At 47.0% G+C, this 246,667-nt stretch overlaps 13 protein-coding genes across 41 annotated transcripts; 5 read left to right on the top strand and 8 right to left on the bottom strand.

Annotated features, from left to right (window-relative positions):
• Positions 1-3,785: 3,785 nt before the first annotated feature.
• AREL1 (apoptosis resistant E3 ubiquitin protein ligase 1) lies at positions 3,786-44,527 on the bottom strand. 6 transcript variants are annotated; one of them, XR_014184719.1, is made up of 22 exons: positions 44,455-44,527; positions 39,807-40,067; positions 38,598-38,657; positions 37,723-37,949; positions 35,755-35,992; positions 34,609-34,778; positions 34,350-34,530; positions 33,373-33,620; positions 30,366-30,443; positions 29,716-29,857; positions 29,194-29,315; positions 27,361-27,436; positions 26,885-26,994; positions 26,187-26,366; positions 25,915-26,040; positions 25,598-25,727; positions 25,452-25,510; positions 25,172-25,261; positions 24,008-24,183; positions 22,759-23,820; positions 9,131-9,250; positions 3,786-4,573 (listed from the first exon to the last, which is right to left on the bottom strand). XR_014184719.1 is itself a non-coding variant. In XM_082059477.1 (20 exons), exons 3-20 carry the CDS (start codon positions 38,611-38,613, stop codon positions 23,718-23,720), a joined length of 2,472 nt encoding a protein of 823 aa, XP_081915603.1. In that variant the 5' UTR covers positions 38,614-38,657; positions 39,807-40,067; positions 44,455-44,527; the 3' UTR covers positions 20,657-23,717. The 6 variants fall into 6 exon arrangements, 2 of the variants coding, with proteins under 2 accessions (XP_081915603.1, XP_081915604.1); XR_014184720.1 differs by having other exon boundaries at positions 3,786-4,438; XR_014184721.1 differs by lacking the exon at positions 9,131-9,250.
• Position 44,528: 1 nt separating this feature from the next.
• FCF1 (FCF1 rRNA-processing protein) lies at positions 44,529-50,519 on the top strand. Of its 2 annotated transcripts, none has more exons than XM_082059479.1 (8): positions 44,529-44,665; positions 44,751-44,818; positions 44,991-45,062; positions 45,337-45,485; positions 45,869-45,941; positions 46,853-46,940; positions 47,407-47,501; positions 48,747-50,519. In XM_082059479.1, exons 1-8 carry the CDS (start codon positions 44,663-44,665, stop codon positions 48,793-48,795), a joined length of 597 nt encoding a protein of 198 aa, XP_081915605.1. In that variant the 5' UTR covers positions 44,529-44,662; the 3' UTR covers positions 48,796-50,519. The 2 variants fall into 2 exon arrangements, with proteins under 2 accessions (XP_081915605.1, XP_081915606.1); XM_082059480.1 differs by having other exon boundaries at positions 44,615-44,661; positions 44,750-44,818.
• Positions 50,520-52,938: 2,419 nt separating this feature from the next.
• YLPM1 (YLP motif containing 1) lies at positions 52,939-92,533 on the top strand. 6 transcript variants are annotated; one of them, XM_082057510.1, is made up of 21 exons: positions 52,939-53,984; positions 58,818-59,060; positions 59,992-60,186; positions 61,074-61,816; positions 66,524-68,851; positions 71,624-71,729; positions 73,812-74,055; positions 75,214-75,306; positions 75,691-75,865; positions 76,005-76,150; positions 76,511-76,698; positions 77,335-77,397; positions 77,681-77,800; positions 78,083-78,259; positions 78,477-78,560; positions 78,810-78,893; positions 81,903-81,989; positions 85,039-85,090; positions 90,269-90,399; positions 91,606-91,785; positions 92,155-92,533. In XM_082057510.1, the coding sequence occupies exons 1-20, from the start codon at positions 52,971-52,973 to the stop codon at positions 91,750-91,752; spliced, it is 6,420 nt and encodes a 2,139-aa protein (XP_081913636.1). In that variant the 5' UTR covers positions 52,939-52,970; the 3' UTR covers positions 91,753-91,785; positions 92,155-92,533. The 6 variants fall into 6 exon arrangements, with proteins under 6 accessions (XP_081913636.1, XP_081913634.1, XP_081913633.1 ...); XM_082057508.1 differs by having other exon boundaries at positions 73,575-74,055; positions 76,544-76,698; XM_082057507.1 differs by having other exon boundaries at positions 73,575-74,055.
• A 17,243-nt stretch (positions 92,534-109,776) lies between these two features.
• On the bottom strand, positions 109,777-112,874 carry PROX2 (prospero homeobox 2; the record flags this gene model as incomplete). Its single annotated transcript, XM_082058360.1, has 4 exons — positions 109,777-109,962; positions 110,054-110,248; positions 110,727-110,834; positions 111,366-112,874. The coding sequence occupies 4 exons, from the start codon at positions 112,872-112,874 to the stop codon at positions 109,777-109,779; spliced, it is 1,998 nt and encodes a 665-aa protein (XP_081914486.1).
• A 4,015-nt stretch (positions 112,875-116,889) lies between these two features.
• Positions 116,890-133,543, top strand: DLST (dihydrolipoamide S-succinyltransferase). Its single transcript, XM_082058019.1, has 15 exons — positions 116,890-117,015; positions 121,625-121,658; positions 123,032-123,080; positions 124,134-124,189; positions 124,524-124,598; positions 124,994-125,049; positions 125,747-125,858; positions 126,353-126,508; positions 126,797-126,882; positions 127,486-127,583; positions 129,429-129,559; positions 130,121-130,194; positions 131,019-131,102; positions 131,645-131,812; positions 132,318-133,543. Exons 1-15 carry the CDS (start codon positions 116,947-116,949, stop codon positions 132,450-132,452), a joined length of 1,383 nt encoding a protein of 460 aa, XP_081914145.1. The 5' UTR covers positions 116,890-116,946; the 3' UTR covers positions 132,453-133,543.
• A 1,833-nt stretch (positions 133,544-135,376) lies between these two features.
• RPS6KL1 (ribosomal protein S6 kinase like 1) lies at positions 135,377-143,622 on the bottom strand. Of its 11 annotated transcripts, none has more exons than XM_082058316.1 (11): positions 143,297-143,622; positions 142,739-142,863; positions 141,815-141,907; positions 140,965-141,012; positions 140,134-140,266; positions 137,805-138,677; positions 137,325-137,604; positions 136,894-136,985; positions 136,656-136,738; positions 136,436-136,531; positions 136,095-136,349 (listed from the first exon to the last, which is right to left on the bottom strand). In XM_082058316.1, exons 1-11 carry the CDS (start codon positions 143,532-143,534, stop codon positions 136,239-136,241), a joined length of 2,172 nt encoding a protein of 723 aa, XP_081914442.1. In that variant the 5' UTR covers positions 143,535-143,622; the 3' UTR covers positions 136,095-136,238. The 11 variants fall into 11 exon arrangements, 9 of the variants coding, with proteins under 9 accessions (XP_081914440.1, XP_081914436.1, XP_081914441.1 ...); XR_014184617.1 differs by having other exon boundaries at positions 136,307-136,349; positions 136,894-136,983; positions 137,475-137,604; XM_082058314.1 differs by lacking the exon at positions 136,656-136,738 and having other exon boundaries at positions 135,377-136,349.
• A 344-nt stretch (positions 143,623-143,966) lies between these two features.
• Positions 143,967-155,071, bottom strand: PGF (placental growth factor). 5 transcript variants are annotated; one of them, XM_082057875.1, is made up of 7 exons: positions 154,897-155,071; positions 154,685-154,724; positions 153,787-153,983; positions 152,273-152,349; positions 150,571-150,600; positions 150,418-150,480; positions 143,967-144,556 (listed from the first exon to the last, which is right to left on the bottom strand). In XM_082057875.1, the coding sequence occupies exons 1-7, from the start codon at positions 154,960-154,962 to the stop codon at positions 144,475-144,477; spliced, it is 555 nt and encodes a 184-aa protein (XP_081914001.1). In that variant the 5' UTR covers positions 154,963-155,071; the 3' UTR covers positions 143,967-144,474. The 5 variants fall into 5 exon arrangements, with proteins under 5 accessions (XP_081914001.1, XP_081914002.1, XP_081914003.1 ...); XM_082057876.1 differs by lacking the exon at positions 143,967-144,556 and adding an exon at positions 147,366-149,692; XM_082057877.1 differs by lacking the exon at positions 143,967-144,556 and adding an exon at positions 147,366-149,692 and having other exon boundaries at positions 150,461-150,480.
• A 10,285-nt stretch (positions 155,072-165,356) lies between these two features.
• EIF2B2 (eukaryotic translation initiation factor 2B subunit beta) lies at positions 165,357-170,929 on the top strand. Its single transcript, XM_082057539.1, has 8 exons — positions 165,357-165,565; positions 166,144-166,264; positions 166,816-166,964; positions 167,714-167,877; positions 168,163-168,258; positions 168,931-169,068; positions 169,729-169,795; positions 170,704-170,929. The coding sequence occupies exons 1-8, from the start codon at positions 165,403-165,405 to the stop codon at positions 170,859-170,861; spliced, it is 1,056 nt and encodes a 351-aa protein (XP_081913665.1). The 5' UTR covers positions 165,357-165,402; the 3' UTR covers positions 170,862-170,929.
• A 1,221-nt stretch (positions 170,930-172,150) lies between these two features.
• MLH3 (mutL homolog 3) lies at positions 172,151-191,990 on the bottom strand. Of its 3 annotated transcripts, XM_082057537.1 has the most exons (14): positions 191,855-191,971; positions 191,367-191,461; positions 187,714-191,034; positions 184,070-184,168; positions 183,340-183,410; positions 182,258-182,362; positions 181,493-181,565; positions 180,769-180,840; positions 179,674-179,782; positions 176,196-176,355; positions 174,979-175,002; positions 174,693-174,774; positions 173,260-173,411; positions 172,151-172,627 (listed from the first exon to the last, which is right to left on the bottom strand). In XM_082057537.1, exons 3-14 carry the CDS (start codon positions 190,958-190,960, stop codon positions 172,556-172,558), a joined length of 4,266 nt encoding a protein of 1,421 aa, XP_081913663.1. In that variant the 5' UTR covers positions 190,961-191,034; positions 191,367-191,461; positions 191,855-191,971; the 3' UTR covers positions 172,151-172,555. The 3 variants fall into 3 exon arrangements, with proteins under 3 accessions (XP_081913663.1, XP_081913662.1, XP_081913664.1); XM_082057536.1 differs by lacking the exon at positions 191,367-191,461 and having other exon boundaries at positions 191,855-191,990; XM_082057538.1 differs by lacking the exons at positions 184,070-184,168; positions 191,367-191,461 and having other exon boundaries at positions 191,855-191,990.
• Positions 191,991-192,291: 301 nt separating this feature from the next.
• Positions 192,292-193,502, bottom strand: ACYP1 (acylphosphatase 1). The gene is made up of 2 exons (XM_082058578.1): positions 193,374-193,502; positions 192,292-192,957 (listed from the first exon to the last, which is right to left on the bottom strand). The coding sequence occupies exons 1-2, from the start codon at positions 193,455-193,457 to the stop codon at positions 192,742-192,744; spliced, it is 300 nt and encodes a 99-aa protein (XP_081914704.1). The 5' UTR covers positions 193,458-193,502; the 3' UTR covers positions 192,292-192,741.
• Positions 193,503-193,683: 181 nt separating this feature from the next.
• ZC2HC1C (zinc finger C2HC-type containing 1C) lies at positions 193,684-198,608 on the top strand. The gene is made up of 3 exons (XM_082057535.1): positions 193,684-193,933; positions 194,434-195,673; positions 196,353-198,608. Exons 2-3 carry the CDS (start codon positions 194,441-194,443, stop codon positions 196,617-196,619), a joined length of 1,500 nt encoding a protein of 499 aa, XP_081913661.1. The 5' UTR covers positions 193,684-193,933; positions 194,434-194,440; the 3' UTR covers positions 196,620-198,608.
• A 175-nt stretch (positions 198,609-198,783) lies between these two features.
• Positions 198,784-225,758, bottom strand: NEK9 (NIMA related kinase 9). 2 transcript variants are annotated; one of them, XR_014184542.1, is made up of 23 exons: positions 225,415-225,758; positions 224,131-224,308; positions 221,543-221,598; positions 220,610-220,680; positions 218,648-218,753; positions 215,881-216,012; positions 214,863-214,973; positions 214,227-214,291; positions 212,806-212,856; positions 211,538-211,730; positions 210,158-210,302; positions 209,020-209,220; positions 208,569-208,615; positions 207,560-207,715; positions 207,059-207,167; positions 206,353-206,514; positions 205,802-205,972; positions 205,513-205,572; positions 204,676-204,869; positions 204,282-204,446; positions 203,389-203,601; positions 202,742-202,989; positions 198,784-198,913 (listed from the first exon to the last, which is right to left on the bottom strand). XR_014184542.1 is itself a non-coding variant. In XM_082057534.1 (22 exons), exons 1-22 carry the CDS (start codon positions 225,601-225,603, stop codon positions 202,867-202,869), a joined length of 2,898 nt encoding a protein of 965 aa, XP_081913660.1. In that variant the 5' UTR covers positions 225,604-225,758; the 3' UTR covers positions 200,443-202,866. The 2 variants fall into 2 exon arrangements, 1 of the variants encoding a protein (XP_081913660.1); XM_082057534.1 differs by lacking the exon at positions 198,784-198,913 and having other exon boundaries at positions 200,443-202,989.
• Positions 225,759-230,351: 4,593 nt separating this feature from the next.
• TMED10 (transmembrane p24 trafficking protein 10) lies at positions 230,352-246,333 on the bottom strand. Its single transcript, XM_082059190.1, has 5 exons — positions 246,053-246,333; positions 241,843-241,963; positions 237,360-237,433; positions 233,103-233,229; positions 230,352-232,631 (listed from the first exon to the last, which is right to left on the bottom strand). The coding sequence occupies exons 1-5, from the start codon at positions 246,275-246,277 to the stop codon at positions 232,510-232,512; spliced, it is 669 nt and encodes a 222-aa protein (XP_081915316.1). The 5' UTR covers positions 246,278-246,333; the 3' UTR covers positions 230,352-232,509.
• Between the last annotated feature and the right edge of the window lie 334 nt (positions 246,334-246,667).

The raw sequence follows: 246,667 nt of genomic DNA, 5'->3' as shown, positions 1-246,667 counted from the left end.
GCTAGAAAAGGACTCACCTAAAAGCTACAGGTCCTTCAACTAAGAGGGATCTTCCAGCAGACATATCCCACCAGCAGTTGGTCCTATGGCCAGTAACACTTATCAGCCTGGTTTCATCATGCCATGCTCAGGCAGATGAAAGGTGCAGCCCACTTAGCATCCCAACTCTGAGTGCAGTGGCTGAACGCCAGCAAGAGGACATGAGATACTGTGCTTGCATACTGAGCGTGCTTTGGGTGTAGCCTCATGCCCTCCAGCAACCTGCAAGGTAGGGACTTCTTCAGCTAGAGGCTGCAGATCAACCACTGGGTTTAAAAGGCAAATTGTTATATCAGCCCACTAATTTATTTAATCTCTTTTGCCCTTTTTGACGTGTAGGGTGGCTGACACATAGACTACAGGCTCTTCTCCCATGCCCACCCCTCCCCCAGCTCTTTAAGGACTCCATCCCACTAACACTCTTCTTCCAGTCTCTCCTGCTACAGGTGCCACCTGCTCTCTCCCAGGCCAAGCTGCCTGCTTCCCAAAAGCTTTGTGGCAGAGGGGTCCAGCTTCTCCAGTGCCTCCTCTGTGGCCTCCATCAGTTGTGCTCCTAACATCTTCCCCATCTGAGACGACTGGCTCCAGCTCCCCTTCTTCCCACTGCCTCTTGCTTTTTAGGCCCTCTTGGACCACAGTTGTCGCCTCCCTGGAATAGAAGCACTGCTGCCTGCCTTCTGGGGTGCGGAGGAGCCAGGAAAGGAGTAGAAGTACAGGGAATTAATCCCCTCAAAAACACACAGGTTCTGGAGCAGAACAGGACTCCAGGACATCCCCTCTGGCTGAGGCCCTGCGAGCAGGGAGAGTGGAGGTAACATGGCAAGTGAGCAAGTGAAACAGGATCGACAGGGCGGAGTGGGTTCAAACTTTGAGTCTGGCAGCTGGTTTCACAGGGTAGTGGTGTCAGGGGAAATACCAGTGGGTGCTTTAGCACTTCCTGGGCACCACCAGCTCGCCCATCTACCTCGCTGGGGCAGAGCCACCACTTGGGCAGGAGCTTGCATGGCCCCAGATGCTGTGAGTGGTACCCAATAACAGCCGTGGCTTATTTCTTTGTTCTGAGGAAGAGGAATGTCCTTTCCATCCTCACCTAATTACTTTCTTATGCAGCAATGGAAAGAATGTTTGTGCCTAAACCTGACATGAGAAAATTATCAACACCATAAACAAAGCCATAAACAAAGCAGCTGAGAGCCCAGGCAGTGCTCAAAGCTACAGCAGGCAATCCTGGAGAAGGCTGACTGAGGGCACAAGTGAATGACTCCTCCCTGGGTCACTACAGGGAAGAAGGAGATTCGTGGAACCCCCAGGGGACTGTGTCTTGGGTGCCTGCACTCGGTGCCCTGACAGTGGTGGGGCTGCTGGAGCCCGTGCCTCCCCAATGGGGCTGGGCAACAAGATATGCAAACCCGAGAAAGCCATTGGTGGCCTTCCAGTACATCTCAGAGCCACCCCTGGCTGTGGTGGAGCCTGGCCCAGGGAGCCGGCATCCCTTTTCAAATCAGCTTCACCACATGTTTGCAGTAACCTCTCCAGAGCTGGACACCAATCTCCTTCCAGTCTAACATCTGCAAACCCTCCTTTGCTCTTGCAGGGATGTGCCAGCACCATTTGATCCCACGTAAGTGCTGCGGCAGAGCCGGGGCCAGCTGAGGGCAGCAAGCCCCAACACGCTGGGGCTGCCTGCCACAGGGGGCACAAGCACAGGGTCAGGCACCTGGGGAGGGAAGTGACTGCTTCCCTGCTGTAGGTGGGCAACATGCAGGCACTCAGCCTGGTCTTGCTGCCTCCCAGCCCCATGGCTTATTTCATATTTGGTTATCCCCAAAAATCAACCTATCAGAAAAGGGGGAGCACAGGGTGTGTGGGGAGTCATAGCCTGGGTTGGGCATGCTGCTCAGCGTAGCAAACATGAAATACCTCATTTCTCGGGAACTCATACAGGCAGGGTGCAGATGGTCAGGCTGCTCACCGCTGAGATCAAACCCACACCTGGGAAGAGAGATCAGCAGCAGAGACAGGATGGGCAGCGAGCCGTCAAGCAGGGTTCAACAGCCTGGTCCCCATCACCAGGGAGCACAGTACTAATCTGTGGAGACACACTGCAGGTGGGCAGCTCAAAGTGCTCTTTGCTGCCTTTCTTTCCCCATAATTCACCACACAAGCTTCTGGGCAGCAGAGATGGCACCAGAGGAGAGGCTGAGGGCAAACACAGCTGCAGCACCTCTCCAAGTTCATGCTTTCCGGGGCCAGGGTGACGAGGTGAATGAGGCAGACCTGCAAGCCAGCACAGAAAACAAGGGGCTCGTTAGACCCTACAGAGGAGAGGAGCAAGGGTGGGCTATGCTGACAGCATGGCCCTTCTCACCTGTCACCTCTATGGCAGAGAAGGAGAGGTGCTTGGGCAGCTGAGGATGAAAGCCACAGAACCAGAGGGGTCAAGGTGGGCTGTGCCCTGAAGAGATGAGCACAAGTCACAGCCCTTTGAGGTCTCTTCAAAGTACAGGGAAAAGTGGCTCTTCAGGACGGTGGCGATGGGGGTCCCTCTGTGCCAGGACACCTCATGCCCTCATTCCCCAGCCCCTTGGGTCCACACCACTCTGCAGGACCCCTTGTGGGGGTAGCACCTGGGAGCCACACTTCCAGGGGCAGTTGGCCCCCAGATGTGGCTCCTGGCACCATATCCTTTAGATTAATTAGCCCCTTTTCTTCCTCTTCAGAAGGATTCACAACCCACATGTGCTTCTTCCTCTACTGTGAGCAGATTCATAACACGCTGCAGATGAGACACATTCCACAGATTCAGGAGCTGCCTGCAGCTCCTGCAGAGGAAGAAGGAGTGCTCCCCCAGCTCGGGGCTGAAGGGCCGGGCAGGGAAAGGCTGGCCAGCCCCACTGGCTTAAAAATCTGGGTGCGAAGCCAACATCTTAGAGGCACAGTAACAGATTCTCTGAATAGAGACACCTTATACAAAAATGGAGAACATAGGAGCCCCGTGGAGCTGGGTGGAGAAACAACTTTTAGGCAGCAATGCAGCGAGAACTCTAGAGAGGACCTCTGTAACCATGAGCATCAGAAGGAGGAAAAGCAGCTTCTGAATATGTCAACACAGCCAGAAAATCCTCCACGGACACCATTCCCACCCCTCGGCTTTGCCATGAGATAGCTCATGGCACAGCTCAGCACACTCATGCTTACAGCATCCAGGGAAGGAGATATTCCCACCAGAGGAGCCACTCCAGCCAGACACACACCCTGTCCCTGCAGCCACCTCCACCCACTCTTGGTGTGTCCCTCAGAGCCTTGAGGTACGTTCTGGCCTCTTCCCCTGAGGAGACAGCCAGCTGAGAACCACGTAAGTGGTAGTTTGTTGTCAGAAATCAGAAGAGAAACTATTCAGCAGCTAATAGTTGAAACCCAAAGTTTGCTGGTTTTATTGTTCCTTCTGCTTTCATTTAACCAGGACCATCTCCAAGATGGAGGAGGGAGGCACAGACCAGCCAAGCGAGTGTCCCACAACTGGACTCCTTGGTCATGCTGTTGTCTAAACATACATCTGTGCATTACCAAGGGCTGAGACCACACACTGGAAAAGAGGTTACAACAGGAGATGAAAACATGCTGCTAGGAAGAAGAAACCTGGCAAGCAGGACCAGATGGCAGGACCCAAGGGACAGGAGTGCAGAGTGAGGCAGAATGGAGGTTGCTGTGGGCTATTGCTGCAGAAAGGCTCTGGTGGGGCTGGCTGCAGAGTACAGCTGGTTCTTTATTTATCCATCACACTATTTCAAGCCCCTTCAGCAACTCTTCAGGAGGAAAAAAAAAAAAAAAAAACAACAACAAACCACCACCACCTGAGCTAGAATGTGACTCATGCAGAGCTCCAGCAGCTCAGGGGAACCTGTCCATTTATAATTAATGAAGTTCTGTTTGCAATGATCTGACTGCAACCTCCTGTCTCCCCAGGAGACTGGTCTGGCCTCTCTGTTTCTTCCATACCTGCGGCTGGAGCTGCATGTGGCAGCGAGATGGGCCTGAGTGTCCCCGAGGAGCATGGAGGCTGCCCTGACCAGGAAACCCATTTCATCATGTGTTTCCTGCAGGAACAAGCCTGCTCAGAACATCAAGCTGGTGGGGGGCTTCAACAAGAGCGCTCATTAGTTAGCTGTCCTCACTAGGGGTGGAAAGGAAAGAAGGAAGCAGAACCTCTTGCCATTTTTAAGGGCTCTGACCCCCGAAGAGGGAATGGTCCCCACGTGGTCAGAGCCCTATGGAGAGGAGTGTGGAAAGGACCCTGGTAGTGTGAATTTCCATAACAGTCTCTTCTCATTTTCACCAGGGTCTTAACATGAGGAGGGTTTTCCTGTGGTACCCATCGATCATCAGCTTCTGTCACAGTCTGGAAGGGAACAGAGAAGAGGGAGCAACAGCTTGAGGATACACAGGGATCGCAGGGTGCTCTCCTCAGTGGAAAGTCTCCTTTCCTGGTGCCTGGTACCACTTCACAGTCAGCACTTCCCAAGGAGACCACAACCTGGAGAAAAGAGAGATCCAAGCAAGATAACCCAACAGTGGGGACAGAAAACAACAGGTGATCCCAGGACTGTGCTGAAGCTCTTCCCAATAAATTCCTCCCACAATGAACATCTCTCAATCCTCTGCCTTTCCTTTGCATTACCTTAAAAACCAAACAAAACAAAAAAAAATCCAAAACATACCTGAATTGAACTTGGAATTCTACTGAGTGTTTGAAATTAAAATAGTTTCATTCCTGCTCTGATTCCAGAGCAGTATTCCTAAAAATCGTTGACTCTTATTTTCTTCAGGTCACTGTTCCTTCCTTAAGACCCTCTCCTCAGTTGCCCAGCGCACAGAGAACTTGGACTGGAAGTTCTCCTGCCCATCAGCCTTGCATGTCAGAGGAAAACTGACCATGGCCACATAGAGCTTAAAACAGGAATGATCAGTAGGGCTGATATTAAATCTGTATTTCAGCCTGGTTACTTTGCCATCACTGGATTTTAGGAGCTTTCCTATCAATTTGGGCACTGGAATGGCTGTGTGAAGTGATCTCAGCTCATTACAATGCAGTGATTTCAAGTGGATGTTTAATAGCTTATTAATAAGTGAATCTTAGCGAACTGCAAAAAAGTGGCAATTATTAGGTGGTGTGTGTTAGAACTAAAATAGTGGGTCATCACGCAATAGACTAGTTCATTGAGACTTTACAGTCCCACTGGGAAATTATTTGGATTAGGCTGAGTACCTAATTTCCCAGCTATGACTTCAGAGGCTGGGAATCCAGCTCTCTTGTGACATCACAGCTCCAGAAGTCTCCCTCACCAGTTGCCACACTGCCTCTGCTGTCATCCACTCTACACACAGGTGTGGCACACAGCCGTAGGAAAAGGCCCAGTCTCTTATAAGAAAAAAAGAATAATGAGAGCTTAACAAGGAAATAATTGCAGCACAACTTGCAAAGAAGATGAACAAAGCCCCTTTCCATGCCACACTGCATCAGATCACCATCCTCAGAGAAGAGCAAGGAGCTTGCAATGGAGAAGCCTTTACTTCCCACCCAGACAGGGGCCATGCCAGGCACAGAACAAAAATGTGTAAAAGGATTGCAGAGATGGCACTTGATCTTCCTGCCTCTCCCAGAACTGGGTTTGGAGCTCAGGGCTGGAGCAGAGATGATACAAGCCTGCCCTCTCTGCTGATGATTACCTCTGCCTCCACACTGAGCCTGCCGTGGCACAGGCGTTCAGGCCATGTCTCTGCCTTCCCTCCCTCGGCTGGCAGAGCAGGCAAAGCTGCCACGCACAGCTCGAACTCACAGCAGTGCCAACAGCAGGGATGGCCACCCACACTTCCATAAGGCTGGCAAACCCAGGGACAGGGGTGGTGGCCGAGAAAGCAGCTGGCCCTGCAGAGGCAGGAGAGTCCTTCTTCCTCTATCCCAGAGCCTGACCCCTCTGCCAGGGCACAGGAGAAAATGTTCTATGTTGGGGGCCCCTCTCAAGGCCACTTTGGTCTCTTGTTCCATGAAGGGATGGGACCAATGGAGCCCTTGGCTTTCCTCAGCACTGCCTCTGGCCTGAGTAGCCCCTGCCTTGCTGCCTGCTTTCAGCAGAGGCAATGCCCTATGGCACGTGCTGCCCACCTTGCAGCCCTCAGTCAGACTCTGCTCCCTACAAGCCTGGATGTCCCTGCAGGGGCTCTGGAGGGTGTGAACATCATTGGCAAAGCCTTTATGTTACACAAATCCTCCAACAGTGCCAGTGGAGCTAAAATCCCTTGTGAGAGTACGTTGGGATTTATGGGGGGCAGGGGGATAGACCATCAGGTCTTCCCTCTTAGCCTGTAGGCACTGTGCATAGTATGATATCAGCATCTTGTACCCTGCCTCATCCCCACCATCCACATGCTTCCTGCCAGCCTGCACCCAGGGCTGGCTGCTCCCCTACACCAGAGGGCTGGTGCCTTCTCTGGCAGCCCACTGCTGCTGCCCATCCTCCCACTGGGACTGCACTTCTCCCCAGCACAACTTTTGGGAGCCAGATCCAGGCCTAGTAGCAGGACACCTTCCCCAGCCCAGGGGGTATGCTCGCCCTGCAGGCCAAAGACACAGGTGAAGTTCGGCCCAAGGAAGCAGCCACCCCATCTAGGTTCCCCTGGCAAGGCTGATGGGGAGCTGCAGTGACCTGCAGCGCCTCCCAGACCACAGAGCTGCTGGAGAGGTCGAGATAAACCACAGAAAATAACACAGAGGCTGATGGCCAGCTCTAGCCCCATGCTTCCACACCAAGACAGATCCAACCAAGGCTGATGCACCCCATGGATACATCCAGGTTGCCCATACAACCAGAGAAGCCCCTCCTGAGACAGCTCTGGTGCTGCGAAGCAGAGATTAGGGGCTGAAGGATATTCTGGCTTGCCCCACTCTTCCCTCCCATCCTGACTCTGCGTTGTTGTGAACTACAGCTGACCCACAGCTCTTTGCCTCACCTGTCCCTGCCCCAATATCCATATCCTATATGGCACCAGCCCCTTGGCCCCTGCTGAGCTCAAGCCTCCAGCTGGCTTTAGGGCGACTGCTAGAAACATTATAGCACACCTGTTCTTCAGATGAGGGTTTACAGCCAAGGCTAGCACATCTGGATTGTAAAATAGACATTTGGAAGTTTATCAACGTGTTTCCAACAGTCTGAGTATGGCAGAGACTCTGTCTCAATGCTTTAGTGGAGGAAGCAGCTGGGCTGGACAAATGGTTCAGTGTCCTTCTCATGCCCCGTGCAGGCTGGGCTGAGCCCCACACCCTCAAAACCAAACTGCCTGTTCCTGACACTGGTGGTCCAGGAAGCCATGTCAGCAAGGCCCTAGGAGGGAAATGGGGAAGTGAAATCCAGTGCCCTTCCCACCCCAGAGCCTGCTGACGCAGCTGCACCAAGCCCTGACTTCGGCCAAACTTCTCCCAGAAACACTGCCTGCTCAGAAAACGGGTTGTGAATCTGCACCATATGTGCTGGGGAGGGGCAAGAACTGACTGCATCGGCTTGGTCTCGTGCAAAGCTCAGCCGCCAACAGCCTCCAGGGCTTTTGCTCTCAGCAAAGTCCTGATCAGCAGCAGCATCAAGCTGCCACTAATGGATTTGTCAGCACCAAGGAGATCTAAAGGAGGAACATGGCCCACTGCCCTGAGTTGTTTCATCTGCACAGCCCCTCTCATCATATTAGTTTCTCAGATGTGCAACTCTCACACCCGTGCTAACAACAGACCTCCCACACAAGCGTTCTGTAACGTCCTCTGATTTTGGTCTCTTCCCAGCCATCGCCAACAGAAACACGGCTGATGCTTCAGGGTCTGAGTGACACAGAGGCAAAAGAGGCAGAAGACCTGTAAAGCTGATGGAGCAGGAGCTAGCTCTGCCCACAGCGCACAGGAAAGCTTTGGTAACATGGTGGTGGTTGCTTCCCAGAAAATCTTCAGGTGGCCTAGGTCTAAGTTCACAGCACCTGATCAACATTCCTCCTCCTGATAGTGAAGCAAGGCAATGCTAGCTACAGATGTGCTCTCCAAAACTGCTCCTCCCCTCATTCTCACCCTGCAATAGACTGGCTGGCATCTGGCAAGGTCTCCTCTCATGTCCTTCCATTTTGCCAGCCAACCTGCAGGTGAAGGCAACATTCATATCCTGCAGTCCCGACTGCCATGCCTGGCTCTCATCAGCCCTGAACAAGACACCACTCTGCTACACCAGTGGCTGAGCACTGTACAAATATCTACAGCAACTGGCAAAGGTGGCACAAAAGGACACACTTCTTTCAAGCTGGATCAGTCTCTTCACTTCTCTGCAATGCAGTAGGCTATAAATGTATTTATACCTATTTCACAGCCCTTGGAGGCTTGGAAAGACTTGAATTCTTTCATCAGCTCCACCCGAGTGAATCTCATAACCCACATGCTCTCAATGACCTCTTTAGAGGCACTAGTTCAAGTTCAGAGCACTTCAACAGAGGAGGCTGGAGTAGGAACAATGGTGTGAAGGTCAGGCATAACACCAAACCTTCAGACACCATACCTGCAGCTTTGGGGATGCAAATGGATTTCTAGAGCTCTTTGCACTCGGCCAATTTCTTGATCCTTACGTATCTGTTTCAAAAGCTTGGGGCTGCAGAGTTCCCGAAAAATCCTGGAAACAAGAGCAGCCTGACTTGACTTAGGTGAACATGTGGAAGAGCACCAGCATAGAGAGACCTCATAACTTCTAAACAAAGCCCATGACAACAGGGCCAGGGCACTGCCCCACAGTGCTCATGCTGGGACCCAAGTTCAGTCCTGGTTCTGACGCAAGCTGCTTCTGTAAGCTCAGGTGAAACATCTAACTTCAACCCTCAGGTACAAAGTAGAAGAGAGACCATCCCACACACCCACTCTCTGTTTTCCCATGTCCTTGCTGGGCCTCCAGCACTAGAGCGAGGCATGTTACATAGAACAAAAGGCATACTGTAGGAGAAAATGTCTGAATTAATGTGAGAACTGCACATATATCACTGTTTAGGGAAAACAAGCACATTTAGCGGCACCTACCACTAAGTGCATATAACCTTGTCTGAAGTCCATGCTAGGGCCAAGACTACTACTGGATGCTTCTTCCACAGGACCTAGAGAACCTACGAAGACACTAGCGGCAATTCAGGATGAGAGGCACTGAAAGACATGACAGAGAAGAACAGGTTGGAAAATAAGGAAAGGGGGTTCAAAACATCATTAGGACCTTAGCAAACAAATTCCCCTCTTGCATCTGGATGTACCAGCAGGCTCATCTGCCCAGACCATCCCAGACGGTATATTTTCACAGACAGAGGAAGCAACATAGCTTTGCATTTCTCAGTAAACTGAGCTGCTCGCCACTAAGCTTCCAGGTCACCAGGTCTGCTGACCCTTCCTCCCTCCCAGAGCATAAATCTGGCCCCCCCGCCAGGCCCTCCCACCCCAAGGAAGGCAGGTCTTGCTCATGACAGCCAGTGCTTTGTTCAGCGCCTGAGCCAACACTTCCTCCCAAGGGAGAGCATAACTCCACAGAGGCAAAGGTCAAGTGTGCTCTTCCCAAAGCTGATGGTTTGCCTTTGCCACTTAATCCAGGCTGAGATCTCACAGCCGACACAGAGCCTCTCCTGAGGCTGGGAATGGAGCCTTTGCAGGCAGAGGAAGGAGCGCACCTGGGGCACAGGTACAAGGAGAGAGACAGAACACCTGCCCTTCACCACAAGCCTTCAGGGCACCAGCAAAGAGGCAGCTAGGAAAACAAACCCTCCCATCAGATATTTCATTGCTATTTTGTGAAATAACCCTGCTCTTGCCCTCACCAGTTCAGGCCTAACAGCAAAGATGGCCAAGTGGCAGGTGGTGTTTAATTTCCATTTTGCTTTACAGCCCTGCCTCCTTTAGGGAAGAGTGGAATCAAGCCAGCTTCACCACTGCAGAACCTGGGGGCAGCAGCTCAGATGGCTTCCAGCAGCACTCTGCTGTACCCAGGAGTGGTCCTACTCTGCAGTGCTCAGCCACAACCCTGCAAGGAGCAGTGTGGGCAAGGGAGCAAGGAAGGACCCCATCACTCTGGTTTTGCAGTGGAAGTGAGGAAGAAACAGGCTTCTATGGTCCTCACTTCATCTGGCCGTGGCCAAGCAAGCAGGTCATCTTGGCAGAGGAATGCATCTCCTGGTACTCTCTCACACAATCACAGACTGGTTGAGGTGGGATGAAACCTCTGGAGATGGTTCTATCTGGCCCCCTGCTTAGACCAAAATGGTTAGGGCCATGTCTGGTTGAGTTTTTGACCCTGTCCAAGAACGGAGGCTCCACAGCCTCCCTGGGCAGCCTGCTCCAGTGTCATTCACACTGATCTGACCTCTGACAAAGATGGTCATCAGCCACCTTTGCTGCAAGGGGTTTGGTCACTGCCAGAGGAGCTGGAAGTGCCACTCTTGGAGATGTGACACCCGTGGACCTGCACAATGCTTTTGGTTGCACCTCTTGGCTCCAGTCTCCAAGAAACTCCCTCAACCCCCAAGCTACAGGGCCATGTTCAATAAGTTCAGCCCAGAGCAAAAGTGGGGTGTCCCCCACACACTGACCATGCAAACACAGCGATAGCGGACCCAGCCCTTGTTGTTTCCCTCCATTTCTTTCTTTCCGTTCAAGGCAAATGAAAAAGTGTGGTGGGGGAGGGCAGAAGACATCATTTGGCAGGAAGACTTTATTCTTTCAGAGTTGATTGCCTCTGAGATTGAGGAGGATTAACCCTACAGCCCCTCCATAAACACCAGACTCCCCCACAGCCACCACCCCCACAGACCCATGAGGATCCCGGGCCCGCAAGCCTGTATTCACAGATCTGTACGATTTTACCTCCTGGTGCTTTTCTGGTTCTCATTATCTCTGCAGAGCTGGTGACACTTAGACATTTCACCTCCCTGGAGGCTTTTTCTGGCACCTTAAGCCTGATTTATGCAACACAGCCACAGCCGTCCTGATCACCCACGCTCACCTCTGGCTTGTTAACACCCTGGCCAGCCAAGGACCCTTCACCTCCCACCAGCAGATCCAAACCAGGCTGAACCTCTGAGCACACCGGAGTTAAAGCCTTGGCAGCTTTCTCCTCCTATCCCTTTCCCTCTCATCCATCGCTCATCATTAATCACAGCAGCCTCTTTCCACCAGGGACCTGCCCCTGCAGCTGCCAGGGGAAATCCCAGAGGCAGGGCAAAACTAATTAGCAGTTGTCGGGTAACACTACCAATGACCTTAGCCTAGTCATGAACCTCAGCTGCATCTCCAGCTCGGGGTCCCTCCCCAGCCCAGGGGATGCTTCTGGCGGGAGAAGCGGCTTCTTCCCCAGCCTCATGTCTTCTGCTCTTGCTAGAAACCAGTTCAGGAACACAACAGCAGGGGATTTAAACAGCTCTTAACACTTATCACTGCCTGTCCCCAAAGGCAAATCTAAATCCAAAGAATGGCTACAACACATGTATATCTGTTTGCAACACCTCATTGGAGGAATTAAAGAGTGACAATGATAACTGTACTCAGGACACGATGACAACTATTTCCATCAAGCCAAACAAGACTGAGGCCAAGGTTGGTCCAGCCTACTAAATGGTGCTAGAGCTTCAGCCTGGGCATGGTACCAAACATTACAGTGGAGCCCCTCTACATGGCCCCTAGACATCTTTGCATTTGCAGGCCTGGCGATCTTTAGAAGCCTCTCTCCACCATCCTGCTATTCCTTTTCAGGCTCTTTCATGCTCTTTGTCCACACTGCCTGCACAAGCTATTTTGCAGGGGGAGGGGTCATCTCTGATGAGCCATCTGTATCATACCTAATGCAACAAGGGGTGAACTGCCTCTGCAAGGCAAACCTTGCACCTTTGTGTTGTACTTGGACACATCTGTCTTGCTTGTGTTATGGGAAGGGCCTGTTCTCTGTCCAAGTCAACAAATATGGTCACCAGGAGAGGAAGGGCAACAGCACTGAACACTATAACCTGGATACCCCACACGTTCCCTCTGAGGCCGTTGCAGCACTCGTATCCAGCCAGGCCCGCCAGAGAGGAGGATCAAGCAAGGGCAGCTGGACAGGAGCCCTTCACGCCAGCCAGGCCTCCACATACCGACCACAGAATTTGCATCCGAAGCCGCTAACAAATGAGGTGAAGGAAAAGTATGGAACAGGGACCAAGTCTGGTCATGGTTTGAGTCCTGACTCCAGAGCAGCTGGTGCAGCCTGGCGGGTGATACACCACTCAGCTGTCTCAAACACCCTTGCTGAGCTGAAATGTCCTCCAGCATGGACCAAGCATACCCTTCCACTTCCTTGATTTCCTGCAGTCTGGTAAAATTACAGGTAAGAAAGGACCCACCGCACCCCCTCCCAAAGCAGACTTTATGCATCCAGGGTGCAAGGGGGAGTGGAGTCAAGACAGCAGGTGCACAAAGTGGTTTGCAGCGATTCACCACAACTGAACATCCCTCCAACCAAACCCATAGGCTCCAAGACGCCATCAACACATCACGGTTCCTCAGCTTTTGCCATGCTGTGAGCTCCCCTTGTAACATGGGTGCCACTACCTATTCTGCTTGCAGAGCTAGAGCAGGCTTTCTTCCAGCTGGAAGCCATCCAGAGCTGCCACCAAGGTCCAGAGAAGGGAGCAGGAGGTGCTTCAAGGAGTGGTAGAAGGGAAATGGAGGCCAAGGCTCGGGGGCACTGAAAGAACCCAGTACCTGTGGGTGCTACAGTGAGAGGTACCATAGGGTCAGACCTTTCTATTGCTACAGCTGCAGAGATTTCCCTCCTTCTATCTGTCTCCCTACCATCTGCTGAGACGACTGCAGGGGAGAGGAAGTTTGCAAGGGTCACTCTTGGGCTGAAGCAGATGGAAAGGACCTGCTGTGAGCATTTTACTAGAGATGGGCCAGACAGCTGCAACATGCCCCCCGGCTCCCCAGCCCTGCAGAGGGCTTACTGGGATGCAGCACACAGAGAGTCCCAGGCCACGGGCACTGGCTCACAGCTGCACACGCTGCCCTGGAGGCTTGCTCGCAAGGACAGGGGCCTGCAGCTGGACAAAGGAGTGAATTAATAAGCTGTTTAAGTCCTTCAGCAGAGGCCTGAACAAACAGATGCTGCCAGGAGCTGGTCCCTCCCCCTCCTGGGGACTGTCCTTCTGGTCAGAGACAGATTTTCACAGTGCTTCCAGAGAGGGAGAACCAGCAGCACTTTTGTTTGATACACAGAGTTCCAGGGCCGCCTTCTCCCCCTGTGCCTTTGAACCCGCTCCAGACTTCTCAGCCCTCCAGGCCTCCAAACCTGTCCTGCTGTGGACCTAATTAACTCCCTTGATCATTTATGGTCTTTTGTCACTAAGGCAAGTAACAGGTGAACAGAGGCAGCAGATCCTCACGTGTGCTCACATGGACTCAACTGCTCCCTTTGGTCTGCTGATGAAGCTCTCTCCTGCCTGCCAAGGGTGCCCACGGTCCCTTCTCTGCAGCCAACCACTTCAGAGGGGCTGAGGAGAACACACAGCCTCCCTGCTTCCAGCAAGCTCCCTCAGTACCATTGCAGCCATCAGAAAACACCAGAGTCTTCTCGGAGCATGACACCTTTGAACTCAAGCAAGAAGACCACGGACGACACGATAACCCTGTCTCCTTTGCTAGCACCAAGACACCCCTGAGGGTTTCTCATCGCTCCCGGTTGTTTGCACATTTGCTCATGCACCCACACACGCTCAGAAGCCTCTGGCTCAGCAGGCCAGGCACAGGCACCAGGCCCGATGGTGATGCTGCCACAGTAGTTTCTCCCCTCATTGGTATCCATTCAGGTTTGCACAAAGCCAGATGGATTTAAGAACCTGACCCCATTGATCTTTTACCCATGTTCCCTCCTACCCCTGGCACCACAAGGATGGAGGGGGGCAGGGCCTTTCACAGGAGGATTCCTGGGCAGGATTATCTTGGGGTTCCTGGACCAAACAGGCAGCTCCTCAGTCTTTGGAAACCTTCCTTGCCTTTGTTCCTTGGCCTTCTAGGGCTGGGGGAAGGGATCCAAATGAACATGTTTGTGCTGTTCTTCTTAATAGGGTGTTGTGTAACACAGAGGAAAGTGACTACACCGGGGACCCCAGCTGAGAACAGAGACTTTAATCCTGCTGCCCAGGGAAAACTTGGAAAAAATACCTACATCTGTTCTGTTGCATTAGGCTCATGGCTCAGAGGCTGACAGCTGACCCTGGCTGCTCATGATGCCAAGGTACAGCCCCTGCCAAACAGTGCCAGGGTAAATTACCATGACTGATTAGAAAGGCAAAAGTCAGCCAGAGAAAACTAGGGAAGGAGATCTCCCTGTGCAGGTTTCTGGAGAAGGCCAAGACAGAATGCATCAGAGCCCTTCGTCTTCTCTGCTGCCACATTGGCAAACAGAGCAAAGAATGAGCAATAGTGGAAGAGAACAAGGCAGGGAAAGAGATGCAGGGAAAGGGCTGAAGGTAAGGAGGCAGAGAAGAAACCACAGCTGCATCCACCTCTTCACGGTGCTCACTAAGGATGGGCTTCAGAAGACAACCCTCCTAAATCAAACCTGTGCTAGGCTGGGGCCATGGAGGAAGAAAGGTGCTCTTGTGTCTATAACCGGGGTTTAAAGGCTCGAGAAGCATACGGGGCAGATGCTGGCCTCGCAGAGCAGTGCACACTCTCCCTGCTGTCAGTCTGCCAGCTCTGGGACATGTAAGAACACAAGTGTGGGGTTCCCTGACCCAGCACTCCAACACAGCTCCTTTCCAGGCTCAGGCTTTGTCATCACCTCACATCCACCCAACAGCTCAGAAAGGAGTATAAAGGAAATAAACTATCCAGGGAACAGAACACCACTACTGAAATTTGGCTAACAGCAGACACCTAGATGTTCTGGAAATATGTCAAAGGCTTCTCACTATATTTGGCAGGTTTTTCCATTGATAGGCCTACTGGGAACATGGTAGGTGCTGCCCTGGGACCACAGGGCATGAGGGAGAGGCCCTTCTCTGTGCAGCCCCTTTGACAGGCACAGCAGGACACTGAAGGTGGCCCTCCCCGAGGTGGGAGAGGGTTCTGGAAAGCTGTTAACACCCAGTTCTGTGAAGGATCTGCCTGTTCCTTTTTAAAGTATTAAATTGGCTCAACCCTAATTAGCATGACATCTATGACAGGATTAAAGCAGATTCTGCTTTCCTGCCTAGGGCCACCAGCTGCCAAACACTCCTCCAGGCCAGGATCCTCCACAGGACAGCGCGTGGCTTCAAGAGAAGCAGAAAGAAAACTCCTTTCTAATTCCTGTATGTCACAGGCAGGTTTTGTCCCCAAAGCAGGAAGGTTTGTTTGGTTTAAATATTATTTAACCATGGATGTTTTCATTATCCACATCCATGTCACACTTTTATCTACCCTTAGGAGGGTGCTTTCCTCGGTCCATCTGTGGAGCAGACAGCTTTGGTTAGCCATGTGCTTGTTGCCTTTCAATCCCTGCCGGCTGTCGCTTTGACCTTGCTCGACAGGACAAAGGGATCAGGAGGATCTGTGTTTCCTCAGCACCCTTCAGCCTTCTGTAAACTTCTAATTCAACACCACAACCTCATATCAGACTCTGGTCCTCTATCAGTCTCCACAGGCTACCTCTTCACACAATCCTAAACCTGCAGTGCTGAACCAAGTGCTTGAGGAGCAGGGATCCTACTGAGAAATGCAGCCAGAGATGCTTTCTGATCCATGAGCATGTCTGCACTAGAATCTAAAGATGTCTCTTGGGTCCAACACCACCAGTCCCATGACTCTTTACCACCTTGCTCCCCTGCTGTTGGACCTGGTGCCTTCCCCTCTGCTCCCTACGCTGCTGGGGAGCAGATCCCTCAAGGTCAGAGCCTCAGGCCTGAGCTGGCTCAGCAGTACCAAGTGCATTTCACCTCACTAATGTGTTTGGTATGTGGCTTCTCTGAAACCCTGACACTTCCCACTTAAATTGCAGCTCAGCCCTGCTCAGGAGTAGGAACCAGAGGGGCTGAGGCACAGCAGAGCCAACTCTCGGAAAGATATTCCCAGAGCGCCTTCGAAAGCCACTTCCCACAGGCTACTGACACAGCTAACTGCAAAGTGATAGGTCAGCTGTGCCAAGCCACCTCCACTCAAAACCAGCCTGAGGCAGAGTGTCCAAGGCAGGCACCGCCTGTGCAGGAGCCACTGCAGGACAGCTGCCCCCTGAGGATGGTAGCAGGCTCCTTTTTCTCTCCTGCCCCTGGAGCTGCTGCACTGCTCCAGTCACCTACTGCAGCTCATCCAAGCTCATGACAACTTCCATTGCCCCAGGTTCCCTGGAAAGTCTAGTGGTGCCTGCAGTTAATAATAAAAAAATCCATTTAGTTATAATGAGCCCTAAAAAGAGAACATCAGCTCTCCGTGCAACAGCTCAATTCTGCTTTCTGGTCCATGCATTAAAACTCCTTCCCCCCTTGCAAACTGATGACTAATCTGTGTCTCAAAGCCTGAGGGAACACATCTAATCTGGTTAGTGTTATTGCTGTTGTTTGTTCATGTTATGCACATTATTCTAACTAAGCGATTTGTCCTGAGTCTCCTGAGAGACAGTGCTGCAGGTTAATAATACATATGAAAATCCAGCTTCCTTTCATACATTTTAAATGTATTGCCTGTTGGAAAACAAAAGGACAAGGGGGAGTGGTGCAGCAGGGACTTGTGCAGGACCAGGGGATGCTCCCTGGACGCTCATTCACTTCTCATATGCTTCCGTTTGGTGATTAGAAGCACAGCAAGAGAATCTGCCAGACAACTCATTTGCTAGATTAAGAGATCTACTGAACAACAACAACAAAACCCCCAGACAACTGTAACTCAAACTGCAGGGTTTCAAGAGAGCTGAAGCTGGCCACTCTCAAACCTGACCAGCTCAAGTTGACTATCGGTCCCCCTCTGGTGGCCAACCAGCCACAGCCACCTTCTGTTGACAGCACAGGGCTGCCACATCGCTACCCGTCCCTGCACCGCGGCACCTTGAGCACCCCTGAGCCCCACATCCCCCAGAGCACCCCAAGCCCGGCCAGCATGGCTCTGCTCAGCAGGCAGCTGGGCAGCACGGCGTCTGAGCATGGAGCCGAGTCAGGGAGCATGGCAGCCCCAGGCACCAGGGCAGATGTCATGAAAGTCTTCTAAAGGGGAGAAGATTCATTACCAGAACAGCCAGCATCTGTTAAGCCCTCCAATGTGACAGCCTCCGGGCTACCCACAACTAGGCCCTTGATTTTTAATAGCGATACTGTGTGGCACTAGGAGCCCACATCTTGAAACAGGGACCCATTGTGCAAGAAGCTACACAACATCCAGACACTGAGAGACTGTATGCTCTGTGGGATGGGGAATGAGATGGTAAGAAAGGACAGAAGATGAACAGGAAGAGAGCAAGCAGAAGAAGACAAGACAACACTGGTCAGCATAAGTGACAGCAGTCAGTGAGATGCTCTCAATGGGTGAGGACACGCGGCACAAAAACAACAGTCCAGTGTCTTACAAAAGATAGCAAGGTGACATTTTTATACTATAATTTTTAGTTTCAACAATGACTACAATTGCTACCAGTGTGTTACCTGTTGTTTCCAATATAAAGGAGCCCAGGAGAGGGAAGGCTGTGTACTGCTGCTGACTGCTCTGGGCACAGATCAGGAGAAGGGGCTGCCAGTTTTCCTTAAGTAGGAGTCTGAGTCTGTCCCACACCAGCAATAAAGATCTCTGCAAATCTGAGCTAGCCTCTACACAGCAAACCACTTACCCAGACAAATCTGAACCCCTTGGAGCTGGTTTCATTTGTATTTCCTTGTGTTTCTTCACCCACTGCAATAAGCAGCACTATCTATCTCATCTCTGTTACCGAAGCACAAGAGAGCTGCAAGCAGCTGTTCTTTCTGTAAGAGATGAGATCTCCAAGATTATGCATAAAATTGCGTGGGTTTACAGGCCCTCAGAATTATGTTAGCAAAAATCCCCAAATTAAGGGGTGGGTACAGGCCAAGATACTTCTCGCAACTTATCAGAGAATTGCCTCGAGAGGGAGAGAAGAGTTTGGTTTTGGCCACTGCAAAGTCACTCCCCTGCAAAATCACCCCAAATCACTCTAGCCTTCACATGCCTCAGAGAAAGCTCTGGAGCAGCCTTAGGCCAATTCCAGTTTCTCCATCCCTCATATGGTGCAAGAGCTCTGCTTCCTTCATCTGTATTCATTGCAGCTTTATACCAAGGCCGAGATGTTTGGCTCTTGGCCTCACTCCCCGCTTCCAACACCACGTGCAATTGCCCATGCCTCAACATACTTTGCAGCATGCCATCCCTGCAGAAGGGTAGCTGGAAAAGACTGATCAGGAATTTTGGGTGAACTTCAGCTACAGCTGTTTTGTTTTACTACAAAAAAAAAAAAGTTATAGCAAATTAGGTCTAAAAATGAACACATTCATGCAGTAACACCTCCCTCCTACAATCAAGTTTCATGCTCCAAAGAGCAGAGATTAGAGTTTCTCAAGCATTCAATTAAAAACAAAACAACAACAACAAGAAAAATCCAACCAACCAACAAAACACAACACACACAGAAAAACAAACAAACAAAATCAAGGAAAGGGTTTAAGAGGAAGACACTAAAAATCTCCAATCCTGCACTGCACAGCTGGTGCCAAGGCAGGCTGAGGTTCTGGTGGACTTTGCTGTTTCCTGTAAGTTTTTTTCCTTTTATAGTTCCCATCATCACATGTTAAAACTCCCTCTGCTGTCATGTGCCAGGTCAGTTGGACAGAAGATGGTAGCAGAACAGTCAAAACCATATAAAACACAGTAATTCACTGTGGGAACCAGGAGTTACAACCTGGTTCAACTGACCAAAACTCCAATTTCCCAAGCAGCACAACTTGACATATCCCAGGTCAAGTGGCCCTGTACGGAATCAAGTATCCTAAGAAATCATGCCAATTCCTTGGTACTGCTGGAGACACAATCTGGGACATGTAGGATTCCAGCACCATGTGCATGGGCACAATTTCTTTCCCAAGTCCATGCCAGGTGCCAGGATAAATGGAGGCTGTGGAGTCCACAAGAAGTCACTGTCACTCCCTCTCCAAGACATCCAAAAAAACTGGTGATCAGGATGGACAACACAGGCAACCAGAGGACATCATGCACCCTGCAAAGAAAGGCAGAAACTTAAGAACCTACTTCATGCTAAAGTAACACAGCATGCTGAGTGCTCTCCTTCACACCCAGAGTTTCTAAAAACTTCAGCCTCAATTTGGCCCCCTTCCTAATAGGCCATATTACTAATACTGGTTGTGACGTGTAGACATGTCCACAAGATTTGTTGTGTACCATTTTGCTCGTGCCAGGTTTGCAGACAAAGTCAACCACCTCTTAGTGCCCTTGACCCTGACTCAAGCAGCTCTAGACTCACAGCTTCTGTGATTTCAGTTTTTGGATTCTTCATAACACCACTGCTTTATCTAGCCTCTGTTTTCCCTGAGTCCAGTGTAAGACAATTTTGCTCCCACCAGGAGCTTCTAAATAATACCATGACCCAGCACAATGCTACGGAACAATCGCCAAGACTCAATGCACTGCTCGCTCTTATTTAGCTAGTGCTCATGGCTTGAAAGCCAGAATCAAGGCTTAACAGTGGTTTCATACGGGAGAACATCTGTCTAGTTATATAGTGGAACACATGCAGCCAGCCCATGCTGTGCTGCCTGAAGATGGACTAAATCTTTGTACAGCCCAGGAAACAGTGTTTTCATTGTTTTATGGGCAGCAATGCTAATGGACACAGAATCGTGTTGCAGAATCTTCTCAAGTTTTAAAGTTATTATTTTAATCCTTAAGCTAAAAAAAAAAAATCCAAGGAAAACTAGTAATAAATTTAACGGTTTTTGTCAGAGCTGGGAACAGCTCAGAGCATCACAGAAATTGAATATTGTCCCTGAAGGTAACAAGCTGTCAACAAACTAATTACTCTGTTGTTTGTCAGCAGACACTTGCAGGTAGACTGTTTCCACTCTGCAATCTGAAAGTATTTTGTACAACTTAAAACAGTGCAAAGGACTGAAATGCTGCCTCCTCTCCTGGTTTGATCTAACCCTCTTGACAGTACAGTGAAGCACAAGCAGTGCAAATACCTGCAGCTCAGAGCATCAAGTAATAACACAGTGAGATGAAAAAGTAACGGCACCAACTGCATTGTTAGTTTAGATAAAAGAGTCCTTAAAATATTTTCTGGCATTACCAGCTGCTTCATCCCATTTTCCAACCTACTGCAGTAGCCTGTAAGCCGCAGCCCAGAGTCCTGCCTCTTCGCAGCAGCTCTCAGGCCCTGGGTTCAGTCAGGCATCCTGGAAGGCTGCAGGTGGAGAATTATCCTCTCCCTGCTGCAGCAGACCTCAGTGAGACACCTGAAAACCGGGAGAGGCCCCTTGCTCATAGAGAGCACTAACCAGTTTGATTCCCTCTGTACAGCCCCGAAAGAACACTAAGCTGTGAAGGTAGCATTTTTAAAATATTTTATTTATTATACAAACTATTTACAAAATCAGCTACTACAACCACAGGCTTCCAAATTTTGGCTGAACTCTGCCAGAAATCCACCAGAGGGAACTAGGATTTGACCACAGCTCCTAGTTTCTAAAAAACATGCAACGTTGCCCGCAGGTGCAGACTGAGGTCAGACCCTCCGCACCTCAAAGCAGCTTCAGGAAACACAGAACCCATCCAAGATGATACCAGGATCCCAAAGATTTCTACAGAAGGTTCTCTATAAAGTGAGAATAAATAGAGGGTAAAACGAAAAGTAATGAGCCTCTGCCAGAAGTAATATATAGTATGGGTGACCAAAGCACATCCCCATTGCCAGTGTTAAGGGCAGCACAAAAAGTGACTGCTCTGGGAAAGGGTGTAAAGCTAGAGACAAGTTTAGAAACATTGTGATGGATCTCAGGAACATGGGACCAGCCAGGGGCCTGTGGAAACAATGGGGACATGTTTAGTTGATTAAGAGCACCCATCACAGTTCTGACTTGTGTAAAAGAAGAAAGTCCTTGGCATCTGCACAGCTGCTGGGACACATGGGGTGCTGGCTACAATGCTGTGAGAGGCATTTTGGAGCTCTTTCCAGCAGAGGAAGACTGCCCAATGTCCAGCTACTTCCTCCTCATAATAAAAAAGTCCAGCTCAGGAGAAAAAGGGAATAGATTCCTGAGGAAGATGTCACTGGCAGAGTTGGCCCATAACTACAAGTCTGGAAACATCCTCACCAGGTAAGACTGCAAGACAAGGCTGCAACATGGGAACAGCACCAAGTTACACCGCCCAGCAAATAGGAGTTAAGCCGAGCACCACCACCTCCTCTTGGGCCCTGGAGAAAGCAGCGAAGTGGTGGCATGGAGAACACAGGAGCTGCAACTCTACTGACCACGGAAGCCATCTGCAATGTAAATAAAATGGTACCATACTCTCCACCCAAAGTAGGTCATGACCTTGCAGAATGGAGCCTGCACTAAAAAAGGGAGAATGGCCGCACTTAAAGTGATCTGTCAGAGTGCAACAGTGGCAACTCTCAAACTGGCAGCCTCCCAGCACCTCAGTTCCAGCAAGGGAATGAATTCACAAGGCAAAGAAATCCCCCTGAGTAGTCTCAGTGCTCAGCTGGCTGCTTTTTGGCACCAAAATGACTTGGTTTTTTCTGTACAGAAGTAACATACTCAGCCCAAGAATGACTAAGATGCTGCCTTAAAAACATTTTCTAGATGTAGAATGTTTCCCCCAAATTCCCATTCAATTCAACTAAGCTATACTGGAAAAAGCACACACAGTTATCTTAAAACATCCATACCGTGCAGAAGTCTGCCTGGATAATTCTGAGGACAGCAGAAAAGGGCAATATATTATTATGCGACTTTCTATCTAACACGATGCTCTAAAATTAGCTCAGGGATGCCAGTCTGAAACTCCATTCTGGAAGAAATCCAGCAACTCCATAACCCAATGAAAACTTACATTGCAGGTAGTACCAATGTAGGTTTCTCACATTTTGACTCCTGCATGCCTTTGACTCCTGACCTGAACTGTCTAATGGACTGTTGAGAACTTAAAAGATCTGGAATTTTGCTTCACTGAAGAAGTCATCAAGATTCCCAGATTCCCTTTATTGCCCTGGGAAGGGCTGAATGGACTGCCAGCAAGAACACGCCCCAGTCATAAGCCAGCACTTCTCATGCTGGTCTGCTTACTCATCTCCCCACAAGCCTGACAATGGTGCGTGCAGGCTGCTGAGAGATCACTTGAGTCAAGTTCTAGTTAGCATTTTGTGCTGGAAAGCCAGCAGCATGGAATGGAACAGGAGGAAAGGAGAGCTGAAGAAGGAAGGTAGGAAAATCAAGAGGACAGAAAGCCAGCTGCTCTCCAGGTTCCAGCACCCCTCTGGAAACTCTGCCTGAAATGCAGTAGAGAAAGCAAGTCTCTGGCTGCTGCATGATAGAGGTAGAAGCCAAGACCCTGTGGGATGACGGGGCTGAGAAAGCAAATCTTGCGCAGTACCATCAACTCAACAACAAACACAAGTCCATCGCACACTGTAGCTGCTTATTGACCTGTCACTGTTACTACATGACACACATTCCCTGAAGGTGAACACGGGACAGGCATTGGTGCTCAGCATTGAGGGATCACACTCAGCCCATACTCTCTCCTGAGGAAAGGAAAAGGCAGGGGCATGAGACAGCTTCCTGTGCAACATCCACTGTCAGAAACATTCAATGGAGGAGAAACTCCTCTTCCAGTTCATTTGCAGAGGCTCATAACCAGCCACCACTGCAGAAGGACGCTTCTGCTGCTGGACCCTGGTGGAGGTAGAACAGGATCACTGTCAGGGCCAGCACTTGGGCGCCCATGAGATGGTTCTTCCCTTTGGGTTACTCCTTCCAGTGGACACTGCCCATTTTTCTCTGTGGCACAGGTGACAGCAGCATCCAGAGCAAGGTGGAAAAGACCCTTCTGGGTCAGGTGCTTAAAGAATAAACAGCCTTATACTCTTGATGAGTGACAGAGTTAGATGAACTATCAGGGAGTATCACTGGGAAAGTCAAGCCAAGACATGGAAAGTTACTAAGGCTTCCTGTGAGCCAGGTTTCCAGAGGGCTCCATGCTGGTTTTCCCTCTTCCTCCCAGAGAGCTATAATAAAGGCAGCTCAGCAGATCTCCTGCACCTCGCTGGAACTTCTGCTTATGAACTTTATCTTCTCACAGAAGGAAGGGTGTACAGGGTGCAGGCAAATCAAGTGCAGTATTTCCTTGATAAATGCACCAGAGTCTTTTTGCTGTTTCACACTGAACCAAAAGGAGCATGAAGGAAAGGAAAAGCTGAGCTCTTGATGACATATTTGGGATACGGAAAGGCCACGTGACATCTTCTGGATGACGAATTCCTTCACATGGAGTCTTTGCTCTGCCTCCATTGCCCACGTGAAGGGAAGGAGAACAAGCAGAGGACTGAACCTGGGTCTTGCCACGAAGAGCCAGGAGGCTAAGTGATCTCCAGGAAAGGGGAAAATCACAGCATGCCAAAGCCCTCACAGCCCTCGCTGATAGCTAGCTGCAGCATTTTGTGCACTTCTTCATAGGAGTCATAAGTAGGGAGGCACAACTGGTTAAAACTGTAAAACAAAAGAAAAATTCCATTCAGACTAGATCCAAGAGGGGACCATCCCCATCAGCTGCTTTTAGATGGGTTGACACCAGCGTCACAGACATCACATGTTATACACCACTTGCCCACCACAACCAGCCAGTGTCATTCCCACAAGCACAATGCAGAAAGTCCTTCCACCCCAGAATACTTGCCAAGTGTGGGCTGTTGGCAAAGTACTGTGAGTTGGAGCCGCAATGATCTGGAAAGATGGACAGAGTGCAGCAAACCCTCCTGGGGGCAGCTGGGAGGAACCAGTTGTGAACTGCAAGAGTCTGGCCAGCTCTTCCTGCGTGAAACTGGAGACCACAGTCCAAAACCACCTCATGACCTGTTAGGAAACAGGAAAGGTAAAGCCAGGTCAGCCAAGGAAATCAAATAAACATATAAACGAGTTGCAAGAAGATCAGTCAATTGTCCTTCTAAGCAAGTACTCTAGTAAATAGTCAGAATTTTTTTGTTTTACCAGGGTGACACGTAGAGGCAAGTATTACATTGTTTTTTATCAGTTAAGAGATGTCCCATGCTATTGTCTCCCACCAGTTCCTTCCCTTGAAGCAGAAAGGCTTCTGCTTTCTCCACAGAGATTTTACTTTCAAAAATACCTGCACAGGCAATGAGGTAGGTTTACAATGCAGAAGCTTACGTGCTTCTTGTACTATACTCATCTTTTGCTTTTCCACATCTTCTGGTACTTTTCCAGGAAGGTGGAACCATCCTAGTGTTTACAGTCAGAAGCTTGTATTCTAATCTCTTTTCGTCTTGGGTGTTTTGGCAGCTTCTATTATTTTTCTAAATGAAGCTGCTACCATTCCCATACCCTTCCCACTGGGTAAGGCATGGAGGAATGGGAACTATTACAGGGTACAAATTTAGGCTACTACATCAGTAGTCTTTACCCCAGCACCGAATTCTAAACACTCCATGTGGGCTGCAACCAAGATCTTCAAGCATCCCTTACAGTTAAGTGTATCACCATGAACATCTTCAGTAGTAAAAATTTCCACAAATTCCTCCCGAGTCCCTGCTGAACTGTCCTTAATTAGTGTTTTGATGGATTTTCTTAAAAAGACCACTGCTGCTGATTTTTACCTGCTGCTGATTAAGCATCATCTCTAGTCAGCCTGGCTGAAGGATCTCTCTAATGTGAAATGCTATTCCATAATGCATATAAGTCCTACTTCTGAATCCCAAATCTTCCAGTTTGTCCTGGAAGCCTAATTTCCACCCAAGAAATCTGTTCTCAGTTTTAAGTTGTCTTCTGCTGTAGGTGGGATAACTCGTTTCAGCAAGAAGGAGGAAGAAACCCTTTCACTTACCTTCTCACGGAAGTGCCAAGATCCTCCTACCACTACAGCATGTGCCTTGAAGTCACAGACACTGATATCTCCAGTACCGCACATAAGCAACTGAAAGGCAAGAGACTGCAGTCAGAAAGTCAGGAGCCCAGGAAAAAAGGCAACAGCTACCATGCAGATTACAGATGTTTAAAATGCTTAGAAAAGAAATGTCTTGGCTCTATTCCAGACCCAGAAAACACTTCATTTGTCAGAGAGGAGGGGAAGTATGGGTAGAGATGTTTAGGGAGGCAGCAATTACCTCAAGCTCATTCTCATCAAAAATAGCCAGGAGGTTCTCAGGAACTAACTCATTAAGACCTGGAAGAGAAGAGGAAAGAAGAACAGCAAGTGCTGTCATCCCCTGGGACATAAAGGCAGAAAGGAGGGGAGCAGACAGCACGGTACCTTTCAGGAAGTGATCCACCTCCTCTCTAACCTGACTGGCCAGCCTGTACTGTGCAAGCAGATTTAGATACAAGATCTTGTTTTCATTGGTCACTGGTACTTGAGCCCCTCCTGTCACCAGTTCCACCACCTGAAAACAGGAGAACACTTGAGGTGTGACGAGCAGCACTCCCCAAACCTGAACTCCCAACCAAAATAAGCCCAAGCAAGGAGCTAGTGCCCAGAGTAAGCTCAGTTTTCTGGGGCACAAAGAGTTCTCAGCCTCCTCTGCTACAGGCAGAAGTGGTTAAGCTGTCCCACCTTCCCTCCTCCCTCACCTTCTCCAGCTGTCCTGTTTTGCTATACTTCTCTTCAGCAAAGACCAGATCCATCTCACTCACATCATTGTTCAGTATGAAACAGACTTTGGATTTATAGAATTCTGGGTCATCCGTTTCAAAATACTGCGTGAAACAAAAAGGTGGCAGGGACATGGAGAGAAGAAAAACACATACATTGTTAACCAGGACTCTGGATCTGCTTCTACTATACCAACGTTCAACCTCTCACCAGACCAATCCAGTCTCCAGACAAGGCTAGGAAGCTTTACCTTGTAATGCATACGAAGTCCTATGATCTGAGCCAGGAAGGATCGGGTGAAGCGAGCCCGAACCAGTTGTTTGTAAGCACCTCCCAGAGATGATTCATAAAGACACTTTCCTACTAGGCGGCCTGCAAATTCATACAGTTTGAGTCGCAAATATGTGGGACGCCCTGGATTTGGATGTACCTGCAAAGAGGAAGCAAAATGAAACATCCAAGTACCACACAAGACAAGCACAAATAGCAAGTACAGGACCAGTTCAAGTCACTGCATCTCTCAGGCTGTCTCAGGAACTTTCGTGTAACAACCTCAAAGCTAAACAATAGAAATAAAACTCCTGAGACTGCCTAGGAAGCATACAAAATGTTTCACACTCACAGGCCAGAAGCTGTATGAAAGTAGAAATGGATCTGAAACATACAGACCAAGCAAAGCCTCTATACACTCTGACACCACCTCCTCTTTCCCAGTCTTCCCTGCTGGCTGGCCACTCTCTGCTGCTCATCCAACCAGTTGTTTGACACATCAATGGGTTAAGATCATTAAGCAAAGCCTTGAGAAAGGCAGTGGAAGTGACTGTGCAGGCAAACTAAGGAATGGGAAAGGTTGCACATCACTTAGTGAATTTAGCAGCGTCATTATTTAACCAGCAGCATGTCAACGCACACATTTCTGTGCATTCAGCATGGCAACTGCAGACTCACCAAGGCCTGGTTGTTATCACTAAAGCGGGTAAAGAGTTGACTGGTGGTATCAAATAACGCCTTACAGATGAGCTCAAACCACTCCCTGCGTGGACCTCCCCAGTCCAGAGCTACAAGATAAAACAACCTTGGTCAGCTGTGGGTCATCAGTTCAGGAATTTCATGAATGGTGCTCAGTAGTACCCAAAATGAGAGCTCATTGCAGTGAGCAGCTCTATAGCAAAAAAGCAGTAGACGAGGACTCCAGAACTCTAGGTTCTGCTCTCAAACCTAGTCCTAATAATGTTTATTTGGGCCTACATAAAGTAAGGGTAGAATAGCATCAGCAGGATAATTCACTAACATCTGTGAGTAAGTGAAAGGGCTGGAAAGCCACAAAGGATAGACATACTACAAGAAACCAGAATTTCAGACTAAAACTACTCCACCATCATTCCTTTCACTTGTTCCACAAATACATTCATAGGATAACTCACCTTCTTCATCCTGAAAAATCACTTCAAAGTTTTTGCTCCAGTCAGAAACAGAAAAATTTCGTGTTGCTTTAAAAGACTGAAAAAAAAAAAAAAAAAAACAACAACAGAACAGCAGCAACCATTACTGCTTGGCACCTCATACCCAATATACAATCCTACACATGTGGATGGGCAATTTAAGCAACACAAATAACAAGAAACAGTCTAGTACTCTGAAGTATAAAAGTGAAAATTAAGAAGGCCTCCGGTCGAATTCTTATTTTTCCAAAACCACGGAAGCCAATTGCTCATTTTCTATTATGAGACACATTACCCACATAAATACAGCTCATCTTAAAAACAGTGTGAGGTCTTAGCACAGCACAGATGTATCCCTCTCTAGGCTGCAGTACAGTATTGTTTAAAGTATTAAAATGCCTGTGGGAAGGAGCAATTTCTGTACAGCACTCTCAGCCCACGAGTTAGATTTTTAAAAGGAATGTTTCAGAGATAATTAGAAAACAGCTTGAAGGGTTCACTGAGTTCATACTTAAAGCAAGTCACGATGCAAAAAAAGTAACAAAATATTTCAAGTGCATAGAACTTCCTGTGTCCTCACTCTAGATTTCAATTAAAGGACATTTAAAAAGCTACACAGCAGTCCTCAGTCATACAGATAGCTTTGGCTTAGCTTATTTTCAAATACGTTAGAGCATCACACTAGTCACACCTCTTGGCTAAACACATTGGTCACATTCATTGTGCCTGTTGACCTTGGACACTAAAGCTTATATTTATTATTATTATGGCACTTAATTCTCTCTGTCTTACTAGGCTATGTCATTCCTCGTGACACTGCAGGAATCTCCAAAACAGCAGGAAAAAATAGTTATGGAAATATTCTTTAGAAACCAAGTCATTTTGTAGCAAGCTATTAACCCAAACGTAGTCTTGTAAACACTGCAAGCTCCCACGTGCAGAAAATATTCCAAACCACAGATTTACTGAGTGTAAATCAAGGGAAACCCCAGCCACTCCCACTTTCCCCAGAAACATTATTTTCCATCTTTATAACATTACTGTTATGAGACCCATGTGGAAACAATAAGTCAGGATAACTGCCTGCCCTTCATACACAGTATTTAGAACATCAGCTAATAACTGTGTTATATGAATTACTCTTAAGTTCAATTTCAGAATCACATCGGCTCATGTCAGCTTTGGTGAAGACTTAAGGACTCTCCAGAATATTTTACCATCACACTGAACTACTACTAGAAGCCTGCCGATGCCAGAGCTTCATGCATGCAGCTCAGAAACACCTGACTTGACAGCTTATCTCACCAAACAGCTCTGTACCAGAAAAACAGTAAAGACTCAGGAGCTCCAGGTTCTGCTCCCAAATCCGACACAGGTAGACAGCCTCTCTCTGGGCCTCAGGTTCCAATGTAAAGTGGGGACAGAATAGCACCAGCAGATTTCCTGCTTTTACAGGCTATGCATGCATTTGCCCTAGACATGTCTCAGGGCTTGATTTACTCTGTGACAAGTTCCTTAAAAATTTATCAGGGCTGAAGTTTCCTAATTATTTAAGAAATCGATCTGATCTTACTCGGTGTAGAGAAGGAACACAGCATCCCACACAATACCAACATGAACACAGAGGAACTACCTTGAGATTTTTTTTTTTTCCCTGTCTCAAGCTGTCTACTGGCACCTGCCTTGAAACAGAAGGACTAATCATTTTTAGAGTAGCTGCCCTAGCACATAGCAGTTTGGATTTCCTTAGGCACTGAGCAGAAGAAAAAGGATGGTGGAAGCATTGGGGTTATGCAAAGTGACCTGTGCACTCACCGACTCCAGCAGACAGTGACGGCTGACCTTCAGCGTGACCTTTGAATGAGGCCTTTTCATATGCACCTGACGTAGCTCTCGCTGAAAGAAGTTCACTTTGTCCTGGAAAGTCTCTGAGCCTCCTGTGAACAGGAACAGTTTCAGTCAGGCCTGAGCAGTCAACACCTCAAACACCTAGAAGACTTCCCAGGGCTAACTGCGCAGGTTAGCTTTACAGCCCAAGTATGAGTTTATTACAGCAAAGTTTGGAACCAGCACTCTAAAGGCAGTCTGCAGTTAGTCTTGCTGAGATTCAGATACTCGCAGGTGCTCTTTCAAAAAGTGTGACAGAAAAGCCAAACTGAAAAGGAACAGCTGGCCTGATGAAATACATTCACTGGAAGCACCAACAGGAACAGAATGTGAGGCTCCAGGAGTTCTCATCAGATGTTATTCAGTGCTGACAACCTTCACTCCTAAGGGGAACTAGCAGACTCAAGTGCTAACTCCTGGACTACTGTACCCATCTCACCACCCCTTTACCTATGTTTTTATGCAGAGAGCGAATAAAAGTGGCTGCCAAGATGTTCCTCTCCTTGCAGCTGAGTTCCACAGGGGGCTGGATCCCATCATCCACCACCAGTGTCAGTAATTTGTGCACAGGGTCAGGACCAAGGTATGAAAACTAGCAGCAAAAAGATGCAAGAAAGGGTAAACCCATCATGCAGAAGGCACAGCATGTTCAGTAGACAGAGCAACACCACTTGCACCCTAAGATTTTTTCTGCTCACCCGTACAGAAGCAGTTAACAGCAACACTATTTCAAGCACCCAAACTCCAGTTAGGAGGCTGCTTCAAACCTCAAACCCTGGCCTAGGGGCTTCAGTGGACATAATTACAGTATTTTAGCAAGGTTATGAGGAAAATAAATAAGAGAAATGCAAAAGAAACAAGGATTTTTGCCTAGGATTTGGACAAAATGCAGGAAGGAGTGATACAACTGGCTCCTATTTATAAATATTAGCAGAATTTAGTCACTGAGAGGGAATACCAAAGTCTGACTTTTATGCAACAAAATGTTGCTCCGTGAGGGACAACCCTTCTCTCCAAAAGCAAAATTCAGACTGTCATTCACAAGGACCACAAGCTAATAACGTGAAGGTGCAGTGACAGCTACATGGAAAGAGGCTCACCTTTGTGCCAGGACATACTCTAAAGGTGAAAAGGCGCCATGGAATGATCTTCAGGTAGAATTCTTTCACTGAGAATTGCTGAGTAACCACAAGGAAAATAAAATGTGAAAGGTCACACATCTGTTAAAGGTTGTCTCTGAAACAGGAGGCACAAGACAGATCTATAAGGCCAGACCTCCCTCCAACCCCATGGACAGGTTTCTGCAACATTCGGTGACATCTTCCTCTGGCACAACACATAAAAACCCTGAAAGCTGTACAGAAGTGTAAGCGGTTTGTCAGTAAGATTTTACTGTGCGCATTTACAATGCATGTGGGATACCAGCACAACAAAGATTTTGCATCAGAGTAAGCCACTGAGTTCAGTAGAACATCACCCATCTAATTGGAAGGTAATGTTAAGCACATTTGAGAGGCTCAATTCAGGAAAAGATTGTAATGCATTGACAAAAAGGTTTTTGAAAAAGCCATGCTAGCAGAACTATTCCTACTAATTTTCACAACCAATTCAAACAACTTTTAAAAAACACTCACAACTGCTAAATCCAGGAGAATGGCAGAAACAACTTCTCAGTATATTTCTGCCAGAACAAATAACTACTAACTGTGGAACTGTCGCCTTCTGGAGAACAAGCTAAGATGAAATTTTTGAATCTTTAGACAAAACATACAAAACCATTTCCTGCACAAGTCTGTTCTAGCTTCAGTGACTGGAAAAAATGATGAGCAGCATTTCTCCAGAAACAAAGCAAATATGAACACCAACCTCTTCAAGAAATAAGAGCATAGCAATAGTTATCTCCTGTACAGAACAGATGTTCTATATATATATAGATATATCACACACACTATATATATATGTGTATATATATATATATTTACACACATATACAAGATAGATATACCACACAAGCATCAGAATCACATCAAAAACTTCGGCACCTAAAGAGAACCTGCAACAGTATCCAATTTTGGTGATCTTTAACAGGTAAGGCAACAGAAAAAAGCATGGAAGTCCAGAACGATACCCTAAGGATGACAGGATGCTGAGCTCATGAGGACCAGCACCCATTCCCAAAATCAGTTCTTAGAGTTGCATGCAACAGAGGTTTAGAAACCTCTAGCAACACCATCCATCCTACAACTTGTACCCATTACCCCTCATCTTTTCCAAGTGACTTCCTGTAAAAGGGAAGTCTCTATCTTCTTTGTAGCCACCCTTTAAATACCAGAACATGGTGATGAGGTCTCCCCTAAGCCTTATTCTCTCAAGCCTGAACAAGCCCAGTTCTCTCAGCCTTTCCGCATATGGCAGCTTCCCAGTCCTCTGATCATTTTTGTGGCCTTTCTCCGGACCCTCTGCAGCCTGTCCACATATTTTTTGTATAACAGAAACCAAAAGTGAACACAGTATTACAGGTGTGGCCTGAAAAGCAATGAGTAGAGTGGAATAACAAGTTCTTCACTGGTGATGCCATTGTTGATGCAGCCCAGCATTCTGTTGGTTTTCTTTGCCACAGCAGCACACTGTCCACTGGTATTGAGTTTGTTGTCCACCAGGACCCCCAGGTCCCCTTCCACAGAGCTGCTCCCCAGACAGGTAGATCCCAGCCAGTGCTGCACTCTTGGATTATGTTTTCTCTGAAGCAAGACCTTATAGTTATCTTTGTTGAACTCCATCATGTTCTTGTTAGCCCAATCTTCCAGCTTATCCAGGTCATGCTGCAGGGTGGCCCTCCCTTCTGAAGTGTCCACTTCCCCACGCAGTTTGGTGCCATTGGCAAACTTTATCAGGGTACACTTGATCCCATCATTCAGATCACTTATGACGATCTTAAACATCATTGGGCCCAATATCGATCCATGGTGGACCCCATTCATGATAGGTTGCTGGTTTGAAAAGGATCCATTTCCCACCACCTTCTGGGTGCGGCCTGTCAGCCAGTTCTCCACTCACCACACAGACCACTTGTTTAGATCATAACGCATCAGTTTCTCTAGGAGGAGGCTATAGGAAACTGTGCCAAAAGCATTGGAGAAATCCAGGTAGACAGCATCCACCACTTGCCGCACATCAACCAAGCAGGTTACTTTGTTGTATAAGGCAATGAAGTTTGTCAAGCATGACTTGCCCCTAGTGAATCTGCATTGGCTTTTCCCAATCACATGCTTCATTTGACTTGTCATAGGCCCCAGGAGGATTTGTTCCACAACTTTACCAGGGACTGAAGTAAGACTGATGGGCCTATAATTTCCTGGATCCTACTTTAAGCCCTTCCTGTAGAAGGGGGTGACATTAGCCTTGTTCCAGTCCTCTGGGATGTCCTGCAAACTCCACGACTTCTCAAAGATTATGGAAAGCAGCCTTGGAATGATGTCAGCCAGCTTTCTTAACACCCTTGGGTGGATATTGTCAAAGTGAATTTAAATTTATTAGTAGATTTAGTGGAATTTTCCTTCTAGTTTTCCTGAATGCAATAATGAGCAATAGATTCTGCTAACATATTCTTACTATAAGAGAATCCTCAGTTTCTCTTGACTTGTTTGAATCCTGTTTCTTCTACTTACACATTTACCCTTAGACCATTTTTGCCCTTTTCTTTTCCCTGAAACATTAAAGGTACAGGACAAAGATGGAAAATCTGAGCAGTGCCTTCCTCTAAGATCCAATCTACAGGTACTGGAAACTGAGAAAGGGAATGGCAGGTCTGACCTGCGCAGAGCAAAGAAAGGCAAACAGACTCTCTGTTGAACAATCAATGAGAAAAGCCCCAGTAGGCTTTGGATTAGACCTAGAAAGATACATGAAGTCCTAAAACTTCAAGGAGCATTTTAACCTTATTTTCCATTACAAGCTTCACGTTTGCTGTCTAGCCTTAGGCAAATCTTTTTTTAACCAAATCTGAGCCACCTAAATCTGGAGCTAAGATTTAGGACGCAAGGTAAGCTCTTCAGTTGCAGTGTACTTTAAACATGCACTCAAGAGTGGTAACTTTGTGATATCTACCTTCGGTGACACATAGCAGTAAACTTTTTTAGGTTTCTTCACTTTCTCAGGGGTTTGGCTGTCAGAGGGAGAATCTTCATCTTCATCCTCAGTTGCAGTAGAAGGACGGCGCTGGGAAGAGCTCAGGTGTGTTGGTGGAAGTTGCCACTGACTGTTGGTATAACTAGGAGCATCGTAAAGGTAGGCTTCAAAGTAAATACTGACACCTGAGGTGGACACATTGCGTTCTACAATGTTCTTTTCATTCTCTGAAGGAAACAGATATGAAAGAGTTCTGTAAATCTTAACAGAGACCAGAATCAAAAAGTAAAGAATCCACAGACTGCCACCAAATTACTTATTATGAGTTTAAAGAAAAGGCTACACATCCAAAGGAAAACCTGGTCAAGTGAAACTCTGATAAAGAGAATACAGGAGTGGGATGAAAAGATTTCAAGACAGCAGTTTGTCTGTCCTGGCTTCAGACAGTGACTCATTCAAGAAAAAAGGAAAAAGGCATACAGAACCCCTGCCTCAGAGCACCAGGCTGAAGGCATAGCCATGTGACAGCCACACTGCAGACTGGCTCAGAAACCAGGAATTATAAAAGCATAAAAAAGCACAAAGGTTACATGCAGTGTTCTTCATCAATATAGCTTAACATATAACACATGACTGGCTCACTTAACGATATGGCTCAGATGCCAAGGACTAGCAAGCAATAAAAATTGCCCAATTTCAGAGGTAAACTTCCTGAGATGGGTGAAAAAACACACGTGCTTTTATGTGCTCATGGAACTGAGAGTATCAGCCTTCAGAGATCTCCCTTGTCAGCAGCAAATTAATTTACCTTAGCATTTTTAAATGAATAAGGATTCCTTGAGCAAATAAGCATGGCTAGCCTGCAGGGAAGCTACATTTAGGTCTGCTACACCAGTGTGCAAATCATCTTGTAAGAGGACACCTGGAGAACAAATACCAAGTATCTCTTGACTCACCACTTAACACAATGATGTCAAAATCGCCATTGCTTATGGGCTGGTTCTGGTAGGAGATGCAGGCATGGAAACAGCCCCTACAGTGCAGGGTGAGTCGGAAGAACACTTCGCAAGTCTGCCGATTGGACACCACAGACTTCTCAAATACAATGTCAGAGCTCTCTTCTTCTTGTGGACCCAGCTAAACAGAAAACAAATTAATAAAGGGGGCTCTCTAGCTCACCTGAAGTCAAGCAGCAAGGGGTGGGGTTGCACACACCTCATGGATGGAGACACTGTAATTGTGCTCATCTATCAGGGACACAGAATTGCTGGTGGGATTGTCATACTCATCTCTGGGAACTATCTGCAGAGTGTGCTGCTGCCCACAGGTCAGCACCAGAGTGGAGAAATGGCAGACAATTTTGGTTTTGGAGGGAACCACCATCCCTGAAGCAGACAACAACAGTTTAAAGTCAAACAAATTCCAATGTGAAGCTGCAAAGCACAAAGAAAAAGCAACCAGGCGCATAACACCCTTGAAAATTGATCAAATTTAAACACATTCTGTTCTCCTACATTCAAAAACCAAAAAATATCTGAGCTCTGAAACACATGGTGTGGGGCACAGCGTTTGCCTTGGGTCTGAAACTTAATACTGATAAAGCAAACTACTAGTCCTCTAAAGAATGCTTTCCTCCATTCTAACCTTTCAGAACTTGCTCGCATTGCAGATACAAAGTACGAGTTGGCTGACATCCAAGGAAACCAGCAAATTAAGCTTGCCAAACAAACTTCAGTCTGGAGGGTACCTGAGTGAAATCTGAACTTCCACTTTCTGAAGGAGTACCTTGGCAAGCTTTGTACCTGTTCACAATGCAATGGAATGGAGGTACTGTCAATGACTATGTACACGAAATAGCAAAGATGCAGATTGGGTCAAAAAAAACAGAAGGAAACAAATTTAAAATTGATAAAAAGGAAATGTTTCTAAAGCAGTGTATAACCAAAGGTAGCAACTGTTTCAGGAGCTTAAAGAGTAGGGTATTGAAAAGAGGAAAAGAGTCAAATCATGGCAGCTTTTCCAATTTGGATGCAAATAACTCAATACTTTCACAAAAGACTTTCTCTGACTACTAGATGGGTCACGATGAAGTTGCTACGAAATAGAGGATATGACACAAGCGGTCAAGGAGTTTAAGCAGAACTGACTTATTCTGTAAGGCAGTTTCTATTTTGCCACACATTGGTAGTCACAAGTATGTTTTAGTCATTGGTTTATTGCTGGGATCTACACATGGCAAGAGGAAAACAAGAGTAACCCTTCCCCTGTCACCCACCTATTTTAGCTGGAAACACATCTACCTAACCACCTCCAATACCTCCAAATCTACTTTGAATCACTGCAGGGCCACTTGGACCTTACCTGGCTGGAACACCTTGTAGTAGGGGCTGTAGGCCACATTCAAGCCACCAAGTTTTACAGTGATCTCGTATCTTCCAGCCCTGCGCACAGTGAAGGCCACTTTCACCACATTGGAATTAGGCTCCTGAAGAACTTCCTGGGTTACAGGAATATCAATTGCTAGCTCCACATGGCAGATGTGAACTCGCAGCCCCACAGGCCGGTGAGCAGGGAAGGGTTGCCCATTTTTATAGAATAACTGCATGGGAAATGGAGAAGTCCAGGTCAGCAAAAATATGCAGTTCACATAGGAAGAGAAAGCAAGTTGCCTTGAGGAAACAAGGGTAAGAACTCCAGCTCACCAAAGGAAAAAAAAAACAAAAAACCACACCACGAAAACAGCCTGCTCTGTCACACAGGCTGTGCTCTCTCAAGTGAACATGGCACGAGTGGGCATTGAACACCCTCATTCTCTTTTGTGCTGGAGTTTAAATGAGTGCCCTGAAAAGAACATGCCTCTAGGCATTTCTTCTCTGCACTGCTAGTGCAATATGAGAACAGAAACCAAGAGAACCTACTATCGAAAAGAAAAAAAGCAAAGCCACATCCTTTCAGAGAAACAAGGAGATCTTGTTCACATGTACAGCTAAGTTCTGGAAAAGCTCTCACCAATTTGTTATAGAAAACAGTACAGAGAAGAGAACAGTGTGGAGAAGATGCTGACATAAGGAGCTGACCCAGTCTGTACTGATAAGAAGCATCAGTGTGGAAATGACACATTAGATAAAAATCACAGACAGCTCAATCACAGAAGTGATCTGCCAGACAATTTCAGAAGGTAACACATCTCAACCGGTACTTCCTTACAAGGAAAGAATTACACCTTGAAACCCCACATGCATGGCTTTTCAAGAGCCAGCAGCTTGTGGGACAGATTCTGCCTGCCACCTGCAATCAGCAAAAGGTTACTATTATTCTCCATTTCTACATAAGGGAGGGCAAGGGGCCTGAAACAGTATGTATCTTGACTGTCAGTGAGAGAAACCAGTGCATGCAACAGCTACTGTTGATGAATAAAGGGCCAAGCAAATGGGAGACAACCATGAAGTGGAAGGGCACATTGCTGGAGCTGCCATGTGTGAGAGTCAGTGAGGTAAAGGGAATAAATTTAAGCAGGAGGAACAGAACAAGTCCGTTTCCCCTCAGCTCTTTTTCACCCTGGAGTTAGAGCTCCTCACTCACCCTCAAGCAGAAAGGTTTTACTCGCCTTCCTGAGAGGGCTGTGTATGGCAACCTAGCTGAATATATCTTTCTATTTAGGTGCCCTTCTGGGTGGGCAAAGTGGGGCAGAAAGGTGGGTACATGAGCCCAGAAAAACCTGTTCAAACTTTCTCCACACAGCTCCAAATTCTCTGTGTTCAGGTCCCTCCACCCATCTTATTTGCGTACTTGTCTCATTCCCTCTACACTCGGCCTGTTGGGATTGGAGGGGGGAAAAAAAAAAAAAAAAAAAAGAGAGAAAAAGAGTCCTTGGTAGGCTTTTCCAGGTCAGACAGAATAACCCTTGAGTTTGGAGGAACAGGAAGCAGCCATGAAGCTTTATAGCTCTTGGGTTGGTAAAATGCCCACTCCCACACCTCCAACTTCAGCTGCACAACCAAAAGATAGCACCACGTCTGTTGAAGTCAAGGCTCTGCCCACTCACTTCCCAGTAAAGGAAGCAGTAGATAGGACATGCCTGGTCTCCTCCGGCTCTTCAGAGGATTCTAAAGAGATGGAGATAAGATTTTAAGGAGTGCAAACCTCAGATACGCACTTACAGAGTTCTGCAACACAGTTACAGGTGGCAGAAGACATAAGCAGATAGCTTTCCTACTCCTATAGTTACATCCAGTTTCGCCTCAAGAAAAACCATTTGAAGACCCCAGCCCTAACTAAGACCTCTGTTCCTGCCCCCAAAGCTGCATGGAAACAGAAATATTCCCTTACATGCACTCGGAAGGCCATGCTATGGCCCACCTCATAGGGGTCCTTCCAATCCCAGGAGATTTTGCAGGACCGGGGATCCAGGTAGTTGCCTCGCACGTAGTCATAAATAGTTCGCTCCCCTCGGCGTTCCCGGTCCTCATGCTGAAGGAAGCTGACTATACGTGCGGCAAGCTCAAAGAGGAACTTAATGGTGAAGAAGAAAGCTACCACAGATATCGTGATCCCACCTGCAGCAAGGAGAGAACAGAGGGTGGCTGCAGCAGCATGGCTGAGTCAGGCACTAAAATCCCTTCTGCATCAGCCCAAGATGCCTTTTGTTAAAGACATTCTACTCAACTGCAAATTAGGTGTTTAAAGCAGAAGCTATTGTGAGAACATTTATGGTTTGTGTTATGCTACAAGTAAGGTTAGAGAAAAATAGGTCCCTTAAAACTCTGCAAATGACTGCAGACAGAGGAAATAGGTAAAGGTGGTACAGAGTCTCGGGTATGGCTAGCAGACATCCCAACAGAAGCATGGAATTCCCTCTGAGTTGCAAATTAGAACTACAGAGATTCCTTTAAGGGAAACAGTCATATAGCCACACAACCCCTGCACATCACAGTAAGACTGAATTAAGAAGCATCACAGAGGCAACAACCCTGCACTAGTTCTTGAAATAAAGAGTAAGGGGATGTCTTAGGAATGAGGTCAATGGAAGGACTTTAGGAACAAGAAGAATGGTGGAGAGGTCAATCTGCCATGAGTGCAGGTGACAGTAACTTCATGTTTGTTAGATGGACTCTGAACTAACGTAAAAGCAGAGGCTTTCACAAAACCCTTCTAAACCCTATGGAGAGGTCAACAAATACAGTGGCAGCCTTTCCTTCACTTACCAATAATGTAAAACATCAGGTCCCTTCGGTGAGACACACAGCCGAGGATCACAGCTGCATCTAGAACACAAAATAGGCCATGTCCAGTCCAATGACTCTTCCTCACACACAATGGCCTAAAATTAATCTATGATTCCTCAGACAAATACCTATTGATCATTTATCTTCCTCTCCAAGGACATCCCTAAAGCATTATTCTGTAAGACTCTTAAATATGCAAACAGCACATCATGCTACAAGGAACAGTTCTCCCTCCATCACACATTCCTATTCAGATTCAGGGATCTAAAAGGACAACATACTATCCTCAGAAACCAGTGAGAGCAGGCTCTGGGTACTGCAAGAAGGAGCTACTTTTTGCAGGATCACCAGTTTCGACAGCAGCAGCCAAAAGCCACTCATCTATACTCTCAGACCTATTTGCTTCTGCAAGTCACAAAGTTAACTTCTAGTCTGCCATGAAAGCACATCACAGAGCCACCACCAAAATGGACATAAGCTGACCCTCAACCAGCAACCTTAGAAGAAAAAGCTATGGAACAAAAGAGTTGTGGACAAGACCATCCCCATTTGTTCAGAACAAACAAAATCCTTCTAGGGCAGAGCTGAATCTATTTTTAACCTGTAACTTTGCTACGGCAAGTATGAATGCAACTGGAAAACAGTCCATCTGTATTTTCCTACTGCAAAGTGGAGCCTCTCCTCTGAAACTCTTGCTGATCAACATACAAGTGAAAAGTTTGGGTTTGTATACTGTTATGATTACAGCAATTTTTAGAGATGCCAATCTACAATGAAGTTCTCACTGAGGGAACTGCTAAACAAACATGTAGTAAGAAGACCACACCCAGAACAAAAACATGCTGTTTGGTTGATAAGACATAGCTGACAGATGGAAAAAGAGCACCAGCAAGGAACGCGTGTGACAATTAGACAAGCAATTTGGCATACACTAATGCATACAATATAGCTCGCCATGTCACCATTCAGTTAGTGAGAAGCTACATTGTGCATTCAAGCTGCTGCTTCTTTCACAAAAGGGGAGTTATTCATCAGTCATCTCAACAGCAGCAGCAATGGACATCAGCATGCAGAAAGCTCAAATGAGATATTTTCCCCCCACAAAAAGCCATGACTTTCCAGCCCAGCAGATCCCCTTTGCTGGCCTCCACAGATATTCCATCTCTCCAACCAAAGGCAACCACATACCTTTACACAAGTGCCCATGTTCTAAAAGCCAAAAGGGGAGTACCCATTCTTCAGTGTCCTTCCTCTTTGTGCCCAACACTGGGGCAAACGTCAGCAAGAAAAGGCCATAGATTAGATTATCACAGAAAGAGAAACTCCTGGAACTTGCATCACAGAATCACTGCTGAAATGTGTGGACCTGAACACAACAATTTCTTCTTCTTTGTGCAAAAGGGTTGTCCTGCAATGCTTCTCCCTGCAGCCTCTTGTTTGCCTGCTTCCCTGGAAAAGGAAAAAAAGGTGAGAGAAAAGTTAGGTTTCTCGATAGTTGTGGACAAATCTAGTAAGTATGAACATGTGAGAGGTGTAAGATGCAAGAGTATCATTAGATGTCATATGTATAACAGAGGTGCTATAAAGGTATCACTGTTAATGAGGTGTTAGAATTCACCATATCCTCAACCTCCACCTGTCACAATCTCATTTCATTACATAACCCCTGGAAGTAGCAGGTTCAAGATGGAACAAAACACATCCTGCCTCCATAGGTTTCATTGTGTTCATGGTTTTCATGGAGCAGCTAAGAACCTGTGTGCTATTCATTAGGAGTACTAAGGATCAGGTACCACTTCAAGCCTCCACACCCCACAAAATGCCATGTGCTATTCTCAAACTGATTTTGCCCAGATCTAGAGGGATATTTATAGTAAAACTGAAAAAAAAAAAAAAAATCTTTGAAAGTTCTTGGACCATGAAGCCAACTAGGTAATGTTTTGGGGTTTTGTTTTGTTTGGGTTTTTTGCTGCTGTTGTTTTAGGTACTCAGGAAACCAGTATCCTCATAAGCCATTTCAGTGTCAGCAGCACTATCCACTAAATTACAGTTTACTGTCAGGATTGAGATTAAATAAAATAAAAATCTAACAGCAAGGATTGATGCAGCTCACAAAAACCAGGACATATGCCAGAAGAAAAGCCACAGAGCCCACACAGTCAGTATCTACTCATTCAGAACACTGATTATATAAAGGAGTGAGAATGAAATTAACAGACCCAGGCCCACCGCAGCAGCTGCCTGTAAAGACAGTCACCTCTCCTGGGGATGTACACGATGTGCTACTCCTGCCTGCCACACCACAGTCTCAGCTGCCACTTCCTCCTTATTCCCTCCTCAACTGCCTTCCTCTTCAGATGCCTCTATTTCTGTCCATTCCAATAATCATACAGATCTGTCCACCTTTGCATACTTCCACCAAGCTTTCTAACGCATATGAAAAACAACAGGTAAGTCTGTGCAGAGCTCTTTGATTGTGCTGCATAAGTAGCCAGATTCTCACTGCCTTTTCCTCCCCTACATCTCAAGGAAAATCCCACTCAACTATTTTCTTCTTTCCTCTGCTTGAGTGAACAGTGTTGCAGTTCCCAGGGCGTAAGTTCTCATTGTCCTCCTAGATGAAGCTTCAGGTTTCTAAACTCGTACCTCTGTTTATTAAGAATCACAGACCTAGCAATTTCCTTGACATCTTAGTTCTTTCACAGTACATATCCAAGATGTGCTACAAATGCCTGGTTGAAACTCTGCTCCAGTTTGGCCTGGCTGTGGAAGGTGTGTGGCTCCTGCCCACTCAGCAGAGCAATTTCACAGAAACTCATCCATGTTCGAGAATCTGTGAGATCCCCCTCCAGCACATCAGAGAACCAGCCTCTTCACGCTACCAAAAAACACCAACACAAAACTGGCCCTGTGGGTTCATCTACCCAAGCTATTTCTGCCTCAGTCCATAAGTCCTTCCCTTCTGTAAAGCATACCACAAGTCACACAGCCTCTCTCTCAAAAGCATAAAAAGAGAAGGATCAATCATTTCAACTACAAGAGGTTTTAAGTCAATTGAAGCCTGAGCCTCTTGATCTGCGTTGCAGAATTTCAGAGCTTACTGGACACAGGGTATTAGTTATCTCCCTCAATCAGCACAGCAACTTCTCATTTTATTATCTCTGCTTGAAGTGGCAAATGAGACACCAATCAGGTGGCCACCAGAGATGAAGTGGCTGCCAATCAACTTCCCTCTAGCACACAGGCTGCCAGCAGCTTTAACAATGCACTTGCAGCTGGGATACATCAGGGTAAAGAATCTAGTTGCAAATAGCTGGTATCCAAGATATGTTGCCACTCACTTATCAGAATACAGATCTAAATTAAAATAGTATCTGTGCTAAGAACTGCCAGCTAAAAATTTGGGAAATGAATTCTGAAAATCAGCAATACAAGGTACTATCACAGCTAGGCTGGAAAAAAAATGCTGAATTGTCTGATAGGTCTTAGTGCTCTTGATCCAAGGACAGAGCAAGCAATGGTCTCCTGCCATCTGCAGGGAAAAATGGGGATTTGGAAAGCTTCACCTTCGCTTGACTCAAGGAGAAGTACTGGCATAATCAGGATAGACAGCATGGAATAATAAAATAAACTGTATTAGTGCCATTGCCTCTCTGAAGTCAGCAAGGAAAGGAAGGGCAGTAATGGGAGTACATTTTGTTTGTGTTAGTGCTGCTCTGAAGCCAGAGGAACACAGTGCAAAGCTGCAGAAGGACACGCAAGTGTAGCTGCACAAACAAAAGGAATTATAACACAGCAATGGCACTATTCAGAATTGATTTACTGAGGTTCTAAGAAATCTGTTGTGCCTCTTGGTCTTCTTTTTTGTGCACTGATAAATTTAACTTCCTTTTTTTCTCTCTCCCTTGACAAGTTCCAAAATTAAGAAGAAACATCAGTTTAAAACCTTTCTGCGGGTTGATACTATTAATATTTCATCAAACCAAGACCAGAGGACCCTTCATTCCTGTACGGAATGTCCTCTCGATCCATGTGCACAAGTATCCACCACCAATGGAACGCGCATTCCAGATTGTGCACAAGATGAAAATTCACTTTTGAGTGAAAAGACACGGTATATTCTCACGCTAAGTAAAATATGTGCAAACCAACAAACAGGAATGCCCATTGGAACCTAACTTTAAAATACAACCAAAGAAGACTGAAGAGTCAGCGCAAAAGGCACAGAGCAGGCCCCAGTATCAGCTGTCAAGGACAAAAGCCACATCAATGGCCAGAGTCCACACAAAACAGTCATTCTCTCATCAGTACTGGAGTTTGTCATATGCATTTACACACAAGCCAAATAAAATAGTGTCAACAGGAAAACAACATATGGGAGATGTTTGCCAACTGCCTACATCTATGGACTTCTCATGGCAACTGAACCATCAGCAGCTCTTCCTGTCCCCCTCAAACACAGCATGCCAGCCAGAGGGTGACTTTCACGCCACACTCATCTTGACACCAGATCTGCATCCCAAGCCAGAACAACATTCAGTCACTTACCACCCTGCACGTCCCTGGGGAAAGCATTATCACCCCCTTCCTCCTCAATTATTTCCTTCACCCAAACCACTCGGGTGACTTGAGCAGCGCCAGGGAAGCTCCACCGTTTCCCCAAACAACAATTAACCCTGGTATGATCACTCAGGCAGAAAAATCAGCCATGGTTTCCCTAACCAACCCAGTTCTCCTTTCAGTCTAATTTTCTTCCATGTCACAGTTCTACTGATGCCAAAACTTCAGGAAAAAACTCCTGCATAGTACCTGACTGGCTGCATAGCTGTTTTTTTCTGAGCAGCACACCAAATAACACTGGTTTTATTTGGAAGACACCAACAGCTATCAGTTCTCTTTAATACCAGAGGCTTGCACGAGAAAGGTTACAAGGAGGGCTCTCTCTCTCAACCCCCCCTGCAACGGCGACTAGAAAACAGGTACATGGAGAACATGGGACTAGTCCGAGAACCTGGAGAATGTTTCCTTACATCTGCAAAAAGATATTTCGGGTCAGAGTACACCATTACAGCTGCAGAAAGCACAGCTGAAGTCATGCTCATTTGCTATGATTTCAGGTCACTGCTGTTGGTAAGATACACAGATAATGACAACCTACTGCTTTTCACGCAGAAGCCCATGAGCTAGAGCTCAGCAAAGCCAGCCTTACATTAATTCTTCAAAACATATCAGCCCAGCAAGCTCAAGAAAGTGGGCTGAAGGCCTCCACAACCTCCCAGCTCCACAGAACAGAGCAGAAGTGGGAACAGAGGGACACCGGGGTGCTGTGGTTCCCCCGCCAGCCTGCACCAGCCGGGACTCGGCGGCACCACCGAACCCTGCAGCCTTCCCACGGGCGCCAGCCCCCAACCCGCCCGATGTGCCACCCGTACTCCGACAGCGCCATGGAAACGGCACAATGAAACCAAAAGAGAAACCCGTCGGCCGCCGCGGGGCAGGCAGAGCCAGCCCTTCCCGCTCAGCGGGAGCCCCGGCCACGCCCGCCCCCGCACTCCAGGGCTGGCCACCTCCCGCCGCGGTAGCAGTGGGCCGGCCGGGGGCAGCGCCGGGGTGGCCTCCAGCACGGGCGCCCCGGGCCGGCAGCCGAGCCGCCCGCGAATCCCCGCTGCCACCACGGCCGGGCCGGGCCACCACCCCGGGGGGGCGCCCAAGCGCTGCGGGGCGGCCGGGCTGCAGCTCCCTCGCCCCGGGAGACCCGTTTCCCCCGCCGGAGCCCGCCCTGCCCCTGCCCCTGCCCCTCCCCCGAGGCGCGGGAGGGCGCGGGTACCGCCGTTACCAGAGGCGCCAGCGGCGGCCGCGGCGTCAGGCCCGCTGCTGCGCGCGACCGACACGGGCTCCCACTGCCCCGTGCTGGCAGCCGGAAGTGACACCACTCCCGCACCTTCCCAGCGGGGCGGGACGCGGTGACACGTTGTGGCGGCACCGGAAGTAGCAGCAGCAGCAGCGGCGGCAGCAGCAGCAGCGGTGGCGGCGTCATCATCATCATGGTGAGCGGGGTGCGAGGTGGCTGCGCGGGGCCTGGGTCTCGGTTTCTGCCCAGCTCATGGCGGCTGCGTGTCCGTCTCCTTGCAGGGGAAGCAGAAGAAGGCGCGGAAGTACGCGGTCATGAAGCGCATGATCAGCCTCCGGGACGAGCGCATGTGAGTGTGGCCGCGGCTGGGCCGGGTCCCAGGTGGCTCCCGCAGCCGGCCTCGCCGGCCTGGCCATCCCCGTGTCCGCTGGGGAGGAGCGGGAGGGGATCCGGCCCGGGCTTCTCCGCCCTGTCCTCCCTTCCCCACCGACCCCCCAAGGCGTGACTGTGTTCTCTTGCAGTAAGGAGAAGGACCGGGCCAAGGCCCCCGTGAAGAAGAAGGAAGACCCGAGTGCCATCAAGGAGCGGGAGGTGTAAGTGCTGCCGGCGCTTTGGGGAGGGAAGTAGGGCCGGCCATACTGCAGGCTGCCACCAAGGGCGGTTCTGAGCAAACCTGTGAGAGTAGGAAATGGTGCCCCGATCCCCGGGGGGTGGGCTTAGAGGGCAGTGGGAGGCCTGGCGGGTTATCATCCCACGCTGCTTTGTGTTGTTTCTGCTCGTTACCCTTTCTTCATTCCATGCAAGTTATAGGATTAGATATGTTGTTAACTGCAATTGACTGATTTGTATTCTTTGTCTTTCTGGCAGCCCCCAGCATCCCTCTTGCTTGTTCTTCCAGTATAATACACAGCTGGGCCCCCCATATCACATCCTGGTTGACACTAACTTCATCAACTTCTCCATCAAGGCCAAGCTGGACCTAGTGCAGTCAATGATGGACTGTCTCTATGCCAAGTGTGAGTGTCTGCATCACTCGCAGTTTCTTCTGGCGCACATAGTGTTGTGGTGTGCTTTATCAGCGTCATACCACACCATTGAGCTCATTGTTCATGGCTGTGGTAACCCTGGAACTGTCTCTGGTTTCAGTCAAACAACAGTCTTAAATGCTAATATCAACAAAGGTGAAGAATTATTAATGTAAAAATCTAAAATTATCATGGCATGGTCAAACTCAGTGGCTCTACATTTCATCACTTTGCAACCTTATCAGTTCTCGTAAGTTTTAAACATTAAGTAATATGTTATAGAGTTCCATGATCGTTCCTAGGCACGCAGGCAATATATAGGGGTCTGTGAAGAAATACTGCTTGGTTTTAATACAGGCCTTTTTTGCATGTAGGTATTCCATGTATCACAGATTGTGTAATGGGTGAAATTGAGAAGTTAGGACAGAAGTACCGCGTGGCTTTAAGGTAGGTGCAGAGTGTTCTCCATTTCTATAACCTAATGTTTTAATATAAATAAATTAAAAGCACTTTCCATGATGGTGCTCCTGCACTAGAGCGTGGTTAGGTTTTGCAGAGTCTTGAACTTGGTTTTGTTTCTCTGTCTATATGAGATCAGTACAATGGCTGGAGTTTTTAGATTATTTTTTAAAATCCTAAATGCTAAGTAGCACACTATTGATCTGTAAACCTTTTTCCCCTTAAGACTTTCAATTTAACACCTCCTCCTATTTCTCAATATATAGATTTTTTTTTTTATTATTATTATTATTATAGAAATTTCTAAAAGTAAATAAAGAAGTGACCTAAGGCTTATTGAACCATTCACTCATGCCTCATGTTATTCCTGTAGGAATAGGTAGCACATACTGATAATTTAGAGCCAGGTTATTGTGTGGTCTGTATAAAACCAGTCCAATGTAGTTCACGCTCTCCAGGTGTACTAGCCAGATGGATTGTTCTTATTTTGGCCTGTTGTGTTGTAAAGTATCTGGATGCATCCCCTGAACAGCTTTGATGTTCCCTTTCAGAGAGGAGGTGAACTGCTTAATATGAATTATGAGATACCAGAAGTTCTAGTTCTTCCCACAGTTCTTCCCACTTGTTTCAAATGACTTTGTTAGGCAAGAGCCCAACATTGTAGGGATCTTGAATCCAAATAACAAGTACTTAACCTGTAATAATTAGCCAGACAAGTTGCATTCTGTTTTTGCTCATTTCAATTCATTGTTGTGTACCAGACGCTGCATCCCTTCAGCCTTTGTTTGAGAATAACGTGCTGCAGATCACAGAAAGGGGCGTTCCTTTTCCTCCACACTGTGTTACTGTACATACACTCTGGTCTGATTGCTGTAATGCTGCCTTATGTGTCCCCACAGAATTGCCAAGGACCCTCGGTTTGAACGCTTGCCATGTATGCACAAAGGAACCTATGCAGATGATTGCTTGGTGCAGAGGGTCACTCAGGTATTTCTGTTTCTTAAATTTTCTATATTATGTTAACGTACTAAAAATTCCTGAATCCTCCTAGTTACTGATAACTTAAATTTCCCACAGAGTAACTGTAAAATCTCACTAAGGGGCAGTTTCAGTCCCTAGCACAACTTTATTTGAAGCAAGGTATAGTCTTCCCTGAGCGTTCTTGTTGTATAGGACAGCATCAAGGAGCACTTAGGTTGGGAAGGCTGTCAGCTGGGAAGGCTGGACAGACTTTGTATGTTTCTCCAAGTCTGTTTTGATGAGCAGAAGGATGCTTCTCATCTGCTTGAGTTCTGTACAAGTCCTAGTAATGCCTTGCTAGGGACTTGCAGCCTTCTTGTGTTAAATCAGCTCACTGAGTAGAAGCTTTTGCTCAGCTTTGTCTCTTTTGCTCCTGTTCACTGGCGTTGAATCTGACTCGCCTCTTTTTCTTTTTTTTTTTTTTTTTTGGCAGCACAAATGTTACATTGTGGCCACAGTAGATAAAGAGCTCAAACGGAGAATACGAAAAATCCCAGGGGTGCCTATAATGTATATTTCCCGGCACAGGTAAGGGACCTCTGACAGGGAGGACACTGACGGGGACGTCTCTCTTGCATTGTCTGTAGTGCAGGTTGCAGTAAAGGGCTTGGTGTCTACACTGAAGTACAGCTGCTGCTGGGAAGAGACAGGTCACAGAACCACTTTCATTGCAGTCTACATGTTCACTTGCTTTTACCTGGAAAACTAGTTTCCTTGAGGCCAGTGTTCCCATAGATCAGTTTCACTTACAGCAGCAGCATCAGGGCTACCAGGAATTCTCCAGGTTCTCGAGGAAAAGAACCATTCTTTTTCCATGTTCCATTTGGTAGCTTTGTGTATCCTCAGCTAAGAGATTGAATTTACTTCTTCAATAAAAACCAAACCAACTTAGAAGGATGCTAATGCAGCAATTTCAGTGCAATATATTTTTTCAGTATATGCAAGTCCTTGCTCACTTAATTTTTTTATATGCAATAGGACTAGTGATCTACTGTAAAAATATTTGCTTAAGTTAATTTCCTGTTCCTTCCAAAGCACTTGTAAAGCCTAAGCTAAGAAGACTTTACTCAACTTTGTTTGTCATATCCAGTGTTTTAATATTCTACATAACGTACAGCCCAGAAGATTTATCTTGCATAGAACCTATGCCAAATTGTTTCACAGTATGGTAGATATATTTGGTAGCATGGTAAGGAGAGAAGGCAGGACGTGGAGAGAAAAGGGCCAAAGTCTTCAGATGGGATGGGAGAGATACTGAGAAGGAGGCAATTGTGCTGGCAGTGGGGACAATGGGTCTAGTAATACACGGACAGAGCAGTATCTCAGAAATGAGGAGGTTGATTCCTACAAATATGTAAAGTCTTAACTGATCTATAATTAGAATGTGGCTCAGAAGATTTTTCTTTCAAAACATTTTTGCCCCTTATTCACTGTTGTCAAGAACTGTAAGTTGACTGGCCAAAGTTTTGTTCTTCATAGTGGTCTGCTCTTAAATCCTAAGTCAGATCTTACAAAACCACTGATTTTTTTCCTTTTCTGGAGATGGTGAGTTTTTTATATGCCTGATTTCTGGGTTTGAGGTAAAGGATAACAGCAACCTTATGAAGGCTTTTTGCTTTTGGAAGTAATATTTTTGTTCCTGGTGATCTGAGCTGTAGACAGAAATGCAACAAAGCTTCTCGCTGTTCAGTCTCCCTGTAAGTCTCTTGCTGCATGAGGACGGGGGCAATGTGGTGTAGGTTGTCTTCATAAGTTTCCCTCTTTCTTTCTCAGATACAATATTGAGAGGATGCCAGATGATTACGGAGCTCCTCGATTCTAACCATCGAAGCCGGGACTAAGAGCCAGGATAAGGGTCCTCCTGGATCCAAACCTCCTGCTTTCTTTTTTTCTGGGACTCTGCTCACCGGACTGTCAGTGACATTGGACTGACTTCACAGCCTCACTCTTCTAAGAAGATGCTACTTGGAAGAGTTTGGTTTTATTCATCCTTGTTTTGACATGGCCTGGTTACCTGTAGCTGGGAGAAGCATATGGGAAGGAGAGGACAGCAGTGTCCAGAACATGCCTAAGTCCTTCTTCATTGGGATCATTGGATTGGGATAATTGGAAAAAGTTATTTCAGCATTCTGAATTAAATATTAGTGATGCAACTCTGGCTGAGACTGAAACCACAGAAATTTTAGAAGTTTCTTATTGCTGCACCTGTAGCAGGACAAGTATTCCTCTGGGAAACTCCATCACACCTGTCCAACCAGAAAATAAGATCTGTGTTCTGGACAAAAGCTGTCAAATATCCACCAGTTAATGTGCCTTCTCTGGACCAGTGGAAATCTTCTCTGGAATATTTTAATTCAGAATTGATGGGGTTTTATTCAACTGTCCAGTGAATGAAGTTGGTCAAGTGTCCTGCTCAGATTCTTGTGTCTGTACTGAGTCCTTTTGCATATATGCCGAGTGACAGCGGGAGGGCATGGCTGGGTCAGGACAGAACTCTCCCTCTTGTTTGCCTGGCACCTCAAAACCTTATCCCTTTTGTTAGGTGTCAGAGAAGAAGGGGAAGGTATCAAACTTCACAGGAAGGTGTTGATCTGACAGGTATTAATGTGGGCTGGGAGCAGAGCAGTGGGGGGAAATGGAGCAATGGCTGTGGATCAAGAGGGACTCATGGAGACCTGCAGCATCTGCTGATGGAAGGAAGAGGTCAGAGGAGGGAGGGAAAAGAGGTGGTTAAGCCACATGGAGAATTGCAGTGGAAAAAATATTTTAAACTTCTAACTCTGCGTTCTCATATCTTCTCTGTTAACTCTTTAATTTTTAGCAATATAATTTGCTCTTCTGATCTCTGCTCTGCAGTGAGGAGAATTGTCTTAAGACTGAGAGGTGGGAGACAATATGGGGGTCACGAGGGGCCAATGTGCCATAGTGTGCTTCCTGGCCAAAATGCTGGAGTGGGGGTATAGTAAAGGGGCAGACTGCAAATTTATATTCTGGCTATAAATAAGAAAATTTCTAAACTTTAATAGAGCTTTTATCCTGTGGTGCCTTACACTTGTGCAGGCTGCAGAGAATAGCTGAACCCAGATGCCTGAATGCTGGGCAGCACACAGTAATGATAATACCTCTTTTCTGCTAATCATTTCCTGTCCTTGGGAAATGCCCTGACATGCTAATAACTCCCTTGCTAGCAGCCTACTTCTACAGATGTTATAGGAAACTTTGGGAACGCATCAGTCTTACCCCTCATACTATCTTTGCTTGCTGCATGTGCATCTACTAAACTAATCCCAGAAATAACAACGTACTGACACTTTCAAAACATAGCCCCTTCCAAGACAGCAAAATTGAAGTTTATCTTCTCCACCTCCAGCCAAGAAGAGGGTGGCCAACAACCCTGAGATTTTATACTCTGTGTATAACTGTACATTTAGAAAATACTATCCGTAGTTTTCTTCTCTCAGTCCAAGTCACATTTCTTTAAGTTAAATGTTTAAGTAGTCATGAACATGTGAAGACCATGTTTAGTCAAATAAAGACTGAGAAACAGTTGTAGGATTAGATCTGTGTAATATGACTTTCAGAATAACTCTAGTTTTGAAAGACTTCTTCAAGTAGAGTTAACTAGAATTCTTTGTGTACAAACATCTTGAATTAACCTAAACTGAAGGAGACTGGAGAAGAAAAAAATGGACACTCATGGCAACATTTGACAGAAGTCTTTCTGGCACTGGAGAAGAGGTAAAAGGCACAGCAATATGATGAATTTGGGAAATGTCTGCCTGCCAGCAGAATGCCTATTGGAGGGACCCAGCAAAATACATGTACATAGCATGAACTGTGGGTCGGAATCAAAGCAAATGTGCCTATTTACCAAAATCTTTTACTCCTTAAATTAACATTCCTTGTGATCTTCCTTGCTTGTTTTACTAACAGGAGAAGGAACCTGAACAGGCATAAGGCAATTCCTAAAGAAGTATTAAGATGATTGGAGGATGATCAGCAGGGAGAAAGTATTGGCAGTGAGTGAAGCCATCAGGAAATGTTCATAAATTGAGTATAATTGGCAAGACAGAAGCACCTGGGGATACACTCAAAGAGCCTGATCAGAAGAGGCACACAAGGCAGGAAAGGACATCCTGAGTTATCAAGTGCTTCCCTTGCAGTCCCAGGGAACTTAAGTTCGCAGGGAGGTATTTACTCCATGCACACCGTGGCATCCCAACCTCCGATCCAACTTGCAGTATGTTAAAGGAAGAAAGATCATTATTATTAAAGCGAGAATGGTTTGATGTTCCTACAAATGCAGAACTCTGCCAGCCCAAACCAGAAGAGAAATTCCTTCCTGACCCAACTCTGGCAGTTGGTTTAAACCTGCACATGAGTTAGATATTAAACAGATGCCTGCAATGTTTCTCTGAAGCTCTACGGTATCCAGCCTCCGTGCTAACATCCCGTCTCTTGCTGTAGCCAGTTTCCATCGCTTCAGAAAAGCTGTAAAAAGGAGGTCTGAAGTTATGAGAAGAATGAAAGAAAATAATTTCTACTCCTTTCAGGGGGCCACCAGACAGCCCAAGATTACTGCAGCGTTACCACCAGATGAAGAGAAGAAACTTAAGCTGCTGATCCAGAATGTGACACTAGTTAATGGAGGGATAACTGAAATGTGGTAGAATAGCATTTAGAAGCAGGGAGAATGTGACCTATTTAAAAAATTAACTAAAACCAGCATGATGACATAATTAATATTAAAGACTGTAAAAGAGCATAATGTGGTTAACAGCGTTGCTTTAGGACAAGGTAACATTGGGTAAAGCAAATGTGTCATGGCTGGCAGGCATCAACTACTGCTGCCCACAACAGATTTTGGTATTGACAAAAACATCTGTCAAGTTACACTTTGGCTTCCTTAATGTAGGCTGGAAAACAATTGCTACTGAAAATGGTGGAATACATGTAGTATTTCTTCAAAAGAGAAGTAACATGTTTCTTCACAATATTGAGTAATCACAACAAACAGCAAGAATACTGAGAGAGACCTGCCTGCAGGAAGTAAACTTGGGTAAACTGATTGCAAGAGAACTTGCGTTGAGTGAATCTATCAGGAGGATAAATCAAATAATTGCAACAGGAATTCCCTATTTTGAAAGGACAGACTTTCAAAAGCTTAGTGAGTAAACTGGCCCAAGGACCTCAGGGAAATAAGTGTTAAGTACATGTACAATGTGGAAGAGATGTGGGCTAAAAGTACAAAAGCTATGTCAAAGTCACGTTCGCTGCAAGAGAAATCTTACAGGAGCACCACCCTAGACAGAAAAGGATCACATGCACAAGCCCTCCTGTCTTTTCTCTTACAGTGGAAGTTCAGCACTTTGTGTAAAACAAAACCGTTCGCGTCACATCTCGGGCCGATCACCAGCATCCCCCACCCGCGCGGGGCTCCCCTTCCCGCGTCGCTGACAACAACTGCTCGGCTCTGCCACTGCACCTCGGGTCACCGACACCGGGTTCGCGGCAGCCCCGCGGGGCTGGGGCGGCAGCGGGAACATGGCCGCCGCCGCAGCGGTAACCGAGGTCACCGGTGCCCCCGCCCCGGGAGCACCACGGCCCGCGGGAGGCTGGGCCAGCCCTGCAGGGGCGCTTGCGGGCCCGCTTGTCGCCTTCCTACACGAAATGGAACCCCCGCCCCCGCCGGGGTCCGCGGCAGCTCTCTGCCGCTGCCCGCCTCTCCCTCCTCCGAGCCGACGGGAGGCGGCGAAAACGGGGAGCGGCGCTCTGTCCTCGCCTCCGCCCCCTCTATGCTCCCTCCCGCAGTGACGGCGGCTCCTCCCTAGGCGGCGCGCCGACGGCCCGACGAGGGTGTCGCTCGACGCTCTAGCGCCCCGGGCGCACTCTACTGTCCGGGAGGGCGTTGCACCGCCCCGCGCAGGCGCCGTGAGCCGCACGCGCCACAGCCGCTGCGGCCTGTGGAAGGGCCGCGCTCCGCTCCGCGGCCCCGCCATGTACCCGGCCTGGGGCTTGTACGGGGCGGCGGGGCATTACCCGCCGCCGCCCACCTCCATCCCGCCCCCGCCGCTGCCCATCCCGCCCCCCAGCGTGCCGCCTCCCGCCGTCCCGCCGATGCCGCTGCCCAGCTACCCGCCGCCGGGCCCCGCGCCCGCCGCCCCGCCGCCCACCGGCACCTCGGGGTTCCTGAGCCTGCAGGAGCAGCACCTGGCGCAGCTGCAGCAGCTCCAGCAGATGCACCAGAAGCAGCTGCAGTCCGTGCTGCTGGGGCCGCCGCCGCCGCCGGGGCCGCCCCCTCCGGGGCTGCCGCCGCCGCCGCTGCCCGGCTCCTTCACCGACTGGCAACAGCCGCCGCCGTCCGTGCCGCCGCCGGTGCGCAGCTACCAGAAGCAGTTCGCCCACCGCGAGCCGCCGCCAGCCCGCAAGCCGCCCGCCGCCGCCCGGGATCGCGATGGCCAGGAGCCGCCGGGCGGGCACGGCAGCTGGGGCGAGCCGGTGCCCTCCGAGCCGGTGCCCATGGACATGGAGCTGTCCTCGCCGCCGCAGTCCCCGCAGCCCGCCGCCCAGGCCTACCTGCCCCCCGCCCAGGCCTACTTGCCGCCCCCCCAGGCGGAGCCCTACCTGCCCCCGGCCCAGTCCCCGCCGCTCCAGCCCTACCTGCCGCGGGCGCAGGCCTCCCAGCCGCCCCCCTCCTTCTCCGAGCCCCCACCCTCCTACCTGGAGCCCCCGCCGGCCACCGCCTCCCAGCCCTACCTGCCGCCTCCTGCCCAGGGCTACATGGCGCACCCCGAGCCCTACCTGCTCTCCTCCCAGGCCTCCCCTTCCCAGCCGGCTCAGCCCAGCCTGGCCCCCTCCATCCCGCCCCCTGCCAAGCCATCGCAGGCCCATTTCCCCCCACCCCAGCCGTCCCTGGCGCTGCCTGCGGCTGCCCAGCCCGAGCCCGTGCAGGGGGCCGCCAAGGAGGCCGATGGCAGCGAGCAGCCGGACCCCTCCACCATGACTCCCCAGGTAAGGCCGTGCTGCCCCCGCGGTCGCCCCGGCCGGCAGCGATAGCGGTCGACCGCCGGCGGGTACCGAGTGTTGCCGAGGTCTCTGAGTAAGGGCAGTTAATAAACACGCCGCATTTGCATGGGACTTGAAGGGTTTGGACACAACCTTGGAAGTCCAGGAATGTCATGGGTCAGGTGAGGAAATGCTGCTTTATCCAGTGGTCGTCGATGTAGCAAATGTTGTTGTAGCGTTGAGACATAGCAAATTGTATTTTTTTTGAAAGTAAATTAGTTAGTTGGGGAAAAGTCTGACTGCCGGCTGAATTTAATTTTCTTGGGGGGTTTGTTGGTCTCTGGAGAATTGTTTTGGAAAGTTCAGCAAATGGGTGCCTCTGATTTCATCTGGCCTGTTGTCAGATGCAACAGTCTGTTGACTTATTGCACATTGCAGGATGAGCCTCTTCAGTGATTTCTTCATTTAGGTTTCTTAGGTGTATCAGTTGTCTGTCTGATCAGTGAAGAATTGTGACTGTTTCAATCTTACCACATATTTAAAGCTGCAAAAGCGTTTCTGTAGTGGGACGTAGTTGCCCTTTACTTAGACTTACTTAAATGTTTTGTGCTAGCTGTGCTTGATCTTCCAGTGTAAGGCTGTATGGGCCATTGGAGGGAAACGTTCTGAAACGCTTTTGAGGTGAAAAATATTTTTAATGCTGTGTGCTTTTTATGTGTACAGTGGAGGCAAAATGCCTGCAAAATGTTTGCATGCTTCACTTCCTAAATGTGAGCAGTTCCAAATAAACCGCTGTGACTGTTCATACGCGTAAAGTTAGGGACAATCCAGTTACTTAAGGTTAAATGTGCACAAGTGTTAAGGTCCTCAGCTACGCATGCGGGTTGGTCAGATTCACTGAGGCTTTTCCATGGTTTTAGGGTCAGCTTGCACAGATCCAGCTGCAAGAACAAAGATGAAGTGCGTGCTTTAGATTGATTTTAAGTTTTTTTTTAAAAATCTATTTTTGGCAAATTGATCTTAGAATTCTCCTTTGAAGCTAAGTTTGCAAAAATCTTGTGTCATATTGAGGTCACTGACACTTTAAATTTGGTAATCGTTGAAACACATTTTTAACTGTATCCATTAAAATTTCGTACCAATAACTGAATATATTTGGGAATGTATAATTTTCAACTTTGTACCATATAACTAATCACTTCCTAGCAAAGTGGTGCTTTCAGTTCATTAATTTAATTTTACAAAGGTTTTTGGACAGTACTAGTTGATCTTTTACAGTGAGATTAATGGGACTCATTAATTTTTTTAATGGCAAAACCAAAACTGAAAAATCAGGCGTGGAAAGTGATGTTAATTCACTATTGAGGCTGCTTAGTGTCTTCTTAAATTATTGAACTCAAGATTGAACACTAAACTGTAATTCCTCCCCCCTTATGTAACCTGACATTTCATTAATGTTATTTGATTGTTCCTCAACCCCACTCTCTCCAGAAGAGTTGCAAATAATGTATTATTGTGGTGCACACGTAGAAGAAGCAGAACACTGCTGAAGTTTACATTGTCTGGTTAATGAGTGTTCCTACAAACAACTTTATCTTGACTAGTTTGTTTAGTCTTGTTCACAATTCAGTGTTAATTCAAAAGGAATATGGTACTTTGGTCATAAATTTGTGATAAGAGATTTATATGATTTTGGCTATTTAGGCTGTAAAATGAGACATGATTTGAAGCAACAAGTCCTTCCACAATAGGAAAAGTAAAAAGAAAGCATAGTGATGCTTTCTTGCTAATGATCTTAACAGCTGAATAGACAAGTACTGTAATTTGTCATTTATAAGATCCTATTAAACCCTTGTTTAAATGGGTAATTGAAAACAATTCTTTCTGTTGTCATCCCACAGTTACAGTGGCTACAGCCAAACAGATCAATGTTTTCTCTAACATAGAAAATATTATGCAATTTCCCGTGAATTAGTGTTTTATTTCCCTTTCATGTATAAAGGTGCTGCTCTTTGCCTTGACAATGTTGTGAGTTTAGCATAGTTTCTTACATAGGTGTACAGTTGGATTAAATTGCTGGATTCTTGGTGTTTCTCTACAGTCAGGTGCATCTTTTGTTAAGTCCTGTTAAAATACCTGTGGTATTTCATTAATGCTCCATCTGATATTTGGGTACTGTATGCTGCTATTTATTTACAGGAGTAAACAAATACATGTGGGGTGCATCTGTATTTGTAAATATGCATTTATCCACGTGTTAAAGCTACCTTAGCTTTACCATGTCACTTTTCAGCAGACTGCTGCTTCTTTGTTTTGTAAAGGGTGCTAAACCATTCGTTTGCTATCTTTGCCAGCAAAGGACCAAGTGGTCCCCAAAATGGGCATTGTGTTATGGCCTAGGGTCACCTAAATTCATTTTGAAGTAGTCTTTTGACATGGGCTATGTATTCACATTTTTGGTGGTATGTCAGGAGCTGATAGTGCTGGTTTCAGTGTTCCCTGTACAACACAACAGGTGTAGCCTCTTGGTCAGTCAAAAATGGAAAAAGGCATAGATTAATATTGATGCTGGTGTGTTCCTTGGGCTTAAGGACTGTAACTGGACTTGAAGAATGACAGTAATCGTGAGGAGATAAGCATTCAAATAACTGAACTTTTCGCTATCAGGATTTTCTACACTAGCACTTCTGTTTTGCTCAGTTTAAGCTGTAGAAATCTACCTTTCCATTTTTCTCATGCTTTTCAAATGGAACCTGCAATACGTGTGTCACTGACTTCATCTGCAAAAAATAAGTGACAGGCTGTTATTATTATAGCTCTTCGTATGTACCCCTGGTCATATGATGAGTTTTAGCCCTTTGTCTGATTGGTAGAATGAGGAGGAAACACAATGGGTCTGTGGAGACAACAATTTTGTGGCAGTAGAACAGGTGGTCACCAAAGGGAGCATCCAGCACTATCACCTTAAATCACCTTATAATGGCTTTTCAGAGGGATAATTGAATCAGCTTTTGAATAGCTGGGGATGTATTCTCCTCCCTGGTGTTGAAACTTGCACTTATTACAGCAAGTTGTTGAAGGTTTCTGAGAGAGTCCGTGCTGGACTGTGAATGCTCATCTCCACCCAAAGCCATGACAACTCTTCTCCAAGAATCTTTTTAACAAAAACATGACTCAGGAGTTATTGCAGGATCAACAGAGAAGTATGGCCTCTCCTTTCGTTGACCTCATCTCCAAGTTACAGCTTTGCAGAAGTATTTTTTTTTAAATACAGCTCTGTGTTTAATTGCATCTGCTAAATTGCTTCCAGTTGAAACCATTGCTCCTGACTTGAGCGCGAGGTAAGCTTTTGGAGGAAGCTTGTGCTTCTTTTAAACCTGTTTTAAGATAGGCTGAATGGTTCTGTTTCGAGAAATCTCATCAGACAGCACCTACCCCTTTGTTGTTGTCACACTTATATTGTAAAATATCTGCATCTTTTAGATTCTTTTCTGTTTCTGAGTGGACTTTGTATAGGTGTCTTTTCTTAACTGTGCATGCTTGGATGGAAGGGAAGAACAGGCAAGATGAAATGTGTAGGGCAGTCACACATTCTCAGCGGTAGTGGAACGGACATAAGAGCACAAGAATGGTTGTACTAGGTCAGACCAGAAGTACAGTACTTTATCATTCTGTCTTTGATACTGACTAAAAGCAGATGTTAAGAGAATAACTTAAAAATCAAACGTATAGTGATATTTCCTTAAAATACAAGAGCTGCCTTAGCTGTGACTGGCATCTTTATTTTTAAAAACTGTAGATTTTTCTTCTATGGATTTGTAGAGCTGTGTCTTGAATTCACAAAATTTTAGCCCTTGCAGTGACCTCTGGCAGGGACTTTGGTAGCACAAGGCCATGTCAGGTGAAGACCTGCCTCCCACATGTTTTGAATCTGTGTCCTGCTAGTCTGCTTCAATGCCTGGTATTTATTGGATTGGGAGAGATACAGAACTCTTGGTTCCTATTCAGGTCTCTTTAAGATGCACCACTCCACGTGTTTTGAGATGCTTGTCTTTAGTCTTTTGTTCTTTATATTGGTGGCAGGTTACAGTGCTTTGAAGCTGCTGCCTTCTGCCTGGAGTAGTCTAATTCAAGCCTGAAATATTTAAAACTGAAAGCTTGATAACTTCTTAAATTGATAATTTTTTGAGTGCAACCATATCTATTTGCTTCTTCAGCTGTTGAATCCATCAGAATTGAGATGATAAATAATCCTCACTGTATGCTGGTTCTAATTGTTCTTTTTCCTTTCCACATCCTTTATTAAAATGTCTCCACCACAATTTCTCAGCTGTCATTTTCACTTTATTTGATGTCTGTGTTCTTTGTTCTTCCTCTTCATTTTTTTGTACCTTTCCTCCTTTTTTTTTTTTTTTTTTTACTGATCCCTTACTCATACTTGCCCGCCATTTTCCCTTCATTTTACTCAAGTTAGTCTCATAATAAGTACCTTTAGTGCTTCCAGTTAGGAATGAAAAATAATAAGTATGTTTGTTATCACGTCTGAAGTAATTTGACTTATTACTGGTCATCTTTCTGCTTCTCATTATTGTTCTCTTTAGTTGTAAGCTCTCTGTGGTAGGAAATAAATTCTGCTGCAGGTACTATGCCTCACATAGTGGTTTCTGAGTTTTGATTCGATCTTCCTGTCATCCATTGCAGTACTCTTGATGATGAAGTTAGTTTTCCCTCAAAACAGATTTAAAAACTTTTCATGAGTATGATCCTAGCGACTATCATGAATTAATTTTCCTGGTTTTTCCCGTTAAAGTTGTTTTAGAAAATTTATGTCTGTTGCAGGAGCAGCAGCAATACTGGTACCAGCAGCACCTGCTTAGCCTGCAGCAAAGGGCAAAAGCCCACGCTCAGGGACAGCAGCAAATGAAAGGTCCAGTAGTGAAGGATGCATCTGAGCAGAGAGAAAAGTCTGAAGAAGGGATAATGAGCAATTCAGCTCAGCAGTCCGAACCTCCAACGCTTAATGAATCCCTGCCTCCAGCTTCCAAAGAAGACGAGTCATCTCTTACATCCACTGAAACTCAGGTAGGCTTTGTTAAGTGGTGCCGCTCCCTTTGTTGTGCTAGATGGGACAAAGAAGCAGAAAAATAATACCATCAAATTCTCATGTATACTGTGTAACAGTAACTAAATATGGTAAAGCAATCTTTAAAGAACATATGCTAAAGCTGCACCAATTAAAAAAATAAAAATACACTTGTTCTATATAGACTTCTATAGTCACCCACACATGCACCAGCGAGTCCAAGCTTGATGCACTCCTTCTTTCCTCGGCATTGTCATCTTTGTCTATGAGAAACACTTTGTGATACCTAAGTGCAAAATCAGGTACTCAGTAGATGAGGAGTGCTATCTTTGAGACACTGTTTCTTAATTTCTCTCTGGCGGTTTGTCAGTTCTGGCTCCCCTTCTCTCTGTGTGTTATAGTTTGAAAGCCAAGAACTTTGCACAGAATATTTTTTGTCAGCATGCTTAATAACAGTTACTACATAATGATGGAGGTCATGCTTGATGTTTGAACAGATTACTGCAGGGTAATAGATTACACTGCAGCACATACTTCATGTTAACTTACAGTGTGTGGGTTCCTACCAAGTGGCAAAAATCATGCACTCAGAGTTACTTTACCTCAAAACACTGTTGTCTCATTATATTTGCTGTGAACACCAAATAACAGATCTGCATTAATCTCTTTCCTGTAGGTAGTTTCTGTATGTATGAAAACCCTAATTGCTATCAGCCTAACCTTTAGATCAGACTATTCACATCAAGAATAAATGGAATTCAAATCAGCCTTCCAGAACCTGTGGGTGGCCAGAACAGTGAAATACAGAGTGATAAAATAATGAACACTGAGAAGTGTAAAGTGTTCCTGTAAAGTGGGTAGTGATCAAGTGTGTTTTTCTTCTGACAGAAGGACCTTTCCTTTATTTATAATATTTGCCTTTTTCTCTAGCTCAATATTGAACCTCCCGATGACCCTGAGGAAGATTTGAGGTTGCAGCAATTGCAAGCGGCAGCAGCTCAATGGCAGCAGCATCCCCATCACAGGGTTGGATTTCAATATCAGAGAATAATGCAGAAGCATGCCCAGCTGCAGCAAATAGTTCAGCAGTATCAACAGATTATGCAACAGCCTCCACACTTAGAGGTGAAACACTAAGGAGACGATGTTTGATACACTTCCTGGGTGACCTAGTGCTCATGGTCTGCTGAAAAACAAGTAGTTGAATAATTTATTGTGATTGACTCATTTGTCTAGATACTCTTTTCTGCTTGGGTAGAAGTCTGTATCCTTTTTTCCTATTGTCCCTCAACTTCAGAATGAAAAAAGAATTGACAGATGGTGAGGAAGCTTCAGCAGGTTGAGAAATAAAAGATTTTATACTTGTCATGAGATTTTTTTTTTCAGACGTACCTGGGTGTCATACAGGAGCAAAGCTGAACACATTGAATTTGCTCAGCTTTGAATGGTTAGTGCTGGAGAGACAGTTCACAGGAAAGGTCAGGTAAACAGATGATTGCGTAGAGTAACTTGCCAGCTGCTCTTTTTTACAATATTGTGTGGTACAAAAATAAATATATACAATGATGAAGTAAACATAGATGCCAAAAATATCACTGTCTCATGTTGTTTTTGACTTAAAACCATCAGTGAAATAAAAAGTATTAATAACAAGTTTGGATAATTATATCAGTGTTGCAACCTTTAGCTTTTGAGTAGAAGTTGATTACTGTGTTAGAGAGTTGAGTCAGCTTTTTCTAGGTTGGTGGAGTTTGTACATTAAGCATTTCTTTGTGGTTTGGGCAAAGCAAAAAAAAAAGCCTTTTATATATAAACATCTTCTAGTCATAAAATGTCTAAATTGTCACAATGACTTTAGACATCACAGTTGGCGTTTGCTTTTGTTTCAGTGTAGTTCTTCCTCAAGCTTCTGCCCACGTCAAAAATTGTGATATTACAAGTGATACTGAAATATGTCGCTCTGAAAATAACTAAGATGGTATCTTGAATCTATACTTGTCTTTTCCTTGCAGACCATGTCAGTGGACATGCAGCTGCGACATTATGAAGCACAGCAAAAACAGTTCCAGCAGCTTCATAAAGATTGGGAGAGATCAATGAACCAACAGTGGCAGCATCAGCTTCAAACCTACCCTCACAAAGACCAGCTTCAAGAGTATGAGAAACAGTGGAAAGCATGGGATGAACAGATGAAGGTCACTCAGTCCCATCTGCAGGAGAAAGTGAGCTCACTCCAAAACCTGAAGAATCAGTATCCTGCAAATGTTTCGCTGCCACCTCCATTTGTTCCATATTCTCAGACCACTCAAGGTGGCATTCCTGTTATGCCTCCAACTTTACCTTCAACTACACCTCCGCTGGTCCCCCCGCCTCTCTCTTCTGTTTCGCAGTTATCCAATTCCTCTGTCCCTTCAGGATCCAGTTCTCAAAGCAGTCAATCTACTGAGACGTCAAGGCCAGCTCTGCTTCCCACCCCTGGTACCTATGCATCAAAAATATCCAGTTCAACTGTCTATTCACCTTACCATTCTCAAGTAAGTTCATCCTTTGGCTCTTCAGACCATGGAAAGTCTCAAGTTCATCTTAGTAAACAAACTGTCTCTATTTCGTCTGAGCAAGGATGTGGGGATCTGAAAACCACTTCTTCAGTGTCTTCAACACATGCACCTGCCATGCAGGATAAACCAGTGAGGTCGGGTGGATTGCTTCCAGATCCTCCCAGATCAGCACGTTTTGAAAGCCCCAGAGGCCCTAGGTAAGGATGTTTTTGTTGATTTATACATGTTCCGGGCTACAAGGCTTTCAGTGATATATTAAGAAATTAAACATGTATCTTATTCTCCGATCTGCCTGAGGCTGTTTGAAGTTTGCTTGTTTCGTGGACGTTTTGTTTTTAATGTATGTACGCCGTGCTCTGTATTTATGTTATTAAAGCAAGAATAGATAGATACTCTTCACTTGAGCATTATCTTGAGTACAATGCTTTTTCCCCGTGAAATGCTTAGGCATACTGCACCCTTTTCACTCCCAGAGACATAATATCCCATTTGTGAAAATAGGAAAGCTGTTGTAAATATTTCATGTCTTTACTGTCCTTAGTTTAAAGATAACTCACAATTGAAAGATTCCATTTGAAAAGTCATATAAATTCCCAGCATTTTGTCAGTGGTACTTGGAACACAGTATAGGAAAATCTAAAGCAAAAATAGTGAAGGATTGTTTTTAAGGTGTTGCTATATGGGGTAGCACTTTAATGTAGGCATTCTGAAAGGGATTCAGGAAAGTATTCAGATATATATTCAGTTGAATGTACTAATGTACATAATTACTGTCAATTTAGATGATAGCTATTTTTTAGAAACAATAAGAAGCATTCTTTGTAATTCAGCATTTATTGCAGAAAGAACTGAAAATTCGAAGCTGTTCACCAGTACTTGAACTTCTAGTGTTCTGCAGTTGGATGATCATCCTATTCGATGGACTTTTTAAAATGGCTGTTTGATAAGACAGGTGGTGCTTGTCTTAAGTAGAAGTCAATGGTTTTCTAAACATGTAGTATTACTTAGTATTCGAACAATTATAAGCAAGAGAGAGAAGGAAGGAAATGAAGATTTGAGCCTTGGGATCCTAGCAGTAGAATTCTTTTTCACTTTTTCTTTTGCATTACATCATTATGGTCTTGATTTTGAAGACCGGTGTCTTTTATCTATTGGTAAAATACAGTTTTGTTCAAATTTACGGCTTCCTTTTATCAGGTGGATGGCTTGCTGCTTTAATGTAAAGCTGCTCTAAAAGCCAATGTTCTGTGTCTTTTATGTGGTTTTAAACCTGCTATATGGTTTAATCCAAGATCTTATTTCTTGAATGTTTTTCCTTCATACTTGACCTGATATCAGGTTGCAAAAACAACATCTGTTCTGTCTGGTCATTAGTTCAAGATGCGATGCACGTGAATAAAGAACAGTGGTGTTCTGTTAAATAGTTTCTATTCTTGCATAGTCTGCTAGACTTCACAATCATATCTTCATGTTTATTTCTCTTCTCTTTGCTTCCAAAGTGATTATTCTAGTTAATTGCTAGCAATGTAGATTAATTTTTTTATAACTTTCAATAATTTTCTGCCACCTGATGGTTTTTAAAAAGTGTTGTTTATGGTCCTGGGGATTTGTTGGATGTGCAGTTCTGAACAGACTTTTCATCATTTCCTAGTGTATCTGTGTGCATTCATTTAGAGCTCAATAATATGCAGTGATAGGCTGTGGATAATAAAAAATTTCTAGAATGCGCATACAGGAGCTCTGGTTTTGAGTATACTCACAGTATTTAATTAACACTGTAACCTTTGTGCATTCCTGTATTGTGATTGTATGACCATTCTAGGGTTTTATCAAAGCTTTCCCAACAATTTGTTCACAGTTTCTTCTCAGTATAGTTAGCAAAGAGAGTCTTAATACATTTTTAACTGAAACTTGGATAAATTAAAAATGTTGTGTGTTACCTACTGCCATCTGAGGTAATGACTAGACATATAAAAAGATGCACACACCCTTCACCTCTTTCTAGCAATTAACTTTTCTGAAGAAACTCTGAAGAACTGGCTTAAACTAATTTTCAGAATTTTGGGGTTGAAGTGTGTTTTACAATATCTAACCTTCTACCTATACCTTCCATGTAAAAGTTAATCCCTCAAATCTAGGTTATCTTGCCACTGTGCTTTGTAATTTCTTCTTTTTTCTCTTCCTGTTCGTCTTGACCTGCCCTTACCCCCCAAAAAGGAAGTTACACTCCTAACTTATCAGGATTATTAAAATTCTTTGATGTTGTGTAAATGATCTTATTTGCTGTTCTTAACTAGGGGGTAATGATTTTATATCCATAGATTCATATAATAGTTTGGGTTGGAAGGGACCTCCAAAACTCATCTAGTCCAGCCCCCTGCAATGAGCAAGGGCATCTTCAACTAGAACAGGTTGCTCAGAGCCATGTCCAGCCTGGCCTTTAATGTCTCCAGGGAGGGGGCATCTGCCACCTCTCTGGGCAACCTGTACCAGTGTTTCACAACCCTCATAGTAAAAAATATCTTTCTTGTATCTAACCTGAACTTGCCTTCTTTTAGTTTAAAACCATTACCCCTTGTCCTATCGCTACAGGCCCTGCTAAAAAGTCTACCCCCATCTTTTTTGTAAGGCTCCTTCAAGTATTGAAAGGCTGCAATAAGGTCTCTCCAGAGCCTTCTCCAGGCTGAACAACTCCAGCTGTCTCAGCCTTTCCTCATAGGAGAGGTGTTCCATCCCTCTGATCATTTTTGTGGCCTCCTCTGGACCATCGCCAACAGGTCCACATCTTTCTTCTACTGAGGACTCCAGAGCTGGATGCAGGACTCCAGATGGAGTCTCACCATAGCAGAGTAGAGGGACAGAACCACCTCACTCAACCTGCTGGTCATGCTCTTTTTTTCCACGCAGCCCAGGACACGGTTGAGCTTTCTGGGCTGCAAGTGCACATTGCTGGCTTATGTCCAATTTTTTGTCCATTGGTACCCTCAAGTCCTTCTTTGCAGGGCTGCTTGCAATCCCTTCATCTCCCAGCCTGTATTGATACAGGGATTTCCCCAACCCAGGTGCAGGACCTTGCACTTGGCCTTGTTGAACCTCATGAGATTTGCATGGGCCCACTTCTAGAGCTTGTCCAAGTCCCTCTAGATGGCATCCCATCACTCAGGTGTGTCAACCGCACCACTCAGCTTGGTGTCATCTGCAAACTTGCTGAGGGTGCACTTGATCCCACTGTCTGTGTCACTGGTCCCAATATGGACCTGTGGGGGGACACTGCTTGTCACTGATCTCCATCTGGTCATTGAACTACTACGTTGAGCTACTACATTGACCACTACCCTCTGGATGTGACCATCCAACCAATTCCTCATCCACTGAACAGTCCACTCATCGAATCCATATCTCTCCAATTTAGAGAGAAGGATGTTGTGCAAGACCATGTCAAAAGCTTTACAGAAGTGCAGATAGGTGACATCTCTAGCTCTTCCTTTGTTCATTGATGTAGTCGCTCTGTCACAGAAGGCCACTAGGTTAGTCAGGCAGGACTTGCCCTTGGTGAAGCTGTGCTGGCTGTCTCAAATCCCCTCCCTGTCCTCCATGGGCTTTAGTATAGCTTCTGGGAGGATCTCTTCCATGATCTTCCGAGGCACAGAGGTGAGGCTGACAGTTCAGTAGTTCCTGGGGTCCTCCTTTCTACCCTTTTTGAAAACAGTTGCAATGTTTCCCTTCTCCCAGTCACCAGGGACTTCACCTGACTGCCATGACTTCTGAAATATAGAGAGCGGTTTGGCAACTGCATCATCCCCCCAGGATCCTGGAATGCATATCATTGGGTACCATGGACTTACGTATGTTCAGGTTCCTCAGGTGGTTACAAACCTGATCCTCACAGTGGGAGGGACTTTGCTTCCCTATTCCCTGTCCATCCACTCCAGAGGTGTAGGAAGAGAGCTTGCCAGTGAAGACTGAGGCAAAAAAGTTGAGTGCCTCAGTCTTCTCCTTCTGTGTTGTTAGCCATTTGTCACTCAGGTTAATTGGGGGATATACTGTCTTTTACATTCCTTTTCTGCCTGACATACCTATAGAAGTCCTTCTTATTATTCTTTGTGTACCTTGTTAAGTTCATCTCCAGCTGTGCCTTGGCCTTCCTGACTCCATCCAGTGAGATACAACTGTGGATCCCAAACATACAAACAACTTCAATTCAAACATGAATTCTGTATTTTGTATAAAATCGATTTGACTTGTTCTAGTCTACAGTGTAAATCAGTATTTGAGCATATGCTTAAAGATTGGGTTTTTTACTAGATCAGCCTTGTTAAATATGATTGCAGGAAATTCTTCATTAGTTTGCCTGACCTATTTCCTCATATTGAAACACCAGCAGTTGTAGGTGGTCTCAAAAGAAATCAAGAAAAAGTGATGCAAGATGATATGCCTAGAACACATAAATGTTTATCTTGCATGGTACTGGACGATATCACAATTTGTTGCACTTTCTGAAAGGTTCTATATCTAAGGATTTTTCTAGATGGCATTCATCACCAAAGTCAAGTAGGCTTGTTCATACCGTCAAAAGTTCAACAAGAGTTGTTGATTGCAGCAAAACTTCTGTTAAACATCTAATTAGTTTGCCAGCTTTTTTGTCAGGTTTCAGCTCTGAGATATTTAAGCTGAATTTCCTTTTAGGGTTGCATTATCTGCAAGTGGCTTAAACTGTTCTTCAGTGGACAATATTGATTTGAAGAACTTGTCTCTCTGCCTCTGCACCGGTTCAGTAGGGATTGATCCTAAGACACATTGTGATTCAGCAGTTAGAAGTGACTTTGGGGGTGGATGAAACTGTCTTTCAGGGGATTTTGATTTGACATGTTCGTTTGAATAAATTGCCATTATGTCATCTATAGATTTGATGGACCTCGAGGAAGAGGATATGACAGATTTGAAGGCTCAAGGCAGAGAGGCCCTCGTTTTGACTCCCAGCGCTCAGAAGGATACAGGTCACGTTTTGACCGACAGAATACAGATGGACAGTCTTCAAGTAGATGGGGGACTATCCCACGAGGACCAGCAGGACAATTTTATACTTCAGCAAATGCATCACATGGACATGGTTCCCGCCAGAGTGGTCCACGATGGAGGGGTCCCAGGCCCCATTTGGGACAGCAGCAGCAGCAGCAGCAGTCACAGACAGACTCAGAGTCAGAAAACAAAGAACCTTTTACTGACGTAGCTGCTGATCAGGAGACTGTAAGCAGAACACAGTCTACTCCCGACACGCAGAGTACAGGTCCCATTGAGCTGAATGAGGACCTGACAAACACTCAGCAGGAACCATCCAAACCTGAAGTCAAAGAAACTGTTTCAGACCCTCCTAAAAAGTGGACATGGAGTTCACATGATCCTAACCAGCAAGTAGAAGAGTCCAAAGCACCTACTCCGCCTATTCAAAACCAGAAATCAACATCCCTTTCTAGTAACCCTGTAGCTTTGCAGTCAGATACTGCAAGAACAGCCGATGCAATAACCCCTGTAACAGGAGATCAGGAGGTGGAGTCCCCAGATGGCCAGTTGATTGCTTCAGATAGCACCCAGGACCTACCTGAACCAGAAGGCAGAGGGAAAGGGCCATTTATGCATGAAGACAGAGGCAAGGGACCAGGAAGCAGAGGAAGAGGTCAAGGCAGACTGGATGATGGCCGTGGCAGAGGGCAGGGGGATGGCCGTGGTTGGGGAATGGGCCGTGGCAGGGGGATGAGAAGGATGGATGGTGGCCGAGGGATGGGAAGGATGGATGGTGGTTGGGGAATGGGCAGGATGGATGATGGCCACGGTCGGGGAATGGGCAGGATGGACGATGGCCGTGGCAGAGGATACGTATACAGAGGCAGAGGGCAGGCTAGACAGGCATCCATCCGTGGCAGAGGGATGTTCCGGAGAGCAGGCAGCAGGGAGAGGATGCCCGATAGGCGGTCAGGCAGCAGGGAGAGGATGCCAGATGGACGGTCTGGCAGCCGAGAGCGGGGACTAGGTGGACGATCAGATAGCCACGAGAGGATGTTCTCTAGCCGAGACAGAGACCTAGCTGGGCGGACAAGCAGCCGGGACAGGGGACGGGCAGGTAGCCAAGAGAGAGGCCCGGTCAGGCGGGCGGGTAGCCGGGAGAGGGAGCCCATGCGACGGGCGGGTAGCCGGGAGAGGGGCCCGGTCAGGCGGGCAGGTAGCCGGGAGAGGGGCCCAGTCAGGCAGGCAGGTAGCCGTGAGAGAGGTCCCATGAGGAGATCAGATAGTCGGGAGAGGGAAGCAGGAAGATCTGAAACATGCAATATAGATAAACCCATTCACCTAGGAGATCACCCTGATAAATTGCCTCCATACCACAGAGATGAGACATTCAGGGGTTCTTGGGGTCATGAAGATGATAGAATGCAGGAGGAATTTCCTTTAGATAGTCAAGATGACCATTCTTTGGAGCATGAACGACTGGATGACTGGGAAAGAGAACGGTACTGGAGAGATCACAACTCGGATTATCAGGATGATTCTGTAGATGTGTATGACAGGGATGAGAGGTTGCAATCCCACCAGTCATTACCTCCATTATCTCCTCTACCACCACTACCTCCTTTATCATCTGATCATGACAGACGAGATTCGTGGTGGGATGACTGGAAAAGACCAAGAGAAAGAGAAGTAGAGAGAGATCTAGACAGGACTGGAAGATCCTCAGATATTTATGATCAAGATAGAGAATGGGATAGAGACTGGGACATGAGACCTATGGATGACAGAGAAATGGGGAGTCGTGATCTGGATATTCCCTCTCTGCCACCATTACCACCTCTTCCACCTCTGGACAGATACCGTGAAGATAGGTGGAGGGAGGACAGGAACAGAGATCATTATGACAGAGACCTCCGAGACAGGGGGGAGCTGAGGATTCGAGAGTATCCAGAGAGATATGACACATGGCGGGAGAAGCAAGACTACCTTCCTGAAAGGACTGACTGGGAGAGGGAACGGTTGTCAGATAGGTGGTATCCAGATGACGGAGACAGACTGCGGTCTTTGGATGATCGTCCAGGTTCATCCCTTCCTCCACCTTCACATTCCTCTGATATGCTGGGAGCAGATTCAAACCTGGACTCTGACCAGTCCTTGCGAGGAGTAATGGTCCTTAGCCAAAGACAACATGAGATAATTCTGAAGGCTGCCCAGGAGCTCAAAATGCTTCGGTGAGTTGCCCGGTTGATTGCTAAATAGGCTTGTTAGATTTTCTTTATCCATTGTGGTAGATGTTGTGGGTTTTTTCCTAGAACATTGAACTCCTGAGTTGGTACACTTCACTGATGTGGAGGACATTAATTTCCTTTTGTATATCTTTGTGATAAATGTTTGTTACAATCTATTAGTATGTTGTAATGCATTGATTTTTGTTTTTCTGACCTATCTTCCCCTTTCCTTCCAATACAAATTAAATATTCTGGGTTTGACTAGGAGTAGCTAAATTTTGACATCCAAGCTTTCCTTGGGATTATGAATCACCCTCCAATTTCAGTTATTACATGTGCAAGTCAGGTGTAGCTATAAACAGCCATATGGGCAATTTGGCTATTAATGAAGTTTTAAAAATCTTAATGAGGAATGGGCTGAGATTCAGAGCATTTTTTATTGATCATTGACTCCTTCTTCTCTGCATGCCTTTCTCACAGAACAAAGTATACATTTATAAGTATTCTCACATTTTATTATATTGCACATATAAGTAGTAGCGATTTTAAAACTAATTTGCTATAAACTAATGTCAAAAGTTTTTGCCGACACTGACTTCGATTTGATACTGGGATCACACTTTATCTATTCGTAGAATGAATGAGTTATGTCAACAAGGCACCTGTGTTTATGGTGGAAGGCTTCTTAGTTTCCAGTTCCAGGAGTTCATTGTGTCTCACTCGGATGCTTTTCCAAACCTGAAAATAATGTTCACCATGGTTTTGGAAGGAGGAATTGTTTTGATGTCCTTTTGTAAAAGTCAGGACCTTAGCAGGCTTTTGGAACCACCTTTTTGGACACTTACTCAGTAATGGAGTTGCAAGATAGATGCTATGAGAACCTTTTCCACGGTGGTGCTTATGTTCATACTCCTTAAGTATGTTCTGCTTCCCCTTTGTGGCTATTACACAGAATATTTAAAGCATAGCTATGAGAATAGTGTGGTGCTTCTGTGGAGATGCTGCTCCTTTCCTTATTCTTTGATTTATGCAGTGTAATGGCTTCATTTCTTTTCGCCACAGCATGATACTAGGAGCTCATGTGGAACAAGTTGTTTGGAGTACCCCCATCACAGCGTTTGTGGATGGACTTTTTTTTTCTTAAAAAGGTGGTTGTCCCTTTTCCAGTGAATATGGCCTTGTCTGTTAGTTACTCTCCAGGAAGAGATCTGTCCACATCACCTGGCCAATCTTTTTGTTACCCTCAAGTGAGCTTGTTCATAATCACTTTTCAGTCTTTTTATTAGTGTCAGATGAGCTCATTGATAATTGCTTTTTAACACTTACCTGTCTAGATCAAGATTAATGTCGTTCTTAATTCACACAATGGAATTTATTTAATTTTTGGATGCTTCTTACTTTTTAATTAAAGCATATGTGAGTTTTTTCTTTCTACAGTGCTCCCTCATTTGAAATCCAGCATCGTCAGTGAATAATTTTGTCAAGTTTGGTTGATCTGAGTTCTGATGATCAGCATAACAGCACTGATAACAATCAAGAGGATATGAATGCAAGAGTTCACCAAGACCACATTTTAGAAAGCAGCTACTAGACTCCCTAAGCTTCAATAGGTGTTTCTTTCAAAACAAGGAATAGCATATCCTCTTAAATATCAGAAACATCCTAGGGCTCAGTAAATTTAGTAATGTAAGAATGAAGAGAGCACATACCATCTCTCCAAGTGCTTTCATTGTGATTTGGTGCACTAAATGTATTCATTTAAAAAAAAAAAAAAGTTTTTTACTATTTTCAGTGAATGAGATGTTTCAGAGGAGATTGTAGAGGAAAGAGAAAGCATCTTGGAGGCAGAGGTTCATGTGGTTCATCCTCTTCATGAGTTTACTGAGAGAGCTAAGAATTGGTGCCTAGTGAAGATGGGGTTTTAATTTCACAAACAAGATATTATGCTAAAATAATGGGCAATTAAAATGAATGTGTGGTTATTATTAGTGCATTTAGATTAAGCCATGTCGAAAGATTCAGAGACATTTTGCACTTCTCTTGAAGCTGTCTTGTTTACAGACATATAAAATTGCTAAGCATCTGTCACTTAGTTTTTCTTTGGGCACTACTTCAATACATGCAATCACATAAACAAAGAGTTATTAGCAATTTTAAAAACTGGATAAAAGACATGCAAATGGAAACTGAAAGGAAATAATATTGAATAGACGTATCTTTGTAATCCAGTGGTGGTGGTATTCACTACTGGTCCTGGTCTCTGCTCCATAGAATAGGTAACATTTTGATATGTAAACCGAGGAAACAAAAGCTAACAGCACTTCTTTGTTTTTAAATGTTGGAGTTTCTGTTGTGGTTTGTGTTGGCCTCAGTCTTGTTAGTGTACAGCCCAGAGCAAGTCGCTGAGGCACACATCTCCACTGGGCTTCTGGTTTGCAGAAGGTGGTGTCAGAAACTAAAATCTAGCTTTGCTCTTTACTGTCAAATTGGAGTGATTCTGACCAAGCACAAAAGCATAACTATATGTTGCAGAGGAAATATGTGATCAAAAAAAGGAAGCAGCTAGTATATGAAATACCTCCATGGTTAGGTGAATGTGAAACGGGGATTTCTGAATCATAGTGTTGACCGTGTAAACCCTGCTGTGTCCTTTTCTTCTTCGGACTTGGCCCATGATGCTACTGCAGTATGTGGTTTTCACTGTGAGCGTTGATTTCTTTGATTTTTTTCATTTAAGCTACAGACTGATAACACTTCCTTGTGATTCATGTGCAGAGAGCAAAAAGAGCAGCTACAGAAGTTGAAAGAGTTTAAACCTGACATTTCTACACAGGACACTCCTAGATCACAGAACACAAGCACAAGACCGGGTGCCTTTCAGGTAAATTAATTTTGTGTTAACTTAATAATGTGCTGGTAGCAGTTACTGTTAATGTGTATGTCAGATCAGCTCTTCACTCTGTTAGTCAAACTCTTCTGTGCGGTGCCTCCTGAGCAGCCCTTACAACCTCATTGATCTTCTGTTGAGGCAAAGCAACTTCATAGTTTCTTCAGATTTTCCAAAACCTTTCTTACTCATTCAGTCCACTGTGTCTTTTGAGCATGACCCATTGGGGCTCAACAGCCCAGACTGCTGTGGGATGATGTGCAAGAAATGGTGAGCTCTTCCACAACAGGGAACCCTCCTGTTCCCTGCCTAACTAGGTTCTGATGCTGTCTTTCAGTCTTGCTCTGCTTTTTCTACTTCAAGAGCTCTTGCTTCTTTCAAGAAGTTAGATAAATTTGAGGATTAATCCATCAAAAAAATGAGGTATTTTAATGTAGAGGGGGCATTAGCTTTCTGTTTGCTGTCTTATTAGGAATTCTCATTACCCTCTGGAATATCATAAAGTGCATGGAAGGTGACATTTGTGTACTTCCATGACTCCATCTCCTGTTGCGATGCAAGTTATTCCTCAGCTGCTTAATCTCCTGGTTGGTTCTGAGAACTCTTCTCAGCTGCTTATATTTGGGTTTTTTGATAATTCACACCAGGTCAGAAACCAACTGAACTTCTGCAGTCATATTAACTCAGGTTTATAAATCCTTCCTAGAACCAATAAACAATTTTGTTAAATGTATGTTGGAGGAGATACCTGAGTCGATGCACAGTCTTTATTCATCATCACATCTTAACCCCAAAGTTCTTGGTACCAGTAAATTTAGCTGACCTCTGGGTCTGACATTTAGCCCAACCAGGCTTTGTTTGTCCCTCCCTCCAGAGAAGTGTTACACAGTCAATGAGGCACTGCAAGTTTTCTTTTGCCTAGTTGTCCTCTTCCTAGTTTACAGTGTCTATAAAGTAAAATAATGGAAGCGATTTGTTCCCAAGAACTGCAGATATGTTGATGCCTTTAGGAAGTGAATTTACTCAACTTTGATATTTCGTATCTCAGACTACTTCATCCATGTGCCTAGAGGTATGCAGAGAACTGTTGTCTTTCTTGGGATTCCTGCCTTCAGACTTCTGCTATGGCTTTGAACTGTTACTACAAAGTTCAGCTTTGTGTCTACAACCATTCTGCAAGTTTTGTGGCATCTTGCTGATAAGGCTGCCTGTAGCTTGGCATCTGCCGTAGTGCTGAAAAGGCTGTTGTGACACAACATGTGGGGTTCTGTGGGAATGTTTGATTCATGAAGGGGTTTTGTTGTGTTGTGTTGTTTCGTTTGTTTTTTTCCACTGGGCAAGACCTCCCAATTTCTTATGTTGATCTGATGTTGATTGCATTAAGGGGTTTCCAGGTGATTCTGTTCTCTTGGAATTTTTCCAGTGACTTCCACAAAGAAGCTGGCCTTATCAATCCTTTTGTGTCTCACCAAGTTGCCGTACTTTCAGAGTTTTTCAGCCTCCTCACAGACAGCAGGAATCTTTGCAGACAGCAGGAGTCTTTGAGAGCAAAACTGTTGTAGACACTTTTGAACAGAGATAGGTCTGCTGGAGCTTAAATTGGTAAGGTTATTTTGAAGGAGAAAATAAATAGTATTTAAACCCTCACATAGTGAACAAACACCAGATTAATTCAGGCCACCAGTTCTTGAAATACTGTCCTCCTACCTGTAGCACCTTGATGGAGGTACTAGAAAATACTGATGATTTGATTACCGGTTGCCATAGTGCTTACTGACTTATAGAGGATGAGAGGAGCTTAGGTTACAGATCTACATTAAAAGTGCTTTCTGCATCTAGGTCTCTTCTCAGCTATCTTCAGAGGCACCAGTAGAAGCCCAAGCTATTAAACCTTCTCCTGCTGTTATTATAAAGCCTCCCGTGTTGTTCAGACAGCCCACCCCTGTGACAAGACCAAGTGCCCCACTGACAAGGCCTGCTACACCTATGACAAGGCCACATGCTCCAGTTTCTACTCCAACCACAACCCCAAGTCATGGTCAGTCTTTAAACCCATCACCTTCTGCTGTGGAACAGGAACGCTGGGATGAGGATTCTTTCCACGGACTCTGGGACACAAATGAGGATAAAGGAGCAAATATGGAGTACGAGTTGTGTAAACAGGAGTCAATGATGCCTCCACCCGTCTCCTCACCTGTGAAAGTACCTGATATTCACACCTCTGTTCCGTCAGTCGTACCAATGTCCCTTCCTCCAGTTATTCCACCGGTTCCTAAAGCACCTGTAATTCAGCAAACTGTAGATTATGGCCACGGGCGAGGTGGGTATTACAGTGTATTTGTTTGTTCTGTAATGGAGAACTAATTAGTCCTCCTAGCTTCTTTCTAAAGGAGTGTGCGATGCAAAGCATGCCACTCTGCGCTTGACCTGTGGGCTACCTACGCTGTGCTCTAACGCTAAGCAATGCATTAGTCTGTAACCTCCAGCCTTGAGTTTAATGTTTTCTTCAGTGTTGTGATTATGGGCTATTTCATGTGAACTGAATGGTTATAGCCTCGTCTGCTTCTAATGAACACCAACTGATGTGATCACATCAGTGGTTTATATTTAGATTGATATTGATACTTGAATACCCTTAATCCCTTTGTAGCTGAGTATGGAAATAACTGTGCTAGAAAGTACTTCAGATTGTTAGAGTTCTTAGGTGTGACTTAGTAATTTATAGCGGAATGTGACTGGTATTTGCATTATTAACATACTGCTTGATGAGTGTGAGGTACCCTCTAGACAGGGAGAGAGGAAAAGTCCTAGTTCTGATGGGCGTGCACACTAAACAGGCATTTAACATATAAACGGGGAAGGGCTCTGATTTTAATATTCGGCTTATCAAAGCTAAAATTCAACACTATTTTTTAAAATATAATTAATTTCCCTCATTCTTTAACAGGAGTAAAATCATGTTGTAAATAAGTTTTTAAATTGTGCGTTGTCATTTAAAGAACATTTTTTCTCTCCCTAAGGTGCCATAGCATGAATTGAAGTCATATCAATTCCATTAAGTAGATGGTTTAATAAAAGCTGTTGGAATTATTGTCACTGTTAGGTATCTAATGAATTAATATTCTTGGCATTACAGTAGTTCTATGAGTTATTGACTTTAACAGCATTTTAATGTTTATAATATTCTGACCATGCATGCTACCTGAAGTCACCAGAAAAGGCAGAAGTCCCATTCTTAAGATAAAGTGGTACACATGCTTACACACACACCCACACACACACCCCACTTCAGACTTTGAAAACCATGGTGTTGTGTATTTATGTATAGCTTTTTTTGCGTTATCCGTTAAAAGAAAAATTGGTAAGTTAGTCCAGTCACTTTTAATGCCGTTGGCAGATTACTTTTCACGGCAGAGGAAAGGAAATGAAAGAAGGGTATTTTAAGACCTTAATTATTTTTTAAATTATTTTTAACCAGATATAACCACCAGTAAAGTGGAACAGATTCCATATGGGGAGAGGGTAACCCTGCGTCCAGAACCTCTACCGGAGAGGCAAACATTTCAAAAAGGTAGGGAGTGCTTGGCTAGTTCTCAGACAGTTAGTTAGCTCTTAAGAAAAGTTGTAAGATACTAAAAGTATATTTTAAAGAGACACTTTATTTTCTTCAGAGGCACATAAGAATAACAGTTTATATTGTCAAGAGGAGTAATGCAGTCAGTGACCTAACGACTTTAAAAATTCAGTTTTGTTGCTTTAAGTAGGATTTCGTGGTATGGTTGTCTGTTACAGTTTGGGAAAGAGATTCACTGGCTGATTAAGTCCATTCTAGCCCTCACATCATATATTTGTGTATACTTTTCTTGCACTCTTTTTTGTTGCTTTTCCTTCAAAAATAATAAAGAATTCAGAGTATGTTTTAGTAGTTTGGATTTCCATGGGTTTCTCCTTTTAGAGCACCCCAGTCGTTACAACAGAGAAAGAGATCGTGAGCCTTATTTTGAACGTCCAGGTAATTCTAACACAGATCATCGGGATTTCAAGAGAGAGCGAGAATTGCACAGAGACCGTGGCTCTGTGGACTATGAAAGAGAGAGATATGAGAAAGAGCGGCATCCCCGAGATGACAGGTACATTCTTGCGAAACGATATTGAAATCAATACAATTCTGGCTGTGTTGTGTATCAGGCTGTCCATTTTGCCTTTGAGGTACATGTTTATTTCTCTCTGGAATCCATAGTAGAAACACACAAAATACTCTTTTAACAGGGTTTTACCTACTACACCTTCAAGGACTCCATCTTATCGTGACAAGAAAGACCATCTCTCCTCTAGGCGGGGTGGTTTTGAGAGACCACCATATGAACGAAAGACGGATCGTCCAGCATATGATCATGGGCCTTCCATGTTTGGAGGTAGAGTTTCTCAACCTTGAAGCCATGCTAGAATATTATGAAAAATATGGACTCACAGAGGGGAAGATTAATTGGGAGATGATTAATTGATTTGCGGTATTTCCTTGTTCTGAAAATGTAATTCAGGAAATTTTATTCAGGTGGTGTCGTGTAGTTTTGTTTCTCAGTGGTGATGATATCAGGAACACAACAGTTATATGCTCTGATAAAAAATGTCTTTGATTGCAATAGGTTCAAGATTATAAATTGTAATTATTTGGGGAGGACAAATCTGTGAATTTATCCTAAAGTAATGAAGGTATGTTTAAATCAGCTCAGCTGGGTATGAACATCTTAATTTTTTTATTTTACTGAACTAAGAAAATTCTTCTGTCCAAACACTGGAATTTGAAGGTGATCGTAGAAATTACCCCGAGGAAAGGATTCCTATTTCTGCTCCATCAATTCCCCGTCAGCCACCACCTGCTCCACGAGTGGAAAGGAAGCCAGAATCTAAAAATGTAGATGATATTTTGAAGCCACCAGGACGGGATAGCAGGCCAGAGAGGGTGAGTATGCAATCTGAAAGCAACAGTTGGGTTTCTGCAAGGTCTGTATGCAGATAAAATGCTCATGAGTGTAGTATGTTTGGAACAAGCCTACATTTGAGGAAGCTCTGGAAATTCTCTTCGTTCCTTTGCAAATGCCTACAGTGTTGTAGCATAGCTATTAGGAGTCCATGGGAGATGTAAACTTCCTGGGAATGCTAAGGTGAAACTCCTATTAGTGGGTAATGATAATATATTTTAGACTCTTCTGATATCTTCACTTGGGTTTTTGACGTATTAGGGGAAAGACTTGGCTTGACTCGGAGATTTGGCAATGCACTATATAAATGAAGAAAGAACAAGATTCAGGCTTTAAAGTGTTTCATTCAGTTAGTTTTATCTGAACCAGATCTATAACATCTTACACAGTATAAGCTGCTGAGATTATTAACATCATATACTCTTATTCTGTAGAACTACTTCCATTCCTTACAACCTGACTGGTAAAATAGAGAGCAAGGCATGGTACTGGCTTTGCTTGATGATATGCAAAAATGTGAGCCCAGAGCAGATAATTTTATGGAAGAAAATTTTTGCAAAACAGATTGTGTTAAATGTGGTACAGTATCCTACCATCTTACATGATCTTTGTTTCAGATCGTAATCATAATGAGAGGGTTGCCTGGCAGTGGAAAGACACATGTAGCAAAACTCATCAGGGTATGTAAACAGCCACTCACTGTGTAGTGCTGCTTGTCTTTTCCAATGCACTTTCTCTGCTGTTTGCTTCTGTTTGTCTGGATTTTCAGTTATTTCACATTCCATGTCTTCATACAGCATGTGAATCCCCTCCACTGTCAGCAAGCATGAGGGATACTGTTCTCTTCTTGTTTTGAATATGAAGTAGGGTTCTGCGCTTTGCCAAAAGTGTTTTGAAGACTCTCTGTAGCAGAATGGAATTTTTATAGCAGGAGTATATGTTTTATTTTTGCTTTCTTCCCAGGATAAAGAAGTGGAGTGTGGAGGACCTGCACCAAGGGTGCTCAGCCTGGATGACTATTTCATTACTGAAGTGGAAAAAGAAGAGAGAGACCCAGATACAGGGAAAAAAGTGAAAAAGAAGGTACTTTTAAGTCAGTTGCTTATCCTAACAAAGAAACAAGACATTCTAGAACAACACAGCGGCAATTGGAATTTCAGTCTGTGGCTTTAGAAGAGTGCAGAGGTCTGTGGGCTTTTTTTCAAAATAAGTCAATGTAACATAAGGGCAGGATGAGCAAATTCTTAAAAGATGGCCTGGAAGATGTTTTTCTCATGCCAGTGTACTTTGTGGTCATGACGTTCAGCAGTCGAACATTAGTAACTTAATAGGTGTCCTCCTTAAATGCTTTTGTCTTTGATAAAGGTGATGGAGTATGAATATGAAGCTGAAATGGAGGAGACCTATCGTACCAGCATGTTTAAAACTTTCAAAAAGACCTTGGATGATGGCTTCTTCCCCTTCATTATCCTTGATGCTATCAATGACAGAGTGCGACATTTTGAACAGTTTTGGAGTGCTGCAAAAACCAAGGGATTTGAGGTAATGGCACCTAGAAAGTATTTGAACTTCTCAGTATTTATATGCTGGTATTTCTAAACTTTTGAATACAAAGTCCTTCCCACATTTGGGAAAAATGCTGTTGTCTACAGTTACAAATTTACCTTTCTTAGAATGTACAGCTGCAGAGTGTATCACCAGGTAGAAAAAGAGTTCTAAAAATTGATTTACAATATTTACATTGTCTTTCTCTTTCTAGGTGTACTTAGCTGAAATGAGTGCAGATAACCAGACATGTTCCAAGAGGAATATTCATGGACGCAAGCTAAAGGACATCAGCAGGGTAACTGTATACATCTGGAGTCAGAGGATTAATGATTGTTGTGCTTTCAGGCTTGCTGTTGTTGAAAAACTATTGGCTTCTTTTATACATAATGCTTACCCTATTCCTCTAAGAAGGGTTGGTAGTTATTTCATGGGATTGATTTATATTACTTAAGTACACATATTTCTTGTTCATGATCAGAAAACAATTTTCCAGCGAATCTGTTATATTTTTAGAGGTGCTTCATTTTTGTTTGTTTTTTGTTAGATGTCTGATCACTGGGAGGCAGCACCACGTCACATGATGCGCCTTGACATTCGTTCTCTGTTGCAGGATGCTGCTATTGAAGAGGTGAGAATCTGTGCTTGTTAAAATTACAAATTATGTAGATGTGTCTATACCGAAAATACGAAGCAGAGATAGGTATGACCACAACAGGGCAGTTATACTTGGCACTGTAGAAAGCTATAAATACTGTCAGACAAGTGTATTCTGTTATTCTTATCAATTACCCAAACGCAAAGGTACATGTTACTTTTTTTCACCATTTTGGAGCTCGCACTTATGCATTTTTGAGGAAGAGTTGAAGCTACTTTGCTCTTTAGCCACTGTTGAGTATCAGTTAAAGACGATGTTTGCTCAGCACTTTTTCCAGGTTACTGGATTAATTGGATTGTAATTTGAAGAAGTAGTTTGATAAAATAAATAAGTAAATAGACAAATTTGAACTCCTTTTGGTCCCTGCTTTGAGAAATACAGGCCTATAGCAGAGAATGAAAAAATAAATAACATGTAGCAGGGCAGTTATACTTGGCACTGTAGAAAGCTATAAAATACACTTGATGTAGAAGTATGCTTCCTTTTTATTCTATTAGCAGTTTGCCATGACATGCATTGATACCAAAAAGTTGGCAAAAAGTCTCCTTAACACTGTTTTGAAAGTGTTAAAAAGCAGGCACTATTATGGCCAGGCCATCTAAAATTTCAGCTTATTGATCTGACAGTAAAATTTTTTGCACAATTTGTTGTATTACTGACTTCTACTGAGCAGTTTAGGCCTGTGGTATCTCTGCTCATACACCTCTGTACACAGGAATAGTTATAGGGCAGTTCCGCAGGTATTTGCACACTGATTGGCATGTCATCTTTCTCTGGATTATTTCCCAAGTAAGTTATGTTTTTTATCCAATCTCTTCCATCTGAGAAGGGGATTCCAATTATATCTATCCCTGTCTCTTTACTTACGCACTCCGGCATATGCATGCAGATACAGCAATCACTTACATCTGTTCCTTAAGAGATATTTTGAACCAGCTTTAAATGGGTGTTCTTATCCCAAGGCCCTATCCAAAAACCCCAACTCTCTAGAAAAATAATGCCAATAATAAGATAATATCTCTCTTCCATTTTGGTAGGAAGACCCTCTTGGTCAATTGAAGCCTTAAGGGTGATATGTTCTCTGAGACCCAAGGGGCTTCTGCCCTTTTTACTCTTGAATAAGGAACCCAAGATTTTACACCATTTAGCTTCAATGCTGTGAAAGTTGTCAGGAGCACTTGATGTGGTCCTTTTTGCTTAGGCTGCAAAGGTTCAGGGTCCCAGTCTGTGAGATACACCCCGTATCTTGGTTTGAGGTTGTGAGCTGGTACGTCGAGTCCAGTTGGCCTTGAGCCCACAACGAACTGCTGCAGATCCTGTAGAGTTTTACTCAAAGATATAAGATAGAGATTGAGGTCAAACCCCCCCCCCTTAACATGTACGTCTCTGGGGACGTGGTATTTGGTAAGGTCGCCCGTACAGTGGTTCCTAGAGGCTGACTTGCAGGCTGCCCCTAGGTTGGATTCTTATTCTAAGTAGGGCTATTGGGAGGGCTTGCACCCAGGTCAGGAAAGTTTCTTGACATATTTTACTTAACTGTATCTTGATAGTACAGTTGATTCATTCTACCTTGCCACTTGCCCGTGGCCAGTATGGAGTGTGCGATTCCCATTATATCCGTAGGGCTCTACTCACTTGTTTTACCACATCTGCAGCAAAATGTGAGCCACGATCTGAGGACATACCTAGAGGTACCCCAAACCTAGGAATAATTTGATTTAATGAAATTCCAGTTATTTCTTTTGCCTGATTGGTGCAACAGCGGAAGGCTTCTGGCCATCCAGAAAAAGTATCAACTACTAGTACCAGTAGGTATTTAATACCTGTCTTTTCTAGGCAATTCTGTGAAATCAGTCTGCCAGTGCTCTCCAGGTACATTTCCAGATTTTATAACTCCCGTTACTACTTTATTAGCAGTATTTGGGTTATTTCTTTTACAATTGCTGTACTTTTGTGCTGCTGTTTGTACAATCTGTGCCATTTTAGGTCCTATGATGGACTTTCATAAATGTTTTAACAGTTTTTCTGTACTCCAATGAGTGGTCTCATGTTCTCATTTTATTATTTGACATAGGATGGGCTCATGAACTGCAGCTTGCCCAGTGGGAGTAATTGCCCATCCTCTATGTTCAAAATTTGTGCCCAGGATTTCAATTAACTGACAGTCTTTAGCCGCATATTCTGTTTTTTCTCTTGACAGAGCTATTTCTTGAATTTCCTATTTCAAATTTGGTCTTCCCCACTTGGTGAGCTCTACAATGCATAATAGTGACTTCTGTGGGTTTTTAGACACCTTCAAGCAAGGTTGAAATTTGTTTGCTGTGCTTGATCGATGTCCTTTGAGCTGTCAATAGTTCTTTTTCTTTCCACTTAGCTCCATGTGCGTGGATTACTCCAAATGCATACTTCGAGTTAGTCCAAATGTTCACCCATTTTCCTTCACTCAGTTCCAGGGGTTGAGTGAGTGCTATCAATTCTGTCTTTTGGGCTGATACATCAGAGGGCAAGGCACCCGATTCAATTACCTTATCCTGGGTAGTCACCAAATATCCTGTTTTCTGTATTGTGTTAATCTCTGTGGTTATTATTCTTCTGCCATGATATTTAAATACACAAAATATAAAGGCTTGATAGAGATGTTCTATGCAGAAAGAGCCATTTCAATGGTGTTTAAATGACAAGTTTAAGAATTTTTTCTGATATTTCAAGTTTTGAAATGTGATTTTGCAGCAAGAAGTATCTTAGAGCTACTGGTAGCACAAAGAATGCATGTGAAAGAGCATAAATGATTGCTCCTTTCCCACACAGTTTGTCACTCTGTAGCTAGAAGGGAACCTGCTTCTGAGGGAAGCCAAAATGGAGCCAGTATTGAACGTTTTCTTTCCTCTTCTATTTGAACTTGGAATCTTCTACTCACTCTGCTAAAAAGATACTTAGAAGTCAAGCAGTGCCTTATAAGTCCGTGCTTGTGATTTGGAACAGGTGGAGATGGAGGATTTTGATGCAAATATTGAAGACCAGAAAGAAGAAGTAAAGAAGGATACAGCAGAGGAGGAAGAAAGTGAACTGGTAGGGGACACATCACCCATCTCTAACAAAATGTTTGTTAATGTGTCTGAGGGAGAATCTCAGTCTTATAAATGCCAACAACCCATTGCCATACTTAGCACTTGGATCTTAATACACACATTTCTAGTCATTTGCTCCTTAGACATTTCTAGGAGAACTTTAATGCTAAATCACGTTATTCCTAACTGAAGGTTTTTAAGAATCTGTGAGTACATGCCACAAACAACATTATCAGTGGGGCATGGCAACATGCCTCTTACAGCCATTTTCAAATTGCAGTACACTGTAGCGATGTCTTCCAGATTCTCTAAGAATTATGCCAAATGGAGAGATGGGAAGAATGGGCAAAGATTAATTTAGCTTATTTCCTTTCACGTGTTTAGAGAACTCTTCTTGACTGTCACATGGGTATGACAACAGTTATGTATACTTTATCAGGGCTTGCTGACTTTGTCAGTAGGTATTTCCAAGTTGAGGGATTAGGTCTCTTGGATAAATGAAGGTTAGAGAATTGCCCTGAGGGCTGGCATTTTTAGGTATGTATTTAAAAGGCTATGGAAGGCTTCCTAATGTAACTTCTTGGTATCTGTTGGAGCTACAACTGGTTAGTGCTTGATGAGTTGAATGTGTCATACCCTGGTTCCCACAACCAAGCAGCTAAACTCCAATAAACAGGAAGTAACCAAAAATATCTTCAGACAAGCCAAGTCCTTTTTCTTGATGGAAATTTACTGTTCCTCAAGAGTGGCAGTTTAGAAAGCAGCTGAAATACAGAATAAAAAAAAAATAAAGCTTAGGTGGTGGTTTTCAATAAACATCTGTTTTTTTGCAACATGACTCATTTATTCTCTTTACTAAATTATTCTTAGGCACAGAGTATAAGACTGCATGAAGTATGGTTAGGACTTTTCAAAGATGCATCCATGTTTACAAGAATATGGCTGCTAGTCTAATTTCTTGGAAATTAGCTATATCTAGGGATGAAAGTTGTCTTCAGCTTTGAGACCTCTGTGCATAAATGTCTGTCTGCGTATGTGTGTGTTTATGGGCTCTGGGGAGTGTCTTAATGTACAGCATGCATAACAACAGGCCTTTTCTTTATGAGACAAGGAGAAAGCTTGGTGGTAAAAAAATGCAAATTATTAATAACTAAAAGTAATCTTACATATAAGAATGTTTTCTATTCAGATTCACAAGAGATGAAAAATAGCAAAGAATTATTTGCTGTGTGTGATCTCTGCTATACATTCACATGGCTAATCTCAGAGAGAGGTATGTCAGACAGAACGGTGGAGCAGTACACTGGGTTTGGTATCCATTGCCTTCTTGAGAGCAGTTGGTAAGGGTTCTTCAGTACATTTTGCTGCATTTAATCCTGAGGAAAATGAGAGATCTGAAGCTCCTGCCATCTGGCAGATGTCCTTGAAATATCCAGCTGTCTTGTACCAAAGGATGAAGTCTGAATCTTTTCTTATCCTATCTGAGGAACAAGATATTGTACAGATTCAGCACACAATAGGCCATTTCACACCATCAAAGTCACTCTTTTGTTGCTATTTATCAACTCCCACAGGGCTGCTTGTAGCATTCAGACGATTCTTACTTTTTTGTGCTTGATGGTATGAATTATTGATGCATTTCACTTAGTGTTCTCACCAGTGTATCACACCTCACTTTGTTGGATATGTGCTTCTAGCTGTGGTGTAAATTTCTGAGGACATTTTAATGTGCAACTTGGTTTGAAAGTATAAGTATACATGAAGTGTGTTTATTCGTTACAAGGAAATATTGCAGCACAAACTGTCTTAGTTTGTCTTAATTACAGACTTTATTAAAAAGCAATACAATACAGAGATCTGATCATCTCAAGTCACTGATATATGCTTTATGGAAAAAAGGTCTGTCAAGGATTTTGGAAGAGCAATACTGAACATAATCAAAAGTAGTGTAGCTCTCTGGAATAGTACACTCTGATTTAGTAACCCTTAGCATTAACAAATATATGTATGTGTTTACCACAGTGGAGGGAACCTATAAATAGAGCAGGAAAGAAGTTAGTGTAGTAAAAGCGGTCTGTGAAGTGTTTGTTTTCTTGTTGCATTCTTCTAGAGTAGTTCTTTTCTCTCTATTAAAAATCATTCTTAAAATAATGAAATTCTCACAGGAGTTCCGTTTCACTGTATTAAGCTTTTACATGATTGCAGAGAAACGTAAGTAGTTTTATACCAAATCTGAAAAAACTGAAATGAGTTATAAGGGGATGCTTAGTAAGGATTTATTTGTCCATGAGTGTAACATAAAAACATAACAATACGATATCTAAAATAAATACTTTTTTTTTTTTCAAATTTAATGTCATTATGTTCATATACAAGGAATAAACTGGCTAAAGACCATTACGTGTAATACATACGGTGGCATTATTTGTAGGGGAAAAGTGTTTTAAAAGAATCATTGAATTAAGAGGGTTATTTTCAAATGGAAAATAATACTTAAATCTTAGTGATTCAGCAGATACTCTCATTTAAACTAAACTAAGTATTTTGTTTAGTTGTGGACTAACCAGTCATACAAGAATTTAGTGTGTCCCTCCAAAATGATTATTCCGTGAATCTTGTGTGTAGTAAATCTGGGAATATATTCTTGAAAGCTCATGACTATGGTAACTTTTTCATTTGTATTTGTAAAGTTTTGAATGTTCTTTATGCTTGATAAGTTGTGTTGCAATAACTTTACCACCTGGGATAAGATAATATAGTAACTGTGCACCCAACGCCATCACTGTCTGCTGGACTCATTCTGGAGTTCTGTGTTTGCAGAGGGCAGTGCTCTTGTAGTGATTTGCGAGAGCTACTAAAATCACTGAATGGGAAGTGGATGCAGAAGTTCTGAAATACCGAGTAATTTGTTTCCTTCATCTGATAACAAGAATTGTTCCTTACAAAAAGAAATATCTTAAGCTAGCATTTTAATGCTGTTTCCAGTTCAAAAGTGATATGCATGTGTGTCTCTCTCTAATCCTCCGAGCTTCTCTCTGTGTATGATTTAGGGTTACATTCCGAAAAGCAAATGGGAGATGGACACTTCTGAGGCAAAGCTAGGTGGGTATTTATTTTTTCCTGTTTCTTATAGTTGGTATCTGATGATGTTTGCAAAACCTGAATTTTCATTTTTACTGTGCCTCCTTACCAAAGACAGATGTATTGCTGTCGCACATCTCTGAAACTGCAAAAGCACCTATGCAGAAAGGAATTTGTCTTCTGCCAGAGGCAAGGGAGTTATGACTTTCTAACCATCACTGGTTTATATACTCACTAATTGTTCTTCCATCTGGTCAAAGAAAGTATTTTGCTCTAAAATTCTAAAAAAAGCAGTATTTCTATTGTTTATTCATCTCTTCTGTATTATAAAAAGCAAAGAGTCAACTTACATTGCACTGCATTCTCGTTCATACTGCACACCTTTTTTTCAAGCCTAAATGTCATCAGTAACTTCATACTTTCTTGGAAACATGCCTGCTAGCTAATTGTACTGAAGATGTTTCTCACTCTCCAAAATTGGCATGTGTGCGGACAAAATAGTGGCATGCTTTGAAGCTGGTTCTAAATGATTAAGTTCCAGTGTATCTTTCAACAGCTTAGGTGTTAAAAAATAAAAGGTCATTATGCTTTTCAGTTCCAGAAGAGTACTAGAATTCTTCTTAATAGGATACAAAATGGACCTTCCAAGAGCACAAGGGTACCCTTTCTGCTGCACGTTTTGTTCTGTTTAGTGCTGCTGGTTCTCTTAGACATAAGCACTAATATTAGGTTTCTGTCAAAGTCAAAAGCAACTTTCAGGCTGAAATGCATGCACCATGGCTATGCTGGAAGGGTGTACATATGGAAAGGGCTTTCTAGTAATTATGATCAATTTCTTGGGTTTGTTTGTTTGTTCTTTTTTTACTGAACAGTAATGGTTCTAAGTGAAGATCTTAACAATGCAATCTGCATAAAACTCCTATTTTCTGTCATGTCTATGAGAAGTAACAAATATCTGAATTGGATGCAGCATGTCTTAGCATTATGAGGTTTGCTTCTGCACATGTGGAACAGCCCTGCGTATCATTACTTTCCAATAACCAAAATCACAACTGCGCCATAGAAATAACATTAGAATTCCTGGCTTACATAGACCAGCCTTTTACCTTTTGCTGTTGACTGCTTAGCTGCACCATCTCTTCTGCTGCTGTGCCCTCTTTTAAGTCACTTAAATATTCATGGAATGTATTGATGTTGTGGCACCTGCTGTACCACTGGAAGAACCTTGTACTCAGTGATTCCAGTAGATCAAACACTTAGGCAGCTAAAGACAGAATCAATTCAGGATTGTTCTGAACTTTTGTTATAAGAGTTGATTGTTTTAATATCTTATTTCTTGGGTTTATAATTATTTTTTCCCAATTATTTACGAAGTCATAGTACTGAAAAGTTGGATTCTTGAAGAACGCTCTGATGTGTTGTGTTGTATTCCAAATAACATAGACTTCTTTAAATACCAAGTAGTAGGAACAGATGCATTGTGCTGCATACAGTGAACCTTAAGTCATGTCGTGCATTTTGCAAATATCACAGGAATCTAAAGTGTGTTCTAAAAATATTTAAGTTTTATGTGTGGTTTCTAGCAATGTGGAGACTGTGACTGCAGCAGAAATTTACAGATAGCTTTCAAAATTTACCTCTCTCATGATCAAATACTGCTATCAAATAGAAACAAGTATGGTGCATTTCTCTCCATATGAAAACTCCGTAATGTAAAACGCAGGTTTTTTATACCGTTTCCATTCAAATGTAAAATGGGGAGCGAGCAGCAGACTGAATTTTACGCTAAAATGAGTTATTTGCAAGGCTGTTGCAATAATCCTTTAACAGTCAAACTCGATTAGCAAACTGGATGTTAGCATGCTGCAAGACACAGATGCTGAGGTCTTTATATTAAATCTGTATTCACAATTTTACTTTTATAACTACACTTTATTTTTTATAAATATATAGAAGTATAGACTAAAAGTAAATTCTGACAGAACGTACACTTGAAAACAAAAAAAAAAGCCAGGCATTTCTATGTAATGAATGCTATTTCTTTGAAAAATGGCTCTGCAAGGGCAGACAACATTTAGCTCAATTATGCATTATAAGCACTTGCAGTCTGCAAGTAAGAATTAGTATATTTAATTCACAATAAGACTTCATTGTAGATAACCAATTAAAATTATTTCCTGAAAGACGTGTGAACTGTGGTATGCATTTGTTATCCCAAAGTTGAGTTATTTCCTGGGAGCTGCCTGCCCATTGGGTTCATTGTGTTAGTCCCAGAGGGTACATGTTTGCAGAAGTTATATCAATGCAGAATCCAAAACCAGCACTGTAAGTCTTGCTTTCCTTTTTTGTTTTCTTTCTGGGTAAATGTTGTTATAGGAAAGCCGTTGTAATAAGCCTCAGAAAAGTTCTGAAAAATTTGAGTTCTTTAGCTACAACGCTGACTTGTGACAATCACCCAAGAGCTCTTGCTTTAGTTCAGATTTACTTTGGCAGGGATGATGCATTCCGCCCACTATGTGTGTGGTATATCATTTCCTTATGTGTTATGAGTGCACGGCCACATTTTTGCTCTAAGGTGTAATCACTGGTCTGTCTCAGTGCATAGTGCACATGGGTTCTTGTATTTAAATTTACAGAAACTGACTCACATTTTTTAAAATTGACTATATTCTAAGTGTTTAGTGCAATACTCTGTTTCAAAGTGTGACTTACTGGTGAGTTCTACAAACTTTCAGGAAAGGGGAAATGAGCTCTGGCATAATTGAAGCTTTGATACTGATGTAAAATATGCTCTGGAATGCAAGTAACATTTTACTTAAAACTTTGTGGGTTTTGTATAAGAAGGGCAAAAAATCAGCTGATTGATTCATTTAGCTTTTGAAGGAGCAAATTAAGTCAGTTTCTTTCAGATACTTTATTATTAAAATTTGAAAGGTGAGTTTTTAAGTTCTATGGGTTTTCAGAAGTGCTGTTGCTTCATTGTTTTTAAAATTGAAATGATAAAATGATGTTTGATAGTTTAACACTAAATAGTCATCTGCCATAAATATTCACAAGCACCATTGTTACAAAATGACACCATGTCTCATTTTCAGAAAAGAATACTCTGAAATAATGCTTTGTGGTAGGCTTTTGACATTTCTGTAGTGCGGCTACTGCACGGCTCATGTATGTTGAACCACAATGGTACGCCTGGAAGCGGATCCCTCTGGAACGTCAATCCAACTTCCAACATGGAAAGAGATAACCTTTTAAAATAAATTCTGTGTAACAGTAACAAAAAGGGACAGAGGGGGAACCTCATACTCTGAGTACCTCCCAAACTCCTGTGTTGATGTTTGAGTTACGCATTTCTTGGCGCTGTTTTCAGCTGGTCTGTGTGCAGCAGGGAGTGGGAGACTGAACTCTTCCTTCCACAACGGTAATGAGAAGAGCTTACATTGTAGCATGTTGCCTTCCAACAGGAAAATGTCTATGTAAATGTACTTGCCAACAGAGAGCTCCTGAATTTTCAGTTCTTCATGTTCCAAAATCCTCCTCGGCTTGTTTGCTTCTCTGGTTCAATGTCATTTTTTTTCTGGAAACCCTTATGCAACAAATGATCTGCTCTGGTCGATCTGAGAGTAACACTGAGAAATAGTGCAAGTACGTTATGTGCTGGAGTAACAGAGAAATATCGTATGAATCCATTTTGTCTTCTAGAAGGAGAGCCATCTTTCTGTGGAGATTGAGCTTCAAATTTGGCAGATTTAACTTAGAGAAAAAGAAGAACTGAATTGTGTAACAAGATATCATGTAACAGATACAAATATTCTGCACACTTTTCTTAACTGTTGGCTTTTTTTAAAGGCAGACGGGGATTAAAATGTTTTCTTACAAGAAATTCTGTATCTGTTCCAGGGAAATGGGGCAAAGCTGGAGTCTTTAACAATTTTCAAGTTGTATGAGGGAGAAATTACTTAATTAGTTTACAGCATTTGAATTACACTAGGATGTCTACATTGCCATTGCCTCACATTATCTCCGTTGTTGCTCTTGTCTCTCTCATACTAAGTAAAAAACCTCATCTCTGAACTGAGCTTCTTTAAATACATACCTTTGTACATCCTCTTCTGCTATCCAGAAAATACTCTGCTTTGTATTGGGTTTATTTCTGAGGCCTTTGTGGGTGAATTTAATTACATCAGTGACTTCTGAAACAATGTGACTTATGTCGCTGGAAATGGTGTACAGAATATAATGGCCAAGCTTAGTATTCCTTCTGCATATATTTAATTGTTGGCTTACAGAATGGTAGCATCCATCAACAAAAGTACTAGGATTTCCTTTGACTTGTAAAGCTGTTTTTTATTTTCATGCTTTGTTGTTCGTAATCTTACAAAGGATACTGCATCTCCTTTCCAAAAACAGTTTGCCATATAATTTCAAGAAGGTGTTGTTTTTTCACTGAAAATAAGTGTCCAAAGAGGAACAAATTTTAGAACCTAGGGATGGAATTGTTTTTCCACATGCCTTATCAGTTCAATAAGAAAAAGAAGAAAATGATGACTGTTGGACAAACATACTGCTCAAATATTTGTGACTGACCTCTTACACCATGAAACAAAAGATTCTGAGATCTTCTTTTTCCAGTCCAGGAGGATTTTTTGAGCGTGTTTTCCTTGTGGGGAGAGAAAGAGGGGAATCATGGATTCAAAGGAGCTTTTTGTTTAGCAGAAACAGTTTCTCAAAAACTTGTCTTTGCATTAAATTATATGATCGTCACTTGTTCGCTGTTACTGCACGTATGCCATGTTTGACACAGTGTTAAAGCCAAAATTTCGGAAAAATGCTACAGCTTTAGTATTGTGTTCAAATACAGAGCAGGTGGATCTGTGATTCCTAGCTATTGGTGGCTCTATTGTACCTACAAGGGCAGACTCCATATAGTACGAGCATCCAGAAGAACAAGCTTTTCTCCCTCATACAAATAACAAGACTGAGTGTTATTGGCACACAGTTAATGTGAAAAATCAATAAAACTTGAAAATGGTGTTGAGTCTTCTCTAGTTTATTTCAACTCATCATTCCACGTGTCAAGACAAGCTGGATGTACAAGTTCTGCTGCTCATTCTTTTGAAATTTTTTCCGCTCTCGTCTTGTTTGTGTGAATAATAGAAAAGTTCTCCTTTAACTCTGAGGCTCTGTGTTTGTTCTCAGACAAGCTGGATGGTTTGCGGACTGGCGCTAAAAGGAAACGTGACTGGGAAGCAATTGCCAGCAGGATGGAAGATTATCTGCAGCTTCCAGATGACTATGATACACGTGCTTCTGAACCTGGAAAGAAAAGGGTAATAAATTTTCAAATGACTTACTGCCTGTATGTGACCATTTAACAGCCTCTGTGAAAAAGAGTTTGTATCAAGTCATTCATTGTCTATAAATATGGCAGTTTCACTGACTCACTTCTCATTTTGCTGTTGCATTAGATTCTGTAAGAGAATGTTCTTGAGAGTAGGGTCTTCCAGAGGTAAACAGATCGATTATAACAAAGTGAGGAATTGTAGATAATAAAGTTAACTATGCATGGTATGGCTTTTGAGATTGAGCATGGAATCACGTTCCATTTCTTGCTGGGGAAGATGATTAATGCACTTTGTTTCAGAGCAACCTGTAGAGTCCTTTCCTTATGCTGTATGTTTTGTGATGAGTGAGTGTGATATACAGTGCAAATTCCAAGACAAGATGATGACTTTATTAAGCTATTCTTTTGTTACATTTTGTAATAAGTAGGCAAAGAAACAGTATGCTGTTCTTCTTTTCAAAAAGATTCAGCTGAGGAAAATATCAGCTATGTATATTTTGTGTCAATTAAATCTTGTAGACATTACCTTCCTATATACCTTGCATAAAGCTTGGCAGATGGTTTTAAGAAGGTGGTTTCAACTACTTTATATGTAGTTCTGTTCTGAACACAAATTGCTACATCTTCAAATGCCATTGTGAAAAACAGGGCAAAAAATCATAGAGGTAATGCATGAAGAAATTATTTAGTGTAAAGAAACAGTGGAAAGATTTAAATAGAAATGTATCACAGAAGATAGAGAAGAAAACTGTCCCTAATTCACTCATTCATCACTTTCTGTAGTTTCTGTCTTTCTGTAGTTTCATAGTTGTCTTCTAGATGTTTCCATTGTGCAATTGAAAGACAGGTTGTGCAGAAAATGAAGACACTAAGTGAATTTTTTATAATTCTTCCTGCAGAAAGCATTGCTTTGAACAGAGAAATAATTGTAGAAATTACACTTCAGCTCTCAGAATTCTAGCATTGAAATGGAAAAGGCTAATCATCTGTACCTTCCTTCTGTGCCACAGAACACCTGTTAAAATAACATAATTTGTGTAGTGTTCATCTTTACCCATCAAAAAATAAATTAATACTGACCTGTTAGAATGAAAATGAGTACAAATTAGGATTCTCTCATCTGCAGTGGAAAGCCTAGATGTGTCTCGGGATTTCTTAAGAGATCGTCCTACTGATAGTATGTTCTCTGTAGGTGCGGTGGGCAGATCTAGAAGAAAAAAAAGATGCAGACAGGAAAAGGGCCATTGGTTTTGTTGTTGGACAAACAGATTGGGAGAAGATAACAGATGAAAGTGGTCATCTTGCTGAGAGAGCCCTCAACCGCACCAAGTATATATGAAAAAGTGGTTAAATGGAATTTTGTGCCTTTAAGGTAAGTATTCAATCACCCTGCATGTTTATAGCCTTGACACTTTCTAGGGTTTTTTAAGAGTTGAGGTTGCACTTCATGTCATTCTTAGCGTTCTCCCAGACAAGATTATTTGACTTGGAGCCTTGTATAATAGGTGTCAGCTGTGCCTGTGTGAATGTGCACCCTCCTGAATAGCATCTAAAAATAAAAGGTGAAAGATTGTCAGCTATCAATCTCCAAACCTTGTGAACGGGAAGATTGTTTTCATTAAAAGCGTAGTTTAGCTGTGTGCCTAGTCCTGTCTAGTTCAGATTTTGCTTACTGTATCTTAACTCTGACCCCCTTAATTGCTGTTTTACTTGGTGTAACAAACTTTTCCTTTCTTTACAGGCCATTTGCTCTGAGGAGAAGGAACCGAGGTGTCATGGGCATCTTGCATGGGTCATGTCACTCCCACCTTCACAGTTTTTCTTTTGTTACTTTAGTTTCAGCACCAGTTCCCTCAAATAAAAAAAAAAAAAAATCCCAGTGCTCCTAAGTGAGGGAAACAGTTTACTTTTTAATATTTGGGGGGTGGGGGTGGGGAGAGGGCCAGTAGTTTTAGCTGCTGTTTGTGGGATAAAGTGGAAGGATTAGACAGATGTTACCTCCACTGTACTGTCACAGAATGTTTATCACCTTTGCTTTGTGGCTGTTCTCGTTTTATACTGTATGTACCTTGTAGCTTATTGTATTAGGAAGCAGAACAATAAATTTCACTAGAAACTCAGTGTTCTTGGTGGACCATATAGCATGGTTTTTGTTTGATGTTTTAAATGTGGTCTGTGTTCACATGTTGACAGTGCTCAGAACCATCCTTACCTGGAAGAGGTGCTGTGCTCATACTCTGGAATGTGTCCTGTCTTCTAGGTGTATCACCTGCTCTTCTTCTCATAGATGGCTCCCTCAAGGCCCCAGATTTTGTTGGCCTTTAGGAGTCACACCATTCTCTTTCTTCCCGGAGAGCAGGAGTGATCATTATTTGCTGGATCCTAGTTTCTCAGTTATGTCAAATTTCCATTACTACATGAGTATAAATACTGTTGGATGGCTCTGAAATACTCAAGGTAGTAATGTACGAAAAACACTTCTGTAATGCTTAATTTGAAAAGAGGTACTATGGAGTTCTCTGGAGGGCAGCCTAGGAAACTCTTTTTGGTCGTACTATGTCTTTTAGTCAATGCTGATCCCCGTCAGGGTGTTTCATTCCATTCATACGTCTACTGTGTCAGAGAGAAACATCATTAAAAGAAGCAACAAAGACCAGAAGTTAATACTCTCCTATTATTCTACTAAGAGTGTTTAGCTTGCTAAAAATGATAAATGAATACTAGTCCACACTATTAAACGTGGCACAGATTGTTCACAGGTGCTGGTACATCACCTCTGCACAGCATCAGAGGTTTCCTGGTGAAAAATTTCTTTTGTCCTCTCAGGTTTTGAAGCAAATGTTATCAATGTTGTAACCGTGCATGGTGTTTAAATCTGAAAGTAACTGCTGTTTTACTGGTGAATTGAATTTTTTTTCTCTTGATCTTTCTGGGGGAAGAAAATGAAGTCCTAGATTTCCTTTCCTGCTCTTCTGTGTTGCTCTGCTGAGCAATTACATGGCAGTTTGTGTCTAGGTTGGTAAATTGAATAGTTCTGGTGTAGTGGTAGTTTATGCTGTTAAAGGAGAGCCATGGTGCTAATGGGTGGTTTTGTTTGCCATTCTAATATTTTGGTTTATTGGATGTTTCTCAGCCTTGTCTGTGGTGCATGATTGAAAGCTCTTTGATAAACAAGGGGAGGACCTGACCTTGTGTTATGCCTTGAATGTGTTTAATACAAGAAAATCAAGCTCCCTGAATGCAGCGATTTTTTTTTTAAATGGAAAATAATAAATATGCACTTTCTGCATACACATATTATTATGTAGCATATATACTTTCTTTTTTAAATGTTGCTGAGTACTTTTTGAATTCTGACCACAAATTGTTGACAAAGGGCAACTACTAGTTAACAAGAAATCATATTGTGTATTGCTGTGGAAATCAGACGAGCTTTGCTTCGGAGAAGTTGCTCTCTCAGGTACGTGTAAAAGGGGTTTCAGTCTATCCTCAGTTGTCCATAACAAGACTGGAATTCTTGTGGCATGCCATTGTTTTAAGTTGATGCTGTTTCTTGGATTTTAAGAACTGATAACGGTTTTATCTGTATTTTCGGTAATACGCCTGAACCAGATCTGTTTCTAATATTTTCTTTTCTAGGCTAAATAATTCTGGAGCATGCAAATGGATAGCGTGTGACAGAATTGATAGTATTGTTTTCTGTTTTTAACAATTTTGAAAATCATTTCAGCAGATAACACCCAAAGAAGTCACACTGTTTATGGTGCACATAGAATTAGAGAGAGATGAGCAGAGAATACACGTGGAGTTGTACATTACTCTGATGAGAACAGAGAGAAAAATGTATCAATCATCAAGTTCAGGACAAAACTTCCATTATAAAAACAGGCTGTTGCAGACTGATCAGAACAGGCTGAAGGGCATGGTTTATTTTGTTGTTCTTGTTTTCCTGGTTCCCTGAAGTTCAGAGCTTTTCCATTCCTGTAGTACAGAAATATCATTCCATAATCTTTGCTGTTTGTTTCAGTTGAATGTTCAGCAGGTCAGTCTTCATCTGCTTGATGGGAAGTGGCTCTCAAAAAAAATAGCTTATGCCAGAGCTACAACCTGTAACAGGTGCTACATACTCTGATCCTTCAGTGAATGAAGAAATTGAGCAAAAAGGAAAAATTCATCATTGCTGCTCACAGAACTGGGAATAGCTAGGTAGCCCCATGCTTGGCTCATAGTCAGAGGTTGGTGATTAGTGATTTTGCTTTTGTCTAGAAAATCCTTCACTACAGAATCCAGTGAGTTTTGATCCTGATTTGGTTTTTCTCATCATCTGCTCACTAATATTGGCAATGTAATTTTTCACAGTGCTAAACAGAAAGAATACCCACTTTTATTTCTGGCTAAATAGGAAAATAAGCATCCAGCACTCTCAGATAATGATCCGTCTCTGACCGTGCATGCAGTTGTGTTCACCCTATGTTGGATTGTTCCTGTGCAGTGCATCACATTTAAAAATACAACTCTGACAAAATCATCAGTTGCTGCAGAATGAAGCTGATACCTCTTGAGCAAAGTTGACTGTTAAAACAGTATTTTCTGTGAGTTACAGTTTCTTATGACACTTGTTTTTCTCAAGACCATCTCCTGTTTTAAGAGTATTGAAATGACCGGTCTCACGGTAGAAGTACATGTGCTTTCTGCAAGGGAATGTGCAACCCAAGACATGCTGCTGCTATGTGAATAGAGCTTAGTTGTCGTCTTCAGTTGCCTTGTGGTTTACTATAGGATGGCTCATTAAGCATGATGGTCTGGCCACAGTATGAAAGAGTGAAGATATAGCATAGAATATTATATCAGTTCTGAAAATGTCATGATTTTCTTGTTCTTAAATGATCACATCAACATAGATAAACAACTTACCTTGCGTGATCAGTTTCGTCTTTAGAATGCAAGAATTGGTGTTGGTACAAGTCAGTGTTTCACTTTTCACCCATCGGGTTGGGTTTGGTATTTTCTGGATTTCGCTTCAGTCATCCTTGCAAACACTGTCCGTTAATTGTTTCTTGCCTATCTGTTGGTAAACAAAATACATAGCTGTTACTGTCTGTTTGTAAGGCCTTGTTTTATCTATTTTCTGAAGCCTTTTAATCTCTGAGCAACCATTTGGGTATTGTGGAGAATCCTGAGTAGGATTTCAGTAATAGCTTTCATGAAAGGATTTGAGTTGGAAAAGCAGAGTTGTATACTACACTGAAATAAATATATTAACCTATCCCCAAAAAAACGGCATCTAATCCACTTGAATGGTTAAAAATTATGAAGAATCATGATTTGCAAGTCACATTAGAAAGTATGCTTCCTGCAGAAGAATAGTCTGTCATTAGTGTGCTTTTAAATGAGAGAGAAGAGTATGACCTGGCCAGCCAAAATCAGTTTTTCCTAAGTTGAGATTTTGACATCATTGGAGCATTGCAAGAGTCCTTTTCAAAGGGATGAAGTATTTCAGCCTATGGGGGACAGCTTGTTGCCACCTAAACAAATGTATTGTTACCAGAAGAAAAAATATTCTTTGTTCATTTATTTAATGCAGCTGTCATGGTGAATTGTTCCATGCCCTACGGACACAATTTCCCTTAGCAGATTGTGCCATTTAATTATTAATACTGCTGCCGTGAAATTTTGGAAACCCACACAATATTGGACAGACCTCGGGACTTGAAGAAAACATGGTTGATCTGGGTTGGAGGCAAATTGTGCTTTTTGCGATGAAGTTCCCAACATCTCTGCCAGCACGCAGCTGGCTTCACTGAACTGAAACCCGGGAACTCTGGGAGTGCTGGAACTCAGTGTGCGTGGCCTGCAAAGGGGAAGCAGTACTGAGAGTTCTCGTTGCCCGTGGAACGTGCACATGATCTGCATCCTCAGGAAGCCAAATGCTGACGAGTACATTGCACCTTTTTGTTATGCCTGTCTTCGTTATTTGATAATTCGCAGACTACTACTGGGAAATGAGGTCTCAATACTGAACTTGAGGCCCATGGACGATTTGGGATCAAACTGTGCCAGGACAACTTGCATACTATGAGATAATGTTTTTGAGAAGCAGAGGTGGCCATCTCAGTTGAGGTCTGTGCAGCTGCAGTGTGAACTGTAAGTGGGTAAAAAGAAATTCAAATTCTTAAAATGTGGTGGTATAAGACTGATGATACTTTCTTTTCTTATTGTAGTAGAAATTAGGAGAGGACTGGGATTTCCTAGAATTTAAATATGAATGGCACAATTCTCTGTTGTGAGTCTCTAGTGCAATCATCTTTATTCTCTCATAAAACTTGAGTCAAAGTTGCTTCTCTTCTACTCATCCATTCGTGAGTCAGAATCCTTCAACCAACTAAAGGAACACAGAGTAACTCTTCTAATTTCTGCTCAAGATCAATCACTTTCTTCATGGTGGAACTGTTTAGTTTCTTTCTTACCAGCGGAGTGTTCCAGCAATTGCGATGTCTCTTTCTACCACTTCCAAATTTGTACGGTACTGAATCTACAGCCTGGAGCCTTAAATCCTCCTCACACATGTGGGCTGGAGAATTGGTAATGACAATACTTAATTCAGGTGGATTATCACTTTCTAGCTGATGGATTCTGTTTGGAAGCAGAATGTCCTCTTTTATTCGTGGTTTTGCTTAAACCAGGTAAGCACAAGTACTGTTACTGAACAAAAAGTGCAGCAAGTTCCTGGAAGTGGAGAGACAAAAAGCGTTTTGAAGACACATATGTTTTCCATTCTGTGTTAGGTTTCTAGTCAGGAGGCTCTGGTCTCTTCAAATTGTAGGATTTAAGATTTGAATGTGCAAAACATTAAAGCTGCCTGGGTGAAAATGGCACAGTTTCATTTTTTTCTAACATTTTTCTGTCTGGTTGAACTCTCAGATGGAATCTCTTCGGGAGGGGAGGCCTTTCCCCAGGGCTTGCGCTCTGGACTCTGTCATTCAAATATTTCTCCATACTGATTCCCTTGCATGTGTGTACAAAGTTTGCTTCTGTAACTGGTCAAGACACACATGCACGAATGGATGTTCAGCTCTACACAAGAAACTTCTGATGCTTTTTTTTTTTAGGGTGGCATCTGAACTATCTGCTGTCATCACTGTATTCATACACAGCGGAGCTCACAGGTCAAAAGTATAGTTGAGCAAGCTGATTTAGAAAGCAGATTGTCTTGAAAAAGCTTGTTAAGGGTGATTTGAAAGTACATTTTAATACTCTTTAAAAGCACAAGCCATTAACAGATTACATGTAAAGTGAAATATTGCTACTCCCCAAAAGAGAGGCATCTTTCAAAACCTAAGGTTTCCTCTGTTAAAATATTTTAGGATGTTACTTTTCTTCTTCGGGGATTAGCATAGAAAGGGAATGGAGCTGCAGTTCTTCCCTGCTTCAGTGTAAATGGCCTTAAACCACAAAAAACTTAAGTATTTGTTTTGACAGGTGGGTAATACAGACCGTTACTTTAATTTGACACTACGCTGTATGTGGATGACAAAGGTATCGTAAGCAGCATTTTAAAGATACCTTTTTATTCTGTTTTGGTAAGTGTATGCAGATAGTAATAAAAGTCTTGTTTGACCACTGTTGCAGCAGGTACAAGCCTTTGTACATGTAGCTCCTGTTTTTTGAGAACACTAAATTCCTGTTTGAAGCACAGAAAATACAGCTTTACTGACAAACACCTACACTGTTTCAAGTTACTGATCTGTGGATGCTCAGAACTCTTGTGCAAGCGATGAGTCTGTACTGCTATGCTTTGAGGTGCTTGATTTTCCTTTTTTTTAACTGAAATGGCCAAATTATTTTCTTTGAAGAAGATGTGGACAGATTAACTTGTCTGGTAGCAGATCTTATTGTACTCTGCAGTTAAGAGTCATGCAAAAGTCAAGATTTTTCGGGTAATGACAACCAGATGGCACTAAAGCTTTGGTTTCACATTAGGATTAAATTGGAAAAAAAAGGAAAAGCTTGACATTGTTTCCATTATAATTAAATTTTTGTGGTTTCATATTGCCCAATACAGTTCTAAACTGTTAACTTCTGCTTCATGAAAGAAAAGGTCACTACTTTTCTATGGAAAACATTTCAGTGGATTAACATTGCACTGTTTTGTGGAGTATTACTTGCAGTCCGCAGACAAGATTTTGCGCTCCATTGAGCTTACGTGCTTCATAAATATGGAACAAGATCTTCTGCCTTAAGGAGAGGCATGAAAATTGAATGGTCTTTTTATATCCTGCTAAAAAGCTTGACAACGCTGACATCTAATGGAAAATGGGATTTAACTTGCTAGTAGCTGCTTTTGGATTGTAGAGTCTTGAAATACATTGTAGCAGGAAATAATTCTTCTGAAGTCTTCCAAGCTTTTGCTTTTTTCCTCTTGAAATGAAGAAAAATAAGGATAAATATCCAAACTGAAGCACTAAAGATACTTCTGATAGAAGAACCTGCTCATGGCACTCTGGCCAACAAATCTCAGAACTGCAGCTTGATCAGGGACGCCACCAAGATCTCACAAACAAACATACTGGAAACTCTAATGTGAACAGTTCAAACAGGTTTGTGTGATGTGTGATATGATTACTGCATGTTTTGCAGTAGGTACTTCATAGTTAAAGAGGACTGTGAATGCCCTTTTCCAAGGAGTTTACAATCTACATATTCCTTTATTAGGAATAAAACTGTTTGTGTCTCCTTTCCCTTCTCCCAGCAGGCAGAGAGAATCTGCTGTAAAGCTGAAGGGGTGGCCCCCAAAGTGAACTTGGGTAGAAACTTCCCCTTTTTTTACATGAGTCTGTCTGTTATAGCCTCATTGCAGTGTATATGTTTCAGATGTAGTTTGAGAGGAATATTCAGATACTCTTTAAGTAATTTATCTATGAATCTGTTGGGGAGAGGCACTAACATGGTGAGTGCGCTGCATTGCTAGTAGTCTGCTAATAGTGCACGTCTGTGCCTCCTACTGAAGATAAACTTGGAGCAGAATAAAAATCTGGCTAAAAAGCTGGGTTTACCTCTGTAAAACCAGAAGGGACTGTTTGGCTCTGGGTCAGTTTGGGGAACTGATGAAACCTGTGACCTTCAGTGGTAAATATTTCTCCATCACCTTCTTTGTTAGTTGTGTCCAGTACTGGCTCGTAAAATATTGTCTGAGTCCTGTGGATTTCCATCCTTCTCTTGTTCCTAAGCTACCTTTAAAATGGGCTACACTGACTAGAAGGACTATCTAGAAGTTAAGACTGGCGCGATTTATGCTTTGCTAAATGCAAAAGTGCTGACCATGTCACGTCGTCACTTTACAGTGTGCTTTGATAGTTTCTTGGATTCTGCATGTAAATCATCATCTTGAATTTAATTTGAAAAGCCACAGTTGTCCCAAGAATTTCCCTCTCCAAGGCTGTTCTCCACTGCATACCCTGATGCACCTGCAGCCAGTGCAGTCAGAGTTTTGGAGTCAAGTTCCTCAGCAGTGTCTGTTACAGCTGTGCAACCTCTTAGAGATTGTCTTTCTCAATGAGTATTTCAAAATTTCTCTCTTCATTTGGACTTCTCAGCATCTGACTTTTTTGTTGCTAAGTTCCGTAAACAGAAAATACTGGTGCTGTGTTCCCGTCCATGGACTGTTGTTTACCATTCCTAGTGAAACAGAACTTCAGAAATGTACATTACTTATAAATCTGCACAGTTGCTGTGAGGTCTGGGCTTGGTGGAGTGGTGACTACATTTTTGCAGGAGTATAATTTATGTATGTTCTTCATCTGGCTGTTTTTATTCACAGGGATTGATTTCAGATGTCATTGCCTTGGAAAAATACTCTTTCTACAGCAGTTCCATATCAGTCTCTTAGATGAATGCTTTAGGTTGAAACTTTGGTATATTAGTTCTTCCAGTTTAGGAGATATTCTCTTCTAAGATAAAGGTGTATAGCTTATATTTTGTAGTACACATTGATTTTCCTTTTCTGGACTATTGTGCCATTTCCTTTTATCTTAATTTGTTCTTGGCTACATGCATCAAGATGAGAGAAATGTGTTTTCAGCAGTGGAAGCTACTTGCTAGCTTGATGTACAGGAGAGACAAACAATGTACTTCTCTCCTTGTGATAATTAACCTAACTGGGCATCTTTTTTCTGGGATGTTATAGCACAGGTCATAAAAAAAAAAATGCATAATGCACCTTATATGTGTGTTATTTAAAACTTAAGTGTGCAATGCTGAAAGCAGTTTCCTTTACATTCGGTTCTCCAGCTGAATTGATCCAGCCCAGCAGGGATTTAAGACCTGTATGTGGCCTCCAGAGCCTTCTGCACTATTTTTCAAGTTTCACTCTTTGCTGTGATTATTTCTTTTTCGTCTGTGTTTGTGTCACATTGTATAGGCCTGTTTGAGTACTGATTTCAGTATAGCGGAATGTACAGATCGAGTCTGTGTATTCTAGAAACATCATTAACTTTCTGCAACATGTAGGTTGCTTTCTTTTTTTTTTTTTTTGCTGTTACTGGTTTAATTGTTCCCTACCATTGATACACCAGCTGTGGAGAAGGAAAACCTCTGGAAATAGTGACACTAAAATTGCCTCGAGTTTCAAGTCACTGTTGTTAAAATATTTTACAAATATGTGCCTGCTCAGCATCTTCCCTGGCAAAGAGCAAAATCAAGACTAGACAGTATTCTAGGGAATTTTGGAAAGTATAAAAGGGTAGAAATACATTGCGAACAAGTAAGAATTGGAATTCAGCATTCAATGTCAGATTGGTTTGGGTTTTTTTTTTTCCCCTCACTTTCTAACTGTGGGGAAAAAAAGACAATTACTTGAAAAGCAGAAATATATAAAGTGCTGGTTTTGGCAATCTCGGGGAGAAGAATGCTCAGTAGCAATTAGGCACCATTTTTTGACTTATTATCAACTGTGATTTTTTTGTTTGGCTGGTTTTTGCTGACATCAGTATCACAGAGTTCAGTTTATTTTAAGAGCAGTTGTGCCGTTGGAAGCAGCAGCCTCCCTCCAGCAGCATCTCTGACGTGTTGCCCTTGAACCCTCTGCTCACAGGGATCCTGTCCTGCGCCCGCCACGCAGCTGAGCCAGACTCTGAGCAGTTAATGTGCAACAGATAAGCCCTGATACCAGAGAGGGGACGGCACAGAGATGCACATCTTCAGTGATGCTTCTCAGAAATCACCTTGTAACTTCTCACAGACTAATGAACTTGACTTTTGTCGAGGGGTTCACCCTCACAAGTCAGTCCTCTTCCATTTTGCAGAGGGGCTGCAGGGATCCTACATCTTATTGTGGGATGGTGGATGAAATGCGTATGATTTTGAACTCCCTGTGGTGTGGATTCATGTGCGGGGATACACTGAATGTCTGAAGCTACACTATGGTCGTATGTATTGATAACATACCTATGTGCTAAATCTTAACAGTGCAGAACTGAGTTGTCATGGCAGGGGATTTTCCCAATACTACAGTTCTGTTTAAATGTGTTATGGGGAAAATAGACGTTGGGAGAGATATCTGCGTAAGACCTTCCTCCCTGTTAATCTCAGTGTTTCTTTATTTGTGCCAGGATTTAGGGCTATTATATGTAGATCTTTCACATGTAGGACCTGATTTTTTTGTAACACCATAGCTACATTGTCATTACTCCTTTACTTTAACGGTTTTCCTGTTTTACACCTGCATGATATCAGAGTTACATCTACAATACTTGCATTTGTCCGTCCTCTCCAGCTACCTCTCCCACAGCTCTCTTAATTGTTATATTATATGTCTGAGAATCCTTTCTCAACTTCCAGCGTGCATTGTTGTGTTTTAGGCGTGGGGCTTTTAAAACTATGATTTATTTCCAGTGGAAAAAGCCACTGAATGCTTTCAAACCCATTCAATAAGATACTGAATAAAGACAATTGAACTAGCCCAGAAGGCTTATAGGAGAAGCTTTGTGAGATGCTGGTCTGAGTTCTGCAAACTGCTGAACTAGGAGGATCCTTGGATCGCTGGAGCGTGTCGCAAGGAGGATGCAAGGGCCAGTAAATTTTTCTGAAAATACTTTTGGGACATTACATGCTGCTTTCAGGTGATGTCAGTGCTGTGCTCCTGAGGAACACCTTCCACACTTGTTCCAGCATCGTTCGCAAAGAGAGAAGCTGTTCTGTAAAAGATTCCTACTGCCACTAATTGCCAGAGAACAACTACTGTGGAAAGAACAGCGGGATGGCTCTGAGGCTGATGGCTGATGGTTGGCTGTGGCTGACCTAACAGGCCATGCAGTAGTATTAAGAGAGGTAAGATCTTCCATTGGCAACTGCCAGTCTACTGACTGTCTGAGGCCTTAATGTTCGTTATTTGTTAAGAAACAGATCTTGAAGTTAGAGTATTCCCAATTAAATGTTGGCCTGTGATTCGTGACACACTAAAAAGCTAAACTTGTGTTTGTGTGACCAGTGAATTTGGGGGCCAAATGCTCACAGATGGTGGTGTGGTGATCTGAGTAAATCAGTACCATGAGGAGGGTTTGCCTGTATTGATACAGACAACAGGCTGTTAGCAGGGAACAGGATGGCTACTGGTGTTCCCAAGTGTGTAAGAGAAAGAAATTATCTTTTTGTTTGAAACACACTGTGCAGTTTTATAGAAACAAGCTTACAACAGCTCAGGAGAAGAGAGTTTTGTCTCAGCTATTCTAGAGTTCACATGGCAACAGTTTGTTTGGCATCAAACAGATGCTCTGTGCCATTGCAGTCTTGCCACAGCAGCTGCTCAAGAAGCACTGGTCCAAAGAGAATTCCTTCTAGCATGAGGTGGCCCCTTCTGAAAAATGAAATGCTATCATCTTTATGAATAAGCCCAGGACCTGGGTGGATTTTTCTTGCCTGATTGGTGTGACTGTTCAGATGCGGAAACCTTTGCCACCAGCATCCTGGCTACCTTGCAGGTATGGAAGATGTTGCACAAGCAATCATTAGTGTTAATGGACATGTCTCCAGTAAATGCTAACACAGGGCTGAGTGTGGTATTATCACTCCTTTACATTTCAATAAATAATCAAAGCTCCATGACATTCTTGAAACAGAACTTTTGTCACCACATGAAACACTTGGCTTCCCCACGCTGTAACAGGCCAAGCCAAGACCCTGTGTGCTGAATAGAGACACCTTCCCTGGCTGGACCATTACTGAGATGGTGTTTCCAGCTTCCAGGCACTGCCAGTTCCTGCAAAGATGCCTCTGGTCGCCAATAACATTGCTTGTTAAATGTTTAGTCACAAACGGGCGCGATTGCTCTGAGGCTCAGGGGTTAGAAATAGCTGCCGTGTAAATGGTCTGTTTGAAGTCACAGTGTGCCCAAGTGAAACGCAGTGCAGGGCTTTCCCTGAGCTCTGGCAGCAGCAGCGGCACCAGGAGCTGCACAGGGGCTTCTGCTCTGCTGAGGGGTTATTGGAAGAGTTCACTGCCAAGTACAAAATCCTGATGTTCTGTGCTCGCTGAGAAGTGCCATGGGCACGGCCTGCATGGGAGAAACAGCGCACTGAGAAACCTCTGGGCCAGCAGCTGCCAGAGCTGACAGGATCTGCTGCTTGGTGTAATACTCACAGCTGTGGCCCCTGACATTTCCAAACATGAACAGACGATATTCTGCTTTGTAACAATTGCTTACGAGGCGAGGGCGTTGCCGCTTAAAAAAATACTTTTTCTACAGCATTACCGTTTTGTAACTGAGCTACTATTCCTAAAGTGTTTTGTTTAAAAAGAGCCTTTGTAATTGTTTTTATTTGAACGCAGGTTGCGCCACCACGCTCGGGGACTCAGTAGATGCTCAGATGCATAGTGTGGCCTCACTTTCCCTTGAGCGTGAATCCATGGTGTTTTCAAAAGCTGGCCTTATTTCTACTGTTTCTTACTCACAGACGTGGAAATTAGAAGTGGAAAACAATTAGTTAAGTCATTGAATATTCTGTGCTTGCTCTCTGAGAACCAAATTAGGACGGGTTTTATATAGAGATGTACAGATATAGATACGTATGTATATATTGTCAGGTATTTTGCTTAGGTTTTTTTTTTAATAATACAAAATATTTTTTTGTAATTTCTGTTCTGTGTAAAGCTATGGATGACATCTATGTGCTTTGGGAAATCCAGTAAAATATTTTCATTGAAGCTTCAGGGGTTTTTTCTATATATTCTATTTTTCATACTCCCAGCTTTTTACCATTTGCTTAAGATTGATCCTGTCAGGTACAGGTTGGCACTTTTAAGAATGGTCCTTGTTAATCTAGTACAGCAACCAGTGAGAAAACCATAAAAGCCTGAGCAATGAACACCAGCGGGGAAGCTGCCACATTTGGCTCATGCCAATTGGAATTATGCTGTGTTGTTCGAGTTGCTTAGGAGGTAATGAGAAATAGCTGAAGAAGATGTCTGTAGTGCCCATTTTATTGGAATAGCAAAACCAAGAACAGTGTTTGGCCCTAATACACAAAATGAAAATGACCCTATGAACATTTCATCAAAAGCCTAGTACTAAAAAAAATCACTAAACTTGGGAAGCCTATAGAAATACTGCAGAGGCTGATGGTAGGTGTGATTCCATAATGTAAATACGCTGTAAGTTCTCTCAAAAGGAGAAAATAGGAAATTTCTCACATGTTAGGTCTTTGTAATGTTTGTATGTTACCAAAAAAGAAGAAAATGTCAGTCATGACATGGGACTTCACCTGCCAGTCGGCAGCCTGTACAGTTAGCTGAGTAGAAATTAGTATATAAATCTGGGCTGTATCCTCACATGTGTTGACCTAAATCTGCTTTTCCTTGAGATCTGTGGCATATTTCTCACTGGCTTTACTTGAATAACCATTTTCAAGCATTCTAGATCAGGCCTGCTTTTAAAACTGGATTTCCTAGTTTGGTGTTGCTGTATGCACAGACAGGCAGGCGTGTGTGTTCTCGGGCAGCCTGCCTCCCGCCCCAGCTGCCCCCTCCCAGGCGAGCGTGACCTCCAGCCACCCTGCTGGTTCTGCTGGCGCAGGTGAGTCTGCACTCAGCTCCCAGCTGTCCTCTCACTCCTTCCTGCACCCTTGCTCAGAAGTATCTTCCTGGAAAGCCCCTTGGGCTGCACGATGGCCTCCCTGCTGCCGGGCTCCTGTGAGACATCTCCCTTCTCCACTCTCCTCATCTCTGCACACCAGAGGCACGGGAAGGGGTGTCCTCCAGCTGAAAAGTGACTTTGGGTCTGTCAAGTGTAGCATTTGTACTGTAACCTGAATTAATCCATCCTTCCAATGCACATAGTGGGACAGTAAATGTTGCTGAAATTTCATGAGCACAGGCTCACCAGGGTGTGCTTACCTGGAGAGAGCTGCCCTGATGCCAAATATGCATCTGAGATGTGTATTTGAAGGAAGGTCCATTTAAGAACATCTGCTTGAGCTGGGAAACTCTACGGCTGGTTCACTCACTGCAGGCAGGTCCAAGTCATTAGCAGGAATAAAGAAAAAACATAAATGTTTTATTGCTTGTCAGAATTTTCCCCCAAGCTATTACAGCACATGGGATGAACAGTCACTAGGAACTTCTTCAAGCTCTAATTAGCTGTACAGGAGTAATAAGGGCTCTCATGAGTAGGTAATAACATTGATGAGTATTTGAGGGCTCTTAGGGCCTCGCAAGCTTAGTCAGTGTGGTCACATCTCCCTCTTTGGGCTGTTATAGGATGCCAGCAGCCTGGAGGCAGGAAACAGCAATTTTTAGTGCCTAGCAGCCTTTGCTGCTGTGTAGCTGTGTGCAGTGAGTATGCTGGTGTGGATGAGCTATGAATGCGATTGGAAATGTAAAAGGATAGCCCCGAGGAATTGTTCCCAGAGGAGATGGTTATGGGTGGCTGTGAGTTTTTTGCATATTCCACTGAAATTTGGATAGAGGAAAGGATTATTTTTTTAAGGTGAAACTGAGTCAGCAGTAGGTGAGTGCATTGCCCCTATTGCTTCCTTGGGCAATTAGTGGAAAATAGTAAAGCAAGAGCCCACCCGAGCAGGCGGGTCACGGCTGCAGCCTCTGTGTGGGCAGCAGCTCTCCCGTCTCCCCCCAGCTCTCGGAGCAGACACACCTTGTCAGAGGAACTCTCCCTGTGACAGGCACCCACTAGTCTTTGTTTGAAAACTAGCTGCTATATCTTGGGCACCACTACAATCTAAATGAAATTATACTCCGTACCCTGCACAGCACAACCAGTGAAACTCTAATTTCATCAGAATCCACATCCTGTTTCAGGCTCCATCACCCCTAGAGTAGCACCAGCTCTCCTCACATCCCACCAGATGTGCTGCCTTCTCCATTTTGGTGTTCCTGTGACCCAGATGAAGGGAAGGCTGTGTGAGTTCCCCCTTCCCTCTCTGCCAGATGGCTGCTGCTTTCCAAGGCTCTCCCAGGAGCATGTGGCTGCTGTTCAGCTCACCCCACCTCAGCATCACTCAGCAGACCTGTACCTGCCGGGGTGCAACTCCCCAGGCTCTGGCTAGAGGAGCACCACAGGAGGAGGCAGCTGCACCCCAGCATCCCCAGACAGAAGCTCTGCCTGCAGAAGGAGCATGGGGTGACCAAAAGGTGGGTAGATCCTCCCTCTGCATCCCTGACACCTCTGTGCTCTCTGTTACTTGACTGAAGTTGAACAGGGTTTGAAAAGCTGCTGAAGAAGATTCCAGGCAGACAAGTGCCCTATGACCTCGTGTCCTTCGCCAAGCCTGTCTAGCCCTGCTTTTTTTTTCCCTTTTTCTGTTGGACGGAAAATCTACTCGGGCAGAATTCACCCCATGGATACAAGTGGTGAGGCCTCGCCACAGGTAAAGGACAACTGATGTGAAGCGCTATTTGTCGTGATCATGCAGGTCCATGCTTCACAGAAGCTAGTGTAAAACACAGCTCTGCAATTCCTGCTTCCTTGCAGTTACATGGCAAACACTGGGTCCAGTCCTGTTCATTGTTGTTAATGGGGAGGTTGTGGAGTCTCTCTTCTTGGAGATACTCAAAATCTGGGCATAGTCCTGGGCAACCAGCTCCAGATGGCCCCGCTTGAGCAGAAGAGCCAGACCAGAAGACCCTCAAAGGTCCCTGCCAACCAGCTACTCTGTGACTCTGTGATTTGGGGTATTGTCTTGTCCTCAGCACCCAACCTGCCACTTTACTGACACCCACAAACTTGCATGTTAGCAGAGGAAGCAAGAAAGTGCTCCCCCAAGAACTGTTTGTAAAGGGGCTTTGTTCCAGCAGGATGCGCTCAGTAAACCTGTTTCTTATATTCCTTAATTATTTAGCTACAGCCAGAATTTTGTAACACCTTTCTTGAGCCAGGCCATCATTTCCGTTGCCAGCAGCATTGGTTTTGCCTGCTCAATGCATTGCTTCAGCTCTGTGGTAGTTATTGCCAGCAGGAATGGCACCACCCTGTCCTGCATGGTGCCACCAGCAGCAATTCTCACATGGTGTACATTTTGAGTCTAGCACCTGTAACCTTTGGGATGTGTCTCCCTGTGATTATCCTGATGGCTGCTGCACCGGCTTTCCACTGCAGTTCAGAGCAGCCTGACTGGAGGCTTTGGGGTGAGGAGGCAGTTCAAGTGAGGATGTTGGTTAGTGGGGGCTGCTCAGCCCTGCAGGGATGCTGGCAGAAGGGCTGAGCCCTTTTGTCATGGTGTCATTCTTTTCCCAACAAAAGGCAAGGAGTTCCCAGGGTAACATGTTAGAGCAGAAGTTATCAAATAGGCCTGTAGGAGTGTAAACAGGTAACTTAAACTATGCATTTATTTAAAACTGGACTGAGTAAATTTGGTGTCAGGGTTGTAAAATATATAAACCTCAAGAAATGAACATGCAAACGCAAGCATGAAATCTGGTTAGCCACACTCATGATGGGAAGAACCACCGTAAAACTGCTTCTGTGTCGGATACCCCATCCTGCCCTGACGTTATCATACACTTCCTTACCCCTGCAGACACGCTGCCTTCAGATCACCCTGTGAGCTTGTCTGATGCTGGAGCTGTGATTTTTCCTCTCCCATGTTGTTTGCTGTGCTCTAATACCCAGCTGGCACCTTGCAGCACATCCAACATCATCTTGGCCTTTTCTCAGTCCTCTTCTCCCTGAGCGTTTTGCATGGAGGTGCCATTGCTGATCCATAGTTTAGCACCACTGCCCTCCCACCACCTTCCTCAGACCTTGCTCTTCACAGCCTTTCCCTGCCCACTGCCACCTGTGATAGCACATGAGAACCTTTCAGGCAAAACACTTTGCCCACACTCTGTCAGGTGAAATGGCTGCTGGCTCCTGGTCACAGGGAAAAGAAACCGCCATGGGTTTACAGCCCTGCAGCAGTGGGGCTGCAAATCTCAGGGCCAGCTCCTCACCAGCAGGGGTAGCTTGTGTTAAAACCCACAGGCACTGACAGGTCCCAAATAACGTGCTCCTCTCTCAGTGTGGGCAGGTTGCGGAGCTGAGATGTTCGGAGCAGTTTTGCCAGCAGATGCGTGGTACGAGGGGACATGGGTGGGTGTTTAACGTGGCCCTCTGCCCCCAGGCAATGAGCCGGTGGGGGCTGGTTGCAGGGTCAGGTGGCGTTGGCTGTGTGCCCTGCTGTCCTCCAGCATCACGGGCAACACTGTTGGCGAGCAGTCGCTCCTGGGTCGCTGCCACCAGTGCACGCACTCACCTGCTTGCCCCCAGCACATAGCTGCATGGGGGGCTCCGCCAAACAGCACAGGGGATGCGGCAGGGGTGTTGTTGCACTGTTTTTTCATCTCCCAGACAGAGTAAGCCATCCTCATGGAGTGCTTGAAATGCTGGAATTCACCAGCTGTTTTCTTTGGACACTGGTGTGTTGTATCTGGACAGAAACTGAGGCGTGCCGTTGGACCGGGCACATCCACCACTCCACTGCGCCAAGAAAACTTTGCCCTCTGCTAGGACCTCTGCCTCCTTGCTAAACAGAAAGGCTGTTTGCCTTGACCTGTGGCCCTCTGGAAAAGAGAGGAAGGTGGCCTGCCCAGAGTCACGGGAAGAGCTGGGACAGAGCAATCTCCCAGGCTCCAACCAGATGGCTTCACCTCCATCCCTCCCCTCCCCGGATCTCTGGCAGGACCCCATCAGCTGTGAGCAGGAGAATAAAACACACAGCGTAAAATCCCAGTGCCTGAGGCAAGAAATAGACCTCACCCAAGGAGCTGTTGTACAGGACAGAGTGAAAATAGTCAGAATAATGGATGCTGTACAGAGTGCCTAGGAGGTGCTTAGGACATGGTGGCCACACACAGGACCTGGGGCTGCTTTTGTGGAGACTCAGCTGTGGAGAAGTTCCTGGGAGCAGCCAGTGGCTTTGAACACTTCTGGGATGTCACTGTCCAGTTTGGAAATGATTTTGTAAATGGGTTTCTTCCAGGAGGGGTCAGCGTCCTTGCCCGCCCTGATGGCGCTGAAGAACTCCCGTAGTGTCAGGCTAGCCACCTCCAGGAACCGGCCCGGCACCTGCGGCGAGATGGGCATCAGCCCACAGCACCACCGGGTCCCCAGCTCCCCCTCCCCCCAGCCAGCCCCTGCCCCCCATCCCCCTCCTCACCTCAAAGTCATTTCCCTTGTTATAGTGTGTGTTGAGGGCACGGAATAGCTCTGAGTCCCGGGAGACCCGCAGGGCACTGGTGTCTGCGACGCCCTCCAGCAGGGCCTGCCGGGCAGACTTCTCCACCTGGATGTAGTAAAACTCACGGAAGTTGCTGAACCACTTGATGAGCTGGGAGGTGACACAGCGGCTGAACTGCCGGGGGAGAGCCGGGGGACGGGTGTTATGCCAGCTGGGACCCTCCTGACCCACGGGGCCCCCCAAGCACAGCCGTGTCCCGAGGGTGTGAAAGCACCAGCCAGGACTCTGACATCGGGGTGGTGCAGGTACCTCCCCCTGCTGAGATTCAGATCCCACAAGCCCGGCAGTAGGGAGGTACATTCATGATGTGCTTTAATCCCAATGTCTTGGTTGCACAGAGCGGACACCTGGCAGCCCAGGTCTGCCATGGCCCTGAGCACCCATTTCAGGGCAGCCCATGCCCGAGTATGTGCCATGCCCCCACTGCTGCCAGTGAGGCAGGGGGACACGGCAGCATCCCCTTCCCTGCAGTCCCCAGTGATTCAGAGGGACATGAGAGCATCCCCTTCCCTGCAATCCCCAGCGATGCGGGCTGGGTGTCACACTGCACAGGAGACATGCCTGGCACCAGCAGCCAGCACTGCCATTTTACCTGCACATCGAGGAAGTAGGTTTTCAGTAGAGCGGAGCTGGGGTAGCGGGTGAAGAAAAACATCAGCTTGGCCTTCTTCAGGTGGCCGGGGGTCAGTGCCTCCTGGATCTGCCTTGGGGTCAAGGAAAGCCTGCATGCAGCATTCCAACAGCTTGGCGCGTCCCTGGGCACTGGCCCCGGCACACACAGGGCTAGCACCTGCAACAGCCCCTCCCCGTGGCCTGGCAGCAGTGTGGAGGGGATTTGTCTCCGGCCAGGCAGCCACTGGCCTTTTCCCTTTGGCATCCTTGGGTAAGCTGCTGCTCCCCACAGTGCTTCCCAGCCTGGTGGGAACAGGGATATCCATGAGACACCTGTTCCTGACGTAGGATGATAGGACAACCATGATGGCCTAAGAGCAGGCTTGGGAGCTCATTACTTCTGCCCCCAGCTACACTACAGCATCTGGGCAATTCTGAGGAGCAGCAGTGCCCTCCATAGCTTGGGACCCCTTTCCTGCCCACCCCTTTTTAGCCCACTGTGAAGCAGCAGGGACCGTGCCCCTGGGGATACCAGCAAGGGCTGTGCCAAGCTGTGGCTTCAGAGGACAAGGGAACACATCCAAGCCCAGGGACCCCTCCAGTTGCACCTAAAGGATATATGGGTGGAGGCAAAGGGTGCCCCATCCATCACAGTCTGCAGCTCCTTGTGGCCATCCCTGCCAGCCGGCAGCAGTGCCAGGCTCTCCACGTCAACAGAGCCCAGGGGCAGGGAGTGCTGCTGCTGCTGTCTCAGAACTGATGACCTCAGTTTGATGGTTTCCCAGTGCAAGTCGAGGGGCTCCAGAGGACCCCTCTCAGGAGCAGAGGTGGTCCTGCGAGAGCCACTGCCCCAGGGGCTCTGCTGGCCACAGCCCAGCAGCTGGCTCAGCAGCTGGTTGTCCTGGACAGGGGTGGCTGAGCTCAGTGGATAACTCAAGCTGAGTACCTCACAGGGTTTTCTGACCCCCTTTGAAGTGAAGGAGACAACAGGAGAGCCTGGGCTTTTCCCTGAAGCTCCTGGCACGGCCTCGGCCTGGGGTGAGCCCAGCGAGCCAAGCCCATTCACGGGGGATGGCTTAGAAAGTGGCTTTCTGCATTTCCCAACAGCAAAATACTCTCTCCTGGGACCTGGCCCCGGCACCAGGTGGCCGCAGTACTGCTGCAGGAGGCGGCCAGTTGCCTTTGGCCACACAGTCTTCAAGACAGAGTCCACCACGTGGGACGTCACCCCGGCCAGCTCGTGCTTCAGTGCCCGTGAGAGGACCCTGGCAGCTGAGGGCAAGCCACCTGTGCCATCTCTGCCCTCCTCCTCCTCCTGCCCGTGGACCCCTGGGGTGCTACTCCAGAGAGGCACTTTGCATCGGTCACTGGTGGCAGTGGCACTGTCCTTGTGTGGTCTGTCACCAGGCTTCCCAGGCAATGGATGTGCTTTCTCGGTACCTTCCTGGGTTTGGGCAGCGTTCCTGGGGTCACAGACCTGGGAGAACTTCTCCTGAAGCCTCCTCAGCTGCTGCTCTAAAAAGCAGAGCTGCTCCTTCAGCTGCTGGCAGCCCTCAGCATGGTGGCTTCCCCCTGCGAGGGCCACTTGCCCAGCTGCCCCTGTGCCCTGCTGGGGCACCTTCAGCTTTCTCTTGCTCTCCCAGGGCATCTCGCTACCCCTCTGCCTCTCATGCCCAAAAGCTGCCTCCAGACTGGTACCAAATGCTGGGGGGGTTGGTGGGAGGCTCATGCCTTGAATGATGCTCTCCACCCTGGCCCGCTTGGCTCGTAAGTGCTGGTCGGAGACCTGGTCCTGCACACGCTGGTCAGAGAGCTGGTCCCCGTCACCAGCACAGGTCACCGAAGCTGGAGCATGGGTCCTGGGGAAAGCCAGAGCTCGCGCTCCTTCTCCAGAAGATGCGTCACACTCGTAGTCCTGAGGCAGGGCCGCTGCCTGGGAGAAAGGGAGAAGGATGCAAGGATCCAGGCTGCTGCCAACCATCGGGTGGCTGAGGAGCTGTGATATCAGGGATGTGCTGGGAGAAGGCAGGAGAGAGTCAGTCTGGAAACAGGGCTCCATCTTCAGCCCCTGGCTGTGACGTGAAGTAGGACAGTCTCCATCCCGCTCAGAGGCAGTGCTGCCATCCATTGTCTCTTCTTCTTGCCTGCACACCGGAGAGCTGACCCGCAGCTGGTTTGGGATCATTTTCAGTGATGGACTTCCCAGGTATTCAAGGTTTCAGCCTGCTAGAGGTGTGGAACTGGCAAAAGAGCAAGAAACCTCAGTGGGCAGGACATCATACAGCAGCTCTGCATGCATGTGGCCAGAGATTTTCCTCCCAGGGCATCCCTGTTCCCAGACCGTTCCCTGCTCCTTGCATTGCCAAACCCATGAGCAGGTTGTTGGGTGTTGCAGAAGAGCAGCAACACCCTGGACACTGTCACAACTGCCACCCACCAGCCAGGTAGTCATGGTGCCCGGAGTTTGTTTCACACAGTTTGAGCCCTGAATGGGTCTGACAGTGCAGACTCCCCACACCGCTGGCTGCACCCAGGCCAGAGGCCTTCAGGCAACCCCCCCTCTGGGCTTAGGGACTTGGGTACCAGGGTGGTGAGCACCAGACAGAGCCCTCTGCCATGCACGCCTGGGCAAAGGCAGTTTGAGATGCTCCCGAGCACCAGCAGGGCGCGGGAATGGCAGCAACATCCCTGCGGAAGGCATCCACAGCACATAGCAGCAAGGCCGGGGCATGGCTGCCGATTCTGCCATCACTAAAGCCCAGAGGGCACAGTGATGGGCAACAGTGCTGGGCAGCCAGGGCGGCACAAACAGGCTGATGGGAAGGAGCACAGTGAGGGTGAAAGTGTGATGTGATCTGCTGCGAGTGGGACACACTGGGATGTTCAGGCGAACGCAGCATGGTGCTCCTAAGCGCTTGTTAAAACACAGAAAAAAAAAGAAGTGAGAATGGGGATGGGGATTACTGGGAAAGAGAAAAACTACTGAGCCAGCAGCCCCCAGCTTAAAATTGTCGTGCTGACTCCAGGAACCACCCTCTCCGCTTGCTCACTCGCTGGGACAGCTTTGCAAAAAAAGGCACAAAAAGCTCATCTCCTGGGCAATTACAGAGTAATCGTCCCTCTGGGATGCTTCTCCCTCACCCATATTAATTAGCAGTAGCTTTGCATCCCTGAAGTAGGATGGTTTGTGTCTTTTCCAGACACCTTTAAAGTGTCTGAAATTCTTTTACTATACTTGCTTACCATCAGTCTCTTGTCCCCATGGCTGTCTGCCCCATGGCAAGACCCCAGGCTAATTAGCAGTGTAGAAAATGGGTTTCTACTCACTGCTTTTAGCAAGTTGCCTTTCTTCAAACAGCCTTTTATTCCAGGCAGGTATCTTGGAGAGCTCTACTTTTCGCAGAGCTCTAGTCCTGACAAAAACCAAGTATTTTCTGGGCTGTCTGATACCACTTGTTGCTCTCCTGTGTTGTCTCCCCACCCCTCCCAAGCATTTCATTTTTCTAACACTTTGTCGTGAGGAACATTCAACCTGCTTGCTTTACCCGCAGCCAGCGCAAGGCCAGGATGCCGGCAGCCCTCAGCATCACCCACCACCCTTGTACAACCAGCTTCACATCACCTGCAGCTGCCTCTTCACCTGCCCGCTGCTGCCAACAAAGGCACGCAGCAAACAGAACATAGTCATAGATTTCATCCGCCATTAAGCCTTTCCACATGGCATGGGCACAACACAGCTGGTCCTGCAGCTTCACTTTTGGACACATCAGTTTGTTACAGAAACACCTTAATGTGGCACTTGGTCACAATTTCTCACCTTCTCTGTGTTTTTAACAGCAAGGTCAGGGAGCTTACCCATTGCCCAGTGCTGAGGCTTCCCAGCCCCAGGTCAGCTCGGAGCTGGCAAGAAGTCCTCCGCTTGCCTAAAGCTTCCAGCACCACCAGCTTTCTGCCAGAGGTTTGGAGAGCAGGGGCAGAGCCTGTGGTCCCAGGCCACAGAAGCCTGTCGTGGGTGGCCTCGGGTCCCCCTGCAGCATCCCCAGCACCACAGGACCAGGAGGTCCTGCCCTGAGCAAACTGCCCCTGCTGATGCAGCCCTTTCCCTGCTGAGTTAGCAGATCGTGCTCCAGTTCCTTACTACCAGCCTTCACCAGTGCCACCTTCCAAAATACTTTAAAAGCAGCTGAGACTCCTCTTACCTGAAGAAAAAGATGGAGGAATGAAACACAGGTGGTCAGAAAAGAAGGCAAGTGTGTCCTCTCCAAAATGGGAGCCACCCGACGTGGGATCCCCAGGTGCTCCTCAGTGGGAGAGCTGGCACGGAGCAGCCTGCCACCCCTCCAGCACTGCAGATCCGCCCAGAGCCTCCCCCGGCCGCCGCATCCCTGTCTTCAGCAAGCGGTCTCGGCCGAGCCGCTCAGCCCGCGGCGCCGGGAGGACCGGACCGCACCCCAGGGCAGGGGACGGGGAGCACAGAACCAGCGCTCGCGTCCTCCCGCTGCGCTCAGGTCCTTTAAACAGCGAGTGGGAGGCCGGAGGCAGCCAACCGGCGGGGAACGACTCCTGAATATGCAGATGGCCGTCCAGGAGGTCAGGTCCACCCAGGGGGCCAGCCACCCTCCCTGCCGCCCGCCCCACAGCCCCTGGGGTCGGGCAGGCAAGGGCTGGTGCCGAGCCACTGCTCAGGGGGGCAGAGGGCCAGACGAGCAGTTCCCTCTTAGAATTTGGCCTGGAAGCCCCATTCAGGAGCCAGGATGGTGAACATGATGCAAACGCACTGGGCTAGAGGTGAGCAGTGCTGCAGGCAAGGAGGGAGCTGGCCGGGAGCTCCAGGTGCTGCCCAGCTCCCATGGCAAGCGCCCAGGCATTTCCAGCATCCTGTGCAACAGAGACACAGAGGCATTTCAGCTGGCCTGGAGGTCTGCAGCGTAAGATGTAGCCAGGAAATGGAACAACACAGGAAAAGCAGCAACGCCAAGTCACTTGCTTATCTCAGGGCACTTTAGGTACACACATGTCACTTTAGGGACAGCACTGCAGGCAGCAGAGCCCACACCGCTCTCAGCTGAGCACACCGTGACCTCAGCCCCAGGACAAACCCACCTGCCCCAGGGGCTTGCGTGGCTGTGAGACGCTTTGTGCTGGAGCTGCGGGGTGGGTGCACAAAGCCTGCCCACGTGTGCTACTCCTGGGGCTTGGTCTCCTTTGCCTCCATGTGCTTACTGAACCTGGTGGTGTTCAGTGTGTTCGTCTGGTAGGCAGGAGGCTGTGGTTGAAAGCATTTGACATCAGGTGGCCTCGTTCAAGGATATCAGCCCTCGAAAGACACAGTGGAGAAGTCCCTGGCAGGGAGCCTCTCTGGCTCAGCTGCCTTTTATTAAAGCAGTCAGCACAGCCTCAAAGCCTCAGAGACTATCCTCTGTTGATTTTTCTTCAACCTCTTTTATTTAAAAATGCTCCCAAGGATGTTGGTTGTAAATTTATATTAGCAGACTATTTTGAAGGTTGCTGTTTACAATTTATAAATTTTTAAGCAATGGCTAAATTAAAGACATTCATAACCTGGACTTAGCTGCTTGAGAGATGCCTGGCTGCCAGACAACCTTTTATGACTATGCCAGCCTAATTCTCAGATTTTGCAAATGGGTTCCTTGAGTTTTTTCCCACCGGTGGTTCCCCAGCTGGCAGCAGGCAAAAAAACACACCCTAGCTGGGGGATTCTCAAACGTTTTCAACATACGGACCACATCTGAGGAGCGGGGCTTACGTGTGGACTCGTCCGCCTGTTTGCCACGGTGAGATGACCTCCTTGCCCATTTCTAACCCTGCAACACCCCACCGGCTTCGCGCTTGTGGCCGCATCATCCCACACCAGCCCAAACCACCATCAAGGTGAGCAGGAAGGGCAGATGTCCTGCAGCCATCCAGGGCTGGTTCAGCCAGGAGCGTCACAAAACAGCACCCTGTGGTAACACACAAGTCTGTTTTGTACCACGAATCGTAGGTAGCATAACTCATAGGTAACGGGACCCGTAACGGCCTGTTCCTGTCCCAGCCCCCCCTCCCGCCATGGTGCCTCCCCTGCGGCCCTGCTCCCCCCCTTTCCGGAGAGGTTCGTCCGGTCCTACGCGCTTCCGGCTCGCGCCGGGCCTGCTTCCGGTGTCCGCCCTCCGGCTCCTCCCGCCGCCGCCGCCGCCGCGATGCTGCTGCTGTGGCGGTCCCGCTGCCTGGGCCGGGCGCTGGGCCGCTCGCTGCGCGCCCTCCGGCAGGTACTGCCCGCTGCGGGCACCAGCCGCGGGAAGGGAGGAGGGAGGGCGGCGGCTGGGCGGGCGGGCGGGGACGATGCCGCCAAGGACACCGGGACGCGTCCCCTCCCAACCCCCCCGCGAGGCACGGCCGCCGCGGGCAGCGGGCTGAGGGCGGGGAGGGGCGGCGGGTGCCCCCCCGGGGTCCGGGGTGAGCGCAGCGGTGCGCCTGCCCGAGCCTGGCGCCACCGGAGCGTGTGCCGCTGCCCCGGGCCGGGCCCGCCGCCCCGCCGGGGAGAGCGGCGGATCTCAGCGGGGAAAACCCGCTGGAAACCGCCGCTCTCGGGCTTCGCCGTCCGCGCCTGTCGATGGGCTGCAGATTTTGAGGGCCTCTGCCGCAGCCGCCACCCGCTTGGCAGCCCCCGCCTCACCGGCAGAAACCCTCCCCGGTGCCGGAACGGTGAATAAACCGCTGTCTGTTTGCATATTTAATTCCTCTGCTCGGTTCTCAGAGCAGCCGTCGAGCCGCTGCAGGCGGCAGCGAGCGGTTCTGGCGGCGGCTTGGGCGTCCGGAGTGTGACAGCCAGGGCCCCTGGAACCAGCACCGGGGCTGCGCCGGGCCGCTGGCGGCTGCCGCTGCCGGCACATCGTCCGTTTAACAGCACACTGCTTAGCTTGGTGTACGCACACGGGTATGTGTGCATGCAAGTGCCTACACATATGTGCTTACCTACAGGAGGAGAAAGATCTCTTCCACATGACCAGCTGAAGCCTTAGAGCATGGAATTTGATTTTAGCCATTGTGTGAATGTAGGCGAGCAAGTGTTGACAGCCAGTTGTAATGCTGGACATTAACTATGTCATGCTTCCCCATAGGGCTGTTGTATGTTAAATGCTCCTCTCTGGGTGCTACAAACAGGTTTGTGTTTATAAATATGTTTGTATATATATAAAACTGCATTATAAACAATTTATAATTAACTACATAGTTTTCTTTTGCTATACATATGTAGATACAAATTGCTTATAGTGCAGTTTAAAATAAGCTTATTTAAGTGGCAGTTCAACCATATTTAAACTTTGTCAGCTCTTAGTGGTGCTGTGTAATTATACAGAACAGGGGGAAAGCCAGATGGAGTATTCAAACCTTTTACAAATTAGTCTGCAAATCAGAATGTTATAGCTGAGTACTAGGAAGGGGAGATAACTTTAGTTAACCTGTTAGATGTACTCGAAAAGTTGAGAAATCAAGATAGTGGTAGTAATTTGGTTTCCATTTGAGTACGGATATGGGAAGTAAGTTTTGATGAAGAGAATGATACAGGCTTTTTGGAGAGACAGAAAGAAACACCAGAACGTGTCAAACCTCTGATGAGAGAAGTGAGAACAATTGACATGTACAAAATTCAGAAGTGTAGGGTTAAATGGGAGAATAGTGGAGTCAGCAAAAAACAACAAGGGTGGGGAAGTGTTGTCTGGAATTTTATGATCTTGTAAAAGAGAAGGTGGTCCTGGATTCATATACCAAGTAGAAATCATGAATGCACATCGATATCCTGCATCCAAGCATGTAAGACTTGGCGTGGTAGAGGGGAGGCAGCTGTTGAGGGATGACCTGAAACAGACCACGGAAGAGCTAGTCTGAAAAATGATAGTTTGATCAGGAGCTCTGAGAATCAAGTCCTTTTATTTATCTGGGGAAGTCTTTGTAAAGAACTTTTTCTTCCCTGTTTGATCCTCCCCACATGCTGGAGGAGTTTTCAGCCTGTTCTCTCAGTAACAGTATCCTCTGCTGCTCAGCATTGTTATCTCCATCCCATCTTAGCATCTGCCCTGCCGTGCTCTATATAATTGTGTTAAAGTCCCCGAAAGATGTGCAGTTGGTTTTTTGTGTGTAGCAGTGGTTTGTGTTCATCCTTGTTGTTAAAGCAGCAGCTTCTTCGCTTTGAAGAAGCCAGGGCTGGAGAACCAAATGGCTTTGCCTGTCATCAGAGCCACCCGGCACCTGGCTTCTGTTTTGCCTCTGTTAAAATTAACTGTACCTGCCTGTTCAGTTCCTGTCCTCACCTGAACTGGTCCCCGCTCCCGCTGTTGGAAAGGAAATCTGTGGGTTGTTGCTTTAGCTGATTTATTCCATAGTGTGTAATGACCTACTGGAAGGTGACTGCTCTTCAAAAGGTGTGGCCTGGGACACCGTGTTCCAGGGTTGCTTTGGCATAGTAAGAGTTGTAAAAACAATTCTGAGAAGTCATGTGAAACGTGGGGAAAAAATTAATCATTTGGTACGTGAGTCACTGACTAATTAGACCAAGACTTATTTCTCCAAGTGAGGGCTCTTTTTAAAGTGACCAGAAGTGCTAATGCTAGTTAGCCATACCTAAATGTTTCAATTTTAACTGAAGAAGCTCTAAGATCAGGCAGAGGGCAGATTTAGCAAGGTGATACCAGGAGCAGGTACGATCACAGTGATTCCTTCAGGGAAAGATGGAACAGGAATCAGCCCTGTCAGGCATCTCCTGGAGCTGCACGTGTATCTCCGGGGTACTGTAGTTAAGAGGTGGATGCACAGGAGTTCTGCAGAACACAATACAGAGGAATCTCAGTATCTTTTATTAGTGGCTTCCAAACTCACATTAGAGCTCTCTCCTTCATTTCTTAACCTAAAAGACAGAAGGGTAGAGAGATACCATTTTTTTTCCTTAATTTTGCAGCAGTTGTGTCACACAGACTTGGTACCTCTCATGGAAGAGAGCTGCAGATGTGTTTTGTCACATTGATTTATTTTAGGACAAGCCTTCTAAACTTTTTTTTTTTTTAACCTTACAGTAAACTGCTCCTGAGCAAATAAAATTTGCTGTTTCTGCTTCAGTCTGAGGCTGTTACTCTTTCTTAACAAGTTGTTGTCTGGGATTAAGGAATACCTTTAACCACTTTTTTTATAAAGCACCCAGGAAAACATTGATGGTCAGAGGGGAGCTCAGGTCACTTGATATTTTATTTGTGATTGACTTCGTATTATCTGTGACACTATGGGAAGTGGGAAGAATTTGATAAATACAGGAACTAACATACGTGCTGAGGATTGTGGTGCTTAAGTTGAAGTTCGCCTTACTGATCCCAGCCTAGGACTAGCTTTACACAAACCAGATGTGAGTTTGCAGGGGACCAGTGCTGCACCAAGATTAGGCCTTGTAGTGTTCACAATGACTCTGCAAAGTCTGAACAGTGCTCCCTGCTCTCCCTTTGCTGGTCAGGCCTGGGGCAGGGGCTCCAGCTGGCCTTGCTGGAAAGCTGGTTTTGCAGGACTGTGGGTCCAGGCTGGCTGGTCCTTGTGGTGGGCCAGCAGGCAAGGGTGGCTGTGTGGGGCTGTGCTGGAGCTCCTGAGCTCTGCCAGACCCAGGCTGGCTTAGCAGCGAGTCACCCTGGCTGCCTGCATCCTCGGCACAGCTAATCATAGCCCTGTTGAGCTGCCCATCGATCAGTGAGTTGACTCTGCATTAATATCTGAGAAGCCAAATCTATCAGTAAGTTTGGATAATTAAACTGCCAGGGGATTGATTCCAGGCCTGTTAGTAGCTCTGATGGTATGAACTGTTCAGTGAATGTATTTTTGTATGCTACAGTGCTTAGTTCTGTAGATGATGTGACAAACTTAAGTGTCTCTTTGGTCCTTGATATCTGTGTTGTCTTATCACACACAACTCCACGAATTATTTTGATGTTTAAGATCAGTTTTATCCCATCCTGCTTGCTCTGGTGAAGCTGAAATCAGGGCTTATACACAAACTTCACTTCAAACACTGAAGATGTGAATGAAATCTATTTTTTTACCTCTTAGCTTAGCACCTGGATAAGGGTGCTTTGAGCTGTTGAGTAGCAGCTCCTCCAAAACAGTTAACTGCATTTTAGTCATGGTTTCTGTGATATTTTTCTGTAGCTTTTAAAGAGTTCTTAGGTTCTCCAGATCTGCAGGTTCAATGCTAAAGAAACGTATAATAACAATAGGGAAAGTGACTGGAATGTGTCTTTTAGTTTTGAGGAATGTTATGCTGAGCTAGCAGTGCAGTCAATGATTACATGGGTATGAAGTGAAACATCACCAAAAGGTGGAATTTCTGACTCATTGAAGGCAGTATAAATTTTGTCATTGAGGGAAATTCTGGCCTTCTGGGGTCAAAGGTGTCATAACCTTAAAATAAATGAAAAAAAAAATTCCCAGATACTGTATTCATGACTGTAGGAGTAAACATTGTGGGATGTTTTTTCATGATATCCAGTAGCTACCTTTGACCTTCTCATTCATAGCAAATTTTAGTGAATGTGCCTTTAGAAATCTGTTCCTTCTTAAAGAGGAAAGTGTGCATGAGAAGGTCAAAACAGCTGGAGCCGCAACTGAAAACAAAGAACGTCAGGTTCAACGTCACTCCATGGGAAAGCATTCTGGAAGCAGCCAAAGCAAAGAGAAGGGTGTAGATGCTCTCACCATCTTCTTTTGCACATATGGAGTCATAGTGCGTCTGGAGTGTGGGAAGGGTGGGTCTCATCTCTGATCCAGGTCTTGTGGGAAAACATTAGTCCTTCTAGGGTGGGTCTGTCTTTTTGTAGTACTGATAGCTCCTCTTCTCTCTGACAGGGGAACTGTACTCTGGCAAGATGCTCTCTGTCTGGTGAGTCTTACACTTTTATTTCATTTCCAACTACCTAGACAGAACAGATCTGATGATGGAAATTGGTAATAAGTTTGCTTGTGGTTTATTTCTTTCAATGATGTAATGAAGAAACAGTTGGTGAAATGAGCTGTGTTTCTGTGTGAGTGCCTCCCTTGCCTAATGTACATGCTGCCCCATCCATTCACCTCTGGTGAGGATTTCACAGCAGCAGCACAGTATATTTCAAGCATTGCAGCACTTGAAACACATGCTGTTGCAGAGCCTAGCTCTCTAATAAAATCCTTTGAAAATGATGGGTGAATGTTAAGTGGCATGTCAAATCTAGTATGCCTATGAACTCCTCTTCAGTGCTTAAACCAGATTTTCTGAGAGCTCTGTTTTTTCTAGCTGTACTGTGTTTATATAGCATTACATCATTCACTTCTGGTTCCGCTTTGAGAAACCAGTTAAATCTGCTTACCTTTTCTGCTTTCTAGAGTTCCAGTGTCAGCTCTTTAGTTGGGGATGGTGTAAATGTTGTTTTGCTTAAAAAAAAAAAAAAAAGTATGGACATGGTTCTTCCTTCTGGTGTTGTGTAATTGAGATAATTATGTTTTCCTATTGCTATGCTGACTCTCTTTAAGATTGGTCTGGAAAACTGCCCAGTGCCCTGAAAGAAACAAAGGACAGGGGTTCAGTTCATAATAAAAACTGCAGTGTCAGGGCATGTGAGCAGTGTTGGGAGGGGACAGGGGGCATGTGAAACTGAGAATCTCTGCAAGTACCTCCCTGCTGTGAGTTTTGGAAGAGAAGTGTTCCTGGGATAGGGGGCGGACAGAGAAGAGGGATGATGGTGGTTTGCTACTTTGCCCTACATCTTGTTTTCATTCTTTTTTTTCCCCCTTACCTGTCCATGCAACTGGGAGGCTTCCTGGGAGGCAACTGGGAGGCTTCCTGCCTATTAGGCAACTGATTGCCTTGATTCTGTTACAAGCTTCTTTGTATTGGTGAGAATAACTCAGCAGCAACCGAGGTTTTAGCAGTCCTGGAGATGTCCCTCGTAGCTGTTTCCTAGCTCCTAGCTGTTCTGACTGGGGCAGCTGCTGCTTTGTTTGCCCTTTTCGAAGTTATTCTTATTAGCCTTGAGGTCAAGATGTAACTGTTTTTCCCATCTCTGTAAATCTAGATGAAGGCAAGACCACTGTTCTTGGCATGCTCTGGGCAGGTTTGATAGCACTGAGGTACCTCTGTACGGTTATATTCCCCGCTTAGTCCCAAGCTTTTTTTCAGGTGGACAGTGGTGTCCTCTGCACTCTTTTACCTGACAGGGACACCTGAGGGCTGGAAGGCTGGGTAACGTTCCTGTGGGGTAACACCATTCTCATTCACAGGTGTGGCTGGGAGCCAGGGACTGGCTTACACCAACAGCAGGAAGCTTGTGTAAGTATCCACAGGACAGCTGCAGTGTGGAGAGGCTGGGGCTGCTCCAGCCCTGATAAAATTTGGGGGCTGGGAGACAGAATATGGTTGGCTGTCATAAAATCCCTGTGCACATAGTAGGAGCGTGGAGCAAGCCCTAACAAAATCTAGGTTTTGTGGGTCAGGAACTGTGACATGCTTAAAGAAAATAAGCTTTGTTTGAAACCAGATACCGAGGCAGGGAAGGGACAGGAATGAGGAGACTGGTGATAAATGGATCTCTGCCATTTGATTAACTGACTAGAGTCTTGTTTGCTCTATGGTGGCCTCCTGGAAGGACTACTGTCAGAAGTGGGGTGGTTCAGGGAGATGTTGTTCATACAGCAAGATTTGCATTGCAGAACTGGTCTTGTAAAAATGTGTTTAGGGAAGTAACTTAATGAGTGTATCCATAAAAGCCTTAAATGCTGATCTCTTTGCACCAAGTAGCCTGCATTAGAAGAAATGCTAAAGCGCTTTTGCTTCAGGTTTCCAGATGTAGTGTCAGTAGGTGTAAAAAACATCCTTTGGAACACTTGGGATTGCTAGCTCCTTGTGAAGGGACATGGTGGAGAAAAATAGCTGTCTCATGGTTGTGTTGACATAGGCAATTTAAGGTGCTTTCTCTTTTTCTGGCACAGTCTAGCAACTTCTGTAGAGATGACAGTCCTGATCTGGATTTAAAATTGGTTACTGCACTAGTCTTGGGCATAGGGTGGGATGGCTAGGTCACCCTTTTATCAATATTCAAACCACAGGGGTTCTGTTGGGTTATCTTCCTAAATTAAAATTCCATAAATGTCAGTTCTCGTTGAATTTCTGAGGGCACTAGTGATAGTAAGCTGTAATATTTCCTTCCTTAGTGGGGTTGTTGCAGCATGAACAGTAAGTAGGAGCCCCTTGGAACAAATGCATCAGAACAGCTGAGCAGCCTTTCAGATCAGTTAAGCATATGTAAGTTCTGTACTTGAGCTTGGTGCCAGCAGCCTGCAGGGGAGCGTACTTCTGTGTTCATACCTTTCTCTCTTTCTGCAGAGTAAATAGCTCCAGTGTCTTCACTGTCCGTTACTTCAGAACCACTGCAGTACGTAGTAAGTAAAAAGTCAGGAGTCAGTTGGATGGCTCTTGTGCTGCCTGTTGCTGTCCTGACACCAGCTGAAGCCACCTCTTCCGTCTTTGGTTTAGGCTGTCCCACCTCGATGGGTGGCTGAGGGTTTATGTCCTGGGGCCCTAAAGATTTTGTCTGGCATTCCTGTCACAATGTGACTTTCAGTCAAGTGGGAATTTCTCTTGTGGTTAAATGTCGATCAGTGTTGAAGCAAGAAGGCCAACATTTGGTCTATGTTGACCTACCTTCTGTACCAGAGACCTGATGGCAAGAATGAAGCAATGCTCTGAATGCATTCAAGTCTGTCTCTCTCACAGGGGATGACGTGATTACAGTGAACACACCAGCCTTTGCAGAGTCAGTCACAGAAGGAGATGTCAGGTGGGAGAAAGGTAAGCAGTTGCCTCGTCCCTGAAACTCTCAGCACTGTTGCTGCTGCACTGGACAGTTTAGGGATGGATCGTAGTTCACAGGCTCCCAGCCTGTTCACTGTCTTGCCTTCTGTGACAAATGAGGCAGTTAATTGCAGTTCTCTTAAGGAGTAAGGATAGCAGTTACTGCCTCGATACCTCTTTGTCATGGGCAATGTTGGGTGAAGGGTGATGTCTAAACTGGAATCAGACTCTGACTGTTTAGTAGATTGATTGTTTGAGCTAGGCTTTTCTTTAGAATTTGTGGAGAACTGGGATGATAAAATTCTGGGCTAGTGGGGGAGACTGCTGTGGGTTAAGAGGGGAGGCCAGAGCACACCTCCCTCCTCACAGTGGTCTTCATATCTGTCACTCAGCTGTTGGAGACACAGTGGCGGAAGATGAAGTGGTGTGTGAGATTGAAACAGACAAGGTAGGAGTTTTCTGGACCAAAACTTTTTCTAGTTCTGTAGCGGGTACCCTGTACGGCTCCTTTCCTGCTAAGCGCTCTTGGAGCCTGCAGGCCCTGCCTGTGTCTCCCACTGTCTTCACAGAGAAAATATTTTCTCATCTAGTATGAAAGCTGGCTGTGCCTTAAGTGAGAATTCTTTGATAATTCTTCCTTACATGCTTGAGTAAGCACCAGTGGTGCTGATGTTTGTTGGAGCTGCTGTTCCACTCCTTCTTCTAATTCAGTTCTCTAAGCTTTGAAACCTATTTGTGTTTAAACAGAGGAGAAATCTGCAGAGCCATAGGATGTCTTCAGATTGTTTTAAATTTTGCCTTTAAAATTACTCACTCCTTAAAGGACTCTTAAGCTTTGAAGTTCTTGCTAAAGCTCCCTGCCAAGTTGTGCTTCGGGTATTACTGTCAGGAAGATGCTCGCAGCGGGTCAATTCTTGATTGTACCCTGGAGCAGGAAGATCAAGCTATATGTTACACTGCCAGCATCTCCTAAAATTTCTAAGTATTGGCACAAAATCCCAGTGGAGAGTGTGAAAACTGCTGCAAATGGTGCAAAACAGAGCTGCTGTCTCTGCCAAATTACGTGTATCTGTGCATATTGGAATCTTGGGCACTTGTTCTCCATCCAGTGTTTGAAGGAATTTAATTGATTTTCCTTTTTGCAGACATCAGTGCAAGTTCCAGCCCCAGCAGCTGGTGTGATTGAAGCCCTTTTGGTACCTGATGGTGGCAAAGTGGAAGGGGGGACACCTCTGTTCAAACTCAGGAAAACTGGAGGTAAGTCAGGCATGTGTAACTTGCACAGGCCTTCCTGTTTCCATCAATCTTTTTCTGAAAGTGGAAGCAAAGCATTTAGGGGGATCATGAGAGAGGTTAAGTGTTTCATCCATATGCCTCTGTAGCTGGAAGAAAATACTCCTTTTGTCCGTTAACAAAGCATAATTTTCGTCCTTCTGAGCGGGGAACTCTTCTTTTGCTCCTTCTGGAGGAGACTGCATCTCTAAGCTGAAATCAGTTGAGAATTCCTCAGATACGACTCCCTTCTCCACCCTCTTTAGCATCCAGTCTCCAGCACAGTGAGGAGATCTAGGGTGTCAATGAGTACAGCACTTTCACCATGGGATCCTCTTGTGGTTCTGATCAGTTCAGTAGTGCTGAGAACATAAAGGCGCTCTCCCAGAGGGTCAGCTTTTATCAGGTTGGTCAGACTCAGGGATCCCTGACAGTGGAAGCTTTCTTTGCCCTTACCATGGTTCTTCCTTGTCTTTCAGCTGCTCCTGCCAAGGCCAAACCAGCAGCAGCCCCTCCTCCTCCTGCAACCCCTGAACCTGTAGCTGCGGCTGCTCCTCCACCTGCTGCAGCACCAATTCCCACTACAATGCCACCAGTGCCACCTGTGTCAACTCAACCCATTGACAGCAAACCAGGTGAGGCAGCATCTGTTTTCTCCTATTTTCAAGCCTCTTTTCCTTGGGGAGAGTGTGTAAGGTTAAAGACAACAAACAGAGTGGCATTTATGGTGAAGACCTCCCCGCATTATGACACTGCATGCTCTAGGCTGGAGAGCTCAGCTCTGCCTGGTATCTGCACAGCCCAGTTCAAGGCTACTTCTGGTCTGTGTTGCTTGAGCAAGGAATTCAAATGGGCTTTCTACCTCAGAGCGTTGCGATCAAGCCTTGGCTCCCCTTTTTGACTGATGTGTTCTCTACCCTCAGTGTCTGCAGTGAAGCCGGCTGCAGCCCCAGCGGCAGCTCCTCCTGGGGAGGCAGTGCCCAGCAAAGGTGCCAGATCAGAGCATAGGGTAAGCTGCGGGAATAGGATCCTTGCCAGCACTTTGGTTGCTGAGTGACAGCTTGTTCTGGCATAAGCCTGGAGCTTTTTGGATGTGTCCATATCTGTCTGTTCACACCCAGCTCGGTGGGGTGGTGACAAAGAGATGCTCTACATGGGGGCATCACTTAGGGGTGGGATGGAGGAAGACCCAGGGCAGATATGACTCAGGTCTTTTCTAGGTAGAAGTCTTGTTTGAGCTCTCCTGACTGAGCACAGAAGGCTCAGTCTGATTAGCTTGGTCCATCCACAAGCCCTCAGCAAAGTGCTGAGTCTGCCGCACCTGCCTTGTGCATCCTTAAGATAACCTGGTTGAGCAGTCTGCCTGCTTAGCAGTCTTGCTCTTCTCACGTTTGTCTTGTGCTGAAAACTGTGTTGAGCTGGGCAGCTCCATAGTGAAATCAACTCCACAGCCTGTCATGCTCCTCAGGGAGACCCGGAGCAAAAACCTTGGCCATAGGCATCCCTTGCTAGTCAACCAGATGGCAAGAAAAAGGGTCTTCTGAGTTTCTTCTGCATTTTGCCCCTTGGGTGAACTTGAGGCAGCTTCTGCTTTTATCTTTTAAATTTTCAGGTGAAAATGAATAGGATGCGTCAACGTATTGCTCAGCGGCTGAAAGAGGCTCAGAATACCTGTGCCATGCTGACCACTTTCAATGAGATCGATATGAGGTGAGGAGCTGACCTCTTTTTCCCTTTACAAGTAGAAACAGATGCAGGCAGACTTTTTTTAAATACCAGCCAAGACCTTGCTGATTCTCTTTGGAGAGATTGGCAGCATGTCTTTTGGGGCCTCTTTCTTAGCTGTGTACCGCCATCTGCACAGCCTCATCAAGACCATGTTGGTGTTGTGGTGTGAGGGGTATGTAGCTTCCTAATGGCCTGTCGTTCCTTGGGAGTCATCTGCTGCTTGTAGGAGGGGGAACCTGGTTCCTCGTCTGTGTGCTTCTTGGTTGAAGACTGGTAGATTTTGAGCAGAAGAGCAGGAGTGACTAGTGTCACTTGTATAGGGGCTGTCAGGAGACACCAAGATGGAGCATCTGCTTTCTGCCACCCCACCAGGTTACTACTGTTGGGGGTTGGCATATTTAGCTTCCCATGGGTGGTTCTCCAGGGCTTATCAGCCTTTCAGGTGAGCAGTAAATATATCTGAGGCCCTTTCTCTCAGATGGTGCAGCTTTCCAGAGACGGACTAGCATCCTTCCCCATCCCCTTCGGGCATGTGAGGGTCTCCTGACTCAAGTGCTTGCATGGACCGAGCGCACTAATGGCTTTGGAGGGTGGGCAGCTTATGTTACAGTGCATTAAGGGGAAATTGTGCCCAAATCAAATTGCCTTGTGAAATCCTATTCTGCTCCTTAAGACAAAACATGTAAATATTTGGGTCTCAGAACAATAAGGTTGGCAAAATAGTCTTGATTGGAGGGGAAGTGCTGCAGCTTTATCTCCTCTCAGAGGTTCATCGAGGTGTCGCTTTACGCTGGCCTCGGGCTCTCATTGCATCTGGTAATCTGGTTTGGATTGATTGCTGTGAGGTTGACTGGTGAGGGCCTGCGCTGGGGCCTCCTGCTTCCCGTGGGGGTCAGTGTCTGAAAGGAGGAAACCATAATGAGCCAGTTTCATAGCAAACCTTGAACTCATTGCTGCAGTCCTTGTGTCTTGGGAGGCACTAATGTCTTTGGGCAGTAATCCTAGCCCTAAACAAGGTTAGGTGCAGGAAAACAAACACTCTAAACTGTGGAGACCCCTGCCCCTTGCTGAAACTGTCTCCTCAAAGACTCAAGGTCTCTGGAGGAGGAAGGGATGGACTGTGCAATTCCACAGCATCTGGTATTAGCCTGGAATAGGCAGATCTTGTAGCCACAGCTTGGCTGACTTTTTGTAAATGGCCTCAGTTCTGAAAAATAGAAGCAGTGAGGAAACATGATTAGTCTGGTTGAGGGTTTGCCTGGGAAGATGTCTTTCATACTTGCTCAACTCCCAAAGCCAAAGGGTTGGATACGGGAGCATCATTATGCTGGCTGGCACTGGACTTGCACAGTGGTTGAAGTCTTTTGCTTCCCTTGATCACCACATGCATATTTTCTGCTCTTGGCATTTCCTGTTTTTTCACCCTTCCAGGGCCAGCCCAGCCACCCTGGAGTTGCTCTCTGCCGTGCTGCGCTGGTATCAGCACTGGTGTCTCCAGAGAATCAGTGTCAACATCAGGCCCAAGCAGGAAATACGCTGTGTCCTGTCTTGCTTTTCTGCTTGGCAGTGTGGGCCAAGCATATTAACCCTGTCCTGTTGAATTTGTGGTCCAGGACCAGTTCCTGTTGGATCCTTAGGCAGTGTCCTTAGAGCCACACTCAGTCCATTTCACCTGGACATCTGAAGGATTTTTTCATCTGACTGGGGCTTTGCCAGTTGGTGATGCAGGTTTGTGGTCCTTGGGGCTGGCACTGAAATCTGTTATAGAGTGAGGGAACAGTGTTTTCTCAGGCTCCATGCTGACCAGTATTGCCATGTGTTTTACAGCAACATCCGGGAGATGAGAGCCGTACACAAGGATCCCTTCCTGAAAAAGCACAACCTGAAGCTCGGTTTCATGTCAGCTTTTGTGAAAGCTGCAGCCTTTGCTCTGCAGGACCAGCCTGTTGTGAATGCAGGTGAGTGGTGACCCTTGCTGGCGAGTTCCACATCTCATCAGCAAATGTGATGGAAAGCAGAGTGAGGGGAAAGCAGGTGGCCAAGTCCATGGCAGGGCTAATAGCTAGGGCAAGCAGGACCGTCCTACGTGCTGCAGCTGATTTTGCTCATGCCACTGATGTAGGCAGAGGACAGCTTGCCAAGAGGGGCTCTGTTAGGAAGGGGTTGCCAGGAGCAGTGCTGGGGCTATGTGTACAAAGCGTGCAGAGGAAAGAGCTGCTGGTTGGTGTAGAGGTGGCTGCTGTAGGTGCGATGCCATTCCTGGGGGGTGTCAGAGTTGCTTGCTCAAATTCAGAAGAGGAGGATAACCAAGAGGATGTCTGAGGGGGACCAGCCATCTGGACTGTGTTTCCTTTCTGTCTATCCTGATGCTTCTCCCGCAAGTGCAGTGAGGGTTTATTCTTCTCTGGAGTTACATTTAAGCTAGAGATGAGCAAGTTGTTATGATTTTGTGGCTACTTCTGGCCTGTTGTACTCTTGATCTTGGGTACTGCATGTGTAACACAGCTTTTTTCTCCTAGTGATTGATGACACGACCAAAGAGATTGTGTACAGGGACTATGTGGACATCAGTGTCGCTGTGGCAACTCCCCGGGTAGGTACTTGGGATGCTTTGGCCATGGTTTGTGCAGCCTCAGGTCTGGGATGATCATATACTCTGAGCAGATTCAGCATCGAGCTCCTCTGCAGCAGAAACTTTCTGATGAGACTGGGCTTCTGAATGAGATGTCTGATATACTGTGGACTGCTGAGTTGGGTTTTAGGAGAAGACAGAGGACCAAGAATAGTCTGCCACTGTACTAGGAGTGATTGATGAGTAGGGCCAAGTTAAATAAACCCTTTTTTTCATGGACCCGCGAGGATATGTCATGGAGAGTAAAAGCTTTGCATGTCCTGTCCTTCGGCTAGCCCTGCTGTGCTGTGCCACCATTTCTGTGAATCACATTGCTGCTTCAAAGAGGTATTCCTGTCCAGGGAGAGTATGGGGTAGAGATTCAGATGTTGAATTAGTTGGTTCTGTTGTGAGGCAGAGGTTTGACCAGGACTGCAGTTCTGTCACTGCTCCCAAAGTCTGGGGAGGTCCAGCACAAAGGGACCCTGCTCACCCAGAAAGAGGAGGCAGCTGAACTCTGCCCAGTGCCTTACCTGCTTTTATGGATGTGGAGCTGGAGCTTGGTTGATTTTACAAGATGGGTTTACAAAGGCAGAGAAGATCTCATTTACGACGTGGCCTTTGGTGTGTGTTGTGCCAGGTTTCCCGGCTGGCTGCCAGGGCATGAGGCAGCTCTGCCAACCACCTGCTGTGGGCTGAGGAGGCAGCAGAAACTCTGCTGGGCTGAGGCCAGGCTCCTGCCCGATAACTGTTATCTGTGTGTGGCTGTGCTGAACTTGCTGATCGTGCTCTTTGCTTCTCCCTAGGGTCTTGTGGTCCCAGTCGTTAGGAATGTAGAAAACATGAACTTTGCTGACATAGAGCGTGCTATCTACGAGCTGGGGGAGAAGGTAAGGAAAGTTGGAGGTTTTTCTGAAAAGGGTTGGGAGGAATGGGAAAAATTGAGGGTGCTGAGTAGGCATGAATTGAATCAGTCCCTCTCTGTTGTCATTTCTGACCTCTAACTCACTGAGTTGTGCTGTGGGGAACGATCCAGTTACAGCTATAGCTGTGCCCATGCCTTACAGGATAGGCCTATCTACTTTTTGCCCTTCCAGAAGACTGCAAACTATGCATTAGTGATACAGTGTGTCTTCATCTTGGTCTTTAGAGACCAAGACTGAACTGCCCAGGGACAGAAGTCCCTGTGTCTGTCTCCTGCAAAAGCCTGAGTTGGAAGCGAAGGCAAGAGAATTCTTCCCCAAAGCCAGTAAATGTTCAGATCTAAAGACAGGATGCATTTTCAAGTAATTCATACTAGTTTTCAGCTGAACAGATCAGTAAGTGAAGGTCTTGTCATCAGTATTTGTTCTCAGAAAGGATGAACATCCAAAACCTTGTCCTCTGCTTTCTGTGTCTTTGTGGCTTTCTAAGACCTTGCTTTTTCTTGCAGGCACGGAAAAATGAACTGGCCATTGAAGACATGGATGGCGGCACTTTCACAATCAGCAACGGAGGAGTTTTTGGGTCACTCTTTGGGACACCTATCATTAACCCACCCCAGTCTGCCATCTTAGGCATGCATGCCATTGTGGACAGGCCTGTGGCTGTGGGAGGCAAGGTAGGTGGAGCTGCACAGGAGGTTTCAGTGAGCAGAGAGGAGGGCTCAGTGGGATGAGGACCGTAGCCCATATGCTTTTTCTAGAGGGTTGGTGGCAACTTCTAAAAGGCTCTAGTGGGAAGGAGGAGCAGAAACTAATGGGTGTAGGGCAGCTTTGCTGTCACTGGTACTTGCCTAAGGTGTGCAGGGGGCCTTGTCATATCTGTGAGGGGGAGGACTGGATAATCTACTTCGGTATGGGGAGGAGGAGGAGGCTTTAGCCTTTGTGATGGAGAACAGCTCTGAAAAGGGGCCTAGTCTTCTGTGGTACGGATCCAGCCTGGGTGGTGATCAGTGCCTGGGGGAGTGAGTGGGTAGGTAATCCTGCCAGGCAGGACACATCCAGGAGGGAATGAGCCCTGGATTCAGGATAGGAAAAATCCATGTCTGCCCCGAGTTCCCAGGAGAGCATCACACAGGCAGTAAGGCTGAGCTTACGGATGCCTGTCTTATTCCTCCCTTTCAGGTCGAGGTGCGGCCCATGATGTATGTGGCGCTGACGTATGATCACCGGCTGATTGACGGCAGAGAGGCAGTGACTTTCCTGCGCAAGATCAAGGCAGCGGTGGAGGATCCCCGCGTGTTGCTGCTCGACCTGTAGAGCAGCTGCACCCCCACACAACCCACCCCAGGCAGGGCTGCAGTACCAGCAGGGGCAATGCAGGGCATTCAGGAACTGGCAGGGGTCATTCCAGTCTCCCTCCCTCCGCGGTGATCAGAGCTGTCCCAGAGGGAATTGTGGGGATAGCTCCTACCTCCTTTCCCGTTCTGTTTAATGAATGTTCAGTTTCTCATGGGGAATTGCTATGCAGTGGGCCAATTGCTGAATGGCACTGCCTTTCCAGAGCCGTCTGTATGGCATCCTCTCCCTCACAGCACCAAACTCTCACCTCTAGCTTGTCCTATACCACTGGAAACTGCTTGCTGCTGCTGTGCTAGGGTATCCTTCCCTGCCGCTCTGAGGCGGGTTCAGCTTTATTTCCTAGCACTGAGGTTCCTGGGAGGGAGAGGAGAGGAGAGGAAAGGCTACTGTTCTGTCCCTGTTTTGCCTGAAGTTATTTCACACTCATCTGCCTTGCAAGGGCAGCCTGAGGAACCCCAGGCCACTTGCAGCAGAGGTTTAGATCAGAGCAGGGCTTGAGGTAGGTGTTGTGCCTCTGGCAGCGCCCTAGTTACACTCCCTCTACAGACAGGAAAGCAGCGGTGGCAGCTCCCCTGCTTTCCCTTGGAGACTGTTTCTCTCTCGCCAGCCTGGTCACTGTGGTGTGAATTGATGTCCAGGTGGGCAGAGCCCGTGACCATGTGGAGGTAGCACTGTTCCTGGGGGGACAACCCTTTCACCATCACATGCGCAACACGGGGGTAAGAACCAACCCCCAGCAGCTCTCCTGGAATCACAGTTCACTGACGGTGGATCCGACTGCTGGCTTCCTGCGTGCGAGGGCTTGGCCTGTCCCCAGCAGACAGCTGGGGAGGGCCTGGTCTTCAAGTGTCATGTATATCCCAGCCCAAGGCTGCTGGTTTTGGGGGGAGGGGGGCAGTCCTTAATCTGATAGCGCACACATGTATTGGGGAGTGAGGGGGTTGCTAGTGCCTGCAGAGTCTATTACTCTTACCCTCTACACAGAACTTGTAACTAAAATATTTAACACAGCGGATTTTAAATGAAATAAAACTGGGCAATGACTGCGAGGTGGGGTGTGTTTGAGGGGGGGAGCAGCAGCTCCTGGGCGAGGACTTGGGCAGCAGTAGCATCCCTAGTGTAGTGCAAGAAGCCTGTTATCTGGTGGGGAGAGAAAAGAGGAAATGGGAGCTGGGTCTACCACTGGTGCAACTGCAGCTTCTCTGGTTGTGAACTGTAGTGTCCTCACACTCTCTTTGGCACAGAACTGGCTCTTCCCAGCGAATATGAGGTTTTCAGGACTGGAAATCGTCCTTTTCTTGGTTTAGGAACAGAACTCTTACAGATGGCAAGGAAAGCCTGGGGTTTGCTAAATGGCATGATGGCCAAGAGGGAGACCTGGCTCTTAAACTACAGGTGTGGAGCTGGGTTGTTTTTTTTTTCCTGCTACAGCAGGAGAGACTTGTATGTGACAAAAGGTGGGGGGGAAAAGGCTGTTCAGGGTTGCAGAGGGAGAAAGGAGTTGAGATAAAGAACTAAAGCAAAAGCTCTTTGTGGTGCTGAGTGTTTCCCCAAGGACCTGTCCCTGTTGGAACAATATGAAATAATTCCTGGATCAGGGCAGGGTTTTTCCAGCTCTGACATCAACTTCAGAGAATGGTTTGCCCTTCCCAGCTCAACCCCTTTTAACAGAAAATTATTGCACTCACAGCTGGCATAAAGACAAAAGGGAGAGCAGTTCCTAGTACTGGTTCCTATGGCTTCCTGGCAGCTATGAACAAACTGGTGCATGGATTCAGCTTTCCTCTGTCTCTGGTGGAGGTAGAAGGTTAGGAGGAAAAAAATCTCTTCCCTGTGCTGTGAAGGAAAGGCAAAGAGTCTCACTGCTCTTGCACAAATAAATTGAAAGTTCTGATTAAGATGTGCTGCCCTCAGTCCTGATTTAGGATACAGAGGGGCCACCTTGACTTTATACATGAGCCTGGGGAAGGGCAATGCCTGTGTTCTGTCTGGAGATGCAATAAATGAGGCTGTTGAATTACCCAGAAAGTGAATGTAGAGTCAAGCTCTTAAAATGTTGCAGCCTAGAAAACTGCTTTATTTAATCTGCCCTGTTGGGTTTTGTTGTAGGAGGGTTGTGCAGCTGCCATGCTTGAAGCTTAGTTTTTTTGCCGCTCCTGGATGACACCCATGGCACTGTGTTGCATGAGGCCATGCTGTGGCTTTGGCCACAGGGTCGGTCCTGCTGAACCGCCCTGAAGGACAGGAGCTGGTGGCCAAGGGTGGAAGGCTGCTGCAGGAGGGCTTGGTCAGGGCAGACTGCCCAAGAGAGGAAAAGCCCCAGGCGTGGCTGTTCCTGCCCTGGCATTAGTGCTGAGCTCCCTGGTCGGTTTTCTTGCTTCTGCACAGAGGAAGGTGTCCCCCTGCCTTTGCTGAAGTGGGAGGTGAGTTTCTTCTGGGCTCTGCTTCCCTCTCGTGGACAAGTGCTCCTGCTGCCACCCCAGAGCCAGGCTGAGTTGGCAAGGAGCAGGGTGTTGCTTCTGGTGGCAAGCAGGAGCTGGAGCCAGATACCCACAGTGAGTCCTTACTATTGGGGATGAGTGAGCAATGGAGGGAGCACTGGGAGAGGAGGGGCAAAAACTCACCACTGCCCTTGCCAGCTCCTCCTTCAGCCTATGCCTTGGATGTGCATAAAGGAGCACAGTGGCTTCTGCCTTGGGCTGTTGGCAGGTGCCTTTTGTTCACATTTATTTTTCTTCTAGGCTGGTTTGTCTTTCCTCTGATCCTCCTTCCAGCAGTGCTGTTGAGTTCTCCCATGTAAAGCCTTGCTGTTCTACCAGGAATGACCGTGCTCAAAGCACAGTAACAAGGGCAGCAGGGCTGCTGCAATGCCAGCAGCAAGGAGCGTCCAGGCACAGGAAGCTGGAGCCAGAATCAGTAACAACAAAAGTCAAGGCTGGAAGAAAACACAGGAACTCTGTGCACTTCCCTGACTCTGAGCTGCAGCTGTGGGGATCATGGGGCCGTGAGGCCGTCAGTGCCATTTTCTGGGTTTTGGCTGCAACATGCTGACAGCTGCTGGGTGATGCCAATCCAGGGCTCCCAGGCAGGTTTGAGAGAGATCTGCCCCCCCCACCCCCCCACCTCACCCTGCCCAGGCCTCCCAGGTCCAGCTCAGACAAAAGGACAGTTCTGTAATTGATAATGAGTGTTTATTCTCTTCAGAGAGCCAGGGGGAGAAGAGCAGAGGGCTCCCTCCCCTCTCACCCCACAGCCGGCATTACCCACACCCACATGCAGCCAGGGAGGGGCACAGACCCTGGGGCTCAGGAACCAGCCAGCCAGGCCCAGGGGGGGGATGCACTTGGAAGCCACAAAAAAATAACAGGTTGTAGGGTCACAGTCGTAGCAGCAGAGGTAAAAACCACAGGGAGGGAGTCCCAGGACACGGTGCTAAGCTGAGCAAGGGATATCCAGAGGGGAGCCTCAGCCCAGGCGTGGGCACCTGGACTCCCTTTCCCACCAGGGGGACCAAATGGAGAGAAGACAGCCTGACCCAGACTGCAGCTGCCTCTCTTAGAGACACCAACACACACAAGCAGGGATAGACAAACATGTAAGGCTGCAAAACCTCATGCGTACCCCACCCCAGGGTAGTCCCTGCAGGCAAATCTCCTCCCGCAGGCAGAGCTGCCAGTGCCACCTGCGGGCACAAGTGACAGGGACAGCGGCTCTGGCCCAGCTCCCTGGGGAAGGACAGCCAGCTTAGCCCACCAGCTTGTTCCATGGCATGTTGCTGAAGAAGGAGTGGGACTTCAGTTTTGCTATGCCACCTCCTCCAGAGCCCAAACGCCGCTTTGGGTTGTACTGTAGGAGCTGCAGAAAAAGGGGATGGGGAGATGGGGACACTGGACAAGCTACCCAGACTGGACCTTCTAGCCTCATCCCCCCAAACCCCTCACCTTGGTGAGCAGCGATGTCGCAGCCAGGCTGAGACCCTCTGGCAGATGCAGCTGGGTGTGAGGGTGAATCCCTGAAGGGTGGTTTTGGGACAGCGGCTGCAGGAGGCAGAGGGTGCTGGTGAGTGGAGGGCAAGGCACCCTTGCAGCCATGCATGGCAAAGAGCTCTTGTGCTACCACCTCCTCCTCCCCGCCTCCTTGCAGAGCTGCCCTAGCTCTTACCACTCCTGTCAGCAACTCATACAAGAGAGAGCCAAAGCTCCACCAGTCGGCTGCTTCGGTGGGTTCCGCAATCCCCCCCACTTCTGCAGAAGAGCAAGAGAGGGGTCAGAGCTGGAGGCAGGGAGCAGCAATGGCTGTGCCCTGCCAGGCACATCTCGATGTCTGTGGAAGCCCCCTCTGCCCTGTCCGGCAGCACTGGGCCAAGGGTAGGGGAAGGCAGGGGGGATGCGTCCCTTACCTGGGGCACTGTACAGCTCCTCCCGTGCCTGGCTGCAGCACTGGGGCTCCACCTCTGTCCACTGGCCAAAGAAGGTGAGACGGATGTGACCTGCAGAGCAGCACAGAGCCAAAAGCAGGGAGGTGAGGACAAAGCTAGGGACTTTGAGCAGAGCACAAAGCAAAGCCATATCCCCACAACTGGAAACAGCCAGGGCATTGGGTCTCTGCCACGCCCTGAATGCAGAGGCACTGTGTATCCCCTGGCAGCGCGCATCCCCAGCCTCCCAGTGCTTGCCCCAGATGCCCAGCAGGCCTGCGCAGCTGGTGGGCTCCAAGCTCGTGGACCTCAGGGCAGGCTGTAGAGAGGAAAGAAGCAGCACCCCAGGCAGGAAGTTAGTTTTCCCCTTGCAAAGCTCTCTGCATTTCTCTTTTCCTAAGCAATTCGTAGCTCTCCAGCTTGCCCCAGCTGTTGCCAGCTGAGCAGGGACACGTGCTCGGCTTGCACTGACAGCGGTACCTATGGCTTCAAGGGATGGGCAGGCTCCAGAATACACCAGTGAGCAGTAACTAGAAGCAGGGGAAAGCTGCAATCCCACTAACCTCAGGCACAGTAGAGCTGGTCTCAGCTTTCCCGTGCTGGGATTTCCCAGGCAGCCAGCCATAACATGGGAGCAGGGACAAGGCATTCCTGTGGCTGCAGCCCCTGGCTCTCTCACTGCAGAGCCATCTCCTGTAATAACCACTTGGAAATCCCAACTGAAACCACATTTCCAGGTTCAGAAACATCCAACCCCCCCCACCCCTGACTCCCACCCTTCCCCAAAGTAAACTCAAGAAAGTCCTTGTCCCTGGAAATGGGGCAAACAGCAGTCTCCCAGTCAAGAGGCCAACTTCTTTCTCCTCGGGGTAGCAACCTGGGGCACTACCTACCAGCTGCATCAAGAAGCAGGTTCCTGGGATTGAGGTCCCGGCACAATACACCCTGCTGGTGAAGTCCCTCTAAGGCCAAGAGGATTTCTGCTGCCCACAGCTGCACCTGCTCCTCCTTCACAGCCCACGCTCTCCAGCCGTGCCCATGGGCAGCCAGAGACGGGCACTGTCCTGAGCACGGCTGCTCCCGCACCGCTGGGTCAGGACCATGGGGCTTGCCAGAGCTGGACGGGGCAACTCCCGCATGAAGCTGCCTCTGACCTGAGGAGGTCAGGAGAGGCCGAGCCCAGGGGACCTCAGACACTTGCTGAGATGGCAGCTCCCCTGCCCCTGGCTGGCTCCTTCTCACAGTCTTTGTTACAGGGCCGGGTGTCTGGGGAAGCCTTTCACCGGCACACGGCCCAGGGTCTGGGTGGGAGGCTGCTCTCTCCGATACGTAGCCCATGCCACTGGTTAGAGCATCCCAGGGGTAGATGACCAGGTCCTGGTTGATAAGGTGGCCAGGGCCTTTGGCTGGTGCTGCTGGAACATGGTCCACAACACCAGACTTAGCCTGGGTCATGATGCTCAGATCCTGCCCTCCGGGTGTAGCCCTTGTGCCAACCGCAGGAGCCAGGCGAAGCCAGCAGTGGTTCTCCAAGCCAGGGTCCATAGGGTTAGGAGACTGCTCCAAAGGGGGCAAAGTATCGGTGTTTCCCAATACTTGGTGGGTCACAGAGCCTGTCCGAGTAGAGAAGATGGAGAGCTGGCTGCTGCCCTGGGAGCTTCCCATATCATCCTCTATGCCACAGTCTTGGGCTTGGGTGGTGGTTGAATTAGCAGAGCCCTGCTGGACACAGTACTTGGAGCGGAGGTGAGACCACAGTGTCTCCCCTGAAAAGTGGAGAGAAGGACAAGTGATGGGGCAGAAAGCATCCCCAGTTCCTTGCTACAGACACAGCCCATTTCAGCACAGACCAAGGCCTGCATGCTGAGGATGTGACCAAGTATCCATCTGCCCAGCAAAGCCCAAGTCTGTGCAGAATAACGCTCCCCAGCCCCACAAGCACATTGTAGTCAATGCCATACCTGCCCTGGGGTCTGGCACACCAAAGGCTCATTTCCCCCTCTTTTAGCAGCCCCCTCTGCACCATTGGACTCAATGATCTTGAGGGTCTCTTCCAACCAAAATTATTCTATGATTCTATCCCTTGATCTTAGCTCTGCCACTTCCATGTCCCATGTCAGCCACATCTTCACGCATGCCCCTGATCCCACCACCATCCCCACTTTCCCCTGAAAGCCTTTCCTCCCCGCATGACAGTGACACTAGAGAGCTCCCACAGCATGGCACAGCCTGTGGGTCAGCAGTGAGCCAGAGCAGCGAGCCCTGGAGCCCACAGCACTCTGTCAGGGCTTCCCAGCCTCACCACATTCAGCTGCTGTCTGCCTTCTGCACATTCATCCTACAGGGACACATCAGGAGCTGAGTCTATTCTCCAACACGCATCAGCCTTCACTTGTCATCACTGGACTCCACCTGCTGCTCCCCACACATCCACACAACCCACAGAGAGCAAAGAGCCTCCTTGGGACAAGCCTCTACCTTGTGACACTCCTTCAGTAGGATGTGGAACAAGCCCCAAGCCTGCCTCCTTGTACCCAAACCCCAGTGTGCTCCGCGCCCTTTATGCCCCGATTCTCTGTCCCCTCTCTTTGGTCTGATCTCAACATGGTCTCTTCTTTTGTAACCAAAAAATGTTTTATCAAAAGATTGTTTTGTTCTACAACACTCAGGGGAACTACCTCACTTGGTTCAACTTCTCCATCACTTTACTGGGATTTCCCAGGCAGCCAGCCACAACACGGGAGCAGGGACAAGGCATTCCTGTGGCTGCAGTCCCTGACAAACAATGTCAGTAAAATGAAGCACTTTTTTCTTTTCAAGACACTGGACTACACCAACCTCTTTACCACAAGGTAAAGAGGTACCACAACCTCTTTACCATTCCCTCCTACAAGACTTAGTGGTCCCTAAGGTTAGTTTCCATATAACACCCCTCCACACAAAACCTCTTTCTCCTTGTAGGTCTCCACAGGCCCATTTCTAGGTTACTTCCCCAGTCAGCTCTTACCAAACCTCCAGAACCCCCAGTACAGCTGAGCAGCTCCTTCCACAAAGTCTCCAAGCCCTGGCACCCATCACCCTTCTATGAAGACAGCTTGTGCTGTTGCAGTAAAAAACACTCCCAATCCAGCAAAAGAAACGTATTTGAGGCTTTAAAGAATGGGAGGCTGGGGAGAGGAGCAGGATGCTCCACAGCTAGGAGGCAGTGCTTTCCCTACTCACCCTGCACGTGCTCCAGGTGGAGGAAGATGGAGTCCTCACTCACATAGTAGCACAGCAGCTTGACCATGAAGGGCACCCCATGAGGGATGATGGTCTGTCGCTCACGGGTCTCAACATGGGATTTGGGGAGGCTCTGAGGAGGTACAGGTAGATGGTAACACACTAGAGGCTTGGACTCCCTGCAACCTGGCAGGGCAGCAGGCCAGCCAGAAAGGCAGTGAGCCATCTGCTAAGTCCCACGGCTGCCCCCTGCGTCACCTGTCAGCCCCCAGCACCCAGCTGTGACAAGACAGAGTGTTCCCCACCCACAGCTCCGCACCCACACTGCGGGACCCAGAGGACACCGATGGTCCAGAGCAGTGGCTTCTCCTGCAGTTGCTCCAACTTCCTCAGGTGGGAACCCACCATCCCAGCCCTCTCTCCTCTCCCACCTGGGGATGCTTCCTGATGCTTCTCCTTGTCCTGCCAGAGCCTTCTTGTCCAATTATTAAAGTCCTTTATTTTTAGTTCTGAGGCACTGGAAAATGCCCTAGGACTTGTACTGTCCACACCTTAAGCACCACTTGTGTCGGGGCTGACCCAGATTAACACAGGCCTAAGGCTCAGCTGGCAGCATTACAAGGCAGAGGCACACAGGGCCAAGGAGAATCACTTCCCTTCCAATCACAGGTGGCTGAGGCAGCCAAAAGAAGCTTTATGAACAATGAAGTTCCTCTAATACCTCTATGATCTGCTATTTTTTGGTCCTCTCACCTGCCCCAGCCATCTGCTTGGACAAGGAGGCTCTGGCATGACAGGAAGAAGTAGGCAGATGAAACCGAGAGCACCCACCTTCAGTATAAAGGTCCCACCAGTGGCCGGATCCTGGATGATCTGCACCTGGGAGCAGTATATGTATATAAAGTACTGGTCAGAAATGGTGACTGCTCCCACCCCAGCACACAGCCCACAGGAATGACCCAGGGGACTCAGCTCTGGAACTGAAACAAACTCCCACACAGCTAGAGGAATTTGGTGGTGCTCAAAGCCCTGCTCTTGGAACGTAAAAAGCAGGTTGACAGCCATGCAGCCAGGGAATAGAAAGTTAATTAAACCAAAAGGTGATTCCCACACCATTTCTGCTTCCCTCACAAAGAAAGGCTTCACACGGCTCCTCCTGGGCTCTGTGGGGTGCACTAGCCTGCCCACCTGGGCCTAGGCAGGACAGGAGGAGTGCACTAGTCCTGACAAACTGAGATCTGTGAATGGCAGAGCAGCATGCCACTGCATTCATGGAGACAGAAAGCCCGGCATCTTCGCTCCAAGATCATGAACTACTAATTAGTTTATTCACCCAGATAACTTGTCTTCTGCTGATGTCTAGATTATCTATAGGAGCCCACCATTGCAGCATCAAGAACAAATCCCTGCATGGGAAAGAACTGGAGGCACCAGCATCCTCATAAATATCTTGGGAGCTCTCGTAAACAAAAGTGATGGCAACATTAACAGATTTCACAACTAACTCCTAAAGAGTCTTGAATCGTCGCCTGCGAATTTTCCTTGGTGAGAATGGTATCGATGGATACTCTCCCATCCGTGGTGGGCGTGCGTCCCCAAACCAGCTGCCAGGACCCTCCAGCTTACACTCCCTTTGGTCCAGCCCCAGCCTCACCTCCCAAGTGCCAGGTTGAGTCATTACCTTATCGATAACTCCCACAACCTTACAGCGTCTCAGGTTCTCCACTGCTGAGCTCAGCGTCCTAATGGGCCGGAAGCGCAGGCTGCTGTAACCCTGCAAGGTGGTAAGAGAACAAGATGAGGAACCTAGAGATGCTACCGTCCATCAAAGCAGGTGGGAGAAGTCTCCACATTTTCCAGAGGTGGCAGCAATACTGCCAGGACGGTCAACATCCAGAGACAATGCTCCAACGGCCATGGTTGACTCCTAACATCAGTAAGACCATTTTTTTTTGCCGGAACCTGGATTTCTGAAGTTTTCAGGGAAAGCGTACACCTGCAGCAGAGGTAAAATCACTCCAAAATTTGTACCTGGACCTGGACTGCTTCAACGCTAAGGGGGTCTGTATGGAACGTAGTTGCCTGTCTCTTCCCATCCTTCTCACCAGGCCCCAACCCTGCCCTGCCTCACTCCTCTCTTCCTTCATTAAACACCTCCTTCCCACAACGCAGCAAGCAACCATCGACTCTGGCTTCTATCCAGATGGGAACAATGACAGTGAAGATGACACTTTTAATATCTGACAAGGTGGTTCCCTCCAGTGGCTTCAGTCCCACAAAAAATGGCCATTTTCACTATGGTGGCAGCAAGATAAACATATGCACTGTGGGGGGGTTCTGGGGAGCACCTCAGGCAAGCTGGGCCCACCTCAGCTCTGCAATCCAGGCAGGGTGAGGGGCTGCCAGCCCCCTTGCAGGCGCCATCATGCCAGGACACTCTGCAGCTGACGTGTCTGCCATTTTCCCTCCACCACCTTACCGTGGCGCCTGGCAGAGGCAGCCGAGGGGGCTCACCAGGGCTGCTTTATGTGTGTGTGTCCCCCGGTTTCCCAATGCCACATATCTGCTGCCATCCCACCCGTGCCGCCCAACGCCAGTCCCTCACCGTGGCGGTGGGGTTGCCACCCCCCGCAGCCCTCTGGAGGTGGCAGTTGAAGATCTCCTCCGCACGCCTCAGGTACTGCGTGATCTTCCGCTTCACGGCCTCGCGACGCTCCTTGTTGGGGTCAACTGTGGTCGGCACAGAGGGCGGCCATGAGGGGCCTGCCACGTTCCCCAGAGGGATGCCCCAGCCCTCGCACTGCTCTCCCCAGACGGAGGCCCTGGTCCCCTCAACCTTCTCCCAGCAGGGATGCACTGGCCCCCTGGCTGCAGGGCCTGGAGGGATGCGCTGGTCCCCTCGATGCTCTCCCCAGAGGGTCGCCTCGGTCCATCCACCCACACTCCCTGGAGACATTCCCCTGTCCCCTGGCCACAGTCCCCAGAGGGATGCGACGATTCTATCACAACACTCCCCAGAGGGATGCTCTGGTCCCCTCACCCTTCTCCCAGTAGGGATGCCCGGGACCCCCGCTGCTCTCCCCAGAGGGATGCCCCGGTCGCCCCAACCGCGCTTCCCGCAGGGACGCCCCGGTCCCCCGGCCCGCGGGGAGGCCCCACGCACCCTGCACGCCGCGGAGCAGCACGTCCACGCCGTTCTGGTAGTGGTTGAAGGCCTCCTCGTAGTCCTCGCTGACGTCCCGCTCCAGTGCCAGCCGCAGCTGCCGCGCCGCCTCCACCAGGTAGTCCCGCCGCCCGCCGCCCTCCGGCCCCGCGGGGGAGACGCGGCTCCGCAGCTGCCCCAGGTAGACGCGGGCCTGCGCCAGCGCCCGGGAGCAGGGCTCGGCCTCCGGCCGGCTCATGGCCCCGCGCCGCCGCCCTGCGCCGCCGGGAGCCGGGAGCGGGGCCGCGCGGGTGAGCGCACCTCACGGCCCGGCCCTCTCGCCGGCCGGTGACCGGCACCGCCCCCGCCCCGCCCCTCGCCGGGCCCCGCGGGCGCGCACCCGGGCCAGCGGTACCGGCCGCGTCCTCCGGCGCCGCCAGATGCGGCGGGCGGGGCGGGGCCGCGGGGCTACCGGGGCGGCGCTGATTGGCCGGGGATGAGATCATCATCATCCCCCCTCCCGTGGGGGATGCGCCGGGGGTCTGGGGTCCCGGCCGGGGACCCGCTGCGGTCGCTCTGCCCCCTGGCAGGTCCCTTCTCGCTGCATTAACGCGCTGAGCGCCATTGCTCTGCTTGCTTTATTGCCATCGTTAGTCACCGTTAACTGTCCTTAATTAGTAAAGCTCCCGCTCATTAAGTACTGCCTTTGCGACCGTATTTCCTACCTCTCATAACACGTAATTAGCCGTCTTTTAAACAGCCTTTGCACCTACCTACCTCTCAGAGGGTGCGCCCTCTTTGAGGCAGCAGAACCCGGCAGGGTGACCTGTGTCCTCTGCACGGCCCCGTTCCCGGGCACCGGTGATTCTTCCTGATTTGCATCTTGCAAGTGGGTGTTGTTGTACCCCAACCCTGAGCTCTCGGCTGGCCCTTCTACCAGCTCTTGCAGAGTCATTTGGTTTTACAAACTTATTTCAAATCTAGAGAAGGTCAGCACAAATGCATTAATGTGCAGCAAAATGATCCCAGCTGGTTGTTAACAAATGCTTTGTACATGGAAAATATGTGTCTTTGCCTTAACCTAGAAGCGTGCACTCTTGGCCTGGCTTTTACTTGGAAGGCCAGGTCTGCAGGGCCTGCTAGATCACCACAGTTATTAGCCAGATTATCTGAATCAGGAGCACTCAACCAGTTACAGCTCAGGCCAACTGGTTTGCTGCAGCTGTGGGATGGTTGATCTGGGTCCAAATAACGGTCCTTTCTGGAGGGGTGGCAGGAGATCTGCAAAGGGACCGAAGGTGGAATGAAAGCCCAGTGGTGCCCTAAGAAAGACTGTGCTAGATTCAGCTGGGAAGAGGGAGGCACCTGCATCTTTGTCTATCCCTTGCTAACCTATGGGCATGTCCCATTGCAACAGTAGACATTTCTAAAAAGGGGGTTTTGCTGTGACAGGAGCTGGCCCCGTGCTGTGCCATCGCAGTCACACCAGCCTGGGCGGTCACTTCATTCAGCCCCCACTGTAGCTGGTACTCGCTGTGGGGCTGGACCCAGGTGGCATCTGAGCCCAGAGCAGAGTGGCAGCCCTAGGGCCAGGCCAGGATGCCCAAGGGGATCCCGCTCATGACTGATCTGTTAACTACGTACCCTGCTCACACTGATGGTGGGGGATCTCCCCTAGCTTAGCTCCCCCAGGCAGCTCTTTTTCCCAGCCCAGTCTGTTAGAATAGGAAAAGTAAAGCCCATGCCTGTGGCTCAGCTCAGTGTTCAACAGCTAAACACTCTCTTCCTTACAAAGACCATTTGCTTGGGAGTGCGAGAGGCCTCAGATCTGGTAGGATGCAAAGGGTTCTGCTTTGTAAGACAACGCACTACCTAAACATGATCCGTGTGCTTGGTTCTTTGGTTTCTTCTTAAAACACCTCCAGGTTCCTTTTTCTCACCAACCTCTACCTAACAGAGACAAATTTATTGTGCTCATCCTGTTCATAACCTCCAGTCTCCAGGACCTTTTAATTCCCAACCGGATCCAGGGGCTCCTCCTTCAAGAGAAAAGTCTGAGCAGGAAAGAAGTGAAGCAGGGCCTGGGATGAGAGCAGGGACTCTGCCAGCACGACTCACATGCCTGATTTCAGCAGATCTGTGTGGGACTGGAGAAGGCAGAGAGCACAGGTAAACTACAAAAGTCAGCGCAAGGTGTCTGTAGAGAGGTTTGGATATTGGGGTGATGGTGACAGAGAGATGTGTGAAGAGGAGGCACCAGGAGAGGAGCAAAACTCCAGTGAGTTCACTGCCAGACACCTCCTTTAGCCCTTGCAGAGATAAACCAGCCATTACCCAAAGTCACATCAGGACTGTATTTAGAGCATTTTACTGCTTCACACAGTCCAAGCTGTGTCCCTTCTACATGGGAAGGGAGGAGCTGGAAGATGATGGTTTGACCTCATTTTGGGTGCTCACAGCACCCAAACTTTGCAGAGCTGAGTGGGGCTGAGTTTGTGCAATGGCTCAACCCTGAGCAGTCACGCTGTGGGGCCAGCAAGGCAGAGGGGACAAGGGGGCAGTGTAGAAGAAAGTTAGCTGAAGGCATCAGCAAGAAGTGCCCCAAGGACTGGCCTGTGAGGAAGTGCCTTGCAAGGAGAGAAGACGTGTACCAGCCCTGAGGCGCAGCAGCCCTTACCTGTGGGCTTCCAGTTTCCCATGTCAGTGCTGTCTGGAGGATGTTAGATTTGGGGGATTATTTTTAGATTAACCTGCCAAAGAGCTTGTGGCCCTTGTTGGGAAGTGGGAACTTCCAAAGCAAGACCAGCACCAACAAATAACAGGGAAGGGAATGAGAGCTGCCCTTTTTCTCACAGCCTAAAATAGATGCATGACAGCTGGCAATTAAGTTTGGGTATTTCCCCAAAAATACATGATATTCTGTTCCTAGTGCAGCCTGGACCCCAGCTTATGTTTTGTCTCCCCTATAACTCTCCATCTAAACCATCTTGCTGCAGCTCTGGCTCCTAAAGCCTTATTAAACAAACCTTTGCTCTGTACAGCTGGGAGGTGCACAGGGAGCCCAGGGATGCTGATAAGCCAGTGCTGCACTGCTCCCATAAGACAGCTGCGAGGGGCACGCGGGCAGGGGAAGGATAGCAGATTTGGGAGCACTGGGGCTTGTTTGCTGCCTGTCTGTGGAGGACCAGCATGGGGATGTTCTGATCCCGACTGCCTTTGGGACTGGGGTCTGTCCCAGTCCCTTTGCAGGGGAACCAGTCCCCTCCTACAGCCCTGCTCTGCAGTGCTTGGGGGACATGGGGTGTGCAGATGTAGCTGACCTTGTCTGGGTGCTCCTGGAACATGTTTGCTGTGGCCAGGGGGAGCTGATAGGAGCTACTGGTGTAAGCCTCCAAAAAAGGCACAACTGGGAGCAACACAGTGCAGCGACAGGCAGACAGTGGCTGGTCCCTTTGGGAGGGACCGTGGGTGGGTGGTGGCTGTGAGCCCAGAGGCCAGGAGCCCTGACCATCATGTCACTGTTGGGTGCAATGTCCTGCTGGAAGTCCCTGCCACCCTGGGATGATGAGGGTCCTGGAGATGTCCCCTCTGGCAGAGACATGCAGGGGCAGGAGAGGGAGCCAGTCCTCCCCTGGGTGCATAACGCCTGCAACAGCCCTGGGAGTGTCAGGGAGCTGCTAGGGCTTATCAGGTTCACCTCACCCATGAAGCCTCAGTGAAACACCTCCTGGAGCTGGAGAGAGCCCGAACACCTAGAGATGCATCTCCCAAATCTCCTGTGCTGGTGGTACCTCCCTCTGCTCCCACCCTGTCCCAGCTGATCCTCTTGCCACTGCCACAGCAGCACAGCCACATCCCTCCCAGGCACCCACATCCTTGCCCTCCACCCTGACACCCACTGCTATGGGAGGAGCAGGAGATGAGGCTGCACACAGCACCCAGGGGACTCAAGCAATGCAGGGGGAGAAGTGACACAGCAAGGCAGACACCCAGCCCTGCCAGCTCCAGGCAGAGCTGCCTGAAACTTCTCAGTGCTGAGCAGCAGCCAAAGAGGAAACAACAAACACCAGAAACTGTTTGAAAAAGCTGCTGGGCAGGAGTTTGAATTTTTTTTTTTTAACCCTAATCACCACTCTTGACAGACTTATTTTTATTAGTTAACATCATTTTGTTTATGTAACTTCCTTTTTAAAGGTTTAATACTACTACGGTGAAACTTTTACTGTTAAAAACAATACAGAAACCATCACATATGTCCCTTGAATGCTGCACACACTTCTCCTTAGCCTCAAAGCACAACCAGCCAGGCTGAACTGGCACATGGGAATGGGGAGAGCCTGTACAGACCAGGACAGGCCACTGGAGCCAGGGTTCCACATGGCCCACACAAACCTTGAGTGGTGTGGGAAGGGGAGCAATGAAGCAGCCAAGGAGGAGTTTCATGGGCCATTTTTGAGGCAGAGCCCACATAGGCTGTGCCCCAGAACACTGTGGGTGCCGGAAGAGGAAATGGGCTCCAAAAGGTATTCCAGCAAGCTTCTGAAAAATACACCCAGCAGCATGGGTGAAACTCATCCCATCCATGCCATGCTGTGTGGTGGCAGCATGGAGGTTCACATCACTTCAACACCCACCACCAGCTTTCCCTGCAAGAGTAGCACTGCCACAGGACCTGCCATGTCCCCATATCCTTGTGCCAGCTCCAGGAGAAACCAGCATTACGCCTCTGAGGGAGCCTGTCCTGACTACAGGCTGCCATGTCAGATGTGGGAAAGAGCTGCCTTGGACCCCAACACCTGCTACATTAGGGTCCACTCTTATCCCTCATTGCAGGATAAACCACAGGTCACCTCATTTGATAGTAGCATTGAAGGCTTTGCACATCTTGCCCTCCAGCCCTTTGCTTGAAGCTTTCAATATCCCTTGGTTTTGTTTTAACCCCATGCCAGGGATGCCACACAAACATGCTGGTGCCCAACTCACCCTTAGGGTTTGCAGCTATGTGCACTGATCCAGGATCCAGCTTGAATGGAGCACCCAGGGATGCATTTGGCAGCTAGATCCAGCCCCTCTGCAGCAGCAGCAGCAGCAGCAAAAGGGGAGAGGAAGGGCCACAGAGGCACTGCTTAAGGCATACAGAAACAAGGGCTGTGGCTGCCCCAGACCCAGGCACAGACCTGGCTGACTGGGGAAAGTGGGAAACAGCAGCACCCACAGCCACCTCAGTGAGGGCCACCAGCCCCCTACACACCCCAGGGTGTTCCCAGTAAGAGATGAGGCCCTCAGGCCAGCCTGCCCCCACACCAGGGGAATAAGCCTGGGTGGGGTGTTTCTTGGGTGGGAAAGCCCATGGTCAGCCTGCCCCCCACTGCTATAACCTCACATCAGCCCAGCCAGTGGGAAGGAAAGCCACAGGGCAGTGAGCCAGACATTTGGACTGGAGTGAGAACAGTATGGGGATGAGGAACAGCCCCATGACCTGGTGTGGAAGAGACGGGCAGTCACCCCAAGAGTATCTCAGTACCCACCTGAACTCCAGCACAAGAGTAGACCTCAGGCCAGGGAGCAGCTTTATCCTGACCTGCCGGTTGCTGATGTCCAGCATCACATCAACAGCAGCTTCTTGTGTGCTGTGGGAGTTCATGCTGGGGACAAGCCCTGGGCCACCACAGGACTGCCCTCCTCCAACCTTGGTGGGTGCCCCTGGGGAAGAGCCCTGCCTGAAGCTGCTGGAAAGCAGACAGGAGTGCTCACACTGCCAGATCCTGTGTCTGACCACCAGATTTTATTGAGCAGAGCAAGGCTGGGATGTGGCTGTGAGTACATGAGGAGCCCTGGCAAACCCAATTCCCTCCCTTTCCACACCAGGAAGGCTTCCCAGACAAGCTCCCTGGCACCCATCTGGGCTGCCCCATGCCAAGGCTAGGAGAGATGCAGCCCTGCAGCTTTGCCAGCCCCAGGTTTCCTTCCTCCCCAGCTGCAGGGCACTGGCAGGACAGAGCAGTTTTGTAGCTGCAGTCCTAAAAGCCATCACAGCTCAACCACACATCGTGCTGTCCCCAGCCAGTTTCAGCAGCACATCCACCAGCTCCGCTCTTCATTGCCTCCAGGATACCCTGGAACACTAATACGCTGCTTGATCTCCCCATCTTCAGCCCCAGGCCTCATCATGGGTCCTTTTGTCCTGCTGCCAACGGTGCAGATGGGGCAAGTGAGTCCTTGGTTCCAGGCTGCGTTGCCGTCAGGCCCAAGCAAGAGTCCAGTCGTCTCATCCCTGCCAGAGTCCTGCTCCCTGACACTGCTTGAAGGGGCACAGCTCTGCAGGTCCCCCATGCTGGGGGAAAGAGCTGGCTCAAACCCAGGCAGCAGGAGTGAGGCCAGGGGCAGAGCGGAGGCTACCTGCGTGGTGTGCCACATCTGCAAAGAGAGCACAGCTGGGGTGAGTGCTGCCAGCATTGGGGGAGACAGCAGGACCCGCAGGCTCACAGCTCTGCCCCAGGTCACCCCCTCCCTGTGCTCAGCCCCTCTGGCAACCAGCTGGCAGCCTCTTCATGGGGAGGAAAAAGGGTGATGGGGCTGTAGGTGCTGGCTGAGCCCTGAGCAACAAGCTACAGACAAAATGGAAATATGCACTAGGAAAGTGCCAGCCACAGGCTTTGTACCTAAAGTGTCTGCAGCAACAGTCCAGCCCATGCTGTTACAGCAAGCAGTGTGAGAGTCAGCTAAATGTGAGGGAAAGGGTTGAGTAACCCAAACAACAACCAGTCAAGGACTGCAGGAAGGACACAGTTGGCAGCAAGATGAGGCTGAAACTGGAAGTTCATGGATCCAGGAAAGCCAGCGTGGTCTGTGATGGCAATAGAGCTACACATCATCACATCACCCAGCCCACCCATCCCCACCTGGGTGGGACTGGCCAGCTTGAGCAACTGAGCCTGGAGATTACCAAGCACTTATTGAGCCTTTAGTAAAAGGCTCCTTTTCCCCACAGCCACCCACTGTCTTCTCTGTCCTATTTTCTCCTGTGCCTGCTCTGCACAAACCCCTCACTGCTCAGCAAGGACCCAAAGGCTTAACAAAGCTGCTCATCCCAAAGAAACTAACCCAGAAGACACCACTCATACCTGCCCCTGTTCACTTACAGTTCACAGTCTTTACGTCTCTTCTTGTCTTGTTTTCTCTTACCTCGGCCCTTGGACCTCCTCCTTCAAAAGGAAAGTACCACAAGAGAGGCTGATGTGTGGGAGATAAGACCCACAACCCCAGCCAGTAACGCCGCCCCTGATGGTGCTTACCTTCCCAACCTCATCAGGTCCTGCCGGGGCCTGTGGGGTGGGAAAAGGACAGAGTGAAGTGGCTACTTGGGCAATGCTGCCTGCTGAGCCGCTGAAGGTGGTTTATTGAGATGCCCCAGTGTGCAGCACAATCTACCTGTTCATGCTTAATTCATGCTTAAAACAGACCCAGTATGACTTCTCTTCACATCATTGTCAATTCCTCACCCAGGAGCTGACTGTAGTAGGCAGGGAGAAGGCAGAGACAGCAAAGGGGAAGGGAATGGTTGGCTTCGGTGACTCCTCTGGGGATGTGACATTTTGCCCACAAGGCCAGGAAGCACAGGTCCAGTTTCAGCTGCTCTCAGTGACAACATGCATAGCTCAGCTGGTTAAACAGGATGCAACGTCCCGAGTAACGTGGGATTTGTTGAAAAGTCTCAGTAGTGGTTCTCATACAACAGCCAAGACATACTTGGCTTAGGCATCCCCTATAGGGGCCAAGGCCAGGACATCCACCATGCCTATGCTAAACTTCGAAGAGCAGCAAGGTAAAGCCAAAAGGTGCTGCAGCAACAAGAAGTTTACATATATTCAAAGGCAGCCTGCACAAGTGCTCACAGGAGATCCCCTGGGAGTTACCCTAGGTAGGGAAACCATAACAGGCTCAGGAAATTCCCTGCACGGAAAATAGCTGGAAGCAGGGAAGGAAATAACACATGTGCTTCTTCCCACTCCCTCTTCTGCATCCACTGACAGATGCTGCAGAGGTGGCTCAGAGCTGGACGGGTCTTGGGTCTGCTCCAGCACAGCCGCTCTTACAACTGGAGGGTAATACCAACCCGGGGATCCTCAGGTTTTTTCTTCTTCCAGGCAAGGATCATGTCTAACAGCTGCCCAGCAGGACACTCATTCCAGAGTTTTCACAATACTAAATTGCCCTGGGGTCACGATGGAGAGTGAACACTCATGCAGGCAGTGCTGGAGAGGCTCTGCAGTGGGGACCAGCTGTGGACAGCACCAAAGTTGCTCCCTGTTCCCACAGCTCCGCAGCCCCCAGGCAGAGACCCTGTCCTGCCCAAGCTCACACTGCTTCTGGGGGCAGTGAGCATCCCAAGGGATTAACTTAGTGCCAGGAGTCTGTGGCAGGTTGCTGCTGTGTATCCATCCTGGGTCAGCACTACATATCCATGCCAACCTGGCGCTGCGCATTTCAAGCTTCCATTTGTCAGCTTGGGCATAAAGCCCCAGTGCCCTGCCCTGGATGGGGCAGCCTCCCGGGAACAGAGGCTCAAGGTCCAGCCCTTCGGCTGTCTCTCCGGCCAGGTATGCCAAGCCATGGAGTTCCGGGCTGCATGCTGCCCCAGATGAAACACTGACCTTGGGGCCACTATGCTGGTGTGCCAAGGCAGCCACAGGGACGGGAGTACAGACATCCCTGCTCACAGAGCCACAGCAGCTCCAGCCCTGCAGAGAGCACAAGGTACCTAACCAGACAACACTGTGCACCCCTGTTGCTGTGGGGAGCAGGCTGCAAGGACATGGTGCAGCCTGCTGCTGAGCAAGGGAAGCACCAGCAGACCCCCATGAAGAGACAGTCTGGTGGGGTCCCAGCACAGCCAGGGTTCCCCCAGGGAATCTTTGTCCCACATGCAGTGCGAGCTGACGGGGTTGCTCTTGCTGGAGGGGCAGAGGGGTACAAAACAAGCACAGGGGTCCCTACCTGCACTCACACTGCTTGTGCTCAGTGAACGCCATCTCCACATAGGGTGCCTCCCCATTTGGCTTTATCTTCAGGAGCTGAAAGAGGAGCAAAGGTTACTTCCCGGCCAGAGGGGGCTGGAAGGGCTCCCGCGGCACTGCCTTGCCACCCCAGCCGCTCGGGCAGACGCGTGCCTAACCTGTTCCTTGGAACCTCCTCCTCCATATGCAGGCAGCACCGGCCAGGCCCAGCTGTCCTGGCAGCTCGGGAGGCTCTGCTAGTGCCACCCTGTGTCTTCAGGGCTGTAGCTTAAGTCCCGTGGTCTTGGGATTCCCCAGCCTTAGAGGACATTTTTCTGTCCCTGCCTTTCTGGACAGCTTTCACATATTTGACCACTTTGTGTATCTCCCTCCTCTGTTGGAAATATCCCCCTAGTCATGTTTTTCAGGCCTTTCCAGTTGCTGCTGTCTCCTCCTGGCCCCTATTCCCACAGCACTGAGCCTGGAGTCAGCACCTCAGTGCCTCCCCAGCCTGGGCTGCGGGATTTGCCCTGTCATGTGTCAGTCCACAGCCCAGAGTTTGAGTTGGATATTCAGACACTTCATGGGGTATGTTCATAATTATTGTGATCCAAACTAGCCCCCACAGAAGTGCCTGGTATTGCCACCCCACATACGGCAGCGGGATCCTCCCGTGGAGGGAGACCTCTATTTGGGGACATGCCTCCGTTCACATCAGGCTCTTGCTCCACCTCAGTTAAGACTTTGTGCAGACTCTCACCCTGCCTTCCAACATGCTTTCAATCCCCAAAGGACCAAAATCATTGGCGATTGATTATAGGTACTCTCTAGTCTGTCACCCACAGCAAAGCAGAGTTTTTCCACTCCCTGCAGCAGCAGCAGTTGATCTCTGGCAGCACAGTGCAAGGGCTATGGTGTGAGGACGACGGCTGACTAGCACATGGGGAAGAGCCAACCAGCAGCTTGTTCACAGCCTGGAATCTCCCACCCCACTCCACAGAGCTCCCTCAGTGTGGGCTGGAAACGCAGCTGACACAGCCCTTAATGCCCACCATGCCCCCAGCACACACTCACTGGCAGCACCACTGCAGCCACCTCCTAGCACACCAGAGCCTCGCTTCTCCCTGCAATTCAGGGGTAGCGCCTGCTTTGCCCCGACAGGCAGAGTCATGAGCAAGTGGGACACCCCTTGCCCCATTGCAGGACACGGAAGGTCTGGAAAGGCAATGGCAGTCAGCAAGATGGACCGCACAGAAAGGAGAGGGTGGAGAAGCAGGGAGCAACGCCAGTACTATCAGAGGTGTCACCTGGCTTCAGTGAGAAGCCCAAAGAGCAAGCAAAGGGACCCTCCCGGTTTGGCATGCATTTGAGCAGTTGTGAGCAAGCCCCTTCCCCTGTTATCCATGCTGCTATGATGCCTGGAGGATGTGAAGCTGTAAGTTCACCCTCCTGGCACTTGGCAAGGAGCCCAACACCTCCTTGGCGCAGCCACAGCCCCACAGCGGCACTGCTTACCTGCATGGTGACCGTGCTTGTCTCCACGGGGACACAGCGGAGACCCTCGTCCCCACAGCAGCCCCCACAGCGCTGCAGGGAGACGCAGGAGGGTCTGAAAATGTACTCCACCTCGTTGGGGAACTCAGTAATGACATCCACCAGCTGCTCCAGAGGCCGGCAGAAACTACGATTCCAGATCTCCCGAAAGGTCAGGACTGCAATAGACCAGGGTGGGGGGCTATAAGAAGGCACTCCGGAGAGGCCGAGCTCAGCCGACCCATTGCCGGGCAGGTGCGGCACCCGCAGTGGGGTCCTGCATCCATCACGGGGGCACAGGGATGAAGAGGACCCCCTTGTGGCCCCCTAAGTCCATCACCGCACTGATGTGGGGCTCATACAGTCACCACATCCACTCCGTTGGGCTCTTTCTCCACCAGCCCTCCAGTTCTGTCTCCTCCTGCTCAGGCACCGCGCTTCCCCTCCGCAACCCGCCGCGGCGGAGCTCCCCCGTCTCGCCCGCCCTCCCTCGGAGGGCGCAGAAGCCCAGCCCCGCAGCGCAGCAGACAACCGTGCCCTCGGGTTTCCCAGCGCGGAGAGCAGAGCGGAGCCGAAGCGGAGTGTTCCTGCCCGGGACCCTGCATCCCGGCACCGGAGGAGCGTCAAGCCCAGCGCAGGGCTGCGCTTCGCTCCGGCCCGCGGCGGTGCCCGATGCCGCAAGCACCCGGGGTGGGCTGGGTAGAGCAGGCTGCTCCGAGCCCCAGCAGAGCTCCCCACTGTCCCATCGGGCATCGCCGCGGGGCTCCGGGAGGATAACGGCCCCGGAGGGTATTGCGTCCCCTCGCCCCTGCGCGCAGCTCTCCCTGAGCTGCCGCCCCCTCCCAGCCGCGGCACCGGCGGCCGCCCGCTGCCAACTCACCGGGCGGCTCCGCGCTGGCGGTCCCCCGCGCCTCCGGGGCCTGCAGGGAGGGAAAGGCGGGCGCTGGTGCGGGTGGCATGGGGGGACCCCCCGCCGTGCCCCCACCGAGTACAGGGACGAGCTGCCCCGGCGGCCACCGCCACCCCAGGCAGCGGCATCGGCGAGACCGTGCTGCCTCTGCTCCGACCCCGCTCCCGCCCATCGGCTCTCACCGGGGCGGGCGGTGCCCCCAGCGCCCCGGCCACCAGCAGCCGCAGGAAGGCGCCGACCAGCAGCATCGCCGCTCCCGCCGCTTCGGCTTTCACTCAGCGCCGCCGCTACCGCCCGGCCGCCCCCGGCATGCCGCCCCGCCGCCGGGCCACCGGCCCCGCCGTGCCGCTGCCGCCGCCACCGGGCCATGAGAGCGCGCCCCGCTCCGCCGCCCTATTTCACCGCCGCCGCCCCGCCCCCGCCCGCCCCGGCCTCGCCGCGGGGCGGGAGCAGGTGCCCGGCCCCGGCGGCCCCGGGGACGCAGCCAGTGCCTCCGGGCGCCGCGGAGGCCCCGCCTCCAGCTCTCCGCACCGGCAACGGCCGTTTCCCCATCGAGCTGCCCCGGGGCTTCTAGGAACTTCTGCTCGGTGCAGACCCGGGGGGTGGAACGCACCGGGGCTGTGGCGGGGCTTCTCGGCTCCTGGGCTTCCCTGGCTCCTGTCCACTTCTCGCAGGGTCGGTGCATGCTGCCCCATGCCCGTCCGGCTACCCCATGCCCACCCAGCTGCCCTGTGCCCCCCCCAGCAGCCCCTTTCCCACCCATCCACCCCATTCCCATGCTGTTTCCCTGTCCCCACTTTGGCACCTCATGCATGTCCACCCACCCTGTTCCCCCTGAGCAGCCCCACGCCTGCCCAGCCAGCCCCTGCCGTCAGAGCCGTGGCAGGGGGTTTCCAGCCCCCTCAACCCCAGAGTTGCCCTCCTGGTCATGTTGGCTGTGGGGGGTCCCTCCAGCTTGGGAGGGTCAGGCACATGGAGGTTCCCTGCAGCAGGTCTGGGGCCAAACTCTGCTGCCAAGGACAAACCCAAAGGAGCTCTGTGGCCTTTTCTGTTCTATTTTTAAGCTGCAGCGGTCAGAGAAGATGGAGCTATGGGAGAGGGGAATGGAAGTGATGCCAGCAGGCAACACGATCCTCCGTGGGATGCAGGCCCCAGGGAAATAACGGGCTGTGTGTCCCTGCCAGAATTCACGTTTCTGTCCTCCTGGGAGAGCAGGGAGGCTGCCCCAGGGCTTCCCTGCCCACCTCTGTGTGAGGTCCATCCCTGTGGTGTGGAGATGCCAGTAGCTTCTCCCAAGCCTCATGGGGTCTCTCCCCAGGGAATTTGGAACACATCAGCTGCCTGTCCCCAGCCTCACCAGACCATGCAGGTGGCAGAAGCTCAAGTGTTGGTGGGAGCTGAACTCTGCCTGGAGCTTCTAGGCACTGGTACCACTGAAAGTGTGAGAAAGCTGCTGGAGTGGGGCCTGTCAAATTAGCGGGGAGATGCTGCAGAGATAAGTGCACAGAAAAATCCCTGCCCTGTCAGGGGGGCCGGGTGCACTGCAGTTCATCAGTCAGCAGCAGTACAGCACGGCAGCTGCCACGGACTGCTGTGGTGATGTTTGGTGCCTGTTCACACTCTCACCCCTGGCTAGGAAGCAAGGAGCAGGTAACATCCGTGCTGCAACGGCTGGAGTATGCCTGTGCTCTTCCTCTGACACCCCGAGGTCCCCCCTGGGCCAAAGGAACACCCCCACCTCCCCAGGGATGAGATTTGGGGCAAAGGAATCATTTCCTCTCACCAGAGAGCCCAGATCAGAGGCTGCCCTGAGCAGCAGCTGCTGCCAACTCACTGGACAGGCAGAATCCTGTTATTGCAAAGACAGTGACCACACAGGGCCTCACGCTTGTCCTTGCAGGAAGGTCCCTCGAGGCCACCTCTCAGACACAAAGCCAGTCTCTGGCGCTGGAGCAAAGGGCTCTCCCCCAGGAGCCGTGTGGCTGGGGAGTCCAGCCCTTAATTGCCGAGTGCAATCCTGTTCCTGGTCTGAAGCTATTTCCTCAGAGGCCTTGGGCAGAGTTTACATTCCTGGGATGAGCATCCCCATTCTAGGCAGCATGGAACAGAGGCAGTAGCAGAGAAAAAATATTTGGACACTGGTAACCTGCGACCAGCAACATCCTCCAGCAAATGGGAGAAACATCCAGCTGGCTGGGGCCATGGCCACTTGCTTTCCCCTCTGCCATCCTCCTTCCCTGGGGTCCAGGGAGCTGAGTCTACTCTTCCGCAGCTGCAGGACAGAGCTGAAGGTCGATGCTATAAATGCAACAGCATGACCCTCAGGCTGCCTCCCACCAGGCTCTGGGGAGCCAAGCTACGCACTTTGGGAACAAGGGACAGAGGAAGCTCAAGAGACCATCCAGGGACACCAGGCAAATAGACGTTTCCTTAAAGGGTAGATGCCTCCCCCGCAGTGAGCCCAATGCGGTGGCCGTGGGCTGAGAGCATCGCCTCAAATCTGCTGCCACCTGCCTGTGTCACCTCCCTGCCCCAGTGGCAGCGCTGGGCAGCGAGGTGGGTGGGGAATGATGTCCTTGTGGCAGGTGAGCCCTGGCAGCCAAGGGGGGACGGGCAGTCCCAGCATGCAGCTGCAAGCACACTGTGGTGCAGCCCTGCCAGGGAACGGGCTCACCTCCCTGCCTCTTACTCACGGGTGAGGAGCAAGAACCCGGGATGCCTATGAGCACTGATGGAGCCCAGCACAGGCAGCCGCTCTCCCTAGCGAAACCTCACCGTGCTCACTACAGGTGAGCTCCCTCTAAGTCCCCTTTTCCTTGACAGCCCCATTTGAGCATCAAAATCAACTCACAGGCATATTTTCCCCTACAAAATCCCACTTTTAGTGTCTTAGATGAAAATAGCCCAACAAAAACTCATCCCTGCATTACTCTTAAGCTGACTGTACCCAAGACACTCTGTGTCACCCCCAAAGCCCTTGGAGGACACCCCTGAAATCCTCAGGGCATTATTTTTGCACTGCTGCCATTGAGGACACTGGAGTCAGTCAGATCAGGGCTGGAGGCTTCTGCTGGGGAAAGTGCCAAACACACCATGCCCCAGCACCAGGCACAGCCACCTCCTGAGGCGGCTGCTGCTGCTGCTGCTCAGTGGGCAAGAGTCCCCCTCACAGCTACCTGCACTGTGACAGGACTTGCAACGTCAAAGCAGCATGAAGATGTAAGGCGCTGGGCTCCTCTTGTCTGCCCTTCATCCCAGAGTGCCCATGTTTCACTGCTGGTGTTCCATCCGATAGCTTTCCCCAACCCTGTGATCCATCTCTTAGACTCTCCCAAGCTCCCCTATCAGTAAACGTGAAGGACTTGATTCATAACTAATGCTGAGATAAACCAGCTCAATGTTCTGTAGGTTGGGTCTCCACAGTGGAGGTGGAAGGCGAAAGGCAGAGGTTGGAGACTGGCTGCTTGGAGCTGCATGTACCTGGATGTGAGAGAGTGGGAACGGGGATGGACATGGTCTGGCTGGCGGTCCCCCAGCACCAGCCTCTCCGCACCAGGAAACCCAGGCCTTTGCGCCAGGAGATTGCCACTGATTTCTTCCAGGAAACACAGGGACTTCCAGTGCCTTTTCAGGAAAGCAGGGTGGTACCAGTGACCCTGGATGGTCAGCATGGCTCCTCAAGGAAACAACCTGCAAGCAACCTCCTGGGGCACCTGGGCCCCATTGGACTCCCCAGAGTCATGTGGCAGTGGCTCCAGTGCTGAGGGATGCCAGCAGCAGCTAGACATGAAGAAGAGATTTTTTACAATGAGGGTGGTAAAACACTGGCACAAGTTGCCCAGAGAGGTGGCAGGTGCCCCATCCCTGGAAACATTAAAGGCCAGGCTGGACATGGATCTGAGCACCCTGATCTTGTTGAAGATGCCCCTGCTCATTGCATGGAGGTTGGAGTAGATGAGCTTTGAAGGTCCCTTCCAACCCAAACTTTTCTATAATTCTATGACCCCTCACTCCTGGCGGCTGCTTCCCGTGGTGTCAGTGCCTCCTCCCAGCCCAGGTGCGCAGGGGGATGTGTTTGCCGAGGGGGAGGCTGACAATAGGGGGAAATGGGCCGTGCCGTGCACCCCGATGGTGGTGGCTCACGGCCCCGGCTGCCCGCAGCAGGCGGAAGCGCCGGCCTTAGTCAGCCCCGGCTGCACGTGGCAGGAACTCTGCTGTTTGTTTTGGTTCCTCGGGGGAGGTCTGGCCTCCCTGGGGACCCGTGGCTGAAACCACAGGCACCTGACAGCCCGGTCCCATGCCTGGAGAGAGTGGGGTCTGTCCCCACAACACCACAGCAGCAGTGGGTACAGGCGCTGGGGCCAGCCCAGGTCAGACACAAGTTTTGGAAGGGCACAGGAGCGCACTAGGGCTGAGAGTGTTCAAGGCAGGAGCCCCAGGTGAGGGAACAGCTTAAATCCCTGACAGGGGCCAGGGACCATGCCACTGAGGAGAATGAGCCTGAGACTGCCGGACCCAAGCCCTGGGAAGCCAGGGCTCTCAGGCAGGCAGTGCTCCACGAACACATCAGGGATGGCAGACCCAGCACTGCTTAGCTTAATGCTTTGCCTTTCAGTGCCAGCCTCATTTAACACCAAAGCTGAGCCCAAGGCAGGGGACAAAGTCACCTTCCCACCAGGGCAAAGCCACAGGCAGGCAGCAAAGTGATGCTGGCAGCAGATGGGAGGGTTAATGACAACCAGCCATCTTCCAGCCCAGCTGCTGGTTGGCTGTGCCTCGTGGGGAGGTGAGAGAGAGCTCACACCACCATGAGCAGCACTTGGTGGCCAGGAAGCCCCATGCAGCAGGGACCAGCCAGGCCATAGGTGTTTGGAGGAAAGCACAACACTGGAGCAGGGCAAGGCACCAGGGAGCCGAACCACAGCCCCAAGCTTACGTGGGTGCTTACAGGTAAGTGTTGCATCAGCAGCCTCCACTGGGTGTGCAGTAATGGTGCCAAAACAGCCCCTTGCACACAAGGTGCCAAGAGTCTGTAGTAAGGAGATGCAGCTCCCATGGCACGGCTCACCCTGCTCAGCCCAAGCTCCTCTCCTGAAGCCCGGGGTGGGAGCAAAGCCACGAAACACCAGAAACCCTGCAGGGATTTCCCCCCAGCAGCTGCAGAGTACTGCACTTGTGAAAGCCAAAACAGGCTGCAACCAGGACAAGACTGGTGCAGCAGTGTGTGCATGACCCCCTCCAACACCAGCAGACATGAAACACCCCAGGCCTGTACAGGGCAGGAGGGATGGGATATGGCAGCCCTGGGAGGGACAGGAATATCCTAGCAGGAACACAGCAGCCCCTCTCTCCACGAAAGAGAAAGAGGTTACTTCTCCACTGGACAACCAAGCATATTCTGCACATCTATTGTGTTTCGTCTCCTTTGAGAAAAGGGCAGCGAGCATTGAACAGAGAAGAGAGTCGCACAGACACAAATCACCCACTGCTCTGCCGCTGCCCCTCACCTCCCAGCTCTCCTGGCCCAGCCAGCTGGCGGGCAGGGGCTGCCAGGCGCTTTTCTCCTCTGCCAAACTCGAACCCAATCCACACCCAGCCCAGAGCTTCTGGCGTCTTATCATGTGGATGCAGTTCTCAGGCTTTTAGCTGTCATAATATTGACACAAAGCAAAATAATAGTGATGGCGAGACTCTGCCTGGCTCTGGAAGGCAAACAGGCGAGGAGACAGGGAGCAGCAGGCTCCGCTATTGTGCAGGATGAGGCAGCAGCCTGGGCTGCTTCCAAGCTCTGCTCCCCGGCATCCCGCCTGCTGATAAGGGGGGACATGGGATGCAGGCGGAGGGGGGATGCAGGCTCTGCAGCTTGCTCTCCCAGTCAAGAAGCGAACGTGTGCATCGGCAGGGCTTCGTCCCAGAGGCTTTCCCAGAACGTGGGCGGAGGAGTGGCTCATCTCTCCCCTTCCCTGAAACCTGGCAGCTGCTGAATAGCTGCCATCACCCGCAGCAAACAATGAGCAAAATGAGCCTGGGGCCAGCTGCAGCACCGGGAGCGGAGGAACTGCAGGGAGCTGGCCGGTGACCAGGAAGCAGCCCAGACTGCTGGTGTCATGGACCCCTCGGTGACCACAAAGCAGCTGATCTGCGCTTTGTCTCATCCCGAGAGCCCAGCTTCCTGCAGCAGCGCCAGGTTTGCTCGGGGGCTTCTCCAAAGCCAGCCTGGAGGGATGGGGCCCTGGCATCTCCTCATCCCTGGCTCAGCCAGCCTGCAGCATGCCCTCTGAGCAGGACGGAGCCACAGCCAACACCTGCACGGTGCCACCAAGATTCCTGAGCCAGTTGTGCCTTTGGTAGCACCGAGCAAAGCCTCTGCCAGGTATCAAGGCCCAGCACACCACTAGCAATGCTGTTGCCAGCACATCCCACCCAGACTCACATAGTGCTCCCTCGTCCCTCGCTCGGGTTTGTTTTCCTACATGACATGCAGCAACTTCCCACACTTCCCTCATCTCTTCCTGATCAGCCTGGCCTCTGAACCGGCTGCCTCCAGCTGCCTGCAGCCCACACGGAGATCTGGGGAACCACCATGGGTGAACAAGCTGATGAGTGAAGCTCCACATCCAGGGGAGGCATTTGGAGGCCAGCTTTCCAGGCCTCTCCTGGGGGTTGGGAAGGGCAAGGAGAGCCCAGCCTGGGCAGCTTTTGCAACAAGCCCTAGGAAAACCCTCCTGCTTCCCAGCCTCGGTCTCTATTTTTAAGGCTCCAAAAAGGAAGGGGTGCAATGTCAAACTTGCTGGCTGGATAGAACCACCTACTCATTTCCCACAGGGATCACAGACTCCATCAGTACCACAAGGGTCTGGCTATGGGCTCAGCCTGCCCGCGGGTGCTGCGTTGACGTGAGGATGAGCCAGCAGCCATTTTCCAGGTAGAGAAAGGCACACGTACACATGGGCTGCTGAGCAAGGAGCTGCATCAAATCCTTCGCCAACCTGAGGCGCTGAGTCCATCCTGTTACTCCCCAGAGCAAGCCCTGCCTGTTTCTCTGTGGCTGCCCACGCAGTTAGAGCAGCTACACTTTCCCGAGGACAGCCAGTTTAGGGGACAGTTGTTATTATACTAGGGTCATCAGCAAAAACCAGAACACGTGCCCTGGTACCTGCAGCGTCAGCTGTGAATTTCAAGCATGCTAAAACTGCTGATGACTCAGGTAGTGTGTGTGTGCACCTCCCACAGAGCTGAGCTTCCCAGCTATTCATGTACCTGCTTTTGATCATGGGCTGTTTGTTTGGGTTTTTTGTATTCTTTCACTGGAAGCTCAAGTTTTAAATATGCATTCAGCACTCGGTTCCATTCCTTTCACTTACAAAGTGATCTACTTTCTTACTTTCTCCCCAGTAGCACACTGGTTTGGGGACCCTCAGCCCTTCAGCAGATTCACTCCTACCTCCTTACAGCTGTGCCTCCACATCTGTGGCTGTGAGAGTTTCAGGCCTCTGTTTTTGTCTCAAGCCTTTGAGCATGGACTTTCCAAAGAGCAATCATGTCACACTGACAATACCTTTTGTGCATCTTTCTCCTTAGACTGTGCTCCGTGTTCCACCCACTCCCACATACCATGCCATCCTTAACTCGGTCACTCATGCTCAGTGAGCAGCTCAGGCACCCAGCGATGACCCTACCCTGCTTCCTCCCATGTCACCTATCCCATCTCTGCAGCCCGCGCTGTGCTGACAGCCTGCTCTGCTCCTGCTGGGCTGCGGCTCCACTGGCTCCCGCCTGCTGGCTCCTTCTCCCCGCCTGCCTGAGCACAAGCAGCTCTCTTGGCTTACCCGGGTGCTGCAGACGAGTCCAATTACTAGAGTTCAGCAAACTCTGATTCCCTTCCCTGGCATTTCATCCAGCCCACTTATCCGCCGAGAGTTCCTAATCCAAACAGCCTCCCAGCACAGGATGTTCCAGTGCTCCCAAACTCTATCCAGCCTGTCCAGCCTTCTCCTCCCTCACATGAGCACTTGAGGGATGACATCCAGCCCCCTGGGATGCAGAATTCACTGGGTGGAGGGGACGCAGTGCCTTCAGCAGCCATCCCTGACGGTACAGAGCAGGATACCATCCCAGGCTGGCTGTCAGCTCTCTGAGATGAGACAGATTTCAGCTCTTCTTCAGGCCCAGAGAATGCGCTGCCTCCCTCACCCAGCCAGCTCATCCCCTGCGCAGCTCTTTGGCCCACAGCAGCAGCACAGTCTGCAGTCATGTCAGCCTCCTCGCTGCCTCATGCACCAGCTGGGAAGCCACAGCAGCCAACTGCGCCAAGGGACCTGGAAGTACCTGGGAGGTGAAGGGAAGGAGGGTGTTCTATGCAGCTAGCAGTTGCCTGCGGCCACAGCAGGAGAGGGTCCCAGCAGCTGTAGCCCACCAGGTGAATCTCCTTCCAGCTGTCCAGGGATGCACACACATACCCCTCACATTGCCTTGGCCATGGTAGCTAGCACAGCCTGCAAGGCAATGGGATTTTAGCTGAGTACACCAGGACACCAACATGTGCCCCCTAGCTGCCTTCTCCACTTGCCCCACACTCCCTGCCCTCCCCTCACTGCCACTCTCACTGCTCCCTCCTTTTCCGTCCTCCTCTGAGCAGCCGGAGCCCAGGGTTTGTCTCAGCTCTCCAGAGAGCTGCAGGTTCTGGCTCAGCTCAGCTACACGGGGCTAGCAGCTCCCAAAATCCCCATTCAGAGGCTTTCATTCATGAAATACAGGGCAGCAGACCAGGCACAGGACTCTGCCCCGGGGGACATGGGACTGCTGGCCATCTTTGGGCAGCTGCAGCAGCAGTGCCCAGTGGAAAGCGCTGTAGGGAACAGGGCAGGAACAACGTGAGCAGGGAAAACCTCTGCAGCCTGGCAAGAGGCTGAGAAGAAACTGCCCTGCAATAGTTATTGGGACTAGAGCAGGGAATGTAAACAGCCCGGCATCCACACGGAGGTCGTAACCTCAGAGTCCGTTTTTCCTTCCTCTTCTCCTCCTGCCTAATCTCCAAGAGCTGCTCTGTTTACTAGCAAGATAAATAAACAAACAAAGGAAAGCTTCGAAGCAACGGTTATTTTTTTTTGGCCAATTCACTGCATGCCCCAGTCCCAGGATGCACGCGTGGGAGCGGCCTCTGGACGCCATGGCAGCTGGCACACAGCAACACGCAGGGACTCCCTGAGGCAGGAAGCTGATGGGTGCGCACAGCCCTCCCCCAACTTGCCTGCAGCGTAGCTTCCTGGAGGGGCTAAAGGGAGAACTGTGTTATCCTGCACAAATGCAGAGCCGGGCAGACCTTGCTCCAGGGAGACTCCCAAAGCTGGGGAGACAGAAAGAAAAGGCAACAGGGAACAAGGATGTGCCTGGTCAGCACAGTGGGGTGCAGCACAACCGAGCCGACAGCAGGGCAAACCCTGTTACCCTCTACTGACTCTCTCCAGGGGCAAAGGATGACAAGCTCATTAAGAAGGGAAACTCTAATTTCCAGCCGGGGCAGCAGCACCCCCAAGCACATCTGAGCAAACCCAGACACATGGCCTTTCACCAGGCATTCAAGGGATGTGGTGAGCTTCCTTCCCCAGACTGGCAGGCACTCTGGCTTCAGGCACATGGGGACACTTGGGGCAGCAGCAGCAGGAGAGAGGTGTGGAAGGACTCTTGGACCAGCCCAGGCACTGGGTGACAAACCACCTGTGATACATCCTCAAGACCCTGCACACCAGCTGTTGGTATCTTGCTGGGGACCCAGCAGTCCCTGGACGGCAGCTGGCTGTAGAGAACCAGACAAGCACAAAAATGATGCGATGAGCACCTTGGGCCCTACAGGCCACTGCAGGAAGCACCCGCCAAACGCTGCCAGCATAAACCCGTTTGCTTTGATTTCCTAATCTAAAACAACAGGACACAGAACAGAGCCACAGCATAAAGTAACACCGCAAGTTACGCCACTGCTCCTGCCTGGCCCCTGGACACAGAGCTCCAGGAACCAGACACAAAGGAGCTACATTCCTGCCTTATCCAGGGCTGGTTCTGGCTCTGCCAGCAAGAACAATTGGACTGCCAGGAACTGCGCCTTTCCCACCCCATTTGCTTTGGCTCTTTGTGCCTGGAACACCGCACGGTCCAAAGTAAATCCCTGCACATGGGCTCTCCCTGCGGCTCGGCACAGACCCGACTCCCTCCCTCCCTCCCTCCGGCCCTTCCCGACGCCGCCCGCTCCGTTCGCCTCCAGAGCGGCGGCAACGGCGACCCGGCTGCTCCGCGCGCGGCGGCCCGGCCGGCACACAGCCCCCGAGCGGTGCCTCAGGGCACTTCCCCGAGCGGGCTGCCCGCGCCTCCCGGCTCCCACGCCTCGGTGCCCCGGCAGCCCGCCCCGGGCACCGCCGCCCGCCGGGACCTCCGGCCCAGCCCGCCGCCGTCCCACAAGCCCGCGAGCGGGGTCAGGGGTCACCGCCTGTCTGTCTCCCGGGTTAGGAGGGTGTCGCGCCCTCCACCCCCGTGAGCCGCAGCCCACTCGCCGGTCGCACTTCTCATTGGTTGCGCCGCCGCCGAGGGTGGGAACACTATGGCAGCCTTCGCCAATGGAAAGGCGGGACGGCGGAAGTGGGAGAGGTGCGCACACCCGCGAAGCCCCGCGGGCCCGGAGCGCAGCCGCTGTCGCCATGCCGGGCGCTGCCGAGCGCGGCTCCGACCTGTCCGAGCAGATCGAGGCCTTCGTGGCGCGGCTGCGGGGCGGCGGGGAGCGGCCGCGCTCCGAGGACACGGCGCGGCAGACTCTGTCGCTGTTGCGGAAGATCGTCGGTCACGGGCGATGGAGCCGGGCCGGTGAGGGCGGCCGGGCGGCGGGGCAGGGCCCGCGGAGGCAGCGGGCGGACGCAGCGCTTCTCCCGGGAGCCGGGCGAGCTGCGAGAGGGCAGTGGCGCCTGGAGGCCATCCGGCCGTGCTCCTGCCGGGCCCGGCGGTCCGGTGGCGGCGGGAGCAGCGGGGCCGGGGCGGCTGGAGCCTTGCCTGCAGCTGGCGGCGCGTCTGGGTTCCCGGTACTCGTCGTGCTGCCCGTCAGCCCTCTAAAGTGTGCTGTGCTCGCCGGTGTCACGGCGGGAGGGGCTGCACAGTGTCCTCTGCGGTGCGTCAGGCTGAGCGCTGGCCGGCCCAGCAGCAGCTGGTTTCTGCTGCCACTGAAACGCTTGCGGCCTTCTTTAAGTTTCGAGTTTGCGTTGCATCCAGATCCTTATAGAACCAGCTGCTGTGCGATGGCCTCCTGCTCACAGGTCTGACCTTCTCACCAGCGCTGCGTTACTGGTGCCAGAGCCTCTGGCCCCGTGCTGCTTGGGGGTGGATGCGCTGGGTGATGCTTGCGGGGGCTCTCTCTGGGCAGCTGTGACCGAGGCCCTACCTGCTTTCAGGGGAGCTCATGGACCTGATCCGAACAGAGGGCCAGAGGATGACGGCAGCCCAGCCGTCTGAGACAACCGTGGGCAACATGGTGCGGCGAGTGCTGAAGATCATTCGGGAGGAGTATGGCAGGTGACAGTCCCCTCTCTTGCTATCCATACCTCCCCTAGGAGCCCAGAACAGCCCACCCATGCAGTGTGTTCTTCTGCTTCTGTGAGACCCGTTTAGTTTCCATCACCCCCTTTCTCTGCGTCTCCTACACAAGGATTCAGCAAGTTTAGCATCAAGGGAAACCTGTTGTTTTCAGCATAGCCGATGACATTTCCTCTAGTGAAATTCCCCTTGGTGTATGTGATGTGGGTGCATGACAACAGTCTGTGCCCTGACCTTAGGCTGTTCTGTCCTTGTGTTCCCAGAAGGGTCCCTCCTGCTAGAGCAGTAGCCTTGAGCCTGCTCCTCATCTGTGGGCCACAGCATTTGCACATAACTTGGGAAGGTGCTTCTTGGCAGAGCTCCGGGTGTCTTTTTGCCAGAGACAGCTAGGGAAGCTCTGTGGCGTGCCGTGCCTCCTGCATGTGGTTTTCCTTCCTCTCTGTTCAGTGTGCTGCACTGTGGGGACACTACTCAGCCTGGCTGTGCCCCTGCGCTCTCTCCCGAGGCTGAAGGGCTGCTTCTTTCTGCAGGCTTCACGGGCGCAGTGAGGAGAGCGACCAGCAAGAATCCCTGCACAAACTCCTGACTTCTGGAGGACTGAGCGAGGATTTCAGCACCCATTATCCTCCCCTCAGAGCTAATGTTATTGAAGCTATTAATGAGCTGCTGATAGAACTAGGTACAGATGAGTCTGAACTGCCCCATGACTGGGGCTACTTATGGGATGGGACTGATGCTTCCCCTTCCTCTTAGGCAGAAAGAAAACAGGAAGGATGTGGGAGGCTTAAGCTGAAGGAATCAAAGTTTTTCTCCTCCCAGGACTTAGTTCAAGTCCTCTTAGGCTTACAGGGAGATGGGTGGAACATGGTGGAGGGAACAGTATGGGGGGCTTTTGGCCTGTCATCTTGGTCTTCTGGGAAGTTGAGTTGAGCCCTCTGAAGAAGAGTATCAAAAGTATGCCAAGGTTGGACTTAATCCCTGTGCGTGTATGACCCAACTCTCATAACAAAGTACTGTGACATGTTTTTGTGCAATCTTGTGACAGATCAGATATCCAACTCTTCTTCTGAGGCCCAGGTTGCCCTGCCTCTCCTTTTCACCTGGTTCTAGTGCTGTTGAACTGTAAAACCTTTGAATTTCTGTCACTAGTTGTTGTGTGGGCATGGTGGTTATCTGGAGTAGTGCTGACACAATCCGTTCCCCTCATGATGGAGTTTTCAATACAGCTATTTCTATGAGCAGCTAGGGGGCATAGGGCATTCAAGGGCCAGCTTCTTGGTCCCTCTCCACTGGTAAAAAGAATGGGGAGAAAAGCTGCTCCTGCTCTGTCAGTGCTCATAGCATCGCTTTAGTTAAAATGATCTTGTTGGAGGGCAGCCCTCGCAGCACAAGTGTTGCTTTTACACCCACAGCTTCCTTTTGTTACAGAGGGCACCACGGATAACATCGCTATGCAGGCGCTGGAGCACATCCATTCCAACGAGGTGATCATGACCATTGGCTACTCGCGCACTGTGGAGGCCTTCCTGAAGGAAGCTGCCCGCAAGCGCAAGTTCCAGGTCATTGTGGCGGAGTGTGCACCATTCTGCCAGGTGAGGCCCAGCCTGGCTGTCTTCTCCAGGTACTGCATTGTCCCATGCGTTCTTGCTGAATGCTTTTCTCTGGGGGCAAGCTGAACATCACAGAAGCTCCTCTGCAGTGAAGAGATTGAAGACAGCTCGTTGGCCTGTCCCTTGTCTTTCAGTCAGAGGGCTGTATTTGTGCTCTATCACTTGGTGTTTTTGTGGTTCACACAAGAATTGGGTGCTAATATCTCTAAGCAGCTGCAGTCCCGGAGCTATGTCCCAGGGGACCAAATGGTTTCTCCCTCTTTTTAGGGTCATGAAATGGCTGTTCGACTGTCTAAAGAGAACATTGAAACTACTGTCATGAGTGATGCAGCTATTTTTGCTGTCATGTCTCGAGTCAACAAGGTAAGGAGGGGCTCCAATGGAAGAGGGAGTTAATGGCAGGTTTGGAACTTTAGGCCTTCCAAACCAGCTGCAGATCCCAGCAGTGATGGATGCATTTCTTTACTGAAGACTCAAAATTGTAATGGTCCCTATTTACAACTGGGGTGGATATTCAGTGTGGAACCCCAAGTCAGTACAATGACTAACTGCATGTTTTTTCTGCCTTAGTGGCTAACAGGCAGAACAGTTACAAGAAACAAAGACAGCAAAGCCTCAGAGGTTTAAATACATGTTTTTTAAAGAAGATGGAACAAAATTCAGCATTTCCAAAGGGGAGAAACTCTCCCTGTGTGGAACACAAGATAGGTTGCCTACTTTGCAGGCTTGTAGAACAACAGGGAACACAGCCCCTTTTCTGCATGGTGTTCCCTGCAGTAAAATGTACATCTGTCCTCTGAAGTTCTCTGTGCTGGTCTTACCATGCTGGAGTCATGCTCTTGTTAGTGAGGAACGTCTGCGTGCAGAGCCAGTGCCATATAAAACAGATGAGGCATCCAGCTGCCCTATGACTCCAGCCTTTGGCTGGCTCTTCTGACAGACTCCTCCAGCTTGTCTGGCAGGGTCGGAACCAGGAAGTGCTCCTTCCCCACTTTGCTATGGAACATTCTGTCTAATGCTGATCTGCCTTTTAAGGTCATCATTGGTACAAAGACAATCCTGGCCAACGGCGCCCTGATTGCTGTGAGCGGGACTCACACCCTGGCACTGGCGGCTAAACACCACTCCACTCCGCTCATCGTGTGTGCCCCCATGTTCAAGCTTTCACCGCAGGTAAGTGCAGCAGCTCTTTGGGACCGCACCTGCACTATGTAGAGATGGGGTGTGATTTTCATGCTTATGGAAGCTGTGGGTGGAGAGCACTGTCTGTCCCAAGGTGAGGCTGGCAAATGAGCCACCTCCCCCATCCAGCACAGGTAGGAGATCCTCACCCAGATCTGCCACAGCTGCAGATCTCCTTGAAGCACCCTCCTCTGCCACCTGTGCTGATTACGCAGTGCATTGGGTATAAGGATGCAGACTACCTACTACAGACTGACATCACCTTACTTTTTGTAATTTATACCTTTAGTGTTCAAAGACTCTCTGTACTGACAGAGGAGGTAGGTGGAGATGCTTCAAACTTTCTTACACTCAGTACTTTTTCGGTATTGTCAGATGAAGTTGAAGATAGAGGACGTCGCTTCTCTGCTCCAGTTCCCTAGGCTTTGTACAAGGGCAGCCAGGTCATAGAAGGCTCTAAACACTGAGGAAAAACCTTGCACCTGTAGATGTTACAGAAGTTCTAGGCATAAGCACTATTTTAAATAGATGTAGTGTCATCTGGCAAGTCTTCCTCTGCTTTAGCTTCCTTCCAGCACCCAGGATCTGTTTTCACTAGGATAATGAGGCAGTCTCTTTTTTCCTAACCTTCCTGTACTCTTTCTCATTCAGTTCCCTAATGAAGAAGATTCATTCCACAAGTTTGTGTCACCACAGGAAGTGCTGCCGTTCACAGAAGGTACTGGTTCTTCTTTATACAGGCTAGTCAAGCTGGTTCAGGCTATAATTTTAAAATGTTTTTAAATAGCTCACGTAAAATTTAAACATAAGACTGTCCTGTAACCAGACAGAAAATCCTTTTCTATTGTCTTAAGCAGAAAAAAGTGCCAGGAACAATCCTGTTTTGTATGTAACTTTTTTTTACAAAAAGTACAGAAAAATTATTTCCTTTGAACACTATCTTTGCACTTCTGCTCTGAAATAGTCAGTGTTTTATTATAGGATTGTGATAATGGTTCCAGGCAGGTGGCGGTTTCCTCTGGGACAAAGCAGATGCCCAGCGCCAAGGGCAGCTTCCTTTCCCTCCTACAAGTCACATTAACTTCTTGAAACTTTGTTATGTGATCCATTTGCTGAAACCCATTCTCTCTGCAATAGGCCTCCCACTCAAGCACCATCTTTAGAAAGGTGTCAGCCCACGTATTAAAGTCTCTTTCAAAGCCCTGTTCCTATGTGATGAACTTTTGAAATGAAGAGATGAAGTTCAGTGCAGGTTTTTGGTTTTGGCCTTCTGAGATTTTGTTGAGATAATAACCTTGGCAGCATCAGGATTCTTGCATTCTAATTACATATTGGCAGCTTTTATGACAACTAGTAAAACTCCACCAGAGGAAATTTGGGGTTACTATTGGTAAAAACTACCAAAAGAGAGTTCTGCCACTCATCCAGGATTGCTGTGTATCTGTAATTCAACGACATCAGTGAGGAAGTTGGATGTCCCAATAAAGGATTCAGGATGTCCCCATACCGACTTTAGGGTGGTATGTGTGTAGACAGTTTCTTTAAGGAGCTCAGGAAGACATGCAGAAGGCTAACTTTAGTTTATTTGAGTTGCTTTGTCTAATATTGCTGCTGTTCACTTTACAGGGGAGATCCTGGCCAAGATCAATGTTCACTGCCCAGTGTTTGACTACGTACCCCCAGAGCTCATTACTCTCTTCATTTCTAACATTGGGGGTAATGCGCCTTCCTACATCTACCGCCTCATGAGTGAGCTCTACCATCCAGATGACTACGAGCTCTAACGCCACGAAGCACGTCACTCTCCAGACTTTTCTTTCTCTGTAGACAGATGAAACAGCTAATTAAAGTGTACGTTGCAAAGATGGGTTGCTGTGGGGAACTGGCTCAGCAGAATGTCTTTCCCACCCAAAAACAACTGACAGCAGAGCTCTTGTATGGGTATTGATCACTGTGCTGTGTTATGTGGAGCTGCTCACCCACTTTGATTTTGAAACAGCAAGGATTCTGGAAGAGCTAAGCTGTTACTTCAAGGTGTGCTGCAATAAAGGCTGTTTACAGTGATCTCACTGTTAAGCACATTTTCCATATACAGTTAATTTAAATCTTCAGCAGGAGTTTAACCAGTGTAGGGAGTTGCCTGCACCTATGATGCAGTAGCAGGCTTTAAGGTGTGCTTTCCTATATTGAACATGAGAGAAAGCCATTTGCAACTGTCTTCAAAATGGATTTTTTTGGTACAATGTTCTGACAATTTCTGGCAAGTTACTGAAATACAAACAAGCTTTCTCTACAGTGCTGGAATGGAAATTCCATTCTGGATGAAAGGCAGACCTTCAGAAGTCCCATCAGCTAGCTTGTCCACATCCCTGTCCGAAAGAGCTCAAGCTCTTGCTTCACTTAATGTAGTCTGAGGGTATTTCCTCTCCTATACTACTTGCGTGACTTCGATTAGTCTGCTTAGGTGGACATCTTGTCTCATTTGGAAAGTTTTTCATTTTTGTGAGGGGCAGCATGGAATGTCTTAGAAATATGAGGCTCTTGCAGGTCAGTCAGATCATTTTTCCTTAGTCCATTTTGCCAATGTATGGCAACACACTACACCACGGTTAAGGCACCAAATGAGAGTAGTTTCCACTGCTTGTTTTGCTTTTGATTCAGCAGATGTTAATTTCTAGCTGATTGGTTTTGAGTTGGATGTCTGTGATTAAATGGTTATGTCTTTTTTTTTTTTTTTTTTCACTCTTCTGAAATAAACTCGACTCCTTTATCTTAGGCTGAGATACAAAATAGAACTGGAACCTGTAAAAAAGTCTGCCTGTTGTAAAAAAACGCTTTGGGTTATTTAGTTATTTCTCTGGGGGTAAGTTTTCGTACCCTGAAAATATGGGGCTGTGCTAGGATTTGAAAATCTCACTCAAGCATGCAAACTGCAGGGAGCTGGAGAAAACTGATGGGCATGTCATTCATTACCTAGTTAAATAAAAAGCATGGGTTTTTATGCTAAGTTGGCCTATGTATACATTATGAAGCTGGTCAGTCCTCATTCCAACTACTACCATAAGCTCAAAGAAAGAGTTTAGTGTTTATTAATAAATACATCCCCATTTTTAAAGCACTATAAAATACATGTCTCCTCTCTATTATGCAGTATCATGCTCTGCTTGCAGACAAAAAGTGGTTTGGTAACTGAGTGGCTACAATTTCTTGCCTCTGACAGTCAAGCACCGACTTAAATTCCAGGCTCGTAATATAATTCCTTAATGTTGAAGACACTTCTCCAGGCTACAAGGTGAGGTCCTGCTGCCATGTTCTTCTGGCTGGACTCTGCTCCTTGGGTCAATACTTGGAGCAGAATTTCAGTGACTGCACTGGCTCAGAAACTTGGCTCCACACAAGGTATTGTCTAACAACAGGGGGACTTGCATTGTACCAATGCGTCTAGTGGTTGCAGCTTACAATCTTAACTTGTTTTTTATTAGGGTCTTTTTTTTCCAAATAGGTGCCACGCTCGTGCCATCTTCCGCAGTCTAGCCAAATTAGGTTTAGGCTGGAGGGAGAAAAATTAAGAAGCACTAAATGATAAAGTAAATGAACTTCAATGCCTCCATACTATTTGCCCTAATACAGTCATTCCCAAGTTTTTTTAATATCTAATTCCAAGTCCTGCCTGACTTTCAACAGAATCCAATTTCATAATTCAATATAGTAAGAGCAAAAAGGAAGGAGTAACGATTTTTTTTTTTAAATGTAAATCTTGCTATTTCTTTGCCTTTTTTTTCCCCATTTTAAAGCATCTTAAACTTTGGGGAAGAACACATTTTTTTAATTAGCTTATTTGCCACTAGTAGAATATCAGAATTTACATGTTTTCCAAGTTTTACACTTAAAACCTGCAAACAATTTAAATATATGCTTAACTTTAAGGACTAGTGGACCCCATTCAAGTCAATGTGACCATTCAAATGAAATATGGTAAGACCCTTGCTAAATTGTTTGCAGGATAGATGTTTAGTGTTCTAAAGTTTTATTTTATTGGTAACAGCTATGCAAAAATTCAAGTAAGGTAAGTAGTGATGGTTTCAATCTGGTCAATTCCAGTTCTAGCACACACGTACGTGACATGCCTCTGATAATCCAGAGTGTTGATTATCCAAGGCATATCTGTGTCCCACATAGTACCTGCTTTTCCTGCTGTAGATGGTCTATGTCTGCAAGAGGCATCATGGAAGGTCTTCCATGAGCACACTGGAAGGGCAGCTGGCAAGATGACAAAGCTTTTATAAGCCTGCAGCTCTCCTCCAAAGTCAAGTGTTCATTAAACTTAATAGCTCCTGAAAGAAAGATACAAATTCTTGCATATGGTGCCAAAGCAATTCAAACCACCCGGCAGACTTCCCTGCACAGCTGTGGTTTTCACAGAAAACAGGGCAGCTCCTGAAGACTCGCTGGGAGGCTGCGAGGACAGCCCAAAGGCTGCAGGATGGCAGACTTAGGGCTTGGCTCAATTAACCAGCGTGCTGCATAATGATCAGCTTTCCATGGCCTAAGCTTTCACCTAACCCAAGTCTGATGGATGGTAAGATAATAGGGTTTTGGCCTTTCAGATGATGTTGCAAGAGGCAAACGGGCTGCCTTTTTTTTTAGTGTGTGTGTGTGAGTGATGGCTGAAGACACAACTAGCTCACAAATCAAAAAGTATTAAACCAAGGTGATAGCTATTATCAGTTCCATAGACTTTATCAGTTCTGTGTGCCTGCCACTGACAGACATCAGTCCCAAGACCAAATGCCAGCTCTGCCACTAAGTGCTTTCTCACAAGTGAGCACTTAATGGCATCCAGAGGAAACTCAAGCAGAACATTAAGGAGTAATTTCAAAGGTGTTTGCAATCTTTAGCCTTCACAGATGCACAAGACCATCTGCAATCTGTCTTTCAGCCATGGGACTTTTATAGGTCTAAAAAAAATTATATATTGCCTGATGTTTGTAGAGTACAGTGAAACTCTGTGACAATAGATGCTTTTGGTTCATGTTTACCCTTTCAGCATGATCTTGTTAATATTGTATATGGCACAGGAACTGCCACAATAGGCTAGAGCTGCCTATTCACCTGTAAGGTCTGCTCATTTCCAGGTGCTGGAAAGCCACAGTCCCTTGGAAGATATAAATTCCTACTGCACTCCTTCCAAAAATACTTAAAAGGTCACAGGGACACTTAAACTAGCACTTTTGATAATTACATGAAGACCAGGTCTTTCCTGCTTGCTTTCAAGCAGATTCCAGCACCTCCCCCGCCCCTTCACAGAAGCTGTTATTTAAACAGTTTAGATCTCACACAGGTGAATGCATCTCAGAACTGTGTTCTGTCATTCATGTGAGGGTTGGACAGTACATTAGGCCCAAACATGAATAAATCAGTGCAGTGTTGCATGTCCTTCATAGCGCTGCCTGTGAAAAGACCATTTTCTCCTCATCCCTATGAAACACACAGTCTATAATCCTGGAATTCAAGCACATTCTGAAACCACTGCCTCAGGGAGGATGTTGTGTAGAGACAGAGAGGTTAAAAAAAAATAAAAAATAAAAAATGAAAGAAAAGTGCAGTTTCCCTACCATGACAGGCCTGGGAAGCAAACATCTTCAGAAATGTCAAAGGCAGTGTCCCTCGTGCTCCTGCTCCTGTGGTCTGCACTAGCTAAAAGCAGTAAGGAAACACCATCTTACTTTCCATTTAGTATGAGAAACAGGAAGAACTGTAACACAAAGGAAACTAAAAATAAGGAAAAGCTAGTGGACTATCTAGTCCACCTCTCTCTTTTGAGGCTTAACACACTGCCTTTGGTTCATGCAATAAGCTTTGCATTATTATAATCAACTTTAGAAGCAGGCAGCAACTCACCTCAACTTGTTCTTGAATAAGCTCCTGCAAAGAAAAAAGTAATACCATCAGTTGCCATTTCTCCATTTCAGCCCATACCCTGCTCCACGTCTGTGTATAATTTATTGTGTAACTGCTGGAACCGTGAAAAATGATGCTGTTGCAAGTACACGGACCACAGTGTAAAAGATCTAGACGCAGGTCCTGGCTTCTCAGAAGTATCTTATCAGACTTTACATTAATCATGTGGTTCCTCTCTGCATCAGTTTCCTATCTGTAGAATGGGTATAATGGAACTCTTACGCCTCAGAGTGCAATGACTGCACGTTATCTTTGAATAGCTAACTTTTCTTCTTTGGATAATAGCCATGTGGGTTTCATTTCTGATGTTTAAAATGCAATAAACTCATAATCAATCATGAGTAGGTGTTACCAGTCCTAATTAAAATAAAAAGGACTGCAGAATAGATCTGCCAAAACTCTCCTGAGATCTTGAGGCATCAGCTGAGAACGAGTGCTCATGAGGCACAGATCTCCACCATTTTTATTGCTCTCAGCTCCCAAAACACACCAGGACACTGTATTTTGAGTTCTTCCTGATTATAGCAAAGTTGGAAAAGAAAATTTAATCAGATGAATCACCTCTGTTTCTCAAGATAGATGTATGTCAAGACTGGACTGATTCACAATGGCTCAGCCTAGTGGCTGGATACGGTACTCCAGCAACAATTTTTAAGTAATCTGTGAAGCAGTTAAAATTGTGGAGAATTGTTCACAATGGAAACTGCAAGTAATCAGTTCAGCAATTTCTTCCTCCAACTACAGAACACCTGGAACAGCAGCTTTGAGAAAGCTGCACTGCCCATGTAGAGATTTCATGAAAACAACTTTATATCCTAACAAATAATATTTCTGTATCAGCAATATCAATAATTTTACTGTTCATTCAAGCATTTGCTGTTCATTGAAGTACTCATAAGCAGTAAACTGTTGAAACATCTGCACTATATACCATTTTTCTTAGCTTCTCCACCAGTCCAAGTCTGAAACAGTGTCCTATCGTTTCTGTTACAGTTCAGGGATTTCAGCTGTTGGACTCTTTAGCTCCTAAAAGGGGTGCCACATTTGCCAAGGGACTTCATTGTCTCCCTCATAACAGAGACACTCACTATAATACCCTGGGCTATTAACACAGAACAAGACCCAGTATCGCAATTTCACCCATATCCACAGCTGACCTCAATGACGCTTTTAGTGACAGGTTGTCTTTTCCGTTGTAATTCATTGGCATCTCTTTCTGTAGAACACAGCGGCACTTTCCTCACTAGAATCAAGCTGCTGCTGGTCTCAGGAAATGACAATTCAAGACCCAAGTCCTCCAAATTTTTGTAGCAGCATCTGAGGAAAAAAAAAACAAAACCAGAAATAAGACATCAAACACAGCATAAATAAATGTTTCTGTGGTCCCTATATATGTTTCTTCCTGCAACCGTTTCCAATCTCAATATCCATGCATCACGAGACTCCAAGTAATTTTGCCATTTCAGCCTACAGTCAGCCAGTTTTTTTCACTCCAATCAACTGTGCATATTGCGTGTTCCACAACCACAAGATCTAAGAGTACCTGTACTATGTACAAGCTTTATGTCTGAATTTATAGATCTATCTTTTCTGAAGATGCACAAGGTGTCTGGTTCAACACACAAACACTTCAAATATTGAAATTACACAGCACGAAGGCTCCTTTAAGTCTCACCTAAAAAAATTTTATTTCAGTTGACACATAATAGCAAATACCTAGAAGGGAAAACAATATTTTAATAAATTTATGCTGGTTTCATGAATTTTCTATCCTGTTAAGCAAAGAGAACCCAGGAAAGAACAACCACTAGTTTATCTGACACATCACCCTGTGGATGGAAAAATACATACAAAAATGGGACTTCACAGTCAGATGAGAACTTCTCTTCAAAATGAAAATAAATGTAACAATATATAGTTTATTTTATTAACTCAGGGAATATTAACGTAAAACAAAGGTGGTGAAGGTCAATTTCAGAAGAGATTCTTTGAACAAAAAATAAGCTAATCTAAACTTACTAAAATCAGTCACAAGTATAATGCAATTATTAGCCTCCATATGGACAAAACTTGCGTAATTCTGTGCCACAAAAGACAACACGTATGGCCTTCAGCAAGAGCAGAGAAAGAAAGAAAAAGCCCATTGTGGTGAAATGACAAAATCCAAGCAGCTATTGAAGTCAATCAGGCCTTTTTTTTAAAAAAAAAAAGGGAAAAAAGGAAGTTCAAGAGTGTCAACAGAACAATGCATTACTAAAATCCTTAGCAGACAAATAACAGAATAGAAGCTGCAGGTGAACCAGAGGTCCAGCTGAACTATTAAACAGCAAGCATAGCTGAAGAGAAAGGTCTTTTAAGGAAGTTAATTTATTTCATTACATCAAACTTTACCAAAGAATACAGTCGTACTCTGCCAGCAACAATAACAATAGAATTTAGATTTGTACACAGTACTTTTAATTTGTAACTTTTTAGCATGAATAGTCTCACAGAGTGACGTAAAAAGATGAACTTCCAATAAATACCGATAAACTAAAGAGCAACACAGTCAAAGCACCAGTAAGCCAGCACCAGTAAGCTTCTTAAATCAATTAAGTGATAACTGAAAATCACAAGTGGCATCCCACTGTGTGTCCTTGAAAGAAAACCATGCCTCTCTGATTTACTTTGTCCTACTGATTTTTGTAGTATGTTTGTGATATAGCTGATGAAGAGTAGCTCACAGAATTTATTTGGTCTTTCAAACCCTTTGATGCCATCTCTTAATAGTGCCTAGAAATGCCAATGCAAAAGGTTCTTGTGGATAGAGAAGTAACAGTTGTCATAATTTAGAAACTATGGAAAAAAGATATGTTGGCAACAGCTGGTCAGCGTTTAACATGACATGAGCCCTATATCTTCATAATTGTTTACTAATTACGTGAAAAAGAAGGAACATGGTCAAGAAAGCAAATTTGTAGAAAACACAAATTTAGTTAGTTGAGACAAAAGACAATGCTGAACTCAATGAGAGCTTAAAACAAGTAGAAAAATTATGAATGAAATCAGTAGGATGAGTAAAAAAAGTATAATGAAAAAATGACTGAAAAACTGAACTGACAGCTCCAAAAGACAAATACATGCAAATGATCAGAAATAATTTGGTCTATTTGTACATTCTGTTGGCTTCTACATAAACAGAAAAAAACCCCTAAACAAACAAGCAAACCAATAAAAAACTAAAAAACCCCACAACTCTGTGTTTCATTGTCATCACCATTCAATAACCAAGCAGTTCATGCAAGCAGAAGTAGCCAAGAAAGCAGACAAAATATGAGGTGTGCATATAATAGACAGAAAATAGGGGCACAACTGCAAAGCTACTGTACAAATCAATGGGATGCCATCACTTGGTATATTGTATTCAGCTTTGGCCATCCAGTCTCAAAAGTAGATATATCAGAAAATGAAGACATTCAAAGATGAGTGCAAAAATACTTCAAAGTTGAACAAGAGACATTACAAATATTGTGATGTCAGAAAGAACATAATTAAAATGTAGGAACTACAAAGGCATCCGAATATTACTGAACTATGAACAGCAATGGTTATGTTCTCCCATTTTTCCCTAGGGCAGGCGGAACATAATAGTGCTTTACACTTTCCTTTGGAATTTCTGGTACTGGCCATTGTCACACCAGAGAGTTACCAATCAGATACAGCAGTGACACTGTTACGATTGAAACACACCCAAAAAGGCCTTTACACCAAACAGGTCTGTCCCTATAACAGGCGACAATCTTAACAAGGAGTGATTTAAAAGCTATCAAGTTTGCCACAGGCACCACAAAAAAGAGAAGTTTGAGCATAATGAGGTAGTCCTGTGAATGTTAAGACAGAACTTCACCTGAAAATGAAAACAATGCAGGGGAAAACAAACCAAACCAACCAACCAAACAAACAAAAACAACCCACAAAAACAAACAAACAAACAAACAAAAGCAACCACAAATGCACGTGGCAGGTGATAGACAGGGAATTTTGGGGAAAAATTTTGATTAGCCTCCAATAGGTCTGCAATAGTCCAACAACAAATCTGTGTCTAAACTCTTGTAGTACAATAGATCCATATCCTAAGAGTAGCTAGGCCACCATTCTGAAATGTTTGGAAAACAGTGTTCATTAGTTGCTCTTGGCAGGCACCTCAGATTAAGGAATGCATTTTTGAAGGAGTCACAATACAAACTTTCCATACCCCATCCTGCTCTTCTCAAACAGCGCCTGTTAAATCGGTGACTAGATCAACATGATGGCACTGCACTCTAGTGCACACTCCAAGCCCTCATCCTCAGACAGGAGGATCTGTTGGAGGCTGCTTTGGTACCCTCCTGGCCCACAGATGAAGGTTTACTTTCCCAGGGAAGCCAGAGCACATTGCAGAGGTACAGAGATGGCACACTACAGGGTTTTGCCTTGAGATGTCGAAAGGACATGCTTGAGAAGCACACCTATTTTCCTCAGCACAGATACAGCCGGTTGGTCTCGGCTCAGGAAAGAATCAGTAACGTCTTTCTTGAGCTTCATAGTAACCAAAGAATATATAGAGAGCTTCCCGGTCAGCAGAGCCATCCCCAAAAGTTTAGAGCTATTACTAACCGTAGAAATCTCCTTTGTTCTTCTGTAACTTCAATCTCCAAAGGGGGGGAGATGGCAGAAGACAGTAATTTCTTCTTGCCACGTGCTGCAGCTTCCTTGTCATAGGAATCTGTGAATGAATCGTTTAGAAGTATCCTGTCTTAGAATATTTACGCAGGCATAACCCTTAATGACCCTATGGTTTGGCATGTAATCCTCTGTTTGGATTAAAAAGTGACCACAGAATGCCTTCTCCTGAAACTTGCGGAGGACTGGGAATGTCACAAACCAGACATTTAGTCTCTGGGGAAGGGTTGGTTAATGCCACTTTGTTTTTTCCCACCAGTTCCAAAAAAGGGTCACTCTAAATAGCAAATAAACTACTGATATATTTAGTCCAACTCACAGAGAGAAATTTTTCCACAGAAAAGTCTGATATAAATGGCATTAAAATACTATTCATTAAACATTTCACCTTTCAGTCTTCAACTTTTTTCAGTACCTGACCAAAAGGAGTTCCTGGAACCCTCTCTGCAGGAACTGCACAATATTTATTGATGAAAGAGAAGGTCAATGACTTTTAAGTACTTGGGGGATGGCTATTGTGCTTTTTAACATTGAAACCAATGGCTAATGAGCTTACAGAGGAGACTATTATCCCTTTGCAAACAGTTTCAGATTGTGGAAATTTTAGGCTTTAAGCAGAGTATTCTGCTGAAAAGGAACCAAATGTACTATGCTCTTTACTCTGCATCCCATGTCTTATTCTTCACAGCATAACCACATTATCTTATTGATGTTGTTCTATTTCCTCTTCATTGTTTTTCCTATCAGTCTTCCTACTCCTTCATTATGTCAGAATTATTTTAGTTTGACAGTTCTGTGGGTAGAGAGTATATATTCTATTTTTGGAAATGCTGTAACAATTTTCAGCTGTCAGTACTTTGACTGCTACAGATACTGAACGTCTGGGTGAAGATGACAAATAAATATCATATTGGTTTCATACATTCCAGATTTATCCTTATGATAAGTTAGTTAGCAAGCTTTCCCTTTCAGACAGCTCATTTGTACCTTTCTGTGCACTGATTATCTTAAGGCCACCTGAAACCTCACCTGCAATAAGCTGCTCCAAGCGGATCCGTTCATGAGCTGCATGTTGGTCCACCAAAATCAAGAGGTTTCCATCTAAAAACATACCACAAGAGAGAAGAAACAGGCAAATTTGTACCAGACAACTGCAAAGGTTGGGAAGATTGACCACTCCCTAGAGGCCACATTTAGAGGATAACTATCGGCCAGTTTTACAGAAATAAAGCAAGGAGGAGGCTGTGTTGGCAGAACATAAAGTCACTACAGAACAGAAATTTAGCGATCCAAATTGGCATTTAAATTAGGGTAATTAGACTGAGTCAGAAACTCTTGTCTACTGACATCTTCATCTAACTGCAGAATGAGAGCTGAGGTCACCCACAAATTGTTCTGTTTAATACAGTCTTCAAAAATGTTACAAAAACTACTGGGTTTGAATGTCTTTTTTGTACAGCTTCAGCAAGCTTCAACAATGACTATGTCCAGACACTGTGAACAGAGCCTGAAAGATGTTAGTAATTTGAGTACAATCTATTTTTATAACACTAATCAGAAGGCAGTAGGAACATTCAACAACATCCAAAATAAAGATAAAGAAGATCCAGGAAATTTCAAGTGAAGACTAACATTTTCCTCTACTCATAGTATCATTCCAAAGCAAGATGAGAATACAAACAGGACAGTGTTCCCTCTGCACTCTAACTGGACTTGACAGCCACCTCAACTTCACATTAATAACCACTCTTACCTGTCTTTTTATCCATTTCATTCCTAGTGTTGATTAAACAAGCAATAAATTTATTGTCCACTTGCTGAAGAACCTGCAAGATACTCGGAAAAAATATTACCTGGTGGTAAAATTATTTTTTAAATGAATGTAAACCAAGAAAGATGACAATCAAAATGGATCAAGCACAACAGGTGGTAGGATAATTAGGGGAGTGGAAACCACATCTCTTCTAATCCCAAAGACTTAAAGAATTTGGCCCAGCAAAACTAATACTGAGAGGTATGTAATTATTCTTCATAAATACAGTGGGAGGCTAAATATGGAAAAGGCAGCAATTATTAAGCTAAAAGACAATACTGGCAGAAGGTCAAATGACCATAAACTGGTCATGAAACAGTTTAGTCTGGAACTAAGAAAAAGTTTCAAAATATCCAAGAAAATAATTCTGTATCATGTTTTTCAAAGAAAGTCATAAGGGCAAGAGCTCTGATTGTTCTAAGGTGGAGCTGGAAATTTGCAGCACAGATTAAATGCTTGGGTAGAAGCCTCCATGAGTTGGGAATTAAAGCTGTGCACAGTGACTCTGAGTATTTGATTTGCTGGTATCACCAAAAGAGAATGTAAACAAACTTTTTTAACCTGCCCTGTGTTTAAGGACTTGTGCTGATCATCTGCAGGATCCATTTCCCTGCATATCTCTTTCTCAACAGGCAGAAACATCAGCAAATCCCATCGACTGAGTGGCAATTTGAGTGCGAAAACTAGTAATAGATTATATTGTACCTGCATTGAATGAACCATGTCTTTGGTGAAACGATAAGGGTACAAGATATTGTGAATTTTCACAGCCAGATTGTCAGCCTGACTGCTGGTCACATCAACAGCAACCTGTAAAAACAGAAGTACAGATCAAGCAGGCTATAAAGGATATGGCAAAAAACCCAAACACACAGAAACTACCCACAACAAACCAGCTTTAAGAGAAACTGGAAATAACTCTGCATTTTGACAAACCAAGCTTTCTACACAAGAATAGTACTAACTAAAGATACCACCCAACAATCCCTTTGCTTCCATCCTTACACACTTTCCCATCTGGATATTACCTGCTAACTTCAATGCATGCGGCTGATTTGAAGTACCTATCAGAAAGCCTGAAGTTAATTATCAGCCTGCATGAACTCCCAATGGATTGCATTACAGAAGATGTATCGCCTTGACATGAGTCAGAGTACACGGCACAGCAACAACTGAACAGAACTGTTCAGAAACTCACCAGCAGGTGGTTTGCTACTCCCTCTCTATTGTTTGCAGGTGGAAATGTTTGCATACATATGTTTACACACACACAACATGATGATTAAAGATAATGCTACCTCATGACAACAAAGGAAGTTTTTCTAAAAGCTCCAACATTGTTTCCCTCTCACATGCTATTAATCCTGCCAGGCTATAGAAACAAGTATAGTAAAATACACTTTTAAGACCCATTGCATCTCAGAGAAGAAAGCTGGGTTATTTTCACTCTGTCCATAAAGACACAGTTAATACAATTTTGCCATCCTTTAACTTTTAAGATTGGTATCTCTGTAGAGGGAAAGACAGCTTACAATAGTGTTTTGCTTTTGAAATGACATAAAGCAAAAGATTAACCTGATATCTGCTTCTCTGACTTTGAATAAATCCACAACAACCTACATATAAACAGTCTATAAAAACCACATAACTGCCAGGTCTATAGTCTAATATATCACTGAATAACTTCTATGTAAGTTACAGTATTTGAAATTTTCATCCCCATGTCAGAAAATAACAGAAGGCTAAACTGACTCCTATTTTAGCATGAGATGTGAGATAGTGCTTACCTCTGGGCAAGGAACAAAAACAGGATTATCCCATTCTGAAAGCAACGACTGGAGAGACTCCCCTTCAGCATCTAGGAAAGAACACGTAGTTAGTACAGGGACTACCACCATCCATCAGCGGAAGGTGCACTGGGTACCTCTACCTCACAAAAGTAGGGGTTTTTTTTCCATGTTAAAAAGGGAGGAATGTAGAAATAAATACTGGAACACAAGACTGGGCCACTCTATTGTCCACTTTAACGACGAAGGACACCATGCAGCTTTCTGACTCCTAAACATGCTGCAGCACAGTTCAACAGGCCCTGGAAATGGAGCAGGTGGAGGGAAGGAAAGAAAGACCTGCTCAGCTACCCGCTCCCTCTGGACAAAGTCACATACCAAAAAGATGATTTCATTCTTTCCACCGAATGTGACGGTGGAAAGAAGTGACGATTGAAGCTATTTTTCACATTCCAAGGTTGGAATGAGAACAAAGAAGGGAGTAGGTAATCATTCTTTAAACTACTGACATAATTCAACAAAGAACTGAGTATTTCATCCTGTAAATAAGTATCCCCTAACCTGCCTTTAACCCTAAAAGATTTTTTTTTCCAGTTCTAGATTTGAGATGACTCACACGGTCCCATTGTTAACAGACCTTGAGTAATTCTGGGTTCCTGTTGGGACATCTGGGAGAATTCTTTGATTTGTTTTTACCACAGTACACTGTGTCCTGGAAAGCTGGCCCTACCTCTCAGATCCTGGCTTGCTAGAGTCTTCTCTTTTCGAGGTCTAGGAAGGAAGGGCAGCACAATCTCACTTCTAAAGGGATGGCACCTGAACTGAAACCCTAAACACAATATAAATTTACTGCTGCAGATTCAACAGTATGCAAAATTACAAAAAGCTATACAATTACTATATTCTCATGAGCATGTGCTTAGCCCTCTACAAATTTGTGTATCGTGAAGATTTTGCAGTCTAACACTGAGACATAACAGCATATATGTAAAAAGCTGAGAATTATCAGACACATTTACATCAGGAAATGTATTTTTAAAATATTACTGTGGCTTCTGCAGGACCATCCTTAAAAATTGGCTGCTGCCTTGAACATGTAACAATTATTTCCAGAATTAGTACAATCAGAAGTGTTATCCCCAAAGAAAAAGAGGAGGCATATGGTAGTCTGTCAGATACCAAAACACTCTTGAATTCCTGCTACTATGGAGTGGCAAAACTGTCAGTCTATCACCACTCCTATCAATACTTAATACATATCAAGAACTCGTAAAACTGAAAACTACAAGTCAGTGAGACCACATGAGATATCAAAGTTAGCCTAACAACATGTTCCTACCCACCCAGCAATGATTGAATGGTATTACAAACCTGTATTGTTATCAAGAATTTTAAGAAAAATGGCTCAGATTCCCAGCACGGTGGTAAACATTTCACCCTTCCTTTGGTACAATTCAGACTTCTATTCTTTGTGAAATAATAATGAATTAATAAAGTTCCTTTCTACTAAGAAATTAAGGGTGTGCATTCAGGAAAAGTGGCAGAGTGATAACGCCAAAGAAAACCAGCTGCATGCTGATAAGCTCAGTATGGAATGGCTCTATGAGATCCTAGGCCAGTCCTTAGGCTCCTTACTGCTGGCTCCATTCCACTAAGGACCAAAGATGGTCCTACCCTGGGGAATGAGAATCCTTTCAAGAGTCCAAACTGGCAGCCCAGCACAGGAGAGCAGCATCTCATTGTCACAAAATCCAGAAGAGAGGACAAGATGACCTGATGTGGTTCCTGGTAAACCGTGGCAAATCAAAAAACGCTACCTAATTCAGGCTTTGACAGAACATTTATAGTCATTATGACTGAAAGATATTATTGCTCAAGTTCATAGCAGCATCTCTCATCTATGTGAAAAGAAGTCCAGTATTTTATACATAGAAACATAAACCAAGATTGATTTCCTTGCTCTTGCTGCAGGAAAAATCCTTGTTCAGGACATAGATTTTTCACAAAGCTAGGATTTTCTTTCCCAAAGGCCTGTGAAAATTCAGAGCTGACAGAGATATAATTAATATGACTTCTCTGACATGTAACATTAGAAAAGGTTCTGAGGGTAATAATGTACATGCTTTATACATGCAAAGCACATACAATTACCATACTTTAGTATTCATTTTCAGTTGCCTCATTAAAATATACTGGTGTAATGACATATCAGTCAATAATGTAATAAAAGTAATAAAAAATGCAAACACACCTAGCATAACAATGAAGACCACGTTGATCTGGGGCGTTAACCTACTACAAATGCATTGCATTAGATTATTCAAAAAGGCATCTAATAGTAAAATGAAGCTTGATAAATTTTCCTGTAGCAATCACTTTAATCAGTATAAAGATACCTGAATCTCACCTACAAAATCTAGCATTTCTGTTGTGCAGATGACATGTGACTGGAATAAACAGCAGATGGCCACTGCTCTCATGGAAAAGAGGATATGGATTATTTTTACCTCCTTCCACCTGCCACCAACCCGTGTAATTTCCCTATGACCAAAAGAAACGCATATCCTTTGTCTGAAAAACATGTGAAATAACATGTTTATTGAACTTGGAAAAATGTAAGATCCATAGGGTCTAGCCAAACTTCAGACACCTTGTAAAGGTTTGGGAGGTCTGACCTTCAACCTAAGAAAAGCAAAAAAGCTGCAGGAGACATCTCACCAAAGAATACCACCACTGACAGTTAAGAAAGAGTGGCACCATTGATATGATGGAGAGCAACACCAATGATAAAGGTAAGAAAGAACAATGCCATTGCAGGTAAACAGGTGCAACACAATATACGTCTTCAAAGACTACAGACTATATGCAGTCTGAAAACATACAGGTATGTGAGGTATCCTCTTTGTAAACATGAATGCACTATCCTAATGTTTTGGACCGAAGGTCAAGCTCTACATCTCAGTGCTTTGGCTGGCTACTAAACAGCACTGTGGGCAACCAAAATTGGTAAACCACAAAAATTAGAAGTGTTAGTCAAGGACTGTACATTTGTGCTTGCAAGTAATTTTACCTAAGAAAGCAGAGATCATCTTCTCCTTGTAACAAATTTACTTCAGTGGAACACAACAGATATTCAGAATTACTGGCATCAATTATTATACTTAAAAGGGAATAACTTAAGAACTGAAACACCTATTCCACCAATGTTCTGTGACTGGTGATAAAAACAGAAGTAACAGACCAAAAAATCAAACAAACCAGAGGCTATAATGATTGATTAGATAAATATTTCACAGAATGGCTGGGCTTGGAAGGGACCTCTGGAGATCATCTACTCCAACCCACCTGCTAAAGCAGGTTCACCTAGAGTAGATCACACAGGAATGTGTTCAGGTGGGTCTGGAACACCTCTAGAGGATACTCCACAACCTCTCTGGGTAGCCTGTTCCAGTGCTCTGTTACCCTCAGAGTAAAGAAGTTTCTCCTCATATTCAGATGGAACCGCCTGTGCTTCAGTCAGTGCCCATTTGCCCTCATTCTATCATTCAGCTCCACTGGGAGAACTATCTAAAAGGAAGTCCAAGCTACTTTTCCCAAACGAATTATCCAGTCTACATGATGAATGACTGTATCTTCGCTCAGAAAATCTGCCTATAGACAGACTGGGGAACAACTCTGAACAGAGATTCCCATATTAATGGGAAACTTATTGAACACACTACTTTGCTGAGCCAGATCAGGAGGACACACAAAGTCAAACCTGACAGAGAGATCAGTGAAGACTCATGAACACCACACAGCTGAAAAAATAATACAATGTAGTGTCCTATCACCCTGGAAAAGCTTCATCATCAAACCACCAGCAACACTGTACAACATCTCCTACAACATCAAGTATGAAGGAACAGCCTTCCAACATCTGTGGAAAGGAGGCTACACATTCTCAACTAAAAAGTTGGACTTCTGTTCATTTTTCAAGGGTTGTTTTGAATTTTGTATGCAGTTAGGATAAAACGTTAAAAAACACAAAAATTTCCAGTGGGCTTACTTTATAGTGTGTTCCTCATTGTATATATGACAATTATATATAACTGTTATCACAAATTCCATGATGCGCAGGCAGCTGCCTGTTACTCGAGAAGGTGTTGACATTTCTTTTTAGTGTCTTATTAAAAACTATGTTTTAATATCTTGAATGTTAATGTGTTACTGCCTCCATAGTCTCCAATGCTTTTCATATAGCTATTACAAGTAAGGCAGTGGGTATTTTAGTATAAAGTGTCATGTGCTGTCAGCAAGATATTCTCTATGCACCTAGCAGAACACAAACACTTTTCCTCATTCCATGCGTACAACCACCACCACCCCTCTTACCATTCTCTGTGACAACATTCACAGCCATTGTTGTTATATCTTGAATGCAGGCAGCTTGAAATGCCTCAGCGGGAGGAGTGCTGTAGGTGCTCAGCCCAGTTGTTTTATTGATGTATATTGTCTTACCCAACGAAACATCAAAATCCTGCAGCCAGTTTGAACACCACAAATCATTCCTGGGATTGCCTGTGCTTGTGTTGTCTGCAGAGAACTCCAAGTTACTTGGGAAGGTCATATGGGGAACCTCAGTATCTTTCAGATTTTGTTCTGAGGATTCACCTAATGTACTTTTCTCTTCACAGGTGATGTTAGTACAATCCTCTTGAGCAGGTAAAACACTACCTGAAGAGACCGTGTACTCCCCTTCTGTGCTGCTGAGTGGTGATGGGCTGACAGTACTTTTCATGGACCCTGCTCTCGTTCCATCTGGTTGTGAGCACACATCCTCCTTAGAAATGCTGTAATTACATTCCTTCATTTTTTCCTCTGAGGATTTGTATGTTTGACAAGCATTGTACAAAAAATCATTATTTGAAGATTCAAGATCAAAACAGTAGTCAGCTTTTCTACTTGAGTCTGTTTGGAATTGTTCACCAAGTTGTGCTACTTCTTTGTTGTCACTTTTCAGTCTCGACAGTTTGGATGATAATGATCCCGGAGATTTTCTACATCTTATAATTCTTTTACTAACCTGAGAGTAATCAGACGATGTCAATGGACTTAGACAAAGGGCCTGTTTGTCCTGTGAAGTTTCTCCACTGCATAATGAACTCTCTTCCAAAGAATCAAAAACTTGGATACTATTACTAGGATCTGTATCTTCCAAAGTTGGAGTTTCAGAAGTGCTCACACTACCATGGTTGTCATTCCCATTCTTTGAAAAGCCACAATTAGCTTGTGAATTAAAAACAGGGAGACCAAATTCACTCTGCTCTGACAACGGTGTTGGTAGCACACACCTGACTCTCCCATAGTATCTCCTGAACTTTTCTAACGAACCCAGCTGTGTGCACAAGCTCAGCTTCTTAGGGGGCTGAGGTCTCGGCAGAGCTATTTGTCTTCTAGTGCTTTTTATCATTTTATTGTGAGGAATACATGAAGAAGTTGCCTCTGGCAATTCTGTAACATTCAATGTCTTATAATGTCTTTTACTGGTAGCAATAGGCATAGTTATCCCCTCACTCACCTGATTTGGAAATGTTTTGTTCTCTGACCGCTCACTACCATCAGCCATGCATACTTCTCTGGTCAAAAGAGGTGTATATTCCTCACTTGTATTACTGGAAATATCCGTAGCATTTAAAGACTGAATTAGAAAACTCACTTTGTGGCCAGAAGTATCCTGGGTTCTGACAGGGACAGGTCTACACTGCATGTTTAATGCAAGGTTCATTTCTGTTTGTTCACATGCATGTGGGGGCTGATTTTGCATAACACATTTTATGAGGCTTGTAGAGCATGATTTTAATGGCACAGAATTAACAGCGCCTTGTCCAGCATCATCTATCACTTCAACAGTTTCCCTGTCTCCTGTCCTCATCAATGAACTTCCAGAGACGGTTTCAGTTCCCATTGCTGTTTCGGTAAGGTCTTCTCTCTCAGATGGTGACTGAATAACATCATCGTTTAAGATATGGACCGTATTTCTTTTCTCCACTACTTTCCCTTGCTTGCTTCCCATATCTTTTATGTAATTCTCTGCAGAATGCTGCAGGTCACCACAACTGACTGTTTTTCTTGTTTCTGATATGGCCCCTCCACTAAAAGAGGAACAAAGATTTTCTGAAGGTTTCAGATGAGTATCAGATGATTTTGGGGAACTGTTGGTGTCTTTTGGCTCCTGTTCTGAGATATTTGATACAATGAAATCAGAAGCTGTGTCATCCTTGCTGGGCAGTGGAATCTCCACATGGTTATTTCTACACAGATCAGTTTCCTGTAGATTTTTATTTGACTCTATAAGACTCAAGGATTTTTTCCCTGACAGGGATTTCCTTTTGACATCTTTTGATTGCAAGTTGCACATTTCATAGGAATCTGCAATTTCATCACATGCTTTCTTAAAATTGTCTTGGATGCTCTTCTTGTCAGAGAGTGAGGGCTTCAAAACTGGAGCATTATACAAACAAAAGTTATTCTCCTCATTAAATTCTCTGATGTCCTCACCACACGGTTCAACAAATAAATGTTCTCGTTTCAAAAATACTTTCACTCCTTCCTCTATGCAAGTTAGAAGAACATCCCAGTTCTGGAACTCGATTAGAGTTTTTGCAGGTTCTAGACACACATCATAGTCACTGTATGCACAAGTCACATTGAGAATAAAGATCCCATACAACTCTGGAACACAGCGATGGCGACCAGCACTTGCACCAGCCTGTCTGCTCACAGGGCCACTTTTTGCCTTGCAGCAGATGACACTTTCTTTTCTTAATAAAAAATCAATCAGTTTGTGTAGTCTTGTCTTTAAAACAAGCCTTCTATTCACATACAAGAACTGCATATTCTTATTGTAATGTCCTTCAATGCTGATATAACCACTTAGCTCAAATCCCCCAGACTTATGATTTATTTCTCGTAACTTCTGCGACCTGCCCAGTCCATAAATTTGACAAAACCGAGAATATATATCTCTTGTCTTAGGGAGCTGAAGCACCACAGAAGCAGCAGCATCATTCCTTAAAGAAAGTGAAACAGAAGGATGCATCAGCGAAATAGCCTCTACTTTATGTCTCACTCTCTCAAGCTCCAACACAGGATCCATACACTTTTTCCTCACCGGTAACTGATAGAACAGATTACACACTGTCACCGTAGTTCCGCCACTTGGTCTGCTCAATTCAGCTTCGCAAACTTCCAGTGCTTGCCCATTGTGAAATAGTTTCACAAATGTTTTTGCTGTCCTGCTGGTCTTAGATGAGACTTCCACTACAGTGGCCATGTTGGCTATGCTCGCCACAGCCTCCCCTCTAAAGCCGTAGAATGTCAGGTTCTCCAAGTCTCCCACTGAGCTGCACTTGCTGGTGAAGTACCGCTTTCCCATTGCATTTAAGTCCTCTCTCCCCATCCCGGAACCATTGTCCACCACCTGGATCTTAAAAGCTTCCAGATCCACCCTGATAGCAACACATGTTGCTTTGGCATCAATGCTGTTGAGGACAAGCTCCTCAACACACTGCCCCACGGAGTTGATAGTCACTCCAGAGCGCAGCCTGGCTCGCACATCTTCCACCAAACGTTTGATCATGGCAAAATCAGATAAATGAGAAACTCAAGAAACTGCAGGGAGCTCACTCCTCCATGTTCCTTGAAAAAAACTCCCTGGGTGGAGAGAGAGGAAAAAAAAAAATAAGTTAAAGGCCTGAAAAAACTTTCTTCTATTGCATTCACCCTCATAAATATACTTTTGTTAGTCTTCCTGGAATTCAGATGCTTTTTCTGTGATTACTTTCCTGCTCAGGCTTTGACTACACATCACTAGTGCTTTCAGGGTAAATGGCCAGAATCTGAGTCTATGCTCATTACTAACAACATACGTGATTCTCAAACTTAACACACCCAAACCAAACTCCAACCAGGATAACACTAAACTCAAATGATCTGCAAGAAAAAGGCTTCTGCTTCCATTTGGATCAAAGACATATTGAACATACCACCAAGAAGCAGGCACAGAGCTGCTTTCCTCTTGATTTTAGCTCGATCTCCTCACATAAATTCACAATGCCTCATTCTGGACAAAGAGCATCTGCTGTAGTCCATGCAAAAAAGGAATAAAGCAAATTTGGGAATGGGACACTGGGTAAGCTGTGAAAGAGAACCCGCTATTTTCCAGTCCTGTCCTTGGTGACTACTGGTTTCTTAGGGCTACTGGAGAGGACACCCCCGCGCCACTCGCGCTAATGGCCCTCACTGGGAACCCGGGGCCCGCTGTGTGACATGTACCCCGCGGCTCCCCGGCCTCGGGGGCACAGTAGGGCGGCCTCGCCCCGCGCCCAGCCTCGCTGCCACTCGCCCGCCCGCCCCTCTGCCCGCCCCCGAGAGGAGCCCCGTTGTCAGGCAGGCGCCCGGCGGGACGCGGCGCCGACAGGAGCGGCGGCCCCGCTCCCCGGCCGCGCGCGGCGTCCCCCGCCCCCACCCTCACCCCTCGGTACGCGCTGGCGCGAGGGCGGGGCGGCCCTCCAACGGCCGCGGCGCGAGACCAACCGCCCCGGGCTGCCGGGCCCGCACGCGGCTCCCGCGAGAAGCCAACGGCAAGCGGCGGGCCGGGCAGCGAGTGCACAGCGCCTGCGCAGCTGCGCGCGGGGACGCGGTAAGGGATACGGGGACTACGGGTCCCGAGGCCCGCGGGCGGTGCATGCTGGGAGATGTAGTTCCCGTCTCGGGCCGGCGGCTGCCAGAGCGGCACCGCGGCGAGGGACGGCCAGGGACAGCAGCCCTTCCCCGGGCCTTGTCCCGCCAAGCGGCACCGCGGGCTGCTCGTGACGCCACACGGTCCCGCAGGAACAGGCATCGGCAACAAGATCGTGTGCAAAGCACCCAGTCCACTCAACCCCCATATAACATAGCCATTCCACACAGGAAGCTCCAAGCAATTTTATTCTAATGAAAAAATAAAGTTCTGGAACAAAATAAATTGTTTCTGAGGCATTTATAGCACTTTTATGTTTTAACAATATTTAATATCGGCCTCCACTCTGTGATGTCCTTCACGTGAGTGCAACACTAGATAAATTACATACTTTATTCACATACAATTACTCAAAGCCCACTCTACACACATGTTCAGAAACAAAGAGGTTTTGTCTCTAAACAACCCCTTTAATAAAGAAACCACAGCTCTTCCTCTGCCTGCCAACATTTTGTGAAAGGCTGGGAGCTAGGCTAACAGTACAACAAACCAATAAATTAGAACTGTAATAAAATAAAATTCTCTAGAGCTGAATATTGCCTGACTGAACAAATGGGGAAGAGGGGAAATGTCCTGCGAGGGCAGCTCACGCTCCAGATTTTGCTTCTTCCTGGACAAAGTTATTTCAAAATCTGGAAGTCCTTGTGCTCCAGCACTGGGATCGTCTTCTCATTGCGGAACTCGGCCCGGCTGATGCGGGACTGGGGACTGCCCGTCTTGCGGAGCCACTCCTGCAGCTCCCGCACCCTGGCCGTCGGACCCTGGATCTGCCCCTGCACGGTGCCGTGGCTGGTGTTTTGGACCCAACCAACCAGTCCCAGTCTCTTGGCCTCCCCCTGAGAAGACAATGCAGAGCAAAATGAGACTGATCCAAACTGTAAAAGAGCTACAGAAGGATGCTGACATACAGGAGTCAATTTTATAGGTAAAACACGGACTTTCAAAGAAGGTCCTATGGCTCAGGCTGCAGGAAGGCAGCAGAAGATTCACCCGCCTGCTCATTATGCTCCTTCACACGACAAAACTGGGGCTGAAATGCACTTTCCGGTCATGCTTACATAACGCGGCACAGGCCGCCAGCAGCGCTGGGAGAGGACAGCCCCGCTCAGGAGCGTGGCCGGGATGCAGCCCGGCGGTGGCTCAGCCCCACCGCGGGGCCGGCGGGAGCCGCCGCAGCCCCGGCAGCGCTGGCAGAGGGCACCGCCCACCCGGCGGGAAGGAGCGAGCCGCGGGACCCCGCCCCGCCCCTCACCTGGGTGTACTTGCGGAAGAACACGCCCTGCACCTTGCCGAACACTTCGTAGTCCACGGACACCAACCCCTCGCCCTCCGCCATGGCGCCACCGGCCGCCTCCTCCGGCCGCCGCCGCACACCGCGCTGCACACCCCGCTGCGCCTGCGCGGCGGGCTCGTGCCGGAGGCGTGGCCTCGCCCGCCCCTGGAGCCAATGAAGAGCCAGGGCCCGTGAGCGGCTGCGGAGGGGTTGGTCTTTCACTAACCGCCTCATGAATAATGCACGTTAACCCGCCCGTCGGTCATCACCCCTACCTGGCCATAGAGGTGCGGTCCTCCAGAGCGCGGAGTGGAGTGTTGCGGAGGAACCATCGAGAGGCCGCTCACCGGTGAGAGCGGCGCAGGACTCGGCGTTCGCGTGTCCGTCTCCAGGCAACAGCCGTCAACACGGCGGCGGCGGGCAGAGCTCCGCGCTGTCCTGGCCGGGGCGGGAGTCGGGACTCTCGGGCCGTGGGTGCGAAACGGGAGACGACACGGCATGCCGAGGGGGCCGGGAGGAGCGCCGGCCGCACCCCGCAGGTAACCCCGCTCTCCCTCGGGGCCGGCCCGCGGCCTCGGTACCTGACACACTGCGGGGAATGTGGCGGAACGAGCCACGGGAGGATGATACTGAGCTTTGCCGGACGTTTGTGTGTAGGACCTGTGTACCACACGGGACCTACGGTGCCAAAACTGAGGGGGCACATTACGGGAAACACCCTGGGAGAGTAGAACGATTTCCCTGGCAGTCCAGTGTTTTTTCTGCTGCTACAACGAGACAGGGCTCAGACAGAGGGCAAAATAAAAGCAAACCTTTCTGGCTGCATAAACGATTGGGGCTGGAAGAGGCAGCATGGGACCTCCCTAGATGGAATGAATGTAAAGATTTATAGAACCCAGAAAAGTTACTAAACCTTTGCTAATACTTATGATAGAGTCTCATTGTAGCTTCCAGGTGTAGACTGTTAAGAGAGAACTTGTCCAGTTTTGGATAAGGTAGCCTGTAATGACTTTGCTTCTAACCTTAGGCTCTTTCCCAGGCACTGAATGGCTTTGTTTCCACCGGTGGGTTCTGCAGAGGCAGCTACTAAGCTTGTTCCCAGTTCCCAGCTGGAACACCAGAAGAAAAACTTTCAGCATGAGCTCACACCTGACAAAGAGGAAAGTTTAAAGGATCTCTATGCCCGAAAGAGCCGACGATATTCGTATTCTCTTTCTGCAGCAAGCAGTGAACACTGCTCCAGTCATGGAGGCTTCTGTTCAGCTGGACTGCAGAGCAAGTATCTCACCAGCCAGACCAAGACTCTGCCAGCTAAATCAGTAGCCAGACGGAGAGAAGGAGTGGACCGTGGGTATCCCCTGAAACCAATTTTTCACCACAAGGGCGTGAGTGTGCCAGTGGTCAGCATAGTTCAGCTTGGAAGTTCTCCATACATGGAGGAAGTTCCAAATAGTAGGCCTAGCTCAATGAGCAAAAGGAATCCTGCAGCAGGGAGGTCTCAGCTAGCTGCAGTGCTCTCTCCTTGGACAGCAGAGCCTAAACAGTCAGCCTCCCACCAGTACAGGAAAGAGCTGGCCTACATCCTAAAGTTGGAGGCAGATGGACAGAACCTGGAAGAGGAAATCCAAAAGAAAGAGGCCCTCCTCAAAGAGAAGCTGAGGAAAACAAAGGAAGCACTTAGGAGGATTCAAAGAGAGAAGGAGCTTGTTGAGGCAGAGGAGAGAAGAGACAGAGAAGCAGAGAGGGCCCAGGAACAAAAGGCCACAAGGCACCTTGAAGAGAAAACTTTCAGAGGTGCCATCAGGCCAGGTGATGTTGGGGGGCTCTCCAGTGGGGCACAGTCTGCAGAGGCCACTGTCCCCAAGCCTGGCACCACCCTCCATCCCCAAGAACTGTCTATGGAGAAACTCAAGAAAGAGCGGTTGGTGGCCAGCAACAGCAAAATTCGAGATGGCATGCCCATGGACCATTTAGCTCCTAGTTCAGAGCTGGACCTAAAACATAGTCCTTCTCCCTCTGCCCTCTCTGACCGAGATTCTGGTGACCACCCGTCCCCAGAAGTGCTGTACGTGCAGGCTGCCGGCGCTTTGGAGCAGGGTGGGCTTGGACAGTGCAGCTTCTGCGGACGCAAGTTTCTCTGCAACAGGCTTGAGAAACACAGGAGTATCTGCAGCAAGAGCCAAGGTTCCAAGAGGAAAGTATTTGACTCCAGCAGGGCCAGAGCTAGGGGCACAGATCTGGAACAGTATCAGCAGTGGAAGAGCTCAGAGAGGCCTCAGGTAATGTGCAGTCTCTTTGCCTCCCTCAATCCACATCTACTGCTCATGTTCCTTCCACCTTGACATCTAATTCCGACCAAGATGCAAGCACCTTCACATGTACATGGGGCCAAGGGATACAATCCAGATCTTGCTTCTGAAGGGTTATTGCTAAATGGATGAATAGATCCATTTAAAATCTAATAGATGGGGGTGGGGGTCCTGACTGACTTGTCATTGTAACGTGTCAAGGGTGTACTCCTGGAGAAAGCTCCTTGCTGTAGTCAGGATGCTCAGGATGCAGACTGGGTACTGCACTAAAGCTCTGTGACATTAGGGGCTGCTAGCAACTGGCTGAAAATCCAGGTAATACCACAGGCTATTGAAACAAAGGCAGGGGAAACATGCAGCTCTGTTCCTGCAAAGCAGCTATAGCAACCTCTCCAGTTCCTTGGTCGTACTGCTTGCTTTTCTGGTTATTCTGAAGCTCTGAGTATTGATGTCTCCATTGGTGTTTCCTTCAAATCCTCCTTGGTGCTCATATTTTTGATCCCCTTTGTGGGACTCAGCTCCTCGAGGAGGGTTTCACATTAACAGGGAATGCCCAGGGACAAGTGGTCTGAGTTGAACCCTGAGTGTAAGACTGAGAACAGCAGCTGACAGTGGTGCCAGTTGCTCTGACTGCCTTTCCTTTTTGCAGACTAAGCCACCCAGAAGGAACAACTGGAGACAGAAGCATGAGGTTTTCATCCAGACCCTGCGCCAGGCTCGCCAGGTGCAGCAAGTCCTCTCCAAGGGAGGGAAGGTGTCTGACCTGCCCCTGTTGCCTCCCATTGAAAACCCAGACTATGTTGCCTGCCCCTACTGCAGACGCCGATTTGCTCCCCAAGCAGCTGAGAGACATATTCCCAAATGCAAAACCATCAAGAACAGGCCCCCACCCCCACTGCAGAGGAGACGCTGCTGAGTCAGTGTCCAACTGTACCTGCTGCTGTCATTCCCCACCTGTTTTCTGCTGGTTTCCAGCCAGACACTTGTATTTTCCCTACTCTCAACCTTGGCCATGAGTGTGTTGAGCTTGTATGCACATCCAGTGAGAAGCTCAGGACATATAAGCAGAATACTAGAACTTGGGTACTTTGGCCTGTGTCCTGGGTTGCCCCCATGCAGGATGGCCCTCTGGGGGCCATTTCTCCCATCCAGGGAGCTCAACATGGAGTCACAGTGTAGATGTGAGGCTGTTACTAAAGACTGACTGTCAGCAGGACAGCAGTGAGGAGAAAAGCAGCCATCAGAAAGTGGCTGTTCTTCACAATCATATTGTGCCTGTGGGTTAGAGAGGTTTGGGCTTTTTTCCTTTTTTCTTTTTTTTTTTTTTTTTTTTAATTTTTCTTTAACTAGTGGTGTCTGATGTGAAGAGAGCTGTTCTCCTTTAGCTCATACATGGCTGCAGACTCAGGGTTTTTTTCCTTCTCCAAAGGCAGTGTAGTGCTGTTCATGGGAAGAGCTGGGCCAAACACAGCATGTGCCTTTTGTTTGTTCTACTGCTCTGTAGGTGCAGAAGTTCACCCCTGAATGTGCTGATAGCAACTGTGGTTCTGTCTGGCGTAGCGTTTTTGTTGTAGCTTCTTACATTCAGACAAGGTATTTGGAAAAGTCAGACCGAGGGAGGGGAGTGAACCATGTAAGCAGTGAACTTTTCTGCAGCACAGACTGCTCTGTTCTTCAGTCCTTGGTATCTGCGCTAGATGACTGGATCCAGAGCTGCTGCTTGGTCATTGCTTGTGCTCTGTCCTGTTTTGTATAGTACTGTTCGGTTGAGTAATGAAAGCTGTGTAGGTAGGTAGGTAGGTTTATTCCACACTTGTTCTGCAGGAGCCTGAGTTTATTTAGATGCTTTTCTAGAATGCTGGTGATGGTCCTGGGGCTACTTCTTACCAGCTGAAGATCTGTAACATTACTATTTAGAAATCTAGTGTGACATTGTTTGAATTGGAAAAGGAGAACTGGGAGGAGTATTATAATATTACAATGCTTCCTTGACACAAGAAGTTCAGGATCAGGAATTCAGGGGGTTAGAAAAGGCAGCAGTAGCGGGCACTTACTTTTTGAGTCCATGTGTCGATTCACGTGCACGGAACAGCAGAGATACTCCGAACTGGTCAGAACAGAACATCCCAATGTGTTCCTTACCACATACAATAGCTGGGACTCAGAGTTGGGAAAGGGTGGAAGAAGAAATATTTAATTAAAGAATAATGCCACACAAGATCAAGAATAGGTCATGAATAAGCTCATACTGGAAATTAGGTTTCTAACCAGGGGAGGATTGAGGTCATGGAAAAACCTCCCAAATAGATTAGCACAGGCGAGGAACCTACATTGTTTCAAGATGGACCTGGAGATGATCACGGAAGGGAGCACACTGCAGCAGGCAGAAATTAAGAATCCTGATACAGAGCATGCGTTCCTACCTCCAGGCTTCTTGTATAAAGTGCAAAGAACAGATCAGCAACAGTTCTGTGACTCAGTGTATCACTTTCAGGAGCTGAGAAGGAATCGCCTTCCCATGGCAACCTTCCCTCAATTCCTCACTTGGCTTCTGATATTTATTTTATTTTCCATCCAGAATGTTTAAGAACTGCTGCAGCTAAAAAAAGAAGCCAAACACCCCCACCCCAGACAGTGCACTAAGGAACTTCACACCAGAAAACCTGTTAGCTGTTTCACTGATAGTTTGGGGTTAAATCAACAATTAGATGTAATACAAAAAACCTGGAGATTTTCTGCAGGCCAAGTTGCTAGGGACCTCTAAACACCCTTTTTTCAGTCATCTGCTTTTTTTCATCTTAGTTGCTGCAATGGTACATAATTATTACAAAAATATAGCCCTTCTTTTGCTTTATTCTTAAGATGTAAGGCAGTTCTTGGTGATTTTTGTCTCATGCTAAAGGTCTTTGTTTGTCAAACTCTGTCAAAGGGTCTTTTGAGGAAAACAGGTGTCCTACAGACCCTTCTAGAAAATCATCTGCTTATAATTGGTGACAGTTCCTGCACATTTTAAAGTTCCAGATTCTGATCTTTAAGACTAGTTCTGTTGTGTAAAAGTAACTTTAAATGGTCACAGAGTGGTTTGTGTTCTCAAAGAAAGAATGACTACTTTGTATGAGAGAGTTGCAACAGGAAGCAAACAAGGAACAAAAAAATTCCAGCAGCTTCTTTTGCGAGTCCTTCAGTAATGTAGCAGCAGCTCATGGGAACCTAGAAAAAGATGAAAAGCGACTAGATTAAACTGGACTAGACAGAAACTGAATATGAAGAAACACCCCAGCCTTCGATGGGTGGACCTGACTCCTGGAAGAAATTGGAGAGCTTCTGCCCTATAAATATGTGGAGAGAAATCTCAGTCCCTTGGCACACCCTACAAAAGCACAAAGGTCCCAGAACAGGTCGGTGCTGCACCGCACCAGCCAGGTAAAGAGTGTACAAACCTAGAGAGGAGAGAAAAAACAGACTTGAAACACAGGAAAGTAATTTGCTATATCCAAATTGATTGGAGAAACAAGATCAATGCCTTAATTTCAGCACTTTGAAATACAGGATAGTAACAGGTAACAAGAGGGAGGAAAGGGGTAAACTGGAACCTTTATGTCAGCTTCCTTCTATTAATGAAAGGTGTAGCTGAATTAAACAAAGAGTAGTTAAGAAATTCAGTACCACTGCCTGTCTTGTAATATTAACTCTGTTGCTGTTGCACTATGTTTTATTGACTGTATTTAGTGGACCCTAAAAGTCAGCAGAGTGCAAATGGTGTAGACAGACACAGAAAAGCTTTTGATACTGTAAAATACAGCCATCTGTTGGGGACTTCTTTTAAGTGACAGGCAAACAGCTAATGCTGAGATTGAAACTGTGGATTAAACAGAAGTTATTGAAATGAAATCACCAGCCTCCACTTGTTCTGTTTCAGCACTAACCATGAGGAGTTCACCCTCATGGTTCAAAGTCGAGACAGAGGGCAGTATACAGAAAGACTCTGATAACTGGTTAAAACTTACTAACAGTTTAGCCAAAGCATGAGGCTCGAACAGAGATTGACCCAGTTTCTTTGCTGTCCTGGGTAGTGTTGCGCTGGCACAACTCAAACTGTTACTCCTGCCAGCTCAGTTTCCCTTTCTGCTACTGCAGTACAATCCCATTCTAAGAGCCAGGCTGCATTTTCAGTATCCCAGTCTCTGGTGAATTTTAAGTCTTTAAGCCAGCTCTGCCTCTCAAGACATTAAACAATTTACTGAAAACCCTGACAAAAAGTCAGAAGTGACAGGCATTAAGTACAGTGTGCAGAACAGTTAGCTGAGCAGGTGTCAGGCAGGTCTGTAGGCCTTCATGCTCAGTAGAAGCTGTTCTGAGAGAAACAGGTACTTCTTCCTTTTGAGCCTCTCTCTTCCCATTACTCATTTCCTGCTTGGCACTCAAATTATTGAAATAAACACACACACAAAAGCCCCCTGACGTCACTAGGAGGATATGCAGCAGCAAGAAAAAAAGTTGTTTTGTTGTTTGCTTGTTGTTTGTTTATTTTATAAATGAAGGGACACAGAACCTGACATTTTCTTTCCCATAGCAAAGAACCTGCAAGCTGCTTGGGCCCCTTTCTGTAAGCGCGCCCCCCCAAAAAAAAAAAAAAAATTAAACAGAATGCCATGAAGCCAGCAGACTATATGCATATTTCCCCTTCCTCTTGTGGTGGGGAGGGGGGCGAGGGAAAAAATGACTCCAAACACAGGAGATTGAGTTTAAACATTTATTTAAACAGAAACTCCAAACCACTCCACCCTTTAACCTTTCAAAAAAAGACAATGACAAACTAGTTTTCAGCCAGAGTGTCAGAGCAGGCAAAAGTTGTGTTCCACTACAACAACTCAGTAGCAATACTAGCAGGAGACCAACACATACGGAGCTAGCACTGCAAGAAGGGGAGAAGTAAAAAGGGTTTGAAACTGCTCAAAGGCACTTCTGCCCACTTGCCATTCTGTTTTCAGCCCAAGATGATGGTGCTGGCTTTAAACTGCTTTTTTGGTTGCATAGCTGGCTGGTGTGAAATCCATGGTCTGTAACAGGCACAACCTGGATAGCGTGACTCTTCTAAGGCACGTATGAGATAGCGGAGCACAGGGCATCCTCTGTCAGGGACCCTAACCCTCCACTAGATCCAAGGGGAATCCGGTCTGTGCACCTAGCTTCCCAACTGCAGAGCGTTGAGACACGAGGAGAGCAGTGCACTGCAGGAGAGCGACTCCCATCAGCTTGATGCTTGCTTATTGGACATGGCTCAGGCTCAGCTCTTTGCTCCTCAAAGGCACTGCCGGCAGCATGGCCAACTCAGTCATTTCCCACTGCAACAACAACCCTCAAGCTGGGACCTGAACCTGAGAAGAGGCTCCAATGCACACAGGGGAAAGCAGAGTCACAAGGGCAACCAAGCAATGTGGCCGTAGCAGGGCACCTGATGCTCACCACCTTCCAGGAGGGCTGTCCTCCTGCCTGTCCTTCAGTAACAACTGATGGCCACACCAGTGCGATCCTTGCCCTGGACACTGCACTGGAAAGACTGCACTTGATTCAGCTCCAAGGTACGAGCAATAGGCACCAAAGTAGTATTTAAGGATCATATGTTACAAGCAAATAGTTTGGTATCCACCTCTAGAGACAAATGGGGAATGCTGGCTCCCCCAGAACAGTCTCTCAAAAGAAGTCCCGGAGAGGTGATAGGATACCCAACTCAAACAGACCTAAGGCAATTCTAGTGACATGCCATTGATGGGGACGGTTTAAGTCTAATGAAACCACAACCCCACTCTCACATCAAAGGTGAGAAGGACTCAGGACTCCTTAGAGGCTTCACATAAGGCGGGGGAGGCGAGCTGCTCCCAGGGATCCTACCAATCCCATAAGCTTACTTCAAAGTCAGTTTGCTAATAAATTTAAGGGGAATAAAATTAACCTCATTATCTAACAGGAAATGAGGAAATCTTTAGCATCACACCATGCCTCTTCCCATCTCCAATTTTCTTGGGAAAGCCTCTCGCTTCTATAAAGGAGGTGAATTCCAGACAGAGACTTGATCATTCATGGTCACTGGAGAAGGCTGCATCCTGTGACCACAGCATTAATGACCTATTCTGGGTAAGAAACTGCATTCCAGCTTCATCAAAACACTGAGTGGAAAAACACTGATTCTTCCCACACCCACACACAGTGTGGGCACTGGGGGCTGAGCAGAACAGAAGCCAAGCAGGGAGCAGCTATGGACTTACACCAAGAAACCAGAAGCTCTGGCACCCAAATAAAGTTGAACAGCTGGAGCAAGAAATGGGCAACTTAGTCTGAGGCCCAGATGTTTGTCATCTGGTTGGGAAGCAGGTGGTCTGCAACTGAGAACCGGAGATCCCATCTCAGACAGTCCCCACTCCTGCTATTGGAAATGACACCTGATTCACCCATCTCGGTGCATTGCCTGGAAGATGGAAAGCTCTAGGCACCCAGAATAAAGCCTTTAAACTCTGTCTGTACAGGCCACTGGACACAGCCAGATGGCCAGAAGCTGTGCCTTGAGGCCAAGGACATGCTGCCTACCATTATCTCCCTAAGAGGAAGATCTCCACTGCCTCCAGGGTGAGACGTTCCCTGCTCCCTCTGCCCCTGAGCAGAGGGGAGCAGCCTCACCAGCTGGGCCTTACCATATGGTAGGGAGAGGATCCTAGTCCTTCACCCCTTTGAAGTGAAGGTGGCAAGTCTTAGGGTTCAACCAGCTTCAGTACAAAACATGTCTCCTCCTGTCATCTAGAGATGCAGTGATGAATGCTGGGGTCCCAAAGGCAGCTCCCAAGAAGCAGTGAAACAATGAAAGGGCCACAAGCCACTACTGGAGCCATCGCCGTAATGGGGCCGTTCTGCCTCACGTGCAGAATTGACAGATAAGGTACAAAGAGGAGCTGCTGCTGCTGCTTCAGTCACTGAGCTGGCCTATGGCCTAGAGCTCAGGGGCCCTCCCCTCTCAAACTCACTCCCAGTTCATATCAAACGTACACAGGTGCTGCTCTGGAGCCTCCGGCCTCACTCCTTGTCTGCGAGTGACCTGAAGCCAGGAAAGCCGCTCTCTGCATTCGGTTAGTGTGCTGTGAAGTTAGATGGATCCCAGTGGGCTCAGGAGACTAGAGGCTGGAGCGGCACGAGTCTGTTCCCAGGAGACACCATGAGTCTGAATCCAAGTCAGGTTTTGGATCCACTTCCATCTCCTCTTTGGCTGTCTGTGTTCCTTTGGAATGAACCTCCACCTGCCAAAACACACAGCAGTTAGTTATCCAAACAGCTCTAAGACTGGCTGCAAAGAAGCTAGGAGCCACACAAGGCACAGTTCCTATTCTCCACAGCCATTTGGGACTCTCTGTGACATCTCACTGCCCATCCCTTCTCACCAGGAGAAATAAAGGGGAATCCCAGGTCCCTAAAGGACTGGGCTGTCCTCACAGGAAACTGTCTTCTTGGCTTCATCTGTGTTGCTACTACCAGAGCCTGCATCAGCAGCTCAAACAAGAGACCAGCACCATGCTCAGTCCCCCCATTCTGCTCCAAGAGCAACATCTGTTAAGAGCTGCTTCATTCTGCACAGCCGGAGCTGGGATCAGCATAGTGAGCCCTGACCATGGATGTGCACCCAGGTACTGGGTCCTCACCTGCTGCATCCCCTCCGTCCCCCTGCAGAACCGCTGGAGTTGGGCACTCAGACGAACAGTTTCCTGTTGCAGCTTCTTCTGATCATCCAGACACTGTAAAACCAAGCCTCTGAGGTGCGTCACCTCCACTTGCAGAGCACTGCACATACAGCCCGCAACAGGAGACACAGCCTTCCCTTCACCACATGGCAAGGTTGGGCTCAGGCAAGTAGGCTGCAAAGACACAGAGGGACATCAGGCCAGGTTTGAGTGCAAAGCCAGGAGTTGTACACGCCACAAGAAAAAAACATGCATAGAAAGCGTCACTCCAGTGCCTCTCCCAACTTCCAAAACCTCTAGCAGCCAATGTCAGCAAGCTACCTGTCATTATATCTTCTGTACAAAGCCACTAACTTCCTCCTTTTTCTGGGATAGCTGCTCCCATCACCAAAATCCATCTGGTTTAACCCCCCTGCCCTAAGCCTAGGATCTGTGCCTCCTCTTGGGACAGAAAGCCCCTGGAATAAAGTAGCCTCTCAGGCTGTAATTTCTCAGTGATTTTCTGTATCAGTTCTTCTTCCTCTCTTTCATCAAGTCCTGCTTTCTAAATTTCTACCTTCTGCTAGGCTTCTGAACACTAGGCTTCCCTTTTTTCTTCCAGTTACATTAACTGCATTTTTCCATAGAACTGGTCTCATTATTTTCAGTCTGATCAAGCCTCAGCTTTGTGTTCCAGACTCCTGTGAATTGTTCTCTTTGCAGCATCATCTCTAACTATCAACAGCCCTCTTTTCCTCACCCAGATGAATTAGGCCAATCCAACACCCTCTTCTCAGCTCTCCCCATAATTCAAACATATTGTCATTTTGGGTCTCCAAGAGATTTTGGTCAAGCATTCGCTTGGATACCATTACCCAGGGCTCTGTTTTGGGCTTGTTTAATCCAACAGGTTCCTCAGAGGCCACTTTGAGTCCTTGAAGTTTCTGGTAAGGGAGAGTCTCCTTCTCAGGCTCTGAAGATTCCATGCTCAGAGGAAAAGGGCTGTCAGGCATGGGGATGAATTCAGCATTCTCCAGCTCCTGCATACACAAAACCAGCACTGTCAGGCCTGCCTGCCTTGCTGCAGCTGACTTCATCTCCTCAACCAAAGCACCAACACCCTCTTGTGGTAAAAAAGGCTGTGAGGCCTAAAGGGCTCCCCGCACAGCACGGTTCTGAGAACATTTAAGAGCATCAAGGTGAAAGCGGTCACTGGCTTTTCCTCAGCCTAGATCCTCATTTCAAGGCATTTCTGAGACACCACATTACCTTCCGCAGCCAGCCAGGGCAGGAGCTGTTGTCAGTACTGCTGCCTCCCGCAGCTTCTGTGGTGCTGATCCAGCCCCCCAACTCACGATCAGCTTCCATGGTTCCCCGGAAGCCTCCACTGGGATTGGGGGTCTCCGCTTCCTGCTCATTGTCTTCTTCTTCTCCTCCTCCTCCAGTTGTGCAGCTCTGAGCCGCTAGCAAACAAGAGCAAAAATTTTGTATTTTCTCCACCTCTGCTATTCCTGTTGCTAAACCTCAGCTTGAGCAGAGATGATGCAGAAATTTGGGCTGTGCAACCACAGTGAGAGAACATGCTAGCAGCACCTCCCTCAACACCTTATCTCCTAACACTTCCTGCAGGCTCCCCTAAAAGGGCCTGTGTGCAGCAGCCTCTTGCAGCTTCCGGCCCCAGCCCTCCCACGAGTCCAAGAAACTGGACTCCATCTCTCCAACAGCTGCACACAGCCACTTTCCCTTAACAGATCCCTTCAGTGAATTCCTCTCAGATTTTCACTGCCAAACTGAAGCTCCTCAACTACAAAGGCCTTGCTGCATCCATGTTCTCCTCCTCTGTTTCAGTTCTCTCCCAGCTTTGGCCCATCCCTTCCCACGTACAGCACCAGCTACAGGGTGTTTCACAAAGATGGACTCAATTTGAAATCCCACCGCTTTGAAATTTGGTCCATCTTTTTGAAGCATCCTGTAGATTTCCTCTCTTTGAGCTCTTCTGTGAGGCCTTTCAAACACAGAGAAACCATGCTACAGGACCAAACTGCACCCACTCAAACAGACCACTGAATGGACTTAAACTCCAGCTCCCCAGGGCAGGTTACTTACCAGTACAAATAGACAAGCCACTGCTGTTGGATCGGATCGTTTTAGAGTTCAACACCTTTTCTGCAAGGAGAGAAGCATGCTTTCGGTTAGAGTGCCACATGGAAAGCAAAATGACTCCTACAACAGCACACAACAAAGCCAACATCGCAGGCCTAGAGCTCAGAGCAGTTTGCCACATTACACCACAGCAACCTTGCCTGTTCCCAGGCAGGATTTATAGTCTAGGTCCTGGCAAGCAATACATGATCATAACCAAGATCCCAAAATTTCAACCTAAACTTACACTTACCAACAACAATGATGGTGTGCCAGCCACGGCACGACAGGTCTGGAACATGATGCAACGATCCAAATATTGGCCGAGGCCATGAGGTACAAATATCTGAGCCATGAGCCCTCTCGGTCGATGTCATTGCCAGACGCCCGTTCCCGCCATTACCCCAGGCAAAGATATGGTTGTCTGAGGAAACAGAGATTCAGGAGCCTCAATTCACTCGCTCCCCCTTAGCCTGTAATTGCTACAAGGATCACAGCCTCTCTGCTGTAACTGCTATCCCAAAGTATCTAATCCACCAGCTCCAGTTTGCCAGTGGGAGAACAAATTGATAATGAATCTAACAGGCAGCCATCAAGCCAGCACTCTGCAGCCCCAGGAACAGCAAATGCTTGGCACTGCATCGGCACAAGTGCTGGGGCCAGACAACCCCAGGCTAGGCGGATTTCTTTATTTCAGTGCAGTGCTGCAGGGGTCGTCTAGGAATTGCCTGGTAGAAGCCAGTTAACCACCCTTGCAGATCTATTTCAAAGGAAGCCACCACGACTTCACAAAGGCCCACTCACCGTCAGTAGCAGCTATGGTGAATTCATCTCCACATGAAACCCTGATCACCTGCTTACCCCCCAAGGGGCCTCCCAGCAGGTTAATTCCCAGGTGCTTTTTATAGTCTCCAACACCAAGCTGTCCACACTTGTTGGAGCCAAAGGTCAGCAGACGGCCCCGCTCTGAGGAGGAACAAGGAGAGAGTCACAGTGAGGACCCAACTCTGGAAGCAGCCATGCGTGCAGAAAACCGGCAGCGACAGCCCATGGCCAAGACAGACTCTGCTGAGAAGCCAGCCAGGCCAGGAGGGGACAGCGCCAGCCAAGAGGAATGGCTTCGGCATGGAAACACCTCCCCAGCTCCTTCTCCCATTGCTCCACTTTCTGATGCTGGGGGCTGGGACTCCTCACAGCCCTCTGACTGGTGGCACCTGGGTAAAACCTAACTCTGCCATAAATTATTGCTTTGCTGTCCCAGAGCACGATTCTTCCCCAAACTTTTATTTCCTCCCCTTTAAAAACAAGAAGGCTGAGCTAGAAGCTGATGTTGCTGTTTCAGCTGACCAGGAGGCAACACTGTTGAGGAACAGGAATCCTGGGTTCCTGGAGCAGGCGTGAGCCCTGCTACCAAAGCATAACCCTCAATGTCCAGGGCCAGGCTAAAAGGGCAAAGCTGATGTAAAGTAATGTAGCAAACAGTATTCACTTCTTAATACACAGGGCTCACCGTCAATAGAAGCTGTGTGTGTCTTCCCTGGAGAAATGGTACGGATCTTGTAGAAGGACAGCTGCTTGGCCAAAGTAAGGGAAGTGGCGTATGGCACCTCACAGTATGTCTGAGAAAAGACATGTGGGTAAGCACAGAGTGAAAAACCACACATTTATCAGCTAAGACCTACACAAGCAGGTCTTGGCAGACCACAACATTAACCTAGGCAGTCCCAACATGGATATCATAAAGAACTGCTAGAATCCATGTCACTGGCTAAGTCGCTGCAGAGCAGCGCTCTGCCTGCTTCACTGCCTCAGATCTGACAAGAGCCCATAGGGCAGACAGGAAACTGAGGAAGAAATTGCCTCTTCCTGCAATTCCAGTATCCATTGTCTTGTATTGGAACTAAAAAATTGGCACAAAGCTAGTGAACACTTTGTCATGGTCACAGGATCTCCATTCCCCCATATACAACAGACTACTGGGAGCTGGAGCCAGGGACCCAAATGCACTTACGTCATGGTTGATTATCCCTGATGTGCACTGATTCAGACCCAGCTTGTTGAACTCGTTGAGTCCACATGCCAACACTTTGCCTGTCTGTGTGAGTAGGAAAGTCCCATCACAGCCACAGTGAACGGACACAATGTTTAAGGTCTTCGGAACATCCACCTGTGTGGAAAAAATATATCCCAAGAAAATCAGAATCCCAATATCTACTACATAGAAGCTGGCACATGGAAAACATCAGGGGTTAGAGCAGTGGTTCGGCCAGTCTGGCCACCGACAACACACACTGTGGTTATTCTGAAGGAAGGTGCAAGAATATCATAGTGTCTACAGCATACTGAAACTCCAGTCACAATGCAGGAACCCAGGGCATTCTAGGCCTTGTATGCAGACACCAGTCACCTAGCACAGGAACCAGAAATGTGGTGCACAGGCATCCTGGTCAGCTGGGGGCTATAAGCACCAGACCCATTTAGCCAAGCAGAGCTGGGTCTGCGCTGTGTGGCTGTGACACTGTGTGATCACAGATACTTGGCTTCCAGGCACATCCTTGTTAGTTTCTAACCCGCAAGGCGTTAGATTACCTCAACTACCTCAATTACCCCAGCACTGTATTTCAAGGTTTTACTTTCAACTCATCCGTAACTCGTTACGTCAAATACAAAGACTCAAGCTGTTTGCACTGCTGCAACTTTCCTCTACAAACCCAAGGTATACAATTTGGTATTTCCTACTATGATTTCTACAACATTAAGTTGGGCATTTACAGTTCCAGCTTGGAGATCAGAGCAATGAAGCTCTAAGTAATGATGCTGGCTGGTTTGTGAGTGACATGTCCCTCTGCCATGATCCCTATGGACAAATGAAGAAAAGAAATGAGGAAGTTAAAACCCTTGCAAACTCTACGATACCTCAGAAAAAAGCATCTGAGCCTCAGACAGTTAATATTTCCAAACAGCAACTAATTTGGATTTATGCCCATGCGGATTTTGAGAAGAAGTAGTCACAGCCCTACCTTCTGAGGGGTGTAATGATCTTCTTCTGAATCCAAGCCCAAGCGCCCTGCATCAGTGAAAACACTGCAGTTAGAAATGGCCTCACAGAATGCCTGCCCCTAAGAAATTGTATTGTCTCTCTATAGTCCCAAAGGAATCTCCCTACAGAACTAGAAACCTGCTCCCCTATGTGCATCATTGCCTACCAATCTTCAGGGTAATCTGACCCCACTCACAGCCAAGTGGCACCCTAGAGCTTCCCAGAGTGAAGTCCCAAGGGCTTAGTACTCAGATCCCATCCTTACAAGGAAAGAAAGCCCCAAAGACACAATATTCTTTGTCACCAGGACATACCAGGCAGCCCTTACCCAGGCTCTGCATTGCACACCTGCATCACACACCTGCATCACGATGTTTTCTGGAGTGGACATATGGCCCAGTGCCTTTAGGGTCCAGGGAGACTCTACCTACCGTACTCTCCACAGCCCCACGTGTAAACTTCTCTGTTCCTGGTCAGCACTGCCACGTGGTTATCCCCACATGAGACCTGCTCCACAGGGTTGGTAAGAAAGAAATCCAGCTGCAGGGGCTCAAGCACTTCAGAGCCATAAGCCTTGTCAACACCAATGCATCCATAATAGTCCGAGCCAAAGGCGTACACCTGGCCCTCATCTGAAGGATACAAAGGAAGCTCAGTCAGCACACAGAGCTTGTATTAGGCTGCATGTTAACCTCTTAGGACATGACCAGAGCAACCTCTTTTGTGTAATCATCCTCCTCTTTAATGCAGAAGAATGTCACAGGGAAAATATTGAGTCCTTTCTTATTCACATTAAGATGGATGACCTTATACCACAACCTGCAGCTATTCCAGGCCACCAGTGTAAAAAATTTTGGGCTGAATCTGCTGCTTTCTTTAACAGAAACCCACAAACCGATCCTGTGGCTCCCTAAGTCACTACTCCAGCACACTGAGCATCTGAGCTTATCTCTGCCAAACTTCTGCTTTTCCAGCACTGGCAAAACAAGCTGGAAACTACCTCATTGAGAATTGTGTTTTCATAGGTAAAGCAAGATTCAAATTCTTCCGTAACAGACAACACCACAGCTAATACATCTTTAAAAGTATGAACAGGGCTAGAACTAGAAAGAGCTATCAGGTCTCAAGCTTTTGAATTAAATAGCAAATCTCAGATATGCATCATCTTTTATTATTGCATGACTCTTTCCCCACAAAGTCCAAAAAGAGTTTCAAAAACATCTACATGCTTGACTTCAGGCTCCTGTCCTTAATACATGCATATATGGAGGCAACATATGCACTGGTAAGAACAGGGACTCTGCACAGCCACAGAGAGCTGCATTCAACACCCAGCTTCATCAACAAAAAGCGTATCTTTAGCAAAACTCCCAGCCTTCTTCGGAGTCAATATCTTCCTCTCAGTAACGGCATTGATCTATCTCCACTACTCACCTACTGTCCTCCAAACTGAGGGGTGAGTAATATACGGGACTATCTCCTTAGCTGCTCTGCTGATCTTATTATGAAGGCAAACATCTCCACAGCTCAGCAAAGTGAGAGAACAGTGGTCTCCCTTCCAGCTCTCACCTGTGATGCACACTGTGAAATCATCTCCACAGGACACCTGATGAATGGCTTTTCCCTGAAGCTTTTCAACATGCTTTGGCTGGCGGTAGGAGGCTCTGTCTCCATGTCCCAGCTGCCCGTGCAACTTGGTGCCACCTTGCATATTCTGCACGACAGAAACATCTGGTAAGGTTATGTATCCACAACTCCACAGATGGTGCCAACAATCAGAGCACCTTGAGTGAACAACAGAAGACAGCAAAGAGCAAAAGAAAGTGTGTTAGCTACGTTAGGGTAGAGGCTGCTACAGGGCACAACAGCAGACAACATCCTAAATGGCAGCACAGGCTTTCACGCAGTTCTGCTCTAACAAGAAGTGATCTGGTCTCAAGACACCAGCTGGTGAAGAACCCCTGTTCCCTTCTCATCTGTCAAGCTACAGAATCCACTCCCTGCTGCAGGACTAAAATTTATCCTTCAGCTTTTTCATTTACTTTTCTAAATCCTAATGGCTGCAAAGAAACCCATAACATGAAACAAGTGTCACTGAAGTGGCCAGACCTACCAATCCTATAGGAAAAACAAAACTCTGAGCAGTGTTGAGCTAAAACTAAAATAGCAATAGCCAGCTAAAAGTTTTCAGTGACCATTCTTGTAGGAACATCCAGCAAACAACTTCAAGTTGCTCTCCTCATGTTCAGATCTCTTTCTCCTCTCACTCATGTACCAGTATTTTCTAATCTGTCTTAAAAGATTCTGTATCATCAATACAAAAGCCTGTGGAAGCCTGGAGATGCAGAGTATCTCCATGTCACTGACCATCTAAGCCCAAGAAGACTGGATTCAATTGTTTTAAATGCATGATATGTCAATTTTTTAAATTCACTTTAAACTATTTCAGAATTTCTATTCATCACAAAAATCAGAATTATTTCGTATAAGACATCTCTGGTTTCATCCACAAGATGCCTCACAGATGACATCTGTATTACAACAAGGTCATTCATCCCACCCACTCTGATCTCAAAAAACCTCCCTCAAAAATACACAAAGCCAAAAGAGCATCACAAACCCTCCAGTGCATTTCTAGCAGTCAAGAAGGGGAGGAAGAGATGTTTGACTCAGTGCCTGGGCCTAGAAGTCCACCACCTACAATCCTCCAATGCACAGCAAGTCTCCAGTACACTTACAGTCACGATGGAACACTTCTCCCAAAACCACACTTGCCTTGGGAGAGCTGGGTCAGCCCCACAGCAGCCAGCCTCACAGCCTCCACTGCAATCCTATTTCTCCTTCTCCAACTGCTTGCCCACCTGATTCTAACAGGCTCATGGAAGGCAGGAGTGGATCTGCGCTCTCCTTTCCCACCCTCAGCCCCTTCCTGCAGTTTCTCTCACTTACCACCCAGGTGTAGAGCTCCTTCTCCACTGTCACCACAGCAAAGTGAGTGTTACCAGCACACACCTGACGTGCACTGCAGCCACTTTTGATGGCATCCAGCTTCTGGGGGGTGGACTTCCCGCCCCCCCAAACATACACCTCACTAGTGCGCGAAGTCACCACTGCAATGGGAGCCTCATTCATGGTACTTGACCTGCACAAGAGCCCCACCAAAAACATACATGCTTTTAATCATGAGTTTGCATGCACTGTCATCACTCATTTTCCTATTGTTGTCTATCGGTTTTCCCTTTGCAACCATTTATGGTTTTTATTTTCGCAAACTGTTCTTTTTGTTGAGTGGCTGTGAGGCCTCAAGTGCTATAAGGAGACTCAGGATTAAGCCTGAGCAGCAGAGAAAGTAGCCTCTGGGAAGCATTATAAAAAGCCTACAATCCAACTAGATATCATTTAAAAAGACGGGTCTTTCATTGAATGGCCATGGAGCTGTTCTCATTTTTGAAAAATAAAAGCCTTACAAATGGTCATGAAATCTTGCTCAAAATACAGAAGCATTCAAAAGCTTCTAACTTCCCTCCATCCTCTTTATTTAAATCACAGCCTTCCATCCAAGGGCAAAAAGATAACTCTTTGTTGCTAAGAATCAACTCACGAGCAGATTGCAAAATGGAAGTTGTAATCAAAGCAAACTGTTTGTAAGCAACAATGAACTGGAACTTCACATAAAGTTCTCAGATAGTACTTCCAAGTTCACAAGGGAATAAAGGCCAAATTCTGTCCGACAAATCCACAGAAAAACAGCTATACACGTCATGGAAGCCATCTGCTTCCCACAGCAACCCTGCTTACAGGCTTGCTGGGGACTGTGGAGAATCTCTGCATATATCCAGTTTTATGAAAGGTATTTATAGTCACTTAATATTCAACATTCAGTCATATTCCTCCTGCTCAAGGGAATCTGCGTGAAAGGAGGGATCTAAATTATATCTTTAGTTACACAGGCTGTAAAAACTACATCCTCAGTAGGACAGATCAGAGCTGTATGAGACCGGCTGAGCTAAGGCTTCAGCCATACATATAAGCATGATAAAAAAAGGCAGAGTAAAACATGGGGCCATGTAATAACTATGTCTAATTCCTAGCATTTAGGGATCTTCTAAACTACACTGTTCCGTTAAGGTTGTCACAGACTACCACTCTCAGCAAAGTTCCTCTCTGGAGAGCTGTTCTCTCCAGACTTCCTTTCAAACACATGTCCAAATAGTTACCTTGGTCGCTTATTTGGCCCATTAAGTAGTGTGACTTTCTCTTCCATCTCCCTGACAAAAGAGAAAAAGCATTTTAGGAAACAGTAACATTGCCCAAAGCAATTTACTGACAAGCAGCATGCACGGACTGCCTTCCTTTCCAATAAAATGCTGCTCCCTCTTGGAGGAAATGTGGCAACTGTTTAACAGCTCCCAGCAACCCACAGTAAGTAGGGCAGAAGTAATATACCAAACAGCTAACAAACTTCCACGAGAGCTGAGGACAACAAACTATATATATACCAGAATGTGGTCAACCAATTCCCATATTGCACAAGAATGACCTTAAAAACTAAACATGATGAGAATTTGGGCTTTTACCAGCACATACAGCAAGACAAAACTTTGCTGACCACCAAGCAACACAATCTTGTTATAAAGGACTAGGTCCGCTGTTCCCAAAGCAACCAGTGTGGGTTTCAAACAGTCCAGAATTATCACAGAATCACAGAATCGACTGGGCTGGAAAAGACCTCAGAGATCATCGAGTCCAACCCTTGGTCCAACTCTAGTCCATTTATTAGATCATGGCACTAAGTGCCATGTCCAATCTGAGTTTAAAAACCTCCAGGGACGGCGAGTCCACCACCTCCCTGGGCAGGCCATTCCAATGCCTGACCACTCTCTCTGTAAAGAATTTCTTTCTAATATCCAGCCTAAATTTCCCCTGGCAGAGTTTAAGCCCATGCCCCCTTGTCCTATCGCTAACTGCCTGGGAGAAGAGACCAGTCCCCACCTGGCTATAACTTCCCTTCAGGTAGTTATAGAGAGTGATGAGGTCACCTCTAAGCCTCCTCTTCTCTAGACTAAACAACCCCAGCTCCCTCAGCCTCTCCCCATAGGTCTTATGTTCAAGTCCCTTCACCAGTCGTGAAGGTCCACCTTTCCTAAAAAGACAGTGTGTGCAGACTAAAAGCTAAAAGGGGCCACTTTCAATGCAAGTCTCTCTTGAAGAGAGAGGCAACAAAGAGAGAAAGCAAGTGTCTCTATATTGCATGACATGTATATTTTGAAAGGCCTTTCCCAATGAGCACAGGAGGATCTCTGTGACCCTTATCTCACAGAGGTTTGAATAGCACAAACCAGCATTCCTCAAATGGAGCCTCAGAATGTGATGCCTCAAAGTTCTCAATACAACAGTTTCTAAGACAACAGATGCAGAGACCTTTCTCACCATACCCATGCACCAACAACATCAGATCAGAAGACAAGACAGCAAGAATGCACTTCTCAAGAGGATGAAGTGTTCTTCAACAACTGCTTCACATCAGAGCAAATTAACTTCAGGACTTTGCTACAAAAGCATAACCACCACTAGTCTGCACAAACCCTCCTGTTCCCTCTGACATCTCTCCAGGTTTCAGGTAAGACCATCTGATTACCTCCTGCGCTTGCTGAGAAGGGGATGTTCAAGCAATTCATCTGCAGTGGGTCTCTTCTCTGGATCCTGAAAGAAGTGAACAAGTCATTCTTGGGGAAATGCTCATCATCTACAATGAAATCTTGGGCCAGAAGACCTCATTCATCTCTGCATGGACCTCCTTCCCTGATTCTCTTCAGAAGGGAAAGGAATTAATTCAAATGTTTGGAGTGAATAGGGATAAATGCCAGGAATGTGCAGTAGGGACATCCACGCTCTGAAGGTATCAATACTATGTTTGCTCTCAAGAAATTAATTCCCCACAGAAAGCCAGAACCTTAAGAGACTGTACAGAGATGATGCTCCGAGCTCTGCAGCACTGCATTATAAAATAACTGCTTCTGCCAGCCCTTTAAATAATTGTCATCAGAGTATTCCCAGCACCCCTCCAGAGCCTGCAGGACTGAATGGTATCTTGAGACAATGCTTTCAGAGGATTGGTGGAAGCCCAGCCCTAGTGGTCCCTCAAGCCTTACAGAAATTACCCTGCATCAATAGCCTCCATGTTAAAACAGGCAAGTAATTACCCTTCATGCCTGAATTACACTGCCTAGGCAGCTGGGAAGGGTATCTGAAAATTAAAAACTATTTCACCAACCTGATCGAGGCAGGAATTCACCATTTGGATCAGCTCCCGGGAGTAGACAGTGGAATCAACCTCCATGGCACGATTTCCCTGGACAATCTTCACACAAAGGTTCAGGGGATTCTAGGAAGAAACCAGCTGTAAGGGAACTGAACTGCACAATGTGCCCAACAGGGAGAGACACTACAGGCCACCATTATTTTCTTTCTCCTTCTCTGATCAGGACACAGCCTGCTTCCCTGCCTAGCAGGTTCTCCAGAAATCTAATAATTCCTGCAGAAATGGTGGACTTGGTGGCAACATCCAGCTTTTCACCGAATTCCCTAACGGTGGAGGGAAAACAGATTTCTCTCTGCATGGAATCTCCTACACAGTGCACTGCCATTGCAACACCACAGAGCAGCAAATTTACAGGGGACTCAGTAGCCATGATGAGGGGAAGTCAGGGAAGGATGGTATTTTCACTTGTTTCTTTAAGGGTTACAAAGTCTTGCACCATGACAGCTAGCAGCTTTCCTATGTCATGGCACAAGCTGGCAATGTTCCCTTTCATCCTTCCCTGCCAGCTTGACAATACTTATCTTGCACCCAAACTTTGAGAAAGGTTAACAGGATTAAATACTATGAAATTTGAAGGCTGTTTTTGCTACAGAATGCTGCACAGAAAATTCACAGCTAGTAGTGCTGAAAAAAAACCAAAAAGACTAGACAATCACAAACTTCCTGCTTATAGAGAAAAGGATGTTTCATTCACAACCATGATACAAATTAGCACAGCTAATTCTGCATCTGGCAAACCCAGGGCTGCAGACAACGCTGGGCTTGGCGGAAGCCAGAGAGGCATGTGCAGGGGAAATCATGCAGACATTTTCTCTGGCTATAGCTGGCACTCCCAGGCCACTGTTTTCTTAATCAGCAGCTTTAAACAACAATAAAAGAAAAACATGAGTTAAGAAAGCTATGAACCAAGTATGAATCTCAGGGGGATAAAAAATAAGGTTACTCAGTCCATCCTGGTTTGCAGACTCACAGTAGCATCGAAGGTCCTCTTCAGAGTAAGCAGCTCAAAGATAACACAGCCCACAGCCCAAATATCTGATTTGAAGTTGTATTTCACACCCTGGCAGAGTTCTGGAGACATGTAATATGGAGTTCCCACCAGCTAGGAAAAAAGAACATTTGAAAATCAGAAATGATCCAGCAGCCTTCAATTCAGAGCTCTGCATCCATCACGTTCACACAGGCCCACGAGCATCAGAGCCAGACGCAGCTCTGCCACAGCACTGAAGTAACACAGATGACACACTCCACCTACGTGCTGGAGGGATAGGAATAACAAGCATGGTTCTTTCCTTCTCATCCACAAGCCTGCGTCCAAGTTTCTTAGACGATCCCACACACCTCTCTTCTCAGATCCTGACATGGTACATACTCCTCAATAGAGCAGTAGTCATGAGAACACAGCAAGGACTTGCCCCTCTCTTAAACCTAATACTGACCAGGCATATGGAAACCCTTATAAGAGGTTGAAGGAAAAGGGATCTAGCAAAGCTTCCAAATGCAGATGCCAATCCATGGTTATGGAGCCACTGTGTCTGATCACAAGGCACTGCCTGGACAAAGGCCACTCTGTCTCTGATGAAAGAGGGGTTGCTTCTGGGTCAGTAAGTAGAAAGCTGGCTTAAATACTACCTTAAAGGCTTTCACTTCAGAAATGGGCTTTCCTGAACAACTGGTCTAAAACAAACACACCCACCACACACAAAATCCCAAAACCCAGCACTTAAATACAGAAGCCCTCCTGGGTACAAGAGAAAAAGTGGCATAACTCAAAGTCACAAGGAGACATAAAGACAAACACGATAAAAGGTGTAAGAATGAGGCTTCCAGATGAATGGAGCTCATTCCCTAGCAAAGAATTAGACAAGGAAACAAAATGGGAAAGACTGAATATAGAAGAATGGGAAATATTTATAGTTGCCTTCTTTTCAACTCTCTCAGCAAAGCTCCAGGCACTACAAAGTTTGTATTTCATTAGGGCCTGCTAGAACACCAGATACCTCATGGGCACACTCAGAACCTGCCGTCTCCCTTCCACTCCCCTTTACAGAGCATGACAGCTACAGAGCTGCACAAGTCCCAGCCATGGGAAGGTTTAGAAGCCCAGCTAGTTGGAGTATCACATGGAGAACTAGGACACTGCACCTAAACCTTTTCTAAGCAAAGGATAATGTAAGCTTTCTGTAAGAGAGCACAGACATATTTTCTGTATCTTCCTTGGTAAATGGAAGAAAAAATGAAGAATCAAGAAATCAGTGTTTAGTAAGCAAGATGTAAACCTTTTACAAAATTGTAATTTGACACTTACAATTACAAATACTGACAATAACATGTTTTGCACTCATTTTGCAAAAAATTACTTCCAGACGGCCACTGGTCAATAAATCACAAATTGAGCAACTAGCCTGGCCACAGTCAGTATACACAGAATGAAATATGGTTGAAGATATGTAGTTCAAAATTTTTCAGAGTGAAAAAGGAAAAAAAATAAACTCACAGGTATAGTTGAAAACACATAATACAGGCAAAAACAAACCTGGAAATTCATAGGGCAGATTCCACTTTTCTTTGAAAGAAGGCCATGAAAAATGTGATGAAATTGAAGCGGTTTTGCTGCAGCCCAGCTTAGCAAGGGCTTTATGCAGTAGCCTTCATTTCCCACATACAGCGCAACTGCACAACAGCACTCGTGTTCTGGAAGGAGGCTGGCAAGTATTTAACTACATATCCTAACAGAACACTAGCAGCTTGCATTAAATGTAATAATACAGCCTGCTAAGGGGAAGCGCACGCTGGCTTGCATCCCAAGCTATAATAAAGGCCTTTAGCAGATAGAAGCTCCAGACAAAGTCTCCCTTTCCAAGCCTAGTGCTCACCACAGAAATCAATGGAGCTGCGAAGTCCAAGCTGAGCCTGTCAGGAGCCTGCAGCACAGCTTACCCTGTGTCACAACTCTGGCTGAGAAGCTGCTTGCTGGAAGGGTCTGGAACAAAGCCAAGCTTGGCAGCCTCCTGGTAGAATGCATCTCTCCTACAAAGCTTTGCCCTCCTCCAAGAGCATTATCAATAAATCACACACCTGGTTACCGTAAGAAGCACAAGTACCTTTCTTTCTTCTCTATAGTACAATTCAGTTCAGAGCCTGAGTATTAAAAAGGTAGATGATGCATCTATAGCACGGTGCAACGTCAGGCAAGCACATCCAACCTATCTCAGATCCATGTGAGGCAAAATGCCTCTGTTAGCACAGCAGCATGACCGAATCAATTTAACTTGCTAAGCTGGGCTCAACTAGCCCAGAGGGAAAGCGCTGTATTGCTGTGACTATATGGCTGTCTCTCTACCTTTGGGAAGCACCACCTTCATGTTACATCATTTCACCTTGGAAGTACCATGCCCAGGTAGCAAGAACAGAAAAGCAGTGCTCTCCCGCACAGCTATCCTGGCTCTGGCACAATTCCATGCCCACAGTGGCACTTATCTTCAGCCTGCTGCTGCCTTGCAGAGTGACAGACCTCCAAAAGGTAACCTGGGAGTAAGGATAACTGCAGGCTGCAACACACCAGCAAACACGCCAGTGGGAGTGAGAGAACACTGAGGGAAGGTGAGAGAGAGGGAAAGGAAATCACTACAGAAGACAAGCAGCAAGAATATACAGCATCCCTAGTCTTCTGCAAGTGATGCAGTGATAAAAGAAAAACACATCTCAGTTTGCACACAAAGGCAGCAGATACTCACAGTCTCAGCCATAGAGTACTCAGAGTTCAGCTTCTTTGCCAGCCCATAGTCTCCCAATTTAATCAGGTTTGCCTTGGTTAGAAAGATATTTAATGTCTTTATATCTCTGAAAGGAGAAAAAGAAATGCAGACATTCAAATATTTTTTCAGATTTCACAGTTTTCCACACACTACTAATACCTCCCCCACAAAATGAGGTACTTGCTACTCCGCCAGCTCTCTCCCTCACACACAGAACTCTGCAAAGGCAATTTGACCCCAAGTACTGGGGCAGTTAACTGCATTTATCCATGTTTTATCACATCCCCACACAAACACAACAGTCTAAAAGGCTCAGGCTCCAGACACCTATGTAAAGGTCACAGATCAAAGACTCTTTTCCCCCTCTCAGTTTCTTCTCATGTGAATGTCATTGAGCAGGTATTATTTTTCCTGGTTTTATAAATAGACCCAAGCCAGGAGCCGCTGAGCTCTCTAAAAAGATAAATGTATGCATGAATATGTATGTATGCAAATATAAACACACACACAGAGGGCATGAAACAGATGTGACTTTAGAACTTAAGCATAACATCCCCCTGCCTTATGTATCAAGAACAACACTTTGTATCATGATCTACCATGCCCAGAAGATCAAAAGGTCGATGGCCACAAAAACGCTGAATTCCCAAATTCACTGAAAACACTTTCTCCCAGACAGAATAATTTACATGGAGTATCACAGATCAGTATAAGAGGCTCTACATACAGAGAGGAGGCCCTCGCTGTATGATACGCCAACACTTCATAACACCCCTTTTCCTAACCTACCATCAACAACTTCTCAGTGTAGATCAGGACAACATCAAGTAAAGCAGCACTTTGCATTCATCCACTTGGGGCATCGCAAAGTCCTGGGTCACTCTGACAATGTCTGCAGCAGAAGGAAATCACTGCAAACATTTAAATAACTGTTCAATTAATTATTATGGAGGAATGTGGGGCCACATGTGTTCCTAGAGTGCGAACCCTGCTGTGAAGATGGGCAACAGAGTTGGTAAGCTGGAAACCACTGCAAAGCAGGACAGACGTGAGATCTGCTTTACGTCAAAAATTTGGGCTCTACTTTGTCAAGGGTACCAACCCTTCATTAGCAAGGCTTGCCAATTATCAAATAATCAGAATGGCAGCAACCAGGATGCTGTCCCACAGAAAACATCCTCACACAGCTGTGTGAGAGAAGGAGGTTGTGCAGCACACGATCCAACCACGCTGAAAACAGCTGTCTATGCGTGCAGTACTGCCCAGGATATTATCGCGGTCTCCTTGAAGCACACATAAGCAAAGAAATTTACCTCTCCCAAACAGAAAAGGGCAACAGAAAAAGGTAATCAGCTACTCATTAAACTCTCAGAGTCAATGTCAAAATTACTACTACCAGCTAATAAGCTATATTACTTCCTTAAATAGCATGTCGAAGAAATGAGATTCAGCCAAATGTAGGACAAATCTTTGCATGGGTTATATTAGAGCAATGCACAGTCTCCATCACTATTAGCCTCCAGGAATTACAGAAGGATGTACATGTTGGTTTGAAGTTATTAATTGTGGAGTGGGTGGGATGTATCTTTGGCCTGTAGAAACAGCTTTTGCTACCCACTTTAGCAAACATCATTTATGTGCTATGGCAATAAAGAGCCAATTTACTTCCTTGCTACATGGATTAACTCTTTGTTCACAAAGCTGCAGCATCAAAGAGAGCAATTCCATTTTCATACTGAAAATTTCTTGCACATTCATCAAATGGGGTTTTCTAAAAATTCTTCACAGAAGTGATACTTAATATCTAGGCAGTTCAGCTATGTGTTGGAGAGAAGCTCAATGCTTGTTTTAAACATAGAAGCAAAGAATACTCAAAGGAGTTCTGCACCCACATCAACAAACCACACTGGTTACCTTCACTTTACTGCATGTCTCACTTACCTGTGAAGAATTCCTGCTCGATGAATGCAGCTCACAGCTGATGCAATTTGAAAGAGATACCAAACCACCATCTGCAAAGGTAGGAATAAAACCCTTATGTGAGGCTCAAACCACCCCCCCCAACCCCATATGCCCCTGACACACAGAGATACAGCAAGAGGGTCTGACTGAACCACTTAGGTGCTCTTTCAGAAGCATGAAAATCCAGAATTTCCTGGTTTGGAAATCACTGAAAGGATATTGCTAAAGGTAGATTGCTCTAGTGGTGCTCACAGTGTCTGTCCTGACAAGCATCACAGAGTTCAGTAAGTGAAAAGCCTTAGGAATGACAGCTAATGACCACTTGGGAAAGATCTAGCTAGGCTCCCAGGAATATGAACTGTGACCATTTAATATTCACCATGAGCTGGAAGGCCTTAGAAATCATTATAGAAGATAAGTATAAACATTAACCACCTCATCATGAGGTAGAAGCAGACCAGAAAATCAGTTTAGAAAGAATAAAGAAAAAGGAACAAGAAAAAAAAAATCTGTGGTGAGACAGATTCAAGGTAATTACTCAGAAAATAAGCTACAAAATGGTTAAGAGAGAGAAACTGAGTACCAACTATGAAGAAACACAGAAAGAGGTTTTAAAGTTAAATGTTAGCCAAGATGATAAGGTGACCAAAGTCAGTTGAGCGCTCCCTTCCATTATTCCTCCCTTGGAAGTTTATACTGCTTATAGACACATAAAAAGGAAAATAAAAAGTTTCTGATAGTTCATAAATAACTGCAATGTTCAACAGGAGATGAAGGATGCCAGTCCTCAGATACACACAGAAATTCAGCACCAGCATTAGGGAAAAAATGTTGTATAAATACACAGATAACCAAACAGATCCCCAGAACATTAGGCCAGCCCCACTGCTCCCTTAAACCAGTTCAAGTTACCTCTTCTTCAAATAACTTGTCTTTCTGCCGCAGAATCTTATCGTAGAGGTTCCCTCCTGTAATTATAAGTGAGTGAGAGAGACAGAAAGGTTCATCTTAGTTAACGGCAGCAGTTACTCTGCTCAGGTGCTTCTGGGAATACTCAAATCCCCTAAGACAGGGGTGTCAAATTCACTTTCACTACTACTCCTACATTTATACAGGCCTAAAATTACATTTGGCCCTTTGAAGGCAACCACGAGGCTGATGTGCCCCCTCATGAAAATGAGTTTGACAGCCATGCCCTAAGAGATCTGATGAATCACTATGCCTCTCCCTGAGCATTCATCACTTAAGTTTAATCACAAAATTAAGTTCATCTTCCTCTAGGAACTTCACTGTCATATCTATGCTTAATCAGAGATGATTCTTTTATAACCCCACCTTTTAATACTCTCTGAAAAGTGAATCAGTATGCTAGCAGTCCTTTTTTTTTTTTTACCTATAAGCACTTCTTGGGATATGTAAACTTTTATAACCTGTTAAGCAAAGCCCATGAGATTGTCCTGCTCAGCATTGTATATAAATATGCATTAAAAAAAGGAAAGAAAGCAATTATAAGTTCAGACTAGTCCCTGAAAGTACAAGTTACTGCCTTTACCCATTTACTGCCCAGCTTTGACCTGCCTCTCTCCTTCATCGGCCCTGAAATCAGCAGGCTCTTCAGGGCACCTGACAATTTCAAGACGGCAGTCTGAAAATCAAGGAGAGCTAAAAGAAATTTTGCTGAGGGCTGCAGGCAGCGAGACTCCCTATCAGATTAGCATCCTACCAGTAAATCCCAAATCTCTGAACACATCCTGTTGCTATTCCATTTCCCAGTTATCATGTATTATGTCCTAATAGTAACAAACACCAGACTTCCATGTTAGGAAGATTTTTCTGATATTTAATTAAGATTCCCTTTGCTTATTTTGTTATCTTTCAGTCTTGCTATTAGCTCTCAGCATTTCTTTCTTCTGCCTCATGTTCACGTTTGCAAATGACCTATAAATCACTCTTCCCATTCACAATTTAACCCAACTATTCACTTCTGCCTCTTCTTATGAACCTCCTTCCTAGTGGTTCAGACTATGCAGGCTTTTAGTGAATTCCCTCAACTCTGACTTGTCATCTTTTTGCAGCTTTTCTGAACCAAAGCACAGCATGACAGGTACTACATCGCCAAAATCCTACACAAGGAGACAAATTATATCTCAACTCAGATAACCAATATCTCTATGCACACATACTAAAATGAAAACCAAACTATTTTCTTCTTTGTTTCATCTAATTGTGTCTAATCTTCTGACACTGTATTCTCTCTTCAACAAATGTATTGTATAGGATTTTTCTTCCCAAATCTATTTCAGATGTATTCACTGATGTTATCTCATGATAAATCCAAATCTTATGGTACCATGATACACAGAACTATAGGCAATAAATCAATAACTTGGCTTCCTCCCCTGTAAAATGGAGACAATATTTAGTCAAATGTGAAAGTATTTCCTAGATCTCCAGAAGAGATGTCCCAAATTAAGCAGTAAAAACTTTGGTTTCTGATGAGTGTCTGATAGCAACTGGTCTAGCTTTACTTTAAAAATTACTCAAAAATTATCTTGGACTTGTACACTGTAAAAAAAAGGCACAGAAACAACTATTAACACATTGGCAAAACCAATGTATATAAGCCTAAATGAGATTCCCTCTTTCTCATGTCTCTAGTTTTGTACCACTTAGACATATTCAAGCAACGCGGGCTCTACACTCACCTCTTGGTTATTGTCCCAAAGTAAAACAAACAGTCTAGAGACGTTAACAAATGTGTACAGACATCAGTATTGTGCAGCTTCTCTCTATGCCCTTCAATGAATTTATAATGGCCCCAAGCATCCAGTCTTCTTGGGGCAGACAAGTAACTCACACAGAGAACTACTGAAACAAACAGTGTATCAAATCCTTTTACCTCTCCATCCCAGCTGGGACTGTTTCCCCTGCAAACTCCTGCTCTTGGATGGAATTTTATAGTTTTCTCGACCACCAGAAGGACCAGTTTTGGTTTTTAAATAGTAAACATAGAAGCTGATAGCACAAGGCAGGAAAACGTCCTGATTGCAGTGTGCCAGTAGATTTTTGAGCTTAAATTTATTATTGCCAAATGAAGGCATCTATTTAAGTGATGCTACTGAAAAACAGCCCCACTCTGTACTGTCAAAGAGGACTGAATATCCTCATGGTCTTTTCCCACTGTCCTCCTAAAAAGAACACAGCAAAGCGCATTAGGAGCGTTAAATACCAATAACCCACTTCTTCCACTGCACCAGCTACTCAAGACTTGAGAAATCATTCACTGGCAGAAATCATTCACCGGGCTTTTTTCTTTGGCACCTGAGACACAAATCACTCAGAAGGGTTCTCAATCTCTCCTTCAGGAGCTATGCAGCAGAATCCACCTCTACTTCTCCGCTCCCCTGAGGGCACCCCAGGAATATTCCCCGCAGGTTCTGCAGGAGGGTGACTCAGCCGCGGGGGAGCCACCTGTTTGTGAGTGGGAGCAGGGATCTCACCGTTACAGTACTCCAGCTCGATCAGCAGCGTGGTGTTGTCCATGAAGTGATTGTAGTATGCAATGATGTTCTCGTGCTGCAACAGGGCAAGGATAACGATTTCGTTCAAAGCATCACGACGCTCCTTTTCTGACAGCCGGGTCAGGTCCACCTCCTTCCACACTACAAGTGAGTCATCCTGAAATACAAAAACACACATCTTTTAATTAAAAAAACACTACTATGAAGAGAACAGTATGTGCCTTTGTAGCAGGAAATTAAAATTTCAGGTAAGGTAAAGGGATTTTCCTGCCTCTTACAGATTTCAGACAAAGATTCTTCACAACAATGAGTTCTGAGGTTTTCTGTTTGTCGCTAGGAACAGCGACGGCCTGAAGCCATCTTTCTAGCTGGCCAGCACTCACTTTGAAAAAACAAAAAAACCACAAAACAAAAAACCACATACTACAAGATTTCCAGGGGAAGGCACAGAGTTTGTTTTGTTTCAATAAAGACTAAACATACTACAGTCCAATAAAGGGAGAACAGTGTATTTCCTGTCTCATAACTGTAAGATATTGTACCAGACCACAAGCCACTACAAATATTCAGGTATTCCTTTAAAAAAAAAAAGGAAACAAGAACAGATTTCCTTTGCCCTTGTTAGGCCAACATGTTGTCAGACATGTTATGAGGGACCTGTTAAGTGAACAGTGTTCACTTACAACTGTTTGAGCTGTGACACCTTAGGGTGGCCTTGCCTCAAAAAAACCTGAAGAACTTCCTTCCCTTGGGAACCAAGTCAAGCGCATTTCTTTGACAGCTGATAGAAAGCACAACTATGCTCAAACTGGATGGGATTAGATGACTTGGGAGCAATGGGAGGACTGGCTTTTCAGCTGTTTTCCCCTCATTATACTGATATGCTAATGACACGAGATGCCCCTGTGCCCTCTGTGACTGGAACAAAACACAGAAAAATGACGAATTTAGAAGCATCACAAGAGCCTCCACATCTTCCTACAAAACTTTAGGGGACTAAAAAGCTGTTGCTCAAACGCGTGAAGCCCTAACCCTGTGCCCCTCGACGGATGTGGCTTCACTTCACATGGGGCTGTAGTCACCGCGGGGCCGGCCAGCCAGCCCGGGGCCGGTGTCACCGCGGGGCCGAGCCCCGCTGCGGCTCTCCCGCCGCCGGGGCCTCCAAGCAGCCGCCTCCGGAACCCGCCCCGCTCGCCCCGCCAGCGGCCCCGGGCCCCGTTCCTCGGGCCGGAGGGGCCCGTCCCGCGCCGCCGGGCAGCCTACCTCGGTGCGGCGGTACAGGGTGGCCTCGCCGAAGGCGCCGCGGCCCAGGGTGCGGATGGGGATGTAGTGCAGCTCCTCCTGCTCGCCAGGCAGGCTGCCGCCGCCGCGGGAGCCGCCCCTGCCCGAGGACTCACTGCCGAAGTCGGAGCTGATGGAGTCGCAGTGCCGCTCGTACTCGCCCAGCGACATGGCGGCGGCGCGGCCCCGCGGCGGCCCGGCTCTCCCTCAGCGCGGCCCCGCCAGCCCCACGGGCTCCATGTTGGCTCCCGCCGCCGACCCGGAACCGCTTCCCGCCGTCGCGGCGACCTCCCGCTCCCGCCTCCCGCCGCCCCCAGCACGGGGCTCGAAGCGGTCGGAATGGCGCTTTCAGCGCGGTAGCACCGGGAGGGAGGGGCGCGCTGCCGCGGCCTCCTCCGCCCCACAGGCCCCGGGGGAAGCAGGAGCGGCCGCAGCGCCTGGCACAGAAGGTACTTGACTTCCCAAGAAGTCAAGAGTTCAAGGTTATTTTCCCAAAAAACCTGTCTGAAGTAACTTTTATATCAGAAAAGTATTTACTGTTTCTTATGGCACAGATGCTAACTCTTTCTTTACTACACATAATATACATTATTGAAAAATAATTGCTACAAGGGAGACCACACTGATGAGCACCACAGCTGTGTCCTGGGCTCAAAGATCTGCTGGAAAGATGAGGGCATCTCCAGGGACGTCACACCGTTAATAAAAGGCAGCAGTGCCCCTGCCACACCACTCGTCATTGGTGGCATTTCTCTCTAACCAAGATGAAATAAACCGAAAACTTCATAAACAATATTTGAGATCTGGAGCTGCAAGAGGGAAGTATTAGCAGCTTTAGGTAAGTAATTTATTAATAGACAATGCACACCTTCATCATTTCAGTATTTTGTTTTCAAAGTTCAGCAGTCACAACCACAGAAGGGAAAGCAGAGTTGAATCAAGGGCAGCGTTCACTTCAGGAGCAGTGATCCTGCACTTAGAGGAGACATCAGGAGCTGAAGCACAAACCCCTAAAACCAAGTATGACAAAGCCTGGTTAGGTTTTATCCCACTACCTTGGGAAGATGCTTTATTGCTCAGAGCATGAAAGAAGGAGCAGGCTTCCTTGCAACATGGTGAGGATTAAAGAGCTTAAAACAGGCATGTATAATGCCGAACAAAGAGAGCAACTTGTTCAAAGTTTATTTGCTGTGCATCATAACTATTTCCATAAAAAGATGTTGACCTTCCAAGCAGCAAAGGCAGCATGTCAGTTTTAGAATAAAGGAGCTTGTAGGAACGCATGAAAAATCTCAGACGTGTTCTGCTAAGGATCGTTCACTCCCCCCACTGCAAGGGGAGCACCTGGCAAAATGTCATCTGGCAAATAATAATTTTTTAAAATCTAGATGGCAAAATCTCACAGAAATGGGATTAAGGAATCTGCAACAATTGTAGAAAACCAGAAGACTAATAAAAAAAGTTAATCTTCAGTTTTATGATTTGAATAGTAAAGTTATCTTGCCCATTATTATCTACAGCATCATAGAAATTCTTCCATAAAATGATCAGAGTAGTAGCTACAATCAGGTTTAGCCATCCTACAGCATTGCCTTTACTGTGCTTTAAAAAGCAGGGCAGCAATTCTCACAACAAGATGCCCCTAAGGGAAAGTAACAGCCGCTGCTCACTCAGGTTTATTGGAATATGACCGAAGAACATATACCTGACTTTACACTGATTTTTTTTACTCAAGCATTCAAAAAAAAAAAAAAATCACACCACCTAGAGGTAATGTGCCATTCTGCCTCTTGCAAAATGGTTACTAAATGATGAATTTGGTAAGAGTGGGAACACTGGCATTTAAATCAAATCATAGCAAGTATCTGCCTTAGTTCAAAGATCTCATTCATGGTTTTCAGAGTCAAGACAGTACATTGATTATGTTACTAACACAAGAGCAGTTCACACTGAGAAGGAAGAAATGGTTACTTGGAAGGCATCTACATGGTTAATTATAATTAATGAGACAACACCATGAGATTCCAATTACATATTTATAGCGAATACCTTGCACCTGGGGGAAAATTATCCAAACATAGTATATTCAGGAGGAAATAAAAGACTTGTGTGAGTGAGAAAACCCTAGACAGTAAAACTGCACCAAATCTGACCAGAGCTGCAATGGGAGATAGCTGGAAAACACAAGCACGCCCTCCCCGCTCTGTGTGATAGCCATGGGAACAGCATCCCCCATGTAACCAAGAAGAACTAAGTTCATGTCATGACAGTTCCAGGAGAACATCCTGGTGCAGCTCATGTAAAGATCATACTGCTACTGATTTAAAAGCTCAGGGAAAAGGTACCTCAGGAATATCAACTATGAAAGGAAATTAAGTGACAGGAAACGGCAGAAGTGAGACTGAGCAATGTGAGCATTGTTCTGTCGTTGCCTTTTTTTAGTAATACGCCCCCAAAGGAAGTTATTCAACACATACGTTATTGCAACAAAACTGAAATACAAGTCAGAGGGATCCTTCAGGACACAGCAGCTTTCTCCAAACATGAGCTAAACAAATGATCCTCATATCAAAGGTCACTGGGACAGACACCTGGCGACCACAGGTCCCCTGGCAGGCTGTGTCAGCAAGCTGGAAATGAAGAAGCTGATGCATTGAGTGTAAGGTGATAAACAACATGGACCTCTGGCAACAGAAGGAGCAATCAGGCATCTGTTATTGCCATTTTGCAGAAAGTTTGTCACTTCAGCTACAGCTGAAAGAGAGCAGCTTCTATCTCCTGCCAGTGCAAAGCAAAGCAGGCTTCCTACAAACACTGCTGAGCAAATGCAAGTAATTTATTGCTGCAGCAAAAGCTTGGACTCACTTGTTCCAGGTTTACAAGAAGGTCCAAGAAATGCCAACAGGCAGTTTTTCCAAATCCTCTGCTCCTTCCACCTTGCTCAGAGAAAGGCGCCTGCCAGAGCCACCGCACCACAGCCAGCGGTAGTTTGGGGGAGGAACAGCGGAACAACCACAAGCCAGACACATTTTTCAGTTGGAGAAGCGGCAGCAGATAAAACTACCAACCCTGAACTCCTGCAGTCTTCAGACTTATCTTTTACTCTCCTGTAAAAGACGTATCCATTTCAGGTGTGTGCTCTCTCCTTCCCAACAAGCCACCCTCGATGTACGGGAAATTAACTTCCCAGAAGCTTGGTTCACTAAGGGCAAGGCCATCTCATGCATCTGAAAGACGAGTGGGGGGACACAACTAAAGAGGAGAGACAGAAAGAAATACATCACATCAACTAGCAGGGGTGAAGAGAGGCCATGCTACTTTCCCAAACCGCTGCTGTAGGACCCCGTGAAATGCGCAGGCAAGAATCCCCTAATGATCTCGCCAACCAGTTGCCAAACTAGTTTGAGTCAAAAGTCCCTGATCTGCCAGTTGGGAGACAGCACAGGTGTTGTATGTGTGGGTTATTTCTCACATACTTGAGCAGCTTGTAAGAAATGAGCAATAGAGTGTGTAAAACGCTCATCCCCTCATGCGTGCACGCACAGGCACTTCGTACAGATTTGTAGAGTGCAGCCTACGTTGGCATAGCAGGAGGGGAATACACAAAGATATACCTTGCTTAGGAACACTCACGTGCTGCGTTAAGTAGTGTGATAATTAAATCGTTAGTCACATTGGCAAGTGGGTGGAAGAGGCTGGAAACCTCTGATGCAGTTTGCTGCCGGCAATTATAGATTTACCAGTGATGTATCCGTCACACACACAGATGGGCTCAGAACCAAGTACCTGCAACAGCTGAACTTTAGCCCATTTCCCAGAAGTAGAACGGAATGAAGACACCAGCTCTGCATCTGCAGTACTGTGAAACAGCCCGTACCCACTGCCAACCTACCGCATGAGAACAGCTGTATGATTTCGCATACTCAAATATTCATCCAGGCAAGAACTTGCAGAGGCTAATCCTTAACCAAAGATCTGGGATTTTCCCTTCTTGAAATTCACCCTAATAATACTAACTAGTTATTCAGTGCTTATGTGCCCCTGCTCCTGTTACACGGCGTTATCTCACTTAGCTGCTGCACGAGAGAAGGCTCGCAGGCCCAGCAGAGAGCTGACAGGAGTTCGGTAAATACCTAACCACGCTCTTCAGTTGTCGCGGTTGAGACGGACAAACGACGTAGACCAATTTCTTCTGGGATGAAAGCAGTAGATGCCATTTATTGCCACAAGTGCATTTTTATACAGTTTTACCAATTCATGTGTCTCTTCACTATTGTTTACAAGTTACAGCAGTAACATCTCATTGGCTATTTTTGTTATCATCAATGTTACTCTTTCACCCCCTTCTCTCTCACAGGTACATCCTTAACATCTCTGGATACTCCTTTTCTCCCATCTTTCTCACAGGTAGGCCTTAATATCTTCAAGGCTAATTTCTGTTGGCATGCCCTCCGTCAGGGAATCCAAGGACCCACCATAGTGGACCAGCTCATCTTTGCAACCATTTAAAATTTCCTCTAAAGCACAAAACTGAAAGCAATTCTGTTTGTCTTAATGAACTAAATTTTACACGGGAGCCAGTGGTGAAAAACTGGATCTTGTACTCTAGAGAGTACTACCAGCCTCAAAATTCCTCCAGAGGGGAATATAATTAGGAAGGATGGAAAGAAAGGCAGCAAATGGTAGACTGTACTAGAGACACTGCATTTGTTGTGCTGGTCCCACTCCACAGAGAAGTCCATGCAGCTGCTACCTTTCCCAAGTCCAGAATTCTCAAATTCTTTAGAAATTAACTTTTGCTAGAGAAACCCCCAAAGGCTTGCAGGGAGTCTGTGTACTTGCTGCTTGCCGCGACAGCTCAGCTTGCAGGAAGCAGCACTCAGTAGGAATGTGCACAAATCAGACAAGACTCAGACAACTGAGATGGGTTGTTTTTCCCCAGAGAAATTTTATTTCGGAAAGTTGACAAAAATCCCCCAACCAGCCATCACAGGTAAATCCGTATCAGCCCCCCATACCTGCTCCCCAGTAATCATACCAGTACAGTGAGGATCAAAACGCAACACCAGAACGACAGTAGTGTAACAGTCACCTGGGGAACTTAAGGCCTCGCCACCATTTTTAAGATAAAGATATCTTTGTACTCAGATAAGGACGGGGAAAGGACATCAAAACAGACAAGACTGGAAAAGGCCCTTTCCTGTACTGTCTTTTCAAGTTCTATATAAAAACAAAAGCGAAACCTTAACACATCTCCAGGCTTCAAACTGTGGGACCCAAAACTACCTTCAAATGACTTCTGTAATTCAGTCCTGTGGCATTACTGCTGTTCTGCACTCCAACAGCCTTCAAAAACGTACAAGGATAAAGTGGATGCAAGGGCAGAGAAGTGGACTTGGGTTCTTAATATGGCTTTATCAAAAAAGAAACTAATTAAAAGCAATCTAAGCACTAGCCAGTGGAACTAACAACTCCAGGAACTTGGCAATGGCAAAGAGGAAGCAAAGTACTAATGTATTTAGATGACAGGAGGTAATCTTTCCATCCTCTTTCCCATTGCCTCACCCTGAACAACTGTTTCCTCCCCAGCAATAGATCAGACTCAGGTCAGAAATTATAAAGCCACACTTTTTTCAATATGGGAGGCCAGTCCCAGGGCCATGACAAGCCCTTCCCTAGCCATAAGTGTCTAGGCACATGACACCAGAATGCTGTGCTGCTGAACCATTTGCTCTGCAGGAATGCAGAGAAGGTGAAAGAATTTTAATCACCACCTAAAAAACTGCAGCAGGTAAGTCCAGGAAGTTAACCTGCCTGTTTTTTTCCCAGCCTGGCTTATTTAACATCATGCCACCTGGATGGCTGAGAAACTAAGAGAACCTGTTTGCTCTCTTTGTCGTACCACATAGAATAACAGTTCTGTTGAGGGCACAGTTCTACCTTCCCCTGGATGTAGAATTAGCCTGTTCCTACCCCGTACTGCTTTTTTGAGTTCATCTACATTCTTCCAACTCCTCTGTGAACCTGCAAAGTACCCCTTGCACCCTCAGACCTCAGCGCAGGGTATGGGCCCCCATCCTTCACATAAGCAGCTGCCCACCTTGCTCTGAGGTCTCAGAAAATGAGATCTGGCCAGCTGCCTGCTGGATAAACGCTATGCTGTTAGATGAGAAAAGTCTCCTGCTCAATGTAAACCCAAGTTTCCTAGCATAACCTGCTCCTATTCGCTCTGTGACTGTATCTGACTGAGGCCTCCTGTCTACACAAAAGGCCGTCCCCTGACCAAGGCTTTCAGGAAAACTGCTGCATCATTTCAAAACAAGAGAGGCAAATCCAAGACAAACACGTGGAGCAAGGGCAGGACCAAGGCTGGACAGCTTATCTGAGCAAAGCAGGCTTCTCCTTTCCAAGCTCAAACATGTTCCCAAGCCCTCCTTCCAAGGCTCCCCTTCCTCCAGGCTGAACCACCCTATGCTCAAGTGCCCTGACCTGTCAGCACAAAGACACCAGCTCCCACAGGGAGAAACACAGAGGTCCACCACAGGGACCAAACCTTGGACCTCCCTCTATCCTCAGGCCCTGCTGGAATGATGAATCCTATTGCTTTGCACTCACCTCCGTTTGCACGAGGCTTAGATCCCAGCTGGTCGGGACAGGGAATCCCCCGCTCTGCCCCGGTGTGACCTGCACGGCACCTCCAGAGCTCAGCAGGGTCAAGTGGCTCAGAGTAACACTACAGTCACAGACAGATGGGAGACATCATCAAGCCAAGATTATAAAGGGAGAACAGACAGCGCAAAAGCTTGCTGCAGCTGTCATGGAAACATCTTTTTTTATTTAATCGCTGCCCCAGGAATCCCCAAACCCATCACAACCTCCCCCACCCTCAACATCCAGTAGGATTTCACAAGTCCCCCGTTGCCTCCACTGTTTAGGTTCCCCTTCCCCTTTAGGGTCCAAGTTCCTGCAGAAAAGCTCCAGTCAGTGGGTATCATCTGAGATGGCTCCACGGGGCCACGGCCGGGTCCCAGCGGTGTCCAGCTGGGTCTGAGAGGAGGGGGAGGAGGACTTGCTCCTTTACTCAATCAGTTTCTTGGCCTTGAAGAAGCGACGCAGGTAGAAAACCTGCCAGGTGGCCAGTCCGATGAGACAGCACATGGAGAAAATGCTGAAGTATAGAACCCGGGTGTTTGTCGACTCTGAAACAGACAACAAACCATTGCACAGGAGTCTGACATCACAGGATGCACCTCAAGAGGGTAAAGTTCCCAGGATTTTCCCTCCCCACCCCTGCGAAACTTCAAAGGCAAGATACACAACATGAAGGCAAGAGCACCCAAGCACCAGCAGTACTTGAGAATAAAAACAGCAGGAACGACAAGAAGAGGATAATGACAGGGAACAAGGCAAAACTGGTTAATGGGCAACATTAAATGGTACAGAGTAACTAACATGAGGAATGGAGACAGAAATAAATGATCTAGAGATGGGACACACGAGACTTGGCAACTGCTTCAGGAGAGAAATATCAGCAGGTTTCCCCTACTAGGAACAGAAGAGGCAGAGACCACAATAATTGCTTGATCTCCAAATGCTGTCCTAAGAACACATTCAGCAGAAGTAAGGGGTCTTAGAGCTCCGACCCTCTGAAGAAGCACACAGTCTCTTACCATTCGTGTCCCTCATCTCCTCTTCTCGTTTCTTCATATAGGCAAAGTCATTAACGATGGACTCCGAAAGATCTTCCAGACGCCTCAATTCTACTTCCAGAGGCTTCAACTTCTCCACTTTTGCAATCTAGAAAACAGAAGAGTCAGGCAATCACTGAGCTAAAAACAAAAGTTCCCATGTGGGTTTTTACTGCCAGTTTGAACCACTCCTTCTCACACAGTACAGATCTGGGACATCCTTCCCCCAGGGAAACACCTCTGTAAGCCAGAAACTACCATTGCATAAAGCATTACCACTTCTCCCACCTGTTCTTTGAAACACACTTTCCTATTACCCCTCCTACACAACGGAGGAGCACAGTACACATACAAGCACATTTCTTCCTTATTCAGCCTAATGTTAGCTAATTCACAGTTGGCTTCTGAGGAGTGGGTAGAAGAGTTTGCCACATGACTAAACCTCCAGTGAACAGACTGAGATACAGGTGACTAACACACATATGATACTGTTCTAGAAGCACATAGGATATTAGCACTGACTTGCTTTCCTGTCACCACACACCCCAAAAAGCCTGGGCAGCCTGGATTCCCAGTAGCAGTGGTTTGATTACACCCACAAGAGCACAGGGCTTCTATCACTTAGACTGATAACCTGCTCTTGGTACAGCCACCAAGTGCCCATCTGCCTCAGGCCACCAGGTGACGCTGCTGGAACACTGACGGGACGGGCTGCCTTTGCGCCAGCTTGAAAGAAAAACACACTACCCTCATAAAAGCTGGTTTTGTAGGACATCATTTTTGTGCAGAACATGCAACCTACAGTACTACAAGTCACAGATTTTAATCCAAAAAGAAAAATCTACAGGAAATTCAATCAGAAGGCACAGTTCACAACGGCAACTATTTAAAGCTAAATGTGTAAACACATGTCCCTGGCCAAGTCCTGGCTGTAACCTGACTACACATGATGTAAAATCTGTGACAGAAGGACATGACTCAAAAGAAGGTAACTGCAATTCCTGCCACTGCTACAGAGTAGGGTTTGGGTAACTCTGGTCCTTGTGTGGAATTTGTCACCAACAAGTGGCAGGCCCCTGCCATGAAGGCCAGATGCCGCGTCCCCAAGTAATGCAGCAGAAGAGAGATACGCTACAGAAAACTGCAGAAGACACACGGAGCACCTGCAGCTTGCCGCCAGCCTTACCACCACGCAGCATTTCTCAGACATAAGCCACAGGACAGCATCCCTCAGTGGTTCAGGTGCCAACAGGGAGGCAACGGAGCACCCAGGGTGCCGGCATCCCCAAAATGCCACCTCCAGAGGCAGCTGCCTGGGTGTCAGAGCCCACCTGAGGAGATTCTGGTCACCAGGCCAGTGCTAGCTCAGCCATTTCGCTGAAGGGTCTCCCCATGACATAAGTATCCCGGCAAGCAGCAGGCCACAAAGCAATCACCTGAGGATTTTTATACTGAGGTGAGCTGTGTATCACAGCCCTGCCAGCACAGCAGTGTCAATGCAGAGTGTGTCTGTAAGGAAGCGTAGGAAACAGGAGGTTAAACCCCTCCTGCTTTCTGGCCAATTGGTTGTACTGTCAAAACCTTGTGGCCTGGACACGTATCTGCCAGCAGAGCTTTACTGAGAAACTAGCACCAGTGTAAGCACGCCTATGGCCCAGACTCTGCTGACACAGCTAGAGCAGCAGGTCTGCAACACACACAAGGTCTCAGACAGCTCCACTGAGAAGCTAACCCCACACTGACCATCTCCATTATCTTCCTGGAGGGCACTTTTCCTCATTCACAGAGCGCTACAGAAGTTCTATTGGGGAAAAAAAAAAAAAAAGAAAACAAGGCTTATCTGCTCCATCCTGCATCCCTTCAGCTGCTCTTAATAGGAAAGGCTAGAAACATCTGATAGCTACTGTCAGTCCTGCATGTACTTCAAGACACACATTCTGGAACCTCCCTCATCCAATATGCACAGCTGCTCCAAGGGATTTCGTAAGAAGTCCACCAAGCATCTGTGATGGTGGAACGCCATCATCCTAGAAGGAACATCTGGACTACCATAACAACCAAGACAAGAACTCTACTGAACTTCTCAGGGGCCATTCAAAGATTTGTCAAAGCCTAACTCACTTCCTACCATAGAAAAAGACATGCTATAGCCAAAAGCTGACAAGGAGTAGCTGATCTGGAAAGGAACCTAGATTGCCAAGCCTTCTTGGTGCCCTCTGAAAAGTCTTTTCACCACCTTCATTTCTACTTATTGAATGGAGAAAGTTATTCCTCCCTACCCCAGAGACCTAAGGTATGACACTGCCATGCAGTTAGGTTTTCAAACCCAGCTCACTCTCCCAGTTGCTTTGCTCCAAGAATGTCTGGCTCATGAAAGCTTAGGAAGCCAGACTTAGACATCATCCTTCCTCTGACTGCACATACCCATGCACAAGCAGGACAGTGTCAGTGACCCTTGTTCAACTCCATAAATTGAGTCTCCCTGCAGCAATTCAACAAGAACAACTTGGGGGGAAGACAGGCCACTGGTACCTTACAGCAGATGAACATCACAAGCAAAAGGCTCAAAAAGGCAGCAATTACATGAGAGAAACCTGAGCAACAGTCCTTCCTTCTTAGGCCTTACAGCAACCAGACAAGTCAAAACTCACAAACACTACTGCAACTTGGGGAGGGAGAGGCTTAAAAAATAAATCATACTGCAAAGCAGTGTGGCTAAACATCTGTAGCAGCTGTATAAACAATAAACCCATTTGAGTGCTTTGCAGACATGCTGCTCAACAAGGCTCAACACAGTCTGCCACTCTTGAGAGGTCCTCACAAGTCAAGGATGGTTGCCAGTGCTGCCAACATATGCAATTTGGTATCAGGTGGGACTGCATGTCTAAATCCTTCTTTTCCCATGTTTGTCCATGGACCTTTTTCATCAATCTAACTACACTGATGAGCATAATGGATACTTACTTTTATTCCAAGACAGTCCTATCAGTACAACTAGTGAGTGTGTAGATACACAGGCATAAGAGAACCTTTCTGTACAGGGACAATGCTTCTAGGTGGCACTACAGTAATGTAACTGAAGAGTGTGCTGTGGGGTTGTATTTAAAGAGATTCTGTAAATGTAGTCAACATAATCCTCCCCAGTTACACTCTCAGGGGTCATCCCATAAGATTTCAACATCTTGTAATCCCTTCAGTAGCTGGTTGCTAGACAGCTGGCCCAATGATTGCTCTGCTCTTCCCTGACTCCAAGCACTTCCTTACTCTTCATGTAGGATGTGCTCTAGACTGACTTAAGCCACGTAGGACCAGCTAGCCCACGGCTTAAAAGGATAAAAAAACTCCAGCATGCCTACCTCAGAAATGTGTTCATTTCCTAACTGGCACCATACACAGCCTCCTCTGCTACCCACTCTCCTTCCCAAGGCATCTCCCACGCTGTTGTGCACAGTGGACACAGCAATCATTTGCAGGAGGCTTCCTCCAACAACAACTCTCATTTTCTCAGGCACAAGGTTTGTGCTAGGGGCTGACTGACCCCAAGTTCTATTAAGCCAAAAGCATGTTAGCAGCCACCAAAATTCAGCATCCAAATCAGCCAGTACTGTTCCAGCCACAAAGCAACTGCAATTCCACAGAGTTTGCTCTTGCGTCTAAGAAAGTTCTGTCCTCCTAAGATGGAAACATTTAGGCTCTATACCTATTTGCAGTCTCACGCCTTCAAACCAAATACCTTTTTCACACCAGCTACTACTCCACCAAACACCTTTATATCGATACACTGCCAGTTCTTAGGAACCCACAAGCACCTTTTCAGGGCTGTTGAGCCAGTCCATCTTACAGTCAGGAAGGGTAAGAACAGTAACAATGTGAATTGACCTTCAGGAGGATCTTATATTAACCTAAAATGTCCTCTGCTGCCGGAGCTGGAGAAAATTCCCATCTCAGTCTCCTGTTGCCTCTAATACCCATGCCCAGAAGCTGGGTCACGCTGTCCTAGCAAAGAAATTCACACATTAGGTTCCAGTTCCCAGAGTAGAGAATTAACTTCAGTTGATGTTTGTCCTTTTTTTTTTTCTTCTCCTCTAACACACAAAGCCTCACTGGAATTGTAGGTTGCAGACAGGCTTTCATCACCGCTGGGAAAACAGCTTCCCATCATGAGCCCCAGATCTACAAATGGCATCACGTGAGTGCTGGGAAAGGGCAGCGTGCAGTGCAGGCAGCCAGGGGACATACCTCCTCGTAGTTCTTTGCTTCAACTCCATGCTTCATATCCAGAACCACGAGCTGGTCCGGCATCCTCCCTGTTCCTGGAAGCATAATGAAAGGATTCATTGTGCAAAACATTCAGCCTGCCAGGAAATCGCCGGCTCTCCCCACCACTGAGGAAGAACTCACAACATCCCTCCCCTCCCTCCACGTCTGTAGCTAACTGCGGAGGCAGCACAGTCCAGCCTAAAAATACAGAGACTTCACAATAAATCCTGGCTGAAGGAGAGCCTCCCAAAGATAATGAGAACAAGCTGTAACCAAAAGTGCTAAGTGTGTGTAGGAAGCAAATCACTGTAAAAACTGCAGAGGATTAGAAGATGAATACCAGCTGCTATGAGACAACCTGGTGAAAGACAAGTCACCAGAGGGACAAATATTCAACTGAAAAGCCCACTTTCCTCCTAGCAGGAAGAGCACTGACAACTTCTCAAGGTTACTGGGGCAGTAGATGATTTTACATTTGAAGGAGCAGAAGATAAACTGGTCTAATTGAGGAATATGGCATATGGGGACTACTGACGCTCGCATGCTGCAGTGTCTGCAGAAATAAAGGCAATCCCTTTACCAACATATATTTTCAGGGAATAAACAGCTCATATGTCTAAGACTCACACTGCCAATGCAAACCCCAAGATAGCAGGGAACTTCTGAAGCCAGGAAAATGCCACTTCAGAGAACTGCCAGCTGGAGCTGCACAAACAGCAAGTAGGGTAAGGCTGCAGTCAACAGCACAGTAGGGATCTTTTAAGGCTGTACCCCCCAGGCTAGGGACACCTATGGCTAATAGCTTCTTTTAACTGCTACAAACTGTCACATCTGAGAACACTCACAAGAGGAAAAAGGAAATATATAGGATAGGCATGTAAGATACACTAAAGAATGCAGCATGTCAGCTGACCTGAGTATCATATTCCACTATACCACCCACCAAAGAAATCTATGTATGTAACACATTCTCAAATCCCAGCACTTTGGGGCACAGAGTTTTCCTCAGCTGGCTGCCAGCAAAACACAAAGTCTGAATTCACTTATACTATGAATTTCAGAGTCTTAATCCAGGGGCATGTCCAATACTCACACTTCGCCTTAGGAGGCTGCCAGGTGGACGCTTCTTCAGTTCACAAACAAATTCGATGTACAGATTACACTGGGTCACTCCAGTTGGAGATAGGAAGATATTCCAGATCTTCAATACAACATGCCCAAATTTTCTCTCTACCCACTGAACAGCTCTTCAACAACTCAGTAAAATCACCACCACCTTCTACTGCTAGCAGAACATGGCATAACCTACTGACAAGATGGTCCATATCAACTACAAAACTTTTCTTAGATTTCATGAGGGACAGAAGAGCTGAAAATTCAAACCCAGCTATGCAAGAGTTCAATGGTAGATTAGGATTTTTTGTTTGTTTGTTTTCTTATAAAAGACTGGTTAGTGTTAGAACAAACACAAATCCTGGCAATGTTCTTTAACAGATAGGCTGTATACGACCACGCAGTGCTCCTTTGTCCAATGACAAGTTTTGACCACTTATGTCATACATATATCAGCATGCCTGGAAACTGATAGGTAGGACAGCCAACCATAGCTGCAGAAGAAAATCCAAAGCACACAGTCCAGTGAGAGTTTTTTTCAATGTTGTTTAAATTACAGCAACTTGGGTGGAGAGCTGGAGCTTCCAGGAAGAGATGAGAAAGATGAAAAGGCCAGTGAACAGAATAGAACTGGAAGGATTAATTTGTCATGCTGGGAGAGCTGCCAAGAGGCAGTAAGAAAGTAGAAAAGTTAGAGCTGCTGGGTGCAAAGGGATGGAAAGCAGATATTCTGCAAGAGGTTAATGTTGTCAGAGACTGGCCTGGAAAAACTCAAGCTGCTCTTCTACATGTTTACTGAGCCCACTGCACTAAGCAGCTGCCTTCATGGTCATCAGATCCTAAGCAACTCCCTGCAGCCAGGGCTCACCAGAGCAGACTGGATCAGCAGCAAAGAGAAAAATAGTTACTAAGTCCCAGAGATCTTGAACTAAACTGGTGCCTACATCCCCCAGGAGGTCATCTCACATGAGCACATAACTGTTTCCTGGGAGATTAGGGGAGCTCCTAATTTGCAAAGTCAGTGGAAAAAAAGGATGGTTGAACTGGATGTCAAAAATTTTTCCCTTAGGAATTCCAGAAAAAACGTGCCATAACACTCTTAAGAAAGTTTGGGAAGAGAAGGATTACAGAAAGAGCAAAGAGGTAAAGATTAGCGTACAGGATGAGTCCTACAAGGGAGCACGTAGTGCACGTCAGGCTGTTCTTCTCAGAGATGAGCATATGGTGAGAGAGTGAGTGTGGTTGGAAACAGAGCACTGGTCAGGAGTAGAGGACCCCTCCATGCTGGAAGAGGGTAAAAAAGCCTGTCATGCAAACACCCAGAGCTCCAAGCAGCACCCTAAGAACTCCTCCACTCTCATAAGGTGGACCTTCTAAATAAGATCTTCTCATTTCCTCTTCCTCATTTCTGCGGTTAAGGATTGAGAAATCCCAGTTGCTTAGACCTCGCAGGTCCCAACGGCTCTGGGCTTCCTCTACGAACAGTTTTTCTCTTCCAGTACTCCACCAACATCCTCCTTGGCTGCCACACTACAAGTGCTGACCACTTGATGAGACTGTGGAAAAAAACCCCAACCTTTAAAGACCAACATGGGGATAAAACAGTGCTTGGTCAGTTCCCCCATTTCCATTCTGACCTTATTATAGAGGAAACAAGGCACTTCCTTGTGATGTGGTTACTTCTTCCACAGTACCTTAACCAAGTCCTGCAGATGATCAAGCCTTGCAATGCCACCTTCCTTTAATACTTCCTTGATTACCAGCACAGGCATGGAAAATCTGGAAATACTCATCATGCAGCATCTCCCTTCAGCAAGGAATTTGGGGCATCTAGATCCAAAAAGAAAATGGCAGTTTGGAGGCCCCCAAAGAGAAAGCTCCAAAAAGAGGATTCAGCTGCTTAATCGAACGGCTCTAGATTTTGGCACCTCAACACCCCACTGGTCACCAGGGAGAAGGTACACTTAGAAATATTTTATCCTAATCAGTACCAAAAGCTTTAAAAGAAACCTGCAACAATACAAGGCAGCCAGGTAACAAACATCTGCTACAATCAAAAGAGTTACAAGTGGCTCAGTCTGGCCAAGAAACCTCTGGTCACAAGCACTGAAATAAAAGTCTAGACACAAGTAAAGAAAGAAGCCTTTCCCACTTCAGTGTGCAATCACACTGAAGCTATGAAAGGTTTTGTTCGACTGTCTGGAGACCTCCCAAATAGCCAGGTGTTGGACAGTAAATAGCAGGCGTGACTCCTAGATGAGTCACTAGTGCCTGCATGTCTCGATGCATTAAGGAGCATTTGGAAGCCCTACCTTTGGAGTGAAATAAAAGCAAAACCCTAAGCATCTGGGGTCACTGTCTTATCTGTAAAATACTATGGAAGAGGTGTTACAAGCCAGATAGATCTCTCCCAGTGCCAGCAAAGAAGATAGGCTTCTCTTTCTGGAAAGTTCCCTTCAATATCTTATACGTGGAGCAGAACAGCCAACCTGAGGCGGCCTTTCAAGAGATACAAGGAACGTTGCTAGTCACTGTTCTGTGAAATGCTCTGGGAGCTTTTAGGATAAAGCCTAAGAAGAACTGGGTCTAGGGAGCAGAACTCTGACAGTGACCACGAAAAAATGTGAGCACCTACGAACTTGTGCTCACGCCACCACAAATGAGACCGGAGCCCACGTGTTGGCTGTTTTCAGCACGTTTGTCCTGAAGTTGAGCCCAGCCACTCAAAGCAGCACACGCGTCACACTCACGGGAAACAGCCTCAGCGCCTGTTAGGCAACCATCCTTGCCGCACAAATGCAAGGCTGACGTCCTGCTCATATCCGCTTTTATTGACCACTTATAGAGCAGTTGTGGGTGCAAACTAAGGCCACGTTCCCTATACACACACCCTACAACCCCAGAAAATGGTTGCTAGCTAGCCTAATGCAGGATTGCTGCCAAGTACACACTGTAGAGAGATCACGTTCTACCAAAGGGGGAGAGACGGCCAGCTGGGGGAGAAAGACAGAGTCCTGGAGATGATGGCATCCTGCTCTGTCCTGGCTCAACTACAAGATGGGGAAAAGCACGAGAAATGCAAAAGAGGTTTGGTTTGCTCCCTGGTACTGCCACTCAGTGCGACTGTGGTGACCTCTGCGGCAGGAACACAGCATTTCACTTTCAGTGGAAACCCAAGCACAACAGCCATAGAGGATTACCTAACTTCAAATGCAACACTGATGGCAGATACTCTGCAGTGAAACTGCCCAGTGTACTGCAGACCACACCCACGATCACTTTACTCATACCCCTAATCCACACATCTACATGAACGTGGAGCAGCCAACAGACCTGTCACTTCACTTACCCACAGGGAGCTTGCTCTCAAAGCAGGCCTCAAACATATCATAGTCTTCAGTGGTGAAGGCAAACTTGCCCTTAGTGGCATCCTCCTTGGCATACAGGATGTGCCCAGCCGAGTCAGTTATCTGTAAGAGAGACAGAGAGGGTGAGGAACACAGCGCTCCACTGCCATGGGGGTGTGCTATGCGGGAAGAGTTCTTTTAGTATCCCCTTTGGATCTAATGCTTTCTTCTTTCAACTGTCTCCCTCCTTCCACGCAACTATATCAATTCTTCCCCTCCTCATCCCCACTCCAGGAGTGGACAGAGTGCCTCTAAGGTAATTATGGACTCCTAGATTAAACAAAACCAAACAAAATAAAACCACACCACAAAACAAAACAAAAAAAACCCCAACTGACTAACAAAGCCAAAAAACACACCAATTCCTCTTCCCCCTATAACCTCTGAATACAGACTACATTTAGGAACTCTAGCTGAACCCAACTGTTATGCCTTGCTGTCTTTTTGCAAGCAAAACTCATAAATTTCCACAGCAAGAGAGATACGGAGCAGCTCTACAAGACAAAGAAAGACTCATTCCCCAGTAGATGAAACACATCTATTCCTCTAGAAGTGAGTTATCAGCGTGACCCTGAGTTATACTAGGTTTGGGTGCCAAGATCCATAAAAGTGGCCACTTCAGAGGACAATTCAGACTACACAGACAGAACAATGACTGCTTTGTGCTAAGTCTATGAAATTACTAAGAATAGGCAAAAACTGACGAAGTTCTAAAAAAATGCTTCAACAAAGAGTAAAAAAAAGAAATCACAATTCATGATGCAGACTTGAGAATCATTGTGCTCAATTAAAGAGTCCTTCCAGCTGAAATACTCTGATCATGGAGAGGGGTGAAAAAACCCAAAATCTTTACAATATTGCGTGAAAATCGGCAGTGTGTGTCCCACTGGAATGCTTCCCAGTTTCCCTCAACTCTGTCCTTCCACAGGTATGTCTGAAAAAGCATGGGTGCTAAAGTTACTAGGGGTCTTTGAAAGTCTTAGAGGTGACGAGACTAAAATGCTTGCAAGTAATTGTACTTCTCTCTTACGTACCTTTAAAAAGTAATTTGTAGTATGGAAAAGGGAAGTCAGACATTCTCCTTTATTCCATCTTAAAATAGAAAACCAGCCTTGTTTCCCTGTACAAAGGCCCTACAGAAGGGCTATGTACCCAAAATTATTCTAAGGAAACATTCTTATTTCTTCCTATTAGAACACCTGACTAACTCCCTGCCACGAGGTACCACTGATGCCAGCAGTCTGCTTGGACTTAGAACAGATACAGACCTTCACATGGATAATGAGAGCTGCTGCACTATGCAGGAAAAATAATAAAGCATATAGATCTTTATGCCTCAAGGTATAAACCATAGTAAGCAAGCCTTTAGGAATAGGCTTCCCCTACATACAGATTATCTTGTAATTGTCTGTTATGAGATTTGTTGTAGCTTCCCCTGCGCCATATGGTATTTGTCTGCATGCAAGAACAACAAGGAGCACTGTTCTCCCGCGCTGCAGTTCCTTCTCAGAGCTCTACCTGTATTCAAGCGATGAGCAGATGAAAGCTACCTGCACAGTCACACGCGGGCAGCTCTGTTGCCACCCCCCTGCCACAAGCCACCTCCTGTCTGGAAGCCACCAGACTGCTGGAGGCACTTGGCTCAAGTGAGCAGGCCCCACTCAAGTACAGGACTATCCACATACCACCATGCAGACACAGCATAAAACGAGTTTGGGCCACTATACGGTGCACGCTATTTAATGGAGAAGTCCTGATTAACCGAGATGCTTCATCATTGTGATACCATACAATCCGCACACTGGGTTCTCCATCCCCAGAAGTGGTGACAAGAACACAGCGAAGAAAGTTCTCAAATGTCCCTATTATTTTGAGCCCTATTCCCTTACAGCTTTGTAGAAACCAGACCTAATCTTTAGCTAGAGGATATTATGAAGCTTGATCCATTTTTGATCTTTGCAGCTCTAGCAACAGCCTGCTCATGAACAGGATTCTGGACAATAAAAGCTCTGCTATCTGCTTTCATCAGAACTGAATAGTGTTATCCAAATCAGCCGAATCCACTGCCAATTCAGCCAGCATGCGGGGGCGGGAGAAGCTGCTAATAGCCCAGCCAGAACACTTGTGGGGGAGTTGACCTGAAAAGGATTTTTCATGCTATTCTAACGTTATTTACGGTAACGCAATCCCCTACAGACAGGGCATTGTTCGCCCTTGACAAACAGCCCGACGGTTCCCCAAACCACCAGCCTGCACAACGGGGCAGAGGCACGTGGCCGGGCCCAAGCGAGACCTCAGCCGCCCCTGGGCAGGCAGCTGGCAGAGCCCCCGGGTTCTCCCGAAACAGAGGGGGCCACTGTTAGCGTCAGGCTATCACACACACACAGCTTAGCTCACCAGCAGAAACTGCTCTGAGCCTGGCCAGGACTGACTATCAACCTCCTACGTTCAGTGGCCCAATCCAGGGGACCCAAGCAGGCCATCCAGTGCAGAAGGAGAGCGACCACCTGCAGACACGATGCCCTGAACTAACTTTTCTCACACAGACTCAAAGTCTGCACCTGGCAGAGGGGTTACAGCACTTAAAATAGGCCCAGCATGTCAGGAGGCCAAGCATAACTGAACAATAAGAAGGAAAGCAAGAATTGCATAAATTTTTATTTCTCCTTTGTAGCTTTTCAAATCAGTACAGGATGGTTGTTTTTATATATATTTTATTTCTTTATTTTGCAGTTGGAATAAAATAGAACTTGTATGAGCGGTCCTACCTGGATACCAGCTTCAGTAGCAAAGCCAGACTAAGACCCAAGTGTGGGATTCATTGCTTCACCACCTCCCTAGACAAGTCCTCTATCACAAAAGTGAATTTTGGAAGAGACCATGGAGTCAGTTGACCTAAGAAGGGGCAGCTAGAGAACCAGGAGGCCTGATCACCAAGTAGTAAGAGACAGATGGGAACATGGCACTCGATTTGAAATACATGCACCTTCCCAGGTAAATACCACAGAAACACTTTAAAGCATTAAAGCTGGTTGGCTCTGCCCATACGCAGACAAGTTTCCTCTCACAAACAATGTTGCAACAGCAAAACAAATTCTTTTAAAAAAGCAAGACTCCAGAAACAGCCTTCTCTAGCGATAACCAAGCATGACTGCTGATAACCCAAAGCCTCTGGGCATCTGTAGACAGATGCTGGAAACCTGATTTCGGGAGGTCTCAAATACTCATTCAATAACACTGATTTCAGAGACTCCTGAGCACATAATCTCGTCTCTGTTTGTGTGCTTATGTTTGAAGCCTTTGGGAGCTTAGACAGAAATTTAAAAAACAGATAAAAACATGTTATGAAATAATTGTGTAGCCGCAGACCTAACTCAGCTAGTTGGGAAATTTGTAGAAAGCCAGAGAAGGCAGATTGCAGACAGAATTAAAGTGAAGCTACTGAAGTTTTAATAGCTGCTTGTCCCATTGGTGTATCAGTCACATATGTTCAGCTGACCCTCCCCTATCCTCCTTCAACATCCTTTAGGATCATTTTCTTTGCTGCAGCAAACACCTGCCTCCTTAAAGTCCATGCAAGCCATCACACAGCACGATGGGAAAAGCCATCTTATGAACCCAAACCTCGTTTCCAAGCCCCCCCTTGCCCGCTCCCGGCGGCCGCGGTGCGCAGGCCGGGCGCCCTCGCAAAGCCACGTCAGCCTCGCTCCTTCCTGCTCACACGGTGCCAGCCGCTCACGCGGCCGCACCGCGGCGGCCCGGCCCACGCAACCACGCGTGCGGATTATCCGTGGCGCGGCGGGAGGGGCCGCTGGGATGAGATCTGGGGGGAAAAAAAGCCTGTATTTGGGTCAAGCCAAACGCCTGCCCTACTCCCTCGCCACCCGATGTCCGGATGGCAGAACCCCTGGGCGAGCGGAGGCCGCTAACGCGAGGCGAGTCCTGCCCCGTCGCTCCCCCGAGGTCCCGCCGGCAGGAGGCCAGGCCCGCGCTGAACCCACGCGTGGACCGGCGTTATGCGTGGAAAACGTCACCCAGACCCACTCCCCGCCCACGCGCGGCCGGGGAGGCGGGGCCACGCCGTCCGCCCCGGCTCACCCTCCTTTCCCCCTCCCGCTCCCGCCTGCCGGGGCGCCGCCGCCACGGCCGCACCTTGAGGTTGGCGGAGGGTCCGGTGGAGGAGCCCGGCGGGGCGGCGATCTCGTACTCGCCCGTGACCAGCGTGTCGCGGTGGATCTCCTCCCGCAGGCACTTCCGCGCCTTGCCCGGCAGCTGGAAGGAGATGGGCCGCGCCGGGCCCACCAGCAGCAGCAGCACCAGCAGGGCCAAGAGCGGGGCCTGCCGCAGGCGGGGGCGGCCGGGCAGCGGCAGCGGCATGGCGGCGGCTCCGGGTGCGGCGGGCCGGGCCTCCGCCACACGTGACCAGCACCGCCGCGCGTCACGGGGGCGGGGCCGGGGCGGGGCCGCGCGGGTGGGAGGATCGTCGCTCAGGTCCCACGCCGGCGGGGGTCAGTGGGCGCTTGGCCGCCTGCTCCTCGGGGTGCGGGAGCGCCGCACCTAGGTACTGAAGCTTGTCGCTTCGGGTGGGAGATTTAATTCTTAAATAAATGTTTAATTATATTAATTCATTATTAATGACTGATAATGAGCCATAATAATTTCATCTATTAAATAAATGAATTAAAAAAATAAATCAAACTGTGCTCCAATGCAGAGGAGCACACTGAGGGTGGACGAGCAGTCCGAATTTCATGGAGCCTTCTGCAC

This window comes from Streptopelia decaocto (genome assembly GCF_964273445.1).
Source record: "Streptopelia decaocto genome assembly, chromosome: 7".
Taxonomy (NCBI): Eukaryota; Metazoa; Chordata; class Aves; order Columbiformes; family Columbidae; genus Streptopelia; species Streptopelia decaocto.
The sequence above is the reverse complement of the archived record's forward strand: the minus strand, read 5'-3'. Positions and strand labels throughout refer to the sequence as shown.

What these genes read in the sequence shown, in the direction of transcription:
- AREL1 (XM_082059477.1), bottom strand. An exon ending in GCATGGCCTTCCGAGTGCAT is followed by an intron (nt 35,993 to 37,722) that starts GTAAGGGAATAT and finishes TTTCCCATGCAG; the next exon opens with TTATTCTATAAAAATGGGCA. An exon ending in GATTTTTCAGGATGAAGAAG is followed by an intron (nt 26,995 to 27,360) that starts GTGAGTTATCCT and finishes TTTATCTTGTAG; the next exon opens with CTCTGGACTGGGGAGGTCCA.
- FCF1 (XM_082059479.1), top strand. An exon ending in AGCCTCCGGGACGAGCGCAT is followed by an intron (nt 44,819 to 44,990) that starts GTGAGTGTGGCC and finishes GTTCTCTTGCAG; the next exon opens with TAAGGAGAAGGACCGGGCCA. An exon ending in GCCATCAAGGAGCGGGAGGT is followed by an intron (nt 45,063 to 45,336) that starts GTAAGTGCTGCC and finishes TCTTTCTGGCAG; the next exon opens with CCCCCAGCATCCCTCTTGCT.
- YLPM1 (XM_082057507.1), top strand. Translation starts at nt 52,971, where the DNA reads ATGTACCCGGCCTGGGGCTTGTACGGGGCGGCGGGGCATTACCCGCCG. An exon ending in TTACATCCACTGAAACTCAG is followed by an intron (nt 59,061 to 59,991) that starts GTAGGCTTTGTT and finishes CTTTTTCTCTAG; the next exon opens with CTCAATATTGAACCTCCCGA. An exon ending in AGATTATGGCCACGGGCGAG is followed by an intron (nt 74,056 to 75,213) that starts GTGGGTATTACA and finishes ATTTTTAACCAG; the next exon opens with ATATAACCACCAGTAAAGTG.
- DLST (XM_082058019.1), top strand. Translation starts at nt 116,947, where the DNA reads ATGCTGCTGCTGTGGCGGTCCCGCTGCCTGGGCCGGGCGCTGGGCCGC. An exon ending in CAGAACCACTGCAGTACGTA is followed by an intron (nt 124,190 to 124,523) that starts GTAAGTAAAAAG and finishes TCTCTCTCACAG; the next exon opens with GGGATGACGTGATTACAGTG. An exon ending in TCGCTGTGGCAACTCCCCGG is followed by an intron (nt 130,195 to 131,018) that starts GTAGGTACTTGG and finishes GCTTCTCCCTAG; the next exon opens with GGTCTTGTGGTCCCAGTCGT.
- RPS6KL1 (XM_082058310.1), bottom strand. Translation starts at nt 143,534, where the DNA reads ATGAGCCGGCCGGAGGCCGAGCCCTGCTCCCGGGCGCTGGCGCAGGCC. An exon ending in GCTGCTCCGCGGCGTGCAGG is followed by an intron (nt 142,864 to 143,296) that starts GTGCGTGGGGCC and finishes TGCCGACCACAG; the next exon opens with TTGACCCCAACAAGGAGCGT. An exon ending in CCTGCTTCTTGATGCAGCTG is followed by an intron (nt 137,605 to 137,804) that starts GTAGGTAGTGCC and finishes TGGTTATTACAG; the next exon opens with GAGATGGCTCTGCAGTGAGA.
- PGF (XM_082057873.1), bottom strand. Translation starts at nt 154,962, where the DNA reads ATGCTGCTGGTCGGCGCCTTCCTGCGGCTGCTGGTGGCCGGGGCGCTG. An exon ending in TGGGGGCACCGCCCGCCCCG is followed by an intron (nt 154,725 to 154,896) that starts GTGAGAGCCGAT and finishes CCCTCCCTGCAG; the next exon opens with GCCCCGGAGGCGCGGGGGAC. An exon ending in CAAGCACGGTCACCATGCAG is followed by an intron (nt 149,693 to 153,786) that starts GTAAGCAGTGCC and finishes CTCTCTTTGCAG; the next exon opens with ATGTGGCACACCACGCAGGT.
- EIF2B2 (XM_082057539.1), top strand. Translation starts at nt 165,403, where the DNA reads ATGCCGGGCGCTGCCGAGCGCGGCTCCGACCTGTCCGAGCAGATCGAG. An exon ending in CGGGCGATGGAGCCGGGCCG is followed by an intron (nt 165,566 to 166,143) that starts GTGAGGGCGGCC and finishes ACCTGCTTTCAG; the next exon opens with GGGAGCTCATGGACCTGATC. An exon ending in AGTGTGCACCATTCTGCCAG is followed by an intron (nt 167,878 to 168,162) that starts GTGAGGCCCAGC and finishes CCCTCTTTTTAG; the next exon opens with GGTCATGAAATGGCTGTTCG.
- MLH3 (XM_082057536.1), bottom strand. Translation starts at nt 190,960, where the DNA reads ATGATCAAACGTTTGGTGGAAGATGTGCGAGCCAGGCTGCGCTCTGGA. An exon ending in GAATGTTGTCACAGAGAATG is followed by an intron (nt 184,169 to 187,713) that starts GTAAGAGGGGTG and finishes TATTGTGTTTAG; the next exon opens with GGTTTCAGTTCAGGTGCCAT. An exon ending in CTTGGAGCAGCTTATTGCAG is followed by an intron (nt 179,783 to 180,768) that starts GTGAGGTTTCAG and finishes ATTCATTCACAG; the next exon opens with ATTCCTATGACAAGGAAGCT.
- ACYP1 (XM_082058578.1), bottom strand. Translation starts at nt 193,457, where the DNA reads ATGGCGGAGGGCGAGGGGTTGGTGTCCGTGGACTACGAAGTGTTCGGC. An exon ending in TCTTCCGCAAGTACACCCAG is followed by an intron (nt 192,958 to 193,373) that starts GTGAGGGGCGGG and finishes TTGTCTTCTCAG; the next exon opens with GGGGAGGCCAAGAGACTGGG.
- ZC2HC1C (XM_082057535.1), top strand. Translation starts at nt 194,441, where the DNA reads ATGGCTTTGTTTCCACCGGTGGGTTCTGCAGAGGCAGCTACTAAGCTT. An exon ending in AGAGCTCAGAGAGGCCTCAG is followed by an intron (nt 195,674 to 196,352) that starts GTAATGTGCAGT and finishes TCCTTTTTGCAG; the next exon opens with ACTAAGCCACCCAGAAGGAA.
- NEK9 (XM_082057534.1), bottom strand. Translation starts at nt 225,603, where the DNA reads ATGTCGCTGGGCGAGTACGAGCGGCACTGCGACTCCATCAGCTCCGAC. An exon ending in GCACACCATCATTGTTGTTG is followed by an intron (nt 205,573 to 205,801) that starts GTAAGTGTAAGT and finishes CTCTCCTTGCAG; the next exon opens with AAAAGGTGTTGAACTCTAAA. An exon ending in GGACGGAGGGGATGCAGCAG is followed by an intron (nt 202,990 to 203,388) that starts GTGAGGACCCAG and finishes GTGTTTTGGCAG; the next exon opens with GTGGAGGTTCATTCCAAAGG.
- TMED10 (XM_082059190.1), bottom strand. Translation starts at nt 246,277, where the DNA reads ATGCCGCTGCCGCTGCCCGGCCGCCCCCGCCTGCGGCAGGCCCCGCTC. An exon ending in TGAGAGCAAGCTCCCTGTGG is followed by an intron (nt 237,434 to 241,842) that starts GTAAGTGAAGTG and finishes TTATGCTTCCAG; the next exon opens with GAACAGGGAGGATGCCGGAC. An exon ending in GGAGATGAGGGACACGAATG is followed by an intron (nt 232,632 to 233,102) that starts GTAAGAGACTGT and finishes TGTCTGTTTCAG; the next exon opens with AGTCGACAAACACCCGGGTT.